The sequence below is a fragment of the Dermatophagoides pteronyssinus genome, unplaced genomic scaffold (genome assembly GCF_027571235.1).
Source record: "Dermatophagoides pteronyssinus isolate colony J.1.1.1.1 unplaced genomic scaffold, Derpt_VIB-CSIC_2022.12 sq0030, whole genome shotgun sequence".
Lineage (NCBI taxonomy): Eukaryota > Metazoa > Arthropoda > Arachnida > Sarcoptiformes > Pyroglyphidae > Dermatophagoides > Dermatophagoides pteronyssinus.
In genome coordinates this window covers 27740-307011 of record NW_027461554.1, presented here as the reverse complement: position 1 = coordinate 307011, position 279272 = coordinate 27740, and the positions used below count along the sequence as shown (strand labels likewise).

Sequence of the window (279272 nt, the reverse complement as noted above, 5' to 3'; positions counted from 1 at the left end):
GAATGAGAAACTTAATGACAATAAGATTGAATTGAATAGTTAATTGATTTTCGATAAAACGAATGAACCCTTTTCTTGTGTCTAAATATTAAACGAAAGAAGAAACGAGTCCAAAAAAAAACCGGTCAAATACTAATCAAGTGTCATTTGAAAATAGACTTTGATATAATAATATTCATATCAATTATGTTTTTGGTCATAACAATCATTGATGATTGAATGAATGATAATGGTTATGATATATCGTTGAAAATTGTTCATTTTTCAAAATCAGAAGAATTCATTTAAAGAAAAGAAAAAGATTATTATTTTTTTTTGTTTGAAAACTATTTAAAGGATTTAGATTTTTTTTCAATCTAAAATTCAATATGAAGTGTTAAGTGATTTTGAAGGAAAAAAAAATTTAAAAGTTAAAAAACTTTAAAATCATCAGATATTTTCATTTTTGAACAATGAAAATATTTTGTGGATGTTGTTGATCAATGACATATGGAAAACTGATTTTCTGATTCAATTTTGCCTATGGTGGCATTGGTGGTCAAATTACATTTTATTTTTCTTCTGATTTTCATGTTCCAGGAAAAAAATTGTTGTTTCCGAAAACTTTCTTCACCCGATTTTGTTGAATATGTTTTCCTTTTCACCGTTGTCATAGGAAATCACATAGATTTGTATTGATTGATAAGACCAAAAAAGGAAAAATTGTCGTCGTCGTCGTCGTTGTCGTCATTGTAGATAAGTTTCTTATCTTAACAACAACAACAAAATTCATTTATTATAATAAATTTGGACCACTTGAACTGAACAACAAAAAAAAATGAAATTGGCCACAAAATTACAACTATACAGGTAGACAATTGATTTTGTTATTGATTAAGATCAATTGCTTTGAATCTTTGAATGCAATGATCAACAACAATCCTAAAATCCTTATTGAAAAATGACACTTGAAAAGATTTTTTTTTATTATTATTTCTGTTTTAAATATAAAAATTATTGATCATCATCATCATCAAAAAAACAGGAGAATAAATCAATCATTCAGTCAAAATGAAAAATAAGTCAGTTCATTTTTTTTTCATCTTCTTCTTCCTCTTTGTTCGATTCAGATCAATCGAAATAAAATGACATTTTTGTTGTTGTTGATTTGAGAAAATTTTTCTAAAAAATAAAAATACAGAATTTTTCCCAAAAACTTTCTACTAAATCCAAATTTGTTTTTGTTGAATAAAATTAGCAAGTTTTCTTTTCTTTTCACTGTCACCTTTTTTTTCAATTTGCATTTTAATTTGTTTCACACACACACACACACACACACAATCAATACAAATAACAAAAAAAAATATCGATCGTTTAAAATTTTAAGCAGGATTTAAGGTTAGAGGAATAGTTTAGTTTTTATTTTTTTGGTTATCAAAATCACAATTATTATGTTAATCGTTTACCCCTGCAGGGTTATCAACTTTATTCATTCACATAAACACACACTACCAACAATACTATGACTTGATAAAAATGACTTGTGAATGACTTGATCGAATGCTCGTAATTTTTTTTCACAGTACTGCAGTAAAACGATCCAAAATGAATAGGAAAAAAAAATTTGAGGATTAAAATTTTCTTCTTTTTCAATTAACAAAACTTGGTTCATTTATATCCAAAAAAAAAAAGTTGGCAAAACATTTGGCAGAGAGAAAAAAAAATGTGTGAAATGATGAAGAAAGAGGCTATAAAGTTTAGTTTTGTATTTATAATACCGTAATTTCATGCCTATATTTGATTCATATTCGAATGTGCAAATCTATCATCAAAAAAAGAGATTGAATTTTATTTTCAATTTACCGAAATAATTACCGATTTAATTCAATGAATGAATGGATGGATTGGAAGTTTTATTTTATTTTTTTTTTTTTGGTGAAAACCAGACCAGACTGACTTAGTTATTGTGGTCAATCTAATCTGATATTTTGACAGTTTATCAGCAGACAACAATCATCTAAACAAAGTGACGGTTACATAAAATAAAGTCATTCATTTATTTACCGGAAATTTTACCGGAACATTTTTTATTTATATTTACTTAACGTTTATCTATTCTATCTATCATTGAAAAGAATTTTTGCCGTCATTGTCGTTATTACTTTGTTCTTATTCCGCTAAAAGAATCATTATTATCGATCAATCAATCAATCAATCAATCAGTTCATTCAATCATTCAGTCAGTCAGTCAGTCAGTCAGTCAGTAGCTAGACCAAAAAAAAAAAGAAAAAAAAAAACATAATGTAGATGATTTGATTGTTTTGAAGCACCACCACCACCACCACAACAACAACAACATTGATTGAGACAATAGAATATCGTAATGTGGTAGACAAAGAGTTGCGGAAAAAAAGCGGTATATTTCTAGGCAAAAAATCGAATGTTTTTGAATTCAAAAATAATGAAAAAAAGGTTCGAAACCCGAAGAACCCGTGAACAACAACAACAAAAATTGTGACCAGAAACACTCTTTTGAAAATAAAAATAGAAGGCACTTTAGAAAAAAAAAATTTGTTATGTATTTGTCATTCTCAAAAATCATCATCATCATCAAAATCCAAATAATCGAGTGGTTGACAAATTGCAATTTCTTTTACTTTTTTTCCTTTCTTTTTTGTGAATTGATTTTCGATCAAAACATGAATGAATTGGTGAAGAAAAAAAAACCGCAAACCCTTTTTTTGTCAAAAAAACGATGACAACAATTTTTACCCTCATATACCCCCGACCAACCAATCGATGTCGATATAGGACAAAGATAAATGCACCATTTTTTTTTCTTATCCTATTTTTATTGATCAACTTAACCAATCGTGAAAAAAAACTGCCGCCAATCTATTTATGAATGTAAAATGTTTGATTTGCCGACCATTTTGCCCCTTTTTTTTCTACATTTTGTTGATCATCTGAATATATTTTTGTCACGTTAAACTGAAAACTGAAATCGGAGAACTGAACCGTTCCAAAGAAACAAAAAAAACATGAAAAAACCAAATTGATTCAACCCAAACACACTGATTTGTGAATGAATTGAATGACTTGAATGATATTACTGACTGACTGACTGTATGACTGTATGACTGAGAATGACAATGTCACACCAAAAAACAGTCAATATTTTTTTATTCCATTGTCAACTGGATTTTTTTCAAACCAAGTCTATCAAAAAAAATCATTCAGTCAGTCATTTCTTTCGTCAAATTTGTCAAATTTTTAAAAATTTGAAGAAAAAAAAATGAAAATGGTCCAAAAAGGAGGAGCAGCAGTATGTTGTTGTCGGCATTTTATATAAGAAATCTAAGGAACCTGATGACAACAACAACAGTAACAAAAATCTTTATAGTTTGAAATTGAAATTGTAAGAGAAAAAAATCCAAAATACAGTAGCATTAGCTACTTGCATTTGTTTTTTTCGGATTTCATTTCAGGGGTCTTGATTTTCATTCAATCAAAATCAATGGATCAATCGATCGATCGATTGATTTTGATCAATATTTTTGTCTGCCATTTCTCTCTCTTTTTCTTTTCTTTTTTCTTTTTTTTTTTTGATCTACTATCGATCAAAATCGATTGATGAGTACCAACGACAACAATCACGAATGATTGATTCACACTATACCATATATTGCCATCGATAAATATTTTGTCCATTTTGATGATGATGTCGAGAGAAGAAAGAAATTTCCATTCAAATGATTTTCTTTTCATTCGTTTTTTTTATTCATAAACGTCAGAGACTTAGCGACTTTCTTTTCGGGTATTTTATATTTTTGATTTCAAAGCCAAAATCATCGGTATGTTGTCGGTTTATCAAGACAAAATGTTTTTTTATTTAAAGAAAAAAATTTTAAGTAATTTTTCTTTTTCGATTGAAAATAGAGAAAAACTTTGATTGATTGATTGATTAAAAAACATTTTCATTGTCAATGACAGAAAAAAAAGGTCAAAGGTTTTTCTGATTTGTTTTGATCATCATCATCATCATCATTTTGATAATTGACATAAATCAAATGTTTGTCTAAGAATTGTTTCAATTTCTTTTCTATGTATGGCAGTTAAACCTACAGCCGGTGCTTCTAAATGTCCACGACCAACATATTGTAATTTTGATTGATGTAAAATATTTCGAAAACGTGGCTGAATAAATGTCCATGCACCCATATTACGATGTTCTTCTTGGCTCCATATAAGATCTATATATTTAATAATTAAATGGATAATATTAATGATAATGAATCAAATCAATATATGCTTACTTTTTGCATTTGGATAACGTTTTAGAATGGAAATTAATTCAGCGGCTGGAAATGGACATAATTCTTCAATACGAACAATAGCGATTGATGATAATTTATTTGGATCATTACCGAATAGATTTTGTCGTTGTTGTTCCAATAAATAATAATGTTTACCCGAACAGAATATTATTGATTTAACATTTGGAATTGATTTTGTCGTATCGATAGGATCATTCTGAAAACAATGTGTTGGTGAATAATGTATAGGATCATCTAATACAGAAACAAAATGTGATCTTTCCAATGAAAAATCTTCAATATTTGATTGACAACGTGGATGACGAAGTAGCATTTTTGGCCCCATTACAACTAATGGTTTACGATATGGACGTATCATTTGTCGTCGTAATGAATGAAAATATTGTGCCGGTGTTGTTGGATATATTATCGACCAATTAATGTTATCCGAATCAATTTCTGTTTCCGATGAATTACAAAGCTGTAAAAATCTTTCTAATCGAGCTGAAGTATGTTCTGGTCCTGTAAAAATTAATTAAAATTAATAAATTTTGGAATGAAATAAAATCTAAACTAACCAGCTCCATCATAACCATTGGGTAATAATAATGTTAATGAACTTTGTAATAGCCATTTGCCTTCACCACTTGAAACAAGTGTATCAATAATTGATTGAGCACAATTGAAAAAATCTCCAAATTGTGCTTCCCAAATGGCCAATACGTTTGAAGTGGACAAACTAAAACCATATTCATAGGCCATAACAGCCGCTTCGGATAGAATTGAATTACAAACTTCAAGCTGACCAATATGATCATTTTTCCATGGTAAATAATTTTGATGTTCATCAGCTAGATTATTCAATGGAATATGAACATCATTGGTCAATTGATCAACAATCATACAATGTCGTTGACTAAATGTACCACGGCCAACATCCTGGCCAGATATTCGTACATCATATCCTTGATATAATAATGAACCGAATGCAAGCGTTTCAGCTAATGCCCAATCAAAATTTTTACCCGAATTAAATCTAGCTGAACGATCATCAAAAACTTTTTTCAATGTTTTATGCAGATTCCAATCATTAGGTGATTGTGTTGTAACACGACCAATATGTTTTAATATTGAATCAGGTACAGATGTATCCCATTTAGTTATATGATCACTACTTGGCCATTGTATATTTTTCCATTCGCTTTTTTCATTCGATATGATCATTGATACTGATGGTGGTTTATATTGATTCATTCGTCCTAATGATTCATTAAGCATCTGATTATATGCATCAATAATTTCACCAATCTTTTCATCGGTCATATTGATCTTTTTAGCAAACGAATGTGGAATCGATTTTCTTGATTGAATTTTTTCATACATTCGTGGATTAGTGAATGTTGGATCATCCAATTCATTATGTCCCCAACGACGAAAACAAACAAGATTGATTGCAATATCTTTACCATATGTTTGTCGATAATTATAGGCTAAACGTGCTGCACGTGCAACTAAATCTGGATGTTCACCATTAACATGAATCACTGGTGCATGAATCATTTTTACTGGATCCGTACAATATAATGATGAACGTGATTGATGCATACGGCTAGGAGTTGTATAGCCAACCTGATTATTAACCACTAGATGTATTGATCCATTTGTGGAATAATGTTCAACATTTGCTAATGCTAATGTTTCCATTATGATACCTTGTCCGGTAAATGATGCATCACCATGTATTTGTAATGGTAAAATATTTGATAAAATTGATTTTTTATCCGAATATGAATATGGTCCAATACGTTTAGCCATCATCTGACCACGACTATAGCCACAGACTACCGGTGCTACAACTTCCAGATGTGATGGATTTGGTAATAATGTTGCCATTAGATTTTTATCCAATTCAATTTGCGTATAAAGATGTGAAAGAACATCACCAATTATCATTGATTTACGATTTTGTTGAAAATCAAATTCTTCACCACCAGATAGTTTATGAAATAATGCTTCGATTGGATATTGTAATTTATTTACTAATAAATTTAAACGACCACGATGTGGCATTCCAATAACAATTTCATTAATATTATCATCTTCATTATGATTTTGTCGTAATAATCGTAATAGTTCATCAACAAATATAATCATTGTTTCTGCACCTTCACAACCATAACGTTTTATTGATTGAAATTTTCGAGCAAGAAAATGATCCAATGCTTCAGTTATTAATAAATCTTTTGCCACCGTTTCAGGATTATCAAATTGTAATTGATTTTTATGTTCATTTTCGATTTGTTGTTCAAACCAATTTTGTTCATCCAATGATAATAAATGTTTGAATTCAAAACCAATCAATCCACAATACAAATCAAATTGATGAAGAATGAAATCTTTTTTATCTATTGATGATATGGTTGATTCTTGTTCAATAAATTTATCTAGATTAACACCTAGAACGGGACTTAATTTCTGTGAAAATTGATGAAAATTATTGGCAATGTTGTTGACGTGTTCATTATTAATAAAATTTGCTAATGATAATGGATCTAATTGACAGAAAAGATGACCACGTTTTTGAAATGCTTGTTTCACTAATTGATATGAAGCAGGTAATCGTTCATCATCATTATGTTGTGACCATTGATCAATATCTAAACGAAATGGATGTGTATTACCGAAAATACCTTTAACCGGATGATATAATCTTCTGGATATTTGAATAATAGATTTAGATGACAATGTTATCGATGATAATTGCAGCCACATTTTTTTGGATTTTTGTACAACAAACGAAACGAATAAAAACAATCAAAAACAACGAACAACCTTCACAATATATCACAAGTATATCAATGATCATCATCAATGATCAAGAAATGATCAGCTGATCATCATCAACATCTTTTTTTTAAAGACATTATTTATTATCAAAATCAAATGATGTTATCAGTATCTTTAACCAAAAGGAAAAAAAATAAGAAAAAGAAAATCTTTTCGATAAATTATTGACATAACGCCATCTTTCGTTAATCAATATTGTTACATTCATAATGGGATTATTCAACAAAAAAAAAAAAAAATACAATTTGGAAATTTCCCCTTCCTTGTTGTTTTATTTGGATGAAAATTTATTTAAAGTTCAAGGAAAAAAAAATTACAAAACAAATGAATGACTTTCACCAAAACAAAACAAAAAAACGAATATCAATCAAATCGGCCAATTTAAATGATCGATTTTATTGCAATCATTCATATCAATCGATGAAAGCAATGAAATATACAATCAAAAACAAAAACGTCAAAAAAAAATAAGGACAATGAGATTAAATATTGAAAAAAAATCATCATCAACAACAACAACAAAAAAACCAAATTTTAAATAACGTAAAAAAATTTCAATTTCATTGAAATTTTAGCAACTCTAAAATTGTAGTAGGAATATGAATTTGGAGAGAGAGAAAACACGAAACAATGAAATTATCTGATATAATTTGCTATTTTGTAATACGTAAGCATCATGGAAAAATCAATAAATTTTTTTTGCTGCACCAAAAAAAATATTGAAAAAAATTAGGGGCAGGAAATCACAAGTTATTTAAATTTTTAAATCATTTTTGTTTCTGTTTTTTGACAAATATCAATATCCTGGATTTCCTGGCAATCATCAATCAATCAAATTTATAAATTTTGATTATTGGTTTGTTCGAATAATGTTGTACTTGTTAAATTGATAAATGGTCATTTGATGTTGTTTTTTTTTTTTTTTTTTTTGGTTTTTTTCAACCAACAAAACAAAAAAAGTGGAAAAAAACAACAATAATTAGCAATTTTCATTTCATTTCAGTTGATTAGCTACGACGTTGTGATTGATTGATTGATTTTGTTTATTATTGTTTTTTATTACTTCGATCTAAATGATTCTGTGATCCAGATCTTGAAGAAAAAAAATGTTTTCCATCATCATAATCATCAATAATAATAATCAACATCATGATAGTAAAAACATTTTGAATAGAAAATCATTTATGAATAAAATGTTTATCATCGTAACAATATTGTTACTTATCAACAATGATTTATCAATGACAGAATCATTGGAATTACGTGCAAATTGTGGTTTTCCCGGTAAACCATATCGTTCGAAAATAATACCTGAAGAAAAATCTGTCTATGATGAAGGTGAAACAGTAAGATTTCAATGTAGTGATTATGAATCACCACCACAAATGCGTAAATGTGTAAATGGTGTTTGGGTTGGACCACCAGCACGTTGTGGTGATTTTGTTAATAATGTTGAACTTAATGATGCTAAATTATTAGATATGTCATTTGGTTTACCGATTGAAAAATTTCATTATCGTAATATAACTTTAACAAGTATGGATAAAAATTTTCCAAATTCATTTTTATCACATCGATATCCAAATCATCGTCTTCGTATTACAAATGATCATGAATTTATGTGGAAATTGAATTTTACCCGACCAGCAGTAAAATTATTTGTACGAGTGAATTTTAATTTTATTAATTTCACATTATTAGATCAAGCAATCAGAAATAATTTTTCCTTCTATATTGATGTTGAAATCAGTCCATATCGTACATGTAATCTTGATTATCAAAATAATAATGCATGGCGTGATAATGGTAATCGTATTGATTCATATTTTACATGTGAAGCACATTCCTATCAAGATCTACAACGTGATCTAGAGAATCCAAATAATTATATGATAATGCGAACAAAAAGTTCACATAATTTACCACATGAATTGGTGGCAATATTTTTTGGCACTGTTTATGGCAATGAAAGTGAACCAATTTGTGGTGAACCAGAAACCGATTTTGGACAAACATATCGTGTACGACAAGAACATCATGATTATATTATTGATTGTTTAGATAGTCATTGGAAAGATGTAACACCAAATACCTATAAACATTTTATTAATCATCAAAAATGTATTGGTGATATGATATGGAATGGTACAAAACCACGTTGTATACCTATACGTAATTGTCCTATACAAAAAATATTGAATAATAATCGAAGAAATTTTAATGAAAATGATTCGGAAAAAAATCCATTAGTTGTTGATGCTATACTTGGATATTATAATTTTATCGATAATCAAACAATCTATGCTATTGATGGTACCGAAATTGTTTATGGATGTGCATCAAATGATTATATCGTAGTGGGTAAAGATAAACGTACATGTAAACGTGATATGACATGGTCGGGTGTTGAACCAGTTTGTAAATGTAAGTTTTTTTTCAAACAATTTTTAATTTTATTAATCTAAAAAAAATTGTTCCATTCATTTTTCTTTTATATGAAGATATTAAACAAACAAATGAAGTTGTCGAATCATCAAACTATCTAGTTATAATCATTATTTTTATGGGAACATTATTATTTTTAATTATATTTGCATCAATTATATTGTTTTTATTCTATACAAAACATTTAAAGATAACAAAAAAAGATGATCAAAATAATGGTAATAGTAATGAATCATCAACACAAAATGAATGGCAAGGTGAAAATTATTATGATAATATTGAAATGAATTTTAATCATCAAACTGGATTAATTGGAATTGGATTGGGTGGTATTGGCCCAGGTAATACGGGTGTTGGTGTTGGTGTTGGCGGTGGTAAATCAAACGATATTTTCTATGATATCTATGAAACAGTCGATAGTAATAAAGGTGATAATAATAATAATAATAACACTACTGCCAATAATCTAATACGTTATGTTGAACCAAATCGATATTTTTTTGGTGATGGTGGTGGTGGTGGTGGTGCTGAACAATCATTATTAAATCATAATTTAAATATGAATAATCATCATAATAATCAAAAAGAAAATGATTATATACGTATGTATGGATCTGGATTTAAAGTAAATGAAACTGGTATTTTAACATCGTCAAACAATAATATTAACAACAACAATAACAACAATAACACTACTACATCAATCAATAATAATAATAATAATGGATCAAATACAACGATAACATCATCAACATTAACATCATCGACAATATTACCGAATACAGGAATGATCAATAATAATAGTGGTAATAATGGTAATACATCATCATCATCATCACCGATGCAACATCATTCAACATCAAATATACGATCATCATCATCGATACAATCAAAACAGATGAAAAATCGTGAACCATCATATCTGGAAGTGATGCAATGAAAAAAGGAAATAAAACAAAACAAAAAAATGGCGCACACAAGAACAAACAAACAAGAGAAAACATTTCATGCATTTTTTTATATTCCGAAAATCAAAATACTCATCAACATCATCATTTTCATAATTTTTAAAATAATAATTCAATTTAACAGAAAAAATTCATGAATTGATCATGATCATCAGGCAAAAATTATGCAAAAATTATTTTTGTTATCATTTTTTTTAATGAAATTTAAATTTAAAATTTTGAATTTTGTTTTTCGGTGGTCAAATATTTGTTCTTCTTTAGCCAATTATAATTTTTTTCAGTTTTTTTTGTTTGTTCGAAAATTTTTAAAAATAAATAATAATAATCATCATCATTTTTGCGAGTATTTTTTCGAATTTTATTGCCAACAATTTTTCGTCAGATAACATTGAAATGCCCAATTTGGTAACATAAATTCAAGACGATCCATGATGGTAGCGGATAAATCATTTAACCAGTTTATATACTATATAAGATTTTAAATTTATGAAAATTAATTACAGAAAAAATTCCCACTCTTAATTAAACTTACTGATTGTACAATAAATACAATTTGCACCGGATATTGATAAAAAATAAATGTCATAATGGCTGTCAATGTACAAAGACTAGCAGTGAATCGTATGAAAAATGGTAACGATTTTTTTGGATAAACAGATACTTCATGATAATCTGGTAAAAGTTCACGATCAGTACATTCAGTACAGGTTAGATATGGATGAAATAGATGACCTTTTTCCAATGGAAATGGTATTATTCGAAATGCTAGAAATAAAAACAAATAAAATAGAATGATAAATTTAACAACACAACCAATAATCTAATTAAACACTAACTTCCTTTCCATGTACAATCCAAAAGATTTAATGCACCATCAATACGTTTCCAATGGGATAGATGAAAAAATGCATAGGCAATTGCTTCACTATCACCACGTTTAAGTATATGTTCGGGTGGAAATATTAGCTTTTTTGTTTCCAATAAATATTTTGGTACATGTGGATTGAATTCAACGGCACGATGTATAGCTTCAACAGCATTCATTTCGGCCATTGAAAGGCCACGTTTCACTACACTATCTGGTGAAAATTTTTCACCAATATTTCTTGATTTTAATAGAGCGGATGTATAACAAATTGTTGCCGATTTTGGCAGATTAATATCATCATATTTTGCTAATAATGCCTGTACATCGGCATAAGCATTCATTTCAAGCAATGCTTCAATAAGATTTTCATGTATATTGAATAGATTCATCATTGGAAATTCTTTGATTAAATCTCTCATCATTTTAACCGATTCACGTAATTTACCAAGTTTACGTGCACACATTGCTAATCGTCGTCGTATATAGATTAGTACATTTAAATCACGTCGATGTTGTGCATCAGCAATAGATGTTGATTGTTGATAATGATTTGACGATGATGATGATGTTGATGAATTTGTTGTTAAAGATGATGATGATGATGTGGATAATGATGAAGATGGTGATAATGATGATGATGATGGTGATCGTCGATATTGTGATTCAGCTGCACGTAATGCAGTAAAAAAAATTTTCTCAGCTTCCCATACGGTTTTTGCTTCTTCTTCCGCTAATAATATTAATGCCGGTGCACAATCAGGATTCAATTCTAATGCTTTGTATGCTGAACGTATACGAACATCCGGATCACGTTCACGCCATGCTGTCAACATTACTGAAAAATGATTCATTTGATAATTAGTTTCAAAATCAAAATTTTTTTTTATCAACAACAAAATACATACTTTCCATATCTTTATGGCCTTGATCACCATCACAGGTGAAAAATGTTTGATGATCTTGTGCCGATAGATTCATATCATAAAATGTTAATGGTTCACGTTTATTAATGGCCATTGTTAAACGATTATATTCACAACCACGAAATAAACTCATTGGATTGCGCCATACTTTTGAATCTTTTTAAAAAAAGGATATTGATCAATCAGATAAGATATTTTTTCAAACAGCAAATCAAAAACTTTACCTAATGAAATATGTCCCTGCATTAGATGGCGATTATTATCGACAATTGGCTGATGTTGATGATGATTATGATTAGAATGCTGCTGTTGTGGTTGTTGATCATCACTTTCACTCGAATCAATTGATGATGATGATGATAAATTTTGATTTAAACTGCCGGAAAAGCTACCGTTTTGTTGTGAAATATTTTTATCATTATTTTTATCATTGGTAGTGCTGCTACTGCTATTATTACTACTACCAGTATTGATGCCACCGAATATTGGACTCAAAATATTCATCAAAATCTGTTCGATGAAAGAAATACCATATTTTGCAAAATACCACCATTCAAAAAGCTACAAATTTATTTGGAAACGGATTAAAAACAAAGATTATTTATGAATAGTTTGAAAACCGACAAAAAATAAAAGCATTAATTTAGTCAATCAATTACCAGAATTAGAATTGAAATAAAAAATGATGATGCAGTCAATGCCAGATAGAATCTGGGTGTTAAAACATTCCATAATAATAATCCCATAATTTTTTTTGTTTATCATTTGATTGATTGATTGATTTTTTTCCGGAATGAATCGATAGAAAGCAGACAGAATATGACAAACTAAAAGGAAAGAAGAATTTTTTCCTAAGATTCTTTTGATTATTGCCGTTTTTTTTAATATTGATGAAAAAAAACAAGATACACATACACACACACCAACAACAGAATTTTGTTGTTTGTTGTGATTCAGAATGGAATTTTTTTCCTCTTTTTTTTTCATTAAAAAAAACCTTTCAAGGACCATTCATATATATCATGGTTCAAGTGGGAAGGAACAATGTTTTGAAAAGAAAAGATTTAATTTTTTTTTTTTTTGGTTGTTGAAAACTTTTATTTAAAATTTGTTTACAAATATTTTTTATTATTAAAAAAACGAAACATACAAAAAACTACAAACTATACATCATTAACTGAGAAACATATGAAATTAATATTGCCCTAAATCTGAAAAATTGTATTAAAAAAAAAATTCATGACGAAAAAAAAATTTGTGAAAAAAATTACATATTCCATGTTTGTTGCTGATTTTTTTTTAAATTTTTTTGGTGAAACCACCACCGGTGAATTGTTTATGATTTTTGATAAAAAAATATTTTTGTCTATCTTTTTTTTTGTGTATTTTTTTGGAAATTTGAATATTTTTATTTATATGAATAATATATTATTTCACATTATCTCACTCTGAATTATTTGATTGATGGATATGAACGTTTAATACGTTCCTCTTCGGCTTGCCATTCCATTTTACGACGATGTTGTTCAATAGCATCATTCACTTTGGTCATCATCATTTCACGTGTTAATATACCATTTTCAGATGCATATGCGGATGCTTGCCATGCAACAGCCAATTTAGCAATTTCACGACCAGAAAGACCATCAATTTTTTCAGCAATCTCTGTACAAGTGGAATCATAATCAAATACATCCAATTTAAGGCGACTAAATGAATAAACCAAAACAGTAATGAAAAATAAAAAACAATTAACTCATTCATATGATCCTACCTTCGACGACTAACAGATGGTTCCAAAACAAATTTATCAAAATATAACCGTACTAAACGTTCACGTTCAGATAATGTAGGTAGATTGAATGAAATCATTTCATCTAAACGATCATGTATGGCCCAATCAAATTGTTCGGGTGTATTCGATGCTAACACCAACATAAAACGATTCGATTGATCACCCGTACGATAAAGGAAGGCATTCAATGCTGATCGTAAGTGTTCACTTAAAGTTTCGGAAGCTCGTTTACGAAGAAAAGCGTCAGCTTCATCGACAAACAACAAAAGGCCACGACGTGATGTTGTTGCCCAATTGAATAATTTATGTATGGCCGTTACACCATCACGACCCATTGGTGCAACATCACCACCTGACATGATTGCATAATCCATACCGGAATGTTCAGCCAAACGTTTAGCGAACAATGTTTTACCCGTGCCTGGAGGACCATAAAACAATACATTACGATAAAGACCACCATTTTTCTTTGTATTTTTTGTCGCAATAGCGATATCACGAAGACGTTCTTCAAGACTAGGCTCAAGTATGACACCTCTCAATGCATCCGCTGGCTTACGACTTAATGCTAATCGTTTGATAGTTTTATATGGATGTTGTAGACCATCAATCATATTCAAACGAGATGTATCACGTACTAAAGATGGTCTTCCAACACGTGCTTCGAGTACACGACCAGCTAAACCGATACCATGCTTAGCGGTATATATACCGGCAGCAATCAATGTAACACCGACAGCCGTTGCTGATACACGTTCCCAATCGGAAACGAATGCCCGAAAACCTTTACCAAACACATCACCAGCTGTCACTATAGCTTCTAACAATGTTGTTCGATCTTCAGCCGCTTTTGCCTTCAATTGTTCAAGTCGAATATCACGATTTTGTCGTTCTGCTTGTGCTTGACCTCGAATTTCTGCTTCAATTCGTTTAGCATCGGCTGATGCACGTAATTCCATCTCTTTTTCTAAAGTTGCTTTTCGAATAGCTTCTTGTTTGACAACAGATTCTTCTTGACGTTTAAGATTCTCATCATTAGCTGCTCGTTGTTGAGCCAACTGATCTTCGAAACGTTTTCGGGCTAATTGATCTTCATATTGTGCTTTCAATTGAGCCTGTTTTGATTCTTCGGCCAACATCCGTCGACGATGCTCTTGCTCCTGTTTTTTTGCCTCGATCTGTGCGCTTGCCATTGCTTGTTCATATTCTTTGATTGTTTTCTGTAAATCCAGCTGTTTGGTCTTTTCTTGTTGTTGGGCTAAATCAAGTGCCGCTTCCGCATAACGAGATTGTTCCAATTCTTTTGCAGCTTTTGCGGCACGTTCCAATGCTGAAGAATCGAATTGATATGGATTCATTTTACCACTGCCACCACTGCCGCCACCGGATAAAATACCACCAGATCCACCGCCACCACTTCCACCGGCACCAACATTGCTGCCGCCAAGACCACCAGGAATACCACCACCGCCATCAGGCGATCCAGGCATACCAGTTGGCTGTTGTGGACTTGAATAACCAAATAACCAAGACATTTTGTGCTGATAATTTGAAACAGTACACAGTACAAAGTATTAAATCTATAAAATTCTCAATTTTAAAAAAAATCACTTACATTTGAGATATTTACCAAGGAATCGAATAACAAGGCAGTGGATAGATTTTTTCTCTTGAGCCACAACAAGAACGAGAAATTCTTGAATAAATGATGAAATAATGAACCGAATAAAAAACACGTGTTGGCTACACTCGGTTCGGTGATGTGTGAATGTGTTGCGGTCAGGATCAAAATTCAGTCATATCTTTTATGAACGGTTGAACAATATTTGCTTGCTTATAACATTGTTAAAATGATTTTTTTTTCAATGAAAAAATTGATAAATTTTTATAAAGTCAATTAGGCAATTAATATTGGAGATTTTTTATTCGATCCATGATCATTAATGATTGATAAAATTTTCGATGATAATAATAAAATCCACTGAAATCATTTGAGTAATTGTTACAGAGATCTTATATATTTATCCACCACTATCCCTATAAGCGAAAGAATATTTTCCTACTTGTTCGAATGCTACTACCTTAAATAATTCGAATTGAGTCGGCATTTTCCCTCCAAATTATCCTCAGTCAACATTTAAAAACGTCGGCGTTATTCGATATTTTTGTGATTCATAAAAAGATAGAATTTCATTAAATTGAAATTTTGGAACAATGACAAATCAATTGAAATTGAGTGATGGTTCGTTGGATTTAATTCTTGAACAACGTAATCAAAATCTTCAACCAATCGTACAGATATTGGGTGCTAAAATGATGGCTAATAATCGTTTACGTGCGGTTGTTTTTGATGGCCGTACAATTTGTCAACATTGTATTATGGTATCGGAAGAGATTGAATCTTTATTCCAAGAAGGACAATTGGATAAATTTACAATTATTCGTTTGCAACAATATTCCGTATCTTCGATACCGAAAAAAGATAATATTCCTGTCATTTTAGTTCAACAATTAGAAATTCTTCAAAAAGGTTTGTTCATTTTCTATTTTGAAAAAAAATAAATCATCAATTATCCATTTTTTTATTTCAAAAGGAGAAGAAATTGGTAGAAAACTTGATCCAGATGAATCAATCAGTTTGAGTGCTGGTAACACATCTTTTAATAATGGTTCAAATGTTGCTACTGCATCATCGTCAACATCCAATCGAAACACAATGAATGTCAGCATGAATCAATCGATTAGTTCGGCTGCATCGAATTCAGCCCAAAAGAAACCACGAATATCAGATTCCGATAATGTTGATATACGACCCGAAAATGTCTGCCCAATTAGCGTATTGACACCATTCTATAATGCTTGGACTATTCGGGCATTGTGTGTGCATAAAAGTCCTTTACGTACTTATAGTAATCAACGTGGACAAGGACGTGTTTTTAACTTTGATGTTTGTGACGATACTGGTGAAATTCGTGTTACATGTTTTAATGACGAATGTGATCGATTCTATGATTTAATTCAAAAAGATCGTTGCTATTTTATTGGCCGCGGTATGATCAAATCGGCAAACAAAAAATTTTCTTCAGTTAACAATGATTACGAAATCTCTTTGACATCGAATAGTTTTGTTAAACCTTGTGTAGATAACCAAATTGAAGCGCCAAAGTTGCGTTATAAATTCATTCCCTTGTCACGAATTGTCGAAATGGAAGCGAACAACACTGTTGATGTGATTGGTGTAATTCGTTCAGTCGGTGAATTGGATTCGATCATATCGCGAAAGACATCGAAAGAATTGTTGAAGCGTGAAGTAGTGATCGTGGATAAATCATTGGCTGAAGCACGTCTCACATTGTGGGGTGAACAGGCACAAACTTTCGATGGTCAACCTAATCAGGTTCTTGCACTGAAAGGTGCATCGATCGGTGATTTTAAAGGTAAAACTTTATCGGCACGAGATTCGACAAACATTTCTGTCGATCCAGATTTGCCGGAAAAAGATCTACTTACCACTTGGTATAGCACATTGGATCCTAGTGAAAATTTCAATCAATTATCAAAATCTGATTCACCCGCCGGTTCTAATTTCGGTCCAAATTATCGTTTTATCGCTCAGATAATACCGAAAAAAATTCAATCTGGCGAAACATTGAATTTCCAGACAGTAGCTACTGTTCAGGCATTTAGTCGTATACAGAATCATCTGTATAAATCTTGTGGTCAAAATAATTGCCAAAAGAAAGTATCCGATAATGATGGTAGCGGTACTTATCATTGTTCCAAATGTGATCGAACATCGGCCGTATTTGAATGGCGTTTAATGGTCAATGTGATGTTGACCGACGTAAGTGGTTCATTTTGGGTAACTTTATTTCAAGAACAGGCGGAAAAATTATTGGGAAAATCTGTAGCTGAACTATCAAGATTATATGAAGAAGACCAAAATCTTTACATTGCTGCTCTTGATGAAATTCGTTTCAAACAATTCAATTTTCGCATCTATACTCGTTTGGATACCTATAATGAGGAAATTCGTATGCGTCATACTGCTGGCCAGGTTTATGAATTAAAACCGAAAGCATTCATCAAAAATCTTATGCGTTCGATTGAAAATTTGTCACGACAACTTTAAACTTTTCCAAGTTTTTATAGCAAATGACATGCTATTTTCATTTTCATTGATAATATACCCGTTGATTGGTTGAATGAATTGATTTATAAAAAAAACAAAATAAAATATAATACATTTTTTTTCCATTTCCTAGAAATGTTTTTTGTTCATGTTATTCGGATATTTTCGGTGAAAAAAAAATCTATTTTAGTTTTACACCATAATAAAAGCCAAATATATTCGGTAACGGTTGAATAGTTTGATATTTTTTTTCTTTTAAAATCAAAATTTTTAAAAAAACGATCATGTTAGAAAAAAGCTTCAATTCATTTGGCCAATTGCAATCGAATTGAACACACAACAATGATGAACAAACGAAATATTATTGTTATTCAAATTATCATTATCTATTTGTTTATGGAATCTATTGAAATGTTTGAAATGCGATCCAAATTTGATGATCCAGATGATCCACAATTGATTGGACGTTTTCAATATCATCAACAAGTAATTGATTAATTAATTAATTTTTTTTGTTGACTACATTTTGTTTACATAACATTCAATGTTAAGGGTCTAAATGGACGACATCCAATGAGTTATCGTTTTGGATTTGTTGCTGATGATCATCAAAATCCATTAAGTCGTCATGAAATGAGTCATGCACCAGGTCATGTTACAGGTGCATATTCTTATATTGATGCTAATAATAAATGGCAGGTAAATTCTTATTATTATTATTTTTTCATTGGTTGATATTGAAATTCTTTTTTTAAAAAAAAGGTTGTTCAATATGAAGCACATCCTGAACATGGATTTCGTATCGTAAAACAATGGACTAAAAATCGTGATTAGAAATTCCTACAACCAAAAAAAAAAAGAAACCTCATTTACTTCAGCAGAATTTTTCATTTGTCCTTGTTACTGAATGCATATATACAAAAAAAAGCATAAAAGTTTATCATTAATTAATAAAAAAAAGATATTTTTGTCATGCAATTCAATTATCTTGTATTATTTGTATAAAAAGTTGGAGAAATAGAAAAAAAAAGAACCTTGAATTTATCGATCGATTACTAAACAAAACAAAACAAAAATATGTTTCATTTTCATTTTTTTATATATTACCGTCATCATTATGAATAATGAGGAAAAAGAAATACCCGAGAAAATTCTATGTCCATATAGGATTCTTGTTTTTGTTTGTCTTTTTTCATTGATCAAATGACGTGAACGGAATTTCCATTGTTTCTATGGTTACCCAGAATTAGAATCATTCATTTTTTTTCAATCAATATAACCAACAAAATAAAACAGTTTATAAATGAACATTTTCATCTAACGATTCGATACAATACAGAATACACACACACACATAAAAACATTAAAAATACAAATAAAAACGGTGTAAATGACCAACAATAATAAAGTATTTTGATTTTATTGTTCATTGTGTTTTCTTTTAGTTTAATTATTATACATTCGATGGCTATGATTCAAAAAATTCTAACCCTTTGTCGTTCATCATTACCATCATCATCATCATCATCATCATCATCGACTGATAGTGATGAAAAATCGATTGAACATCAAAAATCTTCATCATCAACAACATCATCGACAATAACAATGGTCAATAATGATGAAGAAAATATTATGATGATGAAACCAAAATGGCAACCAAAAAGACATTTAAATTGTTGTGGTTGTGATTGGTTTCATCTTGGAAAACAATGGCAAAATTATCGTAATAAACGACGAAATGAAGATGAAATAAAATTATTATTAATTGGTTTAGATAATGCTGGTAAAACAACATTAGCATTACATTTAGCTGGAGGTAAATTTTTTCTCTTTAAAAACAATATATTTACAATTAATTAATTCTTTTAAATCAGAATCAGTTGATGATGTTGTTTCAACAATTGGATTCTCTAAATATGAATTAAGATTACGACAGAATCGTTTTAAAATTGTTTTATATGATGTTGGTGGAAGTGCACGAATACGTTCAATATGGCATAATTATTATTCACTTGTACATGGTATAATATTTGTTATCGATTCAGCCGATCTGGAACGTATACTTGAAGTTAAACAATTATTACAGGAATTAGCATCAAATCCATTGATTCTTGGCAAGCCAATTTTAATGTAATGTCTAGTGTAGTGTTATGCTATTAATGTAGTAGAAAACTAATGAATATTTTTTAGATTCTTAAACAAACAGGATATTCCCGAAGCAATGGATGAAATTGATCTTTGTAAATTTACAAATTTTGAAGAAATTTTATCCAAATATCAATGTATAACAAAAATTGAATCAATATCAGCTAAAAAGACTGCTATTCATAGTCATAATAGTAGTAATGAAAGTCCTCATCAAATAGATTCGACAATCGATTCAGGTTTAAGATGGTTGTTAAATTGGATCGATGATCAATGGCCATTATTAAATCTACGTGTAGAACAAGAAAGTCGACAACAAATTTCAAAAGAAAATGATACAATGAGAAAAAGGATTAATCGAATTCAACAACGTATTTTAATCGAAGCCGAAAGTAAAGTACCAAATACTATTGCTGCTAACAATGAAACAAAATCGATCATTATCGATCATCAGCCAAAATCAATCGATAACATTGATAATAATAGAACAAATGATAATGAAAATATTTCATCAATCGATAATGAGAATATCGGTCATCATCATCATCATCATAAGCCAGAAATATTATTGATCCCAAATGTAACAAACGAACAACCAACAGCAACAACAACAACAACAACAACAATGGATGAATCAATATCAACAAAATCTCCAACCGATTCAACACAATCGATACGGCCACCATTAAAACGAACGAATAAAATTTATCCACAAAATATTGATTAATTTCCAGTTTTTTTTTAAATTTCATTATTTAAATTTTTTTTCTCATAATTTTTATTAAAAATAAAATTATCAAATACAATTGGGCAAAATATTAAAATTTAGAAAAAATGGTGACAAGAAAAAAAATCAAAATCAAACTGTCGTAACTAAACATGTTTTACGATTTGAATTTGAATTCAAAGTCGATGATGATGATGATGATGAATCAATAGTATTGTTGGATAATGATGGATCATCTTTTCTAGTTTTATTATTTTTTTGTTTTTCAATAAATTTTCCATCATTTTTGTTGTTATTTGTATCGGCCATATTTGAATCGTTGTTGTTGTTGACAATATTCATTGACATTTGATGATTAATGTTTGATTCTTGATCAATAAATTGATCATTGCTGTTATTATTATTATTATTTTTATTTTGACATGGTGATTTTACAAATGTCATGAATGTAAAATTATTATTTATCGGTTCTTGTTGTTGTTGTTGTGTGATTATTGATTGTGATTTATTTTGATTATTACGTTGATGATTCAATGATCCATAATGATAACCATGTGGTGGTTGTTGTTGTTGTTGTTGTTGATAACGATATTCATCAAATTTTGGTGACATTTTCAATGTTGTTGAAATATTATGATTGGATCGATTCATCATCATCATCATTGATAATTGATTAGGATAATTATCATCATCAACAACATCTTTAATTGGTAATGAATCATATGTTGTACTACGTGTAAGATTTGTTTTCATCATTATCATTGTTTCATGATGATTTGCCAATGATCTAAATGTGGAAAGATTTAAATTTAGAAAAAAAAATTTTTATTCGAATTATTAATGAAACAATTACCTTCGTGTGGGAATTAGACGATCAAACATGGAACCAGTAACGGATGACTTATCAATAAATTCCTGTGATCCACCACTAACTGATGCTGATGTTTTTAATGAATGTCTTTGATTCAATGGTAATGCTGGTGTGGGTAATGTTTCAATGGTTGGCGATTGTTGTTGATCTAATTTATCATGAGTACTTTTACTACGTGGCCAGAATTTTATTTTTGATTTAACATTATTATTATCATGTTTTTTGCTCGGTTTTGGTGATGAAAATAATTTCGATTTAATATTTGATAATAAAGATTTTTCTTTGGATTTTATTGATACAGTTGGATTATCATTATTAGATTGTTGTTGTTTTGACAATAATGGTGAATGGCCAACATGATGATGATGAAGGGGATGGTTTGCTGTCGATGTAGTTGATAATCTAGGTGGACTATCTAAAAGTAAATCTATTTCATTATTTGTTTCAGCATCCGCACCAACTATTGGATGACGATCAAAATATTTAGATGATGTTTTCACAGTCGATGATGATGATGATGATGATAATGATGATTTATTTTGAAAATATCGGGCATGACTTTGTACAACTTGTTTACGATGTTTACTTGTAAACATCATATCACGATCTTCAAAATCAGCTTTCGTATTATTATTCATTATCATGAATTTATGTCCACGTTGTAATGAACGTGAATTTTGTACAAAATTCAATGATCGATCATGATGATGATGTTGATTAAATGAATTGAACTGTTGATTAAAACCATTGGTAAAATCTAATTCTTCCATTCTATCATTAGTATTATTATTATTACGATTACGGCTATTTGGACGATAACGTGTTTCCGATTCTAAATCTTCTAAACGTTCTAATTGATGACCACCATACGATTCGTCACTATTATTATTATTATTATTATTGTGATGACTAAATGAATGAACACTAGCTGATGATTTTGGTTGACTCGAATGTTTCATTGTTGTTGATGATGATGATGATAATGATTTTGTTGCTCTTGTTTTATTGTTCATCATCATGGCTGTTGCTGCTGTTTGTGGTGATGTTGATAACATTTGTGCTAAAAATGGATCATTTATTGATGGATTTGGGTCAATATTTGGTTTATTATACAATACAATCGTAGCTGTATTTGATTCATTTGTTGTTGTTGTGGTTGTAGTAGTTGTTTGACCATCAACAGAATCAATCGGATTTGTTGAATTATTCGATATGATTGTTGCACACGGATCATAATCATCCAATGGTAATATTTCCGAAATATCTGTATCCGATTGATCTGATTCATAATAATTATATCCTATTGGTTGATCATTTTTGTTACGTTTCAAATCATTTTTATTATATGTACGTTGATCACATCCATTTTCCATTTCATCATCATCATCATCATCATCAGTATTTACCTTGGATGATTTATTAATTTCTCGTTTTTGTTTTGGTTCTGTTTGATTGGAATGATGAGCAATTGGTTTCATTTTTGGCAATGTACGCGATACTTGTTGTGGAACATTTCGTAATGGATTATAAGTTTTCATCAATGAATGTTGATTATCATTAATTGATGAAAATTTACTATGATGATGATGATGATGATAACCATCGGCTGTACTTAACGATGATGATGAATCTTTAACCGAAGAATCATCATCATCATCATTAACACATGATTGAACTAATGTATTAATTTCTTTGGCACAATTCGAAGCAGCTTTTGCAACTAATAAATCTTGACTATTTGATTTACGTAATGGTATATTATCGATACCAATATCCGATATTTCAGAATCAATACTACTAGCCGAACTTTGTGACATTAATGAATGATGATCAATAATTGATGGTGGTTTTGTATTATCCAACAAACTATGTGCACTACGATCATCAAATGAACCTGTATCGGAATGATCACCATTACCATTGATTACCGTTGGTTGTAATTGTTGTTGGTGTTGATTATTTTTATTCAAAATTGTTGTACGTGTAGTTGGTATTGGAATAATTTTCGATACATTCTTATGATGATTTGCTGGGCTAGTACGATTTGTAGCAGTATTATCACGTTTTGGTTTTCTTGGCGAATTTTTTACGTTCGATTGACATTGATTTGATGATTGACCATCGGCTGATTGTCTTTGTGGATATGTTGTTGCTGCTGGTGATGATGATTCGCGTGATACTATGATTAGTAAAAGAATTTCATTAAATTAGAAAGAATTTTATTGAATCATAAGCAAAAACAAACCTTGTGTACAGATTATATAGGTTTTTTCATCATCATCAAAATTATCATCGTGATGATGATGATGCTGATGATGATGATAATGACGATCCATTGATCGGCTTGAACGATTATTGTTTATTGGTCCGGAATTTGATGAGGTTTGTCTAAAATTGTTATCCACATTATTATGATGAATTTTCGGCAACGAACCCAAAACATTCTGGTTACTGTCCTGCTGTTGTTGTTGTTGTTGTGACTGTATTTTGGTTGTCTTGGCAACATTTGCAAGATTTCGTTGTCGATGCGACATCGATGATGATGTTGAAACAACAGACGATGAACGTATTCCAGTTGTTTTATTTATGTTTCCTGTATGATTCTGTCCAGATGATGCCGATGATGAAGTGTTGACATTTGAATTGATACCAAGATTAATAACAGCATCTAATAATTGATAATCATCAACATCATCATCAACAGTAATAGTTGGTTTGGTCGTTTTTGATTCTGTTGATGGTGGCGGGTGTGGTTGATTACTTTCTTCGCGATTATTATTATTATTGTTGTTGTTGTTGCTGTTATTGTCCGAATTTGGTGCAATCGTAGTTGAATCTGTAGCGGTATTATTACTAGTATTACCAATACCATTATCCGAATCGAATGAAAGTGATGATAATGATGAATGACATTCAGAAAATTGTATCGGTGTATCTTCAACAAAGAATTGTCGACGTTGATCACCAATAGCACCAACTGATTGTGCACCCGATGATGGTACATCAATCATTGGTTTTGACAATGATTTACGCAATAATGGTGATTGTTGTTGCGATGAAATTGATTGCTGACCAATGACGTTGCTATTGTTCTGATGATTCATCGTCATGATCGATATTTGTGAAGAATTTTTCGTCATTACTGATGACGAATGTTGTTTATTATTATTATTATTATTATTTGTACGTGGTGATTTATGATGATTATTCTGTTGATTATATAATGGTCTTCGATTATTAGTATCGGTAATTGAAGAATTTTTTGGCGTTGAAGATGATGAAGAAGATGATGATGATTTTATCGATTTCTTTTTGGTTGGTAATGCAAATTCAATACATTTCTTCAAAATTTGTTCATCTTCATCATCATCATCATCTTCGGATACAGATTTCTTGATTGTTTCATTTTTCACAGTAATTGATGATGATGATTGCTGTTGTTGTTGGTCATGGCTATCTTTTTTTCTTGAAAAATCATCATCACAATGATTTTCTTTAAATTTTTCTTTGACAATATTTTCATTACATTTATTCACCATTTGTTTATCATCTTTATCATTATCATTTGATTTCATCACTGTAACATCATCATCGTCGTCGTCACCAATCGATTGTTCAACATTTGATGTAATCGAAACATTGATTGTCGTTTGTTCAACAATCGATGAATGATCTTGATTATTATCATCATCATCATTATCATCAACATTCAAAGAACTAAGACTTGTAGCATGTGAAAATATGGCTGGAGTATCTTCGGTTTCGAATTTAATTGCCGAATCTTGATTGAAATATTCAGCATCAGTAGTTTTATGATCATTTTCATTAGTTGATTTTGTATCATTATTCCATCGAGTATTATTATTGTTTTTATCCGTTCTTATTATTCGATCAATAACATCATTAGTTGTTGTTGTTGTTGTTGATGATGGTTTCGGTGGCAATATAGGCTTTTTATTTGATTCATCGATTGATTTGGATGAAATTCTTGATACATTACGATTCAATTTTATTGTAGATGTTAGATTTATTGGTGATAGATTATTCGGTGTATTTTTCGAAGTTTTATCAACATTATTTTCAAGACTAGTATTCGAAACTTTTGAAGATAATTTTGGTTTTGTTTTCTTTAAATGATCTTCATTTTCACGTTCATCTTCATAGATTGATTTCAGATCAATATCATGTAAATCGGATAATGATGGTGCAAGACTGAACGCTAATGGTGTACCTTCAGTTTCGTAGATTTTTACTGAATCTTCACCAACAGATTCGGATGTTGGTTTTCCACCTCCACTTCTATTACGATGCGAATGATGATGATGATGATGATGTCGACCACTCAATTCATGTCCATCTTCATCATCTTTATATCGTTCACTAAAATCGGTTGTATAATCAAGTTCATCATTATCATCATCAATAATTTCTGATGTTTCATCTTGATGAATAAATGCTTTATGGCTATTATTATTATTATTATTACCTAATGTTTGATTATTGATAGGAATTTGGCACTTTGAATCTCCTGAATAGATATCATAATCAGAAGAAATACCATCAGAAATGATCGGAAGAATGATTATTATTATCACAGGTAATTCTTGTTGTGATTGTTGCTGTTGATGAAGATGATGATGATTGTGATGATGATGGACTTTGATCATTACATTTTCGATTAACATTACCTAATGATGATCGATTTGATTTATTATTATTATTATTATTGGATTGTTGTTGTAGATGATGATGTTGATGTTGATATGAAGCTGATACAAATGATGAATCTGGTGTTGATTTAGTCATAATAATTGTTTGACCATTATTATTATTAATATTTCGTCGTATACTATCATGACTTGTTGAACGTGAAAATCTTGAACGATTATGATTTGATGAGCCAAAATTAAATGATTTACTCAGATCGATTGGTATAATTTCATCATTATTATTATTATTCAAATTATTCAATGTTGATAGATTTGCAATTTCATTTTTAATTGCTTTCATTTTTCTCATCGGAAACGATGAAATTGATAATGATGTTGATAATCTTTGATGATGATTATTTGTTTGATTTTGTTGTTGTTGTTGTTGTCCATCATTATTGAATGATGAATGTATCAGATATGCATGTGATGTAACTAAATGTTTATATGTTGCCATTGCTCCTTCACGTATTGTACGATGTTTTGAATGTATTAATTTTGCCAATTTTGTTATAGCATTTGATTCGATCATTAGTATTTGATCACGGCTTGATTCTTCTGTCAATACAGTGAATACAGATAGATTTGATAATATAACACAGGCATTACTAACAACATCTAATGATGATGATTCTAAATGATTTAATAACATTAATATAACATTATGTTCACGTAATATTTGTCGATATTTTTCCTCTGTTGCCAGATATGATGATATGTTACGAAGAATACGACCACTTGCCTCAACAACCGATATGGATAGTTTACTAATTTTATTATCATTATTATCAGTATTTTTACATGAATTATTATTATCTGGAGATGTATTTTTTCTTATCGAATCATTATCATTGGATGTAATTTTCATTGATTTTATTAAAAATTCTAAACCACCATTAACACGACAAAAATCAGCTTTATTCTGTGGTGATGAAGCTGTAAGATTACCCAATGCTGCTAATAAACATTTTATTGTTGATTCTTTTTTCACAATCAGCATTGACTAGAAATAAATGAATAAATAAATAATTTTTTTTTATTTTGAATAAACCAAAATCAATGGTTAACAACAAAGAAAAAACAAACTTACATTAGTCAGATGAGTTACAGTTTTAACATCACGCATTGTTTGCATACTAATATAATTAGTATCCCAGCTTAGATTCTGTATTACTTTTGCAATTGCTTGTATAAGATCTTCATTCGATGATATACGAAGTAATTCAATTAAAACAATTAGAAAAGATTTTTTCGATCCTAATAATGATTTTACTTGTGGATTATTAAATGTAACATGTGTCAATATCATTAATGAATATAAACGTATTTTATAACAATCTTCATTATGTGAATCACCATGACATTTATAATCGATTTTAATTACTTCGGAAATAACAAAAACACCACCAAAATATTCAATAAATTCAATTGATTGTTGTTCGCTACACATTTTATATAGATCAATAATTAAATTACATGGATGATCAACCGATTCGGGTGTTGAATCCGGTTGATTTTCTAAAAATTTTTTCAACAAAATTTCAACAAATGCTTTAAGATCTTCAAGTATTTTTAATATTTTTAATTCTTTACGATTACGTTTTGTATGTTGTACAATATTATTTAATGCTTGTATAAGATTACGATGTACACGTGATTGTTGTTGTTGTTGTAATTGTTCAAGATTAAAATCATCATGATCATCCATTGTTTGTTGATGTATTAGTCGTATTAACATCGGTACATAACCACAATTACGCATCTCTTGACATAATAATGGTGATTCAGACATGAAACATAATTTTTTAGCAAATTCTTCGGTTGATGACATTTTCATCATTTCTAATAATGAACATAACATTTCAGAATTTTTTATCATTTTATTTTTATTATTCATATCATTATCATCATCATCATCATCACTATTATCATCATTTCGCAATGTTGCTGTTGTTATTGTTGTCGATGATGAATCGATTGATGAAACCATTGTCGATGATGATGATGATGCCGATGATATACCCGAATCGATACGTTTTTGTTGTTGTTGTTTTCCAACAATTTTTTTTATTGTTGTTGTTTTTCGATCATCATCATTATCTGTATCGACATTTTTTATTGATTCATTATCATTATTATCATCATCATTATCAGTATTTGTTTTTGTTTTAATCATTTTTAAATTTAATTTAAAGGAATTGTAAAATTGGAAAAAAAGGCACTAGAATAAACACAAAGATAAATGAATGAATGAATGAAAAAAAATGATTTCAGAATTCCGATTTTTTTCTCTATGGTTTTCAAAACAGAAACCAAAATAAAGAAAAAAAATGTGCAAATAAAGATGAGCATGTATTGGAAGAATTGAATCCACCAATGAAGAAACCATCACCATACATACAAACGATAATCAGGGTATATAAGGTCTTACATTCTCTTGCACACACCAACACACACACACAAGATATACACCATACCACAAATTGAAAGCAAAAAAAGCACTTGTAGTGGTTCGTGGTAAGTATTTTTTTTTAAGAAAAAAAATATGGTGGCTGATATATCACCATCGATCCGATTAATAACAGGTCCAAAGAAGAACAACAAATTTTTTTTTTTTGCTGTTCTCAAGGTTCGTTTATTTTAAATGAATTGTTTAGAATATTTTTTTTTCAAAATTTCACTTGTTTATATTTTGCTGGAATCGTGTTTTGTTGTTCGGATTTTGGTTTTTGGTTTTTGGTATTTTTTTGATCTTCATTTCATCCACTTAATCATGAGTTAATGATGTTATCATTTGTTTATATTGTTTGTTATGATTTCCATTCGAAATTTTCTCGATTTTGCAGCATATAGCATCTTCGTTTTTTCTTCCTATATTCGGTCCTTCACTACCATCTCCTTGTTCATTCTGTATTGCGGTATATAATGTAAATAAATAGAAAAACAAAACTTTGTCTTCTTGGGGAAATACACAAACAAACACAGAGAGAGAGAGAGAGAGAGAGAGAGAGAGAGAGAGAGAGAGAGAGAGAGAGAGAGAGAGAGAGAGAGAGAGAGAGAGAGAGAGAGAGAGAGAGAGAAAAAAAAAATAATGATAACAGAAATAAATGATGGAAAAATTCCATATAGCACTTCAATACTTCAAAAGAGTATATGCGGCATTCAGATAACCACATTTATCCAAAAAAAAAAAAAAAAATAAAATAAAGTTTGTTAGGATTCGACGCACCATTTTATCATTTGTAGGGTTTATGAAGATTTTTTTTTGTTCATTCACCATTATTTATATATTTCGAGTTTACTGATCGACACATGATAACCTAACCTAATCGAACATTCTTATAGTCATTATTTCATTCAACTTAACCTAATTGAACCAATCATTGAAAATTTTTGAATGAAATTTTTAAAATTTTTCGACAATAGATGTCACTCGATGCAATGGAAATTAAGGCGTTTTGAGTCAGCATATTTTCTGTTTTTGGTCCATTCGAGTTTCATTCATTTGTTATCATCATTGCATTTTTTGTTTTGTTTACTGATTTTGGAACCGGATTTATTCCTTAGAAAAAAATAACCAAACAAATTAACAAAAATGGCACTAACACGTGGTAAATTAATTGCCGTCATCGGTGATGAGGTAAGTGTGTAGATTTCGGAAAAAAAAATTAATTTTATCAATCTTGAAAATTGATAAATAGGATACCTGCGTTGGATTCCTGTTCGGTGGAATTGGCGAAGTGAATCGTAGTAAATCACCATCACATAATTTTCTTGTTGTCGAAAAGAATACATTACCATCGGAAATTGAATCAACATTTCAGGCATTTTTAAAACGTGATGATATCGATATCATATTGATTAATCAGAATATTGCCGAAATTATACGACACGCAATCGATGCACATACAGCACCAATACCTGCAATATTGGAAATACCATCAAAAGATCAACCATATGATCCACAAAAGGATTCAATTTTACGTCGTGCCAAAGGTCTTTATTCAGCTGAAGAATATCGTTAAGAAAACGAAATTACCAAAAAAAAAAATATATACTTGCTAGTCGTCATTCCCATATTTAATCATTATTTATATCCGAACAAAATATCCAAGAAATATAATAATAAGAAAATATAAATTTTAATCAAGTTTTTCATACAAACGACTAAACAAAAAGGAAAAATTCAAAGTTTTTAAAAAAAAATCATTAATTAATCTCCATGCTAATTAATCATTATTATTATTGACTAGAAAAACAAATTCTGAAAAAAAGGGTTACAATTTCAATCAATATTCATGTTTTGTTTGTTTTGCTTGTTTGTTTTTTACATTAAAAAAAAACATATTGAAAAAAATTATCCATGTTGTCAATATAAATGCTTGTTCATTGATAATTATGATTTGAGGTCATAATTTGTTTATATAAGTAGATCTTTTGTTTTGATGTTTTTTAAAAAAAAAAAATTGAAAAAAAATTTCAATCAAATAAATGTATACGAATCCATTCACGTAAATCGGATGATTTTCTTATCGATTCTAATACTGATTGTAGATAGATACCATCATCAAATGAAACAGCTTGATTAACTGGATCTTTAATCCATTGTATCATTTCATGTTTTTGTTGTTGTTGTTGTTTAGATTGTCGTTGTTGTTGTTGTTGTTGTTTTCCATTTATCATATTATGATCATTAAATACACCATTTGACATGATAATTGAATTATCATCATCATCATCATCATTATTATCATCGTGATGATGATCATGGTGATGGTGGTGGTGGTGGCCATTCGATGATGATGAATGTAAAAAATTATTATTATTATTATTATTATTATTCGTTGTGCCATGAAATGCATTTTTTAATGCCTGTATCATTAATCGTATACCGATTAAATAGATTTTTGGATAAACATTATATGATGATGATGATGATGATGATGATGATGTTTCATATGGATAATGATGATAATGTTTTGTTGTTGTTGTTGTTGTTGTTGTAATTGGTAAATCTTGTAATTTATATAATAATGTTTCACGTCCAAAAACATTATTATCATTTAATAATGGCTGTTGTAATGCTGTTATTAACATACGATTGGAATCGATATTATTTTTAATTGAATCATTATTATTTGTACGAAATGCATATAGATCACCATCACGACAAACAAGATAACCATTTGTACCATAAACATATATTTCATGTTTAGGTTGACAATTATAATGATGGCCATTAAGCTGTATATTGGCAATGATTGGATCATCTTTAATTGCTGTCAATAATTTTGTTTTATTATTTTTATTCATCATCATCATTGAACGTTTGTCATTGATCATTGGATGTAATTCCATTTGAAAATTAACATAATCTTCAGTTGTATTAAAACGAATGGCTGAATAAATTTTCCAAAAATTATAAATGATAATTTTTTTCATAGAAAACAAAATCAAAAACAAAATAAAAGTAAATTACCATTTTGACTAAGCTGTTTAAAACATTGGATCATTCCATGAACACGATGTGCACGATAATCGGTTAGAAAACTAATTATATCGATCATATTCGTACCATATAATGATAATAATCCACCACCCATATGTTTATCCCAGATGATTGATTTTTCCTTATAAACTATCAAATAATAATAATGTCAATTCGAAAAAAAACCAAATAACTGTAGTATCTTTTTTTTGCTAATTACCCGAAATAACATCACACATAACTGTTGCATTAATCAATCGTATATGACCAAGAAAATTTTCATCAATTATTAAACGACGCATTATATTAAATGTTGGTACAAAACGTAAACCTGTCAAAAATAATGTTATCAATGCCGGATAATTTGATGCAGCTTTACGCATTGTAACCGTATCCTTTAATGAATGTGATGGTGGCCAATCACAAATAACATGTTTACCAATACCACAGGCTTTGGATGCAATTTGATTATGATAATGTGGTGGACATGCTGTTATAATTAATTGTACCGATGGTAATAATAATACTTTATCAATAATCGATGAATAAAATGGTATTGAACGTGAATGACTTAAATTTTTAGCATCATCAACATTTGGTGACCAAATACCTTCAATACAGAAACCTTGTTCCTGTAATTGATCGATCAATAATTGGGCTAATGTACCCGAACCAAAAAAACCAACACCAGGTAACACCATTTTTTTTCTTCGATTTTTTTCGGCAATTGTTTGATTGAAAATTTTAAAAAAGTCAACAAAATAAAAAATCAAATCACAAAACAGAAATCAATTTCCTTCAAACTTTGGCTTTGCCACCGCACACACACACACACACAATAAGTTGTTATTGTTGTTATCGTATTTTACACTTTAAAGAAAACGTTATCACTTTTGTAATAATAATCATCAACTATAGATACACAAAAAAATACTTCCATTGATGAGATATTTAATATTTTGACATTTCTATGTTGATGATGATGTGTATTGCAATCAATTTTTTGTTGTTGATGCTTATAACAACAGTGACAGGAAAAAATCAGCCATCAGTAATCATATTTTAATACCATGACATTTCATCGATTCAAATCCAATATGTGAAAAAAAACAACAACAAAACATAAATGTGTAACCAATGTTAAACAAACACATTTTGAAAAAAAACAAAAAACAAAACAAAAAAACTAACAATAATAACGATGATTATTTAATTAATCCTTTTTTGTTGTTGTTGAATTTGGGTGTGGAAAAAGAATGGAATTGAAAATAATCAATTGATTTTAGAGAATTTTTCTGATGAATTTCGATTCAAAGATGGTGGTGGTAGTAGTAGCATTTGAAACAAAAACTTTTGAAACAAACATCATTTCATTTATAAATGTATCGGTTTTGTTTTCGGTAATTTTTTCTCTTTTTTTATTACCATCATTATTATTATTATCATTGATGATTATCATCATAATCATAATATTCATCATTTAATGTTGGAGAAGAAAAAAAAACACATCAATAAACACGAAATCTAAATCAGTTTGGAAAAATCAGCATGGCACATACACACACACACACACAATAAAACAAAAACAAAAAACACAGGAAATCAATATATTTCTCGATGAAATAAATATCACATCATATAATACATCTGAGTGAAATAACTGTCAGTATGTTTGTGTGTGTGTATTGAAATGTTTACAAAAAAATTGTTATTTTTATAATATCACAGACAAACACATGTTTACTACTCAATGAGAGAGAGAAAATTTCAACATTTCAAAGAACCCATAGATTGAATTGATATATATAGCAAATATTGTATATAGTGATAAACAAACGGAATGATGATGATAATTTTGAAAATTGCTTCATAGAATGTCAGTTACGGTAAATCATAATAATAATAACCGTACGTTTACACGCACGCGTTATTCGAGATTGATGTTGTTTTTTGTTGTGATGTGATGCAACAGAGAAACAAAAACAAATTAAAATAAATTTGGCGCGTTAAATTTTTACGAAGAAGAAATTTTCATATAACAGGATGCCCAATCACATCACATCAACATCAAATCAATAAATAAATGATGATTGGATATCATCGATTGTGATTCATTACACGAACATTTGTTGCAAAAAAAAAAAAAAAAAAAATTTCATGGTCATCATTTTATCTTCGTTTTCTTGTAATTCAACTGACCGAATATTGTTTGATATCAGTTGAATATATGAACGAGAAAACATTTTCTTCTCTTTCTTCATCATCACATCATCATCGTTTTTGATGCAAATATTTTTTTTAATTTTCAAAATGTCAAAAGTAGAAAAAAAAATAAAGGATGCAGTCTTTTTTTTTTTTACTTTTCTGACAAAATACAAACACCTGGAATGTGTGTTTTGTCGTCGAGGACAACGATAACGACAACGACAACGACGACGATGAAATAAAATTTAAAATATACAAGCACAAGTTGTTGTTGCTGTGCAAATGCGTTTTTTTTTCTCTTTTGTTTTTGCAAAGAAATTCCTTCTTTTTTTTTTTGGTTTCAGTCAAAGTCAATGTCGATGTCGATGTTACCCTATATATTTTTTTTTCTTGAAAACAAATTTCAAAAAAAAGTTGACGAAAAGGAAATGATGATTTCAATGGATATTATTTTGTTGTTGTTGTTGTTGTTTAAATACAAAAAAAAAATTGGATTTTAATTCACCAGGATAATCAATAAATCAATCAATCAGTCAAGTTATTTTTTTTTCAAGCTACTTTTAAATAATCAGAATGAAAATGATCATCAACAACAGCAATACAATAATAATGCCAATAATCATCAACTATTATGGTCGATTGAATTTCGGTCGAAGCTCAACAAAAAAAACATTTTCATTAGTTCAAAGTTTGCATGGCTAAACAATCTAATTACTTTTGGTTAATAAAGAACGAAAGAATGCTTTCTTAATTTTGGCCAACCATTTTTTAAATGTTGATGATAAAATATACTGCTACCATATTATTGATGATTCTATAGTAGGATGGTCATTGTCTTTTTTTTTGCAAATGAATCAAGCATGCATAGAAAAATACAGTTAGTTGGTTCGTTAGTTAGTTAGTCAGTCAGTCAGTCAGTTATATGCATTGTTTTTCTTAATTTTCTTCTCTCTCTCTCTCTCTCACCTCTTTGATGATTATTGATAATGAGGAATTCAAAACAAAAAACAAAAAAAAATTGTTATTGTCATCATTCATAATTGTTATTTTGCTTGCTTACTATTTTCATTGTTTGATGATAATCATCAAACAGGTAACCGAACAACAACTGGACGAACCAATGTGACCAGCAAACAATGTGAATCCAATGTAATTATCAAATAAAACTCTTCAATGATTTATTTTTTCATAAAACAAAAAATTTATTTAAAAAAAATTTGGCGACAAATATCAAAAAGAGAAAAAAAAATGGATTTCCAGGTTGTTTTTGTTAATGTTTCTCTTTCATTTGTTTACACAAAGTAGGAATAGATGAATATTTTTGTCTGTTTTTTTTCTGCATTTGAAATGCTATAAAATAATCGATACTTGAATAATTGAAAATTAATTTTGAGATTCAAAGTTGTTAACCGGTAAGCCAAAAAAAAATAATGACAAAAACAAAATAAAAAATAGCTGATAAGATTAGTTAACATAAACGTTAATTCCTTTAACATAAATATGTAAGGCAATAAAATGTGAAATAAAAAATAATATCTTTGAATAACATTATAAAATTGATGAATATTGAATAAATATACCGGTATATTTATATACGAAAAAGATTTTGTTATTAACGAAGAATTTCGGTCAACGAAAAAACTGTATCATTCAATCGATGAGGAATGATTGCCCGAATTTCAATCAATGTTTCCAATTGTTGTCGTAAATTTTCAGATGTAAACATTGGAAAATTTTTTATCAAATGATCAAAAATTATTTTAAATGGTAACCATCGTCTTTGATGCAATAAATTCAAAACTGATTGAAGTACATTATCATCAACAACAATCATTGAGATCATTCGTGAATCAATATCAATACCATTATTTTCATCAGTGATCAATGGGATTGATGATACTTCCATTTTTTCATCTTCTTCTTTGATCATCTGCATTTGTGATGATTCTATTTCAACATTAATATCATTATTTACTTTACATGGGATATTATAAACATTATCACCATTAATAATACGAATAAAGAATGATGGTGTAAACGGATTTTCATTATTATCATTTTCCAGAACATCCATTGGTTCAGATTTCATGATAGTCAATCCATGATCATCACCATAATGAATCTTGGACAGATCACACCAGAATGCTAAATGAAAACAGATGAAAATGAATTTAATCAACAACAACAACAACAAACAAAAATTATTAATAATATCGATTTTGTAGACAACAAAAACATACCTTTGGCCAAATTGATATTCAATCTTTGTGATCGAAATTGTTTATTCATTGCAAATGTGTCATCATAAGTGAATACAGAAACATTTGGCTCTTTCACCAACAATGGTGGAATTGCAATCATTTGTCCATTATCAGAAAAAAAACTATTTTCCATTAAAAATTTCAATGTAACCAATAAATCATCTACTCTAATTTTGGTTGCAAAAGCCATTTTTTTCAATGTCAATTGTTCAACATCTTCAGATTCGAATTGACATAAGATTAAAGCCTGTAATGTTGTCACTTTCAAATGATATGTACGATCATTTAGATGATAATCAATATCAACGCTACCATAACGTGGATGGAGAAAAATTATCATATGTTTACCACAAACACCATTTTCACGTTTGAAAAAACGAACACATTCTTCATAGGCAATTTTCATTGGTTCAGGAAGTGTTATTTCATAGAAAACAGATTGGAACATATATCTATGCGATACAATGGTTAAATTAAATCCCATTCGATCCTACACAGAAAAAAAATTTATGATAAGTAATCGAAAAATCTCCCGAACAACAAACAAAAAAAAACAGAAAAAAAAACAAACCAAAGTAGCTACATGTGCTGAAGTTGTACACAAATCAACATTATTGGTATCAATAAAACGATCGATAATTTTTTTTGAGAATCTTATTTGAAGCAAAATTAGTTTGGCTGTTTGAATATATGGCCATTCATTAGGTAGATTTTCAAGAAATTTTTGTTCAAGTTCTACATTCATTGTTTGCATAATGAAACGGCGTAAAAATCCAAGAAAATATTGATTCGAAAATTTTTGTGGATTATTTTGTGGTTCAAACCATAATTTGATAAATTTTGCAGCTTGTAAAACGAATGTTTGTTGCCATCGTGAACGAATAGCTTTAAATTCGTTTGAAATGATATTTTCAATCACTTTATGATACATATAATGTATATCACCAGGTTCATCACAATTCAATGAACGATAATAATCAAGTTTCATTTTTGAAACTTGATAAAGGAATTGACGTAATTCTCGATCTTCACAAAAATGATTTCGTGCATTCTTTGAATAAAAATCAAACAAATAACAAAAACCACGTTTTCTAAATTAGAAATTCATCTACTTACTTCAGCCAATTGATGGTAATGTTTTTGCAGTCGATTCTGTTCTTCTTTTACATTAGCAATTATTCTTCGAAAATTTCTTTGAAATTCATTTGGATCAGCCATTTTTGGCTTTGTTGAAATTTGAATTTTGATTTTTTAAAATTTAAAATGGTAAAATATGAAAAGAGAACTAATTTCGAAATTTGAAACCCACAGTTTTTTTTTCAACTGTTGGAATGAATAATTTGGTGAAAATTTTTGTTCACAGAATTTTTTTAATAAAAGTTTACTGGATAGTTAATGATTTTTTTTGTATTAATTAATCAAAGTTACCGGAAATTATGATGAACATTGAAAGAGCCATCAGGCGCTTAAGCATTGATCATTGATCATTGACACTGACGATGTGATGCATATACTGAAATAAGAGAAAACTTTTGCAAAACATTTTCATACATATCAAGTTCATTGGAATACTTTGTACAACGAAATGATTCCATTTTTTTTTTTTTTAAATCCATTTATTAATCATTTAATTTTATTTTTGGATTTTGACTTTTTTTTGTGTTGTTCAGAAAGGAAAATAAAATCTTTTCATCAATTATTCAATGTAAATACAATCAAATCCAAGTAATGGTATTCATTTATTAGGTATGCAAACTTTTTTTTTGTGGATACTTTTCGTTCGCTACAATCGAAAAGTATACATTTAAGTGATTGTGATGATTAACAATTTCCGCTAAATTTTGATTCAAAAGATATCCATCAAAAAATAATTTGTGTGACTATGGTAAAAGACTAAAGGTAAATGTGAATTGTAGGTGCATTGTATAAAATTGGCTTCGATCATTTTTCCCAAATAATATATAGGGTGCCCGGTGGTTAATGAAATCGAATTTCGAATTTTTTTCTTTTTTATCAAAACACCCTGTAACCCTAAGGACCACTACCATTTTTTTAAAATAATCCGAATGTACCACACATTTGGGTGAATTTGATACAAGCAAAAAAAAAAAAAAAAAGAATAAAATATAACGCGAGGGCGCGCGAATATACTCGGATATATGTGTTCAACAAGTAGTAGTGGTAAATAAGCGAGCAAGCTGTTGCTGAATGAAAATAATATCTTTTTGCCTTATGTCGGTTATATTTTTTTTTATCGAACGTCAACATGGATTTATTTTATTGTATAGTGACATATCGAACAAATCCATCAATATAGCCATTGAGATTATTTTTGCGACATTTTTCTTTTTTTTTTGAATTAAAAAAAAAAAATCTAAAATACTAGTCGATAATAGAGAAAATGATGTGTTTCCAAAGTGATGTGAACTCTTCATGATTCATTTTATTCGTTGATCAAAAAAACAAACCAAACAACAAGAGAACCAAAAACAAAAACAAAAACAAAATGAAAAATCCAAATCATGGCATTAGTTAATCGTTTTGAACAGGAACATCCTCCAACAGCACTTCTGATACAATCAATTCAGTCTAATAGTTCCAGTTCATCATCGTCATCTTCGTCATCATCATCATCATCATCTCCTTCGACGTCAACATCGGCATCATCATCATTGGAAACAAATTTAAATCTAAATAATTTAAATTTCGATAAAAAACTTTATCTACTTGGTAAATTTACTACTTGTACATGGACATATGATGAGGATGATGAAGAAGATGATGATGATGAAAATGAAAATGGTGATGAACCAACGACATTATTTCTTAATGCAACCACACCATGTCGTTGTGTTATGTATCGTAATAATGGAATGGAACAATATTTCCGATATATTGATGAAAATGGTAATCCAAATGGTAATAACAACAATAATGATGTTGCTACTAATGGTGAACCTAAATTTTTTCATTTACAATGTGATCTTTGTTCACACACATTAGGTAAGTTTATTTGTTTGTCGATTTGTTGTTTTTCCTGTTTAATTAAAACAAAAAAACATTCATTTGATTTGATGAAAACAGCTCAACATTTGCAATATTTTCGTTCATCGAAACCATCATTATTCACCGATATAGCCATATTGGATGATTATCTTTATAAAGCAGTTGATAGTTTTCAGCTAATGTGTCTTTATAGCCAATCAACTTTGTTTCAGAAACGGCCACTATTCACTATTTATAATCTAATTAATGGCTATCTGTGCAATTATGTTGATGTTGAATATAATTATCGGCAGCCACCATTTGAAAATCCAACTATTGAACAATTATTAAAATCAATCGCCAATGATAATAAAAATAATGTAATAATAAGAAAATATTCTGAAATATTTCTTCGCCTATTTGATCGTTATAAATTTCAATCAATCGATATTGATCGTACACAGGAACAATCGGAACAATTGAAAATATTCAAAGAATTATTTCTGGTCTTTTGTCTACTGCCACGAACAATTAAATCGTATGTTTTTCTTTCACTTTTATTACTGACAGTTTTTCTTATTTTTTTTTAAAATTTATTTCGAATATAATCATAGATTAAAACTATATAGGCCATCAGAAATATTTGGCCAATCACATCTATTATCAATTATCGATTTTATACGTGATGATTTTAATAAACAAATTGAAATTGTTGATGAAAATTATCATAAATTTCTTAATCTAATCACCTTTGAACATTCATTCATATCGAATTCAAATGAAAATGATTCATCAACTGCAGCTAATAATAATAATAATAATAATAATAATTCGATAAATACATCTATGAATGATCGAAGAAGATCTAAAACATCACCAAATTCTACATTATCAACAAGATTACGTCGTCATAGTTTAGATCAGATTCTATCCGATGGTATACGTGTTTGTGATGTTGAACGTTTATATCAACATCAAAATGAAATATTTGATCGTTGTTGTTGTGTACATACAGTTCCGATCGGATCGAATACTGTTGATTCAGTTATACATGATGAAGATTTAGTCTATATTCGTATTGATCCTGCAGCTTCAGTATTGCCTACTGTTAGCATAGAAGTTAAACATTTTATTCTTGGTAATGCTGGTGCATTAATCAATGATCGTTTAAAGCGAATGGGCACGATGAATGTACATGATAAATTATTTGCTAAAACTGTTACAACATTAGTATTGATACATCGGCCAACTGGACGCTTATTAGCAGTGTTAACATTTGATTTTCGTTCGAAAGAAAACCTCGGTGAACTGATATTTCTTGTTGTTACACCACGATATCAACGACGTGGTTACGGTTCAATGTTATTATCAATAATGGCTAAAATGATTATACCAGAATGTTCAGAATATGCTGTACATGCTGATCTAGGTGCTATCGATTTCTATAAACGTATTGGTTTTATTGAAGAAACTAATACAAAAGAAATTATTCGATTAGAAAAATTTATGGGCCAATATACTGGTTCAGTATTGATGCGTGCAAATCGTACGATTATGATGCAGAAATTACGTCCATTATCATTAAAAATTGATTTAATTTCTATCGAAAATATTCAACCAACACGATCTAATTGTCCGATTCATGTTGGTATTAGTCAAGCTTTATCCTCATCATCATCTTCAACATCATCAAATGATCAAATGAATGAAATTAGTATGGAAGAATTGAAAATATTTCATCATACAATTTGTGAACATTTAGCACCATTATTAGTTGCAACGCAGAATGTTCGTGATTCATTAGCTCAATCACGTGATAGTGCTGAAAATTTAGTTGTTTATGATAATCTTGTTCTATTTAAACAATTAAATTCTTCATTAATGTATATCGATCTAGCGCGTATATTATATTATCGTTTTTTATGGTTCATAACACACTGCCAATGGAAATATAGACGTGATTGTAGATTAACAATTGCACGTAAAGTCGAATGCCATTTAAAACGTTTATTTGTGTTCAAATTTGGTTTTGAAGAAATGTTTTGATTGATACACCAAAATAAAAAAAACTTTAAACTTCAAACATTTATTATTCGTTGTGATCTCAGTCAATCAACTGGTCCAATTTTGTTTTTGATATCATCACCAAAAGGTAATTTAGAATTTTTAAAAAAAGAAAAGAATTCCTTTAAACAGGAAACAAAAAACTTGTATTAATTCATCATCATCAATTTTTCATCGAAAACATGAATTTTGTCACACATTCCATCATTATAATTTAGTTCATAATATTCATATGCATTATCTCATTATCAAACTTTATTTTCTTTTATAATTTATAATATAAATGTGTTCATTTTTTTTTAATTTGCCATTTTTAAAATCTGAATTATATGATCAATAAAAGCTCAATTTGTTCTTATCGCCATGAGATGGAGTTACTAGTTTCATTTTTTTTCTCTCTCATTTATTTTAGCTGTTGCTGTATTTTGAATTTATCAATTACATTATTTATCATTCATCATTCAATCATCAATCAAACATTCAACAAAATATGAATCTTTTTTTTGAAGTGATATGTATCACAAGATTCATATTTTGTTCGTAGCTTATAAAATGATGTTTACAAACTATTTGTTTGATTATATATCAAAATTTGACATTCATTATCATTGATATTTTTATTATTTTTCGGTTGCTACGCATCTTTATTTTAATGGATAATTTTGATACTTGATTTTTTTTGATTAGATTTCATTCGATTTTGTTTATTTCAATTTTCGAAATTATTATATTTAAATGTCAACAACATCGTCATTTTTCAAAGTTGATATTTTCTTTTTGGTTTTTTTCTCTGGTAATAAAGAAACTTTTTTTCCAAAAAGATGAATCGTCATTCAAATCATTCGAACCGATTCATAATTGGTGTAATTATTTCGATCATTTTATGGTCAACAATTAATCATTGTCAATCACAGGAAATAAAAGAATTTGAAAAACGTAATCATATTCCTGATGATAGATTTCATTTTCTTTCCGATGAATATATTGATTTTATCAATAAACAATTGAATACAAGTTGGATTGCTGGACGTAATTTTGAACATGATGCATCAAGAATATTTATTCAAGGCTTAATGGGTACATTACCAACACCTGAACATCTAAAATTACCTAAATTATATCATCGTATTGATGATGATGATGATGAATTACCATCGGAATTTGATTCACGTGAAAAATGGCCCGAATGTAAAACAATAAGTGAGATACGTGATCAAGGTCCTTGTGGTTCATGTTGGGCATTTGGTGCAGCTGAAGCAATGTCTGATCGTGTTTGTATTGGTACAAAAGGCCGAATCAATGTTGAATTATCACCCGAAGAATTGGTTTCTTGTTGTCATAATTGTGGTGCAGGTTGTAATGGTGGTTTTCCGGCTGCAGCATGGAGCTATTTTGTACAAAATGGATTAGTAAGTGGTGGTCTTTATGGTAATCATCATACCTGTCAGCCATATGTATTTGCACCATGTGAACATCATATGAAAGGTAAACGGCCACCTTGTGCTGATATTCAACCAACACCACGTTGTCAACATCAATGTGACAAATCTTATAATCAAACATATAATCAGGATAAACATTATGGACGAAAAGCATATTCACTTACATCAAATCCGGCAAATATAATGAAAGATATTATGCTTAATGGTCCAGTTGAGGCTGATTTTAATGTTTATGAAGATTTTCTTCAATATAAATCTGGTGTATATCAACGACATAGTCGTAAATTTTTAGGTGGTCATGCTATTCGTATATTAGGATGGGGTGTCGATACTGAAAGTAAATTACCATATTGGCTTTGTGCTAATTCATGGAATACTGATTGGGGTGATAATGGTTATTTTCGTATATTACGTGGCCATAATGAATGCGAAATTGAAGAAGATATTAATGCTGGTCTTCCACGTATTTAAAATCATTTTTTTAAAATAAAAAACACAATGTTTGAAAACAAAAACAAACAAAAAATTTTATTTCAATTTAAGCAATAAACAAACAAAAATTTAAAATTAAACGTTTTTTTTATGGAAAATAAATAAATAAAATGACAAATTACAAAAGTTTTTTTTGACAAAAAAATTGATGATAATGTTGAATAACTAAAGGGAAAATTACAACAAAAATTAAAACAAAATAAAAATTATGGAAAACGGCATTTTTTTTTTTTTTTTTTTTTGATTATTGAATCGCTCAGTAGGTTGAGAGAATCCAAATGATTTTGATTTTGATTTTGATTTTTTTCCCTTTCACCACCATCACACAGAGATGATTCAGGAACTCAGAAGGCGTCGATTGATTAATTCTATAAAATTCTAAATTTACAAAAATTGGTAAAAAAACAAAACCCAAAAATAATGGAATTTTGAAGAAAATTTACATGAAAAAAAACTAATTAAATTTGAAAAAAAAACCAAAAACTAAAAATGACTAGAAACAAAAATTAAACCAAACATAAAACACAACCAAAAATGAAATGAAATTCGGTATGAGAAAAAATGGCGACCAAAACGATGATAGAAATTTGGTTGTTCAGGCACAAAAAAGAAGTTCCAGAACATTGTATAGAAAGATTCTTTCAATCGTTTTCTGATGAAACCATTTTTTTTTTTTTTTTTGGTAACCTTTTTCATTAGCCAGTTAGTTCAGCAGTATAACACAATCATCCACTGTACTCTGTTCACAAGCAAACAACAGTAACATCCATTTAGATTTGTGATTGGAGCGGATAGTTCCAGAAAAGGTGGAGCTTATATATAATGATGTTCAATACATACTATACAATTATTATAGTGTAGGATATATGATGTTGATGATGTTGTTTGGATTCAATACACACAGTCCATGCATAGTTTTTTTTCTCAACCAAATTCCTTTCACATTATTCTTGTATTCGAATTTGAATCATTCATAGAATATGTGATATGTTGGTTGAAATAGTTCAAAAAAAAAAATCGATCCATCATCAAAAATGATACCCAAATGTTTGTCAAAGTGTTATGTGCGTGGTGTGTGTGAATGTTTTCCCCTTTTTATTTACCAGTTTACCCTACCAACTAACCAGACAACAACAACAACAAAAAAAGAGGTCAAGTCCACTATGTACTAAGGGGAATATTGATGCAGCTGGCATATATTCATTCATTTGAAATTCGATTGACCAAACCATTTGATGATACGATATATGATCAGTAAAATTGTATGACCTGAATGTGACCCTTACATTTCATATATTATTACCCGTTTTTTTGTTTGTTTGAAACAAGGGATTCAGGTTCCCAAACTGCTGCTGTTGTTGCTGCTGCTGTTGTTTGGTTGAACAACAACATAAAATGACCGATTGGACACACGCAAACATATACACGAGACCAGCATTTGAATTGATGAATGATGACATGTTTTATGTGAAATGAGAACTGGAAAAAAATGAATATGTGTACGCGTGTATGACACACGAATGAACGAATTTTGCACGTACCAAATTTCCACGAGCCAATCCTTTTTTTTCCATCTAAAATCCTTACCATCCAAACCAAACAACAATAATAAAATGAAAAAAAAGGTTTTGATCAAAGCATTTTTTGGTTTAGTTTAGAAATCAATCCTATGATCAAACGGTCATTCAGGCCAAGTTTAATGGACTCGACTAATATTTCACATATACAACATGATGAAATACACCCACACCCAAACGTCATCAAAATCCAAATGAAATTTTCATCATTATAATCATCAAAGAAGAAAAAAAAATGTAGAACAACATCTGGTATAATAAACAAAACCAAAAAAAAAAAAAAAATACAATATGAAAGGATATGATGACCATCAACTAACAGATAGATTATCCATCCATTGAATTGAATGATGGTCACCCAAATATCTGATTTTCTTTTTTAAATATTCCACTTTAGCCACTTCAGAAACAAACAAACAAACAAACAAAAGAATTAAGATAATTTTTTTAAACACCTACACAACAAATAAATTTCTAATGAATTGAAATAAGATTCATCAGTAATAATAATATGACTCTTTAGATTTGTCAAAATTCTCACGCATCAATAAATATTATCAAAAAAAAGGAATTTCGTTTTGCTTTGTTTATGTGTGATTTGTGATGATTATAATGGTTTTTTTCGTTGAAAACATGCGACAAACAAAATTTCATCATTACAACAACAACAGCATTTGAAAGATAAGAGATGGACCATAGTGACCATCAAGGGCAACAAACAAACAAACAAGCAAAATTCATTTCCATCCAAAAAACAAAACAAAAATCTCACTCCTACGCTTAATAAAATAGGCAACAACAAAAAAAAATCCCACGTGTGTACCACCATCATCATCAGTATGGTGTACGCGTGATAATCTCTCTCTTTCTTTTTTTTTGATTTGATCAAATCTGGGCTCTTGATCGATATTCAAACAAAACAACAAAAAAAATGTGAAAAATTTACTTTGGAAATAAACAACAACAACAACAACATTATTATCAAGTCGTCAACAACAACAACAACAACAACAAAAGTCTATTGTTTGTTCCAAACTTTTTAATAATCTTTCAAAATTTTCATTTCATTCTAGGTTTTCTTTTTTTTTTTTTTTGATTGATTGGATCTCTGGATTTGAATTGAATTATGATCCTGAATTTTTTTGTTTTGTTTTTCTTATACTCCCACAAACACACACAGATGGAACAATAACAAACAAAAAAAATCTGGACTTTGTTGCTGACCTAGAAAAACAAACAAACAAACAAACAAACAACAACAAATCCAATGGTAATTTTGTTAATAAACAATGATTTTTTTTACATTTCAATTTCTACTTTCTAATTTTTCTATGATTAATGATTTTGAGAGAAAAAATTTTTCCAGTGATTTTTTTTCTGACCAAAAATTCTGATCGAAAAGATGAAGATTGATCGATTTGGGAATAAAAAAAAATAAAATGGGTTATCAATTTGGTCAACCTGGTCATTTTTTTTGTTTGAGGGGGTAATCTGATCTGGATTTCTTTTTCTTCTACGAAAATATCATCCATTCAACATTCAACATCCAAACAAGTCATCTGAATTGAAAACATCGTCCATCAAATCGCAAAAAAAGAATCAAAAATCAAAGTCATTATATAACCACCACATATAGTGGACATTTAATCATCGTCATCATCATCATCATCATCAAAGCTGTTTATCAATCCTCTTTTTTTTCCACACAAATCATGTTACAACATACACACATTATCGACTTTGTTGTTTTGTTTCCCTATCCAAAATATACCAAATGTTGTTTTTTATCACATTTTTTTTCGGAAAAAAAAATACCCGGGACCATTATAGGACAAAATATACACATTAGGATCCACACTTTGTGTGAACTAAGTCCACAAAAAAGGGGCCAGCCTATGATGATCCACGATGATCCAACATGATGATGATTCATATTATGTAACACATGTGTGTATGTGTGTCTACTGTACACACACACACATTGTATAACCACTAATTTTTATTTAAAGAAAAATTGAAATTTCAATTTTAATTTCATATTTTTTTTCGGGTGTGGATTTGACCTTTGTACCTACAGACACAAACAGAATCTACATCTATTGAGAGAAACAAACAAGTGTTTTTTTTTTTGAACAAAAAAAAAATGATAATACCTGTGAATGTCAATCTTGTTGCTGTTGTTGTTGTTGTATTTGTGCTTATAAAGTGCACACCTTAATGAGAAAAAATACAAAAAAAATGGCTTGAGGAAAATTATTTGAAAAAACCTGTTGTTCCCTTGTTCAAACAACCACTACCATTTTTTTATTCGTTGTTGATGGTGATGAAGAATGTCCGTTAACGATCATTTGTAATATCTTTTCGTGGTTTCGTGGTTCTCAATATTATTATTATTATTATTGTTGTTGTTGTCGTGGTTATTTTGTATATGTAAATGTATGATTGAATTATTATCATAGGTAAGAAAATTGGCTCATCATCATCATCAAAAAAAACAACTAAAATTAAAATTCGGAATGAATTTTTTGTAATTTAAATTTTATAGTTTTGTTGTTTTTAGACATTAAATAAATAATATTTCAACATTTCATTGAATCATCATCCTAATCATCAATAAAATTAAAATGAAAAAATTTTCTCAAATGTATTTACAAATTGTTGCATCCTTTAATTGATTTTTTTATGAAAGAAAAAAATTCAATGATTCATCAACCAAAATTCATTTCAAGGTAATTTTTTTTTCTTATGAAAAATTATGATTTCTAATTAAATGTGGACATTGAATGACCGGTTTTTTTTGTTGTGGATAAATTTCGGTTAAATTGTTTTGCCGTTGTTGAAAGGTTCATTCGCCTTGTGTGTGTTTGTGTTAAAGTTTATGGTGATTATTTATTTTTTTTTTTATTTAAATGATATCCTGGTTCATTATATGAATCTCGAATTGTATCATCATCATTATTATTATTGTTGTTAGGATTCATTCAACCAGATCCAACAAACAAAAAAAAACAATACCGCTTTTCTAATACATTTCTGATACCATAACAACCGGTCAGAAAAGTTTTTAGGGATAATGTTTGTTTTGAATTTTTTTTCTTCTGTCGGTTTGTTTGTTTGTTTGTATTGAGAAAACAAATTTGTTTTTTTTCTATGTAAATTATCAATTTCCTTTTTTTTGCATTTTATTCAACAACAAAATGAACATCTTCTATCATTTCTTATCATCATTATCATTTAAAAAAAATTGATTGTCTTGATTGTTTTGGCTGGTCGACTATCATGATGATGATGATTGTATGAAAGTATCAATTGTCATCATTTTTTTTTCATTGATATTTTTCTTCAACTGACCGCACCTTTATCATCTCAACAATATTTATTCATCTATTTTGTCATTCTTTTCAAAAATAATTTTCATATTTGAATTTTTACCTATTCATTTTCTTTGTCTATTCTTTTTTCTCATTTTTTCGCCACATATGGTTATTGTCAATAATAAAACAAATTTGTCACAATGTTTATTGATTGAAAATTTGATAAATGTATCCGATTGATTGATTTGATTGATGCATTGAACAACAACAACATCCAGAAAGATTCGTTTATTCATTTTAAACCTGAACCTGTTTCTGGTAAGTTTCATTTGTTTTTTAATGTAGAAATATTTTTCAATATTTTTTTAATTTTAATCATCAAATTTTAGAATCATTTAAAATGGCCAACACAAACATTTCAATCCATCATACATCATCATTATTATCAAATTTTTTTAAAATTCTATTATTAATATTGATATTAAATTTAACAAAAGCATATGAATTTAAATGTCCAAAAGATTGGATTGAATTTCGTAATAATTGTTATCAATTTATACGTTCACCAACAAAAAATTATGAAGAAGCTAATGAACGTTGTTTTATTTATAATGCCTATCTATTATCAGTATTATCGACTGATGAACATCAATTTATAACCGATTGGTTAAGACAAAATGATCCATTACATATGAGCTGGTATACATCAGCAATTGATACTAATAATAATGCATGGCGTTGGAATGTACCAGCTAATCGTCTTAGTGATTCTGGTTCAAGCTCAATATTTGCTGCCAATAATATTAATAATAATATTAATAATAATGATCAACAATCATCATCAATTAATTCAATGATGACACATCATCGTGATCAACGTTATTATTCAGTTATTGCTGCATTATGGTTACCAATACAGCAAAATAATGTCTATGATGATCAACAACAACAACAACAACAACAATCACAGCAATCAAATTCATTGGATATTTGGAATAATCAACGTCAACAGGGTAAAAATGCTGTATATAATTTTTCACAATCATTAAATCGTTGGGGTTTACTACGTACAAACGGTAATGAATATAATGCCTATATCTGTAAACTACGTAAAGAAGATGTTAATTTTGCCAATGCAATTGAACGTAATATCGATTATGGTGTAAATGTTATTGATTCGGCAAAAATTCCACGTGGTCCACGATTTGTACATGAACCAAAAGATGTTATATTCGATGTTAGTGGTCGTAGTCAATTAAATTATGCAACATTAAAATGTGTTGCCGATGGTTATCCAACACCAACATATAAATGGTATAAAGAAGAATATATTGAAAATCAGATACGTTCAAATCCTATTGATCCATTATCTGATCGTCGTTATACACAAACCGATGGTATATTGATTATTGATAATCCACAAACTGATCGTGATCGTGGTAAATATCATTGTATTGCTGAAAATCGTTTTGGTTCAATCATATCACAAACAGTTCAATTAACATTCGGTTATATTGGAGAATTTACGAAAAAACGTTCACCCGATTATGGTCGAGAATATTGGGGAAAATCAATATCATGTGATCCTCCAAAACATCATATCTGTAATTATAAGCTTTTTTCATAAGATTGAATCTTAATTTTGGATAACATTATGTTTTTTTTCAGCTGTCAGTTATCATTGGTCACGTGAATCATTTGAATATATCATCGAAGATGATCGTCGTACATTCGTATCAAGAGATGGAAATCTTTATTTTTCATCATTAGAAAAGATTGATCGTGCCAATTATTCTTGTAATGTAAAATCATCGATTGCATCTAGTGGTCGTACTGGTCCATTTTTTCCATTAATTGTTGATTCAGCATCTTCATCACAAAAACTTTTGTTTCCAAATCATTTTCCAAAAATATTTCCCGAAATTAAATTAGCCGGTTCTGAAGTACGATTAGAATGTATGGCATATGGTTATCCTGTACCATATTATAATTGGACACGTGAAGGTTTAACTACACAAATGCCCGAAGGACATTATCTAGCAAGTTTTAATCGTGTATTAATAATACCACAAGCTAAAGTTGAAGATAGTGGTGAATATGTTTGTACAGCAACATCGGGTAAAGATGTTATATCGAAAAGTGTACAATTATCGATACAATCATTGCCAATAATATTACAACATATTGGTAATAAAGTTGTTGAACGTGATTTATCCGTATTAACATGGGAATGTGCTGCATTTGGTATACCATCAGTTAGTTATACATGGTATAAAAATGGTGTCGAAATATCGGATCGTAATAAGATGACATATTTTTCCGAAGAAGATCGAAATCGTTATGAAGTTCGTGGAAATATGTTACTTATACATGGTTTAATACCTGAACGTGATGAAGGAATGTATCAATGTCAAGCTACAAATGAACTTGGTACAGCATTTTCAAGTGGTCAACTTCGTATCGTACAGATGGCACCATCATTTCGTAAACATCCGATGCCTAACGAAATGTATGCAGCCGAAGGTGGAAACATTACCATACCTTGTGTACCAGAATCATTACCAATACCGTCATTTGAATGGCAAAAAGACTGTAATGATGATAATAATGCATTTGTCTTTATATTTTTGTTTTAACTTTAACTTTTCTCTTTATTGAATACCCAAACCAGTCAATCGTATTTTGATGGACGATCGAAAACGTGTATTACCGAATGGTTTTCTAACCATTTCACCTGTACATCGTACTGATATGGGCGAATATACTTGTGTTGCACGAAATTCGTTAGGAACCGATAGAACACGTGGTATTTTACGTGTATTTAATCGACCCAAACTATATATTCGACCGAATCCGGTTTATGATCTAAAAATTGGTCAATCAATTGAGCTACCATGTATGGCCATTACTGATCCACAATTGGATTTAGCATATAAATGGCAACACAATGGACTTCGAATTGATTTCGATAGAATGCCTCAATATTCAATGGGTAAGCTTTTGAAATCATGATTCTTGTTTAATCAATCGAAATTTGTTTTATCTCAAATAATAGCTGGTATTGATGGAAATCTTCGAATCAATAATCTTACACTGGCTGAAACTGGCGAATATGAATGTATAGTACAAACGACAGTTGGTTTAACATCGGCAACAACAAAAATTCAATTATATGCTCATCCTGGAGCGCCTGGTGCATTATTAGCAGATGATATTACGGCAACATCAGCTCGACTGCAATGGAGTGATGGATCCGATAATGGTCGACAAATTGTTGGCTATCAAATCGAAGGCATTACTAATCATGATAGTGGTTGGCAATGGTTGGCTAATTCAACCGAATTACTTAATCCATATACAAAAATTCATGAAAGTGGTCGTACAATGCTTTATCTTCGTGATGTTCTTTCACCTTGGTCAACATATCGATTTCGTGTTTCAGCAATGAACGTTATTGGCATGGGACCACCATCTGAACCAAGTCCATCATATAATACAGAAAAAGCAGTGCCATTTAAGGCTCCAAGCAATGTAGGCGGTGGTGGTGGTAAAGCCGGTACATTAACTATTACTTGGGATCCATTACCACCAAAAGATTGGAACGCTCCTGACATCTGGTATCGAATTTTTTACAAGTAAGATTAAACATTTGAAAAAAGAATGATTTTATATTCATTTCATTTCATTTACATAGACCAAATTCTTCCTATTATGAACAACAACCTTATATTGACAAGAATCTGACACATTTAGGCAACATTAATATGTATACAGTGAATGTTGGTGAAGAAAATTATTATCAAGCATATTTGGTTAGAGTTCAGGCAATGAATTCAGTAGGTGCCGGCACCGTAATCAGTGAACCAACAATAGTTTATTCGGCTGAAAGTATGCCACAGATTGCACCGGCCGGTGTAAATGCATTAGCATATAATTCCACAGCATTGAATGTAACATGGTCACGTTTGGATACAAGCCGTGAAAAGATGCGTGGTCGTTTGATTGGACATCGAATAAAATATTGGAAAATGAATCAAGATCCACAATATGATTCACTTACATTATTAAAACGTGGTTCCGATCCATGGGGATTGATTGTCGGTTTAATGCCAGATACAGAATATTATATTGCAGTAATGGCATACAATGAAGCTGGATCTGGTCCCGAAAGTGAACCATTCTTAGCACGAACATTTAAAGCTGCACCACAACAACCGCCAACATCCGTAAATGTTACGGCCATAGATTCACATTCAGTATTGGTAACATGGCGTGGTATTAGTTCATTAACAAATGCTGAAGAACCAATCAGTGGTTATAAGGTACGATATTGGGATAGTGATCAACCAATTTCACGTGCACGTGAAATAATTAAACCATTAGATGGTAGTGATTTACGTGCCATTATTAGTGATCTAATACCTGGAAAAGTATATAAACTTCGTGTACTTGCATTTAGTAATGGTGGTGATGGTAAAATGTCTCAACAGGTAAAATAATTTAATTAAATTATCTGTTTATTTCATTAGCTAAATTAATTTTTATCAAATATATAGATTGAATTCAAATTAAGTGATGGTATTGCTGCACCATATCAGATGAACAATATTGATGGCTGCCAACAATTATCAAAATATTTATCAACATTAACATTAATATTATCATCAACATTTTTCATTATTTATTTTTGAGCTTTATTTTTTTTTTCTTTTTAATTTTTTTCTGTAAGCTTGAAATGAAATTATTTGTGAACCTAGTCGTATCATCACATCCACATTGTGTATTTTTTTTTAAATTTTTTCTTTTTACTGACTTTCACCATTATAATATTTTTCATATCCACTCAAACATTCCTTTATTGCATAATTATATAATGAAATGGTATGAATTGAAAAAAGAAAATTTTAATTCAAAATTCATTTTTTTTCCCTTAAATTTTGAAAATTTACTTTAACCCTTATTTTTTTTGAAAATAAAATGCTCAATTAAAGAAAATGAAAAGCATAAATTCAATTGAATTAACGACGACGACGACGACGATCAAATTTTAATTGATTTGTTGGTATCATACGAATTATATCTTCTAGATTCAATGTTTTTTGATTACGATAACGATCCAATGATGGTTGACGTTGTCGTTGTAAAGCATTTGAATCACGTACTTTATATTCAAATGTATCATCATAATCGTCTGTTGGATTTGATGGTGATGATGATGATGATGATGATGGTATATCAACTGGTGCCGTAACTGGTGGACCACGACGATGCATCAATACATCCAATAATTTGGCCAATGTTCGTGTTATATATTCGATTAGATTCGATGGACCACCATTTAGCCAATTTCCTTCGGTAAAAAAATCATTAATCACTTTCATCCATTGATTAAAACGATCATAACGACGACGATTTGATGGTTGAGGTGGTTGTACGGGTTCCGAATCCGGTTCAAATGTTTCTTGAGCTAAGTTGATTTTTCGTTTCAAAATGAATGAGAAAAGATAACAAAAATCAAATTACAGTTTTTATTACCTTGAACTTCAACCATCGACATCATGATTAGCATCAACAAAATTGATGCAACAAAAATGTAACCAGTAAATTTGGAAGACATTTTTTTTCTGTCACCAAACAGAAGATAAAGATTTTTAATAATAAAAAAAACAAGATAAGTGATGTCAATTTCATTCAATCAATCAAGGCAAACAATTGATCGGGTTGAATAATGACAAAACCATCAATTAATGAATTCTTCATCATTGAATTTCATCAAAAAGATTTTTTTTAATGAGAATTTCACCTTCATTTTTATGATTTTTGTTTTTATGTATAGAATGAATGAATGAATGAATTTCATTATCAGGTGAAAAAACATTCATTATTATCATCATCATTCGTGATTACACACTTGATTTGACTTGATTACATTGTTCATTTGGGAAAAAAAAATCATCATCATCAAAATTTAATTAATCTATGGATGGTCGATTTGTGATGCAATTTTTAATAAGTTCCATTATTCGATTTTTTTCTTCTGATTAATCATCATCATCTTTTGTTTTAATCATTTTGTTTTCAATCAGATTATTTTTCAAGAATTTTCAAGGATAAATTCAAAAAAAAAAAAACATTCAAAGTATTTTTGGCTAATTTGGTCCCATAATTTACAACTCAATTTGCTCAGCACTAGATGGTGTTAGCTTCAATTTAAATGAATTTAAATTTTTTTTTATTTAAAGTTTTGCATCATAAACAAGTAATTGATCGATTTGAAATTCATCAATCAATTAGCTATTCTATTCTGTCTGTTTGTGTGTGTATGTATGCTTGTTTTTGTCTTTTATCACTTGGTTAGATAATCAATTGATTGATTGATTGATTTTGATTGATTGCATAATGAATTCAAATCGAAAAAAAACAGACAAACAAACCGAAACAGAATCAACATCAAATGAACGTTAAAAAAAATGAAAATTAAATTAAATTTGATTGATTGATGTGTTTGTTTTGGAAACTGTTACCGAAGAAATATTCTTCTTCTTCTTCTTCTTCTTCTTCAATCAAATCAATTAACTGTACACAGTGATGATGATGATGATGAACAAATTGAATTTACTTTTTTATTTCTGGATTTATTCAGCCTTATATATTATCTACACATCCGTTTAATCATTATGATGATGATGATGATCATCATTGGTGATGGATCATTTCCTGTATCCTGTATTTAGTTTATCATTGTTTTGGTTAGAAAGAATGAATGAAAAAAATGAAACATTTCCCGTCTGTCTGTTTCTGGTTTTTTTTTGTTTGTTGTTATCATTGAAAATTGGCCATAATAATAATGATGATGATAATCAAGTAGTGCGTGGGTGGATGGATGGTTGGTGATATGTTCACATGTATCATATTCTGTGTACCATTCTTTTTTTTCAAGTAAATTTAATTCAATTTTGTTTGTTTGTTCAAAAAATTGTTTTTTCTCTCTGTAAAATTTGAGATTGTCTTTTTTGCCATTCGTTTGTTGGATCAAATTTCATCAAATGTCTGTGAAATATTGAAAATTTTATTGAATGGAAAAAAACAATAATTTTCACTGATAACATCGATTTTGGTGATGACAATCGATGATGATGACCGAACAACAACGGGCATCATCATCATCATTCGGTAGCAGATGTCCAATTCAAACGACCAAACGAACGACCAAACGACCGTTTCATCCATCAATCGATCGGTCGTTCGTTCGTTCGTTTCGACCAATCCTCCTACGCTTTTCAAAAAAAAATAATAATAATAATTTTATTTTCAATTCACTTTATGTGTGTGTGATGTGTGTGTGACTGCATTTTCAAATTGAAAATGATATAAATCATTTTTTGGATTTTTTTGATTTTTCGGTCTAATGACATGTACGGACAACAACAAAAATTTTCAAATTTCATACTTTTTTTTTGTAATGTGATTGTTGATGGTAGTGGAACGACCAAACGGCCAATATATAAAATTAATCGATTTAAATAATGATGATGATGGAAAACTTTTCAAGTAAATTTATTTTTTGGAAAATTTTTTTTGGAACTGGACTCGACCAAAAAAAATGAAAATTTCAAAAAAAATAAGAAAAATCGAGGTGAGTCAGCCAAGCAGCTGATGTTTTAGAACCGATGCTATTATTATATAACGACTTTTGGTGTGTTTTTTTTTGTGATGATGACCATCATTGGTTATCGAAATAGTGATGACCGTAATATGCTTCATTGTAGGTGGTGTAGGTGGTTTGGCAAAATTTTTTTTTTGGTCATAATAATAATAATAATGACCGTTATATATTTTTATTTCAAACCGAATTTTTTTTTCGTTATAGAGAATGAAAATGTGGATCGATGGATTTTCATTTTGATGGCCATGTGCCATTTTACACGACAATGCGTAGGTGGTTGGCGGTTTTTTTTGTTGTGTTGTTTTGTTTAAAGTCAAACATTTGTTGGGTATCCATTGTGTGGACAAAATGTATTTTGACTACAGTGGTCTGCATATTCCAAATTTTTCTTTCTTCTTTTTTTTTCTGTTACCCAAATCGTCCTTGACATTATTCATCATGGATTGTGTTGTTTGGAAAAAAACGGAAAACACCCTCGCTTCATCATTGATCCTAAGGATCAAGTTAAAATAGCCGTTTTTAAAAACTTTTTCATGGTCAATTTTGTTTGAATTTCCAAAAAAAAAAATCGAAAAAAATTCTTTTTGGCAAAGCTTAAATTAAAAAAAAAGTAGAAGAAAATTGATGAGAATTTTTTTTCCGAATAGAAAACAACCAGAAAAACATTAATTTCATCATCAATAGTTTTTTGTTTTTTGAAGAGGGGAAAAAAAGATGAAGGCCTGAAACATATATTGATTTTTTTTATATTTATTTCATTGTTCTAAAAGAACTAAAATCTTTTATTATTTTAGCGTTAAACACACATACAAACACACCAACAAAAAAATATCTTGTCCATAATAATAATGATAAATTTGATGTTTTTTTTTTTCGTTTTTTGTTTGTTTTTCTAGTTTCTGAAACTGAATCTGAAGCTGCTGCTGCTGCTGCTGTTATCATTATCATTTCAGTTTTGGTTGGTTGTTTATTTCTAATTCACAGCATCAGAATTTTTTTGTTTTGTTTCTCTATCCCATTTATTCCTTGTGTTTGTTTGTAAAAAAATTTCTTAGTTGTTATAATTTTTTTCATTTATTGTGTTTGGTCGATTTTCATCGTAATTTTTTTTTGTTTTGTTTTATACAGAGAGTGGATCCATAGAGAAAAAAAAATGAAAGCCAAAACAAAAAAAAACTTGACTAAAGCTTTTTTAATAATAACGATGATAATCAAAATAAATGACCAAATTAACATTGGAATGAATGAATGTATCAATGAACAAAGAATGAAGAAAAACTCCCACTACACAATAACAACAGGAGGGTGTTTGTGGAATGAAAACTAAAAAAACTTTAGTTTTAGTTTTCAAGATAGTTTTAGGATTTTGTTTTGTTTTTTTAGATTCAATTTTTTTTCGCATTCGGATTCTTTTTTTTTTTTTTTTGTTGTAAAAATAATCACCATTTCCAACACATCAATACCATGTGTTAAATATTGTAATAGCGTGGGTGGATGGAAATTTTTCATCGTTCGTTTATTTTTATTTTTTTTAATGACTCCTTTGGTAATAACGATAATAATAATGATGATGATAATAATAATAAAATGTATGTGTAGAGCTAAAATTTATGAGCGAGGGTGGAAAAAAAAACTAACCAACTAACTAACTATGCTCGTGTTTCGTTTTTTTTTTTTTTTTTTTGATATGGGGAATTCACAATGATAATAAATCTACGACAAACCAAAAAAAAAAAAAAAAATTCAACAAGCCTTACGGGCAACGGATAACACATTTGGATATATAACTTGCATTAGATGTTTTAATGTATATTTTTTTTACAAATCTACAAACAAACATACATTTTTCTTATCTATTCTTGACTATATTTCAAATGAACAAAACTATTTCCACAAACACCATACACATCAAATTTATATTCATTCATAAATCTAAACTACTTTTGCTGTTGTTTTCGTTGTTGTTTGGATGTTTTTTTTTTTTGAAGAGAATTGGCTTCCAGAATCACTGACTATAATAGTTTTTTCTTTCTATTTTTTCTTCGAAAATGACTGGCATTTTTTCGTTTTTTTGCCCAAAAGCTTTTCGAAATTCAAGTTACTCCAAAAATAAAATATAAAAAAAAAGTTATTCCAGTATTTTTCAATGATTCAAGTCAAGCTAGCCAGCCGACTGGTCAGTTAGTCAGTCAGTCAGTCATCATCATTTTCAACTTCCATTAATTTCGATTTTTTTTCATTATTTAATGTTTTGACACAACCGAGAAAAACGAAAGAAAGAAAAAAAAAGAAAGAAATTCTTTGGTTCATTTCTTTTACAGTTTTTTTCTTGGCTTTAACATTTATTTGAATCTGACGAGAGTAAAAAAAAATGAATGAATGACTGACGAACGAACGAACGAACGAACAAAAATCTTTCGACCAGAAGAAAACGATAATGTTAGTCGATGATGATGGTTATGGCCAAAGAATAAAAATAAAAATAAAATAAAAGAAACTTGTCATTTCTAAAACTAAAACTTAACAACAACAACAACAACAACAGAATAGAATTCTAGATTCTTCAAAATATTTTCGAGACAGCCGTGAAAAAAATAAATATATAAATTTTCTTTTGCCATAACAATAGATGAATGAATGAAGAAAGTTTTCAGGAAAAATTGATTTTCCTGAAAACTTTTCGAATTCGAAAGAAAACAACAGAATTTTTTCAAAAAAAAAAAATCATAATTGAAAAACATGAAACTTTTTTTTGAAACTATAGACACACCCGAATAAGGGAGGAGTAAAAATAGTTTTTTTTTGATTTTTTGATTTTTTAGTTTGGTCGTTTTTTTGAAAATAAAAAAAAATCCATTGTTAAACAAGACGCGTGTGGATGCATTGTCTCTCTCTCTCTCTCTCTCTCTCTCTCTCTCTCTCTCTCTCTCTCTCTCTCTCTCTCTCTCTCTCTTTGTATGTGTGTTTTGGATTTTGAGTGTGCGATATTTATAACTTTTTAACATTTATAGTTTATACCTTCCTAACATCCATGTAATGATGATGATGATGATGTGATGTGAAAATGGAAAGAAAATTTTTTTTTCACATTTGTGAAATAAAGCTGATTATCCTGAGAAGAAGAAGAAAAAAAAATACATCCGTATACTGAACATTATTTGAAAACAAACAAACAAAACAAAAGAAAAACTTAATGGATGATGACAGAATCAATCCGGAAGAAGTAAAAGGAAAAAAAAACAAAAAAATTCTAGGTAATTTTTTTTAGTGAAAAATGAAAATGTTTCATCCAGTCATATCACGTTTGTATGTATGCCGTAAGGCAAAAAAAAAGAAAGAAAATGAAAATTGAAGCAAAACAAAATTACATGATGATTATTATATTTTTGGGGGGAGGGAGGAGGGCGATGGAAGAGAGAGTGAAAATGAAGAAATTGAATTATAATTTGACAATCATGATTCGAATCCAAAAATAATGAAAAAAAAATTTTCATTATTTCTTATTGTTTTTCTGTGTTTCTCCCTCGCTTCACAAACAATTTAATAAAAGTTCTGGATCGAATGAATTGAATTGAATTGGAATCTTGGAACCAGAAAAAACAAAACAAGGAATGAAAATTTTTTGTTGTTGTTGTTGTTGTTCGCTCAAATTATTATTAATCCAGAATTTCTGGAATTGTCAATAAAAATTATTATTATTATTATTTTGTTGAATCGAACAACGATGACGACTAAAAACAATAAACATAATGACTTTGAAATGAAAGAAAAGAAATGGGTATAGAAATCATTTTGGCAATGGAAAACAAACCAGTTCCAAATAATAATAATAATAAAAAATGAATTGAAAAAAAATTACTGAAAAAAAATACAAATGTGTGATGTGTGTGTAAGATGCTAAAATGATGAAACAACGACAATAACAACAAAAAAAAATGAATTAATAAAAGCAACGACATTTCGACAGTTTTTTTGTTTTTTTGTTTGAAGACAACAAAAACATCGATCCAAAGACAAGACAAAACAAAACAGAAAAACATCGGATGTATTATCATCAAGCGTGTGTGTATGTGTGTGTGGAAAGAGAGAGCGAAAACATCTAAATCAAATTAATTTCGATTTCGTTCTTGCTATATTCCGGAAGCCATTATTGTTGTTGTTTTTTTTCAAAAATTTCATTTTTTTCCATAAGAATTGAAAGGAAAAATACAAATCAATGTTACAGGATCCAATTAATATTTCTAAACCGAAATACATCATTTTGTTCTATAGAAAAAAAAGTCAACTTTAATCAAAATAAAATATTTATTCTTTTTTTTGTTGTTGTTGTTTTTGTTTCATCGGTATTATCATTCGGTGAAATGGACTGAAATGGAAAAAAATCTCTGAATTTTTTTTTTTTGGAAACAAAAAAAAAACAAATCAAATAATGGATGGCAAATCAAACACACACAGAGTGAATTGGATTCTAGTATTTGGATTCACCATATACCACACCGTCCTTAAGGGCTCCACACAATGAACATCTAATTCTAGATTCTCTCCATGTTGTTCTGTTCTATTCTATTCTTTTTTTTACCCGAAAAAAAAATTCTATATTGATTTTGTACAATTTCATCGAATAAGTTCAATTTTCATCATCATCATCATATAAATAAATAATCGATGAAATTTTCATTTTAGTAAAAATAAAAATGAAAACAAAAAAAAAAAGAGCGAAATTCTGTATTTCATCTATGATATTACGTCTTGGGACTGACTGACTGACTGACTGGAATCTTTCTTTCTTTTCTTCACGGTAAGGAAGAATTGTGAAGCAGGAGAATAGGGAAAAAGATGGATTTTTTTTCGGAAATTTCGTTGTTGTTGTTGTTGTTGTTGTTGGTATTTTTTTTTCTCTTTACGTTGTATATGATGCTGTTGTTTTTATGAAAATGTTTGTTTTAGGTTAAAAGCAAGCAAGCAAGCAAAAACCTAAAATAAAAATGAAAAACAAAAAAAAATTACCAACGTTAACATGGAAAACTTTTTCTGTGTAAATATTTGAACTTGAATTTTTGCCCAAAAATAAAACAAAAACAAAAAAATCCACCAGAATTCTGTTATTTGTTTCACCAGCAATGTTGTTGATGTTGATGACAGAAATTGATACAAAATTCTAGCATATTTGAACAATAAATTTGAAATTTTCTTTCATTTTATTTGATTTTGTATCAAATTCAAGTGAACAAAAAAAACAAAACTACTTTTGTTTTGGATCAATAAAATGTAGTGACCGGTATTTCAAAATGAATTATGAAAAAACGAAATAAAACAAGATTTTTTTTTGCTTCTTCTTCATATAACAATAGACCGAGATAACAATTATTTTGGTTATCGATGATGATGATTGAAAATCTGTTTATTTTTTTGTTGGAACAGGCCACAGAAAAAAATAGACATTGAATTGATTTTGAATGATGAAAATCAATGAATACAAACACACACGATCAAGAACTTGTCAATCAATTGTAATTGTATTGATCATACAGTTTTTGTTCATTGACAAATGATGATGCAATGGTCAGATGTTATTATCCAAGAGTTTTCGCATTTCAAATACAAGAATTCCAAAAATTGTTTTGTTTTTTTTTGTTTTGCATGAAAATAAATAATTTGTCCAGTAATTATTCAGTTGTGTGTGGGCTTCATTCATGTAATATTTCAAAATAATCAATAAATTTGTTCCAAAATTGTAAACAATAAACAAACGGTGGTAAATATTTTCCATTCTTTTTCGTTCGATCTAAACACATTCTCGACCTAGTTTTTTTTGGTTGTTGTTGTTTATTTGTTTGATGAAAATAACGGTCATTTTTTCAATTCAATCACAAATACATAATGTTTGATGCCTTGAAGATAAATAACATAGAGAACCTTACCAGATTTTTTTTTTTTTGGGTCTGTAGATCAATCAATCGATTTAGTCAAAGAGAAACTTGAACGATAAATGATGATGTTGTTGATGACTATCGATTGATTTTCTGGCTATTTCTGTCATCGTTGTTGTTGTTGTTGTTGATGTTATTATCGATGGCCTCGATAATATGAAAAAAAAATCAGGACACAGACCAAATATTAACTGTAGACAACTAAACAACAACAACAACAAATCACATTTGCAATGCAAAGATATGACACACACACACAGATGGACTAGGTTTTGGGATTTTGTTTACAACACGCGCTCTTGTTAAAAATTTAATAAGTAAAAATAAAATAAAGTTTCCAATGTCCAGCCAGATGGACAACGTGCGCGACTATTGTATATGTATATAAAACCATAGTATAGTTCCTGGTCATTTGAAACTTTGTTTATTTACATAATATATATATTTTCTTCAATATCTACTTTCGTCGGTTACTCTATTTTATTTATTGTCATTTGACGGGATTATTTTTGGAACAAAACAAAAAAATTTTGAATAACATTGACCAACATGATAGAAGAAGAAAAGAACAGAAAATATATTCAAGTATTTTGACATTATATCATATTGGTGTGATAATCTCAAAATACTTGGAGTTTTTTGGTTTTTTATCCGAAAACAAAAAATTCAATTTTATTCAAATTGAATTTCAATCATTTTGATTTCAATTATTTGCGCACAATCAAATCGATTAATTGGGCAAAAAACAATCGATTATTATCAATCGAAAATGAAACTTAAAAAATAAAAAAAAAAAATAAAAAAATAAAATAAAAATTTCATGCGTGTGCGATTCTTTTCCATCAAAGAATAATGATGATGATTCTGTCCATTTCATGACGGCCGCTATATACACATAACCGGGACATACATTGTGTTCGACACAACCAATCATCGTTTTTTTCGGATGATGGTGAACGAAAAAAAAAATACAATTTTCGAAATCATTCGGGTATTATAAAATATCGAATCGAATAAAATCAAAAAAAAAGAAAAAGAAAAAATTCTGTAAAATTCTGAACCTATAACATACAGAAAACTCAAAAAAATAAAAGTTTCAAATGTTGAAAATTTTTTTGATGCTGTAACAGTGTATGTGTTCGCCACTACATTGCCATTTGAGAATCGTGCACAGTCGCTTTTTTTTCATTCTACTGGAATATTTGTATTTAAAAAAAAAATGTGAAAATCAAATAGTGAATTTACCCGGGTTTGACACACATCAGTTCATATGATGATGCTACTACTACTACTACTATTCACTAACCTCGGTTATTGTTTTTTTTTTGTTTGTTTGAAACTTTTCAAACTTTTTCATCATTATTTGAAACTCTATATAAAATCAAAAAAAAAAAAAAAACGAAAAAAAGAATTGATGTTTGGTTGCATTCAAGTTTCTATTTTCTATTTTATATGATAATGTCTACTTCTATGTTGTTTGTATCAAAATAAATAGATCTGAATGAATGAAGATTCTGAACGTTTCTTTTTTTTCTAGAAACAACATCAGCAGCAAAGAAAAAAAAGCAAGAATTTTCAGAAAAATTTTCAATGAATGACGCGTGTGTGTGTATGTCAATGTATTGAATTGAATTGGAGAAAAACTTTTTTTTTTTAGTTTAACACATTTCTTTTCTAGTTTGTTTGTTCAATATATAATTCTATAAAGTTTTACCAATTCTTCATCATCATCAACAACAACAACATTTTCGTTTGTGAAATGTCAATAGATTTTTGACATTTTGTAAACCTAACCAACGAAAACAAAAAATTAATGTTTTTTTATATGAATCAAATACGGGTACGGGAATTGAAGGAATGAAAAATAAATTGAAACTAAAAAAAAACAACATAAAATATCCGGCCATCTTCTTCATCATATCCGGACATAGGAATACCCGGACAATAACATTTCAAAAAAAAAATAATTAATTTCTCTTTCTGTTGTTTCAATTTATCGAAAATAAAAACAAGAATTTTGTTTTTGTTTCTCATATTACCTTTATATATGTGGGGAGCGATGGAAAAATTTTTTTTGTTGGTTTTAATTTTCTTCGAAAAAAACAAAATAACCAGAATCTTTTTTCTTTTTTGATTGGATTTTTCCATTTCCTTGTTGTTCCATTTTATGTTGGCCATCTGGTGTATATTTCGAAATTCTACATTACATAATTCTTTTTTGAGGAATAAAATTACAGAGAAAATTTTCTCTCTCTCTCTCTCCAACCAAACGAACCGTAAAAGTATTTCAACCAGAATTGAAGAAAATTGGCTAGGAGAAATTTTTTTTATTTTATTTTGTCTGGATTCGTTTGTTGTTGTCGTCGTTGTTGTTCTATCAGCTATTATTCTTGATTTTAGTTGGAATAAAATTCTGATCAATTTTCAAAATTGAAAATTGAAAATTGGTTGTGTGTGTGTGTGAGTGTGTTTGGTCAACCGAATGATCAAAACGATAAAATAAAATGACCTTTTTCTTCAATGGATTCTTTTAAACGACAAAAGAAATGAAATAACGAAAATACCAAAGGGACCAATACTTGATTGATTGATTGAAAAAAAATTGGCTTAAATATTTAAATGGTTTTTCAATGGATTTTTTTCCCAGAGAAAAATTATCATATGAATAAAACAAAACGACAAAAAAAAACTGAACAATTCACACACACACACAATTCATCCATTTCACGCCCCAAAATAAATCATATCTGGATTCAGAAAAATTATTATTGTTGTTGTTGTTGTTGTTTTCATTAACGTAATTATCGTAAATTGAAATAAAAAAAACAAACAAAAAATAAATAATTTCTATTTGTTCCAATCGACAAATTTCATTTTAATTTTTCTTTTCTTTTTTGTTTATATTTTTACAATTGCTAAATCAATTGTAAATCAAATTGCAACACTATGTGTTTTTTTTCTATTGAAAAAAAACAGCTGCATTTTGTCCAGTTTTCCGAACATAAAATGAAAAAAGTTTGAATAGACCCTAAGGTCCAGTATGTGAGTGTAAATTATAATAATAATAATGGTTATTGGAAACAAAAAACTACGCGTGCCAAACCATAGGTCAGTCAGTAAGTTTTCACATATATATCGACCATTTTGATTAAAAAATTGATTCAACTGACCGATTGGACTGACTGACTGACCGATCGACCGACCAACAAAAAGCGTGTCTGCTTGGATTTTTTTTTCTTCACATTTCATTTCATTGAATTAAAATTGAAATTTTTTTTCATACATTGTTGTTGTCGTTGTCCATATCTGCTTGACCATGGGTCATTTTCCGATTGGCAAAAATTGAAAAAAGAAATATAAATCCAATTCAAATGTTTTATTTTCAAGCTTGTTATCCTTATTATTTCAATAAAATGTTGACCACCATATTTTTTTATGATATCATTATCTATCTGTGTGTGTGTGTATGTGATGTTTTTAATAAAATAACGGGTATAGATAAAATTTGTCGCTAGTTACCAATCATCATCACCATCATTATAATCATCATCATCATCATCAATTACACACACACAGAGAGTGACACAATCCAACGATTCTACAGTGGCCATTAACAATGATAATAATAGGTTTGTTGCAAACAAAACAACAATCTAAAGAATTTTGGATTCTGTGAATGAATTATGTCACATTTACCAATGAACAAAAATCAAACGACCAAAATAGATAGATAGAAATGAAAAACTTTTCCAAATCAATATGATATGAAATTGAATATTGTATATTTTCATTTTGATAACCCCCACCAGAAAGAAAAATAAGATATAAAAATCATTCATAAAGAATATTATTATCATTATTTCATCACCATACCATATGATGATAATAATAATAATTTTGTTTGGTTTTCACTGAGAAATATCCATTATATCGATTATCATTAGTGTGTGTGTGCATCATTTGTATTTGTTTCTTGTTTCGAATATCAAATGACATTCTTCTTCTTCTTCTTCTTTTTTCATTACCGAAAAAATGATCGTGATAATGATTGTGATTATCATCATCATCATCATTTGAGCCTGAAAAAAATAATGATGAAGACATTTTCATGTTTTTTAATACAATTTGTTTGTTTTCGGTTCTGGAGAGACAAAACAAAAAATAAAGGTTTCTCCGGTTATTTATTTCATCAAATATCTGGCTAATAAGTTGAAACAATTCTATCGAATGAATCAAACAAACAAACAAACGTTATTTGTGTGTTTTAAATTTCATCAATATTTTTGAATCAATCAATGATGATGATGATCAAGTATTCATTGCTCGATTCTAATTTATATTTTATCTAAATGAATGTGTGAATAGAATTTTATATTCACTATGTGTGTGTAATTTATATGTTTATCGAATGATTATCATTCAAATAAGATTATTTTCAAATGAGAAAATAAAAATTGAGAAAATGAAAATCATCATCATCATCATCATCTTGATCGGCAATTCAATCCAAATTGACTTGCAAAAAAATAAAATAAAATTGTAGGAATCACAAGGGAACAACAACAACAACGAAAACTTTTCAACGAAATTGAAAATTAAAAATCATCCGAAAAAATGATGAAAAAGATTCTGGACAATTCCAAATTCAAGTTTTAAATTAGGGTCACGAAATACAAGTTAGGACAAAAATTTTGATGAACATTCTACAATAACGACAACAACAAAAACGACAAAAAAAACATCGCCTGTTTAAGATTAGTTGATTGATTTTGAACAATTTCATTTCATTATTATAGGATTTAAAAAAAATGAAATGAAATGAAATTTTCAGTTTTCTATGTTTAAATTTCAAATATAAATCCTCTATTGACACAAACAAACGATGTTCATAATAATGATGATGATGATGATGAAAAAAAAATAATGACCTGATATGTTATGAGAACAAGTCCATAGTGTACCCAAACACATCCTGCTGCGTTTTTTTTTTTTTTTGTTATTATTCGTTCCAATTGGAACGTACCAAATCAAAACTATAGCTTCGTGTGTGTATGTGTGTGTGTTTGTATATCTGTATCTATAGATGAGCTACATAGTGAGAGAAGGAGAGAAAAAGAGGATGCGGCCCCATCATTTTAATGCTGTTGTTTTGTTTGTTGTTATTTGTTTAAAATTTATCCAATAAAAATTGAATGTTTTTTTAAAAAAATTTTAAATTAAATTTGAAATTTTTTCCCTTCTTCCATTGCTCCGCCTTTTTTTAATTCAGAGATTCATTTCGGAAATAGCTGAAGAATTTTGCAATTTTCTTTTTGCTTTCAATCAAAAATTGGTTTTTCGAAAAAATTTTTCGAATTGAATTGAAAAAAAAACCGTAAGCCATCAATAATGCGCATCAAACATTCAACTTACAGGACATCACCATCAAAAGCAGCAGCAACAACAAGAAGAGGAAGAGTGCCAAAGAACATTGTCATAATTCAATTGAAACGAAATTCAACTCAAAAATATCCCAAAAGAAAAATTTCATTTTTTTTTATTTGATGGAGAAAATTCTGCGACTGCCTGAAATTTTATTTTTATTTTCATGAAATGTTTAACAATGAAAAAACTGAAAAAACTAAATAAAAAAAATTGCAAAAAATTTGATGTAAAAGCATCATTCGAACACAAAAAAAAACTAAACTAAACCAAACCAAACGAATGGCCAGGCCCCTTTTCACTATGATGATGATGATGTTCTATGTGTTAGGCGTCTGCTGCTTCTTTTGCTGATGCTATTATGTAATGTAATAGGAAATGCGTGGTTTGCACCAGAAAAAAATATAGCGTGTGTGTGTGTGTTGTGTTGAGAATCCTACATTTTTTATTTTCTTTGGTTTTTTTTGAAAATTTTTTTACTTTTTTTTTATTGAAAAAAAAAATCCAAAATTTTTTTATTATTATCATCATCGTCATTTGTGATTCTGGATGATTTTGGAATGGTCATCATCAGTTATTTTTTTCTGTTATTCATTCATCAAACTTGTTGAAATGTTTGAAAATTGTTTACCGGAATTGAATCGATAATAAGTGTAGGCGTATTGATGATGATGATGTTTGGCGCCAAAGTATTTTTTTTTTTTTAATTTACTGAAGAAAAATATGATTTATTCAAGTGTTGTTTTCACTGTTTACTTTTGAATTTTCTTTGAATTTTTTCTTTTAAAAACAATGAAAAAGAAAAAAAAGCGACAATTGAATTAACGGGTAAGTTTAATTAATTTAATTGTAAATTCCTTTGCTAAAAATTCTAATGAAAAAATTTTATAAATTTTCATAGTTTGATGTCATCATCATCATCATCGATGAATCTTTGATCTTCGAGATCTGTGTACAGCTGTAAATATTTCCAAAAATCATCATCATGTGATTGCATCCATTTATTAATGCATCTGTAAATAGAAGAAAAAACTTTTCTTTTTTTTGAAAATTTGTTTGACAAATAAATACGGACCAACGAATTATGTAAACCGAATAAATTACCCACAAATCAAGCCTAATGAGCGCGATATCAAAAAAACTAAACTAAACTAAATTTTAATTTTAACTTCGAATTAAATAATAGACAACAACGACAAACAAAACAAACAAAACTAAAACAATGAAAAATTACACAATAGTTAATGAGATTTTTTCTTCAAAACTTTCTTTTCTGTATACAAAACACACACACACACCTACACATACACGGACACTTTTCACAGAATTTCTGTTTTCTCACACTGATTGTAATCTTTATTATTTTTTTTGGATTCAGATTATAATCTGTTTCTGTTTTAATTTCTTTTGATTTTTAAAATATAAAATATTCAAATCAATGTAAATAACTTATTGAGATGATTAAAATAGTTTTTTTTCCCTGAAAAAAAAAATTTCATTTGAATTCATTCGAAACAATCTGAAACAAAAAAAAATTCAATTTTCATAAATTCTTTTGAAAATCTGCTTTTTTAACGCCATCTCTTGAACTAAAATAAGAACAAAACAAATTCGAACATTAAAAACTTTGGACTTTTGATCAATAGATGGCGGTAAATTATTTTTCATTTTTTATATTTGATAAAATTCAAAAATAATTTTTCAATTCAAAACAATGTACCGTAACAAACAAAAACCAAGAAACAATTCAACAAAAATTGTCATTTTATTCAGGAACAAAAACAACAACAACAACAATGATGCGAATAGAGAGAGAGAGAGAGAGAGAGAGAGAGAGAGAAAGAGAGAAACGAAAAAAAAGAACGAAATCCAAAAAGAGTATAGCAGAAACCTGTTGTTGTAACCATTATATTTATGTAACGATGATTGCCATAAACATCAACAACAACAACAACAATAAACAATCATTATAAATAACAACAACAACAACAACATAGACAATGATGATTTTTTTTCCATATTTAATGGACACAATGACGATAATCATCATCATCATCACGAAAATGAATAATAATAATGATGATGATGATAGTAGTAGCATAGTGTATTGAATATATTCAACAACAACAACAACAACCATTTGAAGTTGAAATGATCATTTTTTTTATATGTCTTCTTTTTTTTCTTCAAGAATGAAAATGGTTAAAGTTATTAAATGAATGGTTTATATTTCATATTGATGATATTTATTTGATGATTCGTTTTACCATTATTATTATTATTATCATCAACATCATTGTGGTAAGTTGAATGAAAAAGATCCAGAAAGCTGTTCCATCATCATGATGATCATCAAATGAAAAAGTTCTAGTAGCGAAATGTAGCGAAGTGTTTTACTTTAGCCTTCAATATTTTTTATTTTTCATTTCTGCCATTCAATCTTCTCACTTTCATTTCTCTACATCACATTACCACTATTATCAATCAGGAAAAAATATCTTTTTTTCGTTGTTGTTGTTGCTGAATTCACATCTCAATTGTTATCCAGTGCGTTGTTGTTGTTTTGGGATCCAAATTTGGAACTGAGAAACAGAAAAAATCCTTCTGTGTGACGACAGGAGAAAAAAAAAGTATCTCAGATTAAAAGTGACAAACGCAGTTTTTAGTGCAACAAAAAAAAATCTGATTATAACAACAATAAACATTTTATATATAACCCAGATCCTGATGACAATCAAAGAGAAAAAGAGAAAAATCAACACCATGGTTCAAATAGTTAATCAAACCAACCATTGAATCATCATCATTTTTCTCAAAAATATTTTTGATCTTTCTCTTTTTTTTTGGTATTCAACTCCATAATTATCATCATCATTCAACAACAAAAAAAAAAAAAAAATCAATCGAACCATGACAGAAAACAAAAATGAAAAATAACAATTTTTCATAACTTGAAATTTCAGAAAAATGAAAACATTTCAATCGAAAAAATAAATCGACATCGATCAATCAATCAAACGATGATCAAATGAACTTATTTGGACGAATGTTGTAAAAATCAAAAAAAAACTGGTTCAAATCAAATTCAACTTTTCTTTTGTTTTGTGTGTGATGTGCATTTTTGACAAACAAAAAAAAAGTTACTCATCAATCAAACATCTGGTTTGGTTCATTTGTTTTCCACTAAGTTTTTCTGGAACAAATGTATTGAAACAAAAGAAAAGGTAATTAGTTTGCACCTGTAGTTGAAAAACAGAGAAAAAAAAACAATATAGTCATTCAGCCAACCAAAACCAGAAAAAAAAAGAGTGACAAAACTTGACATTTTCTATAAATGAATAATATTGTTATTCAATTCTTCCATATACGATAAACGAAAAAAGATAAGAAACGAAAAACAAACAACGAAATTATCAAATTTTATTTTCGTTTATTTCTTAAAGGTGTGGTTTTTGTGTATCACAAGTTTTGTTTTTGTTTGTTTGTTTGTAAAGTGTTCCAAGATCCAAACATCAACACCAAATATTGAAGGTAAGTTTTTTTTTCATTCGTAAAAAAATTTTCAACCATAAACTGTTCTGCGCGGTAGATTTTGAAACAGGAAATTTTTTTTTTGTACGGAAAAAAATTGCTGTAAAATCATTGTTTTATTGGTTGGTTAGTGTTTACCTGACAACAGCAGCAGCAGCTCAACATTATCAATCAAATTTAATCTGCGTTTTAAATTTTTTTTTCTTCTGATTTTGATTCTATAGAAAAAAAAACAAAATAATTGTCATTTTTACTCTTTCTCTCTCTCTGTCCGTTCATAGGATTGATTTTGAATACAAATTGAAAACAACAACAAACAACGATGGAAGATCAAACATTTTTATTCAAAGTTATTTTGATTGGAAATTCTGGTGTTGGTAAAACTTGTTTAGCTAGACGATTTATACAAGGTGAATTTCCTGTTAATAAAGGTGCAACAATTGGTGTTGATTTTATGATTAAACCTATGATGGTTAATGGTAAGTTTGTTTTTTGTTTTGCTGTTAAATTATCCTCCTACAAAAATATCTCGATTACCTTCATTAATGAATAATTTACAAATGTAAATCATTTTCTTTTGATATTAATGTCTATTTATTGTTTTTTTTCCTTTTTTGGACTAATTTATTTCAATTTTTTATTTGTTTCAAAGGCATACGTGTTAATTTACAGTTATGGGATACAGCAGGTCAAGAACGTTTTCGTGCTATAACACAATCATATTATCGTAGTGCACATTGTTTAGTACTTGTTTATGATATATCATCACAACCATCATTTGATTCATTACAACAATGGTGTCGTGATATTGAAAATTATACTACCTGTATGTTGTTTTTATTGCTGTTTTTATTTATAATCAAAATCATAAAATTTTATTTTAGCATCACTAGATGGAGGTACAAATGTCTTACAAGTTTTAGTTGGTAATAAATGCGATAAAGAATCGGAAATACCAACAAAAGTTGGTGAACAATTTGCACAAAATCATAATTTCGATATGTTTATGGAAACATCAGCATTACAATTAAATAATGTTAATCAATTATTTCAGGATATTGCACAACGTTTAGTTGAACGTAAATTATTAACAATGCCATCAACAATTGATAATAATAATACAAATAATCATATCAATGGTAATACATCATCATCATCATCATCACCATCAAATATGACAAATGGATCGTTTAATATTGGTACATTTCGTTTACAGAATATATCACCAACCATACAAAGAATACGAACAAATTGTTGTTCATTTAATTGATATTCCTGTATATTACAAAAATTTCTAGTTAATTTTTTTTTTGAATTACTATAAATATTTTATCATTGTTAATTGATTGATGGTGTTGTTATTGTTGTTGTTGTTTTTTGTTGTTGTTGTTTATATAATATGTCCAAAAGAAAAAAAAATCAAATTAATAAAATCTGTATCATTTTATTTACAACATATAATAGTAATTATTTTTTATCAAACTTTCCATCGATTCACATAGGAATTTAGAGTAAAAAATTTCACTTCTCGAATTGCAATTTATTTTTCCTTTCTTCTATCGACTATCACACTTTATCAAACTGAGGTTGTGAAACTTTTTTTTTGTTTTGTTTCCAAGATTCAAGAAATCCTTTATGGTCATTTCGTTTTTTCGGTCCTAGTTGGATAAAGTTTTCTTCCCCAAATGATGAAATCGAGAAAAAAAAATACAGATGTAATCTAAATCTTAATTCCAAATGATTTATATACACACGCAAAACGATTTTATATAAACATCAAAACTCTTGCACATTGGTAATAATAATGATCAGGTTTTATCAGGAAAGAAAAAAAAATTTTTCTTTCAAAATTCAATTCAATTAGTTGACATTTACTGATATAATGTGCAGGAAGAAAAAATAAATAAATTTTCGGTTGAATAGGGAGAATGATTGTCATTGAAAAGCAAAAAAGAAAAAAAAATAATAATGATAAGAATGATAATTGTGTAATCAATCGTCAGGAATAACATTTTTCCGGTTATTTCTTATTTTTTCGATACATTTTGTGTGTGTGTGTGTATAATAAAACCGTGAACGGAAACAAAATCTAAATTGAAATTTTGAAACACACGCACACACACACACAATAGAATAGAATCATCACCCTCATCGATTCAATGACAAACGACAAAAGTGAAATGAATGTAATGAAAATATCAAATTACATTCATTGAGATTCTCTATGATGATGATGATGATATTTTTTTAAGTATAAAATAATGACGATAAACAACAACAACAACAACAAGATGGAATCCGAATAGGAAAAAAAAAAGAAACTTTTTCAATTCAAGAATATGAATCAAATATGAAAAGTTTTTCACTATTTTTTTTTCATATATCCAAGTTGTCAACCGATTCATTTAACATGACTCAATCCATTTTGTCATTTACCAAACCATTTCATAAAAATTAATGATAATAATTATTTCAATAAACAAACTCTATAGATAAAATTAACCAAAAAACAACAAACTACTAATAATAAAATACTTCATCAAAAGTCATTTAGTTACTAATTTTTACATCATCATCATTATTATTATTATTATGGCATACTTGAAAATAAAAAACAAAACAAAAAAACAAACGATAATTATCTGTTCAATGAGACATATGATGATGATTAGGATGTTTCAAACAACAACAACCAGAAAAAAAATGTTCATTTTTTTCAAGTGTTTGATGTTTCGTTCGTTCGTTCGATGATGTTGTTGATTATATTGTGAAACAACAACAACAACAACAACATTTTTACTTTACCACATTTATTTATAGAATAATAATAATTTTAAAAACTACAGACAGCGCGGAAAAATAAACGAAAAAATTTTTTTTTTTTTTTCGCTTCTTTTTTTTGCTACAAATGAATGAATAAAATGAATTCCGGTTGTTGATGATTTTTAATGTTTCTTGTTCTCGGGGATGTTTGTTTTCGGGTTTTGGACTGAGTCTTGTTTGTGTTTGTTGAAACATTTTTTCTTTTTTTTGTTGTTGTAAAAATGTTTATTGATGAAAACTTTACAGACTTGAATGGCAGGATTTTATCAGCAAAAAAAAAACGTAAAATATATTTCGTTTTTTTTTCAATATCAATGTTTGAAATGGATGATGATGATGATGATGAAAAAAATTGGTTATAAAGGATCCATTTTCTGGATGATCAACAGTAAACAAACAATTTTTGTTTCTACATTTTGATCACGATGATGATGATGATCGAATGAAGAAAAAAAAACATTTCCGATTTGATCGAATCGGGAAAATCATTGAAATGATAAAAGTTTAAATGATGATGATGATGATGGAAAAGAAACAATTTTTCAAATTCTCTATGGACAACGAAAATAACAAAAACAAAATGTATTAGGCAAAATGGTTAATTGTTTTTTGTTTTGTTTTCATCAATGATGTGAAAAACAACTGTTCACAAAATTTCAAATCAATTAATTTTAATTGTTTTGATAAATTTTTCATCGTATTTAAACAATCGTGTTTAATTCAACACTTTGAATTGCTGGAAATTAATCAAATTCTCAATGGTCACCATTTTTTTCAAATTGATTGATTTTCATTTTAAACAATTTTCGGAAAAACAAACACAAAACAAAACAGAACAAACACATAAACACATTATCGTCATCGTTATCGTTATTATGTTTGAAATTGTTTTTGAATTCCCAAATGTAATTTAAAAGAAATTGATACCTACACAGATAATAATGATGATGATGATGATAACAAAAATAGAAACAAAGAATTGATTCTTGTAAATTGTATATACTGAAACTAACTAAAGATCGAAATGAAAAAGTAATAGAAAACAGAAAGTGATATATATTTCCCATTAAATAAAATGAATAGAAATCCATTTAACAACTTAATTATCATCATTCATCGAATGAAAAGTTAAAGATAATAATGATAATAATAATTCAATAATGATAATGATTATCAACAACAACAACAACATTAAATAACTTGAAATTAGTAATTACCATTGTTTTTTTTTTTAATTACATTTTATTTATTTATTTATTTTGGAACCGGTTATTATAATCATTCGATAAGAAAATGAAAAAAAAAGAAAGAAAGAAAAAGGATTTGATTCAAGAATTTATCATTCTGTTTTTGTTTTTGTTTTTTCATGATTTCATCTTCATCGATGCGACAAAAAATTCATATTAAATTCAACTGATTTCCATTGATGATAATGTTGATTATCTGTTCCTTATACAGTATATTACAGTTGAATGATTATCGTTATTATTATTATTATTGTAGGAAAAAAAGATTGAAATTTTCTGAATTTAATTTTTCCCAATAGATTTTTCCCAATTCATTTTTTTCCGTTCTTCATCTTGATTTTAAATTAGATTTTATAATTTTCTTTCTTTTTTTCCCTGAAAATAATAATAGATCAGAGGAAGAGACATTTTTTTTTTGTCTTCTTCTTCAATTAATTACGCCATTCAATCATATGTTGTCTTGAATCAAAAAAGAATAAAAAATCTGAACATAATAATATAAAACCAACCAATGAATTAATTAATGTTATACGTATCATTGTATCATCTTCATCTTCAAAAACATTAACAGGACGTTTATCTTTTATTGAACGAAATTCTAACATATAAATTAATTGATCCGGTGATGATGGTAATTGTATAATATTTGTTTGATTTGAATTATTATTATTGAACCAAAATTTTGATAATATTGTTGTTAAAAATTTATTTTTTTGTTGTTGTTGTTGTTGATTATTTACATTATTATTATTATTATTAATTGTATTTAATATCTTTGATTTAAGGCCTTGTTGTTGTTGATTATGGTTACTGTTATTTTGTTGTTGTAATAATTGTTGGCTATAATAATAACGTAATTGTCGTAAATTAGCACGTGTCATTGGAATTATTTCTTGTTGATGTTTTATTGTTGTACTGGTAGTTGAAGTTGAAGAGGTTGTTGTTGTTGTTGTCAATGCACGGCATGGTTTATGGAATGCTATAAATGCTGTATAAAAGGCAAATAGGGCTGCAAATCCCATAATTAATACCATCTGTGTGTGTGTGCGAGTGATTATTAGCGAGAAAACGAAAAAAAAAAAATCAGAATGAGAAAATTATTCAAATTGGTTGATCATTAAAAACAAAAACAAAATAAAAAAGAAAAAAAAGAAAATGAAATCTTACGAGCAAAATAGTCATCACTTTAAAATCTTCATGTTTGGGCACAATATTAATTATACCAAATAACATAATAATAATCGACCAACAACCAATTATAATCTGAAATATTTGTAATGAATCATAATAATTTTCAATAAATAATTCCATCTGTTCAGCAATTAATGTTTGATTTTTTTCACGTAATGATTTTGTTGATATTTCAGTACCGGTTATTGGTTTTGTAGTCCAACGAGATAATTCTTCACGAGGCAACAACGGTATTTGACAGGGTTTATGATCCAACATTAAAAAACAGGCAATCATTGATAGCTAGAAAAAAGAAAAACACAAAAATTCAATATCGATATATATTTATTTGCAAAATAATTCTAGTAGTGAATAAATAAAAACAACAAGTAAATAAGTAAAATATGAAGTGGAATAAAATGAAAAATTTGTTTTTTTTTCTCAAACGAAACGAAACGAAACGAAAATTGAATATTTTGAAAAATAGAAAATCAAATGGAAAAATTGAAATTGAACTCAAATACCAGCACCAACACCAACACACGTATATTATAATCTTAAATCGATGAAATGAAAATGAAAATTGAAAAAAAGAAAACAGAATATTCTTACGCAATGAATTTGATCCCTATGTGTAAAGAGAATATCTTTTCTTTTCTTTTCTTTTTTTTTCGTTTTAAATAAAAAGAATTTATATTTTGGTCTTGCAATATTATTCTCATCATCATCATCATTATAATGCATATAATTTTCTTTTGGTTATTAGTTTTTTTTTCTTTCTCTTACATTAAAATAACCGAAAAAGAATTTTACATTCAAAATCCATTCTCACTCACACACACACACACACATTCGTAAAAAAAATAGAATCACACATCTATCATGTCATTATTCTTAAAAATTTAAATTTATTATTATTATTATTATCTTCTACAAAGTTGAAACTAATGATAATAATTCTTGATCTCTCTTTTTTTTCAATGAAATGAGAGAGAGAGAGAAAAAAAACATTTTTATTTGGTTCAATGAATGGAGAATGGAGAGAAACGAATAAAATAAAATGAAACATACCAATGAAATGATGCCAACTAATTCATGGAACCATGTTCGTTTTCCATAGCTTGAAGCCATTTCTATGTTTCCAAAAAAAAAAACAAAAACAAAAAACTAAAAAAAATATATTTATCTCTCTCTCTCTCCCCTCTCCCTCTCTCGCACTTTCTGGTGTATATTATTATTATTATTATTATTATCAATGGTGATAAGAATTTACAAAACAATGGAATGTTGTTGTTGCACAATGTTCAATGATGTTGATGCTCAAATTTCAATTTAGCAAAAAAAAAATATGAAATTTTTTTTCTTCTTTTTTGTTATTGTTTTTGTTGTTATTGTAAATTTCATCATTTTGTTTCATACAGATTCGATCTTACTGACTTTGTTTTGAAACAAACAAAAAAAGCGGATGAATCCAATAAACACACACATTTGAAATGAAATTTTCATTTTTTTCTATTTTCGAGAAATATTTCTTTTTGTTCCATTGTTACAGGAAAATTTTTTGTTTTCCATAAAATTTTTTTTTTTGGTATACAACATTGTGATTGCTTGATGTTTGTTGAAAATATTTGTGAAAAACTTAAACTTTTTTTTCTGTTTTTGTTTAATTCCATTGAATCAACTTATGGATGAATTTGTTGTTGGTAGTTGAATGGGGGGGATGGAAATGATGATTATGCAACTATTTAACTTTCATCCACTAAAATCCAGATTTGTTAAATTCCAATTGAAAAGATGAAAATTTATTTTTTCGTTTTGTTCTGGCGAGAAGGTGAAAAGTTTTTTTTTTGTTTCATTTGAAAATAAAACACACAACAAATATCACAAATTTTTGTAAATGAAGCACGTGTACACACACCGAACACTAAAAAAAACAAGCATAAATTACATCAAATCAAGTATTTGATGAATGCCTGGATGAATAATCGTGATAAAACAACAACAAGGGAAATGACCATCGAAACAAAGAAAAGAAAAAGAAAATCTCATATCATCTTTATGATTCAGGAATATGATTATGAAAATGAAGAAAAACTATGTTGACTTGAATGTTTCAAAAGGCAAGAAACAAAAAAAAACAAGCAAACATTCATCCACACCAACACACACACTTTGTTATGAGAAGAAAGACAACAAGAAGATATTCTTCATATATCCGTCCGGTTTCGTGTTGACGCTCGTGATTTTGTTCATCATCATCATCGAGAATGATGATGATGATGAATCACTGTGATTATAACTGAAAATATATATATTTTTCTTTATTTGTTGGATGGATAAAATGGATGGATAGATGGATGAATAAATAACTGGACCGTATAGAGTGAGAGAGAGAGAGAGAGAAAAAGAGAAAAAACTTTATCACACTGAATCAATGTTTTGTTGTCTTGTTGTTGAATCAAGACCGGAGAGACCGATGATGATGTTGATAAATAAAATGTGTATGTATATTTTCTTCTGGTATTTTTGTTTTCTCTTTCTTCTCAATATATATTCCTCTTTTTGGTTCTGGCTGATGATGTCTGCAATGACGAAATTCAACATTTTTTGTTTCAAGTTATACGGTTTTTATACCACTACCATTACTATCATTTATTATGGCGCCAATGCAGACTAAAAAATTCTGCAATTGAAATTGAAATATTTTCTTTTTTCTTTGTGCTTCGTCTCCTTCCGTCCGTATTAGAAACATCAGCTGTATATACAAACACACACTTTGTGTAAGAAAATTGGTTTCATTTTTTTCAAAACAAAAAAAATAAAATAAAAAGTATCGATTATAATCGATAAGTAATCAATAAATAAATAGCTAAACTGGTAAAAAATAAAAATAAAAAACAATAATCATTTTAAAACATTTTTGTTTCTTTTTTATTATTATTATTATTATTATTCGATACAATGATGCTTTTGTCATTTTATTCTTTCTCTATCTCTATCTCTACATGTTTATTTGTATTTGGTTGTCAATTTTCATCAACATCATCAAACCATCGAACTATCGTCTATCCATCCATCCATGAAGACAAAACAAAACGAGAAAAACATTATAATGTACCATTCACTCATCAAATGATAAAGTGATGATGAGAAATTGATTTGAAATTGAATTTTATGTTTCATCATCATCATCATTATTATTATAGCTAAGTAAAACATTATTGAACACCGAACAAGATAGAGAAAGGAATAATTCAAAGAATTTCGATCCAAAAAGATTTGGAACATCAATATATAAACGAGCCAGAGAAAAAAAAGTTTTCAATCCATTTGGTAGATGGATATTTTCAATCGTACAAAAACAAAAACAAAACGAAAAAAATAGCAGCAATAGAATCCGAAAAAAAAGATGTTTACCATCGATTCGAATAAATTTGAAATGAAATTCTTTCATATGTGAATTAATTCGGTTTCACTATTCGGTATTAGAAATCAAATGTTGTTTTTCTGTTGTCACCAGTTGTTATCGATTGGAAATCAATCAATATTTTGGCCGAAAAAAAACGAGCAAAAAAAATTTACAAATTGTCAAGCGGGCCACAAGTATTCACACAGTATTGAAAGCAAAAGTTTTTTCTTTGAATTTTTTTTTACAAAAAAATTTATAAAAAATTCATGAAAATTATTATAGTTTTTTTTCTGACCTATCAATTTTTTATTGAAATTCAAAAATTGTATGCAAAAAAAAGATGTTATCACAGCAACAACTTAAAATAAAATCACACTTTATTCATCATCATTTTCAATCTATTTATAAATTGGATACAATATTCAAGAAAAAAAAATGTAATTACATAACAGAATCAAGAATATCAAATGAATGAATGAAAACAACAAAAAACAAGCCAAAAACAACCTTAATTTATTATTGATTGATAACGATGATGGATATTGTTGTTCAATATTGTTGACAATGTTTATGTGAAGAAAAAAATTCTATCAAAAAAGCAGAATTGGAATCTATAGGAAAAAAATCAGAAATCAGAAAACAATCGATATTTAGTAGCACGAATGAATGAAATTCCATATGCTCAATAATAAAATAATAATAATAGAATAACTGTCTTGGTGATGTGATGTGTTCATGCACACACCCCATTCTTTGAAATAAAATTGATGATTTTTTTTCCACTTTCACTTTCACTCACTCTCTCCCTCCAATGGATGGATGGTAATATTTGTAACCATTTTTTTTTGGAAATTTGTATCACATACAAATTCTTTCTTTCTTCTCTTCGTTTCTATCACTCAATTTTTCAAATATGGTAGCAAAAAGAAAAAAAAATAAATTAAAATTTTTCTACCCTAAGAATCAAGCAAACGAACAACAACAAGAACTACAACAAAATTCTTAATTTAAATTCAAGTAACTAAAGTGAGTAAAGTGAATGAGTGAAAAAAAACTTTAATAATAAAATATACATTGGAGCAGGAGTAAAATGAAAGCAAATAAAGAATTTGGATTTCCCAAAAAAAAAAAAAAAAAGAAGAAAGAAGAAGAAATCCAAATTATTTTCATTGAGTCAAGCAGTCAATCATCGGCAAATACACACACACACACACACACAAACACACACCGCTGGCCATTTTTTTATTCAATGTAACAGAATGTGTACATGGTCAACAGGATTTATTTACGAATTCTTTCTCTATGAATGTTTACACAAGGCTATGATGATGATGATGATGAAAAGTGAACATATAGAAAAAAAAAAATCATATGTGTGATATCAAGTGTAAAATATTATTATATAATGCATATATAATATGAATGAAAAAAAAAAAATAAACTAAACTAAACTAAACTAAAATTTGATGATTGAATGACTGAAACAAAACAACAACAACAACAACAGCGACAAAATGAATGAAAATAATCGATTCTCACACACACACATATTGATATTTTGTCATCATCATCATCATAGTTTGACAATGGATCAACAAAAACAAGGGTGAGAGAGTGAGAAAAAGAGAAATATTCTGCATCAATGCATTTTTATTGAATATTATTTTCATAACAACAACAACAACAACAACAAATTCTTTTTTTAAATGTTGTTATTGCTTTTAAATGATCCTGGATCTATGTTGACATACAACAACAACAACAACAAAACACACGTAAAGTTGATTAGAATGACAACTTGATGGCCAAATAAAAAACAACAAACACACATATAGAATATTCTTCTGATTCTAAAAATATTCTAAATAAAATACAAATATAAAACTGTAAGTGAACGTTTGTTTTGTTGTTGTTTTTTTTGTTTTGTTTTCATTCTTGATGGACATTTCAAAATGAAAAAAAATTCAATTTCAATTCTCATATTACATACATACATACACACAATGTGTATTTTTGAAGTAAAAATGTCAAATTGACAATCGTTATTGACATTTTTGTTGTTGTTATTGTTGTTGTTGCTTGGTTCCAAGGCAACAATAATGTTTTTGATGATAACATTGAAATGGAAACTAGGATAATATTCGCTTAGTTAGTTTGACCAAATCAGTATTTGTTAGTCATCCGTATGATTATAATAATAATAATAATAATGATAATCCTTATGAAAAGAATTTTGTTCCAATTTCTGTAATAAGAATTAATCAATCAAATAAAAATCTTAAGTTCAATAAAAAGAAATGATTATAAAACGACAAAAAGAGAGAAAAAAAATTGAAGATTAAAGATTTTCATCCTAAGAATTTTTTTATTTATAAGCCTTTAAGTAATCAGAAGAAAAAAAAGTAAAAGAAATCTGTTCCAAATTGCATCTCATTCATCATTTTGTTCGTTCGGAGTTTCTTTTATTGTTGTTGTTGTTGTTGTTGTTGGAAAATTAACTATATAAAATAAAATTTGAACAAAGAATACTTTAATCTGACAAAATTTAAACAATGTTTTCATTTTTCAAATTGAATAAATTGAAACAAAAATGAAATGAAATGAAATTAATTTCGTTCATTTCATTTCATTTGTGTGAACGTCATCTATGTACGTCATTTATTAATTTCAATTTCAATTTCTTTTTTATCTTTGCCGTTGTTTTCTGTTTTTTTTTGTTTTTGTTTTTCTGATCCTCAACAAATTAGTTATTTTTCGTTTTCAATAATGAAAACGAAAATTATTAAATTATCAGCCAATCAATCAAGAAACAGGAAAAACAAAAAATCGAATTTCAATTATACGGTATTTTATGACAAAACGGTTAATTCATTCATTCATTCGGTTAATGTTTGATTTTGTTTTCTGCTTAGTGCCTGATCGACTGTATGGAAAAGGGAATTTTTTTTCATTGTTTGGTTTGAAACACAAATACATTCGTAAGACATTTACGATAAACAACAGTGCGAGAAACAGAAAAAAATGAATATTACCGTATCAGATTCTATTTTATTTATTTATATGGAAGAAAATAAACATACATTTTCTTATTTAATGGTTCGTGTTTCGAACATGTTATTGCTGTTGACATCAATTTCCAAAAAAAAACCAAACAGCTTGTCCAAATTATTTGACAAATCATATATTCAACGAATGACTGAAGAAAAAAAGAGAAAATTATTGATTTATTCTTTGATGAATTTCAGCCCGAAATAAAAAAAGTTTTTATTTCGTCATCATCATCAATGAAATTTGATAGAAGTAAAAGAAAAAGAAAAACATAATCAATTGATTATATATACCCGAATCAATCGATTTTTTTTATATATAAGAAACATCTATTTCATTTTTGAGCATGTAGTAAACCACAAGTAGAATTGAAGAAATATTTTCTGGATAAAATAATTTCCAGGAAAGCGAAAGATATCAGTTTACACGTGTCAATAAATTCATTCTACCTCAAACCACGCTATCGAAGCAGAAATAGCTATAATAATAAATTTAGAAATTGAAAAAAACTGAAATTTTTTTAGTTTTATAAAAAGTATTTTTGTTTTGTTTTTTAGTTTCTTCTCGGTGTTATATTACCTAAAAACATTACAATTTTTTATAACGATAATTTGGATCAATTTGGATAATTTTCTTGAATATTTTTTTTCGGTTCAAGAATAAATGATTCAATTTAAAATTTCTTATGAAAAATCATTATGAATCGAATTTAATGGGGAAAAAAAATTCTGGAATGAAATAAAAGAGTTTCTGTTAGTTTAGTTTTCATTATTATTCTGATACAAAATTGTTTGACATTTGGTGGGCTATTTCGATTCTTGAGAAAATCCATTGGTAGAAAATTCATCTTTTTTTTGACCATAATAATATTTGAATTCTACACACATCCAAACAAACAAACAAACAAACAAACACAATGTTATTGGTGTTATTTTTGGTGTGTGTGTTTTGGATATTGTTGTAAGGATTTTCATTTCAATTTTTCATGATGATCATAGTCAGCATCTTTTTTTTCCCTAGTTTTTTGTTTGTTTGTTTGTTCACTTTTGAAATTCTTTTCAGTTGTCATATCAGGATCATCATCATCATCATCGATGCAATAAAAAAAATTGTTGAAACAAAACGGGAAATTTTGGGAAAAAAACCAAAAGAAAGAAAAAACATTAATCACTTCATTGTGTACACACACATTGTTTTCCGCAATGTTTTCTTCTTCGTCTTTTTTATATCTTGCCTAAGCGTATCCTCATCCGCATCATCATCATCATCTGTTTTTTTTCAACAAACTAAAAAAGAGGAAATGTTTAAATGTTGTTTCCATTGGGTGAAAATAGCAACAACCAAAAAAAAAAAACCAATTTTTCAAAAAGGATTTTCGACCAAAGAACAAAAAAAAACAAAAATCGTTTTGTCTGTTGAAGCAAAACAAACAAATAAAAATTTTCAAATTTTTTTTATTTTAAATTTTGGTTTGCTTTAAAAAAATAATTGAAAAATACTGAGGTTGATGATATATCCGTACTAATCTTTATAAATTTATTTGCCTATGTTCGATATCGTGACAAACACACACAAACACATTAAACACATTAACATCATTACGGGAAAAAATAAAAAATAAAAATGTAAAAATGGTTGCCTGGATAAACAACTCAAAATATAAATGAAATGATAAAACCAAAGGAATAATTTTCACTGAATAAAAGACGCCCAGTGATTCAAATATCCAAAAACAACAACAACAACAACAACAAAATGAAATTGAAATCCATCATATTTTTGTTGTTGTTGTTGAATGGATTTCATAATAATACAAAACAGTAGCCAAAAAAAAAATTTACTAAACGAAAATTTCTTCATCTGGTCATGTCATTTACACACACACACACACACACACACACACACACACACACACACACACTGACATAAGAAACAAAAAAAAAACCTAAAGAATATTACAAATTTAATTCTCATTCAATACAGAATCACCGCTTTATACAATTATGATGAGTATCACGCAATTCATTTAAATCAGCATTATTGTCATATACACACACACACACACACACACTTTATAATCATCATCATTATTATTAGGATTTTACTATCGTTACTTTAACGAACAAAATTATTTAATCCAACAACAACAACAACAACAACATAAGTAATGATGATGATGATGATGATGAGTTAATATAGTTGACAAAAAAAAAGTGAAATAAAAATTGTCACTTGGTGACAAGAAAATATATTGGTTATTATCATTATTCAACGGGTTTTTTTTTATAAAGAAAAACAAGATTTTGTTGTTGTTGTTGTTGTTGTTGTTGTTGATGATGATAAAAATGACAGAATGAAGAAAGAAAAACCACAGGAAACTATTTCATTTTTCTTTTTATTTTTTTTTACATGGATTTGAGAATTTCTTCTTGATGTGATGTGATGTGTGTGTGTGTGATATGGATGCAAAAATGCAATTCGGTTGGATCAATAAAATCCAAATGTAATCGTTTTTCTCACTTCTTTTTTTTCATTTGTTTTATGTTTTTGTTTTTGTTTTTGGATCGATAGACTTTTCTTACCAAAAATAATAATGACAAACTATAGCCTGCTGTAGAATGTCCTTGAAACTTGAACAATTTAATAGTAGTGATATTCAATTGATTTTCTTTCTTACTGGCATTCCATTCATTGATTAGCTTTGGCCAAAATCATTGATTTTATTGATTGAAGATTTATTTATTTTTTTAATAGAAGAAAAATTATTATTTAGCCAATTTAATATCTGTAAAATTAATTTAAATCAACCAAAAAGAAAGCAAAATTTAATTAGCTAAATTAAGTTTCTGTTTGAAAAAAAAGAAAAAAAAGTTCATCAAAGACCATCATCAAAAGCATCTTTTTTTATCTTTGTCACTATTTTTGTTTCTATTATAAATGTTCCCATTCAATCAATCATCATTATTTCATTTTTTATGTAATTTGATTCTTTCAAAATTGTAAAGAATTTTTGTTTTTCTCCTCTACTGAACATTACTTTTATCAAATGGGTAAATGAAAGGAGAAAAAAATGATATTAACAGAAAAAGAATCCATATCGACAATGTGATGAATAGTAGTGATGACATTCGCCATATCAACAATCAATGTATGGAATGTATTGAAGTAGCCGAATTGAAAACATGTAATAATCAATCAATCAATCAAATAAATTTTTCTACTATTATTTTGGCCTTTTTTTCTCGCTCACTATCTCTCCATCTCACTATCTTTATGTGTGATACTGGATTTTTTTTCTCACTCTATCATCATCATCATCATCATCATCATCATCATTCACACGCACACTTGATCAACAAAATATGATACTGATCATCATTTCAATATGAAATGATTGATCTGATTCAATTCATAATTGATTGGATGTTGCTGCTATTTTTTGTTTCTTTGTTTTGGATATCATATTGTTGACTTTTTATTATTATTATTATAGAGAGAAAGTTAATTTCTGTGACATTTTGTTTCGGTCGTTAGTGTAGAAAAAAATTTCAATTAATTTCTAATCACACACAAACACACATTATCATCGACCAAAAACAAACATTTTTTAGTGCTAATCAATTTTCAATTTAAAGCTGTTATTTTTGTCTTGCTTGAAACAATTTTTTTTTAAAGCGAGAATAAAAAAAAAATTCTTTCGCTTTTGTTGTTGTTCGATATCCAATAAGTCGTTGTCATCATCATCATTTTTCGGAATGAAAATTTTCTGATCACGTTCCATTTTTTTTTCTCAAACTGTTAATCACCACGTACATTTGGTTATCACCATGATGTAATCATTATCATTATCACGATAGCGAATAAGGGGAGAGAAAATTTCCTCAATACCAAATCCTTAGTTCAAAGAAATTTTGAAAAATTTAAATTTTTTTTTATTCACATTATAAAATGTCAAACAAGGATAATTATGTCAAAAATATTTCATAAGTTTGATTTTTTTGTTTCTGCGAAAAAAAAGAAGAAGAATATTTTACCAAATTGCAAACCAGAAAAAAATGAATGAAAACTTTTCAAAAAAAAAACTTTCTCCACCACCATCATCATTATTACATAAATGATTTTTACGAACAAACATAGTATATTCTGTATATTGGGAAAATAATTGAATGGTCATTTTGTGTGTAAATGATTTCATTTCAAATTAATGCTTATTCTCGAGAAAAAAAACTCTCTGTAGTTAGTTAATTTCATTACTAGTTTTTTTTCATTATTGGTCATTGGTTACTATATTCATTTTTTCTTCAAACAAAAAAAAAAGTAAAATTCCACTTTTACTGGACACACACAAACAGATTATCATCATCATCATCATTATTCATTAATATTCATCCATTATCTATAATTGAAATCATAATAAATAACTGAAAAAGAATCCAAAAGAAAAAAAAACACTACTTACTTACTTAATTCTTACTATTTTCCTACGAATATTTTGTTTTTGTCATCATCATCATCATAGTCCAGATTTATGAATCCTTTTTTTAGTTTTTTCTTTTTGGCTCTTTTGGTTGATAAAAATAAATGTATAGGATGGCATTTTTGTTCTATCTGAATAAGTTTTTTTTTGGTTGTTCAAGTAAATCTAGTCCACTTTTTTCTATCTATCTCTCTCTCTCCATATTTATGGACATTATATGGTTAACCGAATTCATTTTGAAACAGTGTATGAAGAGAGAGAGAGAAAAATAGTTGAAATGTAAAAATATAGAATGAATGGATGGATAGAGAACGAAAAAAAAACTGGTATGAATCTTAATGGTATGTCACAAATTTATGATTATTATGATGAAAATAAATCATCAATGAAATGGAACGAATGAACAACAAAAAAAACAGAAGAAATTATATGAAACAACTGTATAGTCAACGAAAATATTTATGGATCAACTCGAAAACAAAAAACAAAAAAAGAAAAACTTGAAACTTGGATTCTATTTGGAGAGATTTCCATTTGATTTACAGTGCCATCATCATCATTGTGCATTGTCGAATTCCAAAAATGGAAATATTTTCTAATCAAATACAAAAACAAAACAACAACATTTGATCATAAAATTCTCGAAAAAAAAATATAAATTTCAAAAATTTTGGAGCGAAAAAAACTTTTTAAAAAAATACTATTGCTTACGTCATTTTGTTGTTGTTGTTGTTGTTATCCGGATAAATAATAATATTGGTTTTCAAGTTCAAATCTTTTGGATTGAATTTTCAAAGAATGTTTTCAACCTCATAAAAAGCTTTATATTTTTGAATTCAAAAAAAAAAAAAAAGAACGAGAGAATAAAATGAATACAATGAAAAAAAAATTGATGCTATTGTTGAAATGATGATGTGATCATGATGATGGTGATGGTGATGGTGATCATCATCATCATTATCATGATCCCAGATTTACTTATTCTTAGTTTTGCTTTCAAATATCCTGAATTGTGAATAAATGAATAAATGGATCAAACTTGACATTTGAATAAGATGGAGAGAGAGAGAGAAAATAAAAATAAAAATCCTCCATATTACACGATTATCATAGTCGAAATTCCAATGAACATTTCTTTAGAACATTTTTTCGTTCGTTTCTGAAAATAAATTGTCAAATTCTAAGACGATTTTGTTGTTGTTGTTGTTGATGTTGATTCTCAATCTATTTCAATACGCGCATGCAAAGTTTAAATTCTTTTCCATTTGTTGTTGTTGTTGTTGTTATTGTATATTTTATTCTATTAAAAACAAATTTAAAATATTTTCATTCAATTTTCATTTCAACAACAACAACAACAAAATAAATCTTAGCTATATAGAATTTCAATTCATTTCAGTTTTCTTTTCTTTTCAATATCGGTACCGTTTTTTTTCAATTTCAATTTCATTTTCGATTTTTTTTCTTTTGCTTAAATCTTTTGCGCTAAGATTTGACATTAAAATTTTACAATTTATTTAAATTTTTCTATTCTTTTCCCCAAATCATTATAAATGGTTGATGATAACTATTTCATTTTTATTTTTATTTATTTTTTTGGAAATAAATAAAAATTGATTCCGAAATTATTTTTAGCTCCAATTTGATAAATTAATGAGATTTTTTTTCCTGTTTTGTTTCAGATGCAAATTTTTTTTCCATTTTTATATTCATTTTAAATCTGTCTTTATGAACAAACAAACAAACAAACAGACAAACGTTAATATAATCATTTTTGTTGTTGAATAATCTGATTATACAAATCATATGATCATTAATTTTAGTTGTTGTTGTTGTTGAATGGCTCATTTGATTTTTAATGATATGAAAATATTCAAAATGAATAAAATTACAGAAATGGTCAAATGTAATATCCGGTAATTTTTGTTGTTGTTTTTGTTTGTTCATCATTGTCTTTCTCTAAAGATATTATTAAGGATAAGAAATTTTCCGGAAAAATTCTTCAGATTGTTTTTCTCTCCCACACTCCTTATTTGTTTTTGATTTCTGTAAAAGTTCTATAACATTCTTGGAATTTTTCTTTTTAGTTTTCATTTTCATCCAAATCATAATTAATTAATGATATGTAAATTGAGAAAGTTTTCGTTTTTTTTTTTTGAATAAGGAGTTTTATTCTTGCAGAAATTTTAATCATCAATTTAATTTCGATTGTTTTAATCGATTGTTTTGTTACGAAAATTGCCAAAAAAAACGAATAAACAAACATCAGATAATCAATTTTCGATTGATGAAAAAAAATCAAAAAGATTGGATTTTGCTCGTTTAATGTAACTAATTTTTTGTTTTTTTTATCTACTTTTTCTTCTTCTTGAATGATAATAAAATTCCCAGATGTAGATTATTATTATTATTATTATTATTATTATTATTATTATTTGATGATAAAAAAAACTAATATTATCATCATTATCATAGATTCCTAAAGGAATTTTTCAATATAATGAATGAATGAATGAATGAAAAAAAAACTACTAACTAAATAAAAGTCAATCGTTAACAATAAGGTCATTCGTATAGTGTTCAACAGAATTTTCATCAAAGAAAAGAGAGAGAGAGAGAAAAAAAAATATTCAATGATGCAAAACAACAACAACAACAACAATAATGAAGAATTTGAACGAAACATGAATGAATTAAAAGTGATGAATGGAATGGAATAAAATGAAATGAATTACGGTTACGTGACCATTCTCTTCTCTTTTTTTGTTTTTGTTTTTTTTTCTTACTGATTGTTGTTGTTAATATTTTTCTAGCCTCAATATTCTGGTTTTTTTTCCTGGAAAGAATCCCTAAAGATTTTCATATTTTTCATTTTCTTAGTTATTCTATTTGGTAATAGTTAACTAAAACCAAACAAACAAAAAAAACTAGTAATTTTTTTTGAAATGAAAAAATGTATCCGATAAATTAATGAATATAACGTGTGTGTTCAATTTGCATAGATTGATATCAATCAAATCATACATCAAAAGTGATACATCAAATTTATTAGCCATGTATATCGATCAATCAATTGATTGATTGATTGAATATCAGAAAAAGGAAAAGAAAGAAAAAAAAACTTCAGTAGAAATGATGTAATCAATCAATCAATTAAATGTGGTGAAATAAAAATCCAAAACTAACTATAAACCAAATGTCTTTTATTCACATCATTGATTGATCATGATGTCTTTTGCCCAATGAAAAATAATAATAATAACATGGTAGTCATATGATGATAATGTAAATTGGGTTTTTTTTCGCCATCGTTTTCGTTCGGTTGTTGATGTTATTTTTTTTATTGAAAAAAAAATTTGGGAAAATTCTTTTTTTTTTATTTTGACAAAAAAACAACAACAACACCGGACAACAATCATAATCATTGTATTGTATAGGAAATCAGAAAAAAAGTTTTGAAAATAAAAATAATAAATAACCAAAAGATTGATAAAAAGATTTATGTAGTAAAATTTTCCATTCGACAAATCTCTGTGTGTGTGTATTACTGATTCTTTTTGCAATAATTATTTGTTTGTTTGCTGTTAGATGATGAGAATTATTGATTTGTTTTTCAATCGATAATAATCGATCTTTTTTTTGTTGTTGTTGTTGTTGTTGTCGATTTACAAACAAAATCATTCAAGCAATTTTTTCGGATTTTCTTTTTCTTTTGTTGTTTATTGTTTCCAATGTTTGAATCATCACTAAATAATAATCAATGAATGAATCCAAAAAAAAAACAAATCAAATTCAATTTAATCAAAACTAAATTGATTTAATCAAAATGAGAAAGAAATAAATGAACTGAATCATTGAATGATAATCATCATGAAAATAAATAAATAAATGATGAAATGAAATGAAAAAGAATTCATTATTGTTTTATTGTTTAGCTTGGTTAAATTAATAATTATAGTCTGTTTTTTTTTATTTGATTGAAACCAAAAAAAACCTCAAGAAATTAATTATCATCGATCATTCTAAATCATCGATCAATCAAATTAATTATAATGAGAGCTCATTTGATTGTGATCGATTTGATTATTATTATTATTTTTATTCAATGAGGATAATTGTTTGAATTGGTGAAACTTTAAAGAATCTTTGATGACAACAACTAACTGAAACAAAAACAAAAAAAAACCGAAAAATTCAAACCAGTTCAAACTGCTTTATTTTGGCTTAAATAAAATTTCTCTTCACAAAGTATTCTGATGAATAAATGAACAATTTTGTTTGATATTATCACCAATAATAATGATGATAATGATGATGACGTTAAAGATGTGTGTGTGTGTGTGTGTGCGTATATGTATAATATTATCTACCCTTATTGATTATCGATTGATTGATTTTTTTGAGTGAGTTTTCAAAATCATCATCTTTGTTTGTAATGTTTTTTTTCTAGTATCTTAAACATGCATTTATTTACATGTTGTGATCTATATATATTGATTTTTATTTGCATCAAGAGTGGGTGAGAGGGGGGCAGAAAAGAAAAAATAGAATCAAACCAGATCAAATGAAAAATTCAAACAAAGAAGTTTATTTTTTTTCCTATGAAAAACAAAACAAAAAAAAAAACTTTTCATAAATCATGTGATTGATTCAAAAAAAAAGAGACCGAAAAATTGACACATCTTATTTTTCTGATAACTAATATATATAGTTATTATGTGGATTGATAGGGGGTGTGGAGAAGGTTGGTTGGTAAGACATTTTTTTTTTTTGGCAAAATGATAATCAATAATCTTTGTTTCTTTTTATGGGGATTTTTGTTTTTTTTTGTTTCCATCATTGCATTTTTGTCTGAAATTTGATTTGTTTCTTGTTTCGTGTTGAAACGTTTTTTTTTGTATTGAACTAATTCTAAAAGTTTTACAAAAAAACTTTAAAATTCTTTTCCATTGATGATAATAATGATGATTGATTTGAATTTGAAATTTCTTTTGTTTTGGATTTTAAACCTAGCTACATTCACATATATATCACATGAAAATATTTATATAAAGAGATACATATTTGGTCATTGGTACATTATGATGAAAACCAGATCCAGTAAAGATTTTTTTTTCTTCTTCTTCTTCTTCTTATTCAAACAACATACGTCAATGAATGAATGAATGATTCGATTAATTGCATGATAATAATGTATTGCAGATATATGATGAAAAATAACCCAAAAAAAAATGATAATCATAAATGATAACGATTATTTGATTGATGTCATTCATTGAATGATGATGTTCATATATTTTTTTCTTGTTGTTGAAACAATAAATGTCATTCAAAATTATCAAATCAATTCAATAAATCGAAAAAAAAATCGATCACGACACCATACAACAAACAAACATTGTGATCAAGTTTGAATCATCATCATCATCATTTATAAATTTTCCATTGACTTTGTTGGTTGTTGGTTGTTTTTTTGTTGTTTGAGAATTCAATTCACTTATGTCTGTGTATTAATTATTATGTAAAGATTTAATTTTTCGCAAAACAAAACAAAAAATTTCCATTTTTTAAAATAATTTTTCTCTAGAAAAACTTTTATTTTTTCCAAACAAACAAAAAATGCTTGAGAAAAATTTTGCCAAATTTCGACGATCAACATCACAATTGAATGATGATTTAAATTTTTGGACGTTACAACAATCATCATTTTTACCTACATTATTATCATCACGAGCATCATCATCAAAAATGTCATCACCATCATCATCATCATCATCAACATCATGGTCATCTATTTCATCATTTACGTACAAAATGGTCAATATAATTTTATTCATCAGTTTAATAATGATCATAACCACGACAACAACAACATTTGCACAATCAACAACGATGATACCGAGAAATAATGAAATAAATCAAAATCAAAGTAGCATTAGTACGGATACAGTAATAAGAAATATAATATTTAATCAATCAACAGAATATTATGATGATGAATTAATTTTGGAACAAATGTTAGCTGCAGCAAATATGTCACAACCACCACCAGAAACATGGCGTGCAATTGTTAACTTGTTGACAAGAGGTTTAAATGTAACACATTTACAATACCATCTATTGAATAATAAACAAAATGATACCAAACAACAACAACATCAATCATCAATGACAAAACAATCAAAAACAGGATTAAAAGATAAAACCCTTTCATTATCAACATTAAAACATAATGATAACAATAATAATATTAATAATAATGATGATGAACAGAATTTAACCATTTTAAAATCAACAACAAAATCACATATTGAATCAGCTATTGATGAATTTCCACCAGATTTTATGACCGATAATTTTCGTCAAAATGGTGGATTTATTGTTCATATTATTATTTTTATCTATCTTTCATTAGCATTGGCTGTTATTTGTGATGAATATTTTCTTAAATCATTAGAATATATTAGTGAAGGTTAGTCAAGGTTTTTTTCTTGTTGTTGTTTCCTATAGAAAAAAAAATTATTATTATTATTATTATTATTATTTATTATCATTAATTTAGCACTTCATTTACCATCGGATATTGCCGGTGCAACATTTATGGCTATTGGTACATCTGCACCAGAATTATTCACTTCGGTAATTGGTGTATTCATTTCGGATAATGATATTGGTACTGGTACTATTGTTGGTTCAGCCGTATTCAATTTGATTGCTATACCTGGTGCATGTGGTTTTGCTGCTTATTATAATCTAAAAAATATGCCCAAAATCAATCCATTTCCAATTATACGTGATACAATATTTTATGTATTAACAATAATAACATTGATACTTTGTATCAAAGATAATCGTGTTGATTGGATTGAATCAATAACATTGATTGCATTATATATTGTATACATTATTGTTATGTATTTTAATGCACAAGTATCACATATGATTGGTAAAGCAACATCGGCACAATTTCGTCGTAATTCATCTGATCATTCATATGATAATAATGATGATGATCAGGAAAAACGAAAAAAACGTAGATCAACAATTGTCGATAATGAATCTCGACCATTATTATTGACTGATGATAGTGTTAAACGATTATCACCACCACCTGCATATCAATCCGGTGGTGATACTTATCAAGTTTCACAACAACAACAACAAACAACAACTAATGAACAAGTGGATTTATCAAAAATTCATCTAACGTTGGCTGAAAATGGAAGATTTAAAGAAATTCAATCAGGTTTGTTTGCTGTGATTTTTAATTTTTCAAAAATTTTTTTTCCAACAAAATTTTGTTTTTTTTCCTTGAAATCCAAGATGAAAATCGGTCTCAATCATCAGGTAAACAACAATCAAGAACGGAAATTATTGATTTGGAACAACAATTGATAGATGATGAAATTGATACCGATTGGTCGAGTCATCCATTTATTCGTTTTATATTAATACCATTTAAAATTATATTTTTCATTACATTACCAAAACCAACAAGATTCTGTTTTGTTATTACATTTGTTTCATCAATTATTTGGATTGCATGTCTTACCTATTTTATTGTATGGATGGTTACATTAGTTGGTTCGTATTTTATTTTTATATACATTTACAATAATTGATTGATTTTGAATCTTTAAAAAAAAATAGGCTATACATTGGGAATACCAGATACAGTATCGGGTATAACTGTTTTGGCAGCCGGTACAAGCATACCAGAATTAATTTCCAGTTATTTGATTGTTAAAAAAGCTGGATTAGCCGATATGGCTATTTGTAATTCAATTGGATCAAATATTTTTGATATATTATTTTGTCTTGGATTACCATGGTTATTAAAATCATCAATAGTTATTGTAACAAATGGTTTTGGTTTAGCAACATTGGCCAATAGTTATATACCAATACAAAGTACAGCATTACCAATTACATCATTAACATTATTATTGACAATATTTGCAATGATAATTATTTTTCGTACATCAAGATGGCGTTTAAATCTAAAATTAGGTATACTTTGTACATTGGTTTATATTGTGTTTGTTGTTACATCAACATCATTGGAATTGAATGTTTGAAAAATCCTAATAAATGAATGAATGAATGAATGAAACGAATCGAAATTATCATTTTATTATTTTTGTCTTGATAAAATGTATTTTTTTTAAATTTTTATTATTATAATTATAATTATAATTGAATATATTTTTGAAAAATTAAAAATTTTTCATTCAAATTATCAATATAAAGATTGATTATTTTTTTTTTGAAATTGGTTATTTTGAATTGTTTTTTTTTCGTTTTGTTTGTTTCTCCAATCATCAAGTTATTCTAAATTGTCTAAGTTTTTTTGTTTGTTTTGTTTTGAAAAGTCTGTTGTCAAAATATTGTAAATGTGTGTGTGTGTCATATTGATGCAAATTTTGTTTTAAATTAATAAAATGCCAATCAATCAATACAATTAAAGACGTGATATTCCATTGATCGGTACTGGTCGTACCATTTGATCATTTTGTTGTTGTTGTTGTTGTAATAATGATTGTTGATCGGGAAAATTTACCGGTGCTGTTGTTGTTGTTGTTGTTTGTCCACCATTTACCCAATTTAGACCACCTTTTTCAATAGTTACTTTCCATGATTCAGGTGATGGTGATTTAATACCACTTTTCTGTTCGGGTGATTTTATTTGTGTTGTATGTAATGGTACTTGTTTTGGTTCCGGATCAAATTCACGTTGTTTTCCTATGTTTGAATCATTAGCAGCTATTGATTTTGTTGTTTTGGTTGTTGATTCTGATTCATTGGCTGTTGGTTTTTTAACCGGTTTTATCCAGATTTTTTTCGATCCATTATCCACTGATGCTTGATTACTTGCTGCTGTTGTTGATGATGGTGGTGGTTTTTTTACCGATATAGTTTTACTTGAAACAATTTTTGAATTGTTATTATTTCGATCAACATTCGATTGCTTGACATTCGTCGTTGCTGCTGCTGTTGTTGTTGTTGTTTTTGTCACTGGTTTTCGAGTTACTGGTCTTGGTTCTGTAATGATTGAAAAATTTCAGAAAAATAAGAAAATAGAAAATAGAAATTCACATAATAATCATTACTTGAACCAATAGAACGATCATCTTGTAGACTAGGTGGCGCTGAATTCATTTTCATCGTTATTGATGATTGACCAGAATTACGTAAATGTGGTTTAGCCGATGCACTACGTGATGATGATGATGTATTTGTTGAATAATTACGTTCTGAACGTTTTTGTTCAATAACAAGTCTTGTTGCTAATGCTAATGCTGCAAGATCATTACGATCTTTAACTGGTACACCATTCCATGAATATTCTGGATTGACTGGCGTTGCACCTAATTTTAAAAAAAATAATTAACAATTGAATAACTAAAAAAGCAATTCTATACAAACCATTTCGAGATCGAGCACGATATTTACATGCTTGACGTGAACGTTCAGTTACTTCATTAAACCATGAATGTGCCATTTGTTGAGCTTGTAAGCTAAGGCTATCACCTTTTTTAAAACCATCACCTTCAACATAAACATATTCATTAAAATCTTTAAATTTTGAATGATATTCCGATTTCGATGGATAATCAATTGATGTTAATGTTGATGGTGGTGGTGATGGTTCAAAATCGAATAATGAATGACAAGATTTTAATGAATCCATTTGTTGTTGTGGTTGAGATAATGCTGTTGTGGATGATGATGGTTGTTGTTGTTGATGTTGTTGTTGAGAATTATCATTATTTTCGTTGGCCAATTGTTGTATACTACTTTGACATTTTGATGATTTTAGCGATAATTCTTTTGATCCTATATTACGTACAGCACTACCTGGCACAATAGCATTTTGATAAGATTTCAAAGATTTTTGTGAACGATTAACATTATTATCGCCAATCGAATCAATAACATCATATTGACTATTATAACTATTTGTTAGGCTTGCTGGTTGTGAATAAGATGTTATAGGATGATCACTATGTTGTTGTTGTTGTTGTTGTTGTTGTTGTTGTTGTTGATTATGATGATCAAAATAACCATATGAACGTTGATATTGACTCATCATTGGTTCCTGTTTTACAGGTTTAGTATCAATCATTGGTAATTGCCATTGATATTGACGACTATATTCAGTTTGACGATTCATAGATGAATCAGTATTATTATTATTATCCATTTTATTATCGTTGATAATTTGTTGTTTCGATTTTGATTGATCAGAATCCAATTGATTATTATTATGGCCAACACCAAATTCTTTTGATAATGTCAACGTTTCTGGAACGAAACAACAACGAAAAAAAATTTTTTTTAGTCAAACGTATGAGTCATCTGAATGGTTTTAAATTTTTTTTTTTTGGGGCTTTTTCCTGAAACTGATTATTCAGTGTAAAATAACTCAAAAAAATAGGGATGGACACACTCAACACACACACACACATATACATAAACAATGGCATCATACAACAACGCAAATTATTATCAAAATCGAGACAATAAAAAAAAGAATCCGACCAGAATATTCTATGAACACAAAAAAGAAATTCTAGCAGCAATTTTCCCCTTTTTATGAAAGTAGTGGTATAGAGAATAATATTTTTTTGGGGTTCCAAATCGATCCATTTTTCTTTTTTGAATAGCTTTTCCTCTTATATAGAATTATTTTCTAGGAAGTCAATCAAGCATCATCATCATCATCATATAACTTTAGCGATTCCAAAATGCGCAACGAGAAAAAAAATTATATTTTTTTTTGGATTGGAGTTTGCGTAATTTTGGAATCGGAAATTTTCGTCTGCTGCTGCTGTTGGTTGTTGTGTGACACAACTAATGCTGCTGCTACTGATGTTACGCCTTTGAAAAATTAATTAAATTTTTTTTTTGAAAAGAAAGAATATGAAATTTTTCAATAAAACAAAGACAAAGATAATGATATTTATTTAATTAAACTAAATGTCAAATGATTTCAATTTTGAAAACAAAAAATTCACTTACCTGCTTTTGCTGTTGTTTGATTTTTTGTATTTGGTTGTTTATCAATAATAATCGATTGATTATCATTCCATAATTTATTTACAATCGATATTGGTGTTTTTGTTGTCGTTAACGGTTTATCATCAATGGGTTGATCAAATTTTGAATATCGTAAATTATGTTTATTATTATTATCAACAATGTCTATTGTTGGCGAAAGAATTTGATTAAATGTATCAAAACTATCGGCTAGATGGCGTGATATTGATGATTTTTTTGACCACAATGTTGAAGAATCGTTTTTTATCGAAGATGATGATGATGAAAAACGTTGTTGCTGTTGTTGATTTGTATTTGTATTATCAGCATTTGAAATACCAAATATCGACTATATTCGGAAATTCGGAAATTGAACAAAGTAAAAGAAATCAATTTTTTTTCAAACGACAACAACAACATAAAAATCAAAGTAAAAAAACAGGAGATCTTTTATTTAACTAATAATGAGAGAAAAAAAAAGTGATCAATGAATGTCAGATTGAAAAATGTAGTGTTAACGAGAAAAAAAAACGTAAAAAATTTCATCATCATCATCATGCCAATGATGATGACTTTGCTTTAAAAAGTTGAGGGTGTGTGTGTGTTCAGGTTGGATAATGATGATCCGAATAAATGAATTTTCAAAAACAAAAAATACAACGGAGGACGAAACAAAACCAAAACCAAGAAAAAATCCGAATTGTCATCGGATCAAAACAACAACATCGTGTGTGTGTGAGGATTAAAAGTTTAATTTTTTTTTTTGTAAGTTGGCTCAATTGTTTTCACCTGAAAAGACAATGTTTCTTTTTCTTTTCTTTTCTTTATAACAAAATGTATGTTACCTGTCGACAATGTTTTTTTTAGTCGTCATTGTTAGTTCTATTCATTCCCAATTGTAATTTAGTATTTTATATTTCATCATCATCATCATCATCATCATTTTAATAATCGTCCTTCGTTTTTTTTTTTAAAAAAAAGAAAAGAAAAGAAATAGTGTATAGTATCGACTGTTACTTTAGTGTGTATGTTTGTCATTTTTGATCTTCAAACTTGATTTGGTTTGTTGGCTTGCTGATTGTATATTGTATTTTACCTTTATCATTTATCCAATTCAATTCATTAGATGGAAAAAAACTATTTTTTTTTTCGCTAAAAATAACTATTTTTAATGATTTTTTTTTCTTTTGCAAAAAAAAAGGTTTTGATTCGATTGTTGTTGATCGAGATTTTGTAGAAAATCTCTTCAACAATAATAATGTCAATCAGCATAGAGTAGAAAAAAAATTGACATTTTTTTTTCTCTCGATACAAATCGATGACAGCGAATCTTTTTTACTTTTTTTTTTTTTTGATTTTTGACACTTGACAAACAAAAAGATTTATTATTATTATTATTATTATTGTTTTGACAAGCAAAAATTATTAGGATTGTCATTGTTTCAATGGATTGTAAGATTTTCGCTAATTTTGTTGTTTCAAAATGAATATGTTCGTTATTTTCACTAAATCATACATACCGATGATTGTTGAAGAATTGAAGCTGGACATTGTGCACGGCATAGATTCCACATGATTCTTGATTTTTTTTGTGAAACAAATTCGATGTTAACTATACACAAGCGACAAATTGTTTTAATATTTTTTTTCGATTGTAAACAATCAATTTATATTCGTTCAGGAAATTCATTCAGATCAATTCAGTTCAATTGGATTGATTGATTGATGTCCTTGTTGATTGACATAATAATAATTTTATTCATTTGAGTTTGGTTAACATTTGAAACAAAATAATTATGATGATGACCATGTAATATTAGTGAACCATTGACGAAAATCAAAAATACAATAGTAGAATCATTATCAGTTTGTTTTGTTGTAGTTGTTGTTGTCCAAATTTGGATTATTCCGAAACGGAAAATACAAAAACCATAATGAATTTGGCAATGAACCAGAAACAAAATACACCTGTATAATGTTTTTTTTATGACCACAAAAAAAAATCAAATTCAGTTTGTTTGTCAAACAGACAAACTATGCAAAAAATTCTATTCATTTAAGTCATAAAAGAAAATATCATTTTATAACGCATGACGTCCAAACCGCATATATACCCACACACACACAGTTTGTTGAAGGTTTGAATCGCGAAACCAGAGAATTTTATTTTATTTTTTTTTAATTTCACTGGTTTTTCCCTATATATATGAATCCGACGGTAATATTGATAAGCAATGATGATGAAAAAAAAGACCGCACTGCGTCAATATGAATTTCAATTATATTGATAAAAAAAACATATTGAATATTTGGAATGATAATCAAAAGAATTGAAATGAAATGAATTTTATTTAGTGAAAATTTGATTGATTGATTGATTTATTTCTTTTTTGTACATCATGAATGAATGAAAATGAATGAATGAATGAAAATAAATTATTGAGCTTCAATTGTTATTTAAAAATTTATATATGAAAAAATAAAGTAAGGAAACAGATGGATTAGGAATAAGGAAAGAAAAATTTGAATTAAAGATGGAAGCAACTTTATTAATGGAAGCAAAGAAGAAAAAAAAATTAACTATCGATAGTGAATAGAATGATCGATATAATAGCCATTGATATTATTAACAATAATGAACCGGATATTAATGAACGAGCACGTGCAACACGACAAGCTAATGTATCAAAACGTGATGGTTGTTGTTGTAACATATTAATATATTCAGCTTCCATAACCTGGCCATCAAAATAAGTAATATGATCATTGAATGGATATTCAAAACCTTGTTCACATTGACATTTATAACCACCGGGTTCAAATCTTCGGCCAAGTATTGGTACACAATATGATGAAAGACGATCACATTTATGTGTATTACGAAATGCATTAGGCATCTGATAATAACGATGATGAGAAAAATCTGTTGGATACATATAATTTAATTGTGCTGATTGTTGTGAATTTTTTGCCCAATCTAATGGATCACCTGTACCACATTGATTAATATCTAAATCATTTAATGGCATATCGACAATAACAAATCCTTGTAACTGTAAACGGCCACTAACTTTATCTTTATTAAAAAATGGTGCACCATAACTAATTAGCCAACGATTATGATAACCACCACAATCATAATATGGTGTTGACCATTGACCATTTACTAATGTAGCTGCTTTATATTGCAATGGATATTGATCATAACGTATTGTTGAATGACCTTCCGAATTATAACGAATTTCAATTTTGGCTGTAAATTCTTCCAATGAATTTTCATCCAATGATTTATAACGATCACGTAATAAACGATAAAGTTCACGTTGTCGATAATGATATGGACTTGTTGGTTCAAAACGTTCAAGATCATCGATAAAAAATTTTCGATCATTTCGTTGTAATCGATAAGCGTATGGAGCAAATCTACTTAAATTTGTTGAAAATTTTTCATTTTCAAATATAACACTAACACCATATAGTTGTCGATCACCGATTAATGTTGCCAATGTTTCGGCAATAACCTGATCTTTATTCAATGGACGATCAGGTACACGAAATTCAGCGAATGTTTGATTCGGATCAACAGTCTGAATGAATGCCGAAAGAAAATGTGCTAAACGTAATGCCATACGAGCTTCATTTTCGAATTGAATTTCTTTACCGAAACCAACATCACCACGTAATGTAAGATCATCACGTGAAAATCGATGACAATTATCTGGTCGTATTTGTTTCATGAATTGTTGTAATGTCCATGGATCTATACGTGCCGATTTTGTGGAATTTGTTTTCACACCGGTCAATGTTTCAGTTTTATGTATTAATTTTCGACGTTCAATTGGATCAATTGGTAATACATTTTGTGTACGTACAGCAACATAACCAATTTTTGAACATCGAAATGCTTTATCATATTCATTTTTTGTTGCACGTTCAATACGTTCACCTTTGAATGGTGTACGTATAGTTTTTGGTAAACGAAAACCTGGACGACAACGACATTGATAACCACCACGACGAAAACCATAACCATGTAATGGTTCACATTCGGTTGTACGATTATGACAACGTGATGTATCGGCAAAATAATTTGGTGATGGATTTCCTTCACCAATTGGACATTGATTAATATCAATACGTTCAAAATCTATTTCCATAACCGATGTTGCTACATACCTATTATCATTGATCGATTGAATAATTAATTGCATGTAAAAATAGCATTATTAAATTTAGAATAAAAACTTACATTGGAATTTCAATATGACGCCAACCAGTATGTCGTGGATAAATATCCGGTACTGGAACTGAAGCACCATATATCCATTTATTTGAACGTTTACAATCATAATATGGACGGAACCATTTTACTGGACCAGGTGGATCAGATGGTGCAGGTGGTCCATGCCATACAAATGTTTCATTTGTATGATTATTATGTGTAATTTGTACAGTATAGGTTGTTTTTGAATCATGTCTTCGTGTTGAATCGGGTAACCATGAATTATACCAATCATTAATACGATATTGTTCATTTGTATAATTATTTGAAACAGAATTATTTGGAATAGCACCTAGATCGGTTGCATATATTGTATTTAATGTTGATGTACGTTGTACATGGAACGGATCATTAAAATCATCGATACGAAATGCACGTGGTGCAAATAATGGCAATGTTTTGTTGAAAAAACCACGATATGATGGTGTGAATGCATGATTTGGTGCAAAATAAAATCCCGAAGCATTTATAAAACGATTTGAGGCAACATCGGCTATTGTTGATAGATAATAATACATTAGACCAGGTTCATCATTATCATTGGCTTTTTGTAGAATGAAACTATTTGAATGAATGAATAATTTTGGGTAAAAATGATAGAAAAATAACACAAATAAAGATTACCTTAGAAAGAAAGCACGTGAAAGGGCCATATTATGTATTTGTAATAGATTTGTACGATTTGGAAATATTGGATCGATACCTAGCCATTGTAAATTTGGTACATGTGTTACAGTTGAATGTGGTAAAAATAATCTATTTACATCGACAACTTTACAGCTATCTGGTGTTAATGAATCAATTTTATGTCGTATCTCATCAAATGTATCCGGTTTTTGCCAATCATATTGACCAGTAACGACAGGTATTCTAATTAATAATATCCATGACCATAATAATGTTATTATAGTGATGAACGGTAATAAGTTTTTAATGAAATTTGATGATGATGATGATGTTGATGATGATTTTGATGAAAATATTAATAATGTAAAGCTCTTCATCGTTTTTGTTATTATGATCTTCATTATGATGAATTGATTAGGCTTCAAGGGTTGGTTTTATTTTATTTTATTTTTTCGGAATCATAAAACCAATGATCAATGATCATTATCCATTATTTTGAACTGTATTCTGTTGATTGAAAAAAAACAATGAAACGAAAAACAAAATCACAAATGAATATATTACATGAATAAAAGAAATGTCAATAACATTTGTTGAAAATTCATTTTTACATCAAAATAAAATTACAAGGAAATGAAAAACCATACCCAACAACAATGGGGAAAAATTGATTTATTAATTTTTTGTCGATTCATTATAATCATTCATTATGAATCAGAAGAAAGTTCAAATCAATCAATAGTCATCTATCTGTTGCAAAGAATTTTCGGTTGAATTGAATTGAAAAAATTGGAAATCAAAAAAAAAGTATCAAAAAAAAAAATGTGCAACAGTTCAGCGGAAAAAAAACTATGAGCATTGAAATCTATGTCTGTGTGTATGTGTGTTTCAAACGAATATACACCGAGAATGGCCACATACTACTAAAACGTGGATAAGAAAAAAAAAACTCTCGCTTTACCACCACTACAACTATTCGATCTGAATGAATTGCTTACCTACCTACCTACCTACCAACCAACCACTAAATAATCATCAGCGACAAATATCCAATACAGGTAAAGTTTGTAATTTGTTTGATTATTTTTATTTTTATTTTCATTTCAATAGGCCGGGTTGGTGTTTTCACTTAATTTCAAAAAGAAAAAAAAATTGTTTGTTAGTTCATTGTCGTTGTCGTTTTGGATGTCGTAGTTCAGGTTTTTTTCAATGCAAATTTGACAATTCAAACGACGATGTTGCTAGGTAGGTTTTCTGGAGAATAAATGAATGAATGAATGAATGAATCTATCTTACCGTTTCTATTTTTTCTTCAATGCATTCAAGTTTGTGTGTGTGTGTTTGCCACGCCATAGTTTTTTTTTTTGTGTGTTCGTTTACCTGTGATGATGTAAACCTGAATTTTTGTTTTCCTCTGTGGTTGTTGATTATCTGGTTGTCGACGACGACGACGACGACAATGATGATGATGAAAAACTTTCTAACATCATCATCATCATCAAAAACAACAACAACAACAACAACGGTTGTGAATAGCAACAGGACTTTTTATTTATTTCTCCTAAAGATTCAATGTGGCTTTTACATTTTCAATTCACAATGAACATTGTATTATTTTACATTGGGAGAAGAAGGTGAAAAAAAGAATGCAAAGGAATTTGCCAAGCCTTATTTATTGAATGGTTGAATGGATAAAATTGTATGATAATGAATTGTTGGAAGGAGATGTTTGGCGTAATTTTTTTCTCTTTCATTGCAATAATTTTTGTTTCAATAGACCAAACACAAATATAACCAACACACATCAATCATCATGTTAAAGATTGGAACCAAAAGCCAACACCTCAAATACAATCATATACAAAAATGTCTCGTTTATTGTCATTAACTTTTTGTTTTTGACATTTAAACAAAAAAAATAATAATAATACATGTTCCTATTTTTTTTCTTTGGCTAATTGAATTTGAATGATGACATTTTTTTTTGAATCATTTGAGTTTTCATTTTTCCGGAACTTTTCTTGTTTGTTTGTTTGTTTTTTGATTCATCGACGCCATCTATCGTTTTGAATTGTTTTTTTCTGTTTGTTTGAATTTGAATTAATTTCATTTGCTGATTTGAAAAAACAAACAAACAAAACAAAACTTGTTGATAAATATTTATCTGAGCTAGATTTTCTTACAAAAATATAGAGAATTAATTACAGTTAATGAAAACCAAATGGATAAAATTTGAACAAAAACTGAGAAGCAAAAAAAAAAAAAAAATCATTAACATTGTTGAAAATTCATTTATTCACAGTTAGTAGTTTCTTTATTCATCATATATTCAAATATAGAATGGCGTGCGTGTGAAAAGAATGATTCACAATGGAAAAAAAGTCTCTGTATGTGTGTTCTGGACATGAAAAAAAACTCGAAGAATAATAATAAGTTGAGAAAAAAAAAGTTCAGCTTCATTTAGTCACCATCATCAACCAGAAAAAAGAAAAAGAAAGATAATAATGGTAATTCATTTGCAATCAATTGAATGAAAATCACTAGAGATTCATTCATTCATTCATTCATTCATTCGTTTCATATTACAGTCATTATTTTTTCGTTTCAACTTTCAGAATTTTTTCTTTTTCTTATAGAATCTTTATAGAAAAATTTTTCCAAAAGAATTTTCGAAAGCGAACAAAAAAAAATTCTTCATTATAATAGCCATTATTATCAATGATTTTTTTTGTGATAACCATAAAATTCAAAATTTCAAAATCTTTTAAGTGAATGAGTGATGAAAATGAGCCTGCTTTTTTTCGAGCAGATAAAAAGAAAATTTCCAATCTACTCATAGAAAAGTTCTCCCGGAATCGATAAACATTTATTAGCATTTTTTTTCTACTTATTTTTTTTTTATTCAATAAAACATCAATTTTCTTCAGTATTCAAGTCTTGTATCATCATCATCATCATTTTTTTTAATTTAAATAATTGAAAAAAAATTAGTGCACGTTTGATAATGAAAAGAAAAAATGTTCAAAAAGAAATTCTGTTTCAAAACCGAAATTCATTCAAAATTTGACAAATAATTTTTAAAACTTTTTCTCACCACTGATGTGATGAGATGACAAAAATTTTGTCATTAAATTCAATATGAACGGCAACAAAATTTATATTTAAAAAAAAATCCATAATTAAAAATTCTGTTTGTTATTTTCATGTTTGTTTTGAGCTTTTTGGAAAAAAATTTAACGAAATAAATGTTGTTGTTGTTGTTATTTTCCACGGTTGTCAGAAAAAAATTTCAGAAGAAAAAAAAACATTTCAAAATTTAAAACCTAATTATTCCATTAATTTGAAATCATCAACGCTAATAATATCAAAGTTTTTATCTTTCTCTCCCCCTTCTCTCTTTCGTTTTTTTTCAAGAGAAATCTTTTCAACTGGAACCAGGAAAACTATTCAAGTATTTTTTGTTGTTGTTGTTGTTGTTGTTGCTTGTTTGATGTCTACATCAAATGAAATGATGAACATGATGTTTTTATTTTTTATTTTTTTCAAAGGGAAGAATTTTCTTTCACATGAATTTCCTGATGCTAACGGAAAAGTTTATTTTTCATTTTCATTTTTTCCCTACTTGTTTCACATATTGATGTTTGAATTCTGATTAGGAAATCATTTTTTTTGGATTTTTTTTTCTTGTTGCTTAAATCAAATCAGCTTTTTTTCTACTTCTTCTCGAATAAAAATGATGAATGATGATAAATCGAGAGAGAAAAAGAAAATCCATTCGCACATAATTCCGAATCATTTGCAAATGTAATAAATTTTTTTTTGTTTTTTATTATACTTTCATCAGAATTTTCTTATGGGTTGACATCAGAAAAAATTGTTCCAACAAAAATTTCCAAAAATAAGCAATTTCTTACCATTTCTCCGAAGCAAATTCGTATTTTTTCCGTATTTTTCGTTGTTGGTGATGATGAAAAACCGCAAAAAAATGAAATAGTGATTAATTAAATTAATTACTTGATTGAATTATTTCTCGAATGGCATGCCTACGCACACAAAGATTTTTTTTTTCTCTCGGAAAGAATTCAATTTTTGAACATAGCAGCATCATTGTCGAAAAAACGTGCACACACACATTTTAAATGAAAAATTTTTTAGTGTTCAAAGAAAATTTATTAATAAAATAAACAAAAAAAAATTTTGGCACGAAAAAACACTTGAAATTCAATGTTGTTGAAGCACAAATTGAAATCAATGACGATCGATCCAATGTGATACAGTGACAACAACAACAACAACAACTGACTGAACAACCGAATGTTTTTTTGGTGTTTGATCAAATAGAAAAACAACATAGAATTTCAGAATATTTTTTTTCTATTTATTGAATGATCTGTGTGCATGTGCATGTTATGTTAGTTATTTAGTTAAACCATTATGGAATTTGATATAAGCGCAGAATCAATTTCGTTTCGTTTTTTTCAACGAATATTCTCTCTCTTCTTTTTAACTTTATATTATAATAAATTCTTTCTTTCTTTTTTTTTGTTCACTTATTGAATTGTATTGAATTTACATCAATCATCATCATAATAACACTAAATAACTGTTTCCTTTTATTCCTAAAGTTACCATGAATAAAGTTTTACAGAAAAGAGATTAAAATGTTTAAGTTAATGTTATAGAATTTGATTATCATATGGTTTATGTTGCAAATAAATTCTGTAAAGTTTCTATCAATTTTCAAAATAAAGATACAACTTATTGACTTTGGATAAACTAAAGATTCTAAAATTTCCAATCAAATCTCAAATACGAATTTTTCCTATTTATTTTCTGTTTTGGCTTGAATTTTTGTTTCCGTTTTGAATCAGAATTCTGTTTTGTTGTTCAATTTTGTTACATTTACATTCAAAAAGAGAAACTAACTAACCAACTAAGTTGAGCATCAATGAATTTCAACTTGGCTTTTGTTCAATAAAATTCGTTTAATCAGTTCAATGATTTTGTCGAAACAAGACAAACAAACAAACAAAACATCGAAACATCAAACGTAAATATAGAATCTGTTTCACATCCAATGTTTTGATCATTTGATTTATCAATGAATTTCCTTTTTTTTTCTGAATTCTCTTTTGTATCGAATTGTGATGATGATGGATAATATTTTTTGGTTGGAAAACATTTGAATTTTGGAAATTTGAATTTAAATTTTGTTTTTCAAACGAAAAAAATAAAATCCCTCGGGTATAAATCGGGATGAATGAAATTTTTTCGCTACAAACTTCAAACAGAAAAAATTGACAAACAAACAAACAAAATGATAACAAAACATTATTGATGGAAAAGAAAAGTTGAAAAATACAAACAAGTTTTTTTAAAACCGATCAAAAGAATTGGCATCTAAAATCTAGAATTACAAACTTTGTTTTTTTGTTGTTGAAATTCTTGAAAACGATCCATCAAAAAAACAAAACAAAACGAAAATCTTGGCCATTCCAAAATTTGAATTGTGTTAATATTATTTAAATGATTGATTGATTGATACAATCTTTTCAGGGAGGAAAATGAAAACTCTCAGATTCTATTTCTGAACATGATGTGAAACATCATACAGCAAAACAAAATAAGAATTGTTAAACAAAACAATCATATAATATTTAATAATAAATGTTTGTTTGTTTGTTTGTTCAATGTTCCATGATGATGATGATGATGATGATGATAAAATCAGAATTTTGGAAAATAAATGTGTTTTTTTTTTACACCAGACACCGACTAATAATGATTATGATTATGATTTTCATCACCATCATCATCATCATTATTATTATTATTAAACTTGAAATGATAATGATTTTTATTATTGTTATTATTTTTCATTATTATCTGCTTCATTCTACTGTTGTTGTTGTTGCTAAATCTCATCATCATTTTCGACTTTAAACAACAACAACAACAATAAGAATCATAATCATAATTTTCTTGTTTCCAGTTTCCTTGCAATTGAATATTGAAAATATAAATATTATTATTATTCGTTATTTTTTTCATATATAAATTATGAAACATGTTTTCACTGAATGAATGACTGAATAACCGTGAAAAGGAAAAAATATTTTTGTTGAAGAAATGGGATTATTAATGTTTTTTTTTTGTTTGTTTGTTGTTGTTGTTGTTGTTTTGTGTTATATTACGTAAAACGTAACTTAACAACAAAACAATTATGATGATATTTCACATGTTTTATTGTTTTTTTGTTTTGATTTTTTTTTCTCCTATTATTATCCGGTTTTTTTTGGGGGGGGGATATTACTTGAAATTGATCATTAATCATTTGTAAATAAACAAACAAACAAAATATGATGTTTGTTTTTTGGTGATTCGATAGATTTTGTTGGGTATCGGATTTTTTTGCCTGATTTGACAGCAGTAAAAAAAGGTCAAAATTATTTATTTATTTATTTCTGATTGTGATTTGAAGCAAAATATCCGTCAAACAGGAAAAATCAGTTTTTCACGAAACATCTTTTTTTTGAAATAAAATTGATTTTTTGGTGGGGAATTTTGTTCTGCTAATTTGAGAATGCTTTACGGAATTTTTTTCCTCTACAACTTACACAACATTTTTTTCCCGATTGAAATTTAATGCAGAAAAATTCTTTATTTTTGTCATCAAAACAACAAAAAAAAGTTTTTTACCATCATGAATTATTGATGAGATAAAGAATGAAAAGACAAATTTTTTTTTTTAAAAAGAAAGAAAATTTACAAAAATTTTCTTGTCATCATCATTCTATAGAATTAATTCAACTTTTTCAGGGAAAAAGACCGAAACGAAAAGAAATTGTTTGTTAACGGGGAAAAAAACGAAAGAGAAAACGAACGATTCTAATCAATTTTCAATTGTAAGGTAAAAACAATACCAGAAAAAAAACGATTCTCCGTTGTTTCGAGATTCGTTTTTTTTTCAATTTGGAACATGTGATGTTCGAATCGAAAAGGAAAAAAAAGGAAAACAACGACCATAATAATAGTGCTCATCGTCATCATCGGAGAATTGAAAACTTTTTTTTCAGAATGGAAAATAATAATAATAATAATAATAATATCCAAGTACAACAACCAACAGAGAAACAAAAAAAAAACAATGATCATTATTGATTTTTTTTTTTGTTTGGTTTGTTTGGTTCGATTCAACCCAAAAAAAAAAAACTTAATGTCATATCAATTTTGTTTTCGGGTTTTTCAATTCAATTTGATTTGATTTGAACAAAAATTTTGTTTTTCTTTGAACAAAAAAAGAAGAATTCAATTAGGATTCTATCATCATTTCTTGGTTCTATTTTAGCAGGAAAAAAAATAAAGAGTTTTCTACAGTAACAATGTGATGTATTGTTGTATTGTTGTAGGTGGCCATAATCATGAAAAATGGCCCACAAAAAACAAAACAAAAAAAAAACAAAATTACGGTTAAACAAATAGAGAAAGAAAAAAAAGATGTCCATTTTTAATTAAGATGGATAAATTTAATTATTAAACAAAAAAAAAACAAAGAACAACAGAAAAGTCAAGACAAATAATCCAGAAAAACGAAGAAGAAGAAGAATAAGAAGAATTTTTTTCGACAAAATGGATGACAAATTTTTTTCGCCTTGCAATTTCCAAGTTCAACAGCTGTTGAAAATTGATTTCATGCTGTAGTCGTTAATGTGTGACAAATGAAAATGGGAAACAAAATTCTAAAGAAAAATAACATTCAAGAAATGAAATTCCTTAAGAATTCTTTTCTGTTTATATGGCAAATTGCATTTTTTTTCTATTCATCTTTTTTTTTTTTTTTTTGATTGAATGCAATGAAAGGAATAGAAAAAAAAATCATTTTCATTCCAGTTGTTACATCAAAGAATTCAAATTCCAACAAAAAAAAACCCATTACATTTTGACCATCATCATCATCATCAACATCATCATTATTCTTGGTTGTACAACGCCATCTTTTATCAAATGAAATTAATAATGTAAATTCAATTTGTTTTCAGTTTTCAATACGAAACCGATAGATGTCGTACGTTTGTTTGAAAAGAACCAAAATTTTTCTAAATTGTTTTTTTGGGATGTTAGTTTTTCGTTTGAAAATTAACAGAATTCAATCAATCGATTCAATGACCTATTATCATTAACAAAATATGAACCACTTGAAAAAAATAAATAAATAAATTCAATATTCAAGGTTTTTTTTTGTATTAATTAAAAATAAAAAACAGAAAAATCAAATGAAAATATCATCAGTATAAGGTCAACAACAATAACAGTAAGTGTATTTTTTAAAATGAATGTAAATTGATTCAATAACCAACAATTTCTCTGTGTGAATAATTTGATAATGTTCCAGGAATAACAACAACAACAACAACAACAACAACATTCATTTAAATATGGTCAAATCATTGATTGAAAGAATTTCCTATGAGAATAATTTAATTTGGCCATCAAATTATTATCATAAGAAAACAACAACAACAACAACAAAAAATAAATATCATTTTTGGTGAAAATCTAAATAAAATCATCATCATCATCATTCAATGACATTGACATCCATCATGTCTTATTTTGTTTTTCTTGAGGAAAAAAACAACAACAACAACAACAAAAATGATCTGAATTCTCAAACAAATCCAATTTGAATTTTCAATTTTCAATTTTCAATCCAATTTCCAACAATCTTTAAATCCGAATGACCGCCAACAATGGAAAACAAATGAAAATCATTGATTTTTTTTTTTGGATGATGATAAACAACAAACAGACAAAACAAACAAAATATCTATAAATTAAAATCATTTTAATTTAAGGGAAAAAAAGGATGGAAATAAATTTATAATGGAAAATAAATAAAGAAATTTGTTTTTTTTTGTTTGATCCACATTCTCATATCATGATATATTTTGTCATTTTCACATTTGTTGTTGCAGTTGCTGTTGTTGTTGTTGTCATTAAAGCTAAATGATAATAATATTAATTGTTAGAGCAACAACAACAACAACAACAAAATTACAGGTAATTTTTTGTTGTTACGGATTTTTGATTAAAAAAAAATAAGAGGATATACATAGAGAAATAAAATGTTCAATAAACAACCACACACAACAAGTGGATTGTATGATGATTAAAGATGATTATCAAAAAAAAAAAGAAAAAAAATGTCAAGATGATGATTGTCGTCTTTAGTAATTGATGATGATGATGATTATCTTTTCCATTTAAAACTTGTTGTTTTTTTTAGATATTACTTTTTGGTTTTAAGGAAAAAGAAAACAAGACAACAACAACAATAATTTATTATCAAGTATGTCACCTTAATTTTTTTGTTTCTTGTTGTTGTTTTGAATGGATATCATATATTAATATCCTGATTGATTGAATGATATTTAAGTATTTCCCCTGTAGTCTATGCTGTATGTATATTTGTATATGTCCAATATAAATTGATCGGATCAAAAAAATAAAAAACAAATTTGAAATTGTAACGATAAAATTTTGAATTTTTTTACAAATCATTATTGTCTTTGTATCGTTATTTTTGTAATTTCCAAAATAAAAAACTTTGTGTTTTTTTTTTCTTTGGTTTTCAATTTCTGGATAACACTGGATAGATGATGATAATGATTGTCACCAATCAATTAATCAATCGATTGATCGATTGACAAAATAAAAATTTAATTGATTTGATCATCATAAAAAAAATACATTGATTTTTTTTTCGTTATCAATTTTTGAATTTGGATTCCGTTGATTGATTGATTCTATTTTTATCGGAAGAGATTGATATAGAGAGAGAGAGAAAGTAACAGAAATAAAATAATGCTGACAATGTTATTTTTTTTCCTTCAAATATGATCATCATCATCATTATCATCATTATTGATCAACAGTGATCGAAATTAATCCTTTTTTTTCAACACCAACAACAACAACCAAACATTAATATTTTGAACTGAATTACGGAAAAGTCATTTAACCAGTAATTTTTCAATTGTGTAAAAATTTTGAAAATCAAAATGAATGAAAAAATGATAATAACAAATTGACTGCCATTCTTTTTTTTTTTTTTTGGTTTTACAAAAATATCATCATTTTATTTATTGTCATCGATATTATCGAACCAGAAAAAAATATACTGATTATCATTTACTGTTTATTATCATTATCATCATCAATAGTGCAACAAACAAAAAAGAAAAAATGCTGGCATAGTCTAGTTCTGTCGATGATTATGATTATGATGATGATGATAATTATTAATTACGACAATGTCAATGATGGTATGATTTTTTTTAAACAACAAAAATTTTTTTTCCTTGATTTTCGATGTTAACAACAACAACAAAAAACAAAAAACAAAATTGGGAATGAGAATCAAATATTCATCATATAGCCAGCATATTTTTTTTCCAAAAGAATTTTTTAGACTGAAAAAAAAATTGAAAATTCTTTTCGAAAATCCGTTTTGTTTTGTTTTTTGTTTTGTTTTTGTTTCATTTTAATTGAAAACAAAAACAAAAACATTCATTGAAATCCAATGAAACCATTGAAATGATATTCGAATTGAATTGATTTTCTACAAAACAAAAATTCTTGTTTTTTTCATTGAACAAGAAGAAATATAGAAAAAAAATTCGATATATTTTTCGGAAATTAAACAAAAAAAAAGAAAATTCCTTGGAAAATTTCTCTGTATCATATCAATCATTCTAATCTTTTTTTTTCATTTGCTCTTTAAAACATTATGAACCGGAAAAATTCTACAAAAAAAAAAAAAAAATCAGTTACCTTTAAATCTACAAAATAGGTAACCAAAAACATCATTTTTCACCCATTTCAAGACAAAGCTAAAAAAGACCAAAAAAACAAACAAAACAAAACCAAACCAAACAAAAAAAAATTGTTCCAATATTTGGATCAATCAAACACCAACATATTATACACACACACATAAAAAGATGGATGGACACAATCCAATACATACATACAAAGACGCGCGCGCGTAACATGTGCCCATCAAATTCATTAACTTAAAATATTTATCTGTAATGTAATAATATATTGCGCCTGTGTAACCAAAAAAACCAAAACCAAAAAAAAGCTTTATGGTGGTTGTTGTTCAATGTATATAAAAGGAAGTATATGGATGAATGAATGAATGAATGGATGTGTGTAATATGTTGTATTGAATCCTAACTGATCAAATAAGGATAGGGATATATGATGATTAAAATATGTTATAAAAATATATTGTATAGTTTAATATTATCTCACATACTACTTGTAGCGGCTATAAAAATGAAAATAATAATGGATAATATTTATTTTGTCTGATACACAAAGTGATGTTCTGACTATTGGCATTCAATCGTATTCATTGCATTCATTTTCATTGATTCTACATTGATTGAGCTCAATACATACATACATACACACAATATATCACTATAGTAAAAAAAAATATATAAATTCTCTATTCATGATATCCAAAAAAAAAAACCAAATAATACTGACTAACATCATTTTGAACTGAATTTTTTTTTTTGTTTCGTCAATGGTGGTTGCTGCTGTCTGTTGTTCAAATGTTTGTGTGTGTGTGTATGTACATTGCATGTTATAATATCATATCCAAAATATCCAATATCATCATCATTATCATCATTATCAACACCGAGAAAACTAAAGATATTTTCAATAAATAACCAAACAAAAAAAAATCTATATTGCATTTTATATGCAATATATGCGCGTGTATTTACTATTTATATAATATGTGCAACAGTATCTTTTTTCTACTTTTTTTTCAAATAAAAGAGAGAGAGAGAGTGAGAGAGTATAGTGATCTGCAAAGAAAAAAATAGCATCTGAAGATTCTGTTAAACGCAGCACGCAGATACGCAACACACACACACACAAACCGACAAGAAGCAAAACCAGTCATTCATTCATTCATTTTGTAGATGGATGATTCAATCATTCAGTGTTTTTAGCTTTTAGTTTAGAGTTAGAGTTAGTTTGGATACATTGAGAATGTAGCCAAAACATTTTTACTTTTGATTCTTGTTTTTTTTTTGGTTTAATTTTTTTTTTTTTTGAAAAAATATTTGGCGGTAGAATTTTCGGTGTTTTGTTTTTGAATTTTTTTATCAGAAAAAATTACATTTTGTCCCTCGTGTGATCATCATCATGTTAAATGTGTGTGTGTGTATGTTTTGTAGTGATGTTTTCAAAATTGACATTTGAAAAAATTTTCAATTTCCTCATCATTTGAAATTGTGTAAAAAACGAATTTGGATTAAGTTTTTGGTTTTTTGTTTGATGAAAAAATCTTGTTTATTGATTTTTTTTCTGGGTGCTATGTGTGTTGACATTTGTTGTATTTTGGTGTCAACCGTAGCCGTGGATTGACAGCCCAAACCTAAAACATTAATTTCGTCATAATTATCAACATTTTATTTTATTTACGATGAAAAAAAAATGTTAAACGAACAAATCGAAACATAAAATATTCAAATGAATTAACAAACTAAATGAATGAAAATATCAATAACAACAACAACAACAATAAATCATCCGGATAAAATTGAACAGATTTTTCATTCACTTTCACATCAATGTGAATCGATCAATGACCGGAACATTATTTTTCTTTTTTTGTTTCATTTGTTTTGTTTTTCTTTGAAATATCTAACAAAACCGAAATTTTGTTAAATTGAAAAATTGTTTGTTTTATTTGTTGTTGTTGTTGTTTGGTTGGATTGGGAATCCAGGACGTTATATCATTATCATTAACAAAAAATTTTCAACTATTGTCGTCTTGGTAGTTTTTATTATTATTGGTAACCAGATTGAAAAAACAAAAAAAAACACTAATTTTTGAAATGTTCGAAGAAAAAATCCAATTATCTTTCTTTTTTGTACTATGGTAACATTCGTTTTTTGTTTCCTACTCGAATGATGTTTATATGTGTGTGTGTGTGTGTGACCTATGATTTTTGTTTGTTGTTTGTTGGAAATTTGCATCTTCCATTCCATATGCATATGACATTTGACATTTTTGATTTTTTTTTCTCGGAAATTTGAACCCAATATTGTTATTGTCAAAACTGAATGAATTATCATTATCAGCAACACAGGAAAATTATTACAAATAAAAAAAATATTACAACAAAATTATTATTATCATCATTATCATCAACGGTTTCTTTATTGTCATCATCATCATAATTGTGTGGTCATCATTAAATAGAAAGAATATATAGAAAATATAATTATAACAACAAAAAAAAATGGCTGCAACATCGATATTAATTGATGATTCAAATGGTTCTGTTATTGAAATTTGGGATCGTTTAAATTATATTATCAATACAAATGATCATCATCATGGTAAATTAATTATTTTGATTTTTGATTTTTATTTCGATTTTTCTTTTATTCATTTATAAATTAAAAATTTACTTCTTTTTTTTTTGTAATAATTTTCCAGATCAAAATCCATTTGTTGTAAACAATAACAACAACAATATTCAAATCAATGATGATGATAATATTAGTAATGATAGTGGTGATTGTAATAATGATTCATTTTTAATAAATAAAAATATTTGTTGTAATAATATTAATAATAATAATAATATCGATATTGAATGTTCAATTGAAGAATTACTTAATGGTAATAATAATAATGAAAATAATAATAATAATAATAATAATGATAATAATGATGAAACAATTGACAATGAATTAGTAAAAATGATTGAAAATGTTGATTCATTATTGAAACCATCAAATCCGGATGATGACCATAAAGGTGATGATAATGATAATGATAATGGCAATGATAATAAAGATGATAAAATTGTCAATGAAAAATGTCATCATCATCATTCAACAATATTACAACGGCAGCAACAACAATGTTCAGTGCCAATAACTTCTGGAACAAAAGCAACAACAACACCGAAAATGACAATGAAAAATGCAACAAAAAAAACACAAACAAATATTACTTATAAATGTATTGATACACTTAAACGTGCATATAATGAAGAAAAACGTTGTATTGAAGAATTATTGAGCGGAAATCCGCCTGTTTTATCCACAACAACAACATCGACAATAGAAACGATTATTGGAACAAATTGTTCGATGAATAATGAATCAAATATTGATCATAATAATGATAATGATAATGGTCAAACAACAAGTACGGCAAATAAAATAAACGATAATGTTGATGATGATGATGATGATGATATGATTTTCGATACATTGGTTCCAGGTAAGTTTGAATTTTCCATGTATATTCATATGAGAAACTTTTCGGAAATTTTTCTTTTTCCTTTTTTTTTGATATTGAAAATTGATGATCAAAAAACAAAAAAGTATATCCAATTTCAAATTAAATCTATGTTCGTGCTTAGATTCATTCATTATTTTATTTTTTTGAAAATTCATCATTTTTTTCGGGGGAAAATTTATCACTAATTTTTTTTCCTGATAATCTTTCTCAAAAACTCTTTAACTTGATCATCATTAATCAGATATAAAAATCAATATGAAAATATTTTAAAAAATATGGAAATTGAACCATAAAAAATTTTTCAATCAATTCATCAAGCACGTTTTTTTTATTGATAATGATTATTTGATATTTCAATAGTTTGTTTGGCTATATTTCAATTGCTTTTCTTCATTCATTCATTCATTCATTTATTCATTCAAAAAACAAGTGAAATATCATCACGATTTGATTTGATTAAATATATAAATGTTATTTGAATGTTATAACTAATTAACATGGTGTTTAACCATTGATTTGATTAAAAAATTTTCAGTTTTTTCCTATTTATCATTCCATTTTATTGATTGATTGATTGATTTTTACAATGTGATGAGTTTTTGTTTGAAAAAAACATGTCATGTTTGACATTTTTTTCAAACAAAAATTCAAATGTAGAATTTATTCCAATTAGTTACTTGTTTTCAACGGAAAACTTTTTTCCATTGAATGAATATACAAAGTATTTGAAATGGTGAAACTTTTCTTTCGATTATTTTATTTTTTTCATATCTTAAAATCATCATAATTCATATTTTAAGGTTTTGATTTTCAATCTTGTTCATCGACATTTTCCTTGTGTTTCAATATTGAAAATCACTTGAGACTTTTTTTTTTTTTGTTCATAGGAACAAACTTATTTTTATAATTACTTTTTTTTTAGTATCTTACTTTCTTTGTAAAGAATACTTTACAGAAAAAAAAGAAATTTACCCAGTAACTAACTCTTGTAGAGAAGTGAAAGTGAAACGAAAAAAACTTGAATATATTTTTTGATATTTAAAAGTTTTCATCTATCTATTCATCAGAATATTATAATTAGAATAAAAATAGTTTCAGGGAAAGAATTTTTCTGTTTTGTTTTGTTTTGAAAATTCCTTTTTCACCTTGACCATTTCCTTTAGTTACATTTCATTTGTTGTTTTTTCCAAAAAAAAAGTTTCTCGAAAATTTTCTTTTGAGTACATAAGTCTTATTGTATTTTGCTCGTTTTGCAAATTCTTTTTTTTTCAATTAAAACAAAAAATTTCTGTCCACTTTTTCATTTTTTTTTCTCATCTTCTCGAGTGATGTCTTTAGTGTTTTTCTTTAGTTAGTATGATGAGCTTTCCAGAAAAAACAAAACAAAGAAAAACAAACATCTTATCATCAATAAATGAATATTGTCTGTGTTTGTTAAGCAATTTTTATCCAATTCTCTCTCACACACATATTGTTTTAACAGACAAGGGGAAAAACCCATTACATCCAAAAAAATGTGGAAAGAGAAAGAAAAATAAAAGAGTCAAGACAATAACCAGAAAAAAAATTTGGTCATTATGGAATGAATGAGTGAGTGAGAAGAAAAAAAAGAAAGAAAAAACCAGAAATAAGATATAGCCAGAAATTGGCATTTTCTTTAATCCACATAAAACACCCAATATAAAACACTTCAAATTGGATCAGAAATTAGTCTAGATATCTGAATCAAGATATTGTGCATTGTGTGTGTTGTGAGCATTGAGCCAAATTGTTGCAAATAAATTTGATCGATTAAATTGGATTGATAAAACAGATCGTTTGTTTGTTGAATCAACAGCCAAAAACTATGACACATTTTATTTGCTTGTTTGTTTGTTTGCCTCATCATCATCATTTATCATTGATTGATCAATAATCAATCAATCCAATCGAATCGGAATTGATAAAATATCAATTGAATTCTTTTGAACAGAAAAACATTGTTACTATTTTCACAAATTTTTAAGCAAAAATCTTTTTTTGCGATCAAAAAAAATGAGTTCAACAAGTTTTTTTTTGTAAAAAAATATGTCCATCAACCGATCGATCGATTGATTGATTGATTGACTGATTGATTTATAGAATGAAATTACCTAGAATGGTTTTTTTTATTATAAAGCCTTTTGTTCAAGTGCAATTCTTTCACCTTTTTTTAAAATTTATTTACACATCCTAATTTGAATTTGATTACAATGTAATCTTTTCTTTTTATTCTGAATGGTGAATAAACAAGATGGAAAAAGCCATTTTTTTTTGTTGAAACAATGTTTAAACAAGGTGAAATAAAATTCACGATTTTTTTTCTACTTTTAAAAAAGGAAAAAAAAGTATATGTCTGGTCACTTTTTTTTAGAAAAATAAGAAACAGTGAAAGTAATTTGATTTTTAGCCATTGAATTGATGTGAACTGATGATGATGATGGTCATCATCATCATTTTTTTAAGCTTTTTTTTCTGTGAAAAAGTGGGAAGAAATGATGGTAAAATACCGGTTACAACATTCAATAGATCTGTATGATCTGATCTGATCTGGTCGCCATATTATCCAATGAAATTTGAAAGACACTTGAATAATTTTTTTGAAAAACAAATTGAATGAGAATTGTAAAAAAAAGTGAAGAAGCTAGTCATTCGAGTTTTTTTCTTTTGCTCTTCGCATTTATTCATTACCATCATCATCACCATTATGGTTTTGTGATGTAAAATTCTTTTTTTTCCTATGTTATTGATGGACAGCATGTTTATTTGTTAGCCGGCCGGCTTTTTTTTTCGCTCAATAAATTTATTCATTTCATTCGTTTGACTCTATTGACCTCTATATCAAATAATGAAAAAAAAAGAAAGAAAAAAGAAATTACATAACCCAGCCAGCATAATTTTTGTTATGTGAAATTTTTTTTATATATCTGGTTTGCATGGTTTAATGCTGTATGGTTGGTTGGTTGGTTAGTTGATTTGAATTTTTTTTCTTCAATTTTCCATTTGTTAATTTGAAAAAATTTTCATGTTTAACTAGTTTGAATTTTTTTTCTTTGCTCAACTTTGACCTTTGTCCTTCACATTGACCGATCATGATTATTAATTGAATGATTTTCGTTTTATTTAAACAAGTTTTTCAATTTAATCCGAAAGAATTTTTCGTTTGTTGAAAATTTAAATTCAAACAAGAAGAAAAAAAAATGGAAAAGGAATTCTTGATTTTTTCATTTTAAAGTTTTCCATTTCAAAAAAAAATCAATTGAATCACAATGAACACGTGTTCTCTCTCTTTATAATCTGATACAAATCTGTTTGAAAAGCAATAAATTTTCAATTCAATTCAAAAGAAAAATTGAATAATTCTTGATTAACTCATGATTTTTTTTTTTGAAATTGAAATTAAAAATCATTATTATTATTAAGATTGAAAAAAAATCGATTAAAAATTCCAGAAAAGAAAAAAAAAACGTAATTGTTATCAATATGATATTAATATAACAAACAAGAGTTTCTTAGTTTAAAAAAAAAAATTATTATTCAAAATGGTTGAGTGGGGTGATTGAAAGTAGAAAAAAAAATTGCGTAGAAATTGCAACTACGTAAACACGTTATTTTATCAAAAATGATCAAAATGATCTTTTTTTTCTTTCTTTCTTGGCTGCAACGTGCAAAAGGTTTGAAATCAATCAATATCCAAAAGTAACAGAAAAAGATAGCATTATTTTTTTGGGGATTTTTTCTAATGAAATTATGACATTTTTTTTCGTTTTCATTGGTCGTACCGAAATGTATTGTGTCTGGATTGAGTTGTTTGTTAAGTGTATTTGTGCTATGCAGGTTGATGATGATCGATGGATAATTTTTTTTTAATTTTTCCATGGAATTTCAAATCATAATCTCATTTTCTCACTAAATGTGTTTGATTTTAATCTTTTTTTTTATTAAAAAAATTTCACAATTTTTAAATTTTTATTTCTGTTTGTTTCAAGTGCTAAAAGCCAGGTAATCATCATTATCAATATTATAAAAATGGCGACAATCAAATTTTGCATTAATTTTTTTTCTTTCTTTGAAAGATTTCAATCTTTGTGAATATATAATAATGATCATGATGATGTTGGTGGTAATGATAATGATGGTGGTTTAGTTTCAACAGGTAACCAACAAAAAAAAATGACCATGAAAATTTTGAATGCTCCTCTTGAAATTCTGTCTCAATTTAATCGTTATTGATTGAATGAATGATTGACTGACTTAAATCGAATGATCATTAATCGACTGTCTTACATCATGGATTTTTTTTGGAATTTCGCTTGAAATTATTAGAAAATTTCCGTAAACATTTCCCAAACAGTAAAAGATTTTCTAGAAAAATTTTCGGCTTTAAAAATTCACTAGATTGTAATTTGATACATATATCACATGCTTGTGTATGATCACATTTTCATTTCCCCCCCCCAATATTTCGATTCGACTAGAATTCTATACTTTTTTGATGTCAATTTGCGTGTGTGTGTGTGTGTATGCACATATAACCCATTTGTGTTTTTTTTTTTTGCTGAAATTTATGATGATGATGATAAACAAAAAGAAAATAAATTTAAATTTTAAATTTAAAGATTGACATGATGCTTGAAAGTAATATATAAAAAAACTGTAAAGAATTTCGTTTTTATCTTTCGTTGCGCAACAAGCCAATCAAGGAATTGATGCGCAAGTTTTTTTTACGCAAAGCATTTAAGATTATGCTAATTATTATGTAATTCTTTGCTTTCGATTCAAAAAAAAACAAACTAAAATTTATTCACATTTACTTTTTTATCAGGAAATTTTCCTTTAAAAAAAACAGAAAATCAATGAATTTTACATTTATTAACTCTCAGCGTTTTTATTTACTTGAATTTCAACATAAAAAACTAAGTAATGTTGAAGATTCTTTGAAATAAACTGGTCAATTTATGATCTTCTTGGAATCGATAGATCAATTATTGATTGATTTTGATGTTTTTTTTCTGATGATTTAAAATGTTTTTTTTTCTCTCTTAATCATCCATTATGGAAATTCTTTTGAAATGTCAATAAATAAAAAAAACAAAATTTAAATTTTAAAAACAAAATTTTGTTTTTTTTTTTATTTTCGGTTCAACCTGAAAAAAATAGATATCATTAGATATTTATTTATGATGTTTGGAATTTGATTATCAAATTTTTTCTCTAATGGGGGAATGAATATATGTGATCATCATCATTTTTCTTTCTAGAATCAATTATTTTTGCACTGGAAATACAAAAACTATGAAATGAAATTGAGAATCATGTTTTAATATCCAGGCAAAACAAAAAAAAAATTTATTTATTTTTCTCAAATTTCATATCGAAACAAATATCATCACAGTTGAACGCCATCTAGCATCAAATCATTGAAATTGATTTTTGTTTTTTTTGATCATTATAAATTACACGATAATTTGTTGTCATTTGTTTGTTTGTTTGGATTTTTTTTTTTTTGGTATCACCATCCATTAAAAAGGATTAGATTTCTATCGAAAATATATATATTCTTCTGGACCGGACCACCAAATCACATTATTCCACTAAATCATTTGGTCAACAAAAATATGATTTTTTTATTTTTTTCTCGAATAGTTATTATTATTTTTCATGAAAGTGAAAATTAATTAGCGAGAAAATTTAGCGCCTTTTTTTTATTTGATGATGAAAAACCATTATATCGATTCCGATATATATAATCGAAATTGTTGATGATGGTGTTTGATATATAATTCATATAATTTTCATTCTTTTCACTTTCATTCTGGGAAAATTAATTGATCTGAACAGAATCTTTATCCGGAAATTTCCAAAAAACAAAATACAAATGCAAACAAAAAATCACATTCAGTTTTCAGTGGAATACAAGATCCATTTATCGACAAAAGTTAGGTAATAATTTCTACAACAACAACAACAACAAAAAAAATTCTTGTTGTCAATGTAAAAAAATGAATAGAATGTATGAAATGAATTGACAAAAATTATGTATGCTTTTCTTTTTTTTCTTGAAAATTTGAAAATATTTTTGCAAAATCTTTCATTCTTCTTGTATGTGTTCAACATTTGAAAATCCGATTTCATTTTTCTTATATTATTATGAAGAGAAAAAAAAATCGGTTGGCTAAAAATTGAAATTGATTATCATCATATTTGTATCCAGATTTCTCTCTCTCTCTCTCCCACTTGTCCACTGGTGGGCTAAAATTCTTATTATTTCCAAAAACTTTTCTCACATTTAATTCCATTTTGAAATTCCATTTTGCTTCTCTCTTCAATGATGATCATTATATTCAATATTTTTTTTTTTGTTGTCATACACCACTCAATATAACATTGATTGAGGATTTTCTTCTTTTTTTTTCCGATATCATTTTTATATTCACTATAGTCGTTTTCGTCATTAAATTGTTGCAAATTTAACGGGACAAAAAAAAATTTTTAATTCTATGATGGATGAAAATAGAAAGAATTGGTAAGAGAGAGAGAGAGAGAGAGAGAAAGAGAAACAGAGAAGTGGAAACTTTATTTTTAACGTTTTTAATACGATAGGTTTTTTCTTACTTTTTTCTTGTTGTTTACATCCAAAAAAAAAAAAAAGAATCTATTATCATCTCTCGTTATGATACTTTTTGTTCGTAAGAAAAAGGTTGGCGTAGGGTATTTATTTTGGCTGGTTGGTTGGTTGGTTGGATGGTAGGAAGAGAGGGCCATCCACATATATAAGTCGTAAAGTTTAACTTTGATTTATCTTTATCATCAACCTTTTCTATCTCTCTCCCTCTCCTGAATATTCTGTACATTATGCATGTATTTCTGTTGTTTGTCGACAACAGAAATATGACGACAAAGATTTAGATCGTTAAATCGGATTATATGGAATGAGAAATAGAGCGAGAGAGAGAGAGAGAGAAAGAATGAAAGATAAAATTTTCGTTTGCTTTTCATCAGAAACAGAAGAATCATAAAATTCTTCAAATCAAATAATTGAATTGAATTGATTATTTTTTTGTTTTAATAAAAATTTTCATCCATTTCTGAATAAAAATGTGTGAATGAATTGTCAAAATAATTAATGATGATGATGATGATGATAATAAATTCCTTTGAAATATTAGCCTACATTATTATGAATGTTTGTTTGTTTTTTGGATTTTGAAAGTTTCCGAAAAAAATTTCCAATTTATTTTCATCGATAATTAGTGATGATAACAACAGCAACAACGAGATGATAATGGAATCAAAAGAAAATCTATTGAAACGAGATGAATTCGTTTCTTCTTGTTGTTGTTGTTGTTGTTGTTATCTTTAATTGAGTTTTTTCTTTTTGAAAAAATTTAAATTAAAATAAGATAACAATGATCCATTGTATCGATTTTGATCCAAACATTAATTCAATTTCTAAAAATAACAAAAAAGAACGAAATCAACCAATCAATCCACCCACCCACACACACACCTTTGCCCTTCATCTCAAATTGAGCCACAAAACAAAAACAAAACAAAACAAATAAGTTCCAAAGATAATTCATCAATTTTTCAAACAACAACCATAACAAAACAAAACAAAACAGAAATTTTTTTTTGACATATTCTTTTCATTTGAATAAAATAGATAGATAGATAGATAGATAGAAAGATAGATAATAATCTACTGCATAATTAGTTTGTCCAATTAAATTGTCGAATTGAAATGAATTTTTTTTTTGGTCGAGGTGATCTTTGTCGTTTTAAGTTGTTGTTGTTGTTATTGTTGTATGAAAATGTACCGAAAATAAACTTGTACGTCATTTCTAACCATTTATTCCATCATCATCATCATCATGATCAGCATAGTTTTCGGAAATTTTTTTTCTTTCTTCTTCCACTGTCTTGATCGTTGATGGTATCATAGTTTTCTGGTATCTGTTTTTTGTTTTGTTTGGGTCTCATTATACATATTTTATTTGTCAATGCTTTTTTTTCTCTTCTGTACAATTCTATACATTTTTCTCTTTTTGGTTTGTTTGTTTTCCGAATGAAATAAAAATGGATGAAAAGAAAATAACAAAAAAAAAAAGAAGAAAAAGAAAAAATTTGAATGACGATCTTTGTTTTGTTTTTGTTTCGTTGCATACAAATTTTTTGATTGATTGTTCTGTTTTTTTTTGTCATCTCATTATATGCAATATAATTCAATGATGATGATGATGACGATGATGAGAATGATCAATAATGGACAAATTCCATTATATAATAACAAGATATAGACAGAATGAATAAAGAAATAGCTTATGTTTGTTTGTTTGTACGGTTCAAGTTGTCGTTTTTTTTGGCTTGTTCCGTTGCTATAACATCTTTAACGAATTTATACATTGAAAGTAGTGAATAGTTGTCTTGTTTTTTTCCGTTTTAACATTTTGAAATTTTTTTTTTTACAATTTTCTACCTACATTCAAAAAATATGGCTTCTTAAAATTTTTTTTCCTGTGTTTCGACAATTCTATTGAAATTGGTCATGTCCAGATGATGAAAAGAACCAACCCAAACAAACAACAATAATAACAAATTTTGTATGACCAGAATCAACAACAAACAAAAAAGAAAACAGGCCATATGAGAACAACAACAACAACAAAAGTTTTATTTTATTTCAAATGAATTCTTGACTCTTTTCATCATCATCATCATCATCATAAATGACTGATCATTGGATCTTGGACCAGAACCAGAAAAAAAATTGTTCCAAGAATCATTTTCAATGTTGTTGTTATTTGGTTTCAGTAAATTTCAAAAAAAAAGAATCATATGAGAGGAAGTAAAATATGTTTTTCGTTTGTTTTGTTGTCTTGTTTAAAATTCTTTGAAAAAAATTCAAAATTACTTTCAATCTTTTTTTGGATACGATCAACAACAAACAAACAAAACAAAACAAAAGAAAATTTTTGAAGAAATACAGGCTTACATCAATCGAAAAACTATTGAATTCAATTAACGTTCGATCACTTAACAGCAACAAATTTCTTTATACAGGTGAAGCAAAACCAGAATGAGAGAGAGACAACAGAATCCAAGTATTTTACATCAAAATAGATGCGTGAAGAAAATTTTTTTTGATAAAAATAAATATAATATCTTTTCATATATAGATCTAATGGGTCAATGGTAATTTCTCAGTAATTTTTCATCATCATCATAACAAGAAAATGACTATTTTGACTATAAACACACGATTAAAGTGATCACGAAATGTACAGAGTTCAAGCGAGAGGAAGAGAAGGATGGCGAATTGAACCGAAAACGAAAAAAAAACAGAACCGATTGATCCATTTTTATTCCAGAATTCAAGGACAATCCAACACCAGTTTGTTTTGTCTCTGTTTGAATAAAAACAGTAACAAATATATGAATAGAAAGAGCAAAAAAATTGCAACCAGAAATATATTTAATCCTAGGTGCATACATGTGACATATCCAAATATATAATATTTGTTTTTTTTTCGAAAAATTTCATCATCAACCATATGTAATTTGCAATGAAAAAATAGCATTAGAAAGATGCTAAAATTACAATAAGCAAACAGCAATGGTTTAGAGTTAATTTTTACACAACAAAAAAAAACAAATGTGAATGATGAAATAATGGAAATTCATCCCTGAAAATTTTCAATGAATTCAATGATATCATTAATGAATCGAAACCGAAACATTTTTTTTAATAGACAAAACAATTTTCTCCCCCCCATTTTTGTGTACAATATACAATAATACCAGATATACTAATTGAACAACAGAGATAAAGAGACAGAGAAAAAAAAACCATATTGAGCCTGATGATGATGATGATTATCCAGAAAAAATGAAGAACAGAAACAAAAAACAAAAAAACACTGTATGCTGTATCATGTTACATAAATAAATTTCGACAGAAAAATATTTATTCACATCATCATAATGATGATGATACCAAACAGTAAAAAAAAAAATATTGTGCAACGAAAGGATACGAAAAGAAGAAGAATTGATGGATTAAATGACAATTGACAGCTGTTTTGTTGATGTTGTTGTCATATGGCAGAAAAAAAAATTTCTTGTTTTTTTTGGATGTTTTTTTGACTTTTGGATTCTGTTTTATTTTTTTTTGTTTTTTGTTTTTTTGAAATATCGATTACTTCATATATGAATAAATAGACAAATAATGATTGTCAATTTGAAATTGTGAAATTATTATTATTTTTTTCATTTTTTTTAGATTGAAAACAGAGAACCAAAATGATATTCAAATGATGAAAAACTTATTTCATCATCTGAATCATATTATATGATTTTCAATGATTTTTAATTAGAAAAAAAAACAACATTGAAAATCCAAGTTTGCTTATCATTTTAACGGAATCATAAATTCAATCATCTATTCATCATGATTATCATGTATGCACATAAACAAACAAACAAAAATGAATATATTTTACATATTTATAAGATTACTTTCTCTTTTATGGATTCTTGAATTTCAAAACTAAAAAAAAAAAATCCAACAAATAAGAAAAACAACAACAACCAAAAAAAACTTTCATCTCAATATTCGCAAACACGCACACATACTGCAAATAAACATTTGTTTTCATTTTCATTTGAAAACTAACATTCTCGTAACAGTAAATTATGACTGTATCATGTAATGAAAATTATTTATTTGTCGTTTCGGAACAAACTTTTGTTGTTGTTGTTGTTGTTGTTACATTATCCCAAATACGTGTTTTTGTTCCGGTATGTCGATATGTTTTTTTTTCTTGTAATGCAAAAAAAAACAAAAATGAATTAATGAATCTTTTCAGCCGAATCTCAATCAATCATATATTTTCATATATATATTCAAAGCGAAGAAAAAAAAATTGAATTCTGTTTTTTTTCCATTGAATTTCAAGATTGTAGATGGAAAATCTAATTTTGTATTTTTTTGTATTTTTATATAAAAAAACATCCAAAATTCCATTTTTTTTATTTATTTATCTTTTTTTACTAATTATCATTACATTATTCGAATTGCAAATTGCAAATATATAAAAAAAACTTTATAATAATGATGTTATTACTATAGTATAGAATAATGTTATTATCATTCATTTTTTTTTTTTTTTTGCAAAAGTAATCTTGTTGTTTCAATCATCAATGATATTCATATATAATTTTATTTATCAAATTCAAATTTTTGTTACGGTTTTGATTTCAATTTTTTTTTTATTTCTGGAATAATAAAATTGGTGACAATAAATTATCAAGTGAAGAAAAAAGTTAAAGATTCAAATTCTGGAATAAGAAGACGAAGAAGAACGAAAAAAATCACATATTTCTTATGAAATCTTTTTTTTTTTGCTTTCTTATTCCATATAAGAATAATTCTGATTAGGATAACGACGATGATGATAATGTTGGGGATTAATTATTTCATTTGAAATTCGGTTTTTTAAAGGGCGAAAATAAAGGTTGACAAAAAATTCAAAAGTTATAAATTAAATTCTTTTTTTTTAATATTAGGCTGCAGTTGAATAATGGTAATGGTAATGTGATGATGATGTTTATGGTTAATTTTTGCATCCGAAATTTCGTTTTCAGTTTTTTGTTGTTTTTTGAGAATTTTCATTCTTATTTCTATATGGTGGATTTTGATGATTGTAAAAAATGAAAATTAACCGCTTGATTATGGAGAAACAAAACAAAACAAAAAAAAAAAAAAACGGGAAAAAAACCCGGAAAAATTCCGGCAGGATAAAAAAAAATTCCCGACAACAACAACAAAAACCGAAAACCAAAAAAAAACTATGTCTCATATGACATATGCAAATTAATTTGGTTTAAATTTGGGTTCCCTACACACATTTGAATTTCGTTTGTCGACGATAATTTACGGATTTTTCTTTTTTTCTTTCTCGTTTGTTCGTTCATTTCATTCATTTTTGGTCGTCCTCTAAAATCTCAATGTCCCATAACTTTTTTTTTCTTCTTTCTCGTTGATGGTGATGGAAGACAGGAAAAAAAATCTTTTCTGTTATTTTTGATACTGAAAAATTTCAAACCGAAAACAACAAAAAATCTGAAAAGATAAAGAGAGAGACCAGAACCTCAGAAAATAAGATTGAGTAAAGAATTTTTTTTTCTTTATTCACTTATTTTTTTTTTTACTAAACAGGATTTATTTATTCCCAGTTTTTTTTTCTTCTTGTTTGTTTGAAATTTTTAAGAAATAAAATATGTAAACTTAATAAGTCTCTCTCTCGGTTTTTGTTGTGTGTGTGTGTATGTTTTGTTGAGTTTACCGAAAAAAAAGAACCTAGATATAATGAAAATGAGTTATGTTTTTTTTTTTGGTTTCTGAAAAAAATCTGACAAACAAACAACCGAAAAACTACTACCGATGGGTGTCTATTCACAATATTCATAATTTTCAAATTTGTTGTTCCATCAATCAATGTTTTTTTGTTTGTACGTTATAATGTTGCATATTACTAATATCACTTTTTTCCGTCGTTGTTGTTGTTTTTCATTGAGAAATTTTGAAATGTTTTTTTTCAAGGTTATGTACTGAATAACTGAATTGATTTTTTTCTGCTTGGAAACACAATTATATATTCTGTAACAGAATTCTGTTGAATCATAGATGTCTTGATTTGGTTTTAATGATTTTTTTCTTCTTCTGAAGAAGATCTGACTAACACACACGCACACACAAGGGAACATGTTGAACATTTAATTTTTTTTTATTTCATTTTATCAATAACAATTTTAGTTTCTTTTGTTGTTCATCTGATGATGATGATGATGATATTGTATGAATTGAAAACAAAAACCAAAAGTCAAAAATCTTTTACTAATTTATAATCAAGTTATATCCTGATAACCCCATGTGTATTTCGATTTTGATCCGATTTTTTTTCTTCTTTTTCGTCTGAATTTTTGATTCAATTTTCCAATCAATTTTCATTGCACACACCAAAAAAATACACAATTGATTCGTTGCTGTTGCAATTGTTTTTGTTGTAACCCTTTTTTTTTGCTTGTTACATTCATTGTGACAAATGGCGAATCAATCTGAAATTGATTTCTATTTCAATTTTTTCTTACATAACATTTTCTACATTATTATTAAACAAATGTTATAAAACAAATGGAATAAAATACTGAAGGAAATAAGAAATATGTATTTTTTCTTTTTGCTTTGCTTGATTTTTGTTTTTTTCACCTAATGTGATCAACAACAACAACAACAACAACAATATTGACAGCAAAAATCAATTAATCCTTGATGAGAGTTTCTTTTCAATTACATTGGACTGACTGTATGTCCAAATACATTATCCGATGCTTTTTTCCTATCGAATCTTTCATCAACCAACCAACCAACCAACCAACCAACAGCGACAAATGTCTGCCATTTTCAATCAAAAAAAAAATAGAAAAGAAATAATGTTTCTTGTTATTCATTTTGTTTGTTTTTTCTTTCTGTGTTCCATCAATTCAGTCAATCACAAAAAATTATTATCATCATCATCATCACTGTATAAATTCCATTACTGTATTCGAAAAACAAAATCTATTTTTGTTTTGTTTTTTACGGCTACAAATCTATTGATCAATTAAACCAATGTTGTTGATTGTTTTGTTTTTTTTTGTTTTTTTTTCACGGAAATACCTGATGATAGAAAAGATGTTTGAAAAAATGTAAACCTTTAGGCTATCAAAAACGAAAAAAACAATTTAAAAACCTTCAGCCAAAAGTCCATCCAAACAAGCAAACTGTAAATCTGAAAATGACTTTTTCTTGGAAATCTTTTTCATACAAAATCAAAACAAAATTCTGTTTTTTTCATCTTGTTAAACAGAAAAATTATTTTTTTTCCACTGCGTTTAAAAACAATTCATGCAACCGAAAACAAACAAACATTAATTTACTTTTATGAATTGAAATCTTTTTGGTTCGTTTCAATTTTTTCACCGAAAAAAACAAAAACAAACATCCTTAAAACAAAATGAATTTTCACCTGGTTTATCTATTTACACAAAGATGTTTCAAATAGAGAAAATTTTAGATGTTTTTTTTTGTTTTCTTATCTTGGTTACACCAAATAACCAAAAAAAAAGAAGATGAAAATAACTTTTCTAATACAATTCTCGATTTCTTTCTTTCATTATTATTCTGAATTTTTTCTGAAAACAACAAAATTCTTAATTGCTGTTCTATATTTCACTTCTAAAGATGATTGAAAAGTTGTCAATTTCAATTAAAAATTCAAAAAATATATTATATTTTCTTTGGCAAAATTTTTCAAAAAAAAAACTTTGAAATGAATGTTGAGCATGCGTGATTCTTTTGTATTTTTTCTTTTCTTTCTTTTTTTTTTTTGAATTTCATTTTCATTTTCATATAGAAGAATTGATTCGAGTTTGATGATAATTATTATCATCATCATCAAATGATATAGATGAAATTAAAGAAAAAAAAATGTCGACAAACTTCTATTTAATACAACTACTACCAAATGTGTTTATATAATTAAATTAATTAAAAACGAAAAAAAAAAAATAGAATTGAATCGGATGAACATTTTTGTGAACATTTTTTCTTTGATATTTTATTTTCATTATTTCATTGATTAGATTTGTTTTTGTTTTTTCGTTTTTTGTTTCGTTTCATCAATGGATCGCCTGTTGTTGTTGCTTTTATCTTCTTGTATCATAAAAAAATAACATTTCCGTTCACTTTCAATCACTTTATGTATTCGATTACTTTACGTTTTTGTTGTTGTTGTTTTTTGTTTGTTTGTTTATACATTGATAGTTTTTCTTTTTCTTTTTCGTTTTTCATATATCGATTCCATTGAAAAAACAGATGTAACAGAATAAACACACAGGATATTTGGCCTAATTCATTTGTTTTTTGTTTTTGTTCATCTCTCTCTCTCTCTCTCTCTCTCTTTCTTAACGTGTTACATAATCTATGAATCGTTTTTGTCGTTGTTGTTGTTGTTGTCGACAATGTTTGCAAAAAAAAAAAGAATACATTGATTGATTTCATTTACATATTATTCACTTCGTTTGTTGAATATTTTTTATTTTTTTTATAAATTAAATCTGAAATAAAATATAATTTCTTTACTTATTTACGTTTCTTTCCATCAAATAGTAACAAATTAAACAATCAAAAAAAAAAAAAAAAATGTAAAAATGAAATGAAATTTCCCATTGAAAGCATGTCAATATTGGTGGTGGTAGTGATTGTTGTGGTGCAAATCGTTGAATGTTCGTTTCTTTTTTTTTCATTGTCACATCATCGATCCATTTATTATCAATATGTATCCAAATATTGATGTAATTTTTTTTCATTTCATTTTGTTTGTTTTGTAAACAAACAAAATAACTAAACTAAACCAAAAAAAAAAATCCAACTGACCATCAAACAAACATTCAAGAATGAACGAATAATATTGATCGATTCAAATCGATTATAATGATGATGATGTAATCGATATGAAGATATGAATGAAACGACAATGTGTTTGACAAGTGTCAAATTAGAAATAAATAAAAATCTTGATTTCAAAATTTCCAATATTTATTATGATTTTCATTGAGGATGGTGTGAAAAGAATTTTCTTTGATTCTTTTGTCGAATGTTGTTCGTAATTTCATTTGAATAGTGATAGAATCCGGAAAAAAATATATACAATTAACGCCAAACATCGGATATAATGATAATAATTACTATCTTCTTTTGTTTGTTTCATTCACTTAATTATCAACATCATTATTCATCAACAAAAAAAAATGAATTTTTCAATCAACTTATGATGATTGAAACAATAACATTTGTTACTATAAACAAATCCGGTAAATAAACGCCATTTATCCGATTTTTTTTTTTTTGGGGGGGAGATGAACACACAATGAGGGTAATATACCAAACATCAACAAATCTTTTTTGTTGTTGTTGTTGTTGACGTCGCAACCCAAATCATCATTAGTTAAATGTTTGACAAGTAGTAGTCATACTACGGGTGTTTGACACCCGTACAAAAAATGTTGATAATGATGATCATGATCAATATTTACATTGACGACAATGTTTATCCAGTGAGTGAAAATAAAAATGATGCCAATGAGAAAAGTGTAACAGAAAAAAAAGAATCGGACAACGAAATTCTTTGGATATTATTCAATGTCATCATTCATAGTAGATCAGATAATCGTTTTTTTTGTTGTAAATTTAATTTTAACAAAAAAAAAGTTCAATTTCCGATTCAAAGATGATGATAACGATAGTTGTGTATTTTTGTTGTTGTTTTTTAAAAAAATAATTTACCTTATTCAAACTTTCAAATTCTCTTAATGATGAAATTTGGTTTTATTTTATTTTATTTTTTCATTCGGGATAAAAAAAAATATTGAGATTTTTTTTATCCGGTCCCGTATGTGTTTTTTTTTTGATTATTACAAACATCATTATCATTCGAAATGAATGTAATGTGATTCGAGGTGATTTTTTTTTCATTGTGGTTTTTTTCTGTTATTTCAATTTGTTTGAGAAAATTTGTTCAGAGAAAAAACAGAAAAAAAAACAAAACGATTATCATGAGAAATACGGTGAAAGAATATTCTTGCTTTCTCTCTTTCGTTGGTTGATTGTTTCTTTATCTGATCATTGTTACTTATTTTAATGAATTATTCATTTATTCAATTTAAAATGGCCCTTACATAAATTGTAGTATATAAAGAGAAACAAAAAAAAACAAGAAGAAAGAATATTCTTTTCGTTTTTTTTTTGCCACTTGCTGTTTGGTAAATTCAGACGATTATTATACACGAACAAAAAAAAAAATTCTATTATATTTTTTTTTCTATTACTATAGGTGTTTATGAAAGTATATTACCAAAAATTTCGGGTATTGTTGTTGTTGTTGTTGCTTTCGACAATAACATCGGTAATTATTTCCGGATATTAATATTTATTTTTCTGTTTTGAAGGATGATGTTTATTTATTTTTATTTTTTTTTCACCAATTTTCTCTCTTTTCTTACTATAAATGTGATAATTAGATTTTTTTTTTGGGGACTGCAATTGATTGATTGTTTTTTGTTTGCTGTTGTTTTACTTTCAATGAAAAAAAAATTTCCGAAAAAAAAATATTAATGACCAGAAATTTGATCACTAAAATGGATTGACCAAGAAGAAAAAATACGATGAATTTTTTTTCCAACAAAAAAACCATAAACCTGTCATTTTGAAATAACCGAAAAATTATTCATTATTATTAAAGTTTATTTAGCATCATCATCATCATCATCATTTGATCAAACAAATTTATATGATATGTGATTTTCTTCTACTTCTTCTTCTTCTTCTTCTTCTTCTTTTCTACTTCTGTTTGAGAATGATTTTTTTTTTATTCTGTGACTTTTTCAATTTGTCAAATATTATATATATTAATTTTTTATATTTCTGTCTTTTTCTTTATTTATTCATTCATTCAATCAAAGATTTATTCTGAATAAATAAAATGAAACGGTGTTTGTGTGTGTGTGTGTGTGGTAAGCTTTTGGTAGAAAATCCTACAAATGTAAAAATAAAAAACTGTCACATGCAGTCAGCAAACACATGAAAAAATCTATAGAAAAAAAATACCAGAAAAAAAGACCGACGGGCTATAGTGTTTCGAAATTGTTTGACACTTTTTTATTATTATTATTATTCGGGTATTTTATCTCCGGTCATCATCATCATTATTATTATTATGTTTACATTTACAGTGAGAAGAATTTTTTTATTTTTTTTTTTTGTTTAATTCTTGGAATAAATGTCCAAAACGGACATTGGATAATCGGATGATTGTGATTGGTTCATTTGGGGGGATTTTTTTTCATTATTATTATTATTATTCTGGTTCAACAAAATTTTGCTACCAAAATTTGCCCATTGGCTACAACAACAGAATTTGTTTGTTGTTGTTTTTTTTTCTCAATATAATGTGTGCAACATGCATTGTTGGATGCATTATATATCCTATTTCCGTAATTCTAAACCCTTTTTTGTTTTGCTGTTTTGAATTGTTTTTCGGTTTTGGTTGTTTTTTTTCAGGAGGAGGGGGGTTGAATTTTTTGTCCCGATCAAATTAAAAATCAAATTAAATGAATAAAAAAAATGATGAAGAAGACAAATTCAGATGACCAATAATCAAAGTTTTTTCTGTTTCTGTTTCTGTTTTTTTTTTAATTGATCAATAACATTAATCATGATGGTTGTCCAATTCAATTTAATTGTTTAGGGAGAAACAAAAACAAAAAAAAAAAATGAATTGTAATGAACTTATAATCGATAATTGAATTTTGTTTGTTCGGATTATTGAGTTAAAATAGTGGAAATGAAAATCTTTCTGAATTTTTTTTGTCTGACCTATTTTTATCACTTGATCCAGTAATTTTATCAACAACCAAAAAAAAAAATGTGTTATGTATGGTTGGTTGGTTAGTGTATTATGTGTAATTTTGTTTCATTCAATTCAATTCAATTCAATTTAATTTCGTAATTAGTAATGATGATGATGATGATGATGATGAATTAAATAATTTTCATTGTTACAAATACAATCTTATAACCCAAAAATAAACATAACAAAATAATAATAAATTTATCATTAAGTAAGATGTTTTTCCAGATTGTTATAGTTTGTTTGTTCAAAAAATTTGTTCATTTTTTTTGGTTTATTTACCAAACTAAATGACCTACTGATTATGGATAATCAACTTTTCGTGTACAAAAAAAAAGAAAAGAAACGTAACTATCCTTATTTGATATTCTATAGAATGGATGTTTTTTCAACCTTAAAACCTGAAGATAACTAACTTTTTTCGCTATGGTTTTTTTTGTTTGTTTGTTTGATATCAAACTGACCAATTTTTGAACCGGAAAAAAAAAATTCATCATCTAAAATTCATCAGATTTATTGTGAAATGTTGATCAAACTAAACATTGATTTGTACTAAAATGAACAAATAACAAAAACTTTTAAAAAATTAAAAACAACAACTAAACAACAACAACAAAAGAAATTTATAAATTAATTAATTTTTTTTTCATTCATTCATTCATTCATTTGTTTGTTGCATCATCATTCTGTGTTAAATTGAATAAACACTGAATATATACAGTGAAAGAGAGAGAGAAAGAAGATAGACCAACAACAATTTACCAATATTTAGAGTTTATTTTTATTTTTATTTTTATTTTTTTTTTTGGTTTTTTGTTTTATTTTACAATTAATTTCCATTATACACACCTGTATTATAATTATATTCTTGTCTCTCTTATTTTTTTTATCTCTCTAATGTTTGTTTTGTTTGTAATTTCAGTGAATACAAAAAAAAGGAAAAAAAAAAAGAAAAAGAAATTTCCGGACAAATTTTCTTTTGCACAAAATTTATTCATTTCGTTTCGTTTTGTTTTGTCTAATCACACACACACACAATGTGTCATTGTATCAAATGAATAAAATATAGGTAAAAAAGAAAGAAAAGAAAAGAAAAATTTTCCGGTTTTTCTATTCGGTTTTTCGTTTTTGTTTTTGTTTTTGTTTTCTCTCTGTTGATTGACGAGCAACCAAAAAAAAAACCACCCATTTACCAAATTCGGAAAATAAAAACGAAATATCCAATTCTATGTTTGCTACCGGTCTTGGATTCAATTGAATCTAGAATCTAGTAAATGAAAATTGTATATCGTAAATATAAATTAATTAATCGATAATAATTGTAACTAAAACTTGATTCGATTTATAAATTTTCATGAACAACAACATGTTCATTGAATAAGAAGAAAATAATAATAATAATAATAATAATAATCTAATTTTATCATTATCATAATCGTTGTGAATAAAGAAAGATGTTTTTCCTTATCTCATTTTATCATCATTTTTATTCATTTTCGAATAAGAAAATTATCGATTCTCTTCGATTTTCATTCATGGATATCGTACAATAATCTGCTTGTACAAACCGACCGATGTAAAGTGAAAAGATTCGATAGAAAAATGGACCATTTATCTATATATATGTGGTGTGTGTGTTCCAGGAATTTATCAATGTTTTTTTCGTTGTTGTTGTTGTTGTTAATATCGATGTTGTTTTTTGTTTTTTTTTCTGGTTTTAGTTCCATATATTTATGAATAAATAAATGCAATTAAAATTAATCGAATTGATTCTCTCTCGCTCTCTCTCTCTCGATAACTTGTGTGTTCCGGCAAGTTACTTAATTTTTTTTCTTCTTCACTACTTGGCTTGAAATAAGGATGTTTTTTCTTTTCTGATTTTTTTCCGTCATCATCGATGATGATGATAGTTTATCCATGATGATGATGATCCCAATTTCCCTTGATACATTTTTTTTACATATTCGTAGTGATTGAACGAATGAATGAATAAAAAATATGCCTGAAATGATGAATTTTTTATTTCTATATATATATAAAATGAATATAGTTAAGATATTCAGTTTTTCTTTTCTTTTCTTTTTTGTTCTACTTAAATGATACATTCATTTGGAATTGATGTAGACACACACACACAATATGTAATGTTTTCACATCGAAAAAGAAAAGAAAAATGGTTGAGGTTGTAAGTAGGAAGTATATATTTTTTTTCGACCAATTTTGTTTGGAAAAAGATGTTTTTCTTTTCATCAATTTTCATAAGAATCATTAATGAATGAATGAATAAAACAAAAATAGATTATAATCGGTAATTTTCCTACATCAACAACAACAACAACAAAAACGATATATTATTAGACAAAACGAATGACGAAACGTAATTCTTGTTGTTTGACAGGTTAATCATTTTGGGTTACAAAATAAATTTTTTACATGATAATAATAATAATCCAATATCCGGGAAAAAAAACCAAAAAACGATATGGATCATTCCTGAATTCAAAGGGTTATTATTATTTTTCTATGATGATTATTATTGTTTTTTTTTTTGTTTTGTTTTATTTGGCTAAGAAACAAAAACAACAACAACAACAACAAGGTAAACAAAACATCTGTTACCTATGTTTATTTATTCAATCAATCAATCAATCAATTGATCCTATGTACAAACAGTACAATTTTATTCTGTTTGAATTCTTTTTTTCCACACACACACATTATGACCAATTGCTCATATCGGTCATATTGGTTAATCCTTTTTTTTCATGAAAAAAGTCTATGAAAACTTCTTTTTTTTGACATCTTATTATTATCATCATCATTAATGATGTTCAAGATTAAGTTTAATACTTGAATAAAGAACGTAACGTTTTTTTGCATAAACTGATATTGCTTTATTACGTGTTTTTTCACTTAGAAACTATTAGAAAAAAAGCTTCAGCGAACAACAACAACAACAACAACAAAAAATTTATTACCCTAACCACAATAATGTGAACATTGTGACAGACTTGGAACAAAAAAAACCTTGAATACCAAACGAATCTCGTCGAATAAACAACCAAAATAACATTTGAAAGTTATTATTATCGTTATAATAAAAAACGAAAATTCTGTATCAGACTGTCTTGTGGATTTTTTTTCAAAATGCACCACGAAAAAAAATATCAATAAACAAAATTACCACTACTTCGGCTTTAAAGCCCATGATAAGAGGGGAAAAAGTAAAAAATATAACAAAATCTGATTACTTTGTATCAATTTTTTTTTGCAATGAAATTTTTTGTTTGTTCACATAAGTGGTATGAAATAGGAAGAATTCTGTTTTGTGTGTGTGTGTTTGGGAAAAGAAGGGGAAGAAAATTAATTGAATTGCAAAAAGTTTCCGTTTTTTATTTTCGTTTTACATCCGATGTTTGTGTGTGTGTGTGTGTGATTATCGCATTTTGAAACCACCACCATCATCATCACCACTATCGCTAACAACAAATTCACTTTATGTATAATAACCGTTTATAATCCGTTATATGTGTGTTGTTGTTGTTGTTGTTGGTAAGTTCAACAAAAACTAAAATAAATCTGTTTCGTTTTTTTTCTTCTTTCTTTCTCTTCTGGATTTTATCTATGGTTGTTCGTGTGTGTGTGTTTAAAGCTGTTGCTAACTTGTTTCAACAAAAAAAAAAAAAAAAAAAATTATTACGTAATATACACGAATTTGGCCTTTATTTTTCCTGAATGTCATAAAAATAAATATCGATTGTCGTCATCGATATTACCATCGATTGTATTTATTTTTTTTTTTGTCACTAACCAACCAACAAACCATATACACACGTACACAAACTATTTATCTATGTCAATCAATAAAAATAAAATATCAAAAAAAAAAAAAAGAAAAAAAATAATGATAATCAATGAATTTCAAACAAATTCGGATTTAATCAAAAAAAAAACTGGAATGAAATTTTTCTTCTATTTTTTCGGGAAGAAAAATGAGTAAAGATTACTTACAACAAACAACATTGCCGGTATGGATTAGATTTCTGTTGTTGTTGTTGTTGTTGTTTTACAGAAAATATTACATTTACAAATATAAATATGATTATAGATCATCATTTGTAATGTCAAAATCAAACAAAATGTTTTTCTTTTTTTTGTTTTCGTCATCATCATCATCATAATCCAATCGGGTTCCAATGATGATGATGATGTTATGTTCCAATCACCAAATAAAATACATCATATACGTGTGTTTTCATTTGAATCATATTGAATTTTCGCCCACTCTCTCTCTCTCTCTCTCTCTCTCTCTCTCTCTCTCTCTCTCTCTCTCTCTCTCTCTCTCTGTTGCTGTTGCTGTTGATGGTTTCCTGTATCCAAATTTTCTTTCCCTATCCCCTCACAAAAAAAATAAAAATAAAGTGTTAATCCTTTATTCCTGTATTCTGGGTTTTTTTTTTGGTTTGGTTTGGTTTGGGTGTTTGGGATTCATGATTGAAAATTGATTGAACACTCGGTTGGACATCAGATATTTTGATATTAAAAACAAAAAAAAAAATATTTCTCTCTCCTTCTCTCTCTTTTTGTTGTTAACCGGAATAAATAATTATCAATTTCAATATCCGTCCATTTCTCATTATTCAATCGATGATGATGTCATGTTTGTTTTGCTTTCAAAATCATTATCATCATCAATTTTTTCTCATTAAATTTTCATTATAATGAAAAAAAAACATTGTGCGTGTTTCGATTCTATATTTTTTTTTCTTTTATTTAAAAAAACAAAACAAAAAACATTATTCTGCTACTATATATGTGTAGGTGGATAGATCGATGAGGATACTAAGGATCAATTCCGCTAGATTTACCTTTTTTTTTTTTTGGTTTCTTCTTTTTGAGAGTTTTTTTTTCTTCAAAACATCTTTCAGATCCAAAAAAAAAATTGATCCAATTTGAATGAATGAATTTTTTCCTTCAAAAAAAATTGGGTCGATGATTATGAAAATGTTTAGGAAGAAGAAAAATTCTTAAATCATTATTATTATTATTATTATTATCAATAAACACATTGAAAATTTTTTCTTTCTTTCTTTCTTTTTTTACCCATAAAGATGAGAAAATTACGTCAAAGAAAAAAGAAAATATTAATAATATTTTCGTGTATCTGACACGTTTGTTCATTCATTCATTCATTTATTCATTCTATTTTTATATTTTTCCAATCATGTTGTTGTTGTTGTTGTTTTAAATGTTTTTGGTTCTGGTTCTGGAAATATTCTAGGTCGCTTTTTTTTGTTTCTTTTTTTTGTTCTGGTTACATTTCTTCATCACTACATTTCATTCATTCATTCATATACGTAATGTACTATTCTCATTTCATTACTTTTTTTTTGTTGTTGTTGTTGTTGTTACTATTTCTACCCTGATCACATATATATTTATTTATTATTATTATTATTCAAAATAATATTAATATTCAATCATCAATTAATATTAATAATAATCGTCATCATCATCATCATCATCATATTAATCGGCATTTTATTTATGAATGATGATGATTATGATTAGAATAAAACAAAAAAAAAAATGGTCATGATTATGATCAAAGTTTTGTTGTTGTTGTTGTTGTTTATCCTGTTTTAGGGCCATATTATGATGAATTTTTTTTCTGGTTTTTTTTGTTTTTTTTTATTTCGTTCAATGATCTATATATTCATCTATATTGATGTTATAAATGATGATTAGAAACCATACATATATGATGTATGCTTGTGTGTGGTGTGTGTGTGTGTTATCTAATATCTGTGGTATTGGTTTTTTTCCCAGCGAAACCGGAAAAAATGAAGAAGAAGAAGAAAAAAAAAACCAGCCACAGCAACAACAGCAACCACTAAGTAGAATAAAAAATAAATGACCAAATTAAGTAAATTATTAATCGAATACAAAAAAAAATGGTTGGAAATTTTTCAGTTCATTTTCATTCGGGTGAATTTGTATTTTTTTCTTCTTCTTCTTCTTCTCATTAGTTCTTCAGTTTTGTTATTGTTTTTCTTTTAATTTTGCCTATTTGGTTGGTTGGTTGGTTTGTTATTCATAGAAATGCGATATACAACAACAAAAAAAACAGTAACACATTTTGTGGATGAAAAAAAAGGGTAAATAAATGATATACACCAAACATGATGATAATGATGATGATCTATTTGTTTATTTGTCGGCCTTTCTGTCTCAGTCGTTTATTTTGACATTTTCATTTTAACAACGACCAACAACCAAAAAAAAAAATAAAGGAGTAAATTCATTTTGTTTACCCGAATGCATTTTTCTGTCTATGAATTTTCTATATTCTTAATTATATTTAAAGAAAAAGTTGCTTAAGATTTTGTTGTTGTTATTGTTATTATTATTTCATCGTCTTATTTAACTCTTTTTTTTCCTTCTCTATTTTATTCATCCTTTTTGAATTCTTGTTTACTTCCTTATATTCACGTAATACGTATTTATATTATGTGATATAAATAAATAAAGATTGATAGTATTTTTAGTATAAATATATTTACACAGTAACTGTAAAAATAGATGAAGAAAAACAAATTTTTTTTCATTTATTTTGACTATCTTTGTTGATGTTTTCTTCATCCATCCACCATATATTCTTACTTGTTTAGTCTCGTGTTTTGTTTTCTTTCAGTCATCATCATCATTATCATTGTCTATGTCTATATTTTTAATGAGATGTGTATTTACTGTTGAAATAGTGTTTTTTTTTTTGGTTTCCATGTTTCTAATTGAAAGATCATCACACGGTTATTTGTATTTATAAATAATTCTGTGTTTTTTTATAAGAATCAAGTGTGAAAAATTGGAAAATTACAAACATTTTTGAATTTACCAAAAACAAACGAATGATTTATCAAATTTTAATCCGATACACACAAAAGCAAATCCAAGATTTTTATAAATCTACTATCGATCACTACTTACTTATAAACAAAATTGTTGTGGATAATTTCATTTTCTCTGTGTGTTTAGATTAATGTCTTTTTTTGCCAATGTGTTTATGTGATGAAATTGAAACTTTATTTTTATTTTTACTTTATCCCCCCATGTGTTTTTTTTTAATTCGGAAACACAAGATAATATCAATTATTTGAGTAATAATCTTGGGTAATGTGATTTGTATGTGTGTGTGTGTGGTGTGTATGGAATATAATAATAATAATAATTTTTATTTTTCAAAAGAACCTCTAGAACTAGTATTTTACACTAGAGGTTATATATCTAAGCAGGGGTGTGTATGGAATAAATCTTTTTTTTTTTTTTTTTTTGTTTGACAAACAAACAAAAATCATCAGGTTGTGTCGATTTTGTCTACATTTTTTTTTCTATGAAAATCATTGAAAACAAAAGTGATAATAAAGTATTTTGCTTATGTCAGCTTGTGATACACAGACATCAATCAATCGATCAATCAATCATTTTTTTTCTGCTTCTTCGTACAAAAATTGAAAAATGTCAATGAAAAAAAAACCTGAATGATAGTAAAATCCAGTTATATAATCACACCAAGATAATTTATTATTGATTAGTTTGAAACAAAAACAAAAAACAAAAAAAAAAAAAACAAAAAAAAAAAAAAAAAATCCCAGACTAACAAACTAAATTTTGTCAATCCAAAATATCATCAACATAAATTGATAAAGGAATTGGATACAGAATTTGATTTTGATTCAATAAATTCTTGTTACAAATATAAAATTATATTTAGAAACAAATTGATGATGATAATGATGATGATGATGATGGAGAAAAAAACCGAGTTATACCTACACGCACGCAATACAGAGACTGTTGATGATGATGATAATATGGTTTCTTTTTGTACAAGATTATTTCATTGAAAACAGAATAATCAATGGATTGAATTTCCAAATTTTGATCTCTAAATTGAATTTCAATTCTCTATTGTGATTAATTTGATTCGATTTTTTTTTCGATTGATTGAGATTGTTTTTGAGTTCTAGGATTTGGTTTTGAACGTCATCATCATTCATGTCTATTTTCGTCTGTGAAAAATAACTGTATGCTGTGAATAAAACACAAAACCAAATTTTAAATAATTTTTGTTTCACGACTAACCAAACAAACAAACAAACAAAAACAGTAGAAACAAATATCCCTTTGTATTTGATGTTGAAAAGCACAGAAATTGACATCCTACACATATAGAATACACAGTTTATTCCAGAATACCGAATGAAGGAAATAAAACTGAAACAAAAAAAAAGTGAACGACAAATGAATTACAGAATTTACCGTACCAGAAAATGAAAAATATTATTGCAGCATCAATATTGTTGCGTATCCGTGTAGGAAAAAAACGTGTTGGTGTATCAATCAACAAACGTTGGCGTCATCATCATCATCATCATCGTTTGATAGATTAGATTATATTTATATTGAATCTTGGGGATTTATTTTCTTTTTTACATTTCATTTTTTTTTCTTTCCAACATCTAAATTCCACTTTATTATTGCACATTTTTTTTGCATCTTATCGTCAAATGGGTGTAAGTGTGAATTGAATTCAATTTGGATTCTGCTGTTTTTTTTTGTTCGTACATTCTTCTATATATACATGTATATCGGATTTTTTTCTGCTTGGGACAGTAATTTTTTTTGTTGCCAGTGATGATTCAATTGAACAATAATTTTGCCATTTGCATCATTCATATACATTTGTTGTTGTTTTTGGTTGCTGCTGTCAAACATCCTACATTGATTGTGAAGAATCATCAACAATCATCATCATATGGTCATAAAAAAAATATTCACTTCAATCATGTGTGTGTGTGTGTGTGTGGGCCTTAGGAACCGAAATTGAAAAAATCTTCGAAAAAAAAATTTATAATGAAAGAAGAAAAAGAAAGTGAAAAGAAATAAACAAAATTTTTTTAAAGAAGTAGTGGATAAGAATATTCTGATTTTGTTGTTCCAGATCAGGAAATGATGATGATGATGATGATGATAAAATTAAATTTCCTTACAATTTTGCAATTTGTTAAACAAAGAAATAATGAGAATTTTTTTCTTTCTTTTTTTGATTTCATTTTGAAATAGATTTATCATCATTGAATGATGATGATCTTGTTGGGGTCAATGATGATTGGCCAGTAGTAATGACAACAACGACAACGTCATCTTTAAATGCTGGAACGAATAATAATCATCATTTTGAAAATGATGAAAATGATGACGATGATGATAGTAATTTTAATAATCTTGTTTCATCACAACAACAACAACAACAACAAACCAATTGTTGTGAACAAATATCCAAACATTCATCAACAATAATGAACAATACATCAGCAGCAACATCAATGGATCTATTTCATGGTATTGATCTTGATGATACTGAAGGATTATTTCAAACAATACTTGAAGAATATGATTCAAATGATCCACATTTAATTTCAACAAATCATCAGGGTATCAATCATCATCATCATCATAATCATCATCATGATCAATCAATGATTCCAATGTTACTTTCACCTCCACCATTGTTATTACCACCACCATCATTATCATCACCATCATCATTATCATCGCCATCATTATCGCCAAAAAATTCATCAATACAACAACAACAAAATAATGGTACTGCCAATGATAATTTATCAATTAAAACAATTAATCAATTATCGAATGGATATCATCATCATCAACAACAGCAACAACAATCATCAGTTCATCATCATAATCATCATGATAATTTAGTGATTAATCCGAATTTAACCCCACCAACATCAATATCATCATCCTCATCATCATCGACAAAAACAGCTGATCATCAATTGTTTTCATCACCATCGGATGTATCGGATATACTTTTATCATCAACATCATCATCAACATCGATTGATAATAATGTTGTTGATTCACGTTGTTGTTATTTAAATGATGATTTATCAATGATTTCATTATCGCTCAATGGACAATTTTATTATCCATTCTCAACGACTGGAGATACAACAATTACGACTACGAACACAACAACAACAACAACAAAAACAACAAATTCAACAACCAAAACAACATCATCATCATCAACATCATCATTATCATCATCGTCTTCATCATCTTCTTCATCATCAATATCATCATCTTCATCATCAAATAATGGTTTATCAAATATTTTATTGAATAAATCGTTGAAAAATAATCTAAATCAACAGAATCTGAATCAAATACATTATCGACAAAATAATAATAATAATCAATGTTCATATGATTCTTTTATGATTAATAATAATGATAATAATGGAAATTTATTGATGATGATGAATATTAAAAATCAACAACAATTTCATAAATTATCAACAGATTTTACTGAATCATCATTTCATTCATCAACATCATCGGCATCATCATCACCACGAACAAATTCTGTTGAATTATTTCCATCATCAATATCATCATCAACATCACCAATAACATCATCATCATCATCATCATCATCAGCAGCATCATTGTTAGCAACAACAACATCTTGTTTAATACCGAATGATCAATTAACTAATCAAAATTTATTATTATCATCATCATTGAATAAAAATCATTCAATGATGATGATTCGTAATAAAGAACAATTACATTCAACAATGATGATGATGAATAATAATCAAACTATCGATGATGATGGCATCGGTGGTGGTAATAATCATTTAATGCTTGATGATCAATTAAATCAAACAACAAATAATAATAATTTATTAAATTCATCATTACAACAAATGAATCTTCATCATAATCATAATCATCATCAAAATCAACAAACAATGTTACCTGCAACAAGTTTTCTTATTGATAGTTCATCTGATCCAAAAATGTATTTTATGGATGATCTATTAAATGATGATAATGATAATAATGAAAAATTATTACATCAATCTCCATGGACAACAACTGAAGAAGATTCAGAAGAAGATGATGATGATGATTTTGATGACGATTACGATGATGACGAAGAAGAAGAAGATGATGATGATGATGATATTGATGCAAATGCTGTTGATGATGACGATGATGATGATAATTGTAGTGGTGGTGGTGGTGGTAATGAAGATTTCCACAATAATAACCATACAAAACATAAAGATAGAAAAATTCTAATAAAATCAACAACTGATAAACAATCCAAATCATTATCATTAAAAATAGATAAAAATAATCAACAACGTAAAAATGGACGTACAAAAATGAATAAATCAACAAAATCTTCAACAAAAATTAATGGTAAACGAAATAAACAACAACAACAACAATCCACATCATCATCATCAACATATCCAATTATTGTCTATCCAATGACCAATAATAATAATAATAATGCTAATGAACAATCATCATTAAATAATGGTTGTAATGGTGTTAAACGTAAACGACAACAAAAACAAACAATTAAAAATGAAGTTAAAGATAATGATGATTGTTGGAATCAATCAACAATAACAACAACACCAACTGGTATTGATTTTTTTGATGAAAATCAAAAATCCACATCATTACAACAACAACAACAACAAGAATCAACAATTGTATGGCCAACTACAAAAAAATCCAAACGTTCATCAAATACAAATCAACAACAACAACAACAACAGAATCAACAGATTAATAATTCTTTATCATCTAGTCATCATATGAATGGTAAGAAGAGAAAATTTCCCAGAAAAAAAATAGAAAGAAATTCTTTACGTTTTTTTTTTTTATTTCAAATTATAGAAAATTCCATTTTAAAACATAATAATAATAATGCTGCTGGTGGTGGTGGTGGTACATCATTGCTTAAATCAACAATGTCCGGAAATTCATTAAATTCACATTCACAACAACGATCACATCTACAGCAGCAACAGCAATCAAATTGTAATGGAAACAACAACAACAACAATAATAATCGTGGTTCAAGAACAATCGATACGGAAATAACTGATGAAGAACGACGTTTGTTAATAAAAGAAGGTGGGTGGTTTTGTTTGTTTATTATGATAAATGAAATGAATGAATGAATGAAACACAGAAGAGAAAAACAAAAAATTCAAAACAAAACAAAACAAAATTTCATGTTTATTGAATTTTATAAGAAAATTAGATAATAATAATGTCATTATCGAATATAAGATTTTCTTTTTCTTCTTTTTTTCTCATTGATTCGATCAAAAAGGGGGAAAAGTGAAAAGAAATTTTTGTTTCTGTAACAATTTCATTATACATTATCAAACTAATAGTGAAATTGTGAAGTCTACAAAAGCTTATTATTCAATAATAGAGATTTTTTTTTGCATTTCGTTTCGTTTCTGTCTTTTCGATTCTGATTTGAGAATCATTTTCTTTCATTCATCTTCTTCTTCTTCTTTATTTGATATTATCATACTTATTATCAAATTTTCATTGGCACTTTTTTTTTCTCAATCATCATCATCATCATCGATTATATGCCCTAAAGGTTATATAACCATAAGGATTTATTATTGTTTACCACCACAGAGATGTATATTATTATTATTATAAATAGATTTTTCAAACAAACGAAAAATGATAATGATGATGATGATGTGAAATGAGAATCCAATTGTGAATTGGAAACACTAAACTTTATAATGAAACTTTTAGTAAAGAAAGAAAATGGTAAAAAAAAACTCAAACAATCTTAATTCTTTTTTTTTTTTTTTTTTTTTTGCTTGTTATTCCAAGTATTTTCATTTCGTTTTTATTTTGCACTGGGCGCTATTTCTTTTTTCCTCTTTATCATCATTTTTCTTCATTTAATATTTACATAGAGCGGAGAAAAAAAATGTGTGAAGAAAAAGAGAGAGAAAAGCAAAGAAAGTTGTTTCTTATATAAGGATGATTAAGAGGATGTTAGGCTAAACTAACCTATCCATTTCATCATATTAAATGATTTCATTAGACAAACAAACAAACAAACACACACACACAAGAAAGAATATAAGGATATATAAACAAAAAATCTTTAATTATATCAAATGGATAATAATAATGATAATGATATAATTGTAATCAGAAAATGAAAAAAAGCCCGTTCACACTATGTGTATTCTTTATTAGATTCTGGAAAAATTCTCTCTCTCTCTTATATGATGAACAATTTTCAATGAAAATTTCTTTCATTTATTCATTATTATATAATCATTATCAATGTTGAAGATTTTGGATGGATGGATGGATGGATGTGAATCTCACACCAATTTTATGTTTATTTTTGTGATTTAATTTTCTCTTCTTTTTTCATATTATTATTATTTTTTTTTTCATTTTGTATTTCCGTTTTTTTCAATTTGATTTTGGATTGAAATTGAGATTCATTTGAGATTGAGGTTGCTTTTTCTTTACCAATTTTCATACATAACGAATGAAGAAGAAGAATGTTATTTTTATCATAATTTTGTTTGGAAAATTTTTGAGAATAAAAAAAATTTCCTTTTTCCGGTTTTTTTTCTTCCTCAGAGTTCGTCATCATGCTAATATCATCATCGTTGTTGTTGTTATAATATTTTTTTCCTTCGAAATTACAAGTTTTATTCATTTTTTTTCTGGATTCACCAAACAACAACAATCAAAAAAATGCATAAATTTAAGATTTTTTTTTATTCAGAAAAAATCATATTTTTTTTTTTTGATTTCTTTTCGAAAACTTGTTTGAATTTTGATTTGGTATTGATTCTTTCATCAATAAATATGAATTTGAACAAGCAGAAGTTTTTTTTTGTTTTTTATGAAATAAAAAATGGAACAACAACAAAAAAACAAAAAACAAAACTTTTTTGTAAATTAAACTTTTGGCAGAATTTTTTTTTGCAGAAAAAACATTAAAGTTGTGATGAGATTAGAATTTTGTTTTTGTTTTCCTTGTTTTTTTTCACAATCGATTTGTTGTTAAATTCATCAATGATTGTATGCTTGTTGGGAAACTTGTTGATCTGATTTTCATCAACACAGTATTGGTCATCAAATAAACTCAATTTCAATCATCAATGAAATGAATCAAAACTTTTTTTCCATTGTATCTTTTTTTTTGTTTGTTTGTTTGTAATGAAAAAATTCTGATGAAAAAAAAGCAAACAAACTAATATTTCCTGGGAATTTTTTTCCCTCAAAATTACATTTCTTTTTAATTTTTTTTCGGACATAATGCACGATGATGATGATGAACATTATTGATTGAATTAGAAAAAAAATGATGAAGAAATTTATAATAATCTTTATACATGTGAATGTAAAATGTTAATGGATTATAATAAAACTATAGTGATCATCATCAACAACAACAACAAATTCTAATGAAATAATAATAATATTCATAAGAATCAATCTGATTATTTAACCATAATAATAATAATAAAGTATCATAGTAACATGGTAATGTTTTCTATTCGATGATAGTTTAGCGAATTTTTTTTTCGGTTTTTGGTTTTGCTTTCAACTTCAACATTAACAACAAAAATAAAATTCACTATAAAGAGAGAAGGAGAGAGAAATTTTTCAGAAATTTTCATTCAAGCTTATGAACAAACAACATACAGATTTTGTGTTGTTGTTGTTGCATCCTTCATACGAAGAATAATTGATTATTATAAGAGGGTAGAAAGAAAGAAAAAAAAACAGAAAAAATGTTAATAATTCAATGATGATGATGATGATGCTATTGACAAATATTTAAACTTTATTTGAATTTTTTTTTTCTCTTCATTGTAAATATTGTTATGATGAAACAACAACAACACTTTATGAACCAAGCAAGAATCTTCTTTTGTTTTGTTTACATTTAAGATTATCGTCGGATAACAAAATAAAAAAAAATGAAAGGAAAAAAAATCATTTTCTGTTCATAACCAAGAATTGAATTTGATGAAATTCAGAAACAAAAACAAAACAAAACAAAAACAAAAAACCAACGAAGAAAAATCAAATCGTGTTTCCGGGTTTAATAATGAAAAAATGAAAAGAAAAAAAAATATTGAAAGGATTTTGTTTTCCTATAGTCAAACCGTAGGAAACCATAGAATTGAATAGAAAAAGAAAAAGAAAAAGAAAATTTGTCAATAGAAAATTGATTAGCAGAATTTTTTTTCTTCTTCTTCTTCTTCTTCATTGATTTCTATAAACTAATGGCTGAACCAAAAAACATCATAATCATCATAATCATCATCATCATTGAACTACCTCTATTGAATGTTTCTTTTGATGCGTAGGTTTTTTATTATTATTATTATTACGATTATGATGATTATTATTAGCCATTATATTATATAATATAATCATACAGACATAGACAGTCCAATTGCAATAATCGCTATACCAATACGATTAATATATATCAACCACATAATGGTAAATTATACATTTTTTTTCAATTCAATTCAATTCAATGTTTAGAAATGGAAACCTATTACATTGTAACCGAATTGTTGTTGTGATCATCATTGGCTAGTTTAGGGGCGATTATTTTTCTAGTATAGTGGGAACAAATGAAATTCTAGGAATTTATTTAAATATTAAAAAAAAAAAGAGAGAAGAAGAAAAAGAAACCCACAATACACAATGGTTTTGTTTGTATTTTTTCCAACTACTACAAACATCAATAAAATTACCGGAAATTTTTTTTTGTTACCTATTATAAAACCATCATAATATTTATCAATAATAATATTATTATTTTGGGAGAAAATACCTGAATGAATAGAATAGGAAAATTACATAAATTTTTAAACAATTTTATTGCAATTAACTTCTTTCTATTTTGAAGAAAATAAAATGATAGAATTCATTGATGGAACATCATTATCATCATTATTTTATTATAATAGCATAATTTCAAATGAAACATTTGAATCATCCTAATGTATTAATGATGATGATCAATAAGCTATTAAAAAAAAGAAAAATCTTTTGTAATCATACAGATAATTATTTATTCAAATTATTTTTGTTACAATTATAGTTTATTCAACCAGGTTAATCGATAAAATATCATTATTATTTCATTAGAATTGATGATTTTTATTTTTTTGGTTTCTTGTATTACAGAATAAAAATCCATTCAAATCAAAAGTCTATAAGTTAATAAAATGAATCAGTAATAAGTGAATATATAACGATTATTATACGGGTAATAATCGTTAAGACGAGACACAAAACAGAAAAAAAAAGAAAATTATCCTTTTGGTTGTCCAAATGTGTCTGCATCATTTGTGAATATCAAAAAAAAAAAAAAAGAAAAAACAAACAAGATTTTCTGTTCCAAGAGTTCTTTTTTTTCAAATTCAAGAGTTTTATTTTTTTTGGCTAACTACCATGGCAGTAAATTTCACTATTCACTACTTTTTTTCTCCTATTTATTTAACTGGCTAATAAAAATCATAATAAAATTTAATTGATTGTTAGTAACACAAAAAAAAACAAGCAAACAAACAAAAAGAAAAAATACAGGTTGTCACATAGAGATATTTGTTTTGTTTTTGTTCGTTCCACCAAACTAAATTGACTGTAATGTTTATTATTTTAATTTAATTTCTATTTTGAACTTTGACAATCTCTTGTTTAACTTAATAAAGAATATATATAGAGAGAGAGGTCATATGGAATTTATTTATGGATTTTTTTTTTTAAATATATATTCAAAGTTCATTGTTAATTTCTATTTTGTTGTTGTTCTTCTTCCGTTGAAAATATTCATAAATATTATGATATAATTTGTTCATAATAATAAACAATTCAAGATCATTTAACATCCATAAAAAAAACTCTTTCTTTCCTTTTTTTCAAAAAAAAAAGATTCTAAAGAATGAAAGAAGAAGAAATGGAAAAATTCCCGGAAAAAAAGTTTATGCCGAAAAATTTCTTTCCATTCATTCATTCATTCCGAAAACTTTGCTCTCACAAAAAAAAGGACACAATTCGATGATGTTGAACAAAATTACGTGACTTGAAAAATAGATTCAAATTGGTTATATATGATCATTTGTTGTTGTTGTTGATCCTATTTGCCGATGTTTTTAATTTTTTTTCGTCATTCATCGTTTCAATTGATGTTTACTCAGTTTGAATTTTTTTTTTTTTTTTGAATAATCAAGGTGTTTTGAAATTGAACACCGAAACAAAATTGTTTGTTTGTTTAATTTTAAATTAATTTTCTGCGTTTGATTTGATTTTTTTTCATTCAGAAATTTGATAATTTGTTTCTTTGTCCATTTGAATGAATAAAAGATTTTTCATATATGTCATCAAAATTTGATGAATATATTTGTAATGTGAAAATGATTATCATAATGATTAATTTTATTTTTGGCTTAATTATTGCTTATGTAAGCAATGATAATTATAAAAAGAAAAAAAATCGAAGCAAGCAATTTGAATGAAATTGATACAAATTTGTTTGATGTTAGCAAAAAAAAGCAAACAAACATTGAACTTTGATGATAATGAATGGAAAAAAACAAATTTTAATCATTTTTTCCGTTCAATGTCAATTTGATTAATTTTTGTACTTGTTTACCGTTAATGTTTATTCTCACCTTTTTTCCTCTTACTAATTTTATCACCTAATAATAATAATAAATTTTTATTAAACACACGCTGCCCGAAGGCATTTGTGCGATAATATTAAAGAAAAATTAACAAAGTACAAAAAGAAAACAAAAAATTATTGCGAAGAGATACATTTTAAATGATAGTAATTTTTACAAAAAGAATTAAAAATGTGAAAACTGAATTTAGATGAAAAAATTTCGGACAAATTTGAAAAACTATGTATTCTGATAGAAGAGAACGATGGACAAGTTAGCAAAACATGTATTGAGTCCTGTTCATGAAAGCCACAATCACAAGAAGATGTATGAAAAAGATTGAACCGATGCAAATAATAATTAAAGTTACCATGTCCACTAACAAATTGCATGTTGAAGAAGTTTGGCTGGAAAACTTTTGGGATATTGGACGAATCAAAAACATCTTAAATGTGCAATTTGTATTGGTATAATAACCGGTGATAAGTTTACTGGCAATATCAGAACGGACATATTTTCGAATAGATAAATCATCTATATTTTTGGTTGAGTTCAACAACAAGCAATAATCGGAAAGGTGACAAATATTACAAATAACCGCAACGATGTTTTTCGGAGTAGTACAATACGCATGAGTGGTTTTGATCAAAAATCTATGTTGTAGCGAATCCAATTTATTTTTTGCTTCAGATTAATATGCTCAAACCAAATATCACAAGCATAAGTAATAGCAGGTCTAACCATACCCTTAAAAAGGTTTAATCTTTTTTAAAAGAGATGCCCCACGTATTACTAATTAATGCAAAAAAAATACGGAAAAGATTTTGGATTTTATCAATAATATTATTGATGTGTTGAGAGAAATTCAATTTATTTTTAAAACGATGATTGCTAAACGTTAATCCCAAAATTTTGATTGATGATGAAGAATGAATAGTGTGGTTACGATGGTGAATTATTGGATGATTTTTTTTGAAAAGGTAAAGTATATTGGTTTTACTGTGATTGATAACCAATTTACGGCTTGCACACCAATCTTCAATAAAATTTAAACATTCAATAATTTTAGAATTCAATAATCTTGTATTAGTTGCCCAACAGACAATAGTGAGATCATCAGCGAATGCAATCAGTTTCGAATCAACGATATTATATTTACATAATAAGTCGTTCAAATTTTATCACCTGCGTTTTTTTTGTTTTGTTTTTTATATCAACAGGTCATCCAACATTTCCATCCGATGCAAGATCATTAACAAAATTAGAGGAAAAAATTTTACGTAAAATAAGACGTAAAATTCGTAATAAACGTTCAGCACAAAGTTCAAGACAAAGAAAAAAAGAATATTTAGAAGATCTTGAACGACGTTATTCAGAATCAATTCAAGTTGCTGAACATTATAAATCTGAATGTTTACGTTTACGTAAAGAACGTGTTAATTATTTAAAACGTTTTCATCAACTTGTTATGGTTAGTATTATTATTTAATTAACATTATGTTTTAATGAATAATAACAAAAACTTTAAAAAATCAAAACTAGTTCCGAATTAATGAACAACAACAACAACAGGGTCAAGAATCCAAGATGATGATTGATGACAGTATAAAAAATACTGAACATCAATCATCATCACCATCATTAAATGGACAATTATTATCACCATCATCAACAATGGCTATTGCGGCTACAATCACTGTACAAACAACAACAACAACAGCAGCAAATAATTTATCAATAAATTCAGATATTGATCAACAATTTTTAGCTGATAATCATAATCAAAATCAAACCAAATAAATAATTTTAAAAACAATATTTTATCATTTGAAACGAATGAATGTCTCTTTTTTTATATATTGAACATTCAAGATCTCTCTCTTTTTTCTTATTATCTATTTGCATTATTCTATACTTTATGTGACCAAAAAACAACAACAACAACAAAATATTCATTTTAACCCTTTCGAAAAATTCTTTGTCAATTGCATTTTTTTGTTGTTTTTCAATCAATCATTATCATCATAGCTGCGCATTATAATTTGCATATCTTTTACATATTATTATTATCGTTATTATTATTATTATTATGAAACGAACAAACACAAACACACGAACATAATCTTTAATTATCTTATTATTATTCAATTTGTTATTCTGTTTTTCATTCGTATATTCTTTTGTTTTAATCACATTTTTTAAACAACAAATATCATCATCATCATTATCATTGAATATATTCGATCAATAAAAATATAAAATATAAAATTCCAATATCATCATCATCAACATATGCTCATCATTATTAACCCCATCTAAACACACACATATTTTTTATTTCTGTCATTGTTGTTGTTGTTGTTAATGTATTACATTCGTCTCAAATACTATAAGCATTTATATTCATTCATTCATTCCATTTCATTCGTTATTTCATCCGCCCACGCACACACCCACCCACTTCATCATGGGAATTGAATGTTTGAAATTTTTTTCATCAGAAACATATATATACCTTAGATATTATTTTGTTCACTTTTTTTTAGTTTTTTTAAATATTTTTTTTCAAATTTGTTGTTGTTGTTTTTTCACTCTATTCTAAATGTCAACCAACAAAATGTTAGTTATCATCATAGCAAAACAACAACAACAACATTATTATTCCATGACCATCATGTTAACAACATTGACATTAACCTACCACCCACACAAACAAAGAAATTCAACTTGGCAAAAAATATTCTATCATTTTAGATGTTCGTTCGTTCGTTCATTCATTCATTCGTTAGTTATCGTTATCATCATCATCATCATTTGTCTTTATTGTAAAACATTTCTTTTTCTCCTTGTTTCTATCTCTCTCTTATTAAAATTCTTTAAGAATTTTACATTTCGTTTGAAAAAAATGGAAATTTCCGTTTCCGATTCCCCCTTTTCCAAAAAAAAAAAACACTGAAGCATCATTATAATGTTTTTTTTCGTCTGGTTTCTTAAATATGTTTTTTAGTCATCATCATCATAATCATCATAATTAAATAAATTGATAAACACACAAACACACACAGAGAATTCATTTCAAGTATTTTCTTCTTTCCAAATCAATTATTATAATTTGCATTTATAAATTAAGAAAAACAAACAAATACAATCATCATTAACACGGAAACAGACATTGTTACTTTTTCTTTTGGACACTGGACACACAGCAACATAAATGACAGCTTTATTATTTTTTTTCCGGGAGAAAAAAAAGGGTTAAACAAAATCAATCAATCAAAATGATTGTTGTTGTTGAAAACAAAATTTCAATCAAAACAACAACAACAACAAACTAATGAAATGAATGTTGTTGATCATTATAATATTCCAGATTCAGACAACAACAACAACAACAACAACAAAATTGTCATCAGAATTTTTTCCTTTCATTCTCAATTCTCTTCCATGATGATGATGATGATGATGATGATGAATTTTAATTATCGATTTAATAAAAAAAAATTTCATTTCAATGATTCGTTTGATAATTATAATTATATAATTTGAAAAAACAACAGAACAATTCCTGGTGCAATCAAAATCACTAAAAAAAATATCAATATTTTTCAAATCTGATTCGATCCAAATTCAACGAATAACAAAAACATTTCTTTTTTCTTTTTTCTTTTTATTTTTGACAAATGTTATTGATTTCCACCATAAAACCAATCATTGTTTTTTTCCCCATTTTCTCTATCCCTATTTGTTTGTTTTATCATTCAAATGACTATTATTATATTTTTTTTCCTGTTTGTTTCTTCTTCTTCTTCTTCTTCTTTCCATGTTTGTTTGTTTATTTGTTTTCATTTCAATTTTTATTGGAAAAAATAAAATTTTTTCAACAAATAAAATTTTTAAAACTTAAAATTGATTAAATTTTATTTTGCTACTAAATGATTATGATGATAATGAAGGGTTGACATGCAGAAAAAGGATGTTTTGAATTTTTTTTTTTTAATATTCGAACGTTTAGGAATTTTTTGATTCTCAATTTTTGTCAAATTCGAACGTTTTTTTTTTTCTTTCTATGTGCTTTGTTTGCCATCTATTGATCTTGATTCCAAACAAAGATTTTTTTTTAATTTTCGCTCAATAGATGGCTCATCAAATCGGTATTTAAGGTATTTTGTAATTTTGTAATTTTGTAATGATGAAATTTACAATTCCATTGGAATTACGGAACTGAATTCTTGATTCGTGTTGAATGATGAATGATGATGATAATAAAGGGTTTCTCTGTAGAAACACTCCAAACTATCAATATTTGTAACTAGAAATTACTAGATTATCATTAAAAAGAAAGAGAGAGAGAGAGAATTGGGAGAAAAAAAATATCAAATTTTAACCAGAAAAAAAATAAATTGAGAAATATAAAAAGTCGATATACATCATCATTTATATTCGCATTAATTTTAGATTGAGGAAATTGATGATGATGATGATGATGATGAAAAACAAGAGTGTTGTTTGAAATGAGAATTTTTCCATCATTTACTCTATCGATGTTATCTCATTTCAATGGTGTTAACCTCGTTTTATTTTGATTTGATTTTCCATTTTTTTTTGGTTCAAATTTTGGTTTATCATTTTCCAAAATGGAAAATCTTTTTTTTCATATTTATCTTTCTCTCTCTCTCTCTCACACAAACATTCTCTTTCGCATTTTTTATTTTGTTTTTTGGTAGATGATAATTCAAACCATGCAGACAAAATAAATAAACAAGTTATACACACACACACACGCGTACCCTAAATTTTGGTCATTTGAAAAAAAAAATTTGAAAATTAAAAAGTTAAAAATTGATCAAAAAAAAAGTTGTTGTTTTATTGTTGTTGTTGTTGTTGTTGTTGATGGAGAGAAATAACAACAACAACAACAACCAATATATCAACTATTTTAGATTTTCGGTTGAATTCGTAAAAAAAATTACTGAATCCCAATATTGGATTCAATTTGATGATGATGGAAATTTTTTCATTTTTTCAATTGATAAATCGACCTTGTTCATGACATCAATCAATCAATCGATCGATCGATCGATGATACATGTGATTCTAATAATATTGAATTTTACTTGTTGATCATATCATCATAATCATCATCAATTATTATGTTATCATGTTATTTGATATATTCAAACATGAAATGGGAGTTTATTTTTGATTTTTGTTTTTTCTTTACATCCAAATACAAAAAAATAAATAATCCATATTAGTGTTTTATTAGATTGTTTTGAATCTTTAAATATAAATTTTTTCTCTATTTTTCCCAAATTTTACAATTATAAAAATAAAACAATCATTTTTGCTACAAAAAAAAATGAAGATTAAAATTTGTGATGTGATAAAAGTGGCCATATTTATATTATTATTTTCATTTACATTTTTATCATTGATTATAATTTGTCGTACATTATTAGTACAACAATATATGGTCAATTCATATTGTCCAACAAATGAAAATTATATACCATTATATGGTATTAATCATAAAGCAATTACAGCTGAACGTGGTATATTTGAACGATTACAAGATTCATTAAAAATTCGTACAATAACAAGACGTCCAAAAAATTATGATCGTAATGAAATATTGAAATTTCATCGTTTTCTTAATTCAAGTTTGTTTATTTCAATTAATTGATTGATTGGTTGATTGATTGATTGATTAATTTTTGTTTTTTTTTGTTTCTTCAATATTTGATAGGTTTTCCATTGATACATTCATCACCATCAGTAGAATTAACAATTGTAAATGAATTAAGTCTTTTATATAGAATAAATGGATCGAATCAACAATTAAAACCATATTTATTATTAGCACATATGGATGTTGTACCAGTACAAGAAGATATGTGGGATTTTCATCCATTCGAAGGCCAAATTTTTAATGATTATATTTATGGTCGTGGTGCATTAGATTTAAAAAGTGTTGTTATGGTATTTATTCTTTTGTCGATATGAATTCATTCAAACTAAATAAAATTGATTATTTTTTTTGTATTCATCATTATATTACAAGGGTATTATGGAATCATTGGAATTTATATTGGAAAATAAAAATCCAATCATACGATCATTTTATATTGCTATCGGTCATGATGAAGAAGGTCGTGGATTAGATGGTGCAGCACAAATAGCTAAATATATGATTGAAAATAATATGGATAATGTTGAATATATACTTGATGAAGGACCATACATATTTCGTAATGCAATACCGGGTGTTAGTCGTGATGTAGCGATGATTGGTGTTGCTGAAAAAGGTTTGGTTAATATAAAATTAAGTACGGATGGTGCTGTTGGACATTCATCATTACCGCCCAAACAGACCAGTATTGTTCGTTTAGCTAAAGCTGTATCTAAATTGAATGCCGATAGTCATCCAAATCTGTTTGGTCATGGACCGGAAAAAGATATGATTGAATCATTGGCACCATATTGTTCATTACCATATCGAATAATGTATACAAATCTATGGCTATTTTCACCATTAGTGGCTAAATTACTTGAAAATGATAAATTAATGAATAGCTTTATACGGACAACAACAGCTGTAACAATATTTACCAGTGGAATCAAGGTATTATTCTCTTTTGTTTAATTTGATTTACTCTTTATTCAATTCCAATTTCAAAATTTAGGATAATGTTTTACCGGGTAAAGCTGAAGCAATTGTAAATCATCGTATTTATCCATTAAATCGTGTTGAAGATGTATTAAGACGTGATATTGAAATAATTAATGATGATCAGATTAAAGTTGAAGTGTTAGGTGTTGCCATACAACCACATCCAATATCATCATATGGTCATGATTCATTTGGTTATCAAACAATACGACAAAGTATACAACAGGTATTTCCCGATATTGCAATCATACCGGGTATTATGTATGCTGCAACCGATACACGTTGGTATCTAAATTTTACAAATAATATTTATCGTTTTTCACCCGGTTATATTACATTGGAACAATTTTCAATTGTACATGGCCATAATGAACGAATATCAAAAGATAACTACTTAAAATTAGTTAATTTTTATCATCATGTTATTATGAATTCGAATGATGCTCAAGTAGATATTGCATTTTTTAAAGATGAATTCTAAATTCTGAAAAATAAAAAATAAAAAAACGAAAACAAAATTTCATTTTTTTGTTTGTTTGTAATTCTCATCATCATCATCATCATCATTTATTGTTTTTTTGTTGTTGTTTAGATTATCATTAATTAATACTTTAAAATATATAAATATGATTATAATTAATCTTTTTTATTTTTATTTGAATTATTATCCACCATTTCATCATCATCATCTTCACCATCAGAATCACGTGGATCATCTATTATACGATTTTTACGCCATACACTATTGATGATTAAATTGATGATTAGCTAAAAGAAAATGATAAAAAAAAAGAAAGAAAATGAATCAATAAATGAAACAAATGAATAATATATATAAAAGAATAAATTACCACAGCCCAGAATATATCCATACAATAAATAATCCATAAGAATATAAAAAGACCATATACAAATGTTAATAAATCATTTGTAAGTGTTGTATTGATAAATTTTATCGATTCCATTAGTGCAATCATTGGAAATAGATAAATACGATAATAAAACCATGCAACAATAAACCAAATTAGATTAATAATACGTATTTTTGATTCAAGATATTTGATTAATGAAAATTTTAAACAAACTAAACATTTACTTCCTTCAAGTATGACATCACAGATATCATGAAAATATATTACTACAACACCAACATTATAAACTCTATTGGAAGAAAAGAATGAGAAAAATTCATTAATAAATTTTGAATAATAACATACCTAGCCCAATAAGAAAATAATAATAAAAATAATGTAACAGCATGATGTATAATCATAACCAATGAATCATATTTCCATGAATTAATAAAATAAACAGCATATATTGAATGTATGTAGAAACCGATTTCCATCCAATATAAATATTTTATTGTTGATGGTATTGGTTGTTCAATTTGAAAATCTGTTAAAAAAAGGAATAATAATAAGAAAAAGAATTGGAAATTCAATTAAATAGACAACAAACCGGCAAATATACGACTTGGATCATTTAGAAAATCATTATTTTGAATAATATAAAAAGCGATAATAGTTGTTATTGAATAGAATGAAAATGCCCAACCAGATTCGATAAATTTTCGTTCTTTTCTTGCTGAAACATAACCATTTTTTATGAGAATATTCTTGATTGATTATATTTCAAAAAAAAAAAAAACAAACAAACAAACAAATATTGATAAAACATTTTCAATAACAAAAAAAAAAAAAAAAAAAATTACCCGAATAAAATTTGTCCATAATGGTTTACGAATAATGGTCATAATAATAGCAAATACTATTATCAAGGCCATCTGTTGTTGATAATTATCATTATATTTAAATAATAATTTTAAACCATTATCAAAATCATTATATTGAATAAAATTTGGTGGATATTTATCAATCGTTAATCTTAATGATTGATTGAATAAATTTAGATAATTTTGCATCATTTTTTTTTTTTGTTTTGTTTTGTTACAATATTATTCGACAATAAACAACAAATATCAACGCGCACACGATTGAAAAAAAAAGAAAAAGAAAATTCAAATAAATTCAATATAATGGATGGGTAGGTAGTTGAACCTAAATTTGTTTGACAAAATTTTACAGAAGCAACAAACAAAAAAAAACAAGGATGACTGTAATAAAATAATGATGATGATGATCAATCAATTCAATGTAATTTTTGTTTTTGTTTTGCAAAAATTATTAATTGAAATTATTATTATTATCATCATCATCATTGAAACTATGAGCTAGCATCATAAACAACAACAACAACAACAACAACAAAAATGATGATAATACAATAAGAGTGACAATAAACAAATATAGGAATAGAAGAAAAAAAAGAAAAAAAGAAAAGATGTGATTTATAAGTGGTGCAGGTAGGTGGTGGTGGTGGTGATGTTGAGTCTTTTTGATTATGATTATGTTTGTTTGTGTTTGTTTGTTTGTATGTGACCATAACAACCAGTAAAGATAAAATATTTTTTAAAAAATGAAAATGAAAGTTTAATGATAACCAAAAAAAATGGCAAACATAAAAAAAAACTAGACAAGATCAATATTATAATATTACATATTCAACAAGTTACAGCTTCTTTTTTTTCATTCATTCATTCATTCATTCATTTCCAAATCGATCGATAATCGATAATAATTTTGTTTGTTTGTTTGTTTAATGATCATCAGTTATATTCATCATTTGTACGAAATGTGATGTATGGATATTCATGTAAATGTTTTTGTTTGTTTGTTTGTTTGTTTTTTTTTGGCCAACACTTACAATAATACCTCCACCCTTGATAATCAGGATTGAAGCCAAGGAGAAAAAAAAAGATAAACAAAACCGATATAAATTTTCGCCCCTCTTCGCCATCATTTAAATTATTCTAGAATGATTGAAATGATTTTGTTTTTTTATTCTGGTTACTATCAGAACAAAAACAGCAACGAAAAATATTTTCATTAATGAAAATTTCGTTGTTGTTGTTGTTGTTGTTATGTATCCTGTTTGAAAAAACAAAAATGATATTGATGGGATGTATGGATGATGGAAAATTCTCGAAACTTTATTAAAGTCTATGACATTTTTTTTATCGTTGTTGTTGTTGTTGTTGTTCCAATTAAAAAAATAATCAATGTTATTTGTGTTTGTGAAATAGGCGTTTAATAATAATAATGCTGGTGATAATGATACAATCAATTCAACAAAACAAACAAAATATTGATGATATTAAATCTCCTGATATTGATTGATATGTATCCAATATAAGTACATTTTTGTTGTTGCTGTTGTTTATTGTTTATTTTTAAAATTGTATTTTGTTTTAGGTTAAATTCCAGAAATATCAATCAGAAATTCTATTCTTTGTTGTACAATTTCCAATGTTTTTTGTATTTATAATGTTTTAATTATAAGTACAGAAATCAATGATTCATTTATATTTCATTGTCTTTCAATATTCCTTGACTTGAATAATGACTAATAATAATTTATGTTAAAATAGTCACCATTGTCAAATTATAAAGCTTATGATGACCGTCGATATATGATAATGGATAATGATGAAGTAAAAGAAACAAGTTTTTTTCCTTTTTTCCTTTTTGCATCATCATCATTATCGGAAGGAAAAGTGAAAGTCACACACACACACACACACACAAACTAGGTTCATTTCAACAAACATAAAGATAATCTTATCATCTTTAAAGAAATAAGTAAGGAAAAAAACAAAAATCAATAATTTTTTTAAAATCATGATTATTGTAATGAATTGGGAACATTCAATAGAGTCGATATGAAACAAAACGAAGGAGAAAAACTCGTTCGTTTTTTTTTTACTTTCCCCTTCCTCCCTTTTTTCTTTTCCTTTGATTACAAATGAAATTATTTTGATTGAGATTGGTCAACACACACATAATATTAATTGAGAAACAAGAAAGAGAAATAAAAGAAAGAGATTGACTAATCAACAATTTTTTTTGACCATGTTTTTTTTTATTTTGAAATATAAATTACAACTTTTACTGAAATGATACTGATGATGATGATGAAAAAAAATTGGCGCAATGAACAACAAGAAGAAGAAGAAGAAAAAAAAGTGTACTGAAAAAAACTTGTTGCTCATTATTACTTTAATGATATCAATCGATGATGATGATGATAATGTTGATGTTGACCACCATTTTGGATCTACACGAACAGATAGGGAAATGAATGAATGAATGAATGAAAAAAAAAATTTCACCATGTTTATTGGAAGGACAAACAACATTGCTTTTCGGAATACACAAGCAAGCCAGTTAGTTGGATTTTTTTTTTGTTTTTTGCTGTTAACTTTGGCTTGATTACAGGTGGTAGGATCCACACACACACACACACAAACGAACATTGAACATTTAAACATCAATGAATGAATGAATGAATGAAACAAAATACAGTTAACTAACTAGCTAAACTAAAAAAAACTAAACTAAAAAAAAAGATTGAAAATGGCAAAGAAACATTGATGTTGATGATGATGATGATGATAGCAATAATATCAAATGGCTTAGATAGATAGATGGATCATTGATCGATGGATGGATGGATGGATGTATTCGTAGATACAAATGCATCCTTCCTTGAAATAACAACAAAAACAACAACAACAACAACAACTATTTATGGATTGATTTTCTTACATTGTGGTTCAATAACAATTATTATTATTATTATTATTATTGAAAATAAAAGACAAAAAAAAATCTATCAAGACCATTGATCTCGTTTCGATCATCATCATTATTATTGATCAATGGAATCGATTGATTCATAGTGGTTGACGGGTGTTTATGTGTGTGTGCAATTCATTTTTTTCCCGTTTGTTTCCAAATAAAATCTATTATTTTAGCATCATGTGTTAATGTTTTGTGTTTGTGTGTGTGTGTGCGTGTGTGGAACTAATATTTTGGTTTTGTTTAAAAAAAAAGAATTTTCAGGAAAAAACCAATTTCGTTGTTTTTGTTGTTAATCTTTGAACTTTGTGAAACATTATCAATAAATAAATAAATCAATCAATCAAATGATAGAACAAATTGAATTGTAAAAAAAAATTGATAAACAAAAAAATTAAATTTTTGATGTGTTTTTCAATAAAAATCATATAAAAAACAAATAATGATAATGGCAATCGATTGTAGCCAACGAGCAATCATTGCTCAGGCATATAAATTACCATCAATATTCATATTGATCATATCATTTTCATATATTTCATCTGAACAATTATATTGGATGTTAATATACATGATTATTTTTACATTCATACCGAATGCATTACATTCATTGTTTGTTATATTCATTGCAACAAGTGATCGATTGACCGAACGAATCAAATCGATTAATAATGATGATGATAATGATAATGATAAAAAACAAACAATATGGCAAAAATATCGCCATTCATTATTGACTAAACAATTATATTTATTCAATTGTTTGGCTAATTTTATTTCAAATCTTATCGATCTGTACGCATGGCTGGCACATTCGTACGAAATTATTGGCATTGAAAATATACCAAATGATCCAAATTGTGCAGCATTAATGATTTGTTATCATGGTATATTACCAACCGATATGATATTTGTTTATAATAAAATCTATAAAAAATATCATCGTTTTCCACGTGCTGTTGGTGATCGTTTTCTATTCATATTTGGTAATCTAATACGTGATTATATTTTTCCTGGTCCAGCATCCAAATGTATTGAAACATTAAAACAAGGACATTTACTTGTTATTGCACCAGGTGGAACTAGAGAAGCACAATTTGCAACAACACAATATGAAACATTATGGAATAATCGTTGTGGTTTTGCTCGTGTTGCTAAAGAAGCAAAAGTTGATATCATACCAATATTTACGAAAAATTCTCGTCAAATTTATATAATACCAAGAATATTTCAAATTCTATTGAAACCATTATATGAATTAACACGTATACCTGTTGTACCATTTTTTGGTGGATTTCCTGTTAAATTAACATCATTTATTGGTAAACCAATTCATTATGATTCGGTTGATAGTCCCGAAGAATTAGCAAGGATATGTCAAAAAACTATTGATGATATGATTGTTAAGTATCAAACATTTCCGGCAACAATTATTGGTGCTATTAAAGAACGTTTTATTAAATGTGATAATCATTTGTCCAAAACATCTATTAGTAGTACTGAAACATCAAAAAATGAATGAATCATCATCATCATCATCATTTGAGATTATATTATTATTATTATTTTTTATAAATAACCCGAATGATAATTATATAATATAAAAAATAAATTGGGCCATTGTCATGAACATTTTACTTTTATAAATACAAAATATACAAAAAAATTGTGTTGACAATAATTTTGTTTGAAATAAAAAAAATATTCTTGTTTTTTTTCTAAAAAATAATTATAATTTTTTAAAGAAAATATTTGATAAATTATAAATCTATAAATGGTATATGCACAAAAATTTTGTTTTTTCCATAGAAAAATAAAGGTCTAATAAATAATATTAGGCCTTAAAAGGTCAGTAGGTCAAAAAAAAATGCCTTTTCTTTTCTCATTGCCTTTCTTTCTCTCTTTCTTTATTTTCAACAGAACAATTCTTCAATTGAATAATTTTTTTTGCTTGAAAAAAGTTTCTTGTTTTACTTTAGTTTAGTTTTTTTTTTCGTTTAAAATTCGTTCAAAGATGATGATCACGATTATCAAAGATAATTATTTTATTCAAAGAGAATGTTGTTGATGATGATGATGATGATGATGATGATAAACAAACTAATTTGAATATATTTTATATTCAAAAAAGCAGAACAAAAAATCCTGATTTTTCTTGTTTTTTTTTCTGTTGAAAGAAGAAGAAAAAATTGGCAAAAAAAAAAACAAGTCAGTAAGCAACTTTTTTTTCACTTACTTGCTTTTGGGCGAAAAAAAAAGTCTATCTATCTTTCTATTTTTCCTTTTCCCCTTGATTTCAACCACCACCATACATATTTTACGGACACATCTCTTTTTTTTGTTTGTTTGCCTGGGCTCTTTTACTTGAATCTATGATGATGATTATGAATGGTTTTCCCTTACGAAGAAGATGATGATGATGATTATGATGATGATGATGAACACGATCACAAATAAAATTTTTCTTACCATTCATAAATGTTACTTCAGGCTATATTGATAGTCTGAATGATTCAAAAGTTCCGTCTTTGAAACAAAAACAAAACAAAACAAACAAATGTGAACAATCAATAACATTGATAGCATCGATTTTTTTTTACTTATCGTTAAATTCAATTTTGAAATTCTTTATTCAATCTGTGTTTCTGTTGCTGCTGCTGCTGTCCGATTTAAGAAAAATTGAATTGAATTGAATTCATCCTGAAAACCAATATGAAAATTATAAAAAAATTTAAGTAAATAATTCAACAACAATCCAAAAAAAACAACAACAACAAATATGTTGTGTTATTGTTATTATTATTATCATAGGTCGTGATCCATTTTTGGATCCATCAACAAACATCAAACATCAACGAGAAAAAACATTTCATTTATTTACATTTTTGAGCCTTGCCCTTTTGTCTGGATTTGTTTTTTGTCTGTGCCCAACAAAAAAAAAGATTGTTCAGATCATTCGGAAAATTTGATCCAGAAACACAAAACAACGGTGATAATTTATTTTCCATTCAGTTTCGTTTTTTTCTTCTCGTTGCTGAAAAAAAGATATCCAAACGCATTTTTTTCTACAATGGTAATTTGATTAATTTGATTAATTTAATTAAATTTTTTTTATAATTATAATATTCGATTTTGAACAGAAATCATCATCATCATTATTATCGATGTTTTTCATCAATTGGTTTATCATACAACAATTATTGTTGATTACAATTGTGATTGCATTGCAAAAAAATCAACCATCATCATCATCATCATCGACAACATTTGAAGATTATGATACTGGTGTATATGATAATAATTCTCCATCCAATATTAATGGTGGCCATTCAAAAATAACTAATGAAAATTTTAGTATCGAGGCTAGTCCAAATAATAATAATAATAATAATAATAATGATGATATTGGTGATATAGATGATGGTAAATCATTTGAATCTGATATTGAATTAGAAAATTTTTCAAAAACAAAATTTAGTGATGAACGTTTTGCACGTTTATTTCCATCACGTGGTGGTATTGGTCGTAATGGCCGTTATGATGATCGTCGTTTACAACCAAAACAATTAATAAAACCTAAACCAACATTGCCTTCATTTATTAAAAGTACACCACCATTAATAAAAGTACAAATAACAACACCATCACCATCAAGAAATTTAGCAAATCAACGACAACGTTCAGTAACAGTACCACCAATATCGGCAAGAAATAAACAACAACAACAACAACAAACAACACAACGTCCAATTGATAATATTCAAAAAGCTCGTAATCGATTATTAGGACAACAACAACAACAACAATCATCATCTTTACAATCAAATAATCGACAATTAACTGGTCGATTACAACCATCATCGACGACAACAACAACAACACCATCACCATCAAGACGTCGTTATAATGGTGGTAATAATGGTTCTATAAATAATAATCTTAGTTCAAGATTTTTAAGGAATCAAAATTCTACAATACCATCATTGAATCCACGTGGACGTAATTGAATTTTCATTTTCAATTAAAATAAAACGAAAACTAGATTCATTTGACATATTTTTCTTTCCAAAAAATCTTTATTTCTCTCTATTTTTACCCGAAAAAAAAGAAGAAAGATAAACTATCTGAAATATGAATAAATGTAATCTTAAAAAAAACTGATAATGATGAATGTTTAACCAAAAATAAATTATTTTAAACTTTTGAAACCTAGATATTTTGATTTATTTTATATAATTTTGACCTTTAAAAATATTTATCAATACAAAAATAACAGTTTTTTTGTGAGCTGAAAATCTAGATTTTTTTTTGATTCAAATCAATTTTGAATTTAGTTTACAGTAATGATGAATCTTTGAACAGTAAGGAAAACATCAATGATTTTTTTTATATTGTTCAAAGAATTGTTCAACAAGTGAAAGTTTTTTTTGTGGCCAAAATGATGATGATTATAACAAAGATTTGCTTATTGTTTGCAATTGTGGTCAAAAAAAATCGATGAAAAGAAGAAAAAAAAATGGATGCTTTGAGCTAGATTTATTTTTTTGTTTGTTGTTTCTTTTGGCCACTTTTGTTGTCTAAACCAATAATAATAAAATTTATAGATCTAGAATTCAGAAAAGAAAAAGAAAAAGAAAAATTGAATAATGGATGAAAATCGTGATTCGATCATCTTTTCGTAACCGAAAATGAAAATGAAAACTGAAAATTATGACCCAAAGATTATATAGAACGAATGTGGGACAGAAATGAAAGAAAAAAATATCTAGCCAAATTCAACAACAACAAATGAAAATCAGTAAATAAATAAATCAAAAAAATCCCGACGATTTTTCATTCAGTTTGAATGAAGAGAAACTTGGCCAATTGAGAATTGATGATGATGATGCGGAGAAAAGCTTGCGCGACTGTTTTAAATGATGGGGAAAATGAAAAGCCATCTTTTTTTTCTCCAAAAAAAAAAAAAAATGGTGGAAAAAAACCGGCCAATCTCTGTTATTTATTTTATTTTAAAATTCATTCATTTTTTTTGTTGTTGTTGCTGCTGATCGATATGAAATATATCGTCAGTCAGCTTATATGTATGGAAATGTGTTTTTTGAATTTTTTTTTCTTTTTCAAATCCATCAATCAATCAATCAATCATTTTAGTTGTTTTTTCCGAGAAAAGAAAAACCCATGGTCATAACTTTTGTTTTTGTTTTTTTTTTGGCAACATGACAGACAGTAAGGTGAATGAATACCTTTAAAAGTAAAAGTGAATTATTATTATTTTGTTTTGACCAATATTTTGGTCTATAATATTTTAATGGTCATCATCATCACCATTATCACCGCCATTATCATCAATCAATTGGTCATATATATAGGGGGTATGTATGTTTGTGTGTGTGTTTAAAGATAATTAAAAGTGCAAGTGTCTGTTGTTGCTGCTACATTGATCAAAGGTTGTTACTGAAGCCAGGTCGATCTATCGATCGATCGATCGATTAGGTTGGACTAGATTCTTCATCATCATCATCATCATCATCATCACATTCCGAAACGAAAAGCGAAACAAATTTTTCTAGCCAAAAAAAAAAAGAATTTCACTTGTATTTTGGGTGTTGAGGGAAAGTTTTTTTGTTTGTTTGTAGTTCTGACCATGGTAGTGATAATGATGATGATGATAATAATGACGATAGTGGGTATCGTCGATCGAACAGGTATATTCAGGTTGGTGTATAACAAGTGTGTGTGTGTGTGTATACGGTCGGTGTGTTTTCGTTGTTCAATGATTGAAAAAAAGTTTTCGGTTGTTTTTCTTTTAATTTTTTTTTTTTTGGTCTGTTTATTTGTTAGGACCATCATTCAGTTTTAGTTTATTCCATCAATAAGTTTGTTTGTTTGTTTGTTTCGTCTATTTCAGCAATATAGACCCAACGATTTACAGGGTTTTTTTTTGTAAATTACTTTGGCCCAGTTTTGTTTTGATATTCCAACATTTCAAAATCAAAATCAACTTTAGCCAAAAAAAAACAAAAATCTTAATTTCAGTTGAAATTGAATTGTGATTTTGACCATTGAAAAATATTGAAAAGCATTGAAGAAAGCACGAAAAATGATGATGTTTTCGAAAAAATTTCCACTATCAACATCCGATATCATTTCGGTTATCATTATTATTATGATTATAAGTGATCAAAATCGTTCAATTCAGGCATTATCATTTCCAACGATAATTAATCCATTAAGCTGGTATTATTGGTCACCATGTAAGTTTATTTTTGCTTTGTTTTTTGTTCATATAATCTTAATTTTGTAATTTAAATTTTTCTGCCTTTCTCTTTCAACTAACTTAGTAAATAACAGTAGTATGAATGATCCAAATTTAAGTACAAATCATATGAACATGTCAAAATATCTACAGATATTACAATCAATTTTTCCGAAAAATATTTCCACTTTTTCATCATCATCGTCATCATCATCATCGATGGTACCAGATTTAACAACGGCAACAACAACAACAACATCGACAATGGATATTAAACAACCGGAATCGATCAAAATAGGAAAAGATTTCGAAACAACAATGATACCATTGTGGCCACAATCAACAACAACAACAACAGCAAAACCATTTTTTATATCTAACAATGTAGATGATGATAATTTAATTATCTACAATAATTATCGACAAGCGGAAAATCTCGAAACAACAACAACAACAACAATAATGCCGATGGATATGACTACTGCTGATAATTATATGACCGAAAAATCACATCCACAAATCGTATTCAATGATGATGATGATGATAAGCAAAAAATAACAATCGAATCAATGATGCCTACAACAATAATTGCCAATAATGAAATTATTGAACAAAATGATAGTACGACTATTTCGACTATGACTATGAATAATAATGATGATTTTGATAATCAAAATATTTATCATTTTAAACTTTATGATGATGATGATGATGATGGTGGGAATGGTAAAACAACAGAGAATGTGGATCGTATGGCTACAACAAATAATCCGATTGAAACAACCAGAACAACAACAACAACAATGGATGAAGTTTTTCAAGAAAATGTACCAGAAATGATAATAAAAATCATTGAACCAATAATCAATATGACAATAACACGGATGGATGATAGTGATGATCAATTCAATGATGATGATGATAACAATGAACACATGATACGAATGAAACAATTATTACAGGTTTTTGGTGGAAAATATTGGCAACCAACAACAACATCAACAACAACCGGCATTCCAATCAATGATGAAACAATAATCAATAGTCGATCAATGGATGAACAACAATCATTACAATCGACAACAATCAATAATATGGAAATCGAAACGACAACAACGATAAAACCATCATTGGATGAAACAAGCACTAATAATAATAATGATCAACAACAACAACAACAATCAATAATCAAAATGGTCGAACCACGTCTATTATTATCGAATAATGGAAATGATATTAATCATTTTATACAAGATTTTCATGATGCATATTATTCAAATTCAGCTATATTTGATGATCTTATGAAAAGATATTCAATATTTGAACGTACAAATCGTGCCATGAATCATTTTAATAATAATAATCTTGATGAAATTATTGCCTATCAACAACAACAACAACAACAACAAAATGAACAACAAAAAGATTTAGAATTTTCTGCCAATGATATTACAGCAATTAATCGTGCATTTTTTCGATTCAATATTGACAATAATCATCAACATATGCCAATAATTCGTTGATTGATGAAAAAAAAAGTAATTTCAAAAACAAATAACACACAAAAACATGAACGTTCTCTTAATGTTTATTTTTATGGCTAATAATAATAATAATAATCCATATTAATTGATTGATTAAAAGAGACAAAAAAAACAAAATTAAATTAAATTAAATTAAATTGTAAATATGAAATAAAAACCGAATTTCAATTTTTGTTTTTTGAAAAATAAATTTTTGCAATTTAAAAAAAAAAATTACCGGCAAGTTTTTTTTCCATTTTTTTCTATCTGGAAATATTTCTCCACGTGAGCAAACAATTTCGATTTGTTTTGATTTATTATCGACCGGGAAAAAAATGATGGAAAATTCCAATCAATCGGCAATAATGAATGAGATAAAAGTATTTGAAATGCAAAAAGATTGTTTAAACAATATTCGTCAAAAATTGTTCAATCAATGTGAAAATTTTGATCCAGATATGGAAGAATTTAAAGAAATTATCGACAAATTCAAAGCAAAAATTGCCGAAGCTAAAGAATCTGTTAGTGATTATGAAAAAGATATTGATACTAAGGATACATCCGATATTGATCGACCATTGGCTAATATAATGCTCAGTGAACGATCAAAATTAATTGCACAATTAATGCAAATGGCTCAAACAAGAATGTCTCGATTGAAACAAGAAACCGGTATACTTCGAGAACAGTATCGAGAATTGTCTATTGAAATGATCAACTCAAAAGTTACTTCGGTTCGTTATGATTTTATTGCTCTTATCAAATACTTGGAAGTCTTAATACAGATTGATGTATTGAAATCTTCAAAATTGTATACAATGTTTAAGGAATTTTTCATCAAAGATATTTATCAAATTGTTCCATTGTTAGCCGATTTATTAAAATACACATTCGATCATATTGGATGGCCACAGACTAACGTTGCATTACGACCCGAAATATCAAAAAATTTGACCGATTATCAATTATTATTTGTTTCAACATTTCGATCATTATTAGAATTAGAAAGTGGTAGATTTTCGAAACGTTTGCAAATAGATTCCGAAACATTTCAATCGGAAATTTTCACTTCAATTAATGAAGAGCGTATTATTTATCATCCATTCGATATATTGTTCGAACCATTTGTTAAACGATTCGATCATCATTTCATGGATTCTGGTTCTAAATTGAACGATTTAGAACATGTAAGTATTCATTCATGATTTAAAAGCAAATTATTTTAAGATTTTCTTTTTATTTCCATTAGCCTGAATGGTATCTTTGTACATTAGAACAATGGATCACATTAAATGAGTCTTTCTTACGTGATTTGGTCGATCAAACATTGATTCTTTTTTTCGATAGTGATAATGGAAAATTTGCTACGGTAATTTATTTCAAAATTTTAATCTTGTTGGTTGATCATTCAACAGTTTTTTTTATTGTTCAACAGGTTGAACTAATTTCATGTTTTGTGAAATTGATTGAACAAAAATTACGCCAAGATTTGCCACGTATGGAAGATAATGATCATATTTTTGGCCGTACAATCGACGAACTTATTATTTTTAGTAAACAACTTAATTTAATTGTACCGGATTTATACGAAAATCATCCAAAATTGAGCCCATTGTTTGATATTTTTTCCGATACACAAAACTATAAACGTTTTTTGAATATCGAACGAAATCGTAAGTTCAAAAAAAAATTCTTATCTTATTAATGGACAAGTTTTTGATTGACGTCATTCCACGTACAACAGGCATTAATGAATGTATTGAAAATATACTGGATTCAGAAACTTCTTGGAATTCTGTTTATGAACATGATTTAGCATTCGAAAATGAATTTATTATCTGTGAAGCTGCTGATGGATTCGCTGCTCTAATCAATCGTCAAATCGGTTCGTTTGATTGAATGAGATGATTATTTATTTTTAGCATTGATTTTTATTTTTAATTTTTTTAACTTGATTCTTAGAACGATCAAAACACATTCCATTGGATAAATTGCGTAACGAATACTTGCATTTGATTATTAATATGATTGATGATTTTCGTTTACGTTTGTCGCAAAAAATACATGATTTACAAGAGAAATGGCCATTCAGTGAAAAATTTTTTGGTATTCTAAACACTTTTGATTTCATTCATTCAATGTCGATGGATTTGGCTTCCAAACAAATGTTGCCTCAATCAGATTTGGATCGAGTAAATGAAATGTTCATTCATATGATTGACGAGATATCTAATCGTGTAATCAATTTAATTGTATCGGACTTTATAAATCATCTTTCTTTGTATAAACAATTAAAATGGCACGGAATGTCATTGCAAGGAGATCAGCCAATCGAAGTGACCAATGAAGCCATAACTTTATTCAATGATATTTCAACCAAAATTCATTTGATTCAGAAAAACATTTCGAAAAATTTGTTTAATCGCTTGATATATGAAATTGCCGGTCGATTGCAGGAGGCTTTTTTCGAAAATTTTATCATGGAATTACAATTTAACAAAGATGGTATTAAACAACTTCGTTATGATTTTGAACATGCATTCAAAGCTATTTTTATCATTTATTCTGATCATAACATTGTATTTACATTTTCAACGTAAGTTTTTATTTGAATTAATTAATTTATTTCAAAAATAATGTCATGCTTTTATACATCTCTCTCTCTCACACATACAAACGTAGAATTTCTGATTGTCTAGTCGTATTCGATTTAAATCCACAAACATATCATATTATTCAAGCACGACATAAAGTGGATAGTGAAAAAGAATTTCGTTTATATTTACAAACATTGGGCATTTATAGTTTGAAACCATCAACAGTTTTGGCTTTGATCGATCGACGTGTTGGATTCAACTGAATAAAAATGGATGTGCAAAACAAACAATTTCCAATTAATGTAATGTAAAAAAAATTGTTTTTAATGAAATGTATTTTTTTTTGTTTTTTATGATAAAAAAATTAAAAATTAAAAAGAAACAACTTCATTAGTCATGGAATAATAATAATAAAAATTTTGGAATGGTTTTTCAGTGTGATTATCAATAAGTAATTAATAGGCCAATATCTGTGGTACTTTATATTCGGGATATGTTTGATTATATTTTTCAATAAGTTTAGCCAATTGTTTACGAGTTAAATCGGCCAAACGATTCTGATAGATTTTATTCATTGAAAATTTTGATGAACGTAATGATGAACAATCTTCATAATAATAGCCACTGGATTCAACTTCAGTTGATAATGCACAATAAATGACCGTTTCGGCACCTTCATCAGCCGTCTTTATAGTGGAAATTGTGAAAAATTGAAATTATTTATATGAGAGATAATGATAGAAAGAAAGAAAATACATACACGAAATAGAAATGATGCTAGCCAAGGAAATAATCGTACCCACCAAACATATTGATAAAGACCAGTCATTGCAACACCTGGATGTAAACAATTTATCAATACACGATATGATTGGCCAACATCACTACGTAACCAATTAGCCATATAATATGTAAACATAATTTGACATAATTTAGATTGTGCATATGCATGGAATGCTGAATATGGTGTTATTTGTGATTGTAGATCATCAAGAAATGCACAACGTGGATAATGTGTTGATGATGATACATTAACAACACGTGCTGGTCCTTTTTTATCTGCTTTATTCAATGCAGGCAATAATAACCATGTAAGTAATACATGACTTAAATAATTAATCTGATAATGATATTCAAAACCATCGGATGTAAAATTTTTATCCACAAACATAACACCAGCATTATTGATTAAAATATCAAGACTACCATATTCTTTATTAAAACGTGCAACAAAATCAAAAACGCTTGACATTTCACGAAAATCGATTGGCCATACAAGTATATTACCACTATTATTTGTTGGTTTTACCGATTCTTTTGCTTCTTCAGCCATTTTATCTCTTTCCATTTGGCTTGATGCCGATGATGTTACAATTACAATACAACCACGACGATATAAATCTTTAGCCGCTGAAAGACCAATACCACGTGAACCACCAGTTACAACGGCAACATAATCAGTTAAATCATCTGGTATATCTGGTTCATTGGCGGATAATTTTCTTACTTTTGATGATAATTTTCGATGTATTTCTTTAAGAACATAACGTGCACCAAGTAAATAAAGTTGTATGGCTGTTATTATCGTAAATACTGTATCGATAATATTTTTTGGAAATATACGATACATTAATAGCCAAAATTTATAATCATTAATGGCCAACATGGTTTTTTTTATTCAATCTCTTTTAATTTAACAATAACAGTAACAACAAAAAACAACAACAACAACGAAAACAATGAATGATAAATGATAAAGATGGCAATGAAAATGAAAAATTTCAGATAATTCACGATATATCACTGCAATTATATAAGAATGAAATAATAAAATAAAAAACAAAGGATTCAATACACAGGATTAATTTGATTTTAATCACAATTACAAATGTCAATATTTGAACGCCATCATTATGGCGAATAGCAGAATCTTTTTTTTTTGTTTTTTTGGTTTTGTTAATATGTACGACGTGTCATGTCGTGTGTTACAAGGTCAATCAGTCAGTCAGTCATTCATTCAATCAATCAGTCAATGTTTTGTATCAATGAATTTTTATTTAAGGCATCATCTTTGCTTCTTCTTCTTCTTTATCATGTGTGTTGGATATTTTTTTTTCGGTTGAAAATTTTATTCGAGGCTATATCTATCTTCAAGCTTGTTTTCAATCCAATTTCGTTGAAAATCTCTTTTTTTTTGTTGTGCAACGAAAAAAAAGATTGAAAAAAAAAAATTTACTAATCACTGCAAATAGAGAGGGCAAAAAAACCATTTGATAATTTTTTGTTGTTGTTGTTGTTGAGAATCCTGTTTCTCTTTTCAGATTTTCAAATATGAAAGGAATTTAACCTGATTATGATCTGTTAATGTAGTTTTTTTTCAATATATTGTAAGATGTGACAAGTTTTACCCATCAGCAATCGGATGATGATGATGTCAAAAGCAAGTTTCTCATTTCGTTTGAAAAAAAAAACAAAATTAATTTCGGTGCATATTCTAATTATATTATTGAAAAAAAAACTTTTTTATTTTGTCTCTTTCTTCATTCTCTTTTTCGGATTTTAATTGCTTTAAATTTTTTTTTTTTTTTTTTGAAAAAAATTGAAATGTAATTTCTGTTTTAATGTTTTTTATTTATTTATGATGATGACGATTTCATAGACACACACACAGACACAAAATAAGATAAATTCGTAATGAAAAAAAAACAAAACAAAACAAAAGAAAAAATTTATAAGATTTCTTTTCTTTTCTTTTTTTTTTGCAAAATAAACAAATGAAAAAAAAATATAATTATAAATCAGTATGTTTAACAATATTATCATCATCGATAATAATTTGTCCACCAATTTCATTCGATCTAATCATCATTGTTGATGATAATGATGATGATGAACGTTTTGATGATGAATGTTGTTGTTGTTTTGGTGGCTTTAGATGATTATTATTGATGTTTTTGTTGTTGTTGTTGTTGTTATTGTTGAAATATCTACCCGTTGGCATCGGTGATGATGAACGTGAACTTGTAGCTGATGGCAAATGAAGTTCATTACAATTATTATTATCTTGATTAAATCGTTGTTGTTGTTGTTGTTGATTAATATTATTAATAATTAATGATGAATTTGAATTTGATCCATTACTTTGACGTCGTAAACGATTTTGTTGTTGTTGTTGTTTATTTTGATTATTACCGCCACCTGGTAGTACATTTGTACCGCTTGTTAATGGATTTGCCAAACTCATACGTCTTCTTGACCATGCTGCATTTAAAACACTTCGTACCTGGTTTTTATTTAGCAAAAAAAAAAAGGTTTGTCTTAATCTAAAATAACATTGATAATAATAATTTACCTCTTGATTTGTAAAACAATATAGTACCGATACGATAATACCTTGAACCGATTGAAACATAATATTGATAACAATATAAATGCTAACCAATTTACGATTAAATGTTGATGGATTATATAATACGACAAGATGATGTATACCTGAGAAAATGAATTAAAATGAATTCTGGATCCTGGATTTTAAAAAAAAATCAACAATAACTTTACCCAATAATGGAATTAAAAATGCAGTAGCTTTAATAGCTTTCATTGTGACAATATCCGATTTATTATCAGCACGTAATTTCATCAATAAAATACGTATAATATTAATAAGAAATAAAAAATTAACAGCAACACAAATAATCATCGGTACACTAACGATAAATATTGTATTACTATTACCAAAACCTTCCCAACAAAGTTTTTCTCGTACGGATGATAAAAATTCTACCGATAATGCCCAACCAACAACACAAATTGTCGGAAATATCCATCCAATAAAATAATAACCAAATAAATATATACGGGTATTCTGATGGAATGGTGCCAATAATGTTTTATGGAATAAAAAACCTTCAACAAACATCCAATTAATTGTTGCCATCGATGAATAGATATTAAATGCTTTTAATAATTTACAGAACCAAGGTACACTAGATGATATGTCTAATTTTTGTATATTAACCAATAAATTCATTATAATATATAGACAACAATTCATCAATAATGCTATGCATAGATTCTTATGTACTTTGATACGTAAACATTTCAATGGTCTTTTTTTTAATATCCAAACATACAAAAGATAAAAGAAAAAACATAAGATATGACATAAGATATGTTTACATGTCAATATATTAACATCAAAACTTACTTGAAACTGACAAATATTACAATCGATATGATTAATGAAACCATTGATGCTATTAATAATAAAAATGCTATATAACTAACAACACCTTGTATACGTGAAGTTGTTGATGAATCTTTTTCCTGCATTGCCAAAAGATTTAAACAATCAGTATAATTTGTCCAATTATTCCAACCCCATTGGCCATTAGGTAAACATTGTCTTAATGCATATAATGTTTGTCGATCATAATCATCAGCATCAATATTACCCATTGTTAATGCAAATATTTTATGACATGGTATCTGTACGGTTGTATTAGGTTTTGATTCTGGCCATTGATAAATACCATCCCACCATGATTCACACATTAAATCTTCGTTATTTTTTTAATACAATATTTATATAAAAAAACATTAATAAAACGATAAATAATCAAAATTGATAATTTTTTTTCCCAAATTTTAATAATTAATAACAGAAACAAAATTATCATAAACTTACTCGATGAATCATTTGGTATTTTTGCCATTTTTGAATGGTTCTTCTGTAGATTTTCTTTCTGATAAAGATGATGATTTGGAAATTCTTTATTTCTTTAATAATAATAATAATAATAATATTTTTATTTATAAGGCTGCTTTGTTACACAGACAGAAATTCTTTATTTCTTTATGTATTTACTCAATCTTTTTTTTTCTTCAATTTTCTTATTATTATTATTTTCCGATGAAAATTTACACTGTTTTTTCTTCTCTTCACTTCACTTCACATCACAACTTATTTCGATCAAATGATACAAGGAATGTCCAAAAAAAAACTATTTATGAATTCTTGATAATTGATGATGATGATGATGAAGAAATTTTGTAGAATAATAATTTATAATAAATGAAAAATAATATTTGTAACCAATGTAAATAAAGTGATGATTTATTATTGTTACAATCAATGTCAAATTACAACCAAAAAACAAAATATATTTTTTCAAAGAAATTTAGTGACAAACGATGATGATGATGGTGAATTGATTGAATTTATAGAACAAGAAAATTGTGATAAATATAATGCCTAAAAGTTTCAGCAAAATGAAAGATTTGAAGAAGAAGAAAAAAAAGAAAAAGTTACGGAATTTTCACCGAAAAAAATCGAAATTAAAATTAAATCAAACCAACCACCCACACACAAGCATAGGTCGGTTGGGAAAAGTCGAATTATGATAACGGAAACTCATTAACAAATTATGATAATGACGAAAAAAAATTGACAAATTTTGTATTTTAATTAACAGAAAAAAACAACAATTTTTCAAGTTCACCATCAATCAATCAATGATAACAACAACTAATTGATTGATTGATTGATTTGATGATCAATATCGATTTAAATATTCAATCTCTCTGATGTATGTATGTTTATTTATATGATTATTTGATCATTTGATCAATCGAATGATCAATCGATAAAAACACATTGATCGATCGATCGATTGAAAAAAAGGGGGAATATTATTTTACAATAATAACTGTTTATTTTTTATTTTTTTCAACGAAAGTCGAATGAAAAAAAAAAATATATTCCCAAATATCAGGTTACGTAAATATAAATATTTAAATAAAATGAATTTCTTTGATTCGATTCGATGAAATTCAATATTTTTTTTTGTCGAAAAAGAAAGAAAGGAAATATTTAAATTTTTTTTTGTCGGGGAAATAAAAAATTCTAGGTGAAATTCGAGAGAAGAAGATTTTCATTAAATTTTTTTTTCCACTGAATTCAATTTCAAATCACCTAAATCAAATGAAAAATAAACAAACAAACAAAATTTCTTTTTTTTTGTCAGATAAACAAGATTGAAATGAAAAAAATTTGTCACACTCTTTTCGATGATGGGATAATACCCAACCAACCAACAAAAACGTTTTCAATGTTTTTTATTTTTAATCGTTTTATGTTCGAATCAAACAAAAAACACATTAACTTTATCAATAACAAAAAACCAAAAAACGTTCCGTATGATTGGTTGATGATGATGATGATGAAGATGTTTAACATGGTAAAATAACAGAACATATATCTATTTTTGTCTATATTTATTTATTTGCTACAAAAAAAAAAAAAAAAACGACAACGACGATGATGATGATGACAACAAAATGCTATAACCAAAAAAACAAACAAACAAACATGTAATGATTTTCAATCGGATGAAGAAAGAAACAAGAAAAAAAAACGAAAATTCATCTTGTTGTGTGATGAAATATAGCTGTTGTTATGATAATAATAATAATAATCATCATCATCATTATTAGATTTTGATGGACGAACATTGGTATTCATTTAACCATGATGATGATAATTTAATTTTTATAAAAATAACAAACAAAAACAAAAAGAAAAAGGTGTTGGTGATGATAAACAGGTGACAGGAAAAAAAATGAAATATATTTTTTCATTTTGACAATCAGATTCTCTGGCCATGATTATTGTTTGTTAACGGAAAAAAAATGTGAAAAACTTTTTTTTTTTTGCTGGACATACTGATGTTCATATCGATTGCCAAATCGAAATAAACATAGAATGACGAGAAAATGAAAAAAGTTATTATTATTTCATTTGAACATTTACTAAACTAGGCAACTAAACTAAACCGGAAGAAAGAATTTTATTCAATTTGAAAAAATTTGAATTTCATCATCGGATGTCAACAAAGTAACGGATCTGTCGGACTGACAGAAATAACCGGAATGAATGAATGAAGATTCATGTTACAGTAATTGGGTTAGAAAAAAAGAAAGAAAAGTGAACATCATTAAAATCAGAATCATTTTTTTTTTTTTTTGATTTAAATTTTTGTTTGTACCAACAAAATAAATGTGTGAATATCAATCATAATTATTATTAACACTTATTATTGGGGTGCACATCACTTTTCAATGTTCAGATTGCAAATAATAAGATGTTCGTGAATCGACCAAACAAAAGAAATCGAAATGAAAAAAAAATTGATACATAGATAGATAGATAGATAGAATAGAGAGAATGCGGACCTGTTTCATAGTAATGATTCTGCGGACTATAGTCACTTGAATTTTATTTCATTTCCACTTGGTTTCTTTCTTTATCGATTCATATCGACCCGTTATGGAATAATAAGAAATGATAAATGAGTAAAAAAAAGGAAAGAAAAATTCGCCAGCCGTTCATCTACAAGAAAAGAATTCCCAAATATTAAAGAAAAATTGAATTTTTACGTCAATCAAATTTTGTTTTTTTTATTCAAAATAAAACAAACCAAAACAAAATAATTTCATTTTCATTTTTGCCTTTTTTCTCTTATTCAAGCGATCAATCAACCAATCAATCAAAACAAATTCTCATATTACTTCTGGTATTATTATTATTATTAAACAATGATATTTCGATTGTTCATTTCTACTGTTTCACTATCACACTGTATCATCATTTGAAAGTCATCATCATCAACAACAACAAACATTGTTGGAAATTGTCAATGATAATGATGATAAATTGTCTGGATTTTGTTGTTGTTGTTGTTGTTCAATTCGGTTTCATAAATTTCGTTTTTTCGGCAAAAAAAAAGAAGAGTAAGAAAATTGTTGTTGTCGATATTTTTAGATCTATAATCAACATTATATTACCTGGTATATTACCTGATGCATCGGGTAATCTCTTTTGATTGGATTGGAAAATTTTTTTGGTTTATTATTATTTTTGGCAATGGATGCTTGTTGTTGTAAAATCTCATTCATCATAGTCAGAACAAAAAAAAAAATGACGAAGAATGATTTTGTGATTTTTTTTTCATTTGGATACTTTCAATAACCTCGAAAACCGAACCAAAAAAAGAAAAAACAACGATAACAACAATGACGGCAACAAACTTGAAATTGAAATCATCATCATCATTATTATCGACAATGATGAACAGGTAACAGAGATGAAAAGGCGAAAACAAAAATCAATTTCAATTCAATGTTTTCTCCTTGATGATGATGATAATCTTCGGGTTTTTTTTAATACTCAAATTAGAAAAAATCGAAAGTTCGGAAATAGATTTTGTTTGTTTGTTCGGTTAACGTACATACATCCCCATCAACAACAAAAAGAAAGAAAAGACCAATGATCTCTTGATCAACCAATCATATCACAATCGATTAATTGTGATTAATTTTTTTTACCTATTATTAAACACCGACATCAGCATTATTTTCATGTTTTGTTCCGAAAATAATTTTCAATGATAAAAACGTGATGCGTTTTATTTTCATTCGTTACTGTTGTTGCTGCTGTTGTAGTTTTCCACAATCCATTCATTCACAACATGTCATATGATGATTACCGATTTTTTATTTTGTTTTCGCAGTTGGTTGGTTGCCTGAAAAATTGAATAATTTTTCATTTTTTTTTGTTTCATCATCATCATAAATGTTACTTTCCAAGTACATTGATGTGTATGGCGAATTGCTTGGATATTTTTTTTGGAAAACATGTACAGTTTTTCAGCCAAAAAAAACATCAAAATTTAAGAAAAATGGTCAATTTAACAGCATCCTATTTGATTTGGTTTTTTTTTATCGGTTCGGTTCAGTTGTTATTTTAAAAAATTATTTTGACATTATTTACTGGTTGGTTGGTTGGTTGGCAAATTTTTTTTTCAACATTCTTTTTTTTTCTCTCTTGGATAATGGATAAAAGTAGCATCAAATCAAATCGATGGCGATGATGATGATGATGAACGACAACGAATTATTTGTTTGTTGTCGATATGGTCTGTGTGTGTATGATCAGTGTGAAAGTAAAAAGAAATTTAAAAAAATGATGATGCTATTTTTATTTTTTTTCAGTTATTTTATTTCTGCAACACAAAAAAATTCTATTATTATTATTATTATTATATGATGATGCTTTTATTGTCCAGTTATTTTGTTTGTTTGTTTGTTTGTTAGTTACTTCGTTAGTTAGTTAGTCAGTCAGTCAGTCAGTCAGTGTATACTGAAATTGGCAGCCAATCATTGACCATTGTTGTATACAAAATGTGTGATGACATCAATTTCGATTTCAGTTTGCATGACCTAACTTAGCGTTTGTGTATGTGTGTGTGTATGTGTGTGTTCTTTCACCTGGATAAAAATAAGAATAGAAATTTATATTATCAAATGTGTTTTTGTGTTTGTTTTTTAAAATAGAAATTTTTTCTTTTGTTTTGTTTTGTTTTTGGATTAAAAAAAACAAATCCTGTTATTGTTAATGAATTCTTTCAGATAATTGAATAGAATCTATTAATATATTGAATAGAAATCATCGTTGTTTGTTTAGTTTTTGATTATTTATTTTTTTTTTGTTCTCCAAAATTATCCAATATTCTGATAATTTTACTTATTGAGTTGGTGGGGGTGGTGGGGGCGGTTGTTGTTGCTGATTAGGTTGAGATGCTAGATTCTGTTGTTGTTGTTGTTGTTGTACAATAGGTATATTCATACCAACATTATCAGCAACATTTGATGAACCTTGATCTTGGGCTGTTTTTGTATTTGTTTGTTGTTGAACACTACGTTCAATAGTCATTGTACCGGATAAACCACTTGGCATTGGTGGTGGTGGTTGTGCTGATGCTGTAGCTGTTGTTGGTGGAAATTGTGGTGGAACTAAATTCAATGCTGGTGATAAACTTTGATTACTAATAGCAATTGGTACACTACGTCCAGCTGTATCATCAGTAATTTGTAATGGTTTACGTGGTGCTTGTATACTAAGTATACCATCAGCCGATAATGTTGATGTTACCGATTCAGGTTCAACATCAGCCGGTAAAAGATATTTTCTTGAAAATTGTCTTGAAACATAACCATAATTATCAGCTTTATCTTCATGTTTACCAGTTACAATAACAGCATTATCAACCATTTTAACAGATATTTCATCCGGATTAAAATGTGATACATCAACCATAATCTGATATTTATCATTAGCTGGAATCAGATCACCGATTGGAGCACCACCACTACTACCACCAACAACACTACCTGTTTGTTGTACACTATTATTACCATACATAGCTTTATCTAATGGATGCATATGACTGGGCATTATAGGTGAATGTGGTGCAATCAATGGACTTCTTGGTGCACTATATATTTATATTTAATTTTGGATTCGAAAATAATTAATTTGCAAATGAAAAAAAAAATAGAAACAAAATTAAAATAAATAAATATATTTACCCAAGCGGACGACGACGAACAAAATAATTGGATGGAAAAAAATCCTCTTCAGTTAATGTTGAACCAAAATGTGTATCAAAAAATGAACGTTCCGATGTCCAAAATGAATCCCAAAATGGATCACCAGTTAATGGACGAAAATATCTTGACATGATTATTTATTTGTTTATTTTCTTATGTTTTTTAATATCGATTAGATGTTTGTTTTTTTCAAATTAATAAATATATATATTTTTCTCTGTATTATGCAATATATTGCAATGTTAAAATCAAAGAATCTTGTCGTATCAACGATGAAAACAATACTAATCTTATTTGAATGAAATAATTCTTCTTATACATATTCGTGTTCAGTAATGAATAAATTCAGTAAAGACAACAACAACAACAACAAAAAAATAAGTTAATCTGCCAGGAATATATCTATATAGAAAGATAGAATCTCGAGAAAAAAAAACTTCATCAACATCTTAATGATGATGATGATGATGATTAGTATTAGTGGTAATAAATCCTTATTTAAAGTTATTTACATCGGAATTCAACAAGAAAGAAAGAAAGAACGAAAATCTTATTTTATTATCATTCATCAAAATTCAGAATATTCTGCATTCTACTTATTCTATTCGTCTGTTTTTTTTCTTCATTCTTCATTATTCTGGATGTTTTTTTCTTCTTCTTCTTCTTCTTCTTCTTCTTAATCATTTATTCAACATAACTTCAATCAATCCATAATGAACTTGTTGTATGAAAATATAAAAAAAAAGTCACAAGCTTTTTTTTTGTTCTGGTAATGATGATTATCCATAAGTTTATTTTTTCGTTTCTCCTTTCTAACCTAATAATGAAAAAAAAAATTAGCAAGAAGGAAAAATTCTTTTCAAAAATAGATTTTCAAATTTATAGATTTTTTGTTTTTTGTTTTCTTCCCCATTTTGTTTTAATTATGCTTATTTTTCTTTTTTTCTTTCTTGTTTTCAACATTCAATGTTTGTTTGAATCTTGAATTCAATGAATCGATGCCAATAACAACAGCAACAACAACAACAGCAACAACAACAACAACAGAACCGAGAATTACTAGAAGAAAATTATTATTGTTAGGGCGTTGTTTTTTACTGTTGCTTCTTGTTTGTTGCATCTTTTTTTTCTCTCCAGAATTTCATCATCATCATCAGTTTTTGAAATTTTCTTTTTGGCCAATGAATATACAATATATGTGTCAACCGATCGATAATTGAAATTGAACAGAATCTTGGTTGGTTGGTTGGTTCAAATCTACCGCACACACACACGCACACTGATCAAATGTTTATTTATTTAGCGATTTTTTTGCTTGATTTGCCAGAATTTCATTAAATTTTGATTTGTAACAGAATAGAATTTACCCTACACACTGGATAACGCCATCTTGAGGCATTTTGATACCCATCCTTTATCATTATCCTTGGTTAGCTGATGCTGCTGTCAAATCTGATTTTCCTGTTGCCTGGTAATTGAAATGTACTTGAAATTCAAATATGTGTGCCAATATGAAAGATGTAAATGTAAGTGCAAAAAATTTTTGTTGTTGTTGACATTCTAATGATAATCATCATTATTTCCATACCATAGATTTACAAGTCGGGGACTGAAAAAAATAATGTCGTTTATAATAAATTCTATAATTAAACATTGGAAAAGTTTTGAAAATGTTTTTTTCATTCATAAATTATGAATTCTTTCTTGTTTGTTTGTTTGTTTGTTCGACTAGTTTGAAATTGATTTGATCGAATTTTCATATTTGAAAAAAAATGAAATTGTAAGATTTTTTTTTATTCAACTATTACATGGAATGAATACAGAGAGTACTACAGAGAGCAAAAAAAGAAATGAATAATTAAGACAATGAAACAAAAGAGAATGAATATAAAATTTTTTTTTTTTTATGAAAAGTATGAAAAAAAACAGTAAACAACAAACAAAAACAATAACGAGAAATGAGCAAACATCATTATCATCATCATCAGTAAATAATTAAGTAATTAACAATAGATTTTGTTATGGTGGTCATTTCAAAGAATAATTTAGATCAAAGATCAATATTTGTGTATCAAGTGAAAAGATCATGTGTTTGTTAATATTGGACACAAAAATATTAATGGCCATAGATGAAATCGAAATCGAATAGTTTTATATCCCATTTATGACAAATATATCAAATTGATTTCAAAGTGATTTCACAGTTCGATTGATTCGATTTGATCAATTTGATTTATTTGAAAATAAATATCCGTAACATACGTCCAAAATCGAATGTAACATAAAAAATAGCTGATTTTTGATGATCATCAACAGCAACATGTGTTAATGAATCAATTTGATTATGATTTGATAATATTGTATCTAATAATATTTCATGATTTGATGATGTTGATTCTGATTGTGGAAATTCTTTTGGACTTGCTACCGATATTGTATGCCAATGTGGTCCATAACGTTCATTTAATGTTTCAGTAATCAAATCACTTAATTCAACTAATGAACTTGCCTGTTTATTACGTATAATTGTTGTTATAATTTCAGTTATATCTTTTAACATATGTTGTCCCATTAATGAATCAATTACTGTTGGTGATTTTGATGATGCTCGTCTCATTATGTTTCGTTGTACACTTTCAACACTAATCGATGGTATTGATCTTGAAGCTTTTGATTTTTTAATGGAAAAAAGATGTAGAAAAAAAATAAAATGAAAAATTATTCTATTAATATAAATAATTGGCCAAAATATTTGAATAATAACACTAACCTCAATGATTTTTATTTTTTTTTTTTAAGTTTTTTATTTTTTTAATATTTTTTTTTGGCAAAAATTATTCACAATTTTCCCTTACCCTTGCTTAATTGATCCTTAGAATTGGATAATGATGATGAGGAAGCTGTGGTTGACGATGATGAAGATTTTCGATGATTACGATTAGATTTTTTCATTCGTTGTTTTTCACTTTTGTTACTATTATTATCTTTTTTATTCAATTTTAATGATTTAGATTTTGATGATGTTGTTGATGATGTTGATTTTTTTGATAAATGACTTGATACAATACGTATTCGTTCACTTGGATCAACCAATAAATGACGGCCATTATTTTTCAATACAATTTTTGCATTACTACCAACAATTGAATGTTTTTTCAATAATAATAATGCTTTTGATACTTCATTACGACGCATCTGTTTCATTTGATCGGTCATTGAATCATTATCATCATCCATTGATGATGACATTGTTGATTGTAATCCATTTACCAATGTTATAATCGATAATAATATTGTTAATAATAAAAATAATCTTAAAAATTTGGCCATCATTATCGATAAAGTTGGCAATTGTTGTTGTTGTTGATGGTGATAATTTTTTAACATTCTTTCACAGAAAAAAATACCAACAAATATTTATTGAAGGTATCACCGTATAGTTTGATGGACAAATGATTGAATGAATGAATGTTTGTTTGTTTGTGATTCCAATGAGTTTGGATTTTTTATGTCCAAAAAAAAAGTAAAATTTCAGAGAGATTTTTTTTTCTCCATCCATCTAAACAAACAAACAAACAAAGAAATCCCCAAAAAAATTTGCAAAATGGTTTCAATACGGTATATGAGAATAAATTGAGATTGATGATTAAATGAGAGAGAGAGTGAGAGAAAATGAAAATATCATTATTTACATCCCATTTTTATAATCATGATCAGAGAAAAAACCACAGAAAAAATTATTTATTTTCTCTCTCTTCATACACACCGATTTCATTCATTCATTCATAGATTTTTCATTAGATTTTATTTTTAATTTCTAACCCCTGTGTGTGTGTGTGTGTGTGTCTGTGTGTTAGATAATTTGGGCGACAAGTTTCTCTAGATTTTTCCATAAAAGATCATTTCTGGTCCCGTTTCTTCTTCTCTCTCTTTATTTATCCATTTCTGAATATTGTGTGTCATCTTTTTTTCTCTTTAGCGCATTCACTTCATTCAATTATTTTGATCATTTTTAAATCTCTTTGATGATAATAATGATGATTTTTTTTCTTTGATTAAATCCATAATGATGATGATCATTATGGATTAGATTGATAAAAATTTCTATATGCCCTTAATATTGGTTACATTGAAGTTAAATTAGAAGAAAATTTACTTTCAGGGCAAATCATTTGTTTCTAATCAATAAAGATCATCATAGTTTTGTTTTTTTATTTGTTGATATGTCACAAAAAAACAACAACAACAACTGCCGATTTTCATTAACTTACTTTTAGATTTTTAGATTTTTCTTTCTATAGAAAAAAATACTGGTTTTTTTTAAATCCTTTTTATCAGAAAAGAAGACTAATGAATGACAGTTCAAGTTATTTCGGAATTTTTTTCTTTTTCTGCTTATCCCAAATAATTAATTCATTAATTAATCAATTTTGGATCTTAATGCGGTCAAATGTTGGTCAAATCAATTTTGCTTTGATATTTTTTTTTGTTTTTTGAAGGAGATAAGTGGGGATAACTACAATCAAGCCAAACAAAAAAAAAAAAAGATTGATGAATGATTTTGTTTGAAGAAAAAATGACAATTTTTTGTTTGACATTTCTTCCCGATTTTTGTTGTTGTTGTTGTTGTTTCCTTTGAACAAATAATGATGATCGAATTGTTTACTGAATTCACAAATAAATAAAGGGTAATAATAAAGAGAGATAGGATCAAATCAAAAAAGATGATGATGACGATGAAAAGGAAATTCATTTTCATTCTGATAATGACGACGACGATGATGATGATGACCAATCTGTTTGTCAAAAAAAAAAAAAGAAAAAATAATTTTGCTTTTCTGATGAACAAAAAAAAAAATGTGTTACATAAGAAATATCATTTCATTTCCTATTCGAATGATTCATTTTTCATATTTTGGACAAAAAAAAATCCACTTTTTTTGCTGGATAAATAAATAAATAAACTGATATAGGAAACGTCTAAATGATGATCAATCCATTAAAAATCCATAACTGAAATGTCTTTGGTAGACTATACATTTAACCAAAAAACCGATATCAGATTTTTAACGACAAAAACATTTTTATTACCAATTAATTGAAAATCTTTGAAGATTTTTTTTTCTTCTTTGCATACACACACGCAACTATCATCATTTGTCAAAATGATGATAATAATGATGATGATGATTACTTATAAATATGGCTATTTCGACCACCATAACAGCAACAACAAAAATTATCAAAATAGAAGAAAACGGAAAAGAAAATTTTTTTTTTCTTTTTTGTCCACTAAAGAAAAATAGAATGAAACCACAATAATAATCATCATCATCATCCGAATTTTTTTTCCTTTTTCCGAAATTGGATCCATTTTCTTGACCAATTTTTTTGAATGAAAGATTTTTTTGTCCATTCATTCCGAAACTCCAAATACCATCATCATGATGATGATTATGATTATGATGATAATAAATTTCTCATGGGAAATCCATATATATATATTGAAAGTGAGAAAATTCATTCATTCATTCATTCATTGGAATATAAAGAATCTTAGATAGATATTTTTAGATAATGATATCAACAAACAAACAAAAAAGGACATTACTATTATTTATTATCTATCAATGACCAAAGTAATTCAATTCATATGTCAATTGACGATAATTTTTTTATATTTATGGCTATAGGGTGATTTTATATATACAGTGGTACCTCGGTTAACGAACACCTCGGTTAACGAATTTTTCGGTTAACGACGATGGGTCAGGAGAAAAAATTACCTCAGTTAACGATGATTTTTTCGGTTAACGACGATTAAAAAAAATCAAATTTTTGATTTTTTGCTTATAATTAATTATGAATATTTTATTTTTTTCAACAAAGACAACATTTCACTTATGAGAATTGATGTCCAATCAAGAAATTTCATGAAAATTACAAGTTCCAAATATAATAATCGCTAGCCGAAAATGATTCTTTTTGGTTGAACAAATCTGAATTCCCTTATTCAGCTATGATTACTAACGATTCAAAATTCACTAACCAAGCAATGATCACTGAAAAATCCAAATTCACTAACCAAGCAATGATCACTGAAAAATCCAAATTCACTTGCTTAACGATGGTCACTAACAAATCCAAATTCATTTTCTAAACAATTTCAACTAAGTAACGAATTCAAATTCATAAACGAAACAAGTCCAACAAAGAATGAAAAGTTTAACAAATTTTATCGATCAAGGAATAAAATTCGATTGGTTATCAAAAAGTGCTATGGGAGAATATGGTTCATTTTTGAAAGATTTCGGTTTTGAATAAGAAAACAATTTTCTGGGTTTGAATGGATTTAAAATTTGCAAAAATTTCATTTTGAATTGAATCGTCATAAACAAGTGAATTTGAAATCTTTACTGGCCATTGTTGGAATGGTTAAACAAGTGAATTCACATTTGTTAGTGATCATAGGTGAACAAGTGAATACGGATTTGTCAGAAAACATTGCTTGGTTAGTGAATTTGGATTTGTTAGTGACCATCGTTAAGCAGGTGAATTTGGATTTGTTAGTGACCATCGTTAAGCAAGTGAATTTGGATTTGTTAGTGACCATCGTTAAGCAAGTGAATTTGGATTTGTTAGTGACCATCATTAAGCAAGTGAATTTGGATTTTTCAGTGATTATTGCTTGGTTAGTGAATTTAGATTTTTCAGTGATTATTGCTTGGCTAGTGAATTTAGATTTTTCAGTGATTATTGCTTGGCTAGTGAATTTAGATTTTTCAGTGATCATTGCTTGGCTAGTGAATTTGGATTTTTCAGTGATCATTGCTTGGCTAGTGAATTTGGATTTTTCAGTGATTATTGCTTGGCTAGTGAATTTAGATTTTTCAGTGATCATTGCTTGGCTAGTGAATTTGGATTTTTTAGTGATCATTGCTTGGCTAGTGAATTTGGATTTTTCAGTGATCATTGCTTGGCTAGTGAATTTGGATTTTTTAGTGATCATTGCTTGGCTAGTGAATTTGGATTTTTCAGTGATTATTGCTTGGCTAGTGAATTTAGATTTTTCAGTGATCATTGCTTGGCTAGTGAATTTGGATTTTTCAGTGATCATTGCTTGGTTAGTGAATTTGGATTCTTTAGTGATGATCTTCAAACAAATGAATTTGGATTCTTTAGTGACCATCGTTAGACAATCAAAAACATATTGCAACTCTTTTTTGAGAAAAAAAAGGTAAAGAATTATGACAGTGAAGCAAACTTTTAAGGGAAGTGGGACATTTTTCATTTTTATCATCGATAAGTGATGATTTCCGTTATCAGATGCAGTCTATGGATTAGCGTAGATAAGAACGAATTCAAAAATAATCAGTTTATTATGATTACATGGCTTTTTTCGAGAATTTAAGGTGATAATAGGAAATCAAGGTCTGAGGTCGGATCAATTTTATCCGCTCTCCATTGAAACCTATGGAAAATCGTACCTCGGTTAACGAACATTTCGGTTAACGACGGTTTTTCAGGTCCCGATCATCGTCGTTAACCGAGGTACCACTGTAAACAAATTTAAATTCAAAAAAATTTTTTATTGTGTAATGACATAAAAAGTGAAAGAAATTGATGATCAAATTTAAAATATCGCTCTATCTGAACCATCATCATCATCATTATTATCAATTTTATATAAATTGAATCAAATAAATGAATAAAATAGTTCACTAGTTAGCCTCAATTTTATTATTCATTATTTTTTCTGATTTTAAAACTTGATAAATTTAATGCAAAATTTTGGAAATAAAATTATCATTTAAAAAAAATTTCAATCATCATTTAAAATCCAAAACGATAGATGGCAATACTGATAATTTCGAATATATCTATTATATTTGTGCCAATGTTTCTGTGTTGTGTGTATGGGTAAAAGTTAACATAGAAGAAAGAAAAAAAATTCTGGTTAAAACATACGAATGAAAGGAAAAAAAAAACATTATTATTATTATTTAATATCGAGTCGCCGTAGATGTTTATCATCTATGTATTTTTTATTTTTATATCCTTGAATCCTTATGATGTCTTTCTTTCTTTTATTTCTCCCGTCCTCAATGATCTTTGTATGTTTTCGTTCGGTTTGTTTTGTGTTGTGTTAATATGATCGTTTGTATTTTTTAGTTTTCGTTTTCGTTCAAAAAAAAAACAATAAAAACAAAATAACCTATCATTATCATCACTAAGGATCCAATTTCATATAGAGTTTTTTTTATTTTCATTCTATGATTTTTTTATTTCGTGAAATATATTGTTATAGAATCCAGAATCGATTTTTTTTTGTACGAAAAACGAAAACAATAATTCTGCTCGATCGGTGTGAATTTGGTAATTGTTTTGTTTTCTTGAAATAAACAAGAAATTTGAAAAAAAACAATGTCATTCTGGATCGGTAATACAGCCGGAATGGCAACAAAATTATTATCATCACCACATATGATGAATATAACACGAATGACTAGTACACCGTTTTTGATGAAAAAGGTAGGTTTTTTTTTGTTTTAATTGAATTAACAAATTAATTAAAATAAATTGAATTTCATTCTAGAATATTCAATCAGATAATCAATCAATTCGTTCATTTTATAATGAAGCTGAAACGAAAAAATATTTTACACGAGCCAAATATGGTGGTCGTCATATGATAACAGTATTGCCCGGTGATGGTATTGGACCCGAAATGGTTCGTTATGTACGTGAAATGTTTCAGTAAGTTTGTATTGATTTTATTTTGAATTGAAAAAATTTAAATTTTGAATTATATTTGATCATTACAGAGTGGGTGGTTTTCCTGTTGATTTTGAAGAAGTACAACTTGATTCACATAATGAAGATCCGGAAAATATGATTGAAGCAATCACTTCAATTCTACGTAATGGTGCTGCAATTAAAGGAAATATTGAAACACGTGAACATTCAAAGTATTTTCTATCACGTAATGTTGAACTACGATTACGATTGAATTTATTTGTCAATGTTGTACATTGTAAATCAAATCCGGGTATTAAAACACGTCATAAGGATATTGATATTATATTGATACGACAAAATACTGAAGGTGAATATTCATGTTTAGAACATGAAAGTGTTGATGGTGTTGTTGAAAGTTTGAAGATTGTTACAAGAGAAAAGACTGAACAAGTTGCTCGTTATGCATTTGATTATGCACGTTCACATAATCGTAAAAAATTAACATGCGTACATAAAGCTAATATTATGAAAATGGCAGATGGTTTATTCTTGAAAGTTTGTACGGAAATCGCTAAAGAATATCCAGATATTGAATTCAATAATATGATTATCGATAATTGTTCAATGCAGGTTTGTTTTTTTTATTCGGCATCAAATATCACTTTACTCTTTTTGTTTCCATTATATAGTTGGTATCCAATCCAAATCAATTTGATGTATTATTATTGCCTAATCTTTATGGAAATATATTGACAAATATTGCCTGTGGATTAGTTGGTGGTCCAGGTATTACATCCGGACGAAATTATGGTCCCACCCATGCTGTTTTTGAAACTGTATGTAAAAATTAAGGTTGTTTTTTCAAATTTCATTCGCAAATATAATTAATCAACAGGGTACACGTAATACCGGTAAAAAAGTTGCCGGTAAAAATGTAGCCAATCCAATTGCAATGTTGAATGCATCAGTTGACCTATTGGATTATCTTCAATTAGAATCCTGTGCTGATATTGTTCGTGATGCTATTTATAAAGCAATCAATATTGAAAAATTACATACATTAGATATGGGTGGTAATGCCAAAACATCCGATGTTGTTAATTTTATTATTGATGAAGTTAATTCACAAACCAAAATCAAAGCCTATCAAGCTCGAGGTTAATATATTGATAATAATAATAATATATCAATATGATGATGGTGATTCGAGAATTGATTGAATTCAATTCACCTGATTTATGGCCAATATAAACATACACACATACACACACTGAATATTCGTCCTTAACATCTTTTCACTTTTGATTTGTTTACAGACTGACTGAAAAAACAAACAAACAAACAAAACAATTAATTATTCAAATTATTACTTGTACAAATATAAGTTTTCAATACAATTTCATTGTTAGAATCAAAATTTTTAAATAAAATAAAATCAAATGGAATAAAAACGAATGGGCTCAATCAATCAAAGATTCTTCCAAAAATTTTTTTTTTGTTTTGCCAAAAAATTATGAAATATTAATATTAATTAAAAGTCTGTTTATTTTAAATTAAGACTGAAGGCAATGAATAAATCGATTTCCCCCCCCCCAAAAAAAATAATCAAGGTTAATTTCAGAATTAATTAATAATGACCCGTGCTTGTTTGTTTGTCTGTCTGTCAGCTGCTATAGTTTTGATTATATCTTATGATGATAAAGTATCGTTGAATAAATCAATGTGATCTATGTGATTTATTTACATATCATCATCATACCATTATAAATGGCAATGTCAACATGAAAATATTGATGACCTTAATTTTTTTTTTTAAATTAATATTATTTTAATTCACAAACCACCAAATTTAATTTAAATTTAAACATAAATAATAATTTTTAAAAAAAAAAATCACACATACACTTATCAATTACAAATATGAATGAATTACGAATTCAAATGATTTATCCCCGTTACAAAGCAAAGAAAAAAAATCAAATTTAAAATCAATGAATAATTAAATTATTACATAAAAGGAAAGAACCGAGAAAATAAAGTGTCAAAAAAAAAAATTTCATCTTAATAATAATGACAATCATTCATGGCCATAAAGATCAAACAGTTTGGATTTTTTTTTTTTGAATCATCGGAAAGTGTAATACAAATATATCACTAATTTTCCTAATCAACTTGTATTGTAATTCATGCAATGAATGATTTTTTAGGTAATATTTAAACAATATATAATTAGGAAAATTGTTCACTATGATTAATTATTGAAAATTGGATTGTGGCAATGCGGTAAAGAATGGGTTCATGTTATTGTGTGCAAAGCTCAATTTTTTTGTTTTGTTTTGTTTCAATTCACATTTTCATGCTAATAAATTCATTGATATGCAACCATGTGTGTGTGTGTGTGTGTATTTTTAAGAATGTTGACCATTATTTTTTACTATTACTACCAGTAGTAATATTGTTGACCAATGAATTTGTTAATCGATTTATGTTTGTTGTTGTTGTCGTTGATGATGATGATAAAGTATGATGTTGGGTATCAATCGTTGATGTTGTCGTTGTTGATGGTGTTGATTGATGAAGTATATAAATATTTTGAACAGGATTTATTGATGAAAATGGTAATAAAAATGTTTGGCCATTGCCTTGTATTGTAGCCAAAGGAATGGTTGTAAATTGTTGTTGACCATTTGATGTCATCGATGTTGTTGTTGTTGTTGATGATGATGATGATGCTGATGAAGAAGATGATGATGATGGTAATGATGTTGATACTGAATTTATTGTTTGTAAATGTGTAAGATTATTACCCGTTGATGACAATGATGTTGCGACCTGTTGTTGTTGTTGTGTGGTAATTGTATTTAAACCAGTTTTACCTGGCTGAATCTGTATTGTTTGATATGATTGTTGATTAGAAGCTTGTTGTTGTTGTTGACCAGTGGTAAATGTCAATGGTACAATAATAGATTTTTCATTCGATCCTGTTGCATTGATTTTAGCTGAAGCGGTAGTTGTACCACTTGCAATGGCATTACTTGCAGCTTGTCTAAATGCTATTGTAAAGTAAAACACATAAGATTAGAAATATTGATAATGAATAATCGGATAACAAGAAAATTACCAGCACTATTGATAACACTATTTAATGTTTTCAATGTTTCTGGATTACAGATAATTTGTCCATGATGTTCCGAATTCATTCCATTCAATATGGCAGTAAATTTCGGTGGTTTAACTGTCGTCGTAACATTATTATTATCTATATGATCTATAGACTTCAATTTATTCATCTGATGATTAATTATGCTTGTAGTATTTGTTTTCTGTTTATAAAAATTTAAAAAAAGTTAATAATCAAAGTCAGATAAAGTCAACAATTTGGAACTTACATTCAAAATTCCAGCCGAATTTGTAATAGTAAAATTTTGTGGTAAACTAGCCTGTTGTTGTGCACCTGTTGCTGATTTAGCCATCGTAACAGCTTTATTAACCGTACGTGAATTTGCACGTGCCTTTGTTAGATTTGGCGGCTTTTGTGACACATTTGTTGTTGTGGTATTTGATTTCGATACAAAAGCTACCGATGTAAGATTACCGGCTGTATTCGCATTCATTGCTGTCTGTTCAATTTTACGTTTATTTTGTTGCTGTCCTTTTTGTTCCATGGTAAGTGAAAATAAGTTATTATTGTTCGACACAGAATTTTGATTATTGATTGTCTGATAGATTACGTGTTGTACACCATTAGGTAATTGATTTATTTTTATCGATTGTTGTTGTTCGGCTGATCGATTCAAAGTAGTTTGTGATTGTAGTGATGGTTGTGGTGTTTTAGGTGTTTGTTCCAATTCATCAATCAAATCCACAATATAATCCGGAACATTCTGCGTATCAGTATCAAAATTTACATTCTGTATTGACATATAATCAATTGAAGAACGATTCATTGATGTTTTCGTTGTTATTATATCACGATTTTCATAGCTATTGATAAGATCAGCTTTAATATTTTCAATTATATCTTTTTCGCTACGAATTCCACTCGTCGATGGTGTCGATATTCTATTAAATAATTGTTGTTGTTGCTGCTGCGGTGGTAGTTCTGATCGCTGAGATTCATCATTTGTAAAAGACATTGAAAATGTTTTCATTCCTCCTATGGTCATCTGATCATTCAAATTGTTTGATGTTGTTGATGCTGCAGCAATGGAAATATTTGGTCCCATCATTTTGGCAAAACGAATTTTGGCAGTTTTAGGTTTTGGTGATATAGTTACCGTTGATTTATTAACATTTGTTTGATTCAATGTTGAAATTTGTTGCTGCGAATTATTATTGATCGAAACATTTTTATTATCAATCAATGAAATTTTTGCCGGATCCGTTATCGTTAATGTTTGAATTGATCCAATATTATTTGTCGATGATGATTCATTCATCATTTGATTGCTTGTTCGTTTTGATTTTTTACATTTGGAATCTGTTTGTTGAGAAAAAAAAAGAAATTTAATTATTTTAAAATTTAAAAATTTTTCATTTGAAAATAAGTACCATTCATTTTCAACAATGATGTTGTGGCTGTTGTTGTCATCATCAACGAAGATGTTGATTGATCCTTTGAATTCAAGATTTTTGTCTGTGGCGATATCGTTGTTGGTGAAACAGTATTGTTACTCATCGTCAACAATGTTTTCGTCGATTTCAATAATGATTTATTCGCTGTATTATCGGTGATTGATTTTGATTGTTGCTGTATCATACCGAACGATGGAGCGACAGGATGCTGTTGTTGAGATGATATTGATCGATTTATCGGTTTAGTTGCTGCTGTTGTTGTTGTTGATAATGATCGTTTCAACATTGTAATACCAGAATCTTTAATATTTTTAACAATATTGGCCGATTTAGATGTTTTCGTTGGTTTTAATATGGTTATACCTTCACGTTTAATCTTGATATTTGTTGATTGTTGAATATTATCAACATTATTATTAACTAATTTTGCAGTCGCAATCGATTGTTGAGAATTAGAATTAGTGATTGATGGTGATGATGTGGTTGTAGCCGCTGTTTGTTTCAATAATGTAACGCCACTTTCTTTGTAAAATTTTCCAGATATTTTTGATGGCACAGCATTTAATTGTCGATTTGCCAATACTATTGATGATGAATTAATGCCAGATCCGGAGTTGACTATTGATTTGTCTGATGTTTTTGCTGGCGATGAATGTTTTAAATGTTGTGACAAATCTTTTGACATTATTTTCATGAAATTGGAAAATTTTGTTCTCGAATTATCATATGGATTCATTGCAATACCAGCTACTAATGGATGATTATATGGATCAATCGTTGAATTCAATTTAAGTTTTTTACTTGAATCAGTTGTAAAATAGATTGGAAAATCTTGATTTTTATATGATGATTGTACAGCAGCTGGACGTGGATAATGATCAATAAATACGAATCCGGCCATTGTTTCCGTCTGATGCTGTTGTTGGTGTTGGTGTTGCAGTCGTCGTCGTCGTAGTCGACGGTAATGATGAATTGATCCTTTCTCAATCGATTCACTTAATAAGATCTTATTTTTACGTGATTCTTTTGCAATGGCTTTTTTCTGTATTTTTCTTGCCAATAATTCTTTATAATGTAATAAACGTTGTAGTTTACTTGCTGCATCTAAACATGGATCAATAATAATATTTTCTTTTAAACATGGATATTCAATCGATTTAAATAATGTGCGTATAAATTGAAATCGATCAAGAATATTATTATTATTATTAATTGATATTGGTGAAAATAATCGTAAATTTATATTCTTTATCACTTTATATTTTGTTGATCGTTGTTGTAATAATAAACTTCTTTGATCATTATTACTAATACGTTTAATATCTTTATGAATCACATTTGTTTTAGATAATTTTGAATTGTTTGAAATTTTTGCTTGTAATGAACGTTTTATTGCATTGCTTAATGGTATTGTTCCATTTGTTGATAATTGTTGTTGTTGTTGATGTAAAGTAATTTCATCATTTGATAATGATGTTGTTATTGTTGTTTTGGATTTATTTCTTGGTTTACGTTCACGACGTTCTTTCATACCACGTTCACGTTTATATTCACTTAATAATTCATCAAACGGTTTTGATCGACCAGATACATTACGTCGTAATGAGATCATATGAGATCGACATGTTAATGATCGTGTACATGGTCTTTCCATATTGGCTAATTGTACACCACAATGTTGATCCGGATCATATTCACGATTTTTACATAAAACAATTGAACGTTTCTTTGGTACTACTGGACTAGGTGGTGGTGGCATCAACATTGGTGATGGTGGTTGCGATCTCATTTTGGATACTGATGTTGTTGTTGTTGAACAATTTGTTGTAATTGATATGGTGGTTGTATTGTTGTTAATAATGTTACCATTCGTATTCATATTGAATTCATTATTGAGAATCTGTGATTGTTGGTGTAATCCATTCATTTGTGATGATGTTAATGTTTCATTATTAGTAACCATTTGTTTTGTAATTGATGATAACATTGATGTTGGTACCATGATTACTTGTTGCTGTTGACCACCAGCACTAGTAGTAGTTGCCGCAGTGATTGCTACCGTTTTCGTTGTACTTGTTGCTTTATTATTTGGTTTAGATTTTTTTGCAACAATATTTCCGGGAATATTTCCACACGATGATAATAATTCCGATGCTGTACGTTTTGATGTTGATGTTCGTAATATAGAATTTACATCTTTAGATTTAGATATTGTTGTTGTTGTGGTCGATTGATTAGATGATGATGGCGATGATGATGATCGTACAAGAATTTCATGAAATTTCAATACATTTTGACCTGTCGTACCGGATAATTGTTGTTGTGATTGTTCCATTTCTGCATTAACAATATTTGTTTGATTACCATTTGATTTATGTAAAGCGGATACAGGTAAAACTTGATTTCCACTTGCTAGATTACCACCACAATAAACACCTTTGATAACTGTAAAATTACTTCCACCATTACCAGATACAGCAACAGCATTACCATTACCAGAATTGATTACATTTGATGCTGTCGGCGACCAAAACATTGATGATTGTTGTTTTGAATTATTATTTGAATGATTTTTTCGACGAAGTGTCGATGTCGTTGTTTTATTATTAGATGAATTAACTGGCCCAAGAAATTCTATTTCACCACCAAATGATTTTGATGATAATGATGACGATGATGATGATGATGATGACGATGTGAATGTTGATTGTGGAACGTTTATATCATTGGTAATTTCAATAACATCATCATCATCATCATCATCATCTACAGATTGTTTATTAGAAATTTGTTGTACACGTCGTATATTTTTATTTCCACTCTGTTGTTGTTTATTTATCGATTTTGTAAGATTTGAATTTAATTTACCATTATGTAGACCGTTTATTTGAATAAATGATTGATTTATCTTTGCATGCATAGAACCGGTAGTTAAAGTATTGGTATTGGCAGTCGTCGTTATATTTGCATTCGTTTGTGACATAATATCACCATTTTTTATCCAATTTTCATTATTATTGAACATTAAATCAGAGTTAGTTGACGTTAAATTTTTCGAAGAAAATTGACTAAAACCATTGATTAAATCTATAAAAAAAATCAGATTTTAATAAATTAATCGAATGATTTAATTCAATTCTTACTTGAATCATTGTTATCATCCGCTGACGACGGTGGTACATTGGGAATCATATGTGGATGTCTTATTTCTATATGGAAAACACAAATTAAACGTTTTGAAACACAAAAGAAAAAACATAATACAAACCAATATGACGACGAAAAGCACTGGCTTTTATCAAACGATTACATGCTTTACATTTTACTGTAAATAATGGTTCAGAATCTGGTCCACGACCAAATAAATCGACATCTTCAATTGGTAATTTTGTACAATCACTTGCAATACGTTTGTTACTAAGAAAATTATCATCAATTTGAGCTAAAAATTTTTGAAAATATTATTTATTATTGAACAAAAAAAAATTCAATCATAAATTTACCATCATCATCATTATCATTAAGTAATTTATCAAAGTTCAAATCGTTCCATGTTTTTCCAATAAAATTTATTGAATCATTTGTTTTATTATTATTATCATCATCATCATTATCATCATCATCCTCAAGATTAATTAAATTAATATTCGATTGATTGAGATGAATTTTTTTCATCGATGATTGTATTAATTTTATATTATTCATATTGGTTGTTGTCGTCATCGATGATGATGATGAATTTAGATCGTTTTGATTCATTTCATTATTATTATGATTATCATTAATTGATGATGATGATGATGTTGTGGATGTAGCTGATGAAATAGGGATTGAATTAGATGAACATAATTTAACTGGATTCCCCATTATAATAGATCAGTGTCGAGGAAAGAGAGAATATTTATGAAGAAAAATCGATGATCATTATGTATGACAATGGACAGATGCAAAAATAATTACTACAAATAACATAAATGCATATTTTTAAATGATTAAATCATAGCTATATTTTTATTTTCAACATTATCATTATCTTTGGAATCATCATAAAAACAATATCATGATGAAAATGAGAATAATCACAACAACATCAGCGAAAAAAATTACGATGAAATCACATTTTTAAAAACTTAATTCGAATCAATCGATTATGATATTTGATTTGATGATAAAATAACACAAACAAAAAAAAATGAATGAATTGATTTTTCTTTTATACAGAATCTAAAATGAATTTTTTTCAATGATGAAAATCAAAAAAAAACACCCGGATTGAATGTCTATGTTTTAAAACGACAAACCAATAAATAAAAACATAAAACCAGGTAAGCAATTAAAAATCACAACCAAAATATATTGAAAAATTAAAAGAATGGAAAGAAAATAAAGAATTTAAGATTTATCTATTAATGAAAATAATTAATGAATTTTTTTTGATATAGAATTTATCGAATTAATCTTTTTGTTATAAATTCTTATTTTTACTAAATAATTTTACTTAAATTCTCAATGCCAATGCGTTTTTCAAGAAGAAGAAAAAAAACATCAACAACAACGAGAAAGAGAGAGAGAGAGAGAGAGAGAGAGGGATAAAAAAGATAGATAACATACACATGCCAACGAGCATCGAAATAGTGTGAAATCAATATTGTCATTATTGAGCATGCGTTCGAATTGTAGTTGTATTGTTTCTTTGTTTGTTTGGTAAAAATGAAAGAAAGTGGTATTGTTTTATGTTGAATATATCTACCATAATGGTAGTGGTAAATGTTTTTTTTTAAGATATATCGACTTTAAGGACATCTGTTGTTTTGAATTGTTAATAAATTTTTCAAAAAAAAAAAAAAAATAATAATTTTATTTAATTTATCAAATAAAATAATAACAATAACAGAATGGTTTAAGATCACGTTGCGTTATACAAGATGATTGTTGACCATATTTATTGATACGTGTAATTTGTCCACTTTCAACAATCCAATGATTTGGATCATTTGCTGTACGATATAAACGACTACGAAACAAACCTTTTGATGGTTCGACCATTATGGTTAATTCAATCTGTTGTCGAAAATTACGATAATGTACGGTTGCTGAACTTGGTAGAATTTGCTTGATTTAACAAAAAAAAAAACGATTGTAAAATACTGTAAATAAAAGATAGATTAGATATTTACCTCAGCTAAATGTATCTGATTAAGCACTAGTAATCGACAAACGGAACGATATTCATTAAGTATATGATTAATATGATCGACTAATGCATTGGATGCATCAATCACTAATGTTGAATTTAAATCCAATTTAATACGAGAATCACATGCACAATAAAGATCGGGTATTAATGCTGTTGTACAATTACGTGTAATGGGAATTATTTCACGCCAAGGTGAATAATGTGTTCGTATTGAATTAATTTGTTGGCCATTATCGTCATTGTTATGAATACTTGTATAGTTGGCTAATATAAGTGCAAAAAAGAGAAAAACAAACAAATATTGAAATTATTTACAAATCAAATTTTGTTTTTTTTCTATCATACCATTGAGAATATCATTGAGCATTTGATTGACATCAAGCCATGTAGCTAACCTTGATCGATTCATATCAAGAAATTTCGAAAGATTCGGATATTTTCTAGACAATTGTTCTGGTAAACGAATAGAAAATAATGGCATTCGTTCTTCAATACGACCAATCTGTGTTTGTAATACCGAACCAAAACGATTACCATGATCACCCATAAACATAATAATTGTATTATTAAGTAAATGTTGTGATTGTTGAAAAAATTTTGCTAAATGTGAATCAATTGTTTGTGCCGAATTGAAATCATTATGTGTTAATTCAATGTAGAAAAAGAAACCAAAATATGGTATTGAATTTTCTGTACATCTTTCAATAAAATGTTTAGTTTGATCAAGAAATATATCCAATTTAGGTGTACGATATTTATAACAAGGATTTAAATCAAACGGTTCTATTTTTTGTTGAATACCATCAAATTCTTCAAATAATCGTAACCAAAATGGTCGTGGATAAAAATCTGTTGGTGGATTATTAATAAAACCTTTTGAACCATAATTAAATAATGCAAATTTTGGATAATCTTCAACCAATGCTGTTTGATAACCTTTTTGTTGAAATTGTTTCCATATAAATGGCCAATCATCATATGGTCCATAATTTTCATTTTTCAATTCACCATAATAAACACGTTTACCGGTTAATAATGGTACCATATTTGGAAATGAATTATCAGCAATTTTATTCAATCCATTTAGATAATAAATATTACCATAATTATTTTCTAATATATTTTTTGTTTGATTTAGATAACGTAAATAATTTAAACGTGACAATGATTCAATGACTAATATTAATACCGATATATTTTGTTCAGTCATTGTTGATGATTTTTCATTAAAATTATTTTTGTTGATAATATTGTCATCATCATCATCATCAATGACATTATTATTATCATTTTTGATTTGTGGATTATACCAAAAATGTAGATTTTCATAATAATTACCATTCGGATAACAACAACATTCAACAAGTATATAATTTTCATTCATAGTTGATAATTTTAAACCCATTTGAATGTCAAGCATTTTTTTACTGCTATAAATAGCAATAAGATCATTATTTGGATGTTTAGATATAAATTGATATTCACAATTATATTTTGAATTATTTTGTTTAAGCCAACCATTTTTTATATATGTTAATGGTTGAAAAATTTTATCCTGTTCACAATGAATATGTTTTGGACGCCATTCTAAATATTTTATAATTGTTGAATCAAATGGTTTGAATTGATTGATAGGTAAATGACATGTTTGATTATTATTATTGATCTGAACATTTGATGATGATGATGATGATATTATTGATAGATAATTATCAGCAAAAAATTTATATTTTAAATGATAATCATTTAATAAATAAATAATTGTAAATAATGTTAAATATAATAATATAAATATTGATAATAATAAACGCCAATATTTTCGTAAAATTTTTATCATTTTTGATTTTTGATTTTTTTTTTTTGTTGATACAAAGATTCTTGAAGAATTTTCAATGAAAAAAAAACAATCAACAGAATTTTCAATGATTTTTAAGTACATTTATGGTTTACATACACAAAAAAAAATGAAAGAGTTTTCCAGTTAAACAAAATTGTAATTGTCGTTTGATAATGATGATAACATAACAAGGAATCAAATATTATATTTTTTTCACGAAAAAAAACAACATTGCCTGTGTGTGATTTTTTTTAGTATGTTGTTTAACATTAAATATTTCCTATTTTTGTTTTTCTTTAACTTATTATTATCATCATTTTTCAAAAAAAAAAATGATGATGATGAATGATAAATGACAATAAAATGAAAAATCATCGAGAATTTTTATTTATTTATTGCAATTTCTAATATAGAAAACAAAACATGTCTTTTTATTATGGTTTGTTACATTGAAAAATGATAATTAGATTCTTTCGTTTTGTTGTTTTTATTGTTGTTGCTGTTATTTTTTTGGTTGATAAAAATTCTTTGAAAACAGTTAAAATCAGTTGGTTTGGGGATTTTGTTGTTGTTGTTGTAGTTTTGATGATTAAAAATCATCATCATAGTTTTCTTTTAATGATCATGAAGATTATTAATTGAAATGAATAAATCAAAAGATATTATCAAATCAATTGATTGATAATCATTTCATTAATTATTTTACAATTCTTGAAAATAAGCAGAAAGCAAAAACAATATTCGTACGGATGCACTTTGAAGAACAAACCAGGAACAAAAACCAAAAATAAAAAAATAAAAAAATTCTTGAAAAAAAAAGATTCTTTCCCTAATGATTTATCTGTATAAATGTTCGGGATTGATACAAATCGAAGTTGACTTTTTTTTCTTCTTCTTTCTTTTTTTTAGTAATACTTACCATTTCCCATTTGAACAAATGAAAATGGGAAATGGAGAAAAATAAAATTAAATTGCCAAAAAAAAAAATTCCCAAAACGATAACAGAAAAAATACCAATGGCAACGAACAACGGTGGTACTATTTTATTTAGATTTTAATGATGACGACGATGAAAACAAATTGGATAGCAAAGTCAGTCAGTCAGTCAGTTGACTATTGATTTGGACCGAAAATAAATAGAAAAATTCAGTTTGGAGTGAAGCCACTAGAAGGAAAATTTATTTTTAAATTTGAAATAAAAACTGAAACACCGAGAAAAAATAAATCGATTTCCATATGGCAAAAAACGATAACAATAACAATACTTTTACTTTGAAAAATTATTTATAAATTTTTTTTTAAAATTTATTTAAATATAAATTCAAAATATTAATCAATGAGAAAGAATTACATCAACAGAAAAAAACAATAATTATTGAGATGAAAATGAGAGAAATAATGTATAATATTAGACAAAGTCTAAAATCAAATTTTTCAAAATCAAAAAATTTCAAGTTTAATGACCATTTCAAAATGATGATGATGAAATAAATAATTTTTGTTGTTGTTGTTGTTGTTGTTCGATGATGATGATTATATAATGATGAGATGTTGAAATGTTTTTTCTTTTCTTTTCTTTTGTTGTTCGTGAGTTAACTTTTTTTTCTGTCTATAGCTGGATTGGATTAGATTGAAAAATTAATCAATCAATCAATCAATTAACTAAGATAATCTGCCAATAGATTATAAAGGTCACAGGATTCATTATGAAAATTATTTCCCATATGCATATCACCGGCTTTTAATTGCATAAAATTTTTTTGTTCCAACATTGTTGGGCGCCATTTTTCTTGAAAAAATGTTTCAGGCATTTCACTAGATAGATTTTTTTTTTAAATAAAAAAAACGACAGATTCATCAAAATGATACAATCGATTAATTAATTGATTGATTTGAATAACAAAAAAAAGAATAATAATAAATGAATGAAAAAAAATAACAAAAGATCAATCAGATTGATTTGACCCCGAGGTTTTTGAATGTGATTTTCATCATCATTGTTTTTATTTGAATGAAAAAGAGAAACTTACCCAGTACGTGCAAAATGTGTCCATGTTTTAATCATAATACTACTAACATTACGATCATCATCATTATAAAGTAATGGATAACGTAAAGGATGTCCCATAATAAAATTAATTTCATCATGATGTGTTACCTGCATCCATTCACCCCATTTACTATTTTTTGAACGTTGCGCAAATAGATATAGATATGTTGTTGTATTTAATGATAATAATTTATCAACAAATTGATATGTAGGACATACAAACATAACATCACTGAATAGATCAGCTACTTTACGTGCCCATACAATTGGATTATCTTCTTCATGATCACTTCTAATTAATAGATTTGCCATTGCTGTTGCTGTTGATTCTTTTAGACCTGAATCGACGCCCATTGTTACAACACTTTTTTGTACTTGTTTCAATAGCTTATGTTTTGGTACATCATGACGTGTATAAATTTTTGGATATGATAAATGTAACATTAATGCACCTTCATTCAAATTGAAGCCTATTTTTTTTCAATAAAATCAAATGTTATGTTATGTTATGTCATTATCATTGTCAATGTTACATACAAAAGTATGAATCATTCAATCAATCATTCAACAAACAGTACTTACCCATTAAAACTTGTTTCTGAAATAATTTGATCGAATCATTAAAATCACCAATTAAACTTTCAATATATTCACTTGGTATTGTTGGCATAAATGGTACCGGATTATCTTGTACAATTTCATCTTGTGCTTTATAAATCTGATCAAATGGTGTTTGATCAATACAATCGATAATCGGTTCTGGATCTTCATATATTGTTTGATTACCTTTTTCATAGCAGCCAATAATTTCGGCAAATTTTTCAGCAACACTTTCACCACGTAAAAATGCATCTTTTAATAACATTGGTGAACCACTTTGTAATATGGCACGTTGAAATAAACGTTGTGCATGTGATGAAAACATATGAAAACCAATGGAAATCGAACCGGCCGATGTTCCAAATAATGTAATTGAATTTGGATTACCACCAAAATAACGAATATTATCATGTATCCATTTTAATGCCATTGCTTGATCAAATAAACCCATATTACCGGGTATACGTTCAGAATCAAGATCTAAAAATCCAAATATACCCAATCTATATTGAATGGTAACAACAACAACATCACCATGTGCCGCTAACATACGACCATCATATTCATCAACACTTATTGAACCAATTGTAAATAATCCACCATGTATCATAACCATAACGGATTTATTTCTTGAACCTAATGGACTCCAAATATTTAAATAAAGACAATCTTCGGATACATTTTGATTGATAATATGTACAGGAAATAAACGTTGCGTATATTCGGATTGTATACATGGTGATGGAAATTCTGTTGCATCTTTTATACCAGTCCATTTACGTATTGGTCTTGTACGACGAAAACGTAATTTATCAATTGGTGGTTGTCCAAATGGTACGGACAAAAATGTTTGCACTTCAACATTATTCACATTCTGTACAAAACCACGTAAACGACCTAATCTTGTTCTAATAACCATATGTCTTAAAATTTCTGTTTCACCGGGCACATAATAAATATTATTTTTTCGATCATCACTATTATTATTATTATTATAATTATCATCAACAATACCAATTATATTATCAAAATCACCACGAAAAAATGATTTCACTGAATGGCTTACATATGTTATAACATGATAATTATTAAATGCTTGATAAATAATCACACCAACAATTAATATTAGTAGAAAATAACGTAGAATTAGACTAGATAAACTGCCATTATTATTACTATCATTACTACTATTATCATCATCTTCACAACATCCACCACCAACACCGATACCACCGTCATGGCATTTTTTACCGTTACGTTTTCTTTGAAACATTATTTGTTGAATTTTTTTTTTAATTTAAATTCTCTAGTACTTTAACAGGTTGATTTAATTTAATTTATGAATTTTAGTTTCAGTTGACATTTGATAATCAAAATATTAAAAAAAAAATCACTTTTTTCACTTTTACTTTTTTTGCTGTTTGGAACACACAAACAAACACCTACACAAATTTTGATTTAATAGTTTTTTTTAAATAAAAAAAAATAGTAAACAAAAATTTCAATATTGATCATCATCATCATCATCAACGTCATTATGATGGAATAATATTTATATTTTTAAAATAATTCACTGTTGTTGCTGTCGTCGTCACTTGATGTTAATCGATCAAAGTTGAAATTGACAATGACAATGATGATGATGATCAATTAGAATGGTTTTTTTTGTTGTTGTTGTCGTCGTCGTCGTCGATGCACCATCACAATTTGTGGATACAAAATACAAAAATGAAAATGAAAACTGATTTTCCAACTGAAATCATTATCATTATTATTATTATTTATTTCCAATTTTCAAATTATTATTTTTTTTCATATGACATGAATCTTTGTTATTTGTTTGTTTGTTTGTTGTCGTTTTTGTTAACATCCAAACAACAAAAAAAAAGAAAAGAAAAGAAAAAAAAGAAAAACCTAGCACTATTGAATGATGTATATTTTTTTCTGTTTTTCTTGAATTTTATTTCATTTTTTTTCTTTGATTTGATTTGATTTGATTCAAACTCAGGTTTTTATTTGGAAAAAAAATTTACGTTGAGAAAAATTCATTCACAATGTTTGCAATGTGAGGAAATGAATGGATGGATTTTTTTTTAAATATATTTGATTTTCTCTTCTTGTTTTGTTTTGTTTTCTCCAATCATCATTCTCTATGGTTTTATTTTCATTTTCATTTTTTTTTTTGTTTGCAGTACGTTTTCAAGCCATACGTTGTTCATTCCTTATTCAATGGCAACAGCTCTTTTTTTAAAATATTTTGTTCATTCGAAATTTTATTTCGAAATATTTTCACAATGAATCTATTTCATAATATCTATTATTTGATGATTTGATCATTTCAACACACAAAACAAAACAAAAAACAAACAGATTTTCTTTTGGATGATCCAAAAAGAGAGAGACCAGGATGATCAACATGTAATTTGATTTTTGAATATTTTTCCACCTACAAAATTTTATAATTTTTTTAAATTTGTAAAACGATATATCACTGTATTTAATATTTGATCGATTTGTTGTTGATGTTGTATAGATTTTTATTTTCATCCGCAGTGAATGTGAAAAAGGAAGAGAGAGAGAGAGAGAGACTAAGATTGTAGAGATTTTTTTTTTGTTTGGAAATGGGAAAATTGAGAGTCAAATGACATTGACCAATAAACGTCATTATTATTGTTGCTGATGTTGTTTATGTCATCATCATCATCATCATCATAATGATAATTGGAAAAGAAAATTTCCCATTTTGTTGTTGTTGATAATCCATTCAAATTAATCTAAAATCTGAATTCAATCGATTGTTGTTGTTGTTGATATTTAATGAGAAACAACAACAACAAATAATCAATCAATAAAGTACATGTTCAATGACATTGAATTCAATTGATTTGATTTTAAAAAAAAGTAATTTGAATGACAAAATATCCGGTATATTCGTTCGTTTGTTTGTTTTCTTTTTCACTTTAAAAATGTATTTATTTACATCATCATCATCATCGAAAAAGTATCAAGCAATCATTTATTGATGATGATGATGATGATGATGATGATCAATAAACAACATCCAAAAGAAGAAATCAAATTCCATTCTATCTAGAAATATTCCAAAAAATCCCATGAGTAATTTAAAATTGAAAAAGAAAAAAATTTCAATTTTCCATAAACTCAACATTGAAATTTATGGAAAAAATTTTTTCTTGTTTGTTTGCATTTCTACGAATATTTAACGACGACGACGACAACAACAAATAATAATAATCATCATTTATTAATCAAAACAAGCAATTTTGTTTTGTTTTTTGTTTTGTTTTCAATGTAATTTAATCGATGTACAAAATAACAAAACAAACAGAAAAGACATCTTGTACAATAATAAGGACATCAAAAGGCTTGATGAACAATAAAATAATTTTTCAAATTATCATCATTATTAACATTCATAAGAACAACAATGGCAACACCATCAACAACAACAACAAAATTCATTTTTCTGTTTTGTTTTTTTGATGGTCATAATCGATTAATTCGAAGGAAAAACAAAGGAAGAAGAAAACATCGATGGAAATACAATGATGATGATTATTATCTCAAAATCGATATGATTGTCGATTGTCATAGAATCGATTGATTGAAGAATTATTCATTTGTAGTTTTTTTTTTCTCATTTGACAATGAGAAATTTTTTTTTTTTTTTTTTGAATAATTTTCAATAATCATTATACAAAACAATGGACAAAAAGAAGCAACAACAAAAAGAAATGCAGGAAATCATTATCTGATGGATTTTTTTTTCGTTGAACAAAAGAAAATTCTGGAATTTCATTTCAAATTCAGATTTTTTCCAACTTTTTTGAAATTTTTACAATTTTTCAATCATTCTGTCCCAATTGGATTTGAAGGGGGAAAAAATCTGGTTCGTTTTTTTTTAAAAAAGAAAGCTTAACCTGGTTAGTTTTTCCCCACCGAATTTGTATCATTTGATTCCATATACGCAATTTGATTTTTTTTTGTCATTTAAATTTATGTTTATTTATCGTTTTTTTTTCTAAATTTTATTTTTTTCAACAAAAAATAAAAATCATTCTCATTGCTGAACCAAGAAGCATATATGCATGAAAATTTGAATATTTATTTGGAAAATTTGTTTTTTCAGTAAATGAATAATCAAACCTAAACGTTGGTAAACAAACAAATGAAAATTTTTTACGAATGAAAACAAAAATTTCCAAAGAAAATAAAAGTAAATGAAAAAAACCTAAAATAAAAGAATATTTTAGAATGAAGAAATAGGAAAGAAAAATCAATCTTTATTCGTTGACATCATTTTGTTGATGATGATGACATTCGATAAGAAAATAAGAAAACAAAAAAAAGGATAAACAGAGAAGAAACGAAAAAAATATAATATCAATGTCAATCAAGGATGAATGTCATCGTTGTCAGTGAAAAACAAACAAACAAACAAACACGGTAAACAAGAAAAAAAGTAGAAAAATTTCGGATATAAAAATATCATTTATAAAAATTTAATTTGAAATTGAATTTTTGGCCCCTAAAGGTCCATATTTATAATCATTTTTTTTTAATTTTATTTTATTTTGAAGAGATGAAAATTGGGCCATCCATCCACCACACATTGATCATCACAATGATCAATGGATTTAATGATTTCATTTTTCCATTAAATCAGATCAGATACCAATGATGATGCTGACCGTGATACGATATTTGTCAAACAAAAACAAAAAAACAAAAACAATTTTTTTTATATTTTTAATCAAAGATTTTATCAAATTTTTTTTTTTACTTTGGACTTGAATTTTTATTTATTTGTAATTTTGTCCTTCATTATCATCGATTTTTTTTGTTTGTTGATCGTCACTAACTTACGGGCAATGGTTATAAAATCAGAAGAAGAAAAAAAAATCAGGAAGTCATTATAAAAGAAAAATCATATTACTTGGATATATGGTATATATTTATATATGTTGTTTGCATATATATGAAAAAAAAAACATAATAATAATTATATGGAGAGATAAAAAACGTTTCAAATGTCAATGGCCAGATGACCGTCAATCTCAAATAAATGAAAAAAAACATGGCTCATCATATTACATCGTTGCTAATTTTTTTTCCTTTTTACTACGTTTTCGTTTTCATTGAATTGAAAATGAAAATGAAAACGATTTTTTTATTTAAAAATCGATTGGCGATCAATTACACCGTATCACATCATATTATTATCATCATCCGTTCTGTTAACCGTGACTGACTTTGTAACTTTGAACCTTTAGTTTTCTTTTTTCTATTGATCCATTCCAGGATTTTTTTTTTTTTTTTTGATTAAAAATCTCATTTGTTTTTTTTTGGGAAGGGGGGGGGAAATTTCTTGATAAAAATGATGAAATAATTTACCATCATCATCTATATCAGGGGAGAGAAAGAGAAGTGAAAAAGAAAATTCAATGCCAAAAAAAAATTCAGACTTTTCATTTGCCGGAAAAGAAATTATCAAGGAGAAGAAAAAAATCCATTAACTATTCAATGATAACCGGATATAATTTAACAAACAACAAAACGAACAAAATAAAAATCAATATCAACGTCGTAAAACACCACGCGACACCAACAAAAAAACGAACATCCAATGTTAAATGTTTCCTAATATGTGTTTATTTTTCATGATTTTTTTTCTATATAACTTTTGATGGCCAAACAAACCTGGAAATGTGTGAAAGTTTTTTTTTTAAAAAAAAAGGATAATAGTGAATGAGTGAGTGAATATGAATGAGAGAAAAATATTGCTGTAATCAATCTGTTTCACGACCAATCTATGAATTTGAATTATACAATCATAATGTTGTGAAAAAAAAGGTTAAACGAAAAGAAACTTTCATTTCTCTATCACACACAATGAAATTTATGGGAAAATTTCTCACTTATCCTTAATGAAATTAAATCAATTTCATGGGCCCATGTTTTTTATATAATATAATTATACAGGTCCCCGAAATGTAAAGAAAAAAAATGAATTTTTCATTCACATCAATTTCTATTACTTTGATTATGATAATCATTGTATATATTGAATATTTGATGATCGATGTTTGATTGATTGATTGAAAATTGTAAAAAAAAAATTATGATTATGATGATGTTCTTGTAGTATTTGTTGTTGTTGTTGTTCACGATTTTGGCCAACTTCCGTAAAATTAAAATAATAATTTTTGTTTTACAGCCAAAACAACAACAACAAAAAAAACGGAAAACTTTTTTTACTGAAAAAAAACATCAAGATAAAATCTTCAGTAATTTCAGTATTTGGCCAAAGAACAAAAAGAATCAATAAAAAAACAGCAAAAAATTCAATAAATCAATGTCAATATCGATTGTATATCGATCATCATCATCATCATCATAATCGATTAATTCAATACGGTAATAAAGAGTTTGTTTGTTTGTTGTTGTTGATGATAATGGAACATTCATCATCATTGCATATGACACTAATTCAAATTTTTGTTTTTATCATAGTTATAATTGATATTTATATTTTTGCGTGGGTGTATGTATGGCTGGTTAGTCTCTACTACTATAGGGAAAAATCATCACTGAAATATGACAGAAACCATAGTCAAAATAGAAGAAAATTTATCATTTCATTTTATTTGTGGATCATCATTATCATCATAATGAATCATTAATTAAGTCTAGGATGTTTAATTTATTTCTGTTTTTGGTGGTGACCAGAAAACCAAAAAAAAAACCCTGAAACATTTGGCTAAAAATAGCAAATTTTTTTTTGGATGTCATTTTCGAGCAAAATATTTCCAAACAAACATCAATTCCTAACTGGATTTTTTGGGTAAAAAATTTCTTCGAAACCTTATTGGATACAAAATGTTTGCTGTTGTTGTTGTTGTTGTTACTATTTTTTTTTCTCTCGATAATGTTTCCATTTCATTCATAAGATTTATTCAGGCATATTTTTTGTTTCTTTTGTTTAACGCATCTTTTTTGTAATTGACCAAGGAAAAAAAACAAACAACAAACTAGATAAACTTGTGATGTTTGGTTATTGTTTTTGACAACATCATCATCATCTTTTCAAGTATATCTATCTATCTATCTAGATGGATGAATATTTACAATTCTATATGTCTTTCTCATCCTTTTTATTGGCATAATTCAGTGTAAGTGTGTGTGTCTTTTTCAAATCTTTTACTTTTTTGTTTTCTTTAGTTTACCCGATTATCGTTTTGTTGTTGTTTTTACTAATATCGTTATAATAATAATGATATTCACAACATGACACTATTTGTCCGTTGTTGTTGTTGTTGTTTCTTGATTCTGAAGATTCTTCTACTTTTTCATCATGATGAAAAATGAAATCTAAAACAAAAAATGGAAAGAGAAAACCTTGTGTGTGTGTGTGTGTTTGTATATCATAAAAATAATTCGATAAAACATGTTGTCAACAACAGCAAAAAGTGTAGTTGCAAATTCTGTCATTTCAATCTTATTTTTGCCTGTTAAAAACAAAACAATATAAAAGTCTAATATGATAAAGTGAATGAGTGCAAGTATGCCAAGATTGACTAAAAACTTATGTAACAAAAAAGAAAAAAATGATGATTTTCCATCATCAATGCCAACAACAACAACAATGACAAATTGAAATGGGCGTATTACGAAGAGAGAAAAATTTAATAAGTTTATCTAGGAAAGTAAAAGTGAAAGAATAAAAATATTAATGTTAAATATTTCAATATGAAAAGGGAAAAAATAATAGAAATTTTCTAGAAAACAATATCCGGGAAAAGGGTATCCTTGAATAAGATGTTGAAATTCTCCTTGTATATGTAACCATATCAACCAACCATTTTTTCTTGATCAGGTGTTCCAGGAACATAATTTGAAGTGATGAAAATTAACCCAAACGCACCCACATTCGTCCTGTGAAAAACACGCCCATTTGCAAAAATTGCTCTCCTGCGGCCATCACTCCGAACATTTTTGTGAAACTTGGCAAGATTATTCATCTCTTTATGAAGTCTCAAAAAAATGTCATTTGAAATTCTCAGGTTAGGGCATCAGAGGTCAAAGGGCAAAAAACTCTCACGCCTCTCCAACGGGGTTTGGTTGCATTTTTTCTTTTGGGTCATCAAGATATTCAAGATCTTCACCTGATTTGAAGTTTTGAAGAAATTGCCAGTTGTGGCAGAGAAGTTATCGATAAAAAGGTGAATTTTAATGCACACCCTTCCGGCGGTTGGGGCGTGTTCACTCCAGAAATGTGGAACATACCGGAAATTGTATTTGTACACGCCCAGACCGCCGGAAGGAAAATGTATTGATTTTTCGTTTTTTTATCGATAACTTCTCTGCCACAACTGACAGTTCCTTCAAAACTTCAAATCAGGTGAAGATCTTGAATATCTTGATGACCCAAAAGAAAAAATGCAACCAAACCCCGTTGGAGAGGCGTGAGAGTTTTTGCCCTTTGACCTCTGATGCCCTAACCTGAGAATTTCAAATGACATTTTTTTGAGACTTCATAAAGAGATGAATAATCTTGCCAAGTTTCACAAAAATGTTCGGAGTGATGGCCGCAGGAGAGCAATTTTTGCAAATGGGCGTGTTTTTCACAGGACGAATGTGGGTGCGTTTGGGTTAATTTTCATCACTTCAAATTATGTTCCTGGAACACCTGATCAAGAAAAAATGGTTGGTTGATATGGTTACATATACAAGGAGAATTTCAACATCTTATTCAAGGATACCCTTTTCCAAGAAAAAAAAAATCAAAATTCAGAAGAAAAAAAAATTTCTTCCTTGACCCCGGTATATATGATGAAACTGACAGAATTGAAATGAATTTTTTTTTTGTTGTATAACGAAGAACAAAACAAAAAAATTGTTGAAAATTGCGCATTGAAATATTTTTTTTTTCAATTGACAAGTTTTCTTTTAAAAAAATCATGTCATGTCTGTTATTTTCGCACTTTTTGATTCTTTAACGCGTTCGCTACCGGAGATTTCGAAAAACACATAGAACTACAGCAAATAAACGACGCATATATGCGTCGCTGGTAGCGAACGCGTTAAACAAAATTTTTTTTTGCAATTCTATTCAAACGAGAGAAAACAAAAATCGCAAAACATTAAATATTTTTTTTTCTGATTGAATGAAACCTGAAAAAAATATGAAATGATTTTATTTGAAAGGCAGAAAATAGGAAAGTTTTCAAGAAACACACACATAAAATTCTGTAAAGTATTCTTGTTTATTTTATTTGAACAAAGAACAAAACAAAAAAAAAATAATAATAATAGAAACCATTGATGTTAATGAAAATAAAGCAAAAAGGAAAATATTTTTTTTCAAAAAAAAAAAAAAAAAAAATAACGAAATAATAAAGAAATAACAACAACAATGATATAAATGGTTGATACTGTAAATGCTGTAAATATAAAGATAAAATTGATTTTGTTCAGTATTTTTATTTGTTTTGGTTTGATAAATTTTATTTTTTTTCTTCAGAATTAAAGTAAAGCAATCGATCGATCAATTGATTGATCTATGTTGATCGATTATTTGATTTGATTTGATGAGAATTTCATGAAGCTCCAATGTGTGAAAGGTGTGTTATGTGTATTGAATAATTTGTGTGAATATCGTGTTCATCCATCCATTGGTGATTGAAAAAAAAATTGCAAAAGAAATATGTAAAAATGTAAAATCCATTGTAAATTATGTAATATTTTTGCTTGTTTGCTTGTTTTGTTTAAATTTTTGATAATTTTTCTTTTTTTAGAGAAGAAAAAAGTTGTAAAAAAACAAATTCAAATTACAAATTGATGATTTGGATTTTTTTTTCTTGTGTTTTTGTTTTGAACGATGATATGCATTGTCGACATCTGACGAGATTGATGATATTGGTGATTCCTAAAAAAAATTCTTTTTGTCTGTGTTTGTGCATGGTGCCTAAATCATTTGACAGAAGAAAAAAAAACAACAACAATAATAATGAATTCAACCAAAAAAATTCTGATTATTTGATTTGCGTTTGTTTTGTTTAAAAAAAAAATATCATTATAACGTTATACGATTCATTATAGGCTTGTTGTTTTGGTCAATATCTGGCCACTTTGACTGTCCTAGATGAAAGTTTCAAATTAATTAATTAAATTTTTGTTTTTTTACAAAATAATAAAATAAAGATAAAAATAAACCAACAGAAAAGTTAAATATTTACAATTCAATAATAATAATATTCATATCACAGGTGTATTTTGATATCATTTTTTTCAAAAAAAAATAAAACAATAATTATAATTATCAATTTAATTATAATGGTGTGTTGGTGATGTGTGGTGTAATGTTAAAAAAACATGCAATGCAAACGTAATTATTAATTTTTTTTTTTTTGAATGTGGGTGGTTTGTAATTATTTTTTGGTGTTTTGTAATTTTGCGTTTGTGTGTGTGTGTGTGGGTGATTCGTTTTGGTCACCAATCCGTAGCAAACAGTGAAATTCAGCAGAATTTTTGTTGATCAAAATTTTTGTTTTGTTTTTTTTTTTTTAAAGAAAAATTTTGTTTGTTTTTTTTGGAGAAAAATAAAAAAGATAAAAAAGAATAGAGGATAAAAAAGTGAAGAGAAATAAGAAAAGAAAAGAAAAAGAAAAGAAAGAAAAGAAAAATGAAATTAGAAAATGAAAATTTATCAATTCAAAAAATTTTTTTTTTTTGGTTCCATTAATAAATTGATTTATTGAATTCAATTTTTTTATTTGAAGTGATTTTAATGAAATTTTTGGTCCAAACAAAAATAAAAATGAAACAAAACAAAAATTATAATTATAATGAAAATGTGGAGAGAAACAAAAAATAAAAAAGAAAATTTGCCGGGATTTTGTTGAGCATTTATTTATTTTTTTTCTAAACAAAAATTTATTGATCATACTTTAGTGTTGAGATCGATCGAATTAATCGAACGGAATCCAGGCGTTATACTTGTTTCTCTTGATCGTTGTACATTTGAATAACAACAAGCAAATATATAACGTTTAAAATGTGAACGAAATACACCACTTATACAGCATAATACGATTGGATTTAGGCAGGAATTTAAAAATGATAATACAAATCCAATTATACGCCATATATGCCAGAATGTATTATAATTTTCATTTGAATTTGCATTAAAATGATACCAAAGCATAAAAACCTGTTTAATAAATAAATTAAAAAAATATATAGAAAATATAAAACAAAAACGGTTAATTATACATTATAAATGGATTGTATGTTAGCTTACCTGATTAGGAAAAAAACATATGGCAAATATGACAACCAAACCAAGTACAATTCGTGATATTTTTCTTCGATTTTTTAATAATTTATTATGTGAATCATTATTGCAAACAGGATTTTCTGTAGTACGTATTAGACTACGTGCCATTAATGAATAGAATATTGTTATGATAATCAATGGTATTGCATAATAGCTTAAAAATTTGATCATAACAATTGTTTTAGGATACCAATCACCTAATTGTGATGGAAATGGATAACAAACATTTATTGTATGATTATCATTAACGGCAACTTTCATGATGAATGAATAATAAGCTCCAGGTATGGCCAAAATTGTTGCTAAAAACCATATAAATGTATTTGCCTGTGTTAATGTTGTACGTCCTTTATGCGATAGATAACGTATTGGATGATGTGTGGCTGTATAACGTTGTACACTTAGGCTAGTCAAGGTAAATACCGTAACACCAATAGAAAGATCACGTGCAAATTCACTTATCTTACAAACAGCCAGACCATATGGCCATGATTCAAATGTATAAATTGTGCTTACAAATGGTACGGTTATTAATATCATGGCTAAATCACCAATCGCTAATGATAATATATAAACATTGGCCACTGTACGCATTGATTTATGTTGATAAAATATATAGATTACAGTACCATTACCAATTGTACCAATAACAAATATGAATAAAAATATAATGGGCACTATATATGTTTCAGGTCGACTTTCATATGGTATATAACCATTATGATCACTATCATTATTTTGTATTGATGATGATAATAATAATGATGATAATGTTTCATTATTATTATTTTCATTATTTTGATGATGATGTTGATTATTATAATTATTATTATTCATATTTGTATTGATGAACATGTCATTACCACCACCAACACCAACACCATTACCATTATTCATCATATTTACAGTTAAATTTATATTATGTAATTCATTGAATAAATTTTTTAAACTATTTATTACATTTTCACTATTTACACTAATTATATTACTATCACTTTGTCGTTGTTGTTGTTGTGATTGTAAATCATGAACTAAATGATTATTATGTTGTTGTTGATAATGATGATGATGATGATCATGAAGATAATGTTTATGATTATTATTATAATCATAATGAGGTGAAGAAGTATAATGATAATATGATGATGGTGATAATGATTGATTTAAATTCATAAATGTTGTTGTAAAATTATTGTTAATAATTGGATCCATTTTTAAAATGAATGTTGAAAACGATTAATATTTGGATTACAAGTTTCACTTTAATTTTGAAAATCAATTGAGATCAATTGTAATAGTTTTCTTTTTCATTCAATACATTTGATAATCAGACCATTCAACCAAACATTGACAATGACAATGACAATGATGATAATGTTCAAATGTTCAGGAGGAATGTTTTTAAATTCAGCAAAAAGTTATCTGTCAATAAAAGGATTTTTTTTTTTTGTCAATTAATAATAGTTTTTTTCGGATATAAATGAAATGACAATCAAATTAAAAGTATGTGAGCAACAAAAAAAAATGTGCAAAAGTGAAAATGAAATGGAAAATATATCAATATTCGATTCAATTAGTTTTTTTTGTTAGCATTTTAGTTTAACATTTTTTTTTATTCGCAACATTGATCAATTTAGGGTTAAGTTGATGAACGAATGAAAATGGCTAAATTTTAATGTTTAAATAGAATTTTATTTATGGGAAAAAGTGCAAAGACAAAAATACGTGTGCACTTTTTCTTAAAAATTTTTTTTAAAAATGCATAGAAAATGCATTGAAAAGACAGAAAAAAAACTAATCTTTTATCCATTTAGAAGAATGAATTCAATTAGAAGAGTTTTCCGGACGAAAAAAAAACAAATTTCTTCTTAATTTCACATTAGATGATTTCACAAATCAAATAGAAAAAAAATTAAGATAAAGAAAATCAATACAAATCAACAATTTAAATCGAAAAGATTAGAAAATCAGAATCAGAATCGATCCCCTTCAAGGCATAAAATTTTCATTCATTCAATAAACAAAATCTTTTCATTCTTTTTTTCCAATACAAATAATATCCTTATTACACATATAAAAAAAAGTAATAATAATGATAATGACATTTGTGAATGTGACTTGAAGAATTTGTTGTTGTTTTTTTCTTTTTTTCCTTCTCGTTTAAATGAAAATGACAATTAATGTGAATGTGGTGGTAAAATCAAAATCAATTTCAATCAAAATTCTTTATTATTATTTTCTTCTTTTTCTCACTCTGTCTTTAAATTTTCATTATTGATGATCATTCAATTTTGGATACAGCAGCAGCGACAACAGCAAAAATAAAATAATGAATTTGACTGAATGTATTTTAGTTTTTTTTTGTAATTCTATCAAACTCAGACAGACAGACAAACAAACAAACAAACAAACAAACAAACAGGAAAAAAATGACAGCAATTTCTCAATCACCAAAAATAATTCTAATGATTAATTCTTGCAGCACAGAATCAATGAATGGATGAATAAATGAAAATTCATTCTTCCCATTTGGATTTGGAAAGAGAATTTTGTGTGGTTTTTTTTTAAAAAAAATAAATTGAAAATTATAATTGAAATCAAACAAAACAAAACCAAAAAATGTGAAATTACAAAAAAAGAAAAAGAAAAAGAAAATAATTTCAAGTACAATAAACAAACCATAACCATAAACAAACTAAACATAAGTTAATAATGAAATTTGGTTCAAAAATGTAACGTGAACGAATAAATATTATTATTATTATTTATTTTTTTTGTAAATAACAAAAATTATCGAACCAAATGTTATTATTATTATTGTTATTATTTACAACCCACACACACACGCATAAACAAATAAAACACTTACGTAAGTTTCAAGGTGTAATCTATCTATCTATCTATTTATCTGTATGAATGGCAATGACTTTGAATCGAAAATAATAATAATAATAATAAGAATAAACATTACACACCTAAATTCGTCATAAGATAATTCAAATATACACCTACACCTGGTTTATACCTGCGTAATATTAAGCCAAAAACAAAGATAAGATTAATCAAATTTTTTCCATCTTTTTCTCGCTTTCATGTTGATTAATACAACAAATAAACTTACCGTTATACAAATAATTGATTTTCGTTTTTCGTTTTCACGATTATCGTCGGTTGTTGTTGTTGTAGTCGTAGTCGTCAAAATGAATTTACGAAAATACAAAAACTAAGATTAAATAAGAAAATGAAAATGAAAAGATACATTTCAGATATATTGATTATGAGGATGATGATCAATATTCGATATCGATAATCTAATTACCAAAAAAAAGTGAATTGTTTTTTGCAATTTTCTATACACACAAACGATCAAACACTGATAAAATCGATCAATCGATTGATCGATATTCCATTCATTCATTCAACACTTGTTATTTGGCTAAAATTTTCAATCAATCAATCAATTTTGTTTTCTCTCTCACTCTCTTCTAATCGATAATGATTATATTAATCAATTTATGAATGAATATTTGTCAAAAAACAAAACAAAATCAAAAAGGAAAAATATCATCATTATTGAAAGTAATCTGTTTTGTTTTGTTTTGAATGTTGATCAACATATTTTCAAACAAAACAAAAAAGAAAAAGAACAAAATCATTCAATGCGGTTTTTCCCAGGAAAAAAAAACACCAACATTGTCATTGATAATGAATGAACATTTTTTTGTTTTGTTGTTTGAATCCGGTTTGTTATTCATTGTTTCATAGAATTCATTTTTTATTTTGGCATTTCGTTCATTCATTTATTCACTCACTTTTCAATTAAAATCAAAATTCAACAGCAAAAAAAAACATTTGACACATTAGATTTATGCAATCCGTTGTTGTTGTTGGTGTTTTGTTTTTGTTTTTGTTTTTCTAATTAGCTTTATGAATTACGCAAATTGATTTAGAAATAATGGGATAAAAGTTTTATATACAGTAGATTTTTTTTTCTGCTTGTTCAAAACTTTTATTGGTCGATTTAATGTGATTTTGTTTTTGTTGTTGTTTTAGGAAAATTAACATGAAATTATTATCAATGATGAACAATCTGCATTAAATTGATTTGTTTAGTGTTGTTGTTTTAGAAAAAGATGCAACCGGTTATATATCTTTGACATTTAAAAGCACAAAAAAAAACAAGAAAAAAAAATGATGCTAAATATTGCTTTAGGGGATATTATGATTTTATTATCAATCTTAATCCTATATTTTCTATTTGAAAATTGATATCTAAAAAATTGTGTATAGAAATTGAATACTAATTAAATTGCCTACTATAAAATGAAATTGTAATTTTTTATGTTTACTTCATTATATTTGATTTCTTTTTGAATTTGAATTTGATGATTAAAATTTGCACCTTGAAATATTGAATGAATGAATTGATGATTAAAATCTATTTACATAGAGATTGCTTGTTTTTTTTCATTTTTTGATTTATTTCCTATAAAAAAACATGAAAAATGATCAATGAAATACACAGAGAGAGAAAAAAACGAAATTAATAATCATATCTATAGGAGAGAGAGAGAGAGAAAAAAAAATTCCTGAAATTATTCCAAGAATTTCGAATATTATTATCATTATTGAAAAGAAAATATTCAAATATTTATTTTATTGAATCGATATAAGTGAATATATAGTGAATTTTTCAATTTTCTCAATCAGAAATTTGAGCTATAAAATATTGAATTTCGAGTTTATTTTCTCATTCAAAATTATAAATTCACAACAAATCAATGATTATCTTTTTTTTCAGCCCGATTTCATCAAGCGAATTTTTTTTTCCAATCATCATCATCATCAAATTTATGATCAGGATGATGATGCATTGAATTAAATTGCCAGCAGCCAAAGACACTGATGAATCTCTTAACAAATTTTCTGTACTCATCATCATCATATATTGGATTTACATGATGATTGTTTGTAAAGAATTCTTGGCTATAAAACGAAACTAAAAAAAAAATATTCATCCACTTAATAAACGAGAAATTAATAACTACTTTTTTGTACTAAAAAAAAATACAAAAACAAAAATTGATTACATAGAATTTCTATAGCATCATCATCATCATCATCATTTTCAATATATACAGAATTAATCACTTATCATCATCATTATTATTATAATGATTTTCTTCAATGTTTATAATAATAATGATGATGATGATGATGATGATGATAAAATTGATTGATTATTTTGCCATTTTCTATGTGTGTGTGTGTGTTTGTTTTAATGGCAGCTTCCAGCTTTGGTTGGGTGCTTTTTTTTAAAAAATAAAAATAAAAAGCTTAAAAAATCATCATCATTATTATTATGAATTAAAAATGATATATTCACGACAAATGGAATGTCAACCAACCGAACAAACAAACAAACAAACAGACAGACAAACGAACAAAACAACATCAGATAAACTTGATTTTGTATTTTGTTTTTGTTCTTTTCATTTTTCCAGAATCAAACAAATCCAATTATAATTTTTTGGTTTTTGTTTTGTTCTTTTTTTTCTTCTTTATTGGATTGATATTTATATTTGAAGGATTATCGGTTATAATAATTTGTATTTTATGACGTTGATGATGATGAAATTTTTTTGCTTTCTAAACTATAATGTAATAATGTATAATACATTTATAATAACAGAACAGAGAATGTAAATAATAGATTCAAACCCTATCAGGAAAAAAAAATATTACCCAAAATGACCTTTCTGTGTAATGTATATATACAGTGTTAATTTATTTTATTTTTCTTCTTGACCAGCTGTTGTTGTTGGTTATTATGTACAATGAATAATGTTTTTACTGAAAATGTAAAGAGAAAAAATTACAAATTCTAGAAATTATTATCATCATTACTTTGATTCATAATATTACCATAATCATCATCACTATCATCATAAACATTATCATCAGAGAAAATTATAAAAATTTGTTCAACCACGAATGATATGTTTCTATGTATCATAAAAAGCAGATGATGTTGTTGATGATGATGAAAATAAGAAAATTTTTGGTAACACACACACACACACACATGGCGAACGAAGAATATTCTTCATATATTCTATCCATTTCTCTTTCTCTCTCCTTTTCGTTCATTATAATTATCATTATAATCAATGAAATAGACATATGCTGACGGAAAAATTATTTATGTTTGAATGATAATTATAATAATAATAATTTACAACAAAACAAAAAAAAATGTCATAATTAATCAATTGTTATAATTATTATATTACAAAACATGTTAAACATAAATAATTTTTGTTTTTTATTTTATTATTTAGATCAAAATAATAATGATGATTCTGGAACATAACTATAAATATAATTTCAAAAAAACAAAAAATTATGACACAAATATATAAAAAAGAAACTGGGAAAAAAACTAACTAAATGACAGCTGTATAGATAGATAAAAATGATTAACATATTCAATATGTTTGTCGTATGTTTGTGATTTATTGATATTATTATTATTATTGGTTGGATAGATGAAAAAAAAATCGATAATCAATCATTGAATGTCCAAACACACAGAGAGAGAGAGAAAGATAAAAACGAAAAACATTAACATTGAAGAATTATTAACAAAAAATATTGAAAAAAAATATATCGATTGATTCAAATATCGAAATTGATCCTAAAATACTATAAACCTGAAAATAGATTCCTAATGGAATTTTTAAAAATACCAAACTGAACAAAGTCAGACAGAAAATTATATTGAAAATCTTAGCTAAATTCTTTTCTATTTGGATTTTAAAAAGAAAAAAAAAATATTAAAATTCAAATAGAATTTTTTTTTCATTCTCGTTGCAAACGAAAATCTCTGCTTAAAAAAAAAAAGATAATAATAATAAAAATCTTTTCCAAAATAAATATTTCTTATCATTATCATTTAAATGCAGAATATAATGAGGAAACAAAAAAAAAATTCAAATAACAACAACTAATCTGGTATTTGAATCACATACACCGATAATAAACAACAACAACAACAACAATAACATCATCAGTAGATATAGATAGATAGATATACTTACTTATTTTGATGAAATGAATATAAAACAACAACAAAAGACAAAATGATGATACAATCTAGAACCATATAGACAATAAAATTTGCCCTGTTTGGAATTTTTTGTTTTTCATAAATTCCTGAAACAAAACAGAAACAAAAGTAAAAATAAAAAACAAAAACAAAAAACAAAAAAACACAATTACAATTCGACAATCTGATTCAATTTGAATTTGAAAAAAATTCGGATACAATTTCTTTTCTTTTCTTTTCTTTGTTTTTTTTTTTTTTTTTTTTGGAAATTCATTTGAAATCATGAATACTCACACTAATGAAATATTCACTTTGTGTGTGTATGTTAAAGATAGTCGGATGATTTAGAAATTTATTAGATTGTTTACTGAGAAAAACAAAAACAAAAACAAAAAATTGTGTCACACTGTTTTTTTATTGTTTTTTTCAAACATCGTGAATCGAAATTAGAATCAGAATGCAAATAATCAAGCAAGCAATAATAAAAGATTCTAAAATTGAATAAAAAAATAATCATCGATGATGGTTATCATCACTAGCAAATAAAATCGATCATATGATCAGGATGGATGGATGATACATCAGAAATGAGTGTGTGAAAGAGAGAGAGATAGAGAAAATTGTCCAGAAATAATTTATTTTTTTTTCAAAATTAAGCGACATGAATTTTGTTTTTACTTTCTTCAAATGTATGTTGAGAATATTGTTGTTGATTGCAATGTAGCTTTCTTTTAAGTTGTTGTTGTTGTTCATTTGAATTTCAAAAAATAATCGATATTCGATAATCGAATCAAGAGAAAAAGCAAGAGAGAGAGAAAGAGAGAGAGAGAGAGAGTTAAAGTGTTAACGAAGTAAATGAAAACATTTTTATCATTAAAATAAAGAAGTGAATAAATTTTTTATTTATATTTCGGTTGCTTAATGATAATGATGAACAAGGTGAACAGGTTACTTACTACCTCTCTCTACATCTCTCAGTTTGTATTAATACATCTTTATTTTTCGTCCGAAACAAATTTCTTCAAATTCTTGCTTACGGGCATTTCAATAATAAAAAGAAAGAAGAAAGAAGAAATTCCTAACTTTTTGCAACTAATAATGATGAAAAAAAATTCAGCTGTGTTCAACATTCATTCATTGATTATTATAATTATTTTAGTAATATAATATAATCAAAGAATTCAATCGATTAATAAATAGATAGATAGATCGATGATAAACGATTATCATTTTGGTTATCATCGATCGATCGATTGATCGATCTAAAGATTGATCGATTGATCAATGTAATTAGAATCAAATATAAAGAATTGAATAGAGTTTTTGTATTTTCTTTCTCAATTCATCAAATATCATCATTAGTTAATTAACATAAACAAAGCATAATGAAAAGGATAAATGTCAAAAAACAGAAATTTTGTACTTCAAAATTGATAATTGATTTTTGTTTTTTTGAAAATAAAAACTGATTAATGATGAAAATTTGATTAGTTTTCTTTCATCTTCATTCACTTGAATGAATTAGCCATACCTTTTTTTTTGTTTCTGATGATGAAAAAATTGTGTCAATTTTTCACTTTTTTTGTTTCACTTTGTTCCATTCAATGATGATGTTTTTAAGAATTTCTTCTTCGTTGTTATTGATGATGGTGGTGAAAAAAAATATTTGTTGCTTTCAGGCAGAAATAAAGTTGAAATGGAAAAATTATTCATCAAGTTTTTTTCTTTCTCTCATTCCAACAACAAACCAAATTGCTGATCATTTCAAAAAAAAAATTGTAATTAATTTATTAATTGCTGATCATTTCAAAAAAAAAATTGTAATTAATTTATTAATCGAAACAAATGTGAACAGTGATACAGAAGTTATTTGGAAAAACGAAAAAAGAATTTTTTCTCCGAATTCCGAATTCTTTTGTAAAATCGAAAAAAAAAGTTACAAAAGAAAAATTCCGAGATCAAAAAACACCCACACACACATACTGAAACACAAAGAACTGAAAAAAAAACACTGAGAAAAACAAAAAGCTTAAGTCGAATAAAATCGGGTAAAAAAAATGAACGGTAATTATTATAGAAAAGAGAAAAAATGAAATGAAATGAAATTCAAATAGATTTTTTTTTCTTAGTTTATTGAATTTGTTTCAAACTTTGTAATTGCAAAACGAATAAAATGATCATAAATCTTTCGACCAGACAAACATACATACACACTGTTTAATGTGAATAAGAATAATATGCTGTCTATCGAACCAACCATGAATATATTTATGGTTCTCAAACCAAAAACAAAAACAAATCAAAGTTTTAAAAACTGTAAAAAATTCACTGTAATATAACGAGTTTTCTCATCATCATCATCATCATTGATAAACTAAAATAAAATTGATTGAATAACTGAAAACAAAAAACAGAAGACAGATGAGTTTTATTTTCGTTCAAAGAAGAAAAAAAAATTCAAAAAAAAAATTCTGTTTGTTGAATGAATTTCCTACACTTCCCACTCTCTATATCTCTCTTTGGTTTATGTTTGTGTCAATGAATGATAGAATCGTCATATCGTCAAATCGTTAAATATTTTTTATTTTGTTTTTTTTTTTTGAAATATTAAATGTCGATCGGTTTTTTTTAGTTCAAAGTTACTAATATTAATCAATGAATGAATGAATGAAAAAAAGACAATATTTCTTTTTTTGTTTCAATAATCATTAAACAATGTCAGTCAATGTTGTTGTTGTTGACGACAGAAAAACAACAACAACAATGATAATGATGATAATAATAATAAAATCCTTGATATAAATATATTAATTCGACAATTTTAACGCTGATGATGATAATGATTGAATATTTGTATCCAATGAATTTATGTAAAACCCATATAAGCACCCACATTTTACTTTGTTTCAATATGGATTTACAATTTTGATAAATAATGAAAATGATGATGATCATCATCATCATCATCGTCGATGACATTTTTGTTGTTGTAATTTTGTTTTAAAAAAAAAATTGAATCAATTTAGATTATAGATAGATAGATAGAGGTAGAAAGTGGAAAAACATTAGGTTATAACGTAAAAAAAATGTTTATTTTTTCTCACAAGTACGCATGTCTATTTCGAAAAAAAAAAATTCAATTTGAAAAAGTTTAGAAATTTTTTATTTACCGTTTTTTTTTTGTAAAAAAAAAAAAATAAATTCTTCATATAATTCTTATTAATGTTTTTCGTTTCTTTTCTTCTTTTCTCATTAATGATTAATAAATCTGACGACGTCGACAACAACGATGATGATGATATATCATATCGGAATTATCGATTATGTTGTTGTTGATGATAGAATCCAAAAAAATACGAATGTGTAAAACAAATTTTCTCGACGACGATGATGTTAATGTTAATGTTAATGTTGGTGGCCATAAAATTCATGGTCATCAATATTTGAAGAGAAACCAAAAAAAATATCATTTATCCAATCGATGATTTAATATCAAAAAAAATAAAAAATTATTATTATTAATTTATTCATTAAATTTAACTAATTATAGTCATAATAATGATGATGATGATGATAACGATAAATATAAAAAAAATCAAAACATAATTCAATTTTGATGTTTCGTCGATGATGATGATCATCATCAATGATTTTTTTTCTTTTCAAATCGTCGTTGATGTTGTCGTTTGTAATAATAATTATTATTTTTATCGTTTTTTTCACTGGTTTTGGATAAGAATTTTTCTTCAAAAAAAAAAATTGTTGTGAAACAAGAAAAACTGGCTAAATCAAATCAGATTGAACGAACGAAAACAAATTACTTTGAATTCAATAATAATGATGATGATTTAAAAGTAACAACAACAACACAAAAAATAAATAACAAATTCACATTAACAAACAAATCATTCAATAATAAATAAAAATATTGGCTAATGTTTGATGGTTGAAGATCATCATCAAACATTCGATTCTAAATGATTGAATGACTGGAAGAAGAAGAAAATAAAAAAGTTTTACCCAAACAAACAAAAAATTGTTGATTTTTTTGGATATTTTTTTTTCTTCTTCGCTATGCTATTATTTTCATTGACAATTCATATAAATATATAGTATATGTATGTTGAAAAGATGTGAAGATTCTCTGATTCTTCTGTTCTCTCTCTCTCTTCGTTCATTGAATCGATTCGATTCAAGATTCTGTCAAATAGCAAAAATATTCTATATTCAATGATCAACTATGCTGAATGTGTGTGCGTGTGTATCATTTTCATATGGTTTTTTTTCTATTCATTCATTAAATTTTATTTGTAGTTTTTTTTTGTTGTTGTTGTTTTGCACTGTCACTTTGTTATTATTATTATTTAGATGATTATTACGTTGAAGAATGATGGAAAATTGATTCTATCGTATTGATTTTTTTGAATTTTTTTTCCTGCTGTCATCATCGTTGTTTTTCGGAGAGAAAAATTCTGCGTACAAAATTTTTTTGTTTGATTTAATTTTGAATGAAACAAAACAAAACAAATTTAGTTTTTCATTCATTTGATTTTTTTGATTCTTTTCTCTCTTGACTTTCCGGTACAACATTAGTACATTTGATTAGATAAACATTTTGATGAAATCCGGAAATTCTTATGAAATCTGCTGATTTAGGTTAAAACAAATGATAATTCATATATTTATTGCATGAAAACGAACAAAATGTACTGGGAAAAAATTGATTGAATGAATGAAATCTTTTCACAATCATCGAAATTTGAATTTAAAATAACCTTGAAAGAATTTTTTTTTTGTTGTTCTGTTCAGAAAAATTCAATGTATAAACAAACAACACAGACATTCATAAAGAGATTATTTCGGTAAAAGTCAGGGTCATTAATGAATTAATGAATTATGATTATTACTTTATGTTTCTTGTGTCTTACAAAACAAAAAATCAATGATAATTATTATTGATTTTTGATAAACAAAACACAAGAGAAAATTGTCATTTATTTTTTTTTTTATTTTTTATTTTATTTTTTTTTTTGTTGTTTTTGGTTATTCAATTAAGCAATGATTTTTTGATTGCAATTATGTTTGGTGCAATCATTTATTTATTCCGTTTTCGTTTGTTTTGATGCAACAAGTTTTATCTGTTGTTGTTTTTTTTTTTTTTTGTTCAAACCGGCAATGATAAATTTTTATTTGAATTTTGATTTTACGAAACAATTTGATTTACTGTTTAAAATTCAACATTATTCATTATTGAATTGGAATTCATTTTTTTTCAATTCATCATCATCATCGACAACGACAATAATGGAAATAACAAGGATTTTTTTCCTCTTCTTCTTTTGAATCAAGAATCACGAATACGGAATCAAAATCGGAAAATCAAAGACAATGATAACGACAAGAAACAACGAAGAACATATCAATAAAATCAAGCACGAACATAAAAATAATCTATTTATATCAAAAACAACAACAAAAAAAAACTATATTAAATTCTGTTTATAACTAAGAATAAGCCAACAATAATTTATGATGATGACATATGATATTTGAAAATTTCTTAATCAAATCAATAAATTGATAATGAAAATCAAATACAAAAACACGAAAAACAAATATCATTATGATTTAAGTGAAAAAAAGGAGAATCATCATCATCATCATCTTTCATAATGAATTAATAATAATAATAATAATAATAAAATCCTGCTGATTATGAAATGGTTTATTATTTATTTTGAAATGATATTAATAACAACAACAACAACAACAACATTAACAAAGTAACACATTTGGACAAAAATCCATAGGATTCAATGACCTAGATTATACAGAATATTATATAATGGTGCAAATTGGGGGGGTGAAAGAGGAAGAAAATAAAAAGGGCAAAAATTGAAAAAGAAAAAAAAACATTTACTTTCAATATCATATTTCAGGGAATTTAAGATGCAAAAAATGAAAAAAATAAAAACATTAAAAGCTAAATAGTACAGAGTGAAAGAACTTTTTTTTTTTGTTTTGTTTTTTTTTTGCTGAAAAACAAAAATCTTCTGGTCAAAATTGACTAAGTGCCTTCAATTGCTTTAGATTTACATAAATATAAAAATTAAAAGCAAAAAAAAACTGACCTAAAATAAGAATAATAAAAAAAAATTAAGAAATTCAACGGAAAATCTATAACATAGAACCAAAACGAATACGAATCTCAATAATCTATATGCACCAGAGAAAAATTACTTTTTTTTCTGGGGAGCGACTGGGAAAAAAAATAATGATGATGTCATGATGTTTGCAAAAAGAAAAACACAAAGAATTTTGGATGACCAAAAGAAAAAAAAAGAATCAGGGAACATGATGATGATGATGATGAGAAAATAATTCTGGTTGATTTGTTTCAGTTTTCGATTATTTTCGATTTTTTGTTTTGTTTTGTTTTGATTCCACTCAATCTAACCAACGAAAAACAAACAAATCATCGACAGAAGAATTGAGAATCAAACAAGCAAAGAAAGTATAACGACGATAAATATTATTTACATTATTTACATTCAATAAAATGTTTCTATGCAGGAACCAAACAAAACCAAAACAAACTTTTAGTTTTGTTTCCGGCAAATAGTTGATAGAATACAAAAACTTTTATGATGTAAATTGATAAAGTAAATTTGAAATGAAAATACATATAAATTGACGATATGTAATGAAGCAGAAATATTCGTCATTTCAGAAAAACAATGAAACAAGTTTTGATTAATTAAAAAAAAAAAAAAGAAACTATTTGTCTGGTTTGCTTGAATTAATTTATTTTATTTAGATTCTGAATAATAATAATGTGTTTGTAAAAAAAATCAATTATCAGGGTAAACAAAATATTCAAAATAGTAGAAAATTAAAATTTTAGATGTTTCTGTTTTCGGTAACTTTGTGTCAAAAAAAAAAACAACAAAATGAATCAATTAATAATCAATTGTTTTCGTAATTCAAGAATTTTTTGTTGAAAATATTTTGATTTATGTGAAAATGAATCATAATAATGTAAATTTGCATCGGTTGTTGGTGATGATGATGATGATGAATTATTATCATTACCGGTTGATTTTCTTCGTCTTGGTCTTGGTGATGTACAATACTGTGATGGTGGTGATGATAATGATGATGATTCTATTGATTTTAACCATTCAACACTACCATATTGTTGTTGTTGTTGTTGTTGATCATTATGATCCAAATTAAAATTATTATAATAATCATTTGAATCAAAATCGATAACAAGATTACCCAATGAAAAACTTTTCTTTCGTCGTAATTTGCATTTTATTTCAATCGATTCTGTAGAAAGATTTGTTGTTTTTTCTTGTTCTTGATGTTGTGAATCTTTTAGTTCAGATTGTTTCGGTTCGGATTGATTTGCACTGATTTTTTCATCATTATCATCATCATCATCATCATCAATATCGATACTATTTACGTCAATAATCTGATGATGATGTTGATGACGATAATGATTATCATTTTGTGTAGGCGATGAATATTTTAATTGAGAAATTTCATCCATAAGATATTGAATTTGATCTTGATGTTGTCGTATTTCTTCATCAACTTGAAGCATTCTTTTCTGACTAATCAGATTGAATGATGTTAAATTTTGATCAAATTTTTCTATCAATTCAGTAAGACGATTTGAAACCAATGGTAATGTTTTATCGATTTCACATTTATCAATGTCGGTATTTTTTGTCGGTGCACAATTTTGTTTAGCTATCATTAATTCTTCATTGAATGATTTTCTTTCTAAATTTTTGATTACTTTTTCCAATATTGAATCTTTATATAGATCGAATGTCATCATTTCATTTGGATTATTATTATTATAACGTTCATTTATAGTTTCATTTAATTTATCTTCTAAATTATCAAAATATTTACATACATTTTGTATCTGATTATGTAATTGTATAGAATCTTTACGTAATAATAATATTTCATTATTTTTATCATTCAATTCTAAACGATTACGACGATTTTCATTCAATAAACGATTTATACATAAAATTAATGTCGATTCTTCTTGATCATCACAATTATTATATTGATCATTATTATTATTATTATTATTATTATTAAATGTTAAACAATTCCATTCATCTGATAATATTGTTTTCAATGAATTCATCAAACGATAATAACGTAATTCATGGCTATTATTATTATTATTATTATTTAAACCTAATGATGATGATTCATTTGTTCGTATCTTATTATCATTATCATTATCATCATCATCACCAACATTATTCATTGTAACATTGAGATCATTTATCTGTACATCATTACCAGTCATCAATAATGTTGTTGTTGATGTTTGATTAATTTTTGAATGTTGCTGTATTTGTCGTTTTTGTTCATTTGTACATTTAGGAATTTTAAAAATTTCAACATTTTTCGTATTGTTTTTTGTTGCTGTAGTGTTTGTTGTCGTTGTTGCGGTTGTTGTTGTTGTTGTTGTTGATACATTTGGTAATCGACGAAAAAATTTTCTTGCACGATATATCATTGAATGACGATTCATACTTGATGATTTACGACGTAATGTAACTGTACGTTTTACAACATTATTATTATTATTATTATTGGATATCATTGACGATTGAAAATTATTATTATTATTATTATTTGAAATTGAATTTGAGTTCATCAAACTTGAATAATTACGTAATTTTTTTTGCTGTTTTGTTGTATGACGACGTTGTTGTTTTTGCTGTTGTTGTTGTTGTTTTTGATTCAATTCTTGATGATAATGTTCATCATTATCCGTTATAATCATGTTCATTTCATTCACTGTATGGCTGCCATTGACAGATGATACTTGATCGATTAGATTTTTATCTATATATAAAAAATATATAGTAGCATCGATTACAAAAAGAGATTACGAAAAAAAATATTAAATTTAGATTTATAAAAATAAATTAATAATAATAATAATCATGCTTAAAATATTAAATACCTAATTTTAATAATTTTTGTTCATTTTCAAAATTTTTAGTTTTTTTCAATCGTCGTCGTCGTCGCTGTTGTTGTTTTTGTTTTCGATTGTGATTTGCTACAACTGAATCAGATTCTTCACTTGATGATGATGATGAGGACGATGTTTCGGATAAAATTGGCATCATGAAATCTGATATTTTTGTTTCAAATTTCATAATTGTTGTATTATTTTCTTGCCAACAATGATTATTCAATTCAATTGATTGTTTTTGTTCATCAGAATTATTATTATTAGTTACTATCATAGTTGTATCATTGTTGTTGTTATTGTAAATTTCATTCATAATTATAGTCGATGGTGATGAATTAAAATCCTTAGAATGATGATGATGACCATCAATATTATCATTATTATTATGGCAAATTGTTTCATTATTCAATAATGATCCAGAATTCAAATTATTATTATTACGATGATTAATACATTCATAAATACGATTTCCATATTTTTCTTCATTATCATTATCATTATCGTTATTATTATTATTCTTATTACCATCATCATCATCATCATCATCTTCATCATCATCTTCATTGGAATTGATAATAAATCTATCTGTATCAATAATTTTTTCTATCGAACCATGATATTCATTCATCAATAATATATCATTATTTATAATGATATCTTTATCATTATCAATAATTTCATCAAAATCGGATATATTTTCTAAATTATTATTAGCAGCCTTAGCGATAGTAGTTGTAGTAGTTGTAGTAGTAGTAGCGGTAAAATTTGTAACAATTTCATCTTCCGGTACAATAGAATTTAGAATAACACTATCATTGCTACTACTATTACTACCATGATTTGTTAATGATGATCTTCTTGGTGGTGGTGGTGGTGGCGGGGGTGTTGTTGGTGACGTCGGTATTGAAACATTACCATAAATATGTTCATTATTATCATTATCTTGATCATCTAATGATTGTATCATCATTAAATTTGTAAATGATTGACGTTGTTGAAATGTTTTTTTCAATTTTGATGTTGATGATATTACTGGATCATAATAACTTGATCGTGTTTGATTATGTGATTTACTCTTTTCATATAATGGTGTTGATGATAATGATGATGATTTATCTTGTTGTTGTTGTTGTTTTTGTTGATCATTATCATCATTATTAATAGATTGTAATTGTAGCTGTTGATTTAATTTCCAATCTTTATTTTCAAAATAACCTGAATATCGATGATAACGTAATAAACGACGATCAATCGTTGAATCTGTATCGTTAATTGTTTTTGTTTCATTATCATTTTCAACATCATCATCCGGTCGTTTAGATTTTTCACTATTCGGTCTTTTTGCTATGAACGATGATGATGTTGATGATTGAATTGATTGTTGGCTACAAGAGGGCGGCATTGATTGTATTGAAAATTTATCCGATAAATTTGTTGATAATGATCTTTGTGTATGTGGATGTTGATGTTGTTTTTGTTGTAATTCAATTTCATTAGTACCAGGATCACCATCAAGATCTTCATCAAAGGCACTATTATCATCACAAGGTCTATTTTTAGCTTGAATATAGGCAGTAATTAATGCAAATGAATCACGATTATCATGTAATTGAGCTATTTGTGCTGCATTACGTCCAAATTCATCAACAGCTTCAATATCGATACCATTACCAATTAATGGTTCAATTACACGATAAAGACTTTTAACTTTGGCAGCCAAATGTAGATAGGTTTCTTTTTTCTATAAAACAAACAAAAAAAAAAAACAAATTTGATTAAAAAAGAATATTCAAAACAAAACAAATCTAGGACAAGGAATATATTCTTGTTGACATTGACATAATTTCATTGTTTTAATTATTTCATTACAGGTTACCTGGGATATAGCAACCAAAACACGTGCAAATTGGATGAAACATCCAATGACAAGGACAAATATTTATTTATTTAATTATATTTGTTTTATTCAAAGTTAATATATGTCACAATAAACCATTGATTATTATTATTATTATTATTATTATTTTAAAAATTAAATTAACTTACATGATTACGTTTATTATAATCAATATTCATAGCATTACTAATAATATATAGGGCAGCATCAAGATTATCATTAAGTAATGAATAATGTAATGCCGTATTACCATGTTCATTATCGGCAAGATCAACTTTAGCACCGGCATTAACCAATAATCGTACAATATCATTATGACAACATTCAACAGCTTTTATTAATGGTGTACGGCCATCACAATCCTGTATATCAAGATTTGCACCGGTCGACATTAATTGTTTAATTATTGTTAAATTTCCATTACATGATGCATAATGCATTGGTGTACGTTTAAAATTATCCATTGAATTAACATTAATTGTACGTAAATGTTTACGTACACGATCAACATTATTTAAATAAACTGCTTTATGTAATTTGGTAAATGATGAATCAACTTTTTGTAGATCAATATTATAACCACCACGTATAACACGAATCGATGGCATTGATTGTATCGATGCCATTGATAATCTTCGTTGATTAAATGTTGTTGTTGATGATGATGGTGATGATGACGATAAACGTCGAATACTATCGAAAAATTTTTTTACTTTCATTGTTATCTGTTCAATAATTAAAATAATTAATCGATCTATTGATTTGATTTGATTAAATGTTTTATGTGTTATGATTTGTAGGAGAAAACAAAAATTGACTTGAATCAAATCTTATTGAATATATCAAATAAGGAAATAATAATGGTGACATGAATTTCATTTCCGATTTTCACTTGTTGTTGTTGTTCTTGTTTTATCATAATCCGGGTATCGGAATTTTTGTTCAACCGGAAATCACAATTTTGTTATTGTTTGTTTGTTTTTTAGGCAAAAAAAAAATGTTGCTTTTAACAAAATAAAATGAGCGAACAACAAACAACAACAACAAAAAAAATCTAAAATAGTGGCATATAGGAAAGCGAATGGCCGAAACAAACAAAAAAACATGTGAAAAACAAAGATTTTCTGTTGCTTTTGCTGACAACATCAATTTTGATTTTGATTTGATACGGATCATGAAAATCAATTGATTAAAAGTTTGTTGAGCATCTTTCATATGCTATCTTAATAAATGAGAATCTAATCATTGAAATTTTTTTTTTAATTTGGATTGATCGGATCAATCAATCAATCAATCGATTGAATGATTGATTAAATGATGAAAAAAATATTTAAATGTTTATCAAATTTTTTTGTTGTTGTTGTATGGTTTCATTTTCAATGTTGAACTAGAAATAATAATAATAATATTCTCATTTTATGTCAATTTTTGGTGTCAACGTAGTTTATTTTTGATTGATTGATAATGATTTATTTGATTGGTTCGTTGATTGATATGATGATATAGTATCATAAATCAAAGAAAAAAACGAAAAGAAAACAAAATTCTAAATGAAAACAAAATAAAATGGATGATAATGTGTGATGCGTGTGACAAATTGACAAATTAAACAAAGTTTTTTTTTGTTTTGATGAATGTTTTTCTCACTAAAAAAAAGAAACGGTGAAATTTTTCTGTTATAGAATCAAAATGATTGACACAAATGTCATGATTTGATTTTTTTTCGATGAAATATTTATGATGATTCTTTCCGGAAAAAAAACACAGATAAACAAAATTCAACATGGAACACGTTTTTTATCGATGAAATTTTTTCTGGTTTTTGATTTTTGATTCATAAATCCACAATTTCGAATGTTTGATTACAATAATATTCGATGTAAGGTAATATGACGCATATACACCACCACCAACACACACAATATTCAATTTTGAATTGAAAAAAAAACCGAATGAAAATAAAAATAAATAAATGGTGAGTAAGACTTTTTCATAGATTCTTTTCTTTTCTTTTTGGTTGTTTATTCTTATCTATGGGTCGGTCTGTATGTTGATTGGTTTCTGCTGCAGCAATTCCTAAATACCACACACACACACATATTATCAATGAAACAGACTACTTCTTCAACTTCTTAAAACACGTTTTTTTTGTTTGTTTGTTTGTCTTCGGGTTATGGTTAGTTTTTTTTCATCATTTCCTCATGTCATGAATGTAGAGCTGTTGCTGTTGTTGTCTTGTCAATGGCTGATTGCTTGATTTGGTTGAGTTTTTTTTTCATGTGATGATGATTATAATGTTGTCCGACAAAAAATAGACCCACCGACCAATTCATTCGTACAATTCATATGGTGTGTGTGTCTGCAACATTTGCAACAAACAACAACAACAAAAAAAAATTTGAGTCAGTCAGTAAGTCAAATCAAATCAAATTGTTCAGACAAGAAATGAATCTATTGAAGAAAAAAAAAACAAAAAAAAAAAACAAATGCTATGTCTGTATCTGTTTTCAAGGCGAAAAGAAAAAATCTGAGAATATTTATGTATGATTATGGATGGTTGGTTGTTGAATGCAGAAATTGTTGTTGTTGTTTGGTTATTAGAGAAGCGTGTAGTGTAGGTTCCTATACTACCTCTCTCTCTATTTCTTGCATCTCTTTTTTCATGATTCAAATGATGATGAAAAAATAGCCGTCGTCAATGTTGATTTTAATGATGATTTTTCTGTTTCTTTTTCTGATTTTGCAAAAAGGAAAAAAAATTTTTTAGGATTAGGCATCATCAAAGGTATGAATCATTTTTTTTTCTTTTGAAAAAATTTACATACCTTGCTGCTGATTTGAAAAAAAAAATCTGGTTGGATACCAAAATCAATCAATCAATCAATCAAATCATTCATTTGGAAAACCAATGATAACCATCATCATCATCATCATGGTACCATTTCTATTAATCGATTAAAAAAATCGATCAACTTTAGGTCAGTCAACAACAACAACAAATGTTGTTTAGATTAGATTGAAGTGAATTGGATTGAAAAAAAAATCTTTTGGTATCCATGCATGTGTGTGGTTGTTGTTGTTGTTGTTGATTTGAAGCAATAGCAAAAAAAAAGCAAAAAATGTTCACTCTTGTTGATCATTTTTCGTCGTTGTTGTTATTGTCGCCGGTTGTCGTTTGTTTGTTTGTGTTATTAGAATTATAATGTCGGTGATGGTTGCTAATATAAATTTTGATCATACACACAAGCACACACAATAATTTTTTTTTTTGGTATCCTGGTTACGGCCAGTCAGCCAGCCGCACATATGTTGTTGTTTTTGATAGGAAAAATTAAGACAACCAAAGAGAAGAATTCAATGATGATGGCTGTGGAATGATGATAGTGAATGGCATAAAGGATTTATTTTCATTAGTTGATTGAAATTTTGTTCATTTACATTTTCGTCTTAATAATAATAATAAATTATGAATATTTTGATGTTTGTTTTTGATTTTTATACCTATTTTTTATGTATATTTATTTATCATCAACATTTGATTGATGCGGATCATTTTTTTATGGTCAATTTGCTTGAATGTTATTGTTGTTGTTGTTGTTTATATTTAGTCATATTACATGATACACAAACAAGCCAAAAAACATTACACGGATAATTTTTTTTTTTACTAATAATTTTTATTTTTGGAAAAAAAAATTGCGGAAATTAAATGTCAAAAGAAACGATACGGAACCAGTGCAACAAAAAAAAACAATGGAAATTTGTTTGAAAAAAAAATCTTTATCAATAAATTTTTTATTCAAAGTTCAATGGACAAAAACAAAAACAAAAATAAAAACAGAAACAGAAACACAGAAACAAAATCATTATTCGAAATTGAATGAGCGTACATTTTCTTCTTCTTATTTTCTGGGATTCTTTTTCTGAATTTTTGGTCGATTCCATTTACAATTTTATCAGTTTCCGTCTCTCTGTGTGTATAGTTGATGTGTTAAAAGGAAAACATTTTGTTTTTGTAAACTAAAACCCAAACCAGATGCAAAACAAAAAAATAAATTGAATGTATTATTAGTGAAACTTGTCATTTATATATATGAAAAAACAGCTAAATAAAAGTCTGTGCGTGTTTTGTTTATCCATTTCAATTTATTATTTTTGTCCGGTCTGGTCATTTGAAATAAGATTCGGAAAAATAAATTGACCAAATTAAATGTCGCGTGTACAATATGTCCATATGTTTATGTTTATGTTCATGAATGAATTATTATGGGTGGGTGGATAAATGAATTGGTCAGAATTTTGATATCCCGAAAACAGATGCAGATGTTTTCCAAAAATGAAAATAATTACAATAAATCACTTTTGGTTTCTGTGTTCAATTGGAATTGGTCAATATGATAAAAATATGGACGAGTCGATTTATTGAAAATGAGAAAATAGTAGCCAATTGGACTAATATTTTTCAAACAAAACAAAAATTATCAAATTTTTTAACATCATAGGAAAACAAATATACAAAAACCAAAAATCATATTCCAAAACAAAAAACAAACTAAATGAATGGTGTCAAGGCTAATTTTTTCTACATTCAATGTGAACGGGAAAAAAAATTTGCAATGTGCATATGATATCACAAACAAGCAAACAGAAAAAATATCATTAAAATCAATGGGAGAAAAAAAAGAATAGGCATTGATTTCATTTGTAAGGACCTTGTCTCGTTCATCATTTCTTTATTTCCTTCATTTCATTTTTTTCCAATTGATTATTTTTTTCTAATCGTTTTCAAGATGTAAAACAATGATGATGATGATCGTTGCCACCTACACACACAAACATGGCCATTTTAGAAAATCGAGGAAATCGCGGAACAAAGCGACGGGATAAAAAAAATTCCGGTTATTTCAACTTTGAAATTTTATTGCAAAAAAAAATTCTTTAACAATTTTTTCATCAATCGATTGATTTGATTGATTGGATTAATTAATGGAAAATAAATAGCCATAACATTATCATTGATTCATTCTTTCATTTTTTTTGTTTGGTTGTTATATAATAAGCAAAAAAAACATGATAAACAGATAATTAAAAAAAGAATCCGGAAGAATGAACAAGAAAATGGTTATGTCTAAAAAAAACAACGATGGATGGATGATAATCAAAAAAAAAGAAAGAAGGGTATCTTTCTATTATTATTATATAAGGGTTATGTTGTTGCTTAAATCGGCATTTTTTTGATTATAATGATAGGTTGTTGTTGTTGTTTTTATTATTACTTATTTACATTATAAGTAAGTAAGTAAAACAAAACCCGTTTTTATATTATTTTTTGATATATGTCGATGTTTTTTTTGGTAAAATCTGTGTGTTTGTGTGTGTGTATGTATTATATATTTTTTGTTTTCTTCTAAATAATTATATTCAGGAAGTATTATTAAATCAATCAATCAATCAATTAATATGAATTATTTTCGTGTTGTTGTTGTTGTTTTCATTCATTTTTTTTTTTTTTTGATAATTTTTTATTTTCATTGAGCAGCCAATGAAATAATACCGCATCCAACTCTACCACCGGCATTACCCGTTGTACGGCTATCTTGTTGACCACCTCGACCAAGATCATCTTGATTGGCATGTACCTTGTTGTTTTTTTGATCAGATAAATTATTGAAGGGTACAGAAATTAAAAAAATAAGATGTATAAAAAACTTACAACTACACCACGACCAAGAATTGAATATTGTCCAGTCAATGAAATACGTTGATCTAACATATTAAATTCAGCCATACCATTTTGATTGGCTTCAATATTACCCAAATCACCGGCATGTCTTTGTTGATCATTTGGTGCACCATGATTATTATTATCTGGATTAAAATGTCCACCCATACTAGTACAAGAATTACGTGTATCACCATATTGATGTACATGAAAACCATGTAAACCGGGTGTCAATCCGGTTATACGACCGGATACTTGTAAATTCATTGAATTTGGCTAAAACCAAAAAACAAAAATTTTTAAATTATCATTCAAAAATTAATAATCATAAATACCATTTGTCGAAATTGTACAATTCCTTGTACATCTTTGCCTTCAATTTTTGCAACAGCAACTAATGGTTCGGAACTGGAAGTTGCAGTAGATGTTGATGATGATGTTACTTGTATTGTTGATGTTGTTTGTCTTGTTGGATAATAATTTCGTTGCTGTTGTTGTTGTTGTTGTTGCGGTACAACTGAATAGAATTGTTGGAATGGTTGTTGTTGTTGTTGTGGTTGCTCAAAATAACTACGATATCCTTGCCATGCATTACCACGATTATTTTGATAACCATTGCTACCAATACCAGAAGTAGGAGCAACAGCACCATTACTATTACCAAAATATGATTGACAATTTACACTAATCATAAATAATATTTGATAACAACCAAAGGTAAATAGAATAATTTTGGAAATATTTCCAATAGCCATAATTATTGCCATTATTGTTTGTTTTCGTTTAAAGAAAATGATTTATCGTTCGATCAAAATTATTGCCTGAAAATAAGATTGTAAAAAAGAATTGGATTTTTATTTTTTTGGTAAAAAAAATTTAAAATATTCATACCTTTATCAAATGTTTGAACTGTTTGGTTATGTGAAAATGTAAAAAATTTTTATAAATATCAATAATAAACGAAAATAATCAAAATAACAAACAACAACAACAACTTGTTGATATCAAAGACAAATTCAAACAACAACAACAATAACAAACAAACGAAACAACCAAGGTAAGTGGATATTATTTATATATAAAGGATGTTGTCACTGAATAATGATGATGATGATATCGTTTTTTTTCTATGGAAAAAAGGGAAATTTTTTTTTATTTTGGAAATGAGAGAAAAAAAAAGTGAAAGAGAAAATTTTGTTTTGAATGAAATTAATGAAGTGAACATAACAACAAAAACGAAAAACCAGAAAAACTTTGAAAGAGAAAAAAAAATTAAATGATGCTGAATCGACATCAATGATAATCATAGGATATCATCATTATCATTATGATGATGATGATTATCATCGTGATGTTCTTTAATTAATGATAGTTGTTGATGATGATGATGATGATGACATAATATGCAATGATCAACAGAAATGTTCGAGTTTTTTTTCTGAAAATGTCAGCCAATTTTTTTTTTTTTGTTTTCGTTATTGTCAATTGAACGGATAAATTGATTGATTATAGACTTTTTTGTTTTAATTATTGATTATTTTTTTTCATTTATTTTCAATAATTTTTTCCTTATTTTAATTTAAAAAAAAATTGAAATTGAAATCATTTTTTTTCTGAGGGGAAACAAGAAATTCGGAATTTTAGGAACAAAGATGTTTTAAGAAATTTTCAATTTATAATCAAATCCAAATATAATTCATATGATGGTCAAGTTGATTGTAGATTAAAATCGACTACCACGTCTTCCGCCACCACCACCACCACGACGATTAAAGATACGATTCAAGAATCCACCACGTCCATTACCACCGTTATTATTGATTCCGTTATTAACACGATTTTGTCGTCCACCACTCCCACCACCACCAATATTATTACCACCAGAACGAGGTGGTGTTGGTCCCAATGATAATGGACTTACTTGATTATAATTACGTGGTTGTCGTCTTTGTGCTATAACCGAACCAATCAATATAATAATGGTCATAATCATGACCGTTGATAATGATAATGATGATGATAGGAAACGCATTTTTGTTAGTCGAAATTAAAACCAAAAAACTTTGAAAAACTTAAAAAAAATTTCAAAAACCAAAACGCAATTAAACAGAGAAATAAAAACGTAAAGAAAATGATTGAACGTTGAAATGTTTTCCATCGTATCGTTTTTATATCGAAAATATAAAATCTGTTGAAATTTTTTTCCTATTCAATGTCCACAATTGAATACCTCCTTATTTATTTAGTCTTTACATTTGTATTTGTATTTTATCGATTACACAAGGTTGTATAGAATGAATGAATGTTACATTCATGATATTTCATTTTTTTTTATCTTTGAATTTACCTGAGGGCTGTTGTGTTTGTGTGCATGTGTGTTTGTTTTGGTTTTGACATTGAAAATATTCACAATTTAGTTTCGATGATGATGATGATAGTGATAATGATAATGATTATAACAATCTTTACTGTTCACATCTTCTTTTACAAACAAAAACACAAGATGCCAATGTTGTTGGACATCAATATTTTGTGCATTTTTTTCCTTTTTGTCTTGTGGTTTGAAACAAATTTGATTAATTTCAAGATTCTTTCAAAATTAGATTTCAATGTTTCAAAATTGATTACATGATTGAAATGAAATCATTTTGAAAATCAAATATTTGATTTTCAAAAAAAAGGGTTAGTTTTACAAAGGTGATATGTATTGATTGATTGAATAATTCTTTCACACGCACTCTGATCATCATTTATCATTCTATAGTTATGTATGTCAGCAAATAGAAAAAAAAATTACATCAATTTCGACCATGAAAAAAAAAAAATTAAAAAACCCATATTGATATCGAATCAAACCAATCAATCATTCGACAAGGTTGAATTTCTTTTTCCATTTTTTTAGATTCATTCATTCAACAACATAAAGCAAATTTCATACGTATAAAATGTTGTTTTTTTTGCTCTGTTTTGTTGTTATTTGTTGATGCGTTTTATGTTGTTTTTTTTAATATTTTCGATTGAATGATTTCCTATATTTCTTAATATCCAATCAGTCAGTCACGAGATTTTTTTTTTTAATAATTATTATTATTATTATCAAAATTAAGGATTATTAACCAATTCTTTAATCAGAAAAAATCTGATCATATGACATTTTATCGATATCATATCGATAAAACAAATTTTCTGGAATCCATAAGTGTTAATAGAAAGCAAAATGTTTGTTTTTTTCTACGATAACAATAATCTTATCAATCAATCAATCGATTTTTCTTTGTTCCAATCGATTTTGTGTTAAAAATTCTCACAATTAGATTCTTTGACCTAAATTTTCAGCATAATCATTAACCTCAACAGCAACAACAAATTGAAAAAATTCTTAATATTTCAGTCAATAAACCGAACGGAAAGTGATATTATTTCAATCGATGACTAATATCTTTGTTCAAACATTATTGTTGTTGGTGGTTATGATGATGGATTATCATTATTATTTCACATGTTGCATTTCATACCAAAAAAAAGAAAAAACAATCCCATTGACAATAGCTATATTGAGAAATAGAGATAAGCAAACTAAACTTAAAAAAAACTGGAACATTGTCATCATATTAACAGTTTCTATAACAACGTTTATCCTTACGGTTTTTGATTATAATTCTATAATCTATATGGAACACAAGGGATATGGAAAGAGAGAGAGAGAGAGAGAGAATTTCATTTTTTTTTTTTTTTGGTTGGATTTATTATAATCTAAATGATTATAGCTAATTTATAACTGATGCAAGTTTTCCATTAATTACAGTAGGTAAGCATCATTTTTTTCCAAAAAAAAATGCATAATTCCTTCATTAGAAAATTTTTGTGATGAAATTTATTTCTGTCTGCTTTTAATTACAATGTTTGATGTAGATGATGATGATATTACGTATTTGTCATTTTGATGTTAATCATACCAGAGAGTAGAAAATATTTGAAAAAAAGAGGTAATTGAGAGAGAGAAAAAGTAAAGATCTCATAAATCCATTTTCATAATTTAAAATATATCGATAAAAAAAAAGACGACAGCTTTAAATTTCATTTTAATTTCTCACGTCGTGTTCAACAACATATTACAACGATAATTTATCTTCTTTTTTTTCTTTGTTTCACTCTTTCTTTCTAAAAAAAACAACCAATTTAATGTAATGATGATACTTGAAATCTTTCAATTTTTTTGTTTGTGTGTGTGTGATTGTTTTCAATTAATTAACCTTATCAATCAAAATGTTTTCATCTAATTTTTTTCTATTTTTTTCATTATCATTTTAGATTTTATTTTGAATTGAATCGATTTCAACTATTTCAAGTAAAAAAATGGGTTTCGATCAAACACGTTTTGAATCAAAAATTACCGATGAATTTCTTTGTCCAATTTGTTTAGATGTTTTAAATAATCCTGTTTATCTACCAAATTGTGAACATGTTTATTGTATGGAATGTATACAAAATTGGATGACAAAAAATAAAACACAAACATGTCCAATGGATCGTATACAATTAGATCCGGATAAATTTCAACAACCATTACGTTCATTTTGTAATCTATTAAATCGTTTAAAAATTCGTTGTCAATTTAATTCCTGTAATGAATATATTTATCTTTCGGATTTAAAACAACATGAACAATATTGTTTTCATAATCCAGATAATTTAAATAAAGAAATTCAATGTTCTAGTTAAGTATATTTTTAATTTATTCCATTAATTAATTGATTCTAATTGTAATATCTTTTGTTTTATTTTACTTTTTACTTTTTTCAATGAAAAAATGATTATAGATTGTGATTTAAAAATAAAAATTACTGAACAAAGACATGATTGTTTAAAAGATTTAAAATCGATAATTGAAAAATTAAATAAAATAAATGAACAAACTAAAATAAATTTAATGGAAAAAACTGAACAATTTAAACAACAACAGAAAACAATTGAATTGTTGAAGAAGAAAAATTCTGATCTAGAACAAATGGTAAAAAAATTACGTGAAGAAATTCAAGCTAAAAATGATGTTTTAGAAATGTCAAATATTCAAAATATTGATCATAACCATACAAACAATTCAAATCAACAACAACAACAAATATCATCAATATTATTGAATGATTGTTTGTCTCAAATTAATAATGATAAAACATCATCATTTTCAATTCCAACAATAATGAATAATAATATGTTGATAGTACGAAGACGACGTGCACCACCAATACCACCACCAAAACCACCACGTTTAATATTATCATCATCATTATCATCAACAATAAATAATAATAATAATGAAGAAATATTGATTGATCTTGATTCAAATAATAATAATAATAATAATAATAGCCAAGATTGTCAACCAAAATCAATGAATTTTAATCAATTAATTAATTATAATAATAATAATAATCAAGAGGATTCTACATCATTATCGTCGTCGTCGTCGTCATCATCATCATCATCATCCACATCACAACCGCAACAACCATTATCATCACCGTTACCACCAACAACACCAACACAATCATCATCATCATCATCATCATCAGTATTTGATATATCACATGTTTTACAATTTTTAAATCAAAAAATTACACTTATCGATCCAATTACTAATTATAATCAAATGAATAATAATTCAAAAAATTTAAATGTTCATCGTGCTTGTTCATTGGTTGACCGTAGACATTTTTATGGTACAAATATAAATATTGATAAAAGTATATCGATTATGGTTGGTAAAAAAAATTCACATTCATTTCCATTAAAATATGAGATACGTTTATTAGAATATATTGGTAATGTTTTTTTTGTTTTGTTTTGTTTTAATTTAGAAAAATTTATTAATTTTGAATTTTATTTAGAACCATTTTTACGAAAAAATTCTCGTGTTTTAGATATTGGTTCGGGTATGGGTCATTTAACCTGTTTATTAGCAAATCTATGTCAATTTGTAGTCGGTATTGATAATGTTAAAGAATTGGTTAAAAAATCGCAAGAAATTGTAGCAAAATATTATCAAAATTTACAACTTTGTTTTTGTAAAACAGATGGCCGTAATGGTTGTGAAAATTATTCACCATATGATTTAATATTAATTGAACCAATAATACGTACCGGTACGGTACCTGAAAAATTATTTCGTCAATTAAAACCAAATGGTTCAATTATAGCTATTGTACGTTTTACAGATGAATATCAACAATTATTACAACAATCACAGCAACAACAACAACAACAACAACCACAATTAAATCGATTTCAATTAGTACGATTTATTAAAATGAATAATTTACAAATAACATTAGAAATATTATGTAATGATCATGATTGGCTTGTACAGAATCATAAAGATTGTTTTCAATAATAATAATAATTCAATCAAGATTTTGTAATTTTTTTTTTAATTTATAATTTTTTAGATAATTTTGTTTTGGAATAAAAATTTGTTATAAAATTTTTGTTTGTTGTAATTTTTTTTCAACTTTGAATTCTTTTTTTCTTTTTTTTTGTTCAGTTTCAATGATAAAACATTGACGTTTGTACGTTTCGTTCAATTCCAACCAACCAACAACAACAAAAAAAATCGCATTATATAATCATATAAAAATCAGATTTCTCTTTCTTTTCGATAATTAATTGATTGAATGTGATCGAATTTCAATCAAACAATCTTTGCATTGATTTAGCTTCATTTGGGGGGTGGGAGAGGGAATGAAATGGAAATTGATTTTTTTTCATTTCATTTTAGTTTTTGTTGATAAAAATTTTGGTAAAATGATATCATACACAAACACACACACAGATATATTCATTTTGTTTCGTTTTCGTATATATTTGATGTATGTATGTGTGTATTTGATGATGATAATATTTTGATTATGATATTAAATATGAAATTCAATATGATTCGAATCGAAAAAAAACAAATCAAAAAAAAAAATTGATTTTCAATTTGCCAAGAAAAATAATAATTGATTGATTTCATTGAATGATTGTGAATTTTCAAGAATTCCTTCTTCTTCTTTCATTTTATTTTATTAATCATCAATAATGATCATGATGTAGAGAGATGTTGTGTAAGAAAACCAAAAAAAAAAAAACCAAACTCAAAATACAATCCGTACTAATATCACTAAGATTAGCTAAATAATTATGAAATCATATCATCATTGTGAAATAAATAAATAAATAAATATTATTTAAAAAAGATTTTTTTTTATTATATTTAAAAACTGAAAATTTGATATGATGATTAAATTGATGCGTATTTTAAGATATTATATCCGGCCATTTCTATTGAACCAACCAACAGCAGCAAAAAAAAACATGTGATTCATTTCAATTGTCAATAATAGTGAAGGAAGAAAAAAATCATCTGAAATGAATCAATATGGAAAAATCCAAATTCCAGAAAAAAAACTGACCAATGACAATGACCTTTTGATATGTTTTTCTGGAATCTGATTGAAGGATTTTTGTTTTCTTAAGATTCACTCACAACGTTTGAAATGTTTGCAATTGGTATCATTGTTTCTCAAACAAATAATGAATTTTTGGACAAAATCAAAATGAAACTTGACTAAACTAAACTTTTTTTTCATATTTTGTTTTTCTTGGCTTTGTTTCACCCATCTTTCCCTTCCAACCAGAAAGAAAAATGGTTAGTGGTGGTATTTTATTTGAAAATTGATGATTATCATTCATTGAATGATGGTGATTTGATGAAGAAAAAAAAGCAAGGGGAAAAAAGAATGGAAGGGGAAAGGAAAAAAAAGAAGAAAAATTTTTATCTTTTTTTTTGATTTTTTCATTTTGGATAAAGTTTGTTGATCAAAGATGTGATCATCATCATCATCGTCATCAATAATCAATAATCAATAAATATCCAGAGAAAAATCTTTCAACAAAAAAAAAAATTATCTATCTCGTGATTCTATTTTCATTCGGGCAAAGAAAAGAAAAAATTCATCCCCATCAAATTGCGATTATCAGGAAAAAAAATCTTCCTATTTTTTTCTTCTTCTTCATCGTCGTCGTCGATTGTTAAGACAAACTCTAAATAAATAAATAAATAAAAAAAATTGACAGGGAAAATCAAAAAATAAAAAAATTAAATCAAAAATTAAAGTCAAACATTTTTTTGGAAAGCAGTCCCAGGCAGTTTTCTATCAACTGTCAACAACAACAACAACAACAACAACAAGAACAACGACGACATCCAGAGAGAAATCAAATCAATTAAATTTTAAATTGAATTTGGTGTGTTTTCTCCCTCTCTCTCTCTCTCTCTCTCTCTCTCTCTCTCTCTCTCTCTCTCTCTCTCTCTCTCTCTCTCTCTCTCATTCTGTTCTAATTATTCATTTTATCTAATTTTTTAATTTATCAAAGAATTTTTTTTCGTTTATTCATCTGTAATCAAAACGTGGGTGTTCGTGGGTGTGTGTGTGTGTACTCATCAGAATCGATGTGTTTAATTATTAAATCACAGTTATCGATTAATTAAATTATTACAAATTTTTTTCGTTTGTTTGTTTTTTAATTAATTGGAATGAAGTCGATCGATTGTGTTGTTGAATTCGTTTATAAACAAATTATTCATTTTATTACATTTACATCCACTTGGATGTTATTGTGATTTATTACCGGTTTAATTATTTGGTCATTATTTTGATTAAGAAGAAATTAATTAACAAATCAAATATAAAATAATCCTAATTAATCAATCAACAGAATTGATTGAATTATCATTACCTATCAACAATTTTAAATTTTTTTTTTTAAATCCCAAAAACATCTTTTCCTGAATCATTATCAATTTTTGAGCAAGAAAAGAATAACAAAAATCGAAAAAGCCATCATCAAATTAATTTTTTCAAATTTCATTTGAAAAAAATGGCTTCACCAATCGATTTTGTATCGGGATGTGTTGGAGGTGCAGCTGGTGTTATTATTGGACATCCATTCGATACTGTTAAAGTGATTATGCAAACAAGCAAACAACATATATCGGCAATGTCTGTCATACGTAATTGTTCGGTATTTATTATTTTTTTGCTTTCTTTGATTGATATTTTTTGATGAACAAACAAAAAAATACGAATAAGATTCATTTTTTTTAATTTTTGTAAAACAAATAGATATCATCACTTTATCAAGGAATTAAAGCTCCATTAACAGGATTGGCAGCCATAAATGCTGTTGTATTCGGTGTATATGGATCGGTAATGCGTTTCTGTCCCGGAAAATCCAGAAAACATGATCTTATGTGGAGTGGTTTAGCTGGTTTATGTGCTGGTATGACACAATCAATTATAAGTGCACCAATGGAATTAGTTAAAACACGTGCACAATTAAATTCAATAACTGAATGGAATTGTATGAAAAGAATTTTACGATATGAAGGTGGTTTACGTGGTTTATATCGTGGATTTGGTATAACAATTGCACGTGATTGTCCAGCATTTGCAACATATTTTTTTACATATGAATGGATGATGGGAAATATACAAAAAAATTCAACAACAAAACAAGAACATCCATCTACTGTTGATATGTTAGTTGCTGGTGGTACAGCAGGTGCATTATCATGGTTAGTAATCTATCCATTGGATGTAATCAAATCACGAATACAAGCCGATAATCGTTATTTATCAGTTTCACATTGTTTACGTGATACTATTGATCGTGAAGGATTAAATGTTTTAATGCGTGGATGTAGTCCAACATTATTACGTGCATTTCCGGCTAATGGTGCTACATTTGTTGTTGTAACATGGACATTATTAGCATATGAAAAATATGTTAATCAATCATCATCAACAAATCATTTATTTCGATCAAGTAATTCTCGAAATGTTGATTCAGCAACTCAAGAAGCAGCAACAAATGTTGCTACTGTTGCTGCAAAATCAACAACAACAACAACAAATAAAAGTGATAAATCACCATTTATACAGGAATCATAATCAAAATAAATCAAAACAAAAAAAAAATTAAAAAATCCTTTCCCCCTCTTCCATTTTCTACCGTTTACTTCAAAATTACCACTTCCACTTGTTACCTACTAAATCTAAAATTTTTCTTATTTTAACTAAATTCAACAATGAGATTCTATACTGGAAAATTTTTTTTATTCAAATGTTTTATTTTTCTAATTTTTTTTTATTATTATGATAATTATTACACAGTATTTCACATCTCTCTTTTCAAATGTATACTATATAATTTTAGTAGTTTAATATAATAGGTGATGATGATGAATAAAAAAAATCCAAAAGATTTTAAACTTGTTGATTCAAATAGTAACGCCATCTGGTTACTGATTGTTTCTGCTGTATCAATAATTGATTCAAAATCAAGTTTTTTACAAAAAAAATGTTTTTTTTAAATAAAATTTTATTTTATCTTTTAAAATTAAATTAATTAAATTCCAGAAAAAAAATTAATTATATAATTTATTATTTACATAAATAGATTCATTATTTATATGGCAATCGATTGATGATTAGTTTATAAGGGATTGATTGATTGATTGTATTATAAATCAGCATGAGGATTTTCAAAAAAAAAAATATTGTATACAAAGAGGTAAGTTATATTTTACAAATGGGCAACGTATAATTGAAACATTAAGAAGAAGAAAAAAAATGATATTTGATTTACTAATTGTAATTATGAAAGGCAGAAAAAAAAACAAAAGAAAGGTGGTTTTTCGCAAAAAAAAATAGAAGAAATTTTTTTCCAGAAAAAAAATTGATAATCACAGTCAAATATTAATAAAAATGAATTCTTCGATTTTCTTCAAATGATTGTAGATAAGTAGGTAGATATTCCAAAAAAAAAAAAATTAAGAAAAAGTTTACAGAGAAAGTTTATAGAAAGTTTTCTCTATGAAAAAAAAACAATGATCAGTAATTGATTGATTGTTTGATTGTTTATACAAATGTATATTGTATTGAGCTACTACGTTGTTGTTGTTGTTGTTGATTACAATCAACATCTTTTTTTGTAGAATCATCACCATTAATGGTATTGGTATTGGTATCATTATTATCATTAACATTCAAATTCCCGGTCATTCCAGATGATGAATTTTTGATTTCAATATGATTGCCATTTGTTGTTTCCTTATCGCTATTATTACCATTGACATTTATTGTTGGTTGTTGAAATTGTTTGTTTGGATATGAAAAACTAGTCATTTTATAATTATTCATCATTGTTGTTGATGCACCATTATAATTATGATTACCATTTCCGTTGGCAGTATTCAATGGTATGTTTGCCATTGTTTGACTATTACCATTATTATTATTATTTGAATTTTGATGCTGATGTTGTTGATGATGATGATGATGATAATGATTGTTTTTAATGATCGTATTCAATGATGATGATTCTGAACCATTCATAAATGCAATCGATGAATTTAATGGTGATATTTTGAGATCATTATTTGATGATGATGACATTGATGATGAACATTGATCAATTGTATCACTTGCGCTTGAACTATTTATTAATGCTGCAATCGGTGTTGTTGAACATGATGATGATGGTGTTAATAATGAAAAATTATCTGCACTTTCATTCAATGATGAACGATTAAATGTTAATAATGTTACTGGTTTTATTTGCTGATTACTAATTGAACTTTGTATCGATCCAGATGAATCATTTCGATTACGATTTCGTTGTTGTTGTTGTGGTTGCAATGATTGTTGTTTTCCATTTCCATTCAATTTTTCCATTTTATCAACATTTAAATCATAATCAATTATATCGGATGTAGAATATTTTTTATGATTTTGATAATTTAATTGATTTTCATTATTATCATCATGTTTAGGTAGATAACGTTCAATATAATTATTACGTGAAAATTCTAATTTACTACCAAGTTTTATTTCCAATGGTGGACTAGGTAATAGATTTTTTTCCTCATCTTCTTGTTGTTGTTGTTGTTGATTTTTTTCATTACTGTTATCCGGATTATCTGTTACAACAAGTAATGGTGATGTTTCCTTATTATGTTGTTGATCAATATTTCGTATTTTAGATTTAACATATGTTGCATTCAATAATGGATGTGGTGGTGAACAAGGTATATTTAATGAATCATCATCATCATTATCGTTACCATTGATTATGTTTGAATTATCAAAATTATATTGTACAACATGTGTAAAATTTTCTGCATGATTATGTTGATTGTGATTACCATCAGCTAGATATAAATCCGATGTATCCCAATGATAACCTTCAGTTTGTGTTGAATTTGTCACTATCAAATTAAAAAATACAGAAAAATTATTTGACAGATTTAGATTAATCATTCAAAAATTACCATTTGAATCAGATGAATCATTAAGTGATGTTCGTTTACGATGTGTTTCACGATTACCAGTAGATGCTAGATTTTTTTTGAAAAAAGGGAAAATGTTTGAAATTTATTTTTATTTTTGGATAAAATCAAATAACTTACAATGAATATTGACCATTTTTGAACGTTTTCGATTCTTTTTATCTTTATTATTACTATTACTATTATTTGAATTCATACTAATCATTGATGATGATGATTGTTTAATTGTTTCAATCATTTGTGGTGAAACACTTGCAATTGGTGCATTTTTCTTAAAATTTTGTGTATAATCAATAATACTACCACAACCACCACCACCAATAGTAACTGGTGTTTGTTGATCATAATCTTCTGAATTTAAAATACTATTACAATCATTATTTGTATTATTAAATAATTCTTGATAATTTTGTACAGATGATTTTATCTGATGATGATGATTAATTGTAGCTGCCGATATATTATTTGTCATATTTGTCATTTCAAAATTATTATCCTTATTATTATTATTAGTTATAATTGGTTGATGATCACAATTTTCATTATATGATGATATACGATGATTTGGTGATTTATTTAATAATGATTCACTAGCATCATTATTTTTTTCTTGTTTTGGTTTCTTTTTTGTTGGTCGATTACAACAAGTACAACAAAGTACAATAAAAAATGCAATAAATACAAGTGCAATTAATATTATAATAACAATCATCATTTCTTTATATGAAATATGAAAATATGATTCAATTAGATTTGTTGTTAAAAGACTATGTCCATTACATTTGATTGTTGAATTTATTGGACAAACACAACGAAATGTTCCGGGTAAATTAATACAGTTTGCTGTTGAATGACAAGCCGGTGTATTTAGATGACATTCATCAATATCTTGTTCACAATATAAACCATGCCAACCAGTATGACAATGACATTTTGGTCCAATTGATGTTTCTTCACAAACACCACCATTATGACAAAAATTAGCACTACAATGATTTGGTAATTGACAATTAATACCGGTAAATCCATTACGACATTGACATTTATAACAATGTGGTGATTGATTATTTTCACATGCATCTAAATCCGTTACACAGATACCATCATTTTGACATGGTGATATACTACACGGTAATGAATCAATTTCACAATGATGACCACGATAACGATGTCCCGGACATTGACATACATATGAACCATTTGTAAGATTTTCACATTGGCCACCATTCATACATGGTTGTGAACGGCAAGCACCGGTATTTGTTTTAAATGTACAACTAAATTCAATATTAGCCAATGTTTTTAATATTACAATAGCTGATCGTGATGTTTTATGAAATGGTATCTGTTGACCATTAAATAGAATATTATCTAAACATCCATTAAATCCATATAAAATTTCTTCATCACCAACAACATTATCAGAATTGGATTTAACATCACCACCAAAATAAATATCCGATTTTAAACGATTTAGACAAGAATTGGATGCACCCGGTGCAAATCCACCACTACGATATTTTCGATCCAATAATAATGATGCTGTATTATCTTTACGTTCGACAATAATTTCATGCCATTTACCATCACTTACAAATAGATTGTGTACACGTATTAAACCTTCACCTTCACCACAATTAAATCGATATTGTAAATAACCGGCAACAATTTCCAATATAACAAATGATTGATCATTTTGTTGTGTTAGAATACGTGCACGTAATTGTTGTGTACGAAAACGGAATGATAATTTATCAATTTTTTTAACAAATAAATATCGTACATATGATCGGCCATTGAATGATATTGGATTAAATTCCTGATAACAAACAAGTACATCACGTTCATTTGCTTGACAGGTTTCAGCATTTTGATTACAATCAATACCAGATTTTCCAAATGGACATTGACAAACATAACCTAATGATGATGATACTGGTAAACATTCTTTATTCGCTGGACATGGATTACGATAACATTCATTAACAGTTTCATTACAATGAATACCACCAAATCCAGTATGACAAGCACAACCAAAACGAAATTCATGATATGGTGATACGAATGTAAATTTTTGACTAACAGCATAGGTAATTTGATTTTCACTTAAATATAATTCTTCACGACATTCACCATTTTCACATTTAATATCATGACATTGTGATCGTTGTGATAATACATCAAATGTTAATCCGATTTGATTTTCAACAAAATATTTATTTTCCAACAATTTTGCACGAATCGTTTCACGACTTAAATGATGATGAACAGGATTATTATTATCATTATTAGTGGTAGTTATGGCAAACATTAAGCTTATTGAATCCGATGTCAACAAATGTTGTCCATCATTTCGACGATGTCTTTGTATAGATGATGATGGAATTATCTGTTGAATACTAAGTACAATGACATCATTCACGGTCACTTTAAACAATGCTTTCATTGATCGAATGAAATTTTTTAGAAAATTATTTAAAAAATCCTGAATTTTTATCGAATAAATTTGTATGACCATTGCATTTTCAATCATTGATTCAGTAATAGCTATCACTTCAATTTCAATTATACCCCAAGATTGAAATTTTTCATCCGATACTGTAACATTAATCTGATATTTTCCAATATCTAATCCGGGTAATGCACGTATAAAACCTTCATTATTATCAATAGCAAAAATATTTTGATTATCTTCAGAATTGGTCAAACTATATGTTAGTTTATCAAATGGATCATCATCGGTAGCATTAATTTGACCAATTAAACCACCGGGAAAATGATCCAATGAATTTATTGTTATCGATAATGGATGAACTTTTGGTGGTGTTTTTGATTCCTGTATGATCAATATATTCAACCAACCAATTGTAGATAATGGTGGATTACCTGAATCGGTAACTTTAATAACAAGTTTATAATCCGATTGATTTGGATAATGATTGAAAATTGTATTTGTACGTAATGAACAATCATTATCATTGATAATAAATTTTTCATCATTGTTTCCTTCAATAAATTCAAATTTAAATGGTCCCGAATTCAATGAACTATCTGGATCATAAATGTTAAATTCAAAAAATTTAAATCCAATTGGACGATTTTCTTTCAAATGAATTGTTTGATTGATTTTATCAAACAAAGGTGGATTATCATTATAATCGGATATTTCAATATTAATAAATACGGATGCTGAAAATGGTATCGGTTTACCATTATCAGAACAAAATATTTCCAAAATATATGATGAAATCATTTCACGATCAAGTTGTTTAGCAACTGTTAATATACCAAGTAATGGTTCAATATTAAATTCTTTATATGAAAGTTGATCATTTTCAAATGAATATGTTAGATTAGCATTGGGAGGCGAATCACCATCACTAGCAACAATTTGATAGATTTTATCACCAATCTGTGCATCTTCACGTATGACAATATCATATGAACGTTGAGAAAATTGTGGACGCATATCATTAATGTCATTAACATTGATCAATAGATTAACTTCACTTGATAATGGCGGTATACCTTGATCTTTAGCTTCAATAATGAGAAAATATTCATTACTTTGTTCATAATCAAGATCATTGGCTACTGTTACAGATCCGGTTTTACTATCAATCAAAAATGTATCATTAACATTACCATTGATAATTTTATATCGTATTTCAGCATTAATGCCAGTATCTTTACTTGTTGCAAATATTCGTATTACTTCAGTACCAATGACAACATTTTCATCAATATTAGCCTTATATGTTTGCATTTCAAATTCTGGTGCATTATCATTGATATCGGTTACATTTACAGTAAAATATGTTGTTGAATTTAATATTGGCATATTTACATCATATGCCATTATGGTTAGATTATAAAATGAACAACTTTCACGATCTAATGTTTTTGCCAAACGTATAATACCACTGTTTTCATGTATAAGAAATTCACCAGTTGATTCAATTAGTTCATAGATTATTTGACGATTAGGTCCAATATCAAGATCGATTGCACTAACTTTACCCAAAATCATACCGACTGGTGAATCTTCCGGTACATGAACTGAATTTAATTGCATTAAAAATCTTGGTGGTTCATCATTTATGTCACTAATGAAAAAATAAAATAAAATTTAAAATTAAAAAAAAATTATTTGTTATCAGTAAAAATAGTTTAAATTATGTTTACCTTAATAAAATTTCAACATTACTTGTACAATGCCATTCACGATTTTGATAATCATATACAATAACATTGAATAAATAGATTGACTGATGTTCACGATCAAGTTTAGCATTAGTTTTTAAACGGCCAGTAAATGAATCGACAATAAAATGATTTTTATGATCACCATCCAGTACAAAATAAAGTTTACCATTTTCAGCATCATCTTGATCAACAGCTTCAACCGTTAAAATGTGTGTTCCGATGGGAACTGATTCGCTAACCATTTCAACATATTTTGATTTCACACAAATTGGTCCATTATCATTTACATCAAGTACATCGATTAATAATTCTGATTCGGTATAATATTTTCCATCCGTAACCAATATTTTTAATGAATATTGATCAATTGTTTCACGATCAAGTGTTTTATTTACATAAACATCACCTGATGATGATATAGCAAAATGATGTAAATGATCACCTTTTGATATATAATAACGTAGTTCAGGATTCATATCTGGATCATCAACTTTAATACGAAGAATAACTGTACCAAGAAAACTATTTTCATAGATTGCTGCAATTGAACGTACAGGTTCAATCATTGGTTTATTATCATTAACATCATAAACAGCAATATAAAGTGATGTTGAATTACTATGTAAACCATCGGTTATATCAATCTGTAGATTATAATGTTCGATTGATTCACGATCCAATTGCTTTGTCAATGATATCCAACCAGAATTTTCATCAATACGAAATGTACCATCATGATCATTACGTAGATTATATTTTAGGGCATTATTCAACAGATCAATATCATTATCTAAAGCTGTCATTTTGAATATTGTTGATCCAATTTCTTGATTTTCGGCCAATGATAAATAATATGATGCTGAATCAAAATAAGGTGTACAATCATTTTCATCCATAATATTAATGATTACATAAAAATAATCAGTTATATGATAGATTTTATCATAAACACGTAATGCTAAAATATGTTTTGATTTTATTTCACGATCTAATGGTTCATTTACATAGATTCGTCCATCACTATCGATACGAAATTTATTCGAATCAGAACGTTGATCTAAACCAACAATTTCTATTTCAACATCTTTATAATTGGCTAAATTTAAACTTGCTACAATTGAACCACGTTCAATATTTTCTTTGACAAAAACTTCATATAAAAATGCTTCACGTTTATGATAATCACAAGAATCAACAATTTCGATTGTAATTGGAACTACATTCGAAATTAATCGTTTTTGAATATTTTTACCAATATTATTACGAACATTACCCGGAACATTAAAAGCTTTGACAAAAAATTGAATTCGTTTACCAATTAATTGTGTAAGATTTTTACGAATATAAATATAACCAGTATCGGATGCAATTTCAACATAATCATTTATCTGATTCATCATAGTTGTTGAATCTAGATCATTCGCATCATCATATATTGAATATTGAATAACAGTATTTTCTGGATCATCATCATCATCTAATGCTAATATTGATAATATGGTCGAATCGACTGGTACATTTGCACAAATTGAACATTTATATTCATCCACAATGAATCGTGGTCCATTATCATTTTGATCGATTAATGCAATACGTAATGCTGAAATACCAATACGTTTACCACGATCTTGTGCACCTAATATTAGCCAATAAAATTTATCATCTTTTTCATAATCTAATTCCATTTTTAAACGTATTTCACCAGTTATTTGATCCATGTTAAAAAATTTCCTACCATAATCATTAAGTATATGATATTCAATTTGGCCATAAATATTATCATCATTATCGGTTGCATTTACAAACAATAATGATGTACCGATTGGTTGATTTTCACCGATAGCAACATTATTTAGTATACGATGAAAACGTGGTGAAAAATTATTTACTGGTCGAATAATAATTGAATAGGTTTCTGTTGTTGAATAAATACCATCCGTTAAGGAAATATTTAATTTATAATGATGTTTAGTAATATGGTCATTATGATGATGATGATTATGTTGTTGATTATGATGATGATGATGATAAAGATAACGTGAATTTTTAAGATTTTTTACATATATTGAACCAGTTGTTTCATCAATTTTAAATGCCATATTTGAACCGGATATTATTTTATAACGTAATTTATCCTGATCACTTTGATCAGCATCATAACCAATAATTTTTGTTACAAAACCATCGCTTTCAATATCTTCATCGATTGTTGTTGTAAATGTAGCTGGTAATATTGGTGAATTATCATTTATATCTAATATTTCAATCCATACTTGTGCTGTTGATGTTAATTGTACTGAACCATAATCATTAACAATAATTTCAAAATGATAAAATGATTCTAATTCATAATCAAGACTTTTCTTTAAATAAATAATTCCTTCATCGGGTGATATATAAAAATGACTTTTATTCATACTAATTCCCATTAAATGATATTGTAATCGTGAATTTGCACCACTATCTGGATCATATGCTTCAACACGTAAAACTGGTGAACCGACCATTAAATTTTCCGGTATCGAAACATTATAATAAAATTTTGTAAACATTGGCTGATTATCATTGATATCTTCGACTAAATTTGGTTTTAGAGCAAACAAAAAAAAACAAGAGAAAGAGAGAAAATTTTGTTATCATTCTTCTGTTCAATTCTTTTTTAAATGTAGTTTTTACCTTTAATATAGACATTAACCGTAGATGATGTATCCGAAATTGCATCCGTAGCCGATATAAGTAAATTATATTGGCTAGTTGTTTCACGATCCAATTTTTCCACAACACTTATTGTACCTTTATTTTTTAAAGGAGAGAAATGTGATAAACAGTTAATGATTAGAATTTTTTAAAAAAATTTCAAATTTTAAAAAGCACATTAATTTTTTTTTTTCAATTATTACAAACACACAACACTCACATAATGTGTTACTTATCGTTGTTAGATCTATGTGTATAATGCATGTGAAGAAAATGTATGTTTTGTTTGTTTTTGTCCCCAATCCCAAATGGTTTTTTTTGAAAAATTTAGTTTATTTTAGTAATTAGAAATGAAAGAAGAAATTTTTTTGTTTTCAAGTAGAACGAAGAAAGGAAACAACAGAACCGAATATCCCCAAGAAAATAGTAGATAGGTAGGCAAGTAGGTAGGTAGTAAAATAGTAAAAATTGTTGACGATGAATTGGTTAAAATAAGGATGTTGTTGTTGTTTTTTTGGTTGTTGAGAATAATAAAGAGAATGAGAAAAAAACAAGAATGACAATAGACAAAATGAAAAAAAATTAATTAGTAAATTTTGTTAGTTTTGATTAGTGATAATTAAGTAGTAACAAGTGATTGACATTGAACAACTAAAAAAAACTACAAAATTGGTAATTAGTAACCAAAAAAACAAATACAAACCTGTATTAAAATCCAGTAGAAATTCATCATTATCATTACCAGCTTCAATTTGATAGAAAATTTGTCGACCATGTGAACTTTCAGCTTTTATTGTTAAAAATGGTAACATTGGTGGATAATTTTCATTAATTGTTACATTATAATATGATTGTTGAAATAATGGTATACCACCGGTTATCATACGTAATGTAACATTTATCATTGAATTCATTGATGGTTTACCTTTAATTTAGATTTGACAAAACAAACAAACAAAATGAATTTGAAATTTTTTGAAATTTTTTAAAGATAAAATAAATCTTTACCTAAATCTTTAGCCATAACAAGTAATGTATAGTTAATTGGATTATTATTATTATCAATAAAATTTTGATTAATTTGACGAGCAATAGTTAAATGACCAGTTATTGTATTCAATGCAAATAAATTCATTGGATCACCAGAAATAATTGAATAATGTATTTTTCCATTAATACCATCATCCATATCGACTGCTTGAATTTTACCAATCATATCACCAATATTTGAATCCGAATTGAATACAAATTGATATGGTAGACCAACAAATTTTGGTTGATTATCATTAATATCTTCAACATTAATTTCGATTAATGTTTGTGCTATTCGATTACGAATTGAAATTGATTGTACTTCAATGGCTAGTTCAAATCTTTGAATGAAAGAAATGCGAAAACACAAAAAAAAACATTTTGAAATTAAATATAAAAACAATGAAAAATTTTTTTTTTTATGAAACATACTTTGGTGTTGTCTCACGGTCAACGGGAATTCCACGATAAAGAATTGCACCAGATGTACGAGCAATTTTAAATAGATTTGTTGGTGTCATTATACGATAAATAAGATGTTCATGAAGTTTATTACCTTCAATATTTGGCATTAAAATTGTACGAAGATTTGATGAATTTTCTTGAATGGATGCTTGAAAACGTTTTTGACGAAATTTTAATGTACTTATTGGTAATAATTTAACATTGATAAATACTTTTGCTTCGGCTGTAAATTTTCCATCACTAACAGTGACAAATATTTCATGTAAACCTAATTTAATTTCAGATTTTGTTGTCATAATTTGACCTGTTGTTGAATTTATCCAAAATTTTGCCAGTTCATCATCAACATTATCATTTAATTTTGGTGATGATTTTAAATAATATTTTAGATCTGGATTTTGTTCGTTTCTTAAATTTTCACCATTATTTTTATCTGGATTAAAATCACAATCCATAGCTGTAACTTTAGTAATGATAACATTTGGAAATGTTGGTAAATAAAGTGTTGCATGAAATTTATCAACAACAAATACAGGTGGACAATCATTGACCGGTAGACAACGAATACGAACCATTGCATCATTTGTTGATTTTAATTTTGGTGTACCATCATCAATAACCGAAACAGAAAATTGTAATTGTTGATGTTTATCACAATCTAACATTTGTATTAATGAAATAGCACCAGTACGTGGTTCAATACGAAAATATTCACGTGCTTCATGTTCAACAATTTGATAGACAAGATTATAAAATGAATCTTTATCATAAGCATGAATTACTAATGGTGAACCGGATTCTGTTTGAACAAATGTATTGATCGGTGTTGTTTCAAATATTTGTCCATCGAATATTGTTTGATTCCAATATGGTGCATTATCATTAATATCGATTATATTAATAAATACTTTGGTTGTTACATTTGCACCAATTAGATTTGATGCTTCAATTGTTAATTGATAAGCAGAACAATGTTCATAATCTAATGGTCTACGAATATAAAGTTCACCATTATTAACATTAATAGCAAATGTTTTATCCATATCACCGTCTATAATGGTAAAAAAACTGGCCTGTTTATTAACCATTTTAATTGATAAAATAACAGTGCCAACTTTTTCATCTTCACGAATATCAACTACATAATTTGTTTGTTCAAATTTTGGTGGAGAATTATCAGGTAATGTAATTAAAATATGTACATTTGCCGTATTACTTAATGATGGTTGACCTTGATCATTAGCTTTAACCAATAAATAATATTCGGATAATTGACGAAAATTTAATTGTTTAGCAATATAAATATAGCCAAGATCCGGTTCAATATCGAATGTTTGATCAATATTTCCGGATATAATTGTATAATTGATTTTAGCATTATTACCATAATCAGTATCGAATGCTTGTACCTGTAATATTGATGTACCAATTGATGATGATTCAACAACATTTGTTTCAAAATGTGATGTAATAAATTGTGGTGATTGATCATTAACATCGATAACATTGATTATTACTTTAGTAAATGTACGTTGATGTAATGAACGTGAATGTTTACGACCGGATCTTGCTTCAACTAGAATAACATGTTGTTTTCCTTGTTCATAATCTAATCGATTTTTGATCTTAATAAGACCAGACCAGCTTTCCACTTCAAATTTAGTTAATGTTTCGGGTGATTGTGTTGAATAAATAGCAAATGATGTTTGATCATTTAAATCATTAATGACATTCAATTTAATAACATCACTACCGACTGTTATATTTTCAAATACATTAACAACATATTTTTCCTGTCCAAATGACATAACATCATCATAATCATTCATAATATTTACTAAAATATTAATAGTTGAATTATCTTGACCATCGGTTGCCAATAATGTTAGATTAAATTGATTGATAAATTGATTTTTCAATGATTTTGTAACCACCAATGCACCATTATCAAGAAATGCAAATGAATCATCAATATTACCATTAATAATATAATAACATAATCGATCATTGTCATCATCAGATGATTTAATCCATGCAGCTGTATAACCAATATCTTCATTACGGTTAATCATTATAATTGAATCAAATGGTTCAATTGATGGTTTATGATTATCATCACGAATATTTACTGACAATACACGTATTATTACATGTACAGTTGATGTAAATGGTTCAGGTTGATTACAATCGGAAATTTGTACAACAAAATCATAGTTTCCTTTTGATATAATATCTTTTGTTGAATAAATACGTCCACTATTTGTATCAAGATGAAAGAATTTTTTCTCATTTCCTTCAATTATTTCATATGATAATGTACAACGATCATCATCATCTTGATCATAAGCAATTATCTGACAAACTGGTAATCTTCTATCAATATTTTTTCCATACATATAACAACGATAAGTATTCATTATAGATTTTGGTTCAAATTCATTTACATCCAATATGTTAACAATAATTGGTGTACGTGATTTAAGAAATGTTGTCGTTTGATTATCATCATTATATTGATTACTATCGGTAATTGTTGGTTCCATAACATCTAAATCCAATACATAACGTGAAATTGTTTCACGATCTAATTTATCTGTTGTTCGTATATGACCTTTATTATCAATTTCAAATGGTACCTGTCTATCACTAATATTGAAAAGAATTTGATTTGATTTATCTTTCGAAAGACGAAAATCTTGATCATATGCTTCAATCTGTAATACAAGACTACCGATTGGTATATTTTCCAATACATTTACTGTATAGAATGATTCTTTTGTTATTGGTGGCATATCATTAACATCTTCAATTTCAATATATAATTCAAGAAAACTTGCCAATGGTACGGCAGCACGATCTTTAGCAACAATTGTTAGCCAAAAATTTGAATTAATTTCACAATCCAATACAATTGATGTATAGATATTTCCATTCGAATCAATTGTAAAACGACCAAGACCATTACCACCAATAATTTGATAAATTAATGGTAAATTTGGATTATCCTGATCAATAGCTTTGACTTTAGTTACAAATGTACCAATTGGCATATTTTCTTTAACAACAGCCGTATCATAGAAATCGGCAAATTTTGGTGGATAATAATTTTCATTTACATCTTCAATTTCAATGATTAAATATGTATTTGTTGATAATGGTGGTTTTCCTTCATCCATAGCCATTATAGTTAAATTATATAGCTGTATTTTTTCATAATCAAGTGATTTATGTAAACGAATATTACCGGTTAATTCATCAATAGCAAATGTATTATTTTCTGTATCAATTATTGTATAACGTATATCACCAGATTCATTTTCATCCTGATCAAATGCTGATATACGCATCAAACGTGTACCGATCGGTATATCTTCACGAACTTTTAGAAAATATGAACTTTGAAAAAATAATGGTGCATTATCATTGATATCTGTATGTAGGAAAAAAAAGAGAAAATTTGATATAAACAAAAAGATGTCAAGGTTTTTTTCAAACAAATTGAAATTGAAAAAAAACGAGAAAAAAAATATCAACTTACCAAGAACATTAATAGTTATCACAGCAGTTGTCGATAATGATGGTTGTCCACAATCCGAAACAGTTACATAAATAATATATTTATCAATTGTTTCACGATCTAATTTTTTATCCAACCATAATGTACCATTATAAAGATCAATAGAAAATGTATCAGCATGTCCATCAATATAATATTCAAGTTTTGAATTTTCATTTGAATCTTTATCATATGCATAAATCATACCGATAATTGTTTTTGGTTTCATTGATTCCGAAATTTTAAATATATAATCATCATCAATAATTGGTTTATTATCATTAACATCTTCAACAATAATTGTTATTGTTTTATTTGTACATTTTTGATTATTTAAACATTGATCACAGACTTTTATATTTAATTTTAATTGTTTAATTAATTCATAATCTAATTGTTCAATAAGATAAAGGCTACCATCAAATTGATCAATTTCAAAATATATTTTATTATTATTATCTAAATTATTTTCAATTTCCTGTATATTTAATGACCATATTAGTGATGAATCAAAACCATTATCATAACTATCATTAGCCATTATTGTTTCTATTTTTGTTCGTATAACAGTATCTTCACGTAATCGTATTTCATTCCATTTATCAATAAATATTGGTGAATGATTTTCATCATCATCATCATGGCCATGATCATTCGTTTTTTTCAATAATTTTATAGCTTCTTTTTCTTCCGGTTGTAGTTGTATTGAATCTAATGTAGCAGAAATACGATATTGTTGTTGTGATTTATGTCGTATACCTGAATCAGTACATTGTACATTGATATTTCGTTGTTGTTGTTGTTGTTGCTGTTGATGATGTTGATGTTTTTTCAATGTCGATAAACGTTTTGATCGAATATCTTTTCGTTCGTTATTATTTTCAACTGCTTTTGTTTTTGTTGTTGTTGTTGTTGTATCATCAACAACAATAATGTTTATTAGATTTGTATCGGAAAAATAATGACCATCAGTTGCCGATGTTGTTAAGGTCCATAAAATTTTATTATTACCATTATTATTATTATTATCATTATTTTTATTCATACGATTATTCAATAATTTTATCTCTTTACGTAGATTACAGATCAATTCAAGTTGACCATTTTTTTCATCCAAACGAAAACAATGTTCAATTTCTTTTGGTAATTGTTGTGTAAATAAACGATAATAAATTGAATTATTTTCATTATTATTTTCATTTAATCGATCTAAATCGATTGCTGATAATTTTAATAATTGTGTAAATGGTTTAGTATCGATTGGTAAATATATTGTACAATTAATTTGTTCAAATTGTGGTCGATGATCATTTGCATCAACAATAGTAACATTAATTGCAATTTGATTTTGTCGTCGAAATGGTTCACCCCAATCAGATGCACGTATAAATAGTAGATAATTATGATGCATTAATTCAAAATCAAGTGGTTGATTTATAAATATTTCACCATTATATTGATCAATAGCAAATGGTAATTGTTCCGAATCTTTACCATAATATAATAGTTCATATGTTATAAATCGATTATTTGTTTCGGAATCATAATCGATAGCATCAACTTTATAAATAATACTACCATTTGGTTTATTTTCTTCAATCGATAATTGTACAATACCATTCGATGGTATATCTTGATTTTTAAATTGTGGATAATTATCATTTACATCCATTAAATCAATATATATCATTGTTGTTGCAATTTGATTCAATTGATGTTGTGCACGAACTACAAGACGATATTCGGCTATATTTTCACGATCAAGTTGTTTTCTTGTATAAATGATACCATTACCAGTAATACCAAACGTATTATTTTCATTACCATTTATAATGGAAAAATGTATTGAATTATCTGTTATCGATCTAATATCACTTAATTTTTTTGATGTTTGATATTTATTATTAATAATACCATTACTATAGGAAATTTTAAGATCAACTTGTAAAACCTGTGTACCAATCAATGAATTTTCATATAATTCTTTATAATATTTTTCCGATGTAAATTGTAAATTTAAACTTAAATGTTCATCCAATGATATTTGTATTGTTTTATTTGTAATACGTTGACCACAATCACGTGCCTGTACAACAAGCTCAAACATTGATAATGATTTTGATAAATGAAATAGATCAGCAATCGATTTTATCAATTGTAAATTATAATCATTTGATGATTGATTTGTAACACGAAATAATGATTGTTGATTACCATCAATTATATTGAATGAACAAATTTGACCATAAATACCTAGATCTTCATCACTAACATGTATGATTGCATAAATTGATGAACCAACAATCAATGATTCGGGTGTGGTTGATGTCAATGATAATGTACTATGTTGTTTAATTGAGATCAATGGTGCATGTCTATTGACTGGCTGTATTCTTATATTAACTTTTGTTTTAGATGATTCAATTGTTTGTGATGAAAGATGATGGCCACGATCGCGTGCCAATACCGTTAGATTAACAATAAATTCTGTCGATGGTAATGTTGTTATTGTATTTTCACTTGTCGATAATAATTGATGTAAATATAATGGACGTGTATTATAAATGATACCCAATGTTGGATGTATAGCAAAATATATACTATCATCAGTAAGGCTATAATATATTTCACCATTAAGACCAATATCCGGATCAATAGCTGTTACCTGTATTAAATTTGTTTCTAATGGTACATCTTCATAAACATCAATATCATAATTTTTTTCAAAAAATATTGGCGATATATCATTACAATCCAAAACGGTTACAGTAACATTACATTTTGATTTAAAACGTACAGCTTTATTATGTTCAGATGTAATTGTAGCTCGTACACGAAGTTCATATTTAGCTCGATTTTCTCTATTCAATACAGCATTTTTATCATGTCGTACACGAATCAGTAGAAAGAAAAAATTTCCAACATGACGATGATCGGCACGAAATATTTTATCCGGATCACCGGCAACAATTTTATAACGTACAGTTAATGCCGGATCCGAAATATAGATGCCCATTTTTTCTATGGATGTTGCATATATTTTTGATAATGAATTTTCCGGTATTGTAACATTATAATTTGAACGTGTAAATTCAAAATTTATACGATGATCAATAATACCACTATTATCAAATGGATCATTTATTGTCGATACAAAAATATTATTATTGGCAGTAGAATTCATTATAATGTTGTTGTTGTTGTCGTTATTATTGACCATAATGGTCGAAATAGTTGTCGTCATTGAATGATTATGATCAATTTTATCATGTGATATTAAATTTTCAATATCATTATCGCTATCATCAATAATAACTGTTTTTATCGTGCTAGTTGTCGTTGTCGTAGATGATGATGATGATGATATTTCATTTTCATTATCAATAATTTCATTCAATAATGATGATTGTTGTTGTTGTTCCTGAATATTATTATTATCATTAATATTGATTGTCAAATTTGTTGAGCTTTGTTTATTGAATTTTTTTGGTTGATTGTTAATTAAAATTTCATCTTGTTTCGGTTGTTGTTGTTGATGACTTAGATTCATTTGTAATGATGAATTTTCATGTTGATGATGATGTTGTTGATCTAGATTATTATCAATAAATATTTTATTCAATAATTCTGTATCGATAATATTATCATTATTATCATCTTCATCATCATCATCATCCTCATTATCGATAATACCAACAGTGTAATTATCATCATCACCACCACCACCACTATCGTCAACATTATCATCATCATTATTATTAATGCTAAAATTATCAGATAATTTTATCGTTGTTGTAAAATTTTTATGACTATTTAAAGATGAACGTATTTGTTGTTCTTGTAGCTGTTGTTGTTGTTGATGATGATTCTTATTATTATTGACTTTTTTATCAACATCAACAGCTATAGCCGTTATATTGAATATAATCATTATGGTCAATGTTAATAATAATAATAAAAATATTTGATGTTTATTATTACGATGATAATTATGAAAAGACTTTTCTTTTGAACAAGAATTTACAAAGGAACTGGAACAGGAATTTGAATAAAATAAATATTTACAATTATAATAATTTAATTTTGATGTTGATGATGATGATGAGATCATTGTTTTATCAATATGTTTTTGATGATGAATATTTTTAATTCTTGTTCGTTTACGATTTCTTCGATATAATTCACAATTATTATCATTATAGCCATTTAATTTAATGGCCATAAATTCTGTATTTTGAATAGAATTCATATTTGATTGGTTTATTTTTTCGGTGATTGTTTTGTTTTGTTTCAATATTTTTTCTCTCTACCACCCACACACACACTCACTGATAATCAAATTGAAAAAAAGTTAAGCTCTTGTCAAAAATTCTGCTGTTATTTCAATGTGAAAATCAAGAATATTCGGAAAGAATCATTGAATTAACAAAAAAAAAAGTTATCATTGCGAACAATAAATAGCGTGACAATCATGTTGATGATGACCATAAATTAGAATTTCGATTTTTGTTGGTTCTAATCATATTCTTCAATATTAATCTGGTAAAAGAACACAGAAGAAAGAAAGAAAAAATTCAATAAAAATATTATTAATCAGGTTTGATTGCGTGTTGTTGAATTTCAATCACTTCAACAACAACAACAACAACAACAAAAAACACCCACAAAAAGTGATCCATCACGCATATACACCCATATTATCATGATTATCAATTTACTTACCCCCCATTATCAAAACAAAACAAGTTCTTTTTTTTCCCACTCCATTCAATAATCAGTTGACAATAAAGTTATAGTTGGTTATAGTTGATTTCATCAAACATTTTTTTTGGTATTTGTATTCTAGATATATACGAAAAAAAAGAAAAACAAGAACAATTTAGTCATTATATATAGAATTTTGCCAAAAGAATTTGACTACAGTGTATCCATTGTCCATGTTTCTATATCATCATCATCATCATTGATCATTTGAAAAATGACCAATTGAAAAATTATGGTCATAAGGTTTTTTTTGTTATTATTTATATATGTTGACAAATAACAATGAATTTGTGTTTTGATAAATTATCAAGAATAATACAAAAAAAAATTGATGAATGTTTTTTTCGGACAATGATTTTCTATGTAAAATAACATTATCCAAGAAAAAAAAATATGATACAGGATGATGTCTCTTTCTCTTTTTATTTGATGATGATATGTTTGGATGGTTATAAAAAAATTGGAATAGTGATGCTAAATTTGGCCGCCAACAAGGAATTGCCAGAAAAAAAGAATCCGTCAATTTTACGGTTTTGTCTCCTTTTAACGATAATGATGTTTTTATGAATTTGAAAAAAATAAAAAAAAATTTCCCCTTGTTATTTTTAGAGACAAACATCATCAACAACAACAACAAAAAATGATTAATTGTCGTCCATTTTTTTCTCCGAAAAAAAACTAATTTGTTTAGTTCAGTGTTTGTGTGTGTATGAAATCCATCAAATATCCTAACTAAAACCGTATTTCCTTGATGGATGAATTCAGAATTTTCATTTAAAAAAAAAAATTTCTTCCTCTCGAAAATTTTGAAAATTAAGAAATTTGTTACGAAATTTGCTAATTTCTTTTCATTTATAAATCATCAATGTTACCAAATGTATTGTGCAAATTTTCTACATGTTTATAAACACCAAAATTACATTCTTCTTTGTGTTTTTTTTTTCTTCTTAAATATTCATTTTCGTCATAAAGAAAAAACATATTGATGATGCAAAATATATTTTCGCCGTTATTATTATTATAATTAGATAAAATTGTTTCACTCAATCTCATGGGAAACCAAAAGAAAGAAAAAGAAAAAAATTCATGATGATGGATTATTGAAAAGAATTGATCTTATTCACTACTAACTAGGAATCAAACAAACAAAACAAAACAAAACAAGCAGAAAAAAATCAGAAATTTAAATCATTTTCAATGGAAAAATAAACGATATGTTAAAGAAAGAAAGAGAAAAAGGGAAAAATAAGGAATTTTGATTTGTAAAAAAACGAATTCCTTTAACAAATAAAAAATTCTTTATCATTCTTCGATGAAGAAATTTAAATTTGAACAAAACACACACAAACACTCGTTGTTTATATAGAGCATCCTTTATCAACAACAACGACAACGACAACAGAAAAATATTTTCTTTTGATTTGTGAAAAAAAACTTGACTTTTTCTCGTTACCCGACCAAAAAAGAAAAAAATTTCTGAATCATAATCATCATCATCACAACTAAAGAAAATACAAACAAACAAAGAATAAAACTAAAACTAAACTCAAGTTAAGAATCAAAAAGATTTAGAGAATAAAGTTTGAAAACAAACAATCATCATACAAATACAATCAAACAAGCATCAACATGGAAAAACAATAAATGAATGAATGAATGAATGAATAACATTTACAAAAATTGATCCAATAACAACAGCAACAACTTTTTACAAACTTAATCGATAATAATATTAATGTATTGGTAAATATTTACCTGAAATTTTGAGTTTGTGTGTGTGTTGGTGAATCCTTGTTTTTCTAATTTTGTTTCTTTGGATTTTCTAAAGTGTTTTCATTCGAAAATTCTAGATTTTCTTATAAAATTTAATAATTTTAAAATTTGTTTTTCATTAAATTTTCTAATTAAAAGATTTAAAAAAAATTTAATTTTAATTAATCTAATTTCGAGAATATAAATTCATTTTTTTTTTTTGGTAATTATAATTGCTTTTGGCGTGTTATTTCATAGTCGTCGTCATCATCTTTTACAAAACACCGTTCAAATCACATTGAAAGCCAATGGATAGCCGAAAATAAAAAACAAATTATCAGTTACCATGGTGTTGACACACACACACGATATTCAAGAGAACAAAATTTTCATTGCCTTATTCTGTTTTCTGTTTACTTTCACTGATTTTTTTTCTTGTTTTTGTTTCACATGCAAAGTTTCATTAAATTCATATGAAGCTTGTTTCATTAGTATTACGTTTGCACATTTTGTTTTTTTTTCGTTGTTGTTGTTGTTATATTGTGAAATCCAAATCATTATTATTATGATAATCCATATTTATTAAAAATAAATAGGGTCAATATCGAAACAGCAACAACAACAACAACAACAACAACAACAGGATGAAAACGAGAAAAAATACATCATCACAGTCAGTGTGTACTTTGCATATAATCAAAATATTGAAATTAGGTTTTTGCTTTGTTTTTCAGCTTTGTTCATTTAGCCAAAACAAATCAATATATATTACACAGACACTCACACACACACATCCAATATTGTAGTTTGTTTTTTTCCCTTGGATTTGAATTTGATTTGATTTTCATAGTAAAAATCAATAGGTTATTATTATTATTATTATTAGAAAACAAATATCGATATATATGGATCATGGATTTTCATTCGTTTGTTCGAATGAAAAAAACAGACAATAATGGATGCAAAATAAAGCAATGATGATGATGATGATAATGGCAGGCAATTTGAAAATTGAAGATTTTTTTTTTTGATTTTCAAATGAAAAAAAAATCATTTCATTAAATGAATAAAAACGAGGTAAAAAAACAAAGCAATGCGAAAAAAATGCGAAAAGCAATTTTCAATTGTATGGTGCGTGTACGTTTGTTCACAAGAAAAAAAAATACTAAACGAAACCGATGATAAAAAGATGTCCTATTTTTTCGAGGACATCAAGAAGTTATGAAGAAAATCAAGACAATACAATTTTTGGATAGGTGATGATAATTTCAATTATTATTGTCACTATATAATGTATCATCATACTCATCATTATAATGTATCAAATTATTAAAGAAAACTAACAAGCAACAATTTCTTTTCTTTTCATTCTTTCTTTCTTTTCTCAATGTCTTTATCATCATCATAATGATGATGATGAATGCGAATGAAAAAAATCCTTTGAACAAAAAAAATACATTTGATGCATGTCTACATGGTTATTATCACACAAGAGAGACGAAGAAATAGCCATAAAAAGGTGAAAAATATGATGATGAATAATAATATGTTTGGAACATTAAAAAAAAATTTACGATTTACAAGAATCTTCATCTTCGAGTATTCAGGATGGACAATCATGCCTGTTGTGTTAAAAATAAGAAAAGATTTTCCAAATTTCAAACACAAAAAAAATTCAAATCGATCACGATCGATTTGAATAAATATTGTTTACCTGACTGACTGACAATTGATTATTTGTTTTTTTTCAACAACAACAACAATGAGAAAAAACTTAGCCTTCAAATATATCGACTACCAAAATCATCATCGACCAAAAAACAAGAAAAGAAAAGAAAATCTCATGATTGAATTCCAAAATCAAATTGAAATTTTTCAATTTTCCATCATTTCAATTGGTTTGTCGAAACAATAATAATAATTCTGTGAAACAAAACAAAACAAAACGAAAAAAAAGAATCAATTTTCAATTCTCAATATTCTTGTTGTTGTTGTTGTTCAAAAGATATTCTTTCCAAAGGAAAAATAAAACAAATTCAATTGAAGAGAAATCCAAATCTATTTTTCCCATTGATTTTGTACACCCACTTTTTTTCTTCGTTTTTTTTACCCGTTCAAACTTTGCCGACAAAGTATTTATTTTCAATTTGAAGTATCAAGTATATAAGCAAGTAAGCAAAAAAATGAAATTTTCTTTTTTTTTGTATGGTTGAAGAATCTTCTCTGCCTACAAAACCAGAGCATATTCTCTTTTTTTTTCATCGAATGATTGAATTTGAAAGTAAGCAGAAAAAAATACTTGAAATTTTTTCATTTTTCAGTTTCCCAACAAAAAAAATCTTTTGAATAGAGAGTGAAGAATTTAAAAGTTTGATGACTTGGATGATGATGATGATGATGATGCATCAAAGAAATTGTTATCATTCAAAAAACTTTTTTCTTTCTCCTTTCAATTCCAAAATGAAAGATTTGAAAATTGAAAATTTTGCTTTTTTCGGAGGATTCAGGTTTTTTTCAAAAAGCAGAAAATTTGAAAGAAAAAGCAATTTTGTTTTGTTTTGTTTTGTGAAACTATTGTGGTTTCCTCTATTTTCGACATCCACACACAACAACAAATCTTCATTGAATTATTAACCAGAAAAAAAAATCACGTAAGATTGATATACAGGAATGAATTTGATTGATTTTTTTTTCTTCTGTCCAATCATTGGTTTGGTTGATTGTGATTGTTATACCAGATATGAATAAAGTGTTTAATGATATAAAAGTAATGAGGATTTTCTTATTGTTAAAAATAATGATTATTATTAACAGAAAAACAGACCGAATTGTCATTGAACAAATGATGAACATGTAGCATCATCATCATAATCAAACAACAGGGATGCTTAAACTAGAACAGAAATGAAAAAAAAATTACAGAAAAAATATATTTCGTTTATAATTGTTTTCCTATGACTGATTGTGATGATGATGATGATGATGATGGATCGATCAGATCTAATATTTTATCCATTTCCTTTTTTTTCAAGTTTGTTGTTGTTGTTGTTTGAAAATCAATTTTTCATATTTACGCCAACCATATGCACTGTAGAAAACAATGTTGTTTTTTCTGGCAATAGATTTGATTTGTATTGTATTGAATTGATTGAATGAAAAGGAAACCAGATCTTTTTTTTATTCGATTTTCTGTTGCTATTCAATTTCATTTTTATCATAGTGATGTATGCATGCATGCTTTTTTCAAGGAAAAATTTTCATTTTTTTTCCTGTGTATGTGTGTCTGAGATTCCAATCTACTGCTCCAAATGATCATCATCGATCCAGGATAAAAAACATAACAACAAACAAAAATGACCATAAAACAATTGGAAACATACATCAGATTGCGTCAGAGAAAAGCAAAAATCAATCAATTATAAATGATTGTTTGTTTGTTTGTGTATGCGTTTTGGAAATCAAAGAAGAAGAAGAAGAATCTTCAAATCGATAATATCAATAAATAATTTTTTTGTTTTGTTTTTGTTTTAAATCACAAAAAAAAACAAAAATATCAATTTCAAATTTTGGTTTCAAATTTCCAGCAAAAAACTAATAATCAAATAATTTTGATTGAAAATATTCCAATTTGATTTGACCGAAAAACTGCATTTCAAAAATAAACATTTTTTCAAATGAACGAGAGCTTTCTGATTTGGCTTTCGCAAAAATCATTTTCAAAATAGTATAAATATTATGATTATGGCATATATTTACCCAAACAAAAATGAAATCAATTATTGTACAATTTTCAAATATTCAAAACATCACATATAAACATTTTTCTCTATTCATCATTATCATCAAGAAGATGGTAAAACATTCATAAAATGTGAAATGATGATGATAAATCAAAATCATCAACAAACAAAAAAACAGAAAGAAAGAATAACAATAATCCATAGGTGGTTGGTTTTTCAAATTTTTTATTGTCGAACATAAATATCTTTTTTTCTGTTGAAAAAAATGCATGGATTTTCTCCATTTGGACATTAAAAAATCAAAAGGAATTTTTGTTTTCTCACATAATTTTCATTATTATTGAGGAAAAAAATGAATGAAACAAACCAAAAACCAAATAAAATTGGCTAATAATTTATTGGATCAACGGGATTATCATCATCATCATCATCATCATCATAGACTTTGCATTAGTGTTTTTTTATAGCTACATTCATTCATCACTGTTTGAACACAGAAATTTCGATTTTCGTTTTTTGTGTGTGTTTTCATTTCAAATCAATCATAATCGAGAGAAGAAAAAAAAAAATCCAAATGATTGATTCGATGTTGATGATTTGGATGCTCGAGGCCAACCATATATATGCATACAGATTGAATGATCATTAAAATGATTTTTTTCATTT

At 27.1% G+C, this 279272-nt stretch overlaps 43 protein-coding genes and 3 long non-coding RNA genes across 75 annotated transcripts; 20 read left to right on the top strand and 26 right to left on the bottom strand.

The window, feature by feature from the left end:
- Positions 1–3894: 3894 nt before the first annotated feature.
- LOC113789891 (2-oxoadipate dehydrogenase complex component E1) lies at positions 3895–7198 on the bottom strand. The gene is made up of 3 exons (XM_027339482.2): positions 4874–7198; positions 4296–4817; positions 3895–4232 (listed from the first exon to the last, which is right to left on the bottom strand). The coding sequence occupies exons 1-3, from the start codon at positions 7065–7067 to the stop codon at positions 4024–4026; spliced, it is 2925 nt and encodes a 974-aa protein (XP_027195283.1). The 5' UTR covers positions 7068–7198; the 3' UTR covers positions 3895–4023.
- A 934-nt stretch (positions 7199–8132) lies between these two features.
- Positions 8133–10889, top strand: LOC113789893 (uncharacterized). Of its 2 annotated transcripts, XM_027339485.2 has the most exons (3): positions 8133–9566; positions 9644–10015; positions 10175–10889. In XM_027339485.2, exons 1-3 carry the CDS (start codon positions 8249–8251, stop codon positions 10525–10527), a joined length of 2043 nt encoding a protein of 680 aa, XP_027195286.1. In that variant the 5' UTR covers positions 8133–8248; the 3' UTR covers positions 10528–10889. The 2 variants fall into 2 exon arrangements, with proteins under 2 accessions (XP_027195286.1, XP_027195285.1); XM_027339484.2 differs by having other exon boundaries at positions 9644–10889.
- LOC113789892 (suppressor of tumorigenicity 7 protein homolog) lies at positions 10729–13307 on the bottom strand. The gene is made up of 6 exons (XM_075823513.1): positions 13006–13307; positions 12571–12907; positions 12329–12502; positions 11392–12258; positions 11088–11320; positions 10729–11021 (listed from the first exon to the last, which is right to left on the bottom strand). The coding sequence occupies exons 1-6, from the start codon at positions 13090–13092 to the stop codon at positions 10914–10916; spliced, it is 1806 nt and encodes a 601-aa protein (XP_075679628.1). The 5' UTR covers positions 13093–13307; the 3' UTR covers positions 10729–10913.
- Positions 13308–13511: 204 nt separating this feature from the next.
- Positions 13512–15957, bottom strand: bor (ATPase family AAA domain containing bor). The gene is made up of 3 exons (XM_075823512.1): positions 15757–15957; positions 14121–15682; positions 13512–14055 (listed from the first exon to the last, which is right to left on the bottom strand). The coding sequence occupies exons 2-3, from the start codon at positions 15674–15676 to the stop codon at positions 13800–13802; spliced, it is 1812 nt and encodes a 603-aa protein (XP_075679627.1). The 5' UTR covers positions 15677–15682; positions 15757–15957; the 3' UTR covers positions 13512–13799.
- A 225-nt stretch (positions 15958–16182) lies between these two features.
- On the top strand, positions 16183–18409 carry LOC113789894 (replication protein A 70 kDa DNA-binding subunit-like). The gene is made up of 2 exons (XM_027339486.2): positions 16183–16671; positions 16736–18409. Exons 1-2 carry the CDS (start codon positions 16356–16358, stop codon positions 18271–18273), a joined length of 1854 nt encoding a protein of 617 aa, XP_027195287.2. The 5' UTR covers positions 16183–16355; the 3' UTR covers positions 18274–18409.
- A 178-nt stretch (positions 18410–18587) lies between these two features.
- LOC113789897 (uncharacterized) lies at positions 18588–19178 on the top strand. Its single transcript, XM_027339488.2, has 3 exons — positions 18588–18759; positions 18826–18972; positions 19036–19178. Exons 1-3 carry the CDS (start codon positions 18616–18618, stop codon positions 19105–19107), a joined length of 363 nt encoding a protein of 120 aa, XP_027195289.2. The 5' UTR covers positions 18588–18615; the 3' UTR covers positions 19108–19178.
- Positions 19179–19594: 416 nt separating this feature from the next.
- LOC113789896 (uncharacterized) lies at positions 19595–21227 on the top strand. Its single transcript, XM_027339487.2, has 3 exons — positions 19595–20092; positions 20151–20406; positions 20467–21227. The coding sequence occupies exons 1-3, from the start codon at positions 19738–19740 to the stop codon at positions 21146–21148; spliced, it is 1293 nt and encodes a 430-aa protein (XP_027195288.2). The 5' UTR covers positions 19595–19737; the 3' UTR covers positions 21149–21227.
- LOC113789679 (uncharacterized) lies at positions 21212–29674 on the bottom strand. The gene is given in 5 exon segments (XM_075823523.1): positions 21212–21935; positions 22002–24198; positions 24265–26590; positions 26592–27731; positions 27819–29674. Coding segments are annotated over 5 exon segments (7404 nt in total). The 5' UTR covers positions 28905–29674; the 3' UTR covers positions 21212–21280.
- Positions 29675–30176: 502 nt separating this feature from the next.
- On the top strand, positions 30177–31088 carry Vha14-1 (V-type proton ATPase subunit Vha14-1). The gene is made up of 2 exons (XM_027339353.2): positions 30177–30368; positions 30430–31088. The coding sequence occupies exons 1-2, from the start codon at positions 30324–30326 to the stop codon at positions 30751–30753; spliced, it is 369 nt and encodes a 122-aa protein (XP_027195154.1). The 5' UTR covers positions 30177–30323; the 3' UTR covers positions 30754–31088.
- Positions 30849–34687, bottom strand: LOC113789774 (glucose-fructose oxidoreductase domain-containing protein 2). The gene is made up of 3 exons (XM_027339352.2): positions 32437–34687; positions 32208–32366; positions 30849–32127 (listed from the first exon to the last, which is right to left on the bottom strand). The coding sequence occupies exons 1-3, from the start codon at positions 32915–32917 to the stop codon at positions 31208–31210; spliced, it is 1560 nt and encodes a 519-aa protein (XP_027195153.1). The 5' UTR covers positions 32918–34687; the 3' UTR covers positions 30849–31207.
- A 1330-nt stretch (positions 34688–36017) lies between these two features.
- Positions 36018–37911, bottom strand: LOC113789680 (uncharacterized). Its single transcript, XM_027339249.2, has 4 exons — positions 37799–37911; positions 37254–37733; positions 36662–37172; positions 36018–36566 (listed from the first exon to the last, which is right to left on the bottom strand). The coding sequence occupies exons 1-4, from the start codon at positions 37898–37900 to the stop codon at positions 36034–36036; spliced, it is 1626 nt and encodes a 541-aa protein (XP_027195050.2). The 5' UTR covers positions 37901–37911; the 3' UTR covers positions 36018–36033.
- A 968-nt stretch (positions 37912–38879) lies between these two features.
- Positions 38880–42084, top strand: LOC113789962 (histone acetyltransferase KAT2B-like). The gene is made up of 3 exons (XM_027339567.2): positions 38880–39685; positions 39767–40205; positions 40282–42084. Exons 1-3 carry the CDS (start codon positions 39205–39207, stop codon positions 41711–41713), a joined length of 2352 nt encoding a protein of 783 aa, XP_027195368.2. The 5' UTR covers positions 38880–39204; the 3' UTR covers positions 41714–42084.
- A 403-nt stretch (positions 42085–42487) lies between these two features.
- LOC142645939 (cathepsin B-like) lies at positions 42488–43794 on the top strand. Its single transcript, XM_075823515.1, has one exon. It carries the CDS (start codon positions 42553–42555, stop codon positions 43642–43644), a length of 1092 nt encoding a protein of 363 aa, XP_075679630.1. The 5' UTR covers positions 42488–42552; the 3' UTR covers positions 43645–43794.
- A 3897-nt stretch (positions 43795–47691) lies between these two features.
- Cont (Contactin) lies at positions 47692–53427 on the top strand. 2 transcript variants are annotated; one of them, XM_075823514.1, is made up of 8 exons: positions 47692–47971; positions 48835–48874; positions 48946–50160; positions 50225–51148; positions 51228–51548; positions 51612–52191; positions 52251–53046; positions 53113–53426. In XM_075823514.1, the coding sequence occupies exons 3-8, from the start codon at positions 48957–48959 to the stop codon at positions 53245–53247; spliced, it is 3960 nt and encodes a 1319-aa protein (XP_075679629.1). In that variant the 5' UTR covers positions 47692–47971; positions 48835–48874; positions 48946–48956; the 3' UTR covers positions 53248–53426. The 2 variants fall into 2 exon arrangements, with proteins under 2 accessions (XP_075679629.1, XP_027195083.1); XM_027339282.2 differs by lacking the exon at positions 47692–47971 and having other exon boundaries at positions 48772–48874; positions 53113–53427.
- A 13-nt stretch (positions 53428–53440) lies between these two features.
- LOC113789710 (uncharacterized) lies at positions 53441–54280 on the bottom strand. The gene is made up of 2 exons (XM_027339283.2): positions 54092–54280; positions 53441–54023 (listed from the first exon to the last, which is right to left on the bottom strand). Exons 1-2 carry the CDS (start codon positions 54171–54173, stop codon positions 53575–53577), a joined length of 531 nt encoding a protein of 176 aa, XP_027195084.1. The 5' UTR covers positions 54174–54280; the 3' UTR covers positions 53441–53574.
- A 10998-nt stretch (positions 54281–65278) lies between these two features.
- Positions 65279–69052, top strand: LOC142645935 (uncharacterized). The gene is made up of 3 exons (XR_012846957.1): positions 65279–65781; positions 67422–68401; positions 68475–69052. It is a non-coding gene; the product is annotated as an uncharacterized LOC142645935 (long non-coding RNA).
- Positions 69053–69740: 688 nt separating this feature from the next.
- LOC113789753 (ras-related protein Rab-30-like) lies at positions 69741–72551 on the top strand. The gene is made up of 5 exons (XM_027339331.2): positions 69741–70797; positions 71017–71104; positions 71386–71583; positions 71757–71930; positions 71989–72551. The coding sequence occupies exons 3-5, from the start codon at positions 71427–71429 to the stop codon at positions 72372–72374; spliced, it is 717 nt and encodes a 238-aa protein (XP_027195132.1). The 5' UTR covers positions 69741–70797; positions 71017–71104; positions 71386–71426; the 3' UTR covers positions 72375–72551.
- A 2644-nt stretch (positions 72552–75195) lies between these two features.
- On the bottom strand, positions 75196–79064 carry LOC113789743 (uncharacterized). 3 transcript variants are annotated; one of them, XM_075823505.1, is made up of 4 exons: positions 77618–79064; positions 77416–77477; positions 76342–76647; positions 75196–76208 (listed from the first exon to the last, which is right to left on the bottom strand). In XM_075823505.1, the coding sequence occupies exons 2-4, from the start codon at positions 77473–77475 to the stop codon at positions 75606–75608; spliced, it is 969 nt and encodes a 322-aa protein (XP_075679620.1). In that variant the 5' UTR covers positions 77476–77477; positions 77618–79064; the 3' UTR covers positions 75196–75605. The 3 variants fall into 3 exon arrangements, with proteins under 3 accessions (XP_075679620.1, XP_075679621.1, XP_027195121.2); XM_075823506.1 differs by having other exon boundaries at positions 78772–78812; XM_027339320.2 differs by having other exon boundaries at positions 77416–79058.
- A 13533-nt stretch (positions 79065–92597) lies between these two features.
- LOC113789533 (sodium/potassium/calcium exchanger 5-like) lies at positions 92598–95517 on the top strand. The gene is made up of 4 exons (XM_027339082.2): positions 92598–93750; positions 93841–94524; positions 94602–94862; positions 94929–95517. The coding sequence occupies exons 1-4, from the start codon at positions 92898–92900 to the stop codon at positions 95354–95356; spliced, it is 2226 nt and encodes a 741-aa protein (XP_027194883.2). The 5' UTR covers positions 92598–92897; the 3' UTR covers positions 95357–95517.
- Positions 95396–99999, bottom strand: LOC113789534 (uncharacterized). Its single transcript, XM_027339083.2, has 5 exons — positions 99839–99999; positions 98301–98667; positions 96705–97583; positions 96389–96646; positions 95396–96320 (listed from the first exon to the last, which is right to left on the bottom strand). Exons 1-5 carry the CDS (start codon positions 99890–99892, stop codon positions 95740–95742), a joined length of 2139 nt encoding a protein of 712 aa, XP_027194884.2. The 5' UTR covers positions 99893–99999; the 3' UTR covers positions 95396–95739.
- A 751-nt stretch (positions 100000–100750) lies between these two features.
- On the bottom strand, positions 100751–107164 carry LOC113789532 (uncharacterized). 4 transcript variants are annotated; one of them, XM_075823499.1, is made up of 4 exons: positions 107142–107164; positions 103225–103734; positions 102568–103161; positions 100751–102494 (listed from the first exon to the last, which is right to left on the bottom strand). In XM_075823499.1, exons 2-4 carry the CDS (start codon positions 103626–103628, stop codon positions 100895–100897), a joined length of 2598 nt encoding a protein of 865 aa, XP_075679614.1. In that variant the 5' UTR covers positions 103629–103734; positions 107142–107164; the 3' UTR covers positions 100751–100894. The 4 variants fall into 4 exon arrangements, with proteins under 4 accessions (XP_075679614.1, XP_075679613.1, XP_075679612.1 ...); XM_075823498.1 differs by lacking the exon at positions 107142–107164 and adding an exon at positions 104524–104704; XM_075823497.1 differs by lacking the exon at positions 107142–107164 and adding an exon at positions 104226–104497.
- A 9382-nt stretch (positions 107165–116546) lies between these two features.
- LOC113789726 (uncharacterized) lies at positions 116547–157607 on the top strand. The gene is made up of 6 exons (XM_075823495.1): positions 116547–116661; positions 116762–117556; positions 145228–147822; positions 147898–148137; positions 154922–155172; positions 155244–157607. Exons 1-6 carry the CDS (start codon positions 116562–116564, stop codon positions 155499–155501), a joined length of 4239 nt encoding a protein of 1412 aa, XP_075679610.1. The 5' UTR covers positions 116547–116561; the 3' UTR covers positions 155502–157607.
- LOC142645937 (uncharacterized) lies at positions 153794–154818 on the bottom strand. Its single transcript, XM_075823507.1, is given in 4 exon segments — positions 153794–154100; positions 154145–154382; positions 154385–154464; positions 154805–154818. Coding segments are annotated over 4 exon segments (594 nt in total). The 3' UTR covers positions 153794–153838.
- A 1337-nt stretch (positions 157608–158944) lies between the features above and the next one.
- Positions 158945–160889, top strand: LOC113789826 (N-fatty-acyl-amino acid synthase/hydrolase PM20D1-like). Its single transcript, XM_027339414.2, has 4 exons — positions 158945–159361; positions 159448–159680; positions 159763–160323; positions 160385–160889. The coding sequence occupies exons 1-4, from the start codon at positions 159061–159063 to the stop codon at positions 160850–160852; spliced, it is 1563 nt and encodes a 520-aa protein (XP_027195215.1). The 5' UTR covers positions 158945–159060; the 3' UTR covers positions 160853–160889.
- Positions 160890–160992: 103 nt separating this feature from the next.
- Positions 160993–163698, bottom strand: LOC113789827 (ceramide synthase 1-like). The gene is made up of 5 exons (XM_027339415.2): positions 162086–163698; positions 161833–161989; positions 161589–161769; positions 161223–161532; positions 160993–161139 (listed from the first exon to the last, which is right to left on the bottom strand). The coding sequence occupies exons 1-5, from the start codon at positions 162296–162298 to the stop codon at positions 161008–161010; spliced, it is 993 nt and encodes a 330-aa protein (XP_027195216.2). The 5' UTR covers positions 162299–163698; the 3' UTR covers positions 160993–161007.
- Positions 163699–163862: 164 nt separating this feature from the next.
- On the top strand, positions 163863–166785 carry LOC113789683 (DGAT1/2-independent enzyme synthesizing storage lipids-like). The gene has a single exon (XM_075823492.1). The coding sequence runs from the start codon at positions 165514–165516 to the stop codon at positions 166591–166593; it is 1080 nt and encodes a 359-aa protein (XP_075679607.1). The 5' UTR covers positions 163863–165513; the 3' UTR covers positions 166594–166785.
- Positions 166786–167321: 536 nt separating this feature from the next.
- LOC142645932 (uncharacterized) lies at positions 167322–168084 on the bottom strand. Its single transcript, XR_012846956.1, has 3 exons — positions 167953–168084; positions 167541–167771; positions 167322–167469 (listed from the first exon to the last, which is right to left on the bottom strand). It is a non-coding gene; the product is annotated as an uncharacterized LOC142645932 (long non-coding RNA).
- A 42-nt stretch (positions 168085–168126) lies between these two features.
- LOC113789686 (uncharacterized) lies at positions 168127–169081 on the top strand. Its single transcript, XM_027339255.2, has 2 exons — positions 168127–168144; positions 168212–169081. Exons 1-2 carry the CDS (start codon positions 168142–168144, stop codon positions 169076–169078), a joined length of 870 nt encoding a protein of 289 aa, XP_027195056.2. The 5' UTR covers positions 168127–168141; the 3' UTR covers positions 169079–169081.
- A 1103-nt stretch (positions 169082–170184) lies between these two features.
- Positions 170185–173001, top strand: LOC113789697 (uncharacterized). Of its 5 annotated transcripts, none has more exons than XM_075823504.1 (3): positions 170185–170443; positions 170980–171325; positions 171413–173001. In XM_075823504.1, exons 2-3 carry the CDS (start codon positions 171172–171174, stop codon positions 172849–172851), a joined length of 1593 nt encoding a protein of 530 aa, XP_075679619.1. In that variant the 5' UTR covers positions 170185–170443; positions 170980–171171; the 3' UTR covers positions 172852–173001. The 5 variants fall into 5 exon arrangements, with proteins under 5 accessions (XP_075679619.1, XP_075679618.1, XP_027195067.2 ...); XM_075823503.1 differs by having other exon boundaries at positions 170913–171325; XM_027339266.2 differs by lacking the exon at positions 170185–170443 and adding an exon at positions 170499–170786.
- Positions 173002–173108: 107 nt separating this feature from the next.
- Rint1 (RAD50 interactor 1) lies at positions 173109–178949 on the top strand. The gene is made up of 7 exons (XM_027339358.2): positions 173109–174038; positions 174101–174220; positions 174287–174524; positions 174596–174736; positions 174814–175447; positions 175534–178759; positions 178825–178949. The coding sequence occupies exons 1-6, from the start codon at positions 173187–173189 to the stop codon at positions 175709–175711; spliced, it is 2163 nt and encodes a 720-aa protein (XP_027195159.1). The 5' UTR covers positions 173109–173186; the 3' UTR covers positions 175712–178759; positions 178825–178949.
- Positions 175752–177114, bottom strand: LOC113789781 (polyprenol dehydrogenase-like). Its single transcript, XM_027339361.2, has 2 exons — positions 176209–177114; positions 175752–176134 (listed from the first exon to the last, which is right to left on the bottom strand). Exons 1-2 carry the CDS (start codon positions 177112–177114, stop codon positions 175904–175906), a joined length of 1137 nt encoding a protein of 378 aa, XP_027195162.1. The 3' UTR covers positions 175752–175903.
- LOC113789684 (corticotropin-releasing factor receptor 2-like) lies at positions 177296–181140 on the bottom strand. The gene is made up of 6 exons (XM_027339252.2): positions 180316–181140; positions 180136–180227; positions 179656–180007; positions 179007–179557; positions 178801–178940; positions 177296–178731 (listed from the first exon to the last, which is right to left on the bottom strand). Exons 2-6 carry the CDS (start codon positions 180161–180163, stop codon positions 178240–178242), a joined length of 1563 nt encoding a protein of 520 aa, XP_027195053.2. The 5' UTR covers positions 180164–180227; positions 180316–181140; the 3' UTR covers positions 177296–178239.
- A 3321-nt stretch (positions 181141–184461) lies between these two features.
- LOC113789782 (protein lethal(2)essential for life-like) lies at positions 184462–186197 on the bottom strand. Its single transcript, XM_027339362.2, has 2 exons — positions 185877–186197; positions 184462–185782 (listed from the first exon to the last, which is right to left on the bottom strand). Exons 1-2 carry the CDS (start codon positions 186026–186028, stop codon positions 185032–185034), a joined length of 903 nt encoding a protein of 300 aa, XP_027195163.2. The 5' UTR covers positions 186029–186197; the 3' UTR covers positions 184462–185031.
- Positions 186198–187703: 1506 nt separating this feature from the next.
- Positions 187704–189493, bottom strand: LOC113789784 (uncharacterized). Its single transcript, XM_027339363.2, has 2 exons — positions 188753–189493; positions 187704–188564 (listed from the first exon to the last, which is right to left on the bottom strand). The coding sequence occupies exons 1-2, from the start codon at positions 189282–189284 to the stop codon at positions 188131–188133; spliced, it is 966 nt and encodes a 321-aa protein (XP_027195164.2). The 5' UTR covers positions 189285–189493; the 3' UTR covers positions 187704–188130.
- A 4500-nt stretch (positions 189494–193993) lies between these two features.
- Positions 193994–196109, top strand: Idh3g (Isocitrate dehydrogenase (NAD(+)) 3 non-catalytic subunit gamma). Of its 2 annotated transcripts, XM_075823537.1 has the most exons (6): positions 193994–194011; positions 194206–194429; positions 194494–194654; positions 194723–195266; positions 195326–195472; positions 195532–196109. In XM_075823537.1, exons 2-6 carry the CDS (start codon positions 194322–194324, stop codon positions 195796–195798), a joined length of 1227 nt encoding a protein of 408 aa, XP_075679652.1. In that variant the 5' UTR covers positions 193994–194011; positions 194206–194321; the 3' UTR covers positions 195799–196109. The 2 variants fall into 2 exon arrangements, with proteins under 2 accessions (XP_075679652.1, XP_027195161.1); XM_027339360.2 differs by lacking the exon at positions 193994–194011 and having other exon boundaries at positions 194029–194429.
- LOC113789779 (uncharacterized) lies at positions 195858–203424 on the bottom strand. Its single transcript, XM_027339359.2, has 7 exons — positions 202715–203424; positions 202480–202653; positions 202355–202420; positions 199188–202298; positions 198026–199116; positions 197758–197959; positions 195858–197689 (listed from the first exon to the last, which is right to left on the bottom strand). Exons 1-7 carry the CDS (start codon positions 203076–203078, stop codon positions 197061–197063), a joined length of 5637 nt encoding a protein of 1878 aa, XP_027195160.2. The 5' UTR covers positions 203079–203424; the 3' UTR covers positions 195858–197060.
- A 629-nt stretch (positions 203425–204053) lies between these two features.
- Positions 204054–206477, bottom strand: LOC113789687 (uncharacterized). The gene is made up of 3 exons (XM_075823524.1): positions 204754–206477; positions 204389–204672; positions 204054–204323 (listed from the first exon to the last, which is right to left on the bottom strand). Exons 1-3 carry the CDS (start codon positions 206345–206347, stop codon positions 204081–204083), a joined length of 2121 nt encoding a protein of 706 aa, XP_075679639.1. The 5' UTR covers positions 206348–206477; the 3' UTR covers positions 204054–204080.
- Positions 206478–207582: 1105 nt separating this feature from the next.
- Positions 207583–210767, bottom strand: LOC113789547 (acetylcholinesterase-like). 4 transcript variants are annotated; one of them, XM_075823525.1, is made up of 4 exons: positions 209910–210763; positions 208878–209828; positions 208276–208765; positions 207583–208060 (listed from the first exon to the last, which is right to left on the bottom strand). In XM_075823525.1, exons 1-4 carry the CDS (start codon positions 210166–210168, stop codon positions 207904–207906), a joined length of 1857 nt encoding a protein of 618 aa, XP_075679640.1. In that variant the 5' UTR covers positions 210169–210763; the 3' UTR covers positions 207583–207903. The 4 variants fall into 4 exon arrangements, with proteins under 4 accessions (XP_075679640.1, XP_075679641.1, XP_027194900.1 ...); XM_075823526.1 differs by having other exon boundaries at positions 210147–210760; XM_027339099.2 differs by having other exon boundaries at positions 208878–210764.
- A 2629-nt stretch (positions 210768–213396) lies between these two features.
- Positions 213397–214245, bottom strand: LOC142645940 (uncharacterized). The gene is made up of 3 exons (XR_012846959.1): positions 213853–214245; positions 213700–213777; positions 213397–213602 (listed from the first exon to the last, which is right to left on the bottom strand). It is a non-coding gene; the product is annotated as an uncharacterized LOC142645940 (long non-coding RNA).
- Positions 214246–218979: 4734 nt separating this feature from the next.
- Positions 218980–230553, bottom strand: LOC113789816 (neuropeptide CCHamide-1 receptor-like). Of its 9 annotated transcripts, XM_075823531.1 has the most exons (7): positions 227536–228072; positions 227355–227469; positions 223376–223477; positions 223230–223279; positions 220219–221676; positions 219865–220128; positions 218980–219051 (listed from the first exon to the last, which is right to left on the bottom strand). In XM_075823531.1, the coding sequence occupies exons 5-7, from the start codon at positions 221464–221466 to the stop codon at positions 218992–218994; spliced, it is 1572 nt and encodes a 523-aa protein (XP_075679646.1). In that variant the 5' UTR covers positions 221467–221676; positions 223230–223279; positions 223376–223477; positions 227355–227469; positions 227536–228072; the 3' UTR covers positions 218980–218991. The 9 variants fall into 9 exon arrangements, with proteins under 9 accessions (XP_075679646.1, XP_075679651.1, XP_075679642.1 ...); XM_075823536.1 differs by lacking the exon at positions 223230–223279 and having other exon boundaries at positions 218980–219056; XM_075823527.1 differs by lacking the exon at positions 223230–223279.
- Positions 230554–234156: 3603 nt separating this feature from the next.
- Positions 234157–240078, bottom strand: LOC113789688 (uncharacterized). The gene is made up of 3 exons (XM_075823516.1): positions 238431–240078; positions 236373–238125; positions 234157–236251 (listed from the first exon to the last, which is right to left on the bottom strand). Exons 1-3 carry the CDS (start codon positions 238998–239000, stop codon positions 234318–234320), a joined length of 4257 nt encoding a protein of 1418 aa, XP_075679631.1. The 5' UTR covers positions 239001–240078; the 3' UTR covers positions 234157–234317.
- A 90-nt stretch (positions 240079–240168) lies between these two features.
- LOC113789690 (uncharacterized) lies at positions 240169–250484 on the top strand. Of its 6 annotated transcripts, none has more exons than XM_075823522.1 (4): positions 240169–240256; positions 248315–248720; positions 248824–249825; positions 249892–250484. In XM_075823522.1, the coding sequence occupies exons 2-4, from the start codon at positions 248360–248362 to the stop codon at positions 250392–250394; spliced, it is 1866 nt and encodes a 621-aa protein (XP_075679637.1). In that variant the 5' UTR covers positions 240169–240256; positions 248315–248359; the 3' UTR covers positions 250395–250484. The 6 variants fall into 6 exon arrangements, with proteins under 6 accessions (XP_075679637.1, XP_075679635.1, XP_075679633.1 ...); XM_075823520.1 differs by lacking the exon at positions 240169–240256 and adding an exon at positions 240580–240691; XM_075823518.1 differs by lacking the exon at positions 240169–240256 and adding an exon at positions 244936–245060.
- LOC113789566 (superoxide dismutase [Cu-Zn] 5-like) lies at positions 243780–245034 on the bottom strand. Its single transcript, XM_027339121.2, has 4 exons — positions 244895–245034; positions 244339–244824; positions 243995–244279; positions 243780–243920 (listed from the first exon to the last, which is right to left on the bottom strand). The coding sequence occupies exons 2-4, from the start codon at positions 244768–244770 to the stop codon at positions 243810–243812; spliced, it is 828 nt and encodes a 275-aa protein (XP_027194922.2). The 5' UTR covers positions 244771–244824; positions 244895–245034; the 3' UTR covers positions 243780–243809.
- A 1577-nt stretch (positions 250485–252061) lies between the features above and the next one.
- On the top strand, positions 252062–254448 carry LOC113790197 (mitochondrial basic amino acids transporter-like). Its single transcript, XM_027339832.2, has 2 exons — positions 252062–253066; positions 253168–254448. Exons 1-2 carry the CDS (start codon positions 252923–252925, stop codon positions 253993–253995), a joined length of 972 nt encoding a protein of 323 aa, XP_027195633.1. The 5' UTR covers positions 252062–252922; the 3' UTR covers positions 253996–254448.
- Positions 254449–254468: 20 nt separating this feature from the next.
- Positions 254469–268674, bottom strand: LOC113790244 (fat-like cadherin-related tumor suppressor homolog). 2 transcript variants are annotated; one of them, XM_075823538.1, is made up of 10 exons: positions 268333–268594; positions 264762–268224; positions 264306–264670; positions 264001–264222; positions 263518–263544; positions 263277–263393; positions 260580–263178; positions 256515–260500; positions 256377–256442; positions 254469–256313 (listed from the first exon to the last, which is right to left on the bottom strand). In XM_075823538.1, exons 1-10 carry the CDS (start codon positions 268577–268579, stop codon positions 254965–254967), a joined length of 12441 nt encoding a protein of 4146 aa, XP_075679653.1. In that variant the 5' UTR covers positions 268580–268594; the 3' UTR covers positions 254469–254964. The 2 variants fall into 2 exon arrangements, with proteins under 2 accessions (XP_075679653.1, XP_075679654.1); XM_075823539.1 differs by lacking the exon at positions 263518–263544 and having other exon boundaries at positions 268333–268674.
- Positions 268675–268694: 20 nt separating this feature from the next.
- Positions 268695–272248, bottom strand: LOC142645933 (fat-like cadherin-related tumor suppressor homolog). The gene is made up of 2 exons (XM_075823494.1): positions 268845–272248; positions 268695–268701 (listed from the first exon to the last, which is right to left on the bottom strand). Exons 1-2 carry the CDS (start codon positions 271898–271900, stop codon positions 268695–268697), a joined length of 3063 nt encoding a protein of 1020 aa, XP_075679609.1. The 5' UTR covers positions 271901–272248.
- Between the last annotated feature and the right edge of the window lie 7024 nt (positions 272249–279272).

Coding starts and splice junctions, on each gene's coding strand:
- LOC113789891 (XM_027339482.2), bottom strand. CDS start 7,067: ATGTGGCTGCAATTATCATCGATAACATTGTCATCTAAATCTATTATT. Junction 4,818..4,873: donor CAATGGTTATGATGGAGCTG/GTTAGTTTAGAT, acceptor TAATTTTTACAG/GACCAGAACATACTTCAGCT. Junction 4,233..4,295: donor ACGTTATCCAAATGCAAAAA/GTAAGCATATAT, acceptor TTAAATATATAG/ATCTTATATGGAGCCAAGAA.
- LOC113789893 (XM_027339484.2), top strand. CDS start 8,249: ATGTTTTCCATCATCATAATCATCAATAATAATAATCAACATCATGAT. Junction 9,567..9,643: donor TGTTGAACCAGTTTGTAAAT/GTAAGTTTTTTT, acceptor TTTTATATGAAG/ATATTAAACAAACAAATGAA.
- LOC113789892 (XM_075823513.1), bottom strand. CDS start 13,092: ATGGGATTATTATTATGGAATGTTTTAACACCCAGATTCTATCTGGCA. Junction 12,503..12,570: donor GCAGGGACATATTTCATTAG/GTAAAGTTTTTG, acceptor TTTTTTAAAAAG/ATTCAAAAGTATGGCGCAAT. Junction 11,321..11,391: donor GGATTGTACATGGAAAGGAA/GTTAGTGTTTAA, acceptor TTTTATTTCTAG/CATTTCGAATAATACCATTT.
- bor (XM_075823512.1), bottom strand. CDS start 15,676: ATGTCTTGGTTATTTGGTTATTCAAGTCCACAACAGCCAACTGGTATG. Junction 14,056..14,120: donor CCATCTGTTAGTCGTCGAAG/GTAGGATCATAT, acceptor TTATTCATTTAG/TCGCCTTAAATTGGATGTAT.
- LOC113789894 (XM_027339486.2), top strand. CDS start 16,356: ATGACAAATCAATTGAAATTGAGTGATGGTTCGTTGGATTTAATTCTT. Junction 16,672..16,735: donor ATTAGAAATTCTTCAAAAAG/GTTTGTTCATTT, acceptor TTATTTCAAAAG/GAGAAGAAATTGGTAGAAAA.
- LOC113789897 (XM_027339488.2), top strand. CDS start 18,616: ATGATGAACAAACGAAATATTATTGTTATTCAAATTATCATTATCTAT. Junction 18,760..18,825: donor GTTTTCAATATCATCAACAA/GTAATTGATTAA, acceptor TTCAATGTTAAG/GGTCTAAATGGACGACATCC. Junction 18,973..19,035: donor ATGCTAATAATAAATGGCAG/GTAAATTCTTAT, acceptor TTTAAAAAAAAG/GTTGTTCAATATGAAGCACA.
- LOC113789896 (XM_027339487.2), top strand. CDS start 19,738: ATGGCTATGATTCAAAAAATTCTAACCCTTTGTCGTTCATCATTACCA. Junction 20,093..20,150: donor AGCATTACATTTAGCTGGAG/GTAAATTTTTTC, acceptor CTTTTAAATCAG/AATCAGTTGATGATGTTGTT. Junction 20,407..20,466: donor CTTGGCAAGCCAATTTTAAT/GTAATGTCTAGT, acceptor AATATTTTTTAG/ATTCTTAAACAAACAGGATA.
- Vha14-1 (XM_027339353.2), top strand. CDS start 30,324: ATGGCACTAACACGTGGTAAATTAATTGCCGTCATCGGTGATGAG. Junction 30,369..30,429: donor TTGCCGTCATCGGTGATGAG/GTAAGTGTGTAG, acceptor ATTGATAAATAG/GATACCTGCGTTGGATTCCT.
- LOC113789774 (XM_027339352.2), bottom strand. CDS start 32,917: ATGGTGTTACCTGGTGTTGGTTTTTTTGGTTCGGGTACATTAGCCCAA. Junction 32,367..32,436: donor TATGTGTGATGTTATTTCGG/GTAATTAGCAAA, acceptor ATTATTTGATAG/TTTATAAGGAAAAATCAATC. Junction 32,128..32,207: donor TAAACAGCTTAGTCAAAATG/GTAATTTACTTT, acceptor AAATTTATTCAG/CCATTCGTTTTAATACAACT.
- LOC113789680 (XM_027339249.2), bottom strand. CDS start 37,900: ATGGCTGATCCAAATGAATTTCAAAGAAATTTTCGAAGAATAATTGCT. Junction 37,734..37,798: donor ATTACCATCAATTGGCTGAA/GTAAGTAGATGA, acceptor TTTTATTCAAAG/AATGCACGAAATCATTTTTG. Junction 37,173..37,253: donor CAGCACATGTAGCTACTTTG/GTTTGTTTTTTT, acceptor TTTTCTGTGTAG/GATCGAATGGGATTTAATTT.
- LOC113789962 (XM_027339567.2), top strand. CDS start 39,205: ATGGCATTAGTTAATCGTTTTGAACAGGAACATCCTCCAACAGCACTT. Junction 39,686..39,766: donor TCTTTGTTCACACACATTAG/GTAAGTTTATTT, acceptor TGATGAAAACAG/CTCAACATTTGCAATATTTT. Junction 40,206..40,281: donor CTGCCACGAACAATTAAATC/GTATGTTTTTCT, acceptor ATATAATCATAG/ATTAAAACTATATAGGCCAT.
- LOC142645939 (XM_075823515.1), top strand. CDS start 42,553: ATGAATCGTCATTCAAATCATTCGAACCGATTCATAATTGGTGTAATT.
- Cont (XM_027339282.2), top strand. CDS start 48,957: ATGGCCAACACAAACATTTCAATCCATCATACATCATCATTATTATCA. Junction 50,161..50,224: donor TCCTCCAAAACATCATATCT/GTAATTATAAGC, acceptor GTTTTTTTTCAG/CTGTCAGTTATCATTGGTCA. Junction 51,149..51,227: donor ATTTGAATGGCAAAAAGACT/GTAATGATGATA, acceptor TACCCAAACCAG/TCAATCGTATTTTGATGGAC.
- LOC113789710 (XM_027339283.2), bottom strand. CDS start 54,173: ATGTCTTCCAAATTTACTGGTTACATTTTTGTTGCATCAATTTTGTTG. Junction 54,024..54,091: donor GTCGATGGTTGAAGTTCAAG/GTAATAAAAACT, acceptor AAATCAACTTAG/CTCAAGAAACATTTGAACCG.
- LOC113789753 (XM_027339331.2), top strand. CDS start 71,427: ATGGAAGATCAAACATTTTTATTCAAAGTTATTTTGATTGGAAATTCT. Junction 71,584..71,756: donor TAAACCTATGATGGTTAATG/GTAAGTTTGTTT, acceptor TTTGTTTCAAAG/GCATACGTGTTAATTTACAG. Junction 71,931..71,988: donor TATTGAAAATTATACTACCT/GTATGTTGTTTT, acceptor ATTTTATTTTAG/CATCACTAGATGGAGGTACA.
- LOC113789743 (XM_075823505.1), bottom strand. CDS start 77,475: ATGGCTTCAAGCTATGGAAAACGAACATGGTTCCATGAATTAGTTGGC. Junction 76,648..77,415: donor TAGTTGGCATCATTTCATTG/GTATGTTTCATT, acceptor TCTTTTTTCTAG/CTATCAATGATTGCCTGTTT. Junction 76,209..76,341: donor AAGTGATGACTATTTTGCTC/GTAAGATTTCAT, acceptor ACACACACACAG/ATGGTATTAATTATGGGATT.
- LOC113789533 (XM_027339082.2), top strand. CDS start 92,898: ATGCTTGAGAAAAATTTTGCCAAATTTCGACGATCAACATCACAATTG. Junction 93,751..93,840: donor ATTAGAATATATTAGTGAAG/GTTAGTCAAGGT, acceptor TCATTAATTTAG/CACTTCATTTACCATCGGAT. Junction 94,525..94,601: donor ATTTAAAGAAATTCAATCAG/GTTTGTTTGCTG, acceptor TTGAAATCCAAG/ATGAAAATCGGTCTCAATCA.
- LOC113789534 (XM_027339083.2), bottom strand. CDS start 99,892: ATGTGGAATCTATGCCGTGCACAATGTCCAGCTTCAATTCTTCAACAA. Junction 97,584..98,300: donor TCAAACAACAGCAAAAGCAG/GTAAGTGAATTT, acceptor GTTTCGTTCCAG/AAACGTTGACATTATCAAAA. Junction 96,647..96,704: donor TCGTGCTCGATCTCGAAATG/GTTTGTATAGAA, acceptor TTTTAAAATTAG/GTGCAACGCCAGTCAATCCA.
- LOC113789532 (XM_075823499.1), bottom strand. CDS start 103,628: ATGAAGATCATAATAACAAAAACGATGAAGAGCTTTACATTATTAATA. Junction 103,162..103,224: donor TCACGTGCTTTCTTTCTAAG/GTAATCTTTATT, acceptor TCATTCAAATAG/TTTCATTCTACAAAAAGCCA. Junction 102,495..102,567: donor CGTCATATTGAAATTCCAAT/GTAAGTTTTTAT, acceptor CAATGATAATAG/GTATGTAGCAACATCGGTTA.
- LOC113789726 (XM_075823495.1), top strand. CDS start 116,562: ATGGCTGCAACATCGATATTAATTGATGATTCAAATGGTTCTGTTATT. Junction 148,138..154,921: donor ACGTTTGTTAATAAAAGAAG/GTGGGTGGTTTT, acceptor TTATATCAACAG/GTCATCCAACATTTCCATCC. Junction 155,173..155,243: donor GTTTTCATCAACTTGTTATG/GTTAGTATTATT, acceptor AATCAAAACTAG/TTCCGAATTAATGAACAACA.
- LOC113789826 (XM_027339414.2), top strand. CDS start 159,061: ATGAAGATTAAAATTTGTGATGTGATAAAAGTGGCCATATTTATATTA. Junction 159,681..159,762: donor ATTTAAAAAGTGTTGTTATG/GTATTTATTCTT, acceptor TTATATTACAAG/GGTATTATGGAATCATTGGA. Junction 160,324..160,384: donor TATTTACCAGTGGAATCAAG/GTATTATTCTCT, acceptor TTCAAAATTTAG/GATAATGTTTTACCGGGTAA.
- LOC113789827 (XM_027339415.2), bottom strand. CDS start 162,298: ATGATGCAAAATTATCTAAATTTATTCAATCAATCATTAAGATTAACG. Junction 161,990..162,085: donor TATGGACAAATTTTATTCGG/GTAATTTTTTTT, acceptor TAATCAATCAAG/AATATTCTCATAAAAAATGG. Junction 161,140..161,222: donor TGGATATATTCTGGGCTGTG/GTAATTTATTCT, acceptor ATTTTCTTTTAG/CTAATCATCAATTTAATCAT.
- LOC113789683 (XM_075823492.1), top strand. CDS start 165,514: ATGATAATGGCAATCGATTGTAGCCAACGAGCAATCATTGCTCAGGCA.
- LOC113789697 (XM_075823504.1), top strand. CDS start 171,172: ATGATGATGTTTTCGAAAAAATTTCCACTATCAACATCCGATATCATT. Junction 171,326..171,412: donor CTGGTATTATTGGTCACCAT/GTAAGTTTATTT, acceptor CAACTAACTTAG/TAAATAACAGTAGTATGAAT.
- Rint1 (XM_027339358.2), top strand. CDS start 173,187: ATGATGGAAAATTCCAATCAATCGGCAATAATGAATGAGATAAAAGTA. Junction 174,221..174,286: donor ATAATGGAAAATTTGCTACG/GTAATTTATTTC, acceptor ATTGTTCAACAG/GTTGAACTAATTTCATGTTT. Junction 174,525..174,595: donor TTTGAATATCGAACGAAATC/GTAAGTTCAAAA, acceptor CACGTACAACAG/GCATTAATGAATGTATTGAA.
- LOC113789781 (XM_027339361.2), bottom strand. CDS start 177,114: ATGTTGGCCATTAATGATTATAAATTTTGGCTATTAATGTATCGTATA. Junction 176,135..176,208: donor TAGCATCATTTCTATTTCGT/GTATGTATTTTC, acceptor TCCACTATAAAG/ACGGCTGATGAAGGTGCCGA.
- LOC113789684 (XM_027339252.2), bottom strand. CDS start 180,163: ATGGCAAAAATACCAAATGATTCATCGA. Junction 179,558..179,655: donor GTAATATTTGTCAGTTTCAA/GTAAGTTTTGAT, acceptor ATTAAAAAAAAG/ACCATTGAAATGTTTACGTA. Junction 178,732..178,800: donor ATTGTTTTACAAATCAAGAG/GTAAATTATTAT, acceptor AATAAAAACCAG/GTACGAAGTGTTTTAAATGC.
- LOC113789782 (XM_027339362.2), bottom strand. CDS start 186,028: ATGTCAAGATATTTTCGTCCATTAACTGGTGATCCATTTTGGGATTCA. Junction 185,783..185,876: donor GTTCGTCGTCGTCCGCTTGG/GTAAATATATTT, acceptor ATAAATATATAG/TGCACCAAGAAGTCCATTGA.
- LOC113789784 (XM_027339363.2), bottom strand. CDS start 189,284: ATGTTAAAAAATTATCACCATCAACAACAACAACAATTGCCAACTTTA. Junction 188,565..188,752: donor TAAGGATCAATTAAGCAAGG/GTAAGGGAAAAT, acceptor AAAAATCAAAAG/CTTCAAGATCAATACCATCG.
- Idh3g (XM_075823537.1), top strand. CDS start 194,322: ATGTCATTCTGGATCGGTAATACAGCCGGAATGGCAACAAAATTATTA. Junction 194,655..194,722: donor TATGTACGTGAAATGTTTCA/GTAAGTTTGTAT, acceptor TGATCATTACAG/AGTGGGTGGTTTTCCTGTTG. Junction 195,267..195,325: donor TCGATAATTGTTCAATGCAG/GTTTGTTTTTTT, acceptor TCCATTATATAG/TTGGTATCCAATCCAAATCA.
- LOC113789779 (XM_027339359.2), bottom strand. CDS start 203,078: ATGGGGAATCCAGTTAAATTATGTTCATCTAATTCAATCCCTATTTCA. Junction 202,654..202,714: donor TAATGATAATGATGATGATG/GTAAATTTATGA, acceptor AAAAATTTTTAG/CTCAAATTGATGATAATTTT. Junction 197,690..197,757: donor TAGTGTTATCAATAGTGCTG/GTAATTTTCTTG, acceptor ACTTTACAATAG/CATTTAGACAAGCTGCAAGT.
- LOC113789687 (XM_075823524.1), bottom strand. CDS start 206,347: ATGTACTTAAAAATCATTGAAAATTCTGTTGATTGTTTTTTTTTCATT. Junction 204,673..204,753: donor GCTCAATGATATTCTCAATG/GTATGATAGAAA, acceptor CACTTATATTAG/CCAACTATACAAGTATTCAT. Junction 204,324..204,388: donor ATCAGATACATTTAGCTGAG/GTAAATATCTAA, acceptor TGTTAAATCAAG/CAAATTCTACCAAGTTCAGC.
- LOC113789547 (XM_027339099.2), bottom strand. CDS start 210,168: ATGTTTCAAAGAAAACGTAACGGTAAAAAATGCCATGACGGTGGTATC. Junction 208,766..208,877: donor TCAGAAACAAGTTTTAATGG/GTAAGTACTGTT, acceptor GAAAAAAAATAG/GCTTCAATTTGAATGAAGGT. Junction 208,061..208,275: donor ACACATTTTGCACGTACTGG/GTAAGTTTCTCT, acceptor AAATCTATCTAG/TGAAATGCCTGAAACATTTT.
- LOC113789816 (XM_075823534.1), bottom strand. CDS start 221,466: ATGGATCCAATTATTAACAATAATTTTACAACAACATTTATGAATTTA. Junction 220,129..220,218: donor TATGTTTTTTTCCTAATCAG/GTAAGCTAACAT, acceptor TTTATTAAACAG/GTTTTTATGCTTTGGTATCA. Junction 219,052..219,864: donor CGATCGATCTCAACACTAAA/GTATGATCAATA, acceptor CATCTAGGACAG/TCAAAGTGGCCAGATATTGA.
- LOC113789688 (XM_075823516.1), bottom strand. CDS start 239,000: ATGAAAGTAAAAAAATTTTTCGATAGTATTCGACGTTTATCGTCATCA. Junction 238,126..238,430: donor ATTATAATAAACGTAATCAT/GTAAGTTAATTT, acceptor TTTGTTTTATAG/AAAAAAGAAACCTATCTACA. Junction 236,252..236,372: donor ACAAAAATTATTAAAATTAG/GTATTTAATATT, acceptor TTTTATATATAG/ATAAAAATCTAATCGATCAA.
- LOC113789566 (XM_027339121.2), bottom strand. CDS start 244,770: ATGGCAATAATTATGGCTATTGGAAATATTTCCAAAATTATTCTATTT. Junction 244,280..244,338: donor TTGTACAATTTCGACAAATG/GTATTTATGATT, acceptor TTTTGGTTTTAG/CCAAATTCAATGAATTTACA. Junction 243,921..243,994: donor TTCTTGGTCGTGGTGTAGTT/GTAAGTTTTTTA, acceptor AAAAACAACAAG/GTACATGCCAATCAAGATGA.
- LOC113789690 (XM_075823522.1), top strand. CDS start 248,360: ATGGGTTTCGATCAAACACGTTTTGAATCAAAAATTACCGATGAATTT. Junction 248,721..248,823: donor TAAAGAAATTCAATGTTCTA/GTTAAGTATATT, acceptor AAATGATTATAG/ATTGTGATTTAAAAATAAAA. Junction 249,826..249,891: donor ACGTTTATTAGAATATATTG/GTAATGTTTTTT, acceptor AATTTTATTTAG/AACCATTTTTACGAAAAAAT.
- LOC113790197 (XM_027339832.2), top strand. CDS start 252,923: ATGGCTTCACCAATCGATTTTGTATCGGGATGTGTTGGAGGTGCAGCT. Junction 253,067..253,167: donor CTGTCATACGTAATTGTTCG/GTATTTATTATT, acceptor TAAAACAAATAG/ATATCATCACTTTATCAAGG.
- LOC113790244 (XM_075823538.1), bottom strand. CDS start 268,579: ATGAAACCAAAAACAATTATCGGTATGATTTATGCATATGATAAAGAT. Junction 264,223..264,305: donor TGTTATGGCTAAAGATTTAG/GTAAAGATTTAT, acceptor TCTAAATTAAAG/GTAAACCATCAATGAATTCA. Junction 256,314..256,376: donor TGATTCATCTGATTCAAATG/GTAATTTTTGAA, acceptor TTAATTTGATAG/TGACAAATTCAACACAAACT.
- LOC142645933 (XM_075823494.1), bottom strand. CDS start 271,900: ATGAATCTAAGTCATCAACAACAACAACCGAAACAAGATGAAATTTTA.